This window comes from Oryza glaberrima, chromosome 8 (assembly GCF_000147395.1).
Source record: "Oryza glaberrima chromosome 8, OglaRS2, whole genome shotgun sequence".
Lineage (NCBI taxonomy): Eukaryota > Viridiplantae > Streptophyta > Magnoliopsida > Poales > Poaceae > Oryza > Oryza glaberrima.
The window spans coordinates 118,472-354,388 of record NC_068333.1 but is presented as its reverse complement, the minus strand read 5'-3'; the positions used below and the strand labels follow the sequence as shown (position 1 = coordinate 354,388).

At 41.5% G+C, this 235,917-nt stretch overlaps 31 protein-coding genes and 1 non-coding gene across 41 annotated transcripts; 21 read left to right on the top strand and 11 right to left on the bottom strand.

Annotated features, from left to right (window-relative positions):
* Positions 1 to 1,723: 1,723 nt before the first annotated feature.
* LOC127783003 (uncharacterized) lies at positions 1,724 to 4,744 on the top strand. The gene is made up of 2 exons (XM_052310299.1): positions 1,724 to 3,120; positions 4,538 to 4,744. Exon 1 carries the CDS (start codon positions 2,073 to 2,075, stop codon positions 3,084 to 3,086), a length of 1,014 nt encoding a protein of 337 aa, XP_052166259.1. The 5' UTR covers positions 1,724 to 2,072; the 3' UTR covers positions 3,087 to 3,120; positions 4,538 to 4,744.
* A 4,217-nt stretch (positions 4,745 to 8,961) lies between these two features.
* Positions 8,962 to 13,497, bottom strand: LOC127781984 (disease resistance protein RGA5-like). The gene is made up of 2 exons (XM_052309061.1): positions 12,665 to 13,497; positions 8,962 to 10,966 (listed from the first exon to the last, which is right to left on the bottom strand). Exons 1-2 carry the CDS (start codon positions 13,495 to 13,497, stop codon positions 8,962 to 8,964), a joined length of 2,838 nt encoding a protein of 945 aa, XP_052165021.1.
* A 3,690-nt stretch (positions 13,498 to 17,187) lies between these two features.
* On the bottom strand, positions 17,188 to 17,718 carry LOC127781983 (disease resistance protein RGA5-like). The gene has a single exon (XM_052309060.1). It carries the CDS (start codon positions 17,716 to 17,718, stop codon positions 17,188 to 17,190), a length of 531 nt encoding a protein of 176 aa, XP_052165020.1.
* Positions 17,719 to 20,349: 2,631 nt separating this feature from the next.
* LOC127782956 (uncharacterized) lies at positions 20,350 to 21,757 on the bottom strand. Its single transcript, XM_052310250.1, has one exon. It carries the CDS (start codon positions 21,467 to 21,469, stop codon positions 20,606 to 20,608), a length of 864 nt encoding a protein of 287 aa, XP_052166210.1. The 5' UTR covers positions 21,470 to 21,757; the 3' UTR covers positions 20,350 to 20,605.
* Positions 21,758 to 27,114: 5,357 nt separating this feature from the next.
* On the top strand, positions 27,115 to 28,215 carry LOC127782711 (protein DMP3). The gene is made up of 2 exons (XM_052309978.1): positions 27,115 to 27,220; positions 27,313 to 28,215. The coding sequence occupies exon 2, from the start codon at positions 27,441 to 27,443 to the stop codon at positions 28,113 to 28,115; it is 675 nt and encodes a 224-aa protein (XP_052165938.1). The 5' UTR covers positions 27,115 to 27,220; positions 27,313 to 27,440; the 3' UTR covers positions 28,116 to 28,215.
* An 871-nt stretch (positions 28,216 to 29,086) lies between these two features.
* LOC127782679 (indole-2-monooxygenase-like) lies at positions 29,087 to 31,181 on the bottom strand. Its single transcript, XM_052309944.1, has 2 exons — positions 30,174 to 31,181; positions 29,087 to 29,937 (listed from the first exon to the last, which is right to left on the bottom strand). The coding sequence occupies exons 1-2, from the start codon at positions 31,122 to 31,124 to the stop codon at positions 29,314 to 29,316; spliced, it is 1,575 nt and encodes a 524-aa protein (XP_052165904.1). The 5' UTR covers positions 31,125 to 31,181; the 3' UTR covers positions 29,087 to 29,313.
* Positions 31,182 to 39,976: 8,795 nt separating this feature from the next.
* On the bottom strand, positions 39,977 to 42,125 carry LOC127781590 (indole-2-monooxygenase-like). Its single transcript, XM_052308570.1, has 2 exons — positions 41,008 to 42,125; positions 39,977 to 40,862 (listed from the first exon to the last, which is right to left on the bottom strand). Exons 1-2 carry the CDS (start codon positions 41,983 to 41,985, stop codon positions 40,254 to 40,256), a joined length of 1,587 nt encoding a protein of 528 aa, XP_052164530.1. The 5' UTR covers positions 41,986 to 42,125; the 3' UTR covers positions 39,977 to 40,253.
* Positions 42,126 to 46,117: 3,992 nt separating this feature from the next.
* LOC127781400 (indole-2-monooxygenase-like) lies at positions 46,118 to 48,428 on the top strand. The gene is made up of 2 exons (XM_052308347.1): positions 46,118 to 47,389; positions 47,573 to 48,428. Exons 1-2 carry the CDS (start codon positions 46,373 to 46,375, stop codon positions 48,203 to 48,205), a joined length of 1,650 nt encoding a protein of 549 aa, XP_052164307.1. The 5' UTR covers positions 46,118 to 46,372; the 3' UTR covers positions 48,206 to 48,428.
* Positions 48,429 to 55,614: 7,186 nt separating this feature from the next.
* On the top strand, positions 55,615 to 57,237 carry LOC127782756 (indole-2-monooxygenase-like). Its single transcript, XM_052310024.1, has one exon. The coding sequence runs from the start codon at positions 55,615 to 55,617 to the stop codon at positions 57,235 to 57,237; it is 1,623 nt and encodes a 540-aa protein (XP_052165984.1).
* A 1,801-nt stretch (positions 57,238 to 59,038) lies between these two features.
* On the top strand, positions 59,039 to 60,613 carry LOC127781981 (indole-2-monooxygenase-like). The gene has a single exon (XM_052309059.1). It carries the CDS (start codon positions 59,039 to 59,041, stop codon positions 60,611 to 60,613), a length of 1,575 nt encoding a protein of 524 aa, XP_052165019.1.
* Positions 60,614 to 63,604: 2,991 nt separating this feature from the next.
* On the top strand, positions 63,605 to 65,209 carry LOC127782752 (indole-2-monooxygenase-like). The gene has a single exon (XM_052310019.1). The coding sequence runs from the start codon at positions 63,605 to 63,607 to the stop codon at positions 65,207 to 65,209; it is 1,605 nt and encodes a 534-aa protein (XP_052165979.1).
* A 7,488-nt stretch (positions 65,210 to 72,697) lies between these two features.
* On the top strand, positions 72,698 to 75,638 carry LOC127783393 (F-box protein At5g39450). Its single transcript, XM_052310660.1, has 2 exons — positions 72,698 to 74,432; positions 75,484 to 75,638. The coding sequence occupies exons 1-2, from the start codon at positions 72,763 to 72,765 to the stop codon at positions 75,485 to 75,487; spliced, it is 1,674 nt and encodes a 557-aa protein (XP_052166620.1). The 5' UTR covers positions 72,698 to 72,762; the 3' UTR covers positions 75,488 to 75,638.
* Positions 75,639 to 77,099: 1,461 nt separating this feature from the next.
* Positions 77,100 to 80,766, top strand: LOC127783303 (PHD finger protein EHD3). The gene is made up of 6 exons (XM_052310550.1): positions 77,100 to 77,446; positions 77,591 to 77,794; positions 77,884 to 78,204; positions 79,112 to 79,201; positions 79,387 to 79,431; positions 79,521 to 80,766. Exons 1-6 carry the CDS (start codon positions 77,345 to 77,347, stop codon positions 80,448 to 80,450), a joined length of 1,692 nt encoding a protein of 563 aa, XP_052166510.1. The 5' UTR covers positions 77,100 to 77,344; the 3' UTR covers positions 80,451 to 80,766.
* Positions 80,767 to 82,011: 1,245 nt separating this feature from the next.
* On the top strand, positions 82,012 to 85,339 carry LOC127781366 (UDP-galactose transporter 1-like). Its single transcript, XM_052308313.1, has 5 exons — positions 82,012 to 82,493; positions 83,715 to 83,964; positions 84,099 to 84,306; positions 84,449 to 84,680; positions 84,764 to 85,339. Exons 1-5 carry the CDS (start codon positions 82,383 to 82,385, stop codon positions 84,974 to 84,976), a joined length of 1,014 nt encoding a protein of 337 aa, XP_052164273.1. The 5' UTR covers positions 82,012 to 82,382; the 3' UTR covers positions 84,977 to 85,339.
* Positions 85,340 to 97,426: 12,087 nt separating this feature from the next.
* Positions 97,427 to 99,229, top strand: LOC127782281 (uncharacterized). Its single transcript, XM_052309420.1, has one exon. The coding sequence runs from the start codon at positions 97,732 to 97,734 to the stop codon at positions 98,677 to 98,679; it is 948 nt and encodes a 315-aa protein (XP_052165380.1). The 5' UTR covers positions 97,427 to 97,731; the 3' UTR covers positions 98,680 to 99,229.
* Positions 99,230 to 101,021: 1,792 nt separating this feature from the next.
* Positions 101,022 to 109,223, bottom strand: LOC127782276 (1-phosphatidylinositol-3-phosphate 5-kinase FAB1B). Of its 2 annotated transcripts, none has more exons than XM_052309408.1 (12): positions 108,871 to 109,223; positions 108,086 to 108,224; positions 106,891 to 107,595; positions 106,636 to 106,780; positions 106,192 to 106,539; positions 104,599 to 105,549; positions 104,127 to 104,461; positions 103,835 to 103,961; positions 103,595 to 103,759; positions 102,062 to 103,459; positions 101,719 to 101,979; positions 101,022 to 101,630 (listed from the first exon to the last, which is right to left on the bottom strand). In XM_052309408.1, exons 2-12 carry the CDS (start codon positions 108,121 to 108,123, stop codon positions 101,271 to 101,273), a joined length of 4,833 nt encoding a protein of 1,610 aa, XP_052165368.1. In that variant the 5' UTR covers positions 108,124 to 108,224; positions 108,871 to 109,223; the 3' UTR covers positions 101,022 to 101,270. The 2 variants fall into 2 exon arrangements, with proteins under 2 accessions (XP_052165368.1, XP_052165369.1); XM_052309409.1 differs by lacking the exon at positions 108,871 to 109,223 and adding an exon at positions 108,329 to 108,502.
* A 7,894-nt stretch (positions 109,224 to 117,117) lies between these two features.
* Positions 117,118 to 117,869, top strand: LOC127782283 (ferredoxin-1, chloroplastic). Its single transcript, XM_052309422.1, has one exon. The coding sequence runs from the start codon at positions 117,215 to 117,217 to the stop codon at positions 117,632 to 117,634; it is 420 nt and encodes a 139-aa protein (XP_052165382.1). The 5' UTR covers positions 117,118 to 117,214; the 3' UTR covers positions 117,635 to 117,869.
* A 3,643-nt stretch (positions 117,870 to 121,512) lies between these two features.
* Positions 121,513 to 122,164, top strand: LOC127782284 (SEED MATURATION PROTEIN 1). Its single transcript, XM_052309423.1, has one exon. The coding sequence runs from the start codon at positions 121,615 to 121,617 to the stop codon at positions 121,921 to 121,923; it is 309 nt and encodes a 102-aa protein (XP_052165383.1). The 5' UTR covers positions 121,513 to 121,614; the 3' UTR covers positions 121,924 to 122,164.
* Positions 122,165 to 123,651: 1,487 nt separating this feature from the next.
* LOC127782277 (receptor homology region, transmembrane domain- and RING domain-containing protein 2) lies at positions 123,652 to 127,833 on the bottom strand. The gene is made up of 5 exons (XM_052309411.1): positions 127,607 to 127,833; positions 126,842 to 127,098; positions 126,223 to 126,447; positions 125,467 to 125,871; positions 123,652 to 124,898 (listed from the first exon to the last, which is right to left on the bottom strand). The coding sequence occupies exons 2-5, from the start codon at positions 127,080 to 127,082 to the stop codon at positions 124,282 to 124,284; spliced, it is 1,488 nt and encodes a 495-aa protein (XP_052165371.1). The 5' UTR covers positions 127,083 to 127,098; positions 127,607 to 127,833; the 3' UTR covers positions 123,652 to 124,281.
* Positions 127,834 to 129,713: 1,880 nt separating this feature from the next.
* Positions 129,714 to 132,494, top strand: LOC127782282 (uncharacterized). The gene is made up of 4 exons (XM_052309421.1): positions 129,714 to 129,985; positions 131,041 to 131,146; positions 131,781 to 131,929; positions 132,014 to 132,494. The coding sequence occupies exons 1-4, from the start codon at positions 129,794 to 129,796 to the stop codon at positions 132,107 to 132,109; spliced, it is 543 nt and encodes a 180-aa protein (XP_052165381.1). The 5' UTR covers positions 129,714 to 129,793; the 3' UTR covers positions 132,110 to 132,494.
* An 8,951-nt stretch (positions 132,495 to 141,445) lies between these two features.
* On the top strand, positions 141,446 to 144,326 carry LOC127782280 (NAC domain-containing protein 105-like). Of its 2 annotated transcripts, XM_052309417.1 has the most exons (4): positions 141,446 to 141,748; positions 142,800 to 143,117; positions 143,242 to 143,528; positions 143,642 to 144,326. In XM_052309417.1, exons 2-4 carry the CDS (start codon positions 142,937 to 142,939, stop codon positions 144,146 to 144,148), a joined length of 975 nt encoding a protein of 324 aa, XP_052165377.1. In that variant the 5' UTR covers positions 141,446 to 141,748; positions 142,800 to 142,936; the 3' UTR covers positions 144,149 to 144,326. The 2 variants fall into 2 exon arrangements, with proteins under 2 accessions (XP_052165377.1, XP_052165378.1); XM_052309418.1 differs by lacking the exon at positions 141,446 to 141,748 and having other exon boundaries at positions 142,343 to 143,117.
* A 6,366-nt stretch (positions 144,327 to 150,692) lies between these two features.
* Positions 150,693 to 150,764, top strand: TRNAQ-UUG (transfer RNA glutamine (anticodon UUG)). The gene has a single exon. It is a non-coding gene; the product is annotated as a tRNA-Gln (tRNA).
* Positions 150,765 to 151,199: 435 nt separating this feature from the next.
* Positions 151,200 to 159,432, top strand: LOC127781980 (PI-PLC X domain-containing protein At5g67130-like). Its single transcript, XM_052309057.1, has 11 exons — positions 151,200 to 151,380; positions 151,475 to 151,620; positions 152,377 to 152,492; positions 152,712 to 153,320; positions 155,071 to 155,286; positions 155,372 to 155,509; positions 157,503 to 157,601; positions 157,709 to 158,009; positions 158,093 to 158,316; positions 158,411 to 158,497; positions 158,897 to 159,432. Exons 1-11 carry the CDS (start codon positions 151,265 to 151,267, stop codon positions 159,092 to 159,094), a joined length of 2,250 nt encoding a protein of 749 aa, XP_052165017.1. The 5' UTR covers positions 151,200 to 151,264; the 3' UTR covers positions 159,095 to 159,432.
* Positions 159,433 to 160,481: 1,049 nt separating this feature from the next.
* Positions 160,482 to 164,087, top strand: LOC127782279 (protein S-acyltransferase 8-like). Its single transcript, XM_052309416.1, has 5 exons — positions 160,482 to 160,866; positions 161,630 to 161,815; positions 162,624 to 162,905; positions 163,031 to 163,264; positions 163,587 to 164,087. The coding sequence occupies exons 1-5, from the start codon at positions 160,816 to 160,818 to the stop codon at positions 164,070 to 164,072; spliced, it is 1,239 nt and encodes a 412-aa protein (XP_052165376.1). The 5' UTR covers positions 160,482 to 160,815; the 3' UTR covers positions 164,073 to 164,087.
* A 543-nt stretch (positions 164,088 to 164,630) lies between these two features.
* Positions 164,631 to 168,256, bottom strand: LOC127782278 (tubby-like F-box protein 12). 4 transcript variants are annotated; one of them, XM_052309412.1, is made up of 7 exons: positions 167,849 to 168,256; positions 167,082 to 167,136; positions 166,536 to 166,985; positions 165,962 to 166,049; positions 165,668 to 165,800; positions 164,797 to 165,568; positions 164,631 to 164,668 (listed from the first exon to the last, which is right to left on the bottom strand). In XM_052309412.1, the coding sequence occupies exons 3-6, from the start codon at positions 166,899 to 166,901 to the stop codon at positions 164,815 to 164,817; spliced, it is 1,341 nt and encodes a 446-aa protein (XP_052165372.1). In that variant the 5' UTR covers positions 166,902 to 166,985; positions 167,082 to 167,136; positions 167,849 to 168,256; the 3' UTR covers positions 164,631 to 164,668; positions 164,797 to 164,814. The 4 variants fall into 4 exon arrangements, with proteins under 4 accessions (XP_052165372.1, XP_052165373.1, XP_052165375.1 ...); XM_052309413.1 differs by having other exon boundaries at positions 164,631 to 165,568; positions 167,849 to 167,995; positions 168,090 to 168,256; XM_052309415.1 differs by having other exon boundaries at positions 164,631 to 165,568; positions 166,536 to 166,738; positions 166,833 to 166,985; positions 167,849 to 168,255.
* A 1,797-nt stretch (positions 168,257 to 170,053) lies between these two features.
* LOC127782491 (serine/threonine-protein kinase STY8-like) lies at positions 170,054 to 172,476 on the top strand. The gene is made up of 4 exons (XM_052309696.1): positions 170,054 to 170,355; positions 171,452 to 171,521; positions 171,713 to 171,823; positions 172,212 to 172,476. Exons 1-4 carry the CDS (start codon positions 170,054 to 170,056, stop codon positions 172,290 to 172,292), a joined length of 564 nt encoding a protein of 187 aa, XP_052165656.1. The 3' UTR covers positions 172,293 to 172,476.
* Positions 172,477 to 175,978: 3,502 nt separating this feature from the next.
* On the top strand, positions 175,979 to 183,371 carry LOC127782490 (serine/threonine-protein kinase STY17-like). Of its 5 annotated transcripts, XM_052309695.1 has the most exons (14): positions 176,192 to 176,333; positions 176,416 to 176,570; positions 178,619 to 178,688; positions 178,785 to 178,895; positions 179,051 to 179,101; positions 179,294 to 179,439; positions 179,740 to 179,847; positions 179,922 to 179,995; positions 180,391 to 180,566; positions 181,049 to 181,144; positions 182,004 to 182,084; positions 182,189 to 182,239; positions 182,530 to 182,670; positions 182,919 to 183,371. In XM_052309695.1, exons 2-14 carry the CDS (start codon positions 176,494 to 176,496, stop codon positions 182,979 to 182,981), a joined length of 1,245 nt encoding a protein of 414 aa, XP_052165655.1. In that variant the 5' UTR covers positions 176,192 to 176,333; positions 176,416 to 176,493; the 3' UTR covers positions 182,982 to 183,371. The 5 variants fall into 5 exon arrangements, 4 of the variants coding, with proteins under 4 accessions (XP_052165653.1, XP_052165654.1, XP_052165652.1 ...); XR_008019184.1 differs by having other exon boundaries at positions 175,979 to 176,570; positions 182,004 to 182,095; positions 182,630 to 182,670; positions 182,919 to 183,015; XM_052309693.1 differs by having other exon boundaries at positions 175,979 to 176,570; positions 182,630 to 182,670.
* Positions 183,372 to 186,417: 3,046 nt separating this feature from the next.
* On the bottom strand, positions 186,418 to 187,581 carry LOC127783224 (protein MKS1-like). Its single transcript, XM_052310457.1, has one exon. The coding sequence runs from the start codon at positions 187,477 to 187,479 to the stop codon at positions 186,856 to 186,858; it is 624 nt and encodes a 207-aa protein (XP_052166417.1). The 5' UTR covers positions 187,480 to 187,581; the 3' UTR covers positions 186,418 to 186,855.
* Positions 187,582 to 201,759: 14,178 nt separating this feature from the next.
* Positions 201,760 to 202,695, bottom strand: LOC127782894 (uncharacterized protein At4g14100-like). Its single transcript, XM_052310171.1, has one exon. The coding sequence runs from the start codon at positions 202,640 to 202,642 to the stop codon at positions 202,028 to 202,030; it is 615 nt and encodes a 204-aa protein (XP_052166131.1). The 5' UTR covers positions 202,643 to 202,695; the 3' UTR covers positions 201,760 to 202,027.
* A 5,984-nt stretch (positions 202,696 to 208,679) lies between these two features.
* On the top strand, positions 208,680 to 210,086 carry LOC127781136 (NDR1/HIN1-like protein 1). Its single transcript, XM_052308044.1, has one exon. The coding sequence runs from the start codon at positions 208,967 to 208,969 to the stop codon at positions 209,648 to 209,650; it is 684 nt and encodes a 227-aa protein (XP_052164004.1). The 5' UTR covers positions 208,680 to 208,966; the 3' UTR covers positions 209,651 to 210,086.
* A 3,466-nt stretch (positions 210,087 to 213,552) lies between these two features.
* Positions 213,553 to 214,119, top strand: LOC127781979 (NDR1/HIN1-like protein 10). Its single transcript, XM_052309056.1, has one exon. It carries the CDS (start codon positions 213,553 to 213,555, stop codon positions 214,117 to 214,119), a length of 567 nt encoding a protein of 188 aa, XP_052165016.1.
* Positions 214,120 to 215,559: 1,440 nt separating this feature from the next.
* Positions 215,560 to 218,241, bottom strand: LOC127782748 (transcription repressor OFP13-like). The gene is made up of 2 exons (XM_052310016.1): positions 217,204 to 218,241; positions 215,560 to 216,060 (listed from the first exon to the last, which is right to left on the bottom strand). The coding sequence occupies exon 1, from the start codon at positions 218,039 to 218,041 to the stop codon at positions 217,229 to 217,231; it is 813 nt and encodes a 270-aa protein (XP_052165976.1). The 5' UTR covers positions 218,042 to 218,241; the 3' UTR covers positions 215,560 to 216,060; positions 217,204 to 217,228.
* Positions 218,242 to 235,917: the final 17,676 nt, after the last annotated feature.

The window sequence follows — 235,917 nt, the reverse complement described above, 5'->3', positions numbered from 1 at the left end:
TTTCTTCTTCCTCCCCTCCTCCTCCCTTCTCTCTTTCTTTCTCTCTCTCCCCTTCGGCCGTCCGCGGGGAGCAAGCGGCAGCGGGCGGGAGCTGAAGCGGTGGCGGCGGGACGAGAGAACGCGAACATGGGGAACGCCGCCGAGCTGAAGTGGTGCTACCTCGCCGATCGCCACATGGCCAATCGAACAGTGTGGGCGCGGGCGTGAGTCATCGGAATGACCATTTCGTGCGTCGATTTGACATGCCTTTGTTGCTGTTGTTGTTGTTGTTGTTGTTTGTTTGTTTGTTTTTTTAAAGTGCGCCGATTTGACCACTTCGTGCGCTCGTGTTCGCGTTCTCTTGTCCCGCCGCCGCCGCTTCAGCTCCCACCGGCCGCCGTCGCTTCAGCCCCTGCCCACCGTCGCTCGCTTCCCGCGAACGACCGAAGGAGAGAGGGAGGGAGAAAGAGAGAATGGATGAGGGGAGGAAGAAGAAAGGGAGAGGAAGACGTGGGGCCCACATGTCAATGGCCCCCACAAATTTGTATGTGAATGACAAACGGGTCCCACATATATGTTTTTAATTGAAATGCCACCTAAGCGCCACGTCAGTATACAGACTAGGTCAACACCGTCACGTCAGCGAAACCGTCCTTCAAAACTGCCAAAGAAGCCAAATTGCACCGGTTTTAATAGATTGAGGATCGAGATATCCGATTTTGCGGTTTAGAGTTATGTATTAGATTTGGGTCACTTTTGAGGAGTCATAGTGAACTTATTCTTTTCTGTTCCGGTCTGGTCTATTCGATACGATACCGAGCAGCATCAACATGGAGGTGAAGTCACACATGCAACCAGCACATTGCACATATATAGAGTATATTTTTCTGGAGAGCGATTGAGAACGTGGGTCACGAGTTGACGTTGATACAAGTATAAGCGGCACATGACTAAGGTACACCCATTTTTTAATTAACTCACATGCTTCATAGGTAACGAGGAAACAGCACTAGTTTGGCAGCATAGTGGTGATAGAGTCGTGGGTGCATGACTTCATTCACTATAGTTTAAATAGTGGTGTTCACAAATATTATCATGCATTGGACTTTTAATAGGATTTTAGTGATACCAAGAATATATTCTATACTTTAATTCCAAAACTACATTTTCATTTTCTGTTGGAATGTTTCTCGAATGGCTAAACAATGCTTTTGTAAAAATAAAATTCTATATAAAAGTTTTTTCAATATAATAAATCTATTTTTATTTAAAAAATTTACAATAGTTATGCTTAATTAATTACTCCGTTTACGTGCTGCTAATATACTGCTCCAATGTAAAGTTTCAAATAAGCCGTAACAAGCTACAAATCGAGTGAGCTAGCGAGCCATAAGTTTTCTTACAGCACTATAGTCCAATAATGAACAACTTAATTACAATAGTAATAGTAATAGGACGAGTACCAAACGTTGAAGGAACAATTATAGATTTACCACTTATTTGAATCGGTACCGTAAAGACCATGACTGTAACTTAAAAAAAGAGCAAACATACCATTAAAATTATTATTCGAGTGGCATCTTTGTAAAATTAAAAAAAATCAGTGACAGATTTACAAATGTCCCTATTATTTTACTGGAGTAGTTAGTATAATTTTTAATTTATTTTTTTTAAAAGAAACAGGACCTGTTGGTTCGTTCGTTGGTCTGTGTCTTGTTGTCTGAAGCCTCAAGCAGAGGAGAGAGAGAGAGAGAGGCAGCGACCGACGAGGCACCCTCCCTGACTTGACCAAATCAACCATCGTCTCAATTCGACACCACACGGAGACGACCATTCTCTTGGTCTCTCCCCCAAATTCCAATTCCAATTTCATCATCTTCTTCTTCGTCTACCTCCAGCTCGCCTCGCTTCCCCCACCAATTGCTTACGTACGACTACTCCTCCACGCCCCAAATCCAAAATTCCCCAATCCGATCTCTCGCCTACCACCAAGCTCATCTCGTTTCGTTAGCTACCTACCAAATTAATAAGGGTAGCTACAGACAGCGTAGCGGACGAGGAATCCAAATCAAATCCAATCCTCAATCGAAGAAATGGAGTGCGAGCCGGAGGAGCTGCAATTCCTGGGCATGGTGGGGATCTACAGGGAGGCGGCGTCCATCCTGCGCGCCCACCGGCCGCTCTTCGCCCGCATCGCCGCCGCCTTCGTCCTCCCGCTCTCCCTCCTCTTCCTCCTCCACATCGCCATCTCCCACGCCCTCTTCTCCCACATCGACTCCGACGACTCCGCCCTCGACTCCGCCGCCCCGGGCACCCCCGCCCAGCGCCGCCTCCTCCACCGCCTCGCCGACGACTGGCTCGCCCTCCTCCTCTTCAAGGCCGCCTACCTCCTCGCCCTCCTCCTCTTCTCCCTCCTCTCCACCGCCGCCGCCGTCTTCTCCGTCGCCTCCGTCTACTCCGCCAAGCACGACGCCCTCTCCTTCCCCAGGGTCCTCTCCGTCGTCCCCCGCGTCTGGCGCCGCCTCGCCGCCACCTTCCTCGCCGCCTTCCTCCTCCTCTTCGCCTACCACCTCCTCTTCGTCGCCGTCTTCGTCGCCCTCCTCGTCGCCGCCGACTCCGGATCGGGCCTCGCCGCGCTGCTCGCCTTCCTCCTCGCCCTCGCCTACATCGCGGGCCTCGTCTACCTCAGCGTCGTCTGGCACCTCGCCAGCGTCGTCTCCGTCCTCGAGGACTACAAGGGATTCGAGGCCATGCGCAAGAGCAAGGCGCTCATACAGGGCAAGCTCTGGACCGCCTCCGCCATCTTCTTCGTCCTCAACGTCGTCTTCATCGTCGTCGAGGTCGCCTTCCGGGCGTGGGTGGTGCGCGGGGCCACCCACGGCCTCGGCGCCGGCTCAAGGCTCCTCCTGGGCCTCGCCATGCTCGCCGCGCTCTGCGCCGTTGTGATGCTGGCGCTCGTGGTGCAGACGGTGGTGTACCTGGTGTGCAAGAGCTACCACCACGAGAGCATCGACAAGAGCAACCTCTCCGACCACCTCGAGGTCTACCTCGGCGAGTACGTCCCGCTCAAGGCCAGCGACGTCCAGATGGAGCAATTCAACCTCTGATCATCAACTCTCCGCTCCATCCGATCCGATCGCTGTGAGTTGCGCTTGGATTATATCTCTGTAATCATCATATTTTTATTCTCATCAACACAGATACTCATACCACAAAAACACAGTTTGGGATGGCTCAAAATCAGGCTGGATCTCAATTGGGAGAATAACCTGTCAGCTGTATTTGTACCAGTAGACATTAGAGGTTGTGTATTGCATTTTCTGTTTTGATCGAATTCAATCCCAAAAAGCAACAACAAAGTATACTAGTGCAAATTAGAACAACAAAGGCTAGCTACGTTGATTCAACGGTTTCTTAGCTGTGAAAACATGATCATGCATTCATGCTAAGCTTTGGATAATTCAGTGCGCTCCTGTATTACTAGTACACTACTATCATTTGAAGGTTATGCAATCAATGTTCTGATACTAGTTGTGCAGTAACAAAGTTTAAGTTGCTTTTACCCATATGATTGAGTCGAATGCTTCATCTCGTGAATTGCACTAACTGGGAAACAATCGTCATTAACTGATGCTGGGAAGATCCTCGATGCATTTTTCAGTGTGATATTGTTTTTTTTTCTCTCACCAATTTGCTTCAGTATTCAGAAGCTCTAAAGTCATGCGGATGGCACACTATAATACACACATATGGCACCATTGCTTCTAAATGAACATGCTCCATGCATTAAGTGGCCTTCCATGGATAATTCGGCATTAGATTATTTGCCAGACGCAAATAGTTTTATGCAACTGGAAGGCGCTAGGTTTATTAGCTATTTAGCTCAATAAACTCGCGTTTGAAAGTTATCAGGAGTAAATGTCAAAATAATTGGTTCGCCATGGAGCACTTATCCTTCTAACTCTAATCCTCGCCATGAGTTGCACTTGGATTCTCTCTCTATAATCATCATATCTTACTCTCAACACAGATACTCGTACCACAGAAAAGACAGTTTGGGATGGTTAAAAATCCGGTTGGGTCTCAATTGGGAGAATAACCGTCACGCCATTAGAGGTTGTGTATTACATTTGCTATTTGATCGAATTCAATCCCCAAAAGCAACCACAAAGTATACTAGTGCAAATTAGAACAACAAAGGCTAGCTATGCTGATTCAACGGTTTCTTAGCGGTGCAAACATGATCATGCATTTATGCTAAGCTTTGGAGCTGTGGGGTGTGAATGATATGTGATCATTATCTTCTATTCTGTGGATAATTCAGTGCACTCCTGTATTAGTATACTATCATTTGAAGATTTCTGCAATCAATGTACTAATATTAATTGTGCAATAACAAAGTTTAAGCTGCCTTTGCCCATACTCTTGTATGATTGAGTTGAATGCTTCATCTCATGAATTGCACTAACTGGAAAATAGCCGTCTTTAACTGGTGCTGGGAACATCCTTAATGCATTTCTTATTGTGACAGTGTTTTTTTCTCATCAATTTACTCCAGTTTTCAGAAGCTCTGAAGTCCTGCCAATGGTACACTACGTACGATACATACATATGGCACTTCTCTGCTTCTAAAATGAGCATGCTCCATGCATTAGGTGGCCTTCCATGGAAGATTTGGCATTAGATTATTTGCCGGATGCAAGTAGTTCTATGTAACTGGAAAGACGCTAAGCTTTATTAGCTCAATAAAGTTGAGTTCGACAATTATCAGGAGTAAGCACGTGTCAAAATAATTGGTTTGCCATGGAGCACTTACCCTTCTAACTGCACATTACTAAATGGTAAGAGGCTACTCCATCTGGGAGTTGAGGGGCAATACGGAATTATTTGATCGTGTAGTAGTAGTAGTAGTGCAATCAAAAGAGCTATTTACCCCCCAAATTCTTGTGCGTTTTGGAGTGAATTGAATGATTCCTGTCATGAGTCTTACTGGTTGGCCTGGCCATATAATCTGGTGCTTATTAATTTTATCCCATGTTATTAGTTCCTTAAATTACATGTCATAGCCAGAACTTGCTATATTTTGGGACATAAGTAGTATGCATGACGTGCAGGAGCAAAGCATTTATTTGCGGAAGAGGGCATATATCGCTTGGTACAAGTTAAGTATGCACGGCCTGCTATATATAGCTTGCTAAAATGCTAATAATACAAATTCAAGAGCACAACTTTGGTTCCGAAGCACTACCTTAAACATTAAGCATAACACCATGTGCACAAAATTAAAGATGATTTGATTCTGGGGAGTTTGAGATAGATTCAAAACAGGACTCTTTGAATCACCGAACACCGGCCCATGAGTAAGGTACGGGTATGCCCTGATGCATTTTATTGGCCTGGGGCTCTGAAATCTTCCCATCGGTGAACTTGTTTATTCCAAGTCGTCTGCGGGACAGACCATCTCTGATAGCTTCCTTGTTAGCTCGATCTGTCCACAAGGAGCACACGTCGATCTCTTGAAGATTTCGAAGCGCTCAACCATCTCAGCCAGCACGGTCACGCTTCTGGTTGAAGAGAAGCCTTGCACCACTGCTCATACAAGGCCCACAGGGAATCATCTGAAGCAAAGGTCCTTCTCTTCTGCCACAAACATCACCTTACCTACAGGGCATACAGGCAGAGGTGTTTTGCAGATCAGATCATACTACAAAGTAACTAGCAAAGTGCTCGTATTTTGTTACGGGATTAGAAGAAAAAAAAGAAGAAGAAGTTGGTATTGTATGTTCCCATGAAAAATTTATATCGCTTCATCATTCTATTCCTACATGATAGTCTGATACAGGAGCTAGTGTTTTCCTTACGATCAATCCAATAATATAATCGTAAAGGAATTAATTAAAGAGGAAGCAGATCGATTACCATGGGCGTCGATGTGGGAGGATAGGCCCTTCCTGAAGGAGGAGATGATCGAGGGGAATCGGATCCGATTTGCACCGCCTGAAGCCGCAGGACGTAGGAGGAGCATAGACGCCATCAGCAACACCTGACCTAGCACCGCCAATGTCGACAGGATCTGGATATTGCGGCGTGATTGGGGATTTGTGATCTCGGCAACTCGCGGGCTCCCATCGGATGGCCTAATAAATCAAAGAAAAAGCCCAATTTTAAATTTTCAAACTTAATTTTAAGATTGATTTTGAGATATTTTTAACGTAGTTTTTTTTGGGTGAATAGCCAATTCAGTCCTTCAACTTTTGCTCAGTGGTTGAATTAGTCCTTGATGTTTTATAATGTCCAAACAAGACCCTAAAGATTATCATACGGCTTAATATAGTTCTTAGACCCACTTAAAACGCCACGTGGACATGCCACATCATTCGTGCATGTAAAATAACATTTAAATGTCCATTTTAACCTTTAATTTTCTATCAAATAAAGAAAAGAAAAACAAGAAGAAGCAATCATAAAACAAAGAAAAATGTCAATTTTTTAGCTATCAATGCTACATATTTTTGCCAATGGCCAAAAACTTTTTTTTTGTGTGTTTTCTCAATAGTTTTTCTTTATTTCCTATGAAAATGTAAGGGTGTAAAGGCATTTAAATATTGAATTTGCATGCATAGATGATATGGCATATACACATGGCATGTTTAGAGGGACTAAGGACTATATTGAATCACACAATGAACTTAAGATACTTGTTTGGACAATACGAAATGTCAGGGACTAAATTGATCCTTAAGCGAAAGGTCAAGGATCATGTTGGGTATTCACCCTTTTTTTTAGCATTGGCTTTTAAATCACCAAGAACATATACATAAAAATTTTACCTACAAATTCATTTTTATTCCCTTATAAGCCGTTTTGATTTATTAGGAAAAAAGCCAAACGATGAGGCCTGCGGTTTCTCCCCTTTTCTAAAAAAAAATTGGCAACAATATATATATTCATCCTCTATGGGTTTCCTAAACTGAATGTAGAAAGTGAAAATATATATACTGATGTACCTCCGATCCAAGAAAAGTCTAAAACTGATTCTCTATAATCAAAAGGTGGGCCCTCCGTTAAACCACAACCGAAACTCGATAAACCACAATCAACTGTTTCCGCAATTGGAGTTACATTATGAGGGACACTATAAATTTTGAGGTGAAGGATGTCAACTGTGATTGATATTACCGAGCAATTTACACTGCGATTGTTATTGTACAGAGGTCGTACTGTATTCTCGAGTCACGATGATAATCAATTGGATAGGTAATCTTCGTTGGGACTTAATTGGGACGAACCATCAGCTGTACTTGTACCTGTAGCCTGTGGTTGTGTATTCAATTTTTTGTTTTGATTGAATTCCCCCAAAAGCAACAAAATATACTAGTGCAAACTGCAAAGTAGTTTAAGGTAAGCTGTCTTGATTCAACAGTTCCTTTGCAATACAAACATGATTATGCAATTGGATTGATGTTAGTATTCCATGGAAAATCTGGATCAGCTTTGGGGTGTGGATGACAATCATCATCAACATATCATCTGCTCTGGATGGGCGATATGATGTCATGGATATTCAGTACACTCCAGTGTTGTGCAATCAATGTACTAACAGTAGTTGTGCAATAACTAAGTTACGCTGCCTTTGCCATGCATACTCTTGTCTGATTGAGTTGAAATGCTTCATGTCATGAATTGCATTCATTGGGGTAATAGTTGTCTTTAACTGGTGCTGGAAGATCCATAATGCATTTGTTTTATTGCGATATTTGGGATTTTCTCTCATCAATTTACTCCTGTGTTTAGAAGCTCAAAAATTATGTGAATGATATACACATGTATGTTACCATTGCTTCTAAATGAACATGCTCCATGCAGCATGTGATGTGACCCTCCATGGAAAATTCGGCATTTGATTATTTGTTGGATGCAAATAATTTTATGTAACTGCAAAGACTTGTCTGTGCAAATTATCAAGAGTAAATGTCAAAATAAATGGTTCACCAAGGGGCACCAGATTTAATTAGGAGAATAATCATCAGCTGCCACTAGTGTGCTTATAATTTTAAGTCACTAATTTGGGATGGTTAATCATGGTTGGGACTTAATTGGTAAAATAATCATCAACTGTACTTGTACCTTTAGCCAGTAGAGGTTATGCCAATCGAAGATTCTGCACTGAATGTTGTAGTAGCAGTAATAGTGCAACTAGAAGGGTTAAGATTTACCCCCAAACTCCTTGTATGTTTTAATGATTCATGTCATGAATCTCACTTGTTGGTCTTACAAATCTGCTGTTGATTAATTTAATCCAGTTTTAGCCACCTTAAATTACATGATTGGTACAATACTTATCTCACCATTGTTATTTCTGAATTGAATGAGTATGCTGATTACTGCAGGCAGATCATTCTGCTTTAGATCCCAGGAAGGCGTCTGAGGAAAGATGCTTTATTTGAGGATGGCTGCTGATTTGTGTGCACAAGAGGCGGATGTAGGAGATATCATGACTGTGGAAACACAGGTCATTAATGTTAGGTCGATGAATGTAGAAAAGAAAAGTTGGTGCATTATTATAGTATATATAGACTCCCTTTTTATGATGGTTTGCTGGTTCATCTAGAAAGAGCGTAATGCAAGGATCTTCGAACAACGTTCGCACTCAGCGGCATGGGTGTATAATGATATAAGAGAGGAAATCATCATTTGGAAGGAAGCAAGGATTTTTCGAGAGTGTGATTAATGGAAACCCTTGCCCTGTCTTTGTCTTTTTGGGCTGATATCGGTTTTGTTGTCACCCCGCCTTGACAGCTTAATGTCTATCTTGTAAACATTAGTAAACCTCCTTTTCCTCTTAATAAAATTTGGTCAGGAAAAAAATAATAGTATAGAAGAAAAGATGAAGATGAGTATTATCAATCCAATGAAGGAAACCATACATATGAAACCAATGAAACGAAAAGAGGGACAAGTATTTATAGTCAGCTGTAGAAATCAGACTTGCTTGACAAATTTGAAGGAAGGCCGGTTGGGGTTTGCTCCAATGATTTCCCTGAACGCACGCTCCATGGTGTCCCATGGATAAGTTGCTTTCAGCTCCTCATCCTGGAGGTATATCTCCACGCAGATGCTTTGGAGGCTCAGGAGGTGCTGCATACCCTCCGGTGTTACGTGAATGCCCGACTCACAATTCCGGAACCACAAATGGAGGCTTTGGAGCTTGGGCATCACCCCTGCCTGGAACTGCAGCCTTGAGGCAACGTGTTCACCCACACGCAGCTTGAGTTTCAGGAGAGCAGGGAATAATGATGCTCTAGTGCCACCGAACGCGATGACATCTCTTGTCTTGAGTCCTACTCTCAGCTCGAGGTCGGCGAGGGAGGGTAGTTCACCAAGAAGGTCAACCTCGCTACTCGATGTCTCCGATACCTCCAGCAACACATGTTGGAGGTTACGGAGAGTACCGTTGATCCATCGAGGTACTCTGGAGAAGCACCAACCATGTAGTATTAGTCTCTCGATACTTTGAGGAAAAATGGGTAATGAGCCCAGCAGGTCAACATCACCTAAGGTAGCAGGCGGGACATGAATTTGCAAACTCCTGAGCTCATCCAGTTTTCCAATGGAAGACCCCAGAGCATAAAGGCTAAGGATCTCATCGTCCCGCCACCTGTTAACAGAGATGTTTAGGTCCCTTAGATTTTTCAGCTCGCCAATGGCCTCCATGCCTACCACATCCGGGGGATTGAATAGTATGGTGAGACTGCGTAGTGACCCTTTTAGCTTGTTTAACTTGTTGGGTAGCCTTGTAGCCCATGGAACCACCAGGGACAAGATTGACAAGCGGGGAAGACTGCTGATATCTGACGGGAGCCGACTTACAGCTTTATGGGAAAATATTGACAATGTCTCCAAATGCACGAGCCCACATATTTTGCTGGGGAGATCTATCTCACAACCAGGCGTCTCCACTCTCAAATACCTCAATTGAAGCACATGGCTAATGGCAGTGAGGTCGACTTGACCACCATGGCCTTCCAATTCGATGTGCACCACCCGTATATACTTGGATAGCATCAGAAATGGGAGCCCACGTGAACACTCACCAAACACTGAAACTGATCGAGCACGAGCCATGCTTGCAGAAATGACGCTGCCCTCAATTGCGCAATCTGATCTTGCAGCCTTGCACTGCAGGGATAGCCGACGGACCTTATTGCAACTCCGCTCATGGTGCATAGCCATGCGCATGTAGTCTTTACAACTGTGTGCAACGCTGACAAAATTATCTTCTGCACACTTGATGAGGATTAGATCAAGCATCATATCATGCACCTTGCAACTCAACACCTCCCCACCATAGCCGGTGCTCTCTGGTTGAATCAAGCCCCTGTTGATAAGCTCACTGAAGTAGCCATTACCAGTAGCCTCCAAGTTTTCCCCATGAGGGTTACCCATAATACCTTCAGCTATCCACTCCGTAACTAGTTCATCCCTCCCGATCTCATAGTCCTCTGGATATTTACCAATATATAGGAGGCATGTTTTGAGATGAAGAGGAAGATTCTTGTAACTCAGGTTTAAAATATTCCTCATGCATTCCAAGCTCTTGTTTTTGTCAAACGGGGCACCCAAAGAATCTCGTATGCTCTTCCATTCGTCCATTGTTCTTGGTCGACAGGCTAAGAGGCTCCCTACAGTAACAATTGCAAGTGGCAAGCCACTACACTTCTTTAAGATTTCAGTTGAAATTTCTTCATACTGCAGGACACAACTATCTTCAGGCCTAAATACTCTATCGAAGAATAACTTTCTTGAGTCCTTATTGTTCAGAGGCTGTATTTTGTAAATTTGTCCATCCTTGCCACATGCCAACCTGGCCACATCTTTCACTCGTGTGGTTACTATCACTCTGCTACCTTTGCCATTGTTTGGAAAGGCACAACTAATAATATTCCATGCTTCTTGTTTCCACAGGTCATCGACTATAATAATATACCTGCCAATTTTTTGTTTCAAATGTTATATTTACATGCACCACTTTAAGATGTGTTATAAATGAAACATTAGAGCAATATATCCTTTACAAAATAAAGTAAATCTATCCAAGCCGATAATGTGTGGATAATGCTAGAAAAGCATCACTGAAATCTCCGTCGATATCAAATTCAGAATATGCCATAGGCGATCCAATATACTCCCTCGATCTGGTTGATATTATAAGATGTTTTGACTTTTTTCCTTGTCAAGCTACTTTAGGTTTCACCAACTTGATAGGAAAATATAGTACTAACTCCGTCCCAGAATATAATGAGTTTTAGAGTTGGACACGGTTATTAAGAAAGTAGGTAGAATTAAATGGTGAAAGATTGTGATTGGTTGAGAAGTGGAGGTAGGTGGGAAATTGAATGGTGGAGGGTTATGATGGGTTGAGAAGAGAATGTTGGTGGAAAAGTTGTTATATTTTGGGATGAATTCTAAAGGCTAAAAGTTGTTATATTTTGGGACGGAGTGAGTAGCATTTTCAACACAAAACAAAGATATTATCATATTATATTTAATAAAACTAATTTGTTTTGAAGTTGTTGCTAATATTTTCTACAAACTCGGTCCAATTTTAAAAAAAGTTTGTATACGGTATGTATAACCCAAATTATCTATGAGAGCTGTACGAGGAATAATTAGCCCATAAATATATTTTTATTATATATATAGAGTATATTTTTTTTGTTCCTGGAGGAACCTTTATTTTACAATAGTTTCAATTTATTTTGGTTTAATATAGGCAAATGTTCAACCTGAAACTTTTACTTATAAAATAATTTTTTTTGTACTTGGAAGAATCATAATTACTAAAACTTTCAATAGGATTTTATTGAGGTTGAGGATTTACTGCGGGGCTCTCGTCTATTTGATCATGTGTTAAGGACTCTGCATAATCCATTATAATATATGTTCGGCTTTCCTTTTTTAGTTTAACATTGTTGAAATTTGTAATAATAAGTATGTAGTCACATTTGTGTGTTGAGTCTTAATTTTAGTATACTTCTGAATATAACAACTCTAAAATTCAAAATTAATAAATACTGAGTTGTACTACTCCCTCCGTCCCATAATATAGCAACCTAGTATCAGACATGACATTTTATAGTTTAATGAATCTAGACACCCTCCTATCCAGATTCGTTGTACTATAAAATGTCCCATCCGGTACTAGGTTGCTATATTATGGGACGAAGGGAGTACATTGTTTTGAGTCTCAGTATACGAAGTAGTTCCTTTTTCCATGATCTAATAATTTCAATATTCCATAATTAAGTAATGCATACTGAGTTGCATGTACTCGGTTAGAGTCTCAATGATAGACATTATTTAACATTTGGAAATTCCAAAATAATAATAAGTTGGTTGTGTTTGGCAGTGTTTTTTCCCTTTTGTAATTGAATAACCTGTTAACTAAAAACTAAAACCTAAAAACCATAGAGTTCACGCGGTATTAACAAGATGCATGTTTTATTGAAGACAAATCCTCAATATGATTTACACAATCATAGCAATACCATTGATGTACCTAACGAGCGGTCATATATTTTTGGTTAATTAACATAGACATATATGGCAGATATAGATATAGATTGAACATGACTTGATTAGTACATGCAAATGAAGTAAAATTACGTAGATAAATATTAATTACCTTTCATGCTCCAGATAGGCTCGTATGTCGTCGATGAGTTGTTGCACGTCGTCGCAAGCTTGAGACGTGCCCCCTATGTCAAGCTTGGATTGGATGCTACTGAGGATCCTTGTTATGTCAGGTTTGTGGGATACTGAGACGAATGCCGTGCAATCGAATTGATGCCCGATCTTGTCGTACACATGTTTTGCAAGAGTTGTTTTACCGAGACCTCCAAATCCCACGACGGACACCACTTTGAGTTGTCGTTGATCGGTATCACGATCTAACGACAACAGCTGGATTAGTTCTTGGCTTGGGCCATCAATACCCACAAGACTCCCGGCATTTTGGTAGAGCGATGTTATCCGTGGATCTATAGCAGGATTGGCAGAAACACCATGTTTGTTGTTACAGTCATCAAGCCTGTATCTCACGCGACGCTCATTTGCCTCGACCACACGAGCCTTGAGCTCATTGATCTGGCTGGCTATGCGATGACGCACCCGCAATGCCCTGAGACGGCGAGCTATCTTGCGGATTAACCCTGCATCTGAGGAAGAGTAACGATGATCAAGATGACTTGTGAAGTAATCATCAATGCAGTCTTCCATGTCATAGGCCATCTCCCTGACGTGGTTCCTCCAGTCCTTGGCCAGAGGATCGAGCTCACCATCATCATCATCATCCATGAGCGCGAGCTTCTCGAGGAAAGCGCTCATGGTGGTGAGCTCATCCTTGAGGAAGGAGACCTGCTTCCTGAGCCCCTTGAGCTTCTTGTACTCGTCGCCCATGAGCGTGGTGAGCTTTGCCATCAGCGGGTTCATCACCCCCATGGATGCACTCACCACCATCTTAATTTCTTTGGTCTCTCTGCTGGCTGATCGATCGGGTTAATTTCCTCTCCTGGTTTGATCAGTCAGTACCTAGCTAGTGGCTAGTGTGACCTTACGAACGTGTGAGAGGTAGCTAGCTACTCCAGCTACAACAAGCCTGCAACTGAGCAACCGATCGAGTTTTCCTATATATATATACTATATACAATTAGCCCCAATTAGTGCAGCCATTTGTTGGGGGCAAACATTTTTCTTCCCTTGAGATTTGCGCAACCACTAGTTAAAATAGAGAGATTACAGTAATGATCTTACTAGCTTTGAGATCCACGCCGACTCTCTCATTCCCAAATTGATCATCATATAATAATTTTGTTAAATTGATCATCATATAACTGCATGAACACAGATTTCATCGGAATACAATTGATGTAGCAAGGAGGGTGTAGTTGGTATGATATTTTAATCGATGCATTTATTGTGAGATAATATGTGTATGGTGTCTTGATTGATGCGATTTAAATTAGCATTGGTCTGGGTGCATAAACATGTATGACGATCAATTTAGAATGGAGTGAGTAGTTTAGATCAAGTACTATAAGCATTCAGACACAATGATGTATAAAGTTAATGGTATGATATATTTACAAAAAAATGAAGGTAGTTTTACTTGCTCTTGCAGTTCTTGCGATACATTCGTCGATATGTCCAGTGCTTTGATCCGTTCGCGGGAATCCTGGAGTAAGATCGATCAATCTGCTGTCTCTAGGATTCGTTCTGATGAGCTGGCTGTTTCCTGCATATGCATCTCACTATCTCAGCCCCCAAGTCCATCCCAACCAATATGCATGAGCTGGCTCTATGCAGTTGGCTATATTGTTACAAAAAACTTGCTCAAACCAATCCGGCCATGATGTATATGTGTCCCTCCCGACCATACTCACCTACCATAGTACCATGTCATGTGCCCTGCAACTTCAGCATCTTACACATTATTAAGTATATACTGATCTCCGCCAATCTTATTTGGGGCTTAGTACGTGTAAGACCATTTGATGGTTTATATTTTGCGATGAAAAATTAACAATATATTTGAAAATTTGGTTTGGAAAATCGAATAAATGTTGGCTTTGAGAGTGTGTGTGCTAATAATGTGAATCATGACAATATCTATATGCCTGAAAACAATTTGTTTTGGTTATTATATTGGTGTGTAACTTCTTTTGGATCAACCTTGGTCAATGGTAGATCGAGACTAAATTCATCGATGAGTTGAGTAAGGTCCAAAACAATTAGGAATGCCGGGTGACAAGCCCATACAGTGGCTTTGAGTTGTTGGGGGAAAAAAGCTAGGAGCATAAGAGCAAGTATAATAGTGAGCTATAAGCCTACTATAAACTTTTGTGGAGGAGAGAGGTAACAAAAAATCAAGGGAGTTGGCTCTCATGCAAGAGCTAGCTTAACACAATCTCCAACACAAATACATTAAATGTATAAGAGCAGGTACAATAGCATGCTATAAGCCAGCTACAAACATATTTTAAGGAGATAAATAAGGAGAGAGAAGAGCAGCGGGCTACAAATTTGTAGCCAGCTGTAGCACGGACTCCAAGACGCAGTGTGTGTATGACAGGTGGGGCCAGGTATTAATAGTGTAGTATGTTACTATTGTATGAATGAGCTATTAGATTGGCTATAGATGAATTGGAGCTAGTAGTTGGCTATACTATTAAACTTGCTCTAAGTGAGAGATAGAGAGAGGAGAAGAAAATTGTAGCCAACCTTAGAGAAGGTACAATAGCAGACTATTAGCTAGCTACAACCATATTCTAATGAGATATATAAAAGATGAGAGAGAGGAGCAGCGAGCTACAGATCTGTAGCCAGTTGCAGCACGGACTTCAAGACACAATGAGTGTATGACAGGTGGGACCATATATTAATAGTATAGTAAGCAACTATTGTATAAATTGGCTATTATATTGGCTATAGATAAATTGGAGCTAGTATTGGGCTATACTATTGAACTTGCTCTTATAGCTAATTTATTATATATGTTGACTTTAAGATGGACTAATAGTAGGAAGTAAGCTATACTACTATCCTTGCTCTAAGTGATTCCTCAGTTTAGTACAGAGTGCCCAGTAGAGATGCTGAACAGAAGGTGAGCAAACTCACATGAGTGAAAACCCTACTTTATTACTCCCTCCGCCCCCTAATATAAGGGATTTTGATATTTTGTTTGCACTGTTTGACCATTCATCTTATTCAAAAAAATTTAGAATTGTTATTTATTTTATTTGTGACTTACTTTATTACCCAAAGTACTTTAAGCACAACTTTTTGTTTTTTATATTTGCACAAATTTTTTGAATAAGATGAGTGGCCAAACAATGCAAGCAAAGTGTCAAAATCCCTTATATTAGGGGATGGAGGGAGTAGTTATCACTATGATTTCTCGCTCTTCTCGATACATCCGAGTGATAGACTTTAAAGGTATGGAAAACATGCCTTACAATGTTCTGATCGTGCCTTGGGATTACAACTGATAAGTAAATGCCTCTTATTCAACCAATGAAGGCAGGTAGGGCTTTTCTTTCTTTATTTAGGATTGGCAAAAGGATAGCAGCTTCAGTTTCAAAGTTGTTAGAGAATGCACTCTTATCACTAGAGAGACGCGAGAGAAATTTCTTGAAGGGGGTATTAGAGGGATAGGGCATTACACCTTATGCTGGGATTAGCAAAGAGAAGCACTTGACGATGTCCTAGGGTTAGCCTTAGGGCGTAAACCCACGACACAATTACAAGTGCCAAGGTCCAAATTAGACTTGGACTAGATGAGTTATGTGACTTGTTTTGCAGAATCCCAACAACCCAATAGGAATGTTGACGTGAGACTAAAACCATCTGAAAGTAGACTACATAAGTTTTCCAAAAATACTCATAAGCTCCAAGATTCCTTCTAGATTAGTAGTTAGGTCCGCTTGAAGTTGATGTTAACAGGAGGCCCGAATCCGAATCCAAAACGTGTAAAATTTCATCTCTCGTCTTTTGTGGATCAAAAGTGATGTGGTGACATGGGAGTAGACAAGGGGAAGGATATTGGTTGGTCCCCAATCTACTTCACAACTTCTTTGATCATCCAAGTATTCTTTGTGCTTAGTCTCTTTCTCCGTACCCAAGTAAGTACTTCTGTAAACGAGAATACACAAAATTCGTAGTGCAATAATGTTTGTTCAATTATATAACATGTAAATCTAACATATAAATCATGCACCTTTACTTGATGAATACATAAGGTAGCTATGGTTATATCCATGGTGGTGATGTCTCCATCACCATTCGTAAGAGAAAGAGCCACTACAATATCCCCCGAAAAGACGACTATAAGGGTAAACTTAATTAAAAGGAAGGTTGAGGTACAAATTCCATTTGTTGGGTTTCATCTTATCAGAAATATAATTTTTATGGGATAAACTTTGAATCGTAGAAATGTAATTATTATGGGACGGAGGTAGTAGTATCAAATTGACTTCCCTGGTTCAGAGTGATTTTTAATACACACGAAAGGAGTAGTACATCCACGCAAAAAGAAAAAAATATTAAAATTGTCTAAACCTCTCTGAAGATTAATTAGACCACACAACAAATTTTGGAACAAAAAGTTTCAGCTGCTACATATCCATCCTAATCGTATTAGATATTAATAAGCTATATAAGAGCCAAGTACCTCTTATGCTGCAGAGATTCTCTTAGGCTGTCGATGAGGTCCTTCATACTGCAGGAGTGAGAAGACTTTTGCCGCCCAATTTGTAAAGTTATGCTGATGAGAAGAGCTGTCATATCAGGTCTTTGGGAAACTGATACAAATGCCTTACAGTCGAACTTCCCTCCAATATCACGGTACATTTCCTTGACAAGTGTGGTTTTACCTAAACCTCCAAGTCCCACAACAGATACCACATTCCTTTCTTGTTCATCACCCATTAACCATTTGATAAGGTTCGCCTTTGGATCATGAATACCCACAAGGCTGGATGTCTCCGTGTAGAGTGCGGACAGTCGAGGATCAATGGGAAGAACAGAAGTAGGGACACAATTGTCATTAGGCATGTACCTTATGCGCCGTTTATTCGCCTCCAATACTCGAGCCTTAATCTCTTGGATTTGGTTGCCCTCAGTGTGTTGAGACGGTGAGCAGTCTTGTGAAGAAAACTTGAAGTCCTCAATATCGTAGACCATCTCCCTGATATGGTTCCTCCAATCTCATCCCTATCGGCTAGCTCCTCAAGTAGCGCATTCATGGTGCTCAGCTCACTGTTGAGAAAAACTATCTCCTTTCTCACGCCTTTGAGCTTCTTGTACTCATCTCCCATCAGTGTGGCTAACTTGGCAGTAGGGGGTTCATCGCCCCCTTGGAAGCGGTCACCACAATCTCAGACATACCGTAGATGCAAGCCCTCCCTATGCTTGTGTTTGATTATGGCTGCCGGCCGGAGTGGTTGATGGAGTGGCTTCATGGGCCAGGCCCAGGCCAAAAGGCCCAAGAAAGAGAAGAGGGAAACAAATACTGTAGGAATAATCAAGGTCCTTTTGTTTAGCCTTGCTAGCTTAGCCATATAATCTAGCTACACCCAAATAAAACAAGTACTAGTTGTTTCATTGAGCCTTTTTTTAAGCTCCGAGCCACTCTTGTAGTCTTTCTTGTACGAGTATTAATTTAGCCAAAAGTTATACTCGTCGTGGACTATAGTTGTAACGCACTCATACATGTATATATAGTACTAACTTTGTTTCTGTATTATATATAGTACATTTTGATTTTCTTATTCAATTTTAAGTTTGATCAAATTTATTAAAAAAATATAGCAATATTTTTAACATAAAAGAAAACATAGTACCAAAAATGTTCAATATTTAATATAATGAAACTGATTTGCTGTTGTACATATTACTATTTTTTTTCAATAAATTTAATCAAACTTAAAATTTTGACTTAGAAAAAAAGTTCAAACATCTGTAATATATATGAAACATTACAAACGGATGAAGTACCAGTATAAGTTAAATGAACCATAAAATTTTCGCACTGACATAAGCTAGTGGTTAACTACGCTCAATGCGAGCGTGTATATTGCCTATGAGTCCAAGTAATAAGGTTGGCTTTTTTTTTCCGCCCAGCATAAATAAACTTGGCACTCGTTTCCACAGAAACCGGCCATGATATCAACAAAAAGTAATATTCTGGCTACATATATATTATAGCAGTCATATACCAGACATGAGGGGTGTGTACCTAGTTCAATTATTAGACATAAAGTCCTGAAAAATGGGGCAACTGCATGTTGTCCAAACTGTCTCTGGAAATGCTATCGACGATGCTCCATCATTTCACTTCTACTTATACTTATCGGTATGACTTAATACTTATAAGTAAGCAAAGACCATTTAATTTATATGTAAAACTTTTATATGTGTTCTTAACTATAAAATAAACTATAATAAGAAAAACACAAAATCAATTTCACAATTTAAGTTATATATATATAAAAATTTCATTATTGAAGTATAGGCATACGCGAAACTATATAACGTCGTCGTACGTGAATAAATGTATGGCGATACATGATGCTTTAATAATGTGTTAATAAACTCCCTTCTTCCTAAAACAACAAGTTGAGCAACACAGGAAGTATACATGATACTATGCGGCTAGCTGTACACTAGTCATAACCTAGCTTGCACGCCATGCTCTTCAGCTACCGTGTATCGTTCCATGCTACTTATCCAGTACAATCTGTTAGGAAACGATAGACGAACAAACGATAAAAAACAATAGATCAATCACAAAAGACACGAGATTTAACGTGGAAAACCCTCCCAAAACAGAAGAGAAAAAACCACGGGGCGCCAGCCAGCAAAATATCTTCACTATATCTGAGGTGAGGTTACATCATCGCACGGCGGCTTACAAGAGGTATATATATAGTGGAATCCTAAAAGGGATGATGATCCGTACCGCGGGGGCTCCGTCCCCGCACCCCCGGGCGTCCCCAGACAGAAACTGGTCTTTATTAAGTGTAAATAAATTTGGATCACAACTCAACACAATCAACTGTAATTGCTTCACCAAAAACTGCCGTACAAATGCCCAGAAAACTGCAATGATTTGTGCGCTACTAGCTTGTTTCTTCACATCACTCAAATTAAATTCCATTTCACAGATGCGTTTTCAGCAGGCGAAGCATGCATTCTGCTAGAATTGTGGTTAAAATGGTACTGTAGTAATCTTTTTTTTCCCCTTGTACTGCTGAATTAGTGCTTGTTCAACTACAGCATATGGCTAACCACGCACTTGACATCTCGTTGTATTTTACCACTATAAATACCTAGAGCGCCTAACAAACTTAATTTGTCCATTGTGCACACCGACCTAATTAATTAAGCTAGCTGCTGCCTGCTATATTGGGTTTGGTCCTGATTGCTCCTAATCATGGAAGATGAGTAGGCGATGACACAAGACTCTTGTGCCTAATTCTTCTTGATTCCTGCAACAAAACAAGAATAATATAATCTACACACTATATATCATTAGGAGTATATATTCAATTACTACCGCAATCACAGGACCATCTATGTACGTGCTCTAGCTATAGCCTCTAGGTACCATAAAACCTAACACAATTTTTAATCTCGCTGCTACGTAGTATAATCATGCTTTTTTTTTTGGATAAATAAATAATGAAAAGGGCAGCTGCAACCGATGTTCTAAAGAGTAAAGAATTAAGCTGCAGCTAAGTAGAATTATTCAGAAAAAATATTCATTCAGTAGACCACAGAATAACATTTGTATATTATATCTCATTCCAAAAAATATTCATGCAAACTGCCAAGCACTGTCTAACTATCACCAAAAAAGATGAACAGAAACTTTACAAAAAGGGATACATAATTACATAGTGATTAACATGAAAGAACACTGATCTGTGATTGATGATCATTCCATCTGCAACTGCAAGGCCATCTCAATCAAGAAGTGAGGAAACTGACACGTATAAATTAAAATGAAATTCTTTTTACCACCAAAACCGCAGGTTTCTACTGTTGCATTGCATGGTCAGTTTCACCATCATTTCTTGCCGGAATTACTGCAAGAGGAGGCGGTGGCGGTGGTGTGGTCGTCGGACTTGTGCACCTTGCTCTTCCCCTTGTGCGCCACCAGCATCCTCTTCAGCGACCGCATCATCGCCACCAGCCCCGGCGCCCGCCGCCGCGAGCTCCTCGACGCCCCCAACCCCAACACCGCCGCGCCTCCGCCGCCCTCGCGCTTCTCGGCGAGGCCCGCGCCACCCACGGAGCGGCGGCGCGACACGTCGAGGGAGGCGAGGAACATGTCGCCGCCCTTCTTCCCGGCGGCGTCGTCGTCGTTGAGGTCCTCCCAGAGACTGTCCATCCTCTCCTCCTCCTCATCCTCTTCCTCCTCCTCCTCCTCCGCGCCGTCGCAGAAGCCGGCCGCGTAGTCGCTGAGGGCGGGAGAGCATGCGCCGCCGCGGCCGCCGGTGGCGTGGCGACGACGGAGCACGACACGCGCGTTTCGCCACGGCGAGCCGGCGCAGTCGGCGGCGGAGAAGCTGCGGCGGATGGGGGAGGAGAGTAGCCAGACGGGCGGGGAGGAGGATGGTGACGGTGAGCAGGGGAGGTGGCGGGTGGTGGCGAAGAGGTGCGGCTGCGGCGGAGTCGGGAAGGTGAAGTCGTCGTCGTCGGCTTCTTGTCGTTGCTTCTGCTCCGGCGCCATGGGCATCGTCGTCGTCGCGGCTTGCTGCTGCTGCTCGATCGCGTGGAGTGGAGTGATGTCGTCGTCGTGGTCTTGGTTCAAATGGAAAATGGAAATGGAAACTGAAAAGAGAAGAGAAGAGAGGAGATGCAAGGGAAGGAGAAGGAAAGGAGGAGAGAATGACGGCAGCGAGCGGGCATCGTCGCCCTTTATTACCATTATTACTAGGAGTGGACTACCAATGACGATAAAGTGATAATTAGGTCAGTGCTTTGTTTCTTTTTGGATTTTTTTTATGTCTTGTATATGAAATGAAAACGTGTGTCTAAATTTGTGTTGAGTAAATATAATTTTATAAAGTTGAAATATCACTGGGTTGTAAAATAGAAAGAAAGTAATACAGTTCAAATTTTGTTTGACTGTTGTTCCTGGTATAAAACAGTGCTCAAAGTCGCTTTTTTATGACCATCTCAATGTTAAAATTACTTACTACTGTTTGTGATTCGGTCTAAAACAAGGTTTGCCATTGGATTTGCAATGTACATTATAAATGGTGGGATCATATATGTGTCAAGTAAGAGGGAAAAAAGCAAAATGTACGAATTTTGAAATGCTCATTTCGATCTGGTGTTGACTTGACCCGAACAAATATTCAAGGACAATAAAATTTAGGAAAAAGTACGAATTACCCCCCGAACTATCGCGATCGTCCGAATTACCCCCCTGAACCATAAAACCGGACATTCCTCACCCCCAACTATACAAACCGGATGAATTACCCTCCTTGAACCAATTCAGAGCGGTTTTATCCAACGTGGTGCACACGTGGCAATCCAGTCAGCGTTTTTTTAATAAAAAAATTGTGGAACCCGCTTGCCATACTCTTCTCTTCTTCCTCTCTCGCTCTTTTCTCTCTCATGGCTCGTGCTGCGCGCACGGTGAGGACGGCGCGGGGACGGGCGGTCGGCGACAGCGGAGGCAGCGAGCGCGGTGGAGGAGGCAGCGGCGGCGGCGGCCGACGAAGTGGAGCAAAGTGCCCGCAGCAAGAGGCAACGGGCAAGCGTGCGGTAGGTGGAGTGGAGCGGGCGGCGGTGAGCGACCGGAGCAAGTGGGCGAGCGCGCGGCCGCCGGCAGAGTGGAGCAGAGCGGCGGGAGAGGGGGAGAGGAGGCCAAGCATGACATTGTCGTCGCGATGGACGGCGAGGTGGAGGCGTGGGTGACCGGCGTTGGCCTGTTGATAGGAAGGCGAGAGCGTCGGGAGATACCTCGTCAGGGCGGTCCAAGTCATCATCTGGAGGCGGCAGCGGCTACGCTCCCTCCACGGCGGACCCACCGGCGGCGACGCCGACCGCCGCGCCTCTTCCCTCCCCCATCTTTCGTTGTCCACCTCCCCTCTCCCCCTCTCCCTCCTCCCGTCGCAAGGTGTTAACAGTGAAATTTGGTAATCGGCAAAGACGTCATTGGCTTAGAATCATATCGGCTGCAGCATCTCGGAATCAGTCGATGAGAGTTATCAAGTCGCCAATAGTCGGATTCCTGCTATATTCGGTTAAGAAAATCAATCTACTAAAGGAAGCTTATCCCTAAATGACCGAGTTTAAAGAGGATGCGGCATGGCAGTTTATCTATTAATTAGGAATAGTTTTTTAGTTTCCTTTTATCTTTAGGAAAGTGTGTTTAGTGTCCGATAAGGATTTATGTTTTCCTTTTATCTTTAGGTTAGTTTCTTTCTTGTCCGACAAGGACTTGTATCAACCCATGGGTATAAATATGTACACCCGGGGTCTATGTAATCTATCTTCACGATCAATACAATTCGGCGCATCGCCACCTTTTACCTTTTCTACTTTATTTTATCGTTCGGCGGGACTTGGCACCTGACGCGGGGCTGCATCGGTGTTCGATCTCCGGCTAAGGGGTAAGTCCAATGTTCCGTCGGTCCAGGCAATTGTCTCATCTACATCGGCGTCGTTCAAGGCTGCATCAGTACATTCGACCTCTTGGATCGCTCCGGTTTGGATGATATATTTGTCTACCTATTTATCATATGCCTCTGTTAATCTAGTCTTAGCATATCAATTTACCTCTATCGGCTGCTTCTCGCTTTAGGGTTTCTGCCGGTATCGGCTAAATCGTGTTGCTAGATTAGAACCATAATCTCTAGCCTGCTTTTTGACTGCCAATAAGGGTTTCATCGGGGTTTCAACCGGTGAGTTATCTGGACGTTGCATCGGCTTGTAAGGATTGCATATATATATAAGTTGGATTTAGCCGATGGCAATAAAGATTTAATTGTTTAATCTAATCTTTTGGATTTTATGGCATCGGACCTCCAGCCGATGTATGCTTTAACCTTCGGATCAATGCTTATTCCATCATATTATTATCAGCCGATTGGTTTATACTGGATTATATTGTTATCTTATTACATCATCATCAGCCGATTGCCTTTATATCATTATCTACATTGGACATATAGTCGATTGCTTACACCCTATCGCTGTCGGCTGGTATTGGCATTGGCTATTATCGGCTATCGGCTGGAACTACTCCATCGGCTTGTCAGTCGATCGGTTGTTTTGATCTACTATTTGCATATCTTGTCAGTTGCAGGATCAAACTGACTGGCACGCCCGCATCTCATCAACCTTTGGACCTGCACTGGAGTTAAGCAGATCTCCCAGGCCGGTGTGTTCGATTTTTTTCGTCAACACAAGGCCCTCGAGGCGGCGGAGCTCGACCGGGCTCGCCGGCCGCCTCTCTACCGCCGCCGGCCTATCCCCTCTTTGCAACGGAGGCAGCGCTCGCGACGAAGCGGAGGAAGGCACGGCCGCAGGCTGGGGCTGGTTGTCGCGCATGGCGTCGGTCGCCGTCTCGCCGCTGCCACTGCCTCCTCCACCGCATCCTGCCAGCAGCATGAGCTTCCGCCGTCGCTCGCCTCCTCCACTGCCTTCCTCGCCGCCCTGCCCTGCCGCTCGCCTCCCCGCGCTCGTTGCCTCCGCCGCCGCCGCCTCCTTCGCCACGCTCGCTGCCTCCGCCGTCGCCGACCGCCCACGCCGACCGCCCATCCCCGCGCCGTCCTCGCCGACCGTCCTCGCCGTGCGTGCAGCACGAGCCGCGCGAGAGAGAAAAGAGCGAGAGAGAGAGAGAGAATAGAGAGAGAGGAAGGAAAGAAGAGTATAGCAGGCGGATCCCACAATTTTTTATTTAAAAAACGCTGACTAGATTGCCACATGTGTGCCACGTTGGACAAAACCGCTCTGAATTGGTTCGAGGGGGGTAATTCGTCCGGTTTGCATAGTTGGGGATGAAGAATGTCCAGTTTTGTGGTTCAGGGGGGTAATTTGGACGACCGCGATAGTTCGGGGGAGGGGTAATTCATACTTTTTCCAAATTAAAGCCCACTGTCCCCTGCTCTATCAATATATACGATATATATGTGACAAAGGTTTTACCCTCTTTACGAAAGAAAAGACCCAGCTTAATATTTAAACTATTGAGTGTGTTATTGCCATTTTCTACTTACTATATGGATAAATTAGAAATGAACTCAACAAACAAATGATCTAAACAATATAATACAATATAAGAATATATTATAAGAAAATGCTTTTTTCAAAATTGGAACAATTTATAATTTGGTGAATAAGTTAAAAAGAACCAGGCTAACCTGTCGGAGCGATTTGATCACGATGACCTCATCAATTACAGGATATATCGGCAGCGTTTTTTTTAAAGGTGCTCGTAGGATTAGGATGTGTGTGTTTGTATTTATAAGGATGAGTATATGTGTCTGTACCGCGTGTGTTTTTCTTTTTTTTTTTTAGAAAAAAAAACAGGTTCAAGTTAGGGTCAATGGGGTCCGACCGAACCGTGCCAGATTATATGGACATTGGTCAATCAAGGCCTAATTCGATCATTTGAGAGAGAGGGAGTCAAGGGCTAACCAGTTGACGTTTCCATGCATCTTTTGGATTCAACTTGGATCCTTCTCCCATATGTATCCTTTCTACTGGTGGTGGACGATCGATTCTCTACGGTTTGCGCCTAACATTGGACAAATTTAAAGTCCTCTTGCAGAGATATAGCTCTACTCGCATCGATTGCAATTTCATACTTGACTATTCACTTTAGATAGTACTTGACTCACTTTTGCCAAATTAATATTTGTAAACTTTTGACAGGAAAACCGGGTGCTAATTAATTGCAATTGGACAACTTGCCATCAGCTGTGGTACGTTTTTGTTATTCATTCCCATAAACTACAGCAGCAGCTCTTCATAAAAAACTGTGATTAGTGAGAGCAGCACAGATTGACAAATTAACTGAGAGCACAATGTAATTAACGACATCCTATATAGTGAGTAGAAACATATATAGCATATGTAGGGAAGTGGAGTAGCATAGTTAAGTGACTGATCTCCTGATTTCCATGTGGAATTAATGTTGACTCTTAATAAGTGTTCATATATGCAGAACAAAAACAGTAGTGGTACTTGATCATTAACTTATATATGCTGCCTAATCTACCTACCTATCTACCTAACTTAGGACTAACTACTATTAGCTGTTTGCACTACAATTATATGGAGTACTTGTTGGTAGTACGTACCATACACGCACATACATGGATTAATTGTACATGTCCCGATAAGCAAGATAGGTGATGAACATATCTTGACGCTAATTCTCTCATCGATGGACTTATTGAACTACTGTACAATACAGCAAATTAACGTGCGTGCACTTAATTTATTAGCTAATTCAATACAGATCGATTGCTTCAGTGATCTGGAGAAACAGGCAATGAACAGGTAGCTAAATTGATTATCCGATCTGATCCTCTTAATTTGCAACTGAGCTGATTGGGCCCATGTTGAGTTCAGTTCGGTTAATGCAGGCCTTGCCCCTCTAACTTAATTTAAGTCGCAGCAGACCGAAGGCCCATTTCAAAAGGAGGTTGGGCTTCCTTTAAGCCCATTACACCGCCTCCTTACTCAATTCCGGCCGCTTTAGCTCAACCCCTTCTAATCTCCATCTAATCGATGCTGATTTAAAAACTTAAGGGTGTGTTTGGATAATGGGAAATAAAGAGTAGGATTGGTATTGGAAAATGAATGAAGGGTTAGGATTAAATGGAAGAGGGAGAATGAATGGTTAGGATTTAAAGATACCTTTTGATGGGTGGGAAATCATTTTCCAATCCCATTATCCAAACAATTCCTAAGGGTTTTGATAAGAGTATAAGTGCAAAACAGAGAAATATAAAAAACACGTGAAAAATATAAGAATGGCAACTTTGACTAGACAATTGTAGGAAAAGAACACTGTAATTAGAGGAGGAAATAAAGACTATAAAACCTCTTATTAACATTCCTCAGTTTTTTTGTCTTCATTTCAAAGGACGAATTACATAGAAACATTTTTATATAGCATTTTCTTGTCTGTTGTAGCATTCAATTCCTGTGGAAGACCACGGCAACAATACATGGATCGAATGTATATATATACTTGATGTTGCTTTGTTCCCAATTCTGAAAGCAAGACATGCATATGTGCCACACAATTAATGAACAGTCTCTGTCATAGGGCCGGGCTACATGTGTATTATGCTACACTTGTACTATATATATATCTGCCAGCTGCCACGTCTTACTTATATTTTCGTCATCTATCGATTCGGTTGCTGCAACTTGCAAGCAACGACGATCGAGTAATTAACTTTGTTCAACATAATCATGCATGTTTACACTCACCTCATCTTCATTAATTATTATTAACAACACGTTTTGTTCACGATCGATCGATCAAAGGAGGATTAGCTATGACGTACGTTGCAAATTGGGTATCAGTTCTTGACTTTACGCCTTCCCAAAACAATGTGTGATTCGTCCTGCTACGCCTACGCGTTTTGCATTGCATGCTGCTGTCGTCGTCGTCGTTGCTTCTCAATTCCATCAGCACCTAGCAGTTGATCTCTTCAAGCCACATTATTTTCCTTCTCTTTTTTTTCTTTTTTGTTCGATACAACAATAACATATATGCTTTTCTATTTCTTCCAGCGCATGCATGTCCATGTCCATTCCTTCACGCCTTGCACAATCTCCATTGATCACCAATTCACCGGAGCAAATTAATTGAGCTATCTAGCTAGCTGCCTGTCCAAGAACAATCCAGTGATCGATCGATCATGGCGTCTCCCGCAGTCGTCAGGCAGAGGCCAACGGTAGGTAAGCAAGCTGGAGAAGGAGAGAGCGCTGCTGCTGCCGGCGACGGCGGTGGTGGTCGTCCGCCGGCAGCAAGGCGGCCGTCGCTGTTGTCGCAGGCGCTGGCGTCGACGGCGAGCCTGGCGAACCTGCTCCCGACGGGGACGGTGATGGCGTTCCAGCTGCTGGCGCCCACCTTCACCAACAACGGCGCCTGCGACGCCACCACCTCGCTCCTCACCGCCGCCCTCCTCGCCCTGCTCGCGCTCTCCTGCGTCCTCGCCTCCTTCACCGACTCCGTCAGGGGCCCCGACGGCCGCGTCTACTACGGCCTCGCCACGCCGCGGGGGCTCTGGCTGCTCGACTACCCTCCCGCCGGCGCCGGCGCGCCGCCGCCGCCGGACACGTCGAGGTACCGGCTGAGGGCCATCGACGGCGTGCACGCGTTGCTGTCGGTGGGCGTGTTCGGGGTGGTGGCGGCGAGGGACAAGAACGTGGTGGGGTGCTTCTGGCCGTCGCCGGCGAAGGGGACGGAGGAGGTGCTGGGCATCGTGCCGCTGGGCGTCGGCGTCATGTGCAGCCTCCTCTTCGTCGTCTTCCCCACCACTCGCCATGGCATCGGCTACCCCGTCACCAACAACACTACTTCTTCTTCTTAGTTACTTGCATCGATCAAAGTATATATTACTCCTATTTAGTAGTAATTACTTTACTCGATTTGATCCATTATTAATTACGGCTCAATTTTCCTTGTTTCAATTAATTGTGGATTAAGTAAATTTCATTAAGTATACTACAGTTGTGTTGATTAATCTTTGACTGCAATTCTGAAAGTTTTGTCTAAAATTAAGAAGCTACTAGCATTTGTTATGCGACAAGATTTGTCACCTGATGCACACCTAGCACAGGGTTTTCTTTGGGTAAGAGTCTGTTTGTTCTTAGGCAATTTCTTGCAAAGCTGGGTCAATATATTTTGCTCTGTTCTCTCAAAAAAAATAAACAGCTACCACATGATGAATATTGAAGCTCAACCGGAAACATAAAAGAACGAGAAGTGGCTTCGCCGGCGTCGAACAGCTCGTTCCATCTCTTGTTCACCTTCTCTGCTCTCGCGTACATGGTGCGTGTAAAACCATGTATGGTTTGATTCAGTTGTGACGAAAAATTGGCAAGTGCCGGATTAATTGCAGGAAATGTGTGTGTGGATTAACATATGTATGTATGTATGTGTTAACTTGGATGCATCCTTATAAGTACAAAAGTACATACATATGTACTACAGTATGTGTTAACTTCTTTTAATTTGGTCGTTTCTTGGAAGGAAAATGCAAGCAAAGTGATGGTCAGTAGATGGGCCGTATTGGATGGGCTACACTGTGTACATGTACTACGCTAACATGAAGTCCAGTGTATCAAGCTTGGGCTGCAAATATTAGGCGATTATTGGCCTTGTTTGGATTCTGAATTTAACTTGCATTTCGACATGTACGAATTGAGCTATGACCTAAAAGTGAAAGCCAATCATATCATTCTTTTTTTTTAAAAAAATTCACCACGGTAGTTAGGATTCCAACAAGGGCCAATGAAGGTTTTGTTGATGTACATCCAAAAGTACAAATGGAGTGCGACACAAATGTTATCGTTTTATGCAAACATTGTAAGTTGACATGGCTAAGAATAGCTTATTCTACAAGTAGTTGAACACACTTACAGGACTGTACTCACGATAACATTTAACACTGATAATTAATTTAGATGGATACTGTAGACCTTGACCCAATGTCGTACCGCATGCATGGCTATATATGCAGGATGCATATATATCGACACAATGTTGCACAGCATATATATCTATCCTCAATAATTAGCAATTTGCGGGACTAAGAAGAGCTTCTCCTTCCGATGTATGGCCAATCCAAACACATCTGTCATATCGATATCCTCCTTCTTCATCCCTGACGGTAGCTTCCAGTTGAAACAGTATACGAGGTTCGCCAACATAATCTCGAGTGTGACCTTTCCAGAATGAATTCCAGGGCACATTCTTCGTCCTGATCCAAATGGCAAGAACTGGAAGTCTTGCCCCTTAAAGTCGGTGTTCTTATTACTTCCATCCATGAATCTCTCGGGTAAGAACTCATCTGGCTTGTCCCAGTAATTAGCATCCCTACTAAGTGCCCACAAGTTAATAAGTACACGTGTTCCTGTTGGGATCATGTAGCCATCAACGTTGCAATCTTCTCTGGCGAGGTGGGGAATAGTGAAACCTCCCGGTGCATGTAGCCGAAGTGTCTCCTTGATGACAGCCTTTAAGTAGACCATGCCGGCGATATCATCTTCGGTTACCATATATTGTCCTTTCGGTGTGATGCGTCTCACCTCATCTTGTAGCTTTGTTAGAATGTGTGGTTTGCGTATGAGCTCGACCATAGCATATTCTAGAACTAGGTGTGATGTGTCTGTACCAGCTTCAAACATATCCTACGATAAATGGCACATAAATAATTTGGAGTTAAACAGTTAAAATGTTCCGTGTGGTTTATAGTTTCAACTATCCTTAGTTTTCTAAATTTATTGTAACTATATTTGTAATAAATAATGTTTATGTAAATTTTTTTTAATAAAAAAAATTATCAAACGCCATGTCAAAAGGCAAGATGTCATACATACATTAATAAAGAAAAGGAGAAAGTATATATTTTGTAGAAGGAACTCACTATTGATATGGCCTTGATATGGTCTCTGGTGAAGCCATACTCGTCCTGGAGGGAAAGAAGGACATGGATGAAGTCGTTGTCGTCGTTTTTAGCGCGATCGCGAGCTGAGGCTACATGGTCGTCGATGAGCATGTCGAGGAGTTGGTCCCACCTCCTCCTGATCCTGATGGCCCTGGCGCAGATGAGCTTGCTGATGAGAGGCATCCTCGCCAACCCCGGGAAGTAGGCCTCCAGGTTGAACCCTCCCAGCAGATTGCTGTTCGCCTCCATCAGATCCCGGAACACCTTGTTCCTCCCTTGCTCGCACAAGAACTTGCCCGACACCGCGCGGCAGATGAGGTCGTTCGCGAAGAACTGCAGCGTCTGGCTCACGTCCACCGCCGCCGCCGCCGCCGCCGCGCCGCGGAGCCTCGCCATCACCAGCCGCACCTCCTCCTCCCGGACATGGCGGTAGGCCTGCACCCTCTTGGAGTTGAGCAGGTGGACGGTCACCACCTTCTTGACGCTGCGGAAGTGGTCGCTGTAGGGGGCGAAGCAGGAGTCCAGCGCCCCGTACATGATGATGTCGGTGACCATGGAGCGCGGCCGCGACGCGAAGGCGAGGTCGTGGGTGCGGAGGACGGCCTCGGCGGCGCGCGGCGAGGAGACGACCAGGGTGGGGACGGAGCCGAGGCGGACGAGCATGAGGCCGTCGCGGCCATGTTTGGCGGCGAGGTCTCGGAGGGAGACGTACGGGAGGGGGCCGATGAGGTGCATGTGCCCGATCACCGGTAGCTTGAACGGCGGCGAAGGGAGCTTGCTCAGAATTAATTCACGAGTTTTACTATCCCTGGAACTTATTGCGGCTCGTGCAAAGTGGAACAGAAGAGCGAGAGGGAGGAGGAAGAAGAAGAAGACGGTTACCACTGCTTGTGCTGCAGTTTTTGCTTCTAGCTGCAGGATGAGCTCCATGGCTCACTAGATACATGCTAGCTGAAGCTCCCAATAAGCTCTATCGTGTGAGCTAGCTAGCTTGCATGCAGTTACTGGCTGTGTTATGCATGTGCTGATATTCTCTTCTTGAGTTCTTCATATATATAGGCAAACTATAACACCATGATCGAGATGGAGTTCTAATTTATTGGTTGTGTTATACTACTTGAGAACGATTGATCTAGATTGCACACACTATAACCATGAAATGGATAGAGTTTTAATTTATTGGTTGTATTATACTTCTTGAGAACGATTGACCAAGATTACAACTACGCCAGAACCGTCCATCTGTGACGGCCCACCAGTGACAGGCTGCAGTGCTTGTCACGGATGGCCGGCTTCACCTTTGACGGGTCTATCTAGAGACCGTAATAGGTATTTGGTCACCTGTGACGGGCTAGAATTTACATCTGACAGAGAGTTGCTTTTGTTGGGTTCAAATTCTGGCCCGTCACAGGCGATCAAATAACTGTGACGGGTGTACTGTTCTGATCTAGCCCATCACAGATGAGGTATTCACCTGTGATGTGTGTAAAATTTGTGTGCCCGTCAAAGATGATAAAAAAAATTCACTCTCATAACCCTCCCCTCGCCTCCCGGTTCACGAGCCCACGCCCATCCTTATCCTCTTCTCCTTCCTTCTTCTGCCTTGACCCTCTCTCTCCCTTCTTCATCCGCCACCTCCCTCTCTCTCCCTTCTTCCGAGCGCCTCCCACACCAAAGCCGCCGGGCGCTAGCTCTTATGAGCCCTTCTTCCTGTTGCAAGCCCGGCTAGATGCGTCTCCGACCGCCGGCCGTCGTTCTTCTTGGGCCTCCTGTGATCCCTCCTTCCCCTCTGGCTCGATCTGGCGAGCGGTCGTCATATGTCTCGTCCTTGAGCACCGGTGTGGCTGCAGGCATGACAAGGAAGGGCAAGATCCGGCCGCCGCTGCAGTCGTCCTCGTGGTTAGGGGGCACCAGATCCGGCCTCTCCGAGGTCGGGGGTAACCAGATCCGGGTCCTGCTCCTCCTCCTTCACCGAGTAGCCACCTCCAAGAGCTAGCCGCCTCCATCCCTGAGAGGCAACTGCCACAGCGTCCGCCTCCTCCTTTGAGCATTGGTCCTCGCCGCATCCTCCATCTTCGAGCGGCCGACGCCTTCACCATCGAGTACTACGTGTCAATGCCTCCCCCGTCATGCATTAGATGGGTATTGATCTATGTGTTTGTAGTCTTGTGATTTGATTTTAGACCTTGCAAGTTATCGGTACCAAGTTTTGGATTGGGGTGTGTCATTCTTGTTTCCGCATGATGTGTTGCCACTGGGAATTAATTGAAGGAAGGGTTGGATGACTGATGCTAGAAAAGTTGCGCTCTTTGGTGTTTTGTTTTTCTTGAAGGTGGTGAACTGCAAGTGTTTAGAGTTTCGTTGTCTTTGGTGATGTTGCTAGAAAATTGGAATCTGAACATTGTAGTTCTCAAGTAGTTTTGCGCTAGTTTGTTTTTATGTTCCTTGTAACATCAACGTTGTAAGTTCTTGGATTAGAAATGTAGTCTAAAATGTTTTGGATTATTCAGCGTGGATCTGTTACCGATTTTTCATTGTTGCAGCGGTGCACCCTTTTTTTTTGTTTGATTTTTCACACCTATGACGGGTCGACTGCTTCAACTCGTTTGAGGTGACATAATCTGTGATGGGTTTTAATTATAACTCGTCATAGATATCTCTCACCACTAACAGGTTGCTCATTACAACCCGTCACAGCCTCACAGGTGTCTCTCACCACTAACGGATCTTCACCCGTCATAGGTGAGGTTAAGTCATCATTGACCACTAATCTGTGACCAGGGATAAACCCATCAAAGGTGAGGATTTGGACCCGTCACAGATGACCTGATTTGGTGTAGTGTGCAGACATCCAACTTGGCAATCAATTAATTGCAAGTCCCTCTCCATTTATTAGGTCCTCATTTTGAGTGCGTTTGTGTACCCTTAAGGCCTTAGATTGCACACTAGGCTCCATCGGAATGGGCGATCCTAATGGGCGATCGATCGCTGGAGATGGGGGGCAGCGATCGATCCCCTCCCCCTTCCTCCCTCCACCTGGTTTCCTTTTTTGGCACCGCATTACTTTTCTATTTTAGTAAATTTATGCACCTAAAGTTTATACACCTCAAGTTTACACATCTAAAGTTTAGAGACCAAAAGTTTATATATCCGATTCAAATTTGAATTTGAATTCAAATATTTTTTTATATATAGTATTTCTATACATCTAAAGTTTATACACCTAAAGTTTATAGACCTAAAGTTTATATACCCGTTTCAAATTTGAACTTGAATTATATATGATTCAAATTTGAATTTGAATTCAAATATTTTCTATATATAGTATTTCTATACATCTAAAGTTTATACACCTAAAGTTTATAGATCCAAAGTTTATAAGTCAAAAGTTTACATACCCGACTCAAATTTGAATTTGAATTATATCTGATTCAAATTTGAATTTGAATTCAAATATTATCTATATATAGTATTTCTATACATCTAAAGTTTATACACCTAAAGTTTATAGGCCCAATGTTTATAAGTCAAAAGTTTACATACCCGATTCAAATTTGAATTTGAATTCAAATTTTTTATATATAGTATTTCTATACATAAATTTTTCTAACTTTTTGTTTTTTAAAAAATTTTGTAGTGTAGAAAGAGAAGAAGGGGAGGAGAAAAGGGGAGAAGAGGGACTATAGGGGAAGGAGAGCGCGGGGTGATCGCTGGGTCTCCCGCGCATTAGCAGTTTCGCATCGGAATTGCTATTTAGCTTGGTTAGCTGTACTCCTATAGCGTATATATACTTTTTTCAGGTGAAACTTCTCATATAAAAGTTCTTTACAAAGAAGCGTGCTCTTGGAACAAATTAAAGCCGCGTGCTACACAACAATTCCACATATTACAAATTAATATGTACTGCAACTTGGTTGTAAAGTGACACGAGAAACACAACAATAGAGTAGCTTAGCAAGCGTCATCGTCGCCCTCTTGCCCTCCTCCTCTTTCTCCTGTACTGTATGTGGTCCTTGTTATATTATATGCTGAAATTCTATCATATATACAGTATAACCATGAGACGAAGGTTTTATCAGCTATATATTGTCTTTTCAATGGTGTACTACTTGAAAACGATCGATCCAAATTGCAGAAACCCAACTTGCCAATATTCTATAGTGCATGCATGTCCCTCTCCTTCCATTAGATAAAACTCTTTTAATCGCACGTCTACTCATTTATTATAGATCAATTAAATAGTTATAAATTGTTTTAAAAAATAACAAGATATATTATATATTATATATATATTTATTTTAGTATGTAATATATTACCTTACATGCAAACATAAAAGTTCAAATTCGACCCCTACAAATTGTAACAAAAAATAAATTCTACTATATGTGTATACTTATTGGAGTTTAATTTATTATTTTTGCTATAACTTGTATTATTTTATGTGAAGTGATATATTATTTATTTATCTATCTTGTTAATTTTTTTTAAAAAAATATTATAACTATTTAATTAACATGTGATAAACAAGTAGACACCACACACGATTGATTATAATCCCTCTCCGTCCTTTAGGCCTCCTTTGAGGGTTTGCACACATATGTACGACGATATATAGCGCTAAAATAACAATTCCCCGTGCGGAGGCTAACAAGTGTAGATGAATGCTCTCTCACTTCCACATTTTACAAACGTGAAACTTGGGTGTAAAGTGACACGTACGTGCATGAAACACAATAATTAACAGAGTAGATTAGTCACTATTTTAAAAAAATAGCCTGGTCAAGATTTCATTTGAATTAAGAGCTAGATACTAGAAAGTATGGTTTAGCTATGTTAATTCAAGAATATTAAAATGCACAATTAATTGGTCAGAAATCTAGAAATTAGAGCTGATGAAAATATATTGCTTCATGGTCTGATGGTACGTATATATGCACCATGTTAATTAGATAATAGCAACGTTACAAAATACTACCTGTGCTGCCTTTTCACTGTACGTTACAAAATACTACCTGTGCAACAGTTGCGAATATAGCGTGTATTATTTATATACAAATTTGGTAATTTTTTTACTTGTGCAAGTTAAATTTAAACTTACGTATTTTTAAGTGATGTATTATATATACCTATCTTATCAATTGTTTTAGACTTTTTAATGACATTAAGATAACACACAAGAATGAGTGACATATCCGCTCGAGGGACAAATATACTTCCCGACCATATGCATCATGTATGTGTTATCTTCAAGCTAAAAAGGTATCTATAGGAAAGGAAATATAGAAAAGATTTTTTGTTTTCCGTGCGCATGCTTCCCAAACTGCTAAACAATGTTTTTTTTTTGAAAAAAAATCTGTAGAAAAGTTGTTTGAAAAAAAATCATATTATTCTATTTTTAAAGTTGAAAATAAATAATACTTGATTAATTAATCATGTGTTGATGGTTTATCTCATTTTGCGTATTACCCTTTCACTCAAACATAGTCTAATAGGTGGACTGGTGAACACAAAACAATTAAATGTAACACATTTATATCTTCACATTAAAATCTCCATGTGAAAAACGAACGGCCAGAATCTTAAAGTACAAAAGACGAGCAGTCCATGCTTTTATTTTTATAGTTGTCTCTAATGAAACATACGTGTATAGTATATGCATGCTGTCAATTCCACATATTATAAATGTGGAAAATATGTTGCTGAGTGATTCAAGAAGTACAATTATTATTAATAAAGTAGCTTGGTCAAGAACTCATTTGATTTAAGAAATTAAAGAGAAAATATTTTTTAGCTGAAACACATACAATTAGAGAATAAATATAATCAATTTGTTTGAAATGATATGCGATGTTGGACAATAGCTAAGGTGGAGAGGAGCAGGGTTAAAGACAACTTGTGGGTAAACTTCTTTTTAAATAGTTATCACAATTTTTTTAAAAAAAGATCACAATAATCATACTCCCTCCATTAAAAAAACCTAATCTAGATGAGATGTAACACTACCTACTACCTAGTACGACGAATCTGAACAGCTTAATTACTGTCCATAGATTCGTTGTACTAGATAGTGTCACATCATATCCCAACCTAGATTTGGGTTTTTATATCACTATTTTTTGAGCAGATTTATTTGTTTTTCATTTGTAGGTTGATTTTGGAATTGATATTTAGTGGAGGGACAGATGATGTACTTACACTGTCACGTTTTTTCATAACCATTTATATTAATTTTAGAGAAAAAGTTAATTGTGGCTAAGTAATTATAGGCATCTCCAATATGCATGTAAAAGTGAGCATAAGTAATAACTTAATATTTGTAGTATAATTTTATGCATAGGAAGCTATATTTGTAAAAAAAAATTGTGGCTAATCCCATACGGAATATAAAATTACTTTATGTCTTTTCAATATGTTTGTTGGTTTGATTAATCCTTGATGCATGCAAGAAGGACTAATAGAAATTATTTTATTAAGTGGATCGCAGCTTAAGATCAACGAGAGATCAGCTTCAACATTATAGCATTAGCTATATATAAGTAAAAAAGACATATGTCTATGGATCTCATTGAGAATCTATATATTTAACTATTTATGTTGTCTCTTCACTGCTAGTAGGTGTGGTGTCTTATCACATACTAGCTCCATCTAAAAAAGGACCAAGCTATGTAGGATATGCATCATGTTCAAGTATATAGTAGAATTGATTTTTTTTTTTGAATGAAGGGAGTATGCCTTGTCTTGCTGGTGACATATAAAAGTTTTCTTTTTCGAGGAACATATATGAAGGTGTTTTGAGGAGGTATACTCCCTCCGTACACATAATGGAAGTCGTTTTGGACAACGACACGGTCTCCAAAACACAACTTTGACTTCTTTTTTCTATAAAAATATTTATTGAAAAGTGATATATGTATACTTTTATGAAAGTATTTTTCAAGACAAATCTATTTATATAATTTTAATATTTTCTAACTCAACAACTTGAGAGATGTTTATGATTTATATTTCTAAGGTTTGACTTCAACATTGTCCTAAACGACCTCCTTTATGAGTACGGAGGGAATATAAGTGGAGTACCATGCAAGTACGTGATAATGATATTAAAAAGGCATCAATCTCATAGGTGGGTGAAGACAGACAGCACGTTTCCCGCTAGATTATCACATGGACGACACGCTTTTCAAACCGTAAGATATTCAATTAGACCGTAATAGTGTTGATGGGAGGGGGGGGGGGGGAGGGGGGCGTAAGTTGTATGTGCTGTAAGCTTTCAAGCAGGCCTCATCGTTTGCCCTATGATGTATCAGTCGCTACTAAAATTAAAATTTTAAAAGAGATATTTTCGACATAGTTTTTTTACAGCATTGGTTTTTAACTCGCTAAAAACATATATAAAAGTTTACTTACAAATTATTTTTTATCGCTGATAAGCCGTTTGGCATGCTATTAACTCCATTTGGTCCGCCGGTCTAGGCCTGCGGGTGTCATCGATCATGTGTGCAATGTTTGCTAATCTGGGTCTACAACGTCTGCAACGTTTGGCATATCAATTACTTAGAAAAAAAGTTTGTCTCGAAAAAGAAAGAAAAAGATTAAGTATTTCAAATTGATAGGGACCAAAGCCACCCGTGAATATCAAAAACAATGATGGACGGTGACATATATGTATATGCATATTCAACGGACATTTTAATTACTTTGTACAAACAAGTAAATGACATGTGCCATAAATTCTTATCTCTACTATTATAAAAATTAAAGATGTTTTTACCATGCGCTTTGGTACGTCGTGAATCCGTAGTATATCTTCCTTTCGTGTGTCCGATTCTATTTTCTTCTACCGAGCGCAACGCAGATGACCGATGCAACCCTGGGGTCGTTCTACCGTACGGCTGACCTCCGGGCCGAGCGTCCCGGCCACCACGGGCTGAGTGTCCCTCTTTTTAACTGATGGGCCTCATCTGTCTTGGCCCACATAATTCTTAGTAAATTATTTCTTGGTTTTTTTCTATTGTTTCAGTTTGGTGTTCTCCCCTAATTTTTCTTTATTGCTTCTCCCTATTTCTTCCGAATGCATGTACACTTTTATAAAAATCAAAAGATATTATAAAAATTAAAGATGTTTCAGCTGTATCGTTACATCGTTCATATTTGAGTCAGTTTTTAAGTTTATTAACTTTTGAAAATATATTAAAAAATCATTTTAAAAAACTTGCATGTTAACTTGGGACGAGAGTCGGACAACTAATTGTTTCATAATTCTTGCCAAGCCATTAGAAAGTAACGTACATGACATGACCCATCGCCCTAATAAGAGTTCCGAATTAGATATAAATACTATCAAAATAAAAAATCCCATAGACTTTTTAAATAGAAAAAAAATCTAACAATAATACGATTAAAATAGCCTTCACCCGTTGCAACACACGGGTATTTTTTTCTAGTATTTTATAAAATTCTATTTTTTTTTAACTGGGCAAAAAATTAATTGAGAGGCTAGGAACATGCTGCGCACATGGGCTAGCGACGTTGGGCCGGCCATAAAAGAAGACCCATATGCATGCATACGTGGAAGCGCTCTCCTAAGGCGGCCTAGAACAAATAAAACGAGTGATGTCCGAATCAGAGCAAACACTAGACCGCATAATCCTTAATTATTACTCCCTCCATATTTTAATGTATGACGCCGTTTGCTTTTTGATGAATGTTTGGCCGTTCGTCTTATTCAAAACTTTATGTAATTATCATTTGTTTTATTGTGACTTGATTTATCATCAAATGTTCTTTAAGCATGACATAAATATGTTTATATTTGCATAAAAATTTTAAATAAGACGAATGGTCAAACGTTGATTAAAAAGTCAACGATGTCATACATTAAAATATGGAGGGTCTACCTTGTAGACTATAAGGGTTAGGTCTCGGCGATCGATGGCTTTTCTTTTCTTTATTTATTTTTTCTAGCTTAGAAAAACGGCTCACGCGTGGTTGCGGCATTGCGTAGTATTACGAAATGCTCTAAAATTAAATTAGAGTGATGTATGCATACTATTATCTTTACTATATTGGGCTATTAGCTCCTCTCGTGATGAAGGGGCCGACGGTGGCCTCCCACGCTCGCACCCATCGAACCTCTCGCTGTCAACGCCGTACTCTGACCCCGACCTCCAGTTCTTCGATCGGGGTCGCCATGAGAAGCGGCTCGGGAGGATAAAGGAGCAGCAGAGTGAAGTAGCATATTGTCACGCTGCTGGCCTCCCGCTGCCGCGTAGTCTCGTGTGGGAAGAAGGGAGGACGAAGAAGAAAGGGATAAGTAGGGCTGACAACTAGGCCCCACCGTTTTTTATTTTTACTTTTGTCACTTAAATGTGGGGCCCACTTCTATTTTTAATTCTTTTGATGATTGGGCTATCACATTAGGATACTTGGACCAAATCAACGTGCCACTTCAACATAAATCGCTTTCAAAACCACCAAAGGAGTCAATTTGCACCATGTTTTAAAGCTCAGGGAGGCATTATGCCCGGTTTTACGATTGAGGGATGCGATTTGACAAGGGCAACATATGAGGAATACAAAATAGACTTATTCCTAATTAGGATCTAGGCCAATGCAGGCTGGGCCAGCTCAAGATCTAGGCCCAATATTTATTAGATCCACCCTGTCTGAATTTATATATATATATATATATATATATATATATATATATATATATATATATATATATATATATATATATATATATATATATATTTGAAGAGTTTGAATTTACAGGACCAAATTAAACAACCAATGAATATCACAAACATTAATGATGATTACATTGTTTGGGTGTATATGTAGTATACATTATACAAGTAACAGCACAAATGGAGGGTGATCCACATGGACAATTTGTTTTACAAACAAGTGAAATGACATGTGCCAATAATAGCTCTTATTATTACACGAACAATTAACGACAACATGTAACACTAATTGATTTAGCACGTGATTGCTGGATGAATAATATAACTTGCCCCAACGAACGTAGTACTGATTCTTGTATAGGCATGTACTTAGGCAGCTTGCGGGACTAAGAAGAGCTTCTCCTTCCGATGCACTGTCAATCCAAACACCTCTGTCATATCAATATCCTCCTCCTTCACACCTGCTGGTAGCTTCCAGTTGAAACAGTACATAAGGTTAGCCAGCATAATCTCGAGGGTAACCGTTGCTGAGTGAATTCCAGGACACATTCTTCGTCCAGACTCAAACAGTAGGTAATAAAAATCATGTCCCTTAAAATCAATGTTTGAATCCATGAATCTCTCCGGTAGGAACTCATCTGGCATGTCCCAGAATTTAGCATCCCTACCGAGTGCCCATGCATTGACGAATACACGTATTCCTGTAGGGATCATGTAGCCGCTGATACTGCAATCTTCTCTAGACAGGTGGGGGATGTAGAGAGGAGCTGGTGGGTGCAGCCGTAGTGTCTCCTTGATAACAGCCTTTAAATAAACCATGTCGACAATATTATCTTCATTGACTATTTCTTGTCCTTTCGGTATGACCCTCCTCACCTCGTCCTTTAGCTTGGCTAGGAGGTGTGGCTTGCGCATGAGCTCAACCATGGCAGATTCTAGAACTAAGTACGATGTGTCCGTGCCTGCTTCAAACATGTCCTACATATCGCATAAATAACATAAATTAATAGTGTATGGCGGTTTGTGTAATGTAGCGTAATCTGTACAACATGGGAAGTGTAAACTCTTGATTCTACATCAACAATAGCTAAATTTAAGTTGGCATGTAGCAGCTAGCACTCACGACAGGTATAGCTTTGATGTTGTCCATGGTGAAGCCATACTCTTCCTGATGGTAGAGCAAGATGTCGATGAAGTCACTGTCTTGTTGCTGATCATGATCGTGGCGGCGCACCAACCTGGTGGCATGGTCATCGATGAGCTTGTCGAGCAGCTGGTCCCATCTTCTCCTGACCCTCATTGCCCTGACGCAGATGACCTTGCTGAGCAGCTTCGTCCTCGCCAAGCTCGGGAAGTAATCCTCTAGGTTGAACCCTCCCAGGAGCGAGGCGTTGGTGTCGATGAGCTCCCGGAAGAGCTTGTTCCGCCCTTCCTCCCGGAAGAACTTGCCGGACACGGCGCGGCAGATGAGGTCGTTGGCGAAGGAGTGGAGGAGCTCGGTCATGTCCACCGGCGCGCCCGCCATCGCCGCCGCGCCGCGGAGCTTGGCGATCACCAGCCGCACCTCCTCCTCCCGGGCGGGGCGGTAGGCCTGCACCTTGTGGGAGTTGAGCAGGTGGACGGTGACCGCCTTCCTGACCTTGCGGAAATGGTCGCCGTAGGGGCCGTAGCACGAGTCGGTGGCGCCGTAGGTGATGATGTCGGGGACCATGGCGCGCGGCCGCGACGCGAAGGCGAGGTCGTGGGTGCGGAGGACGGCCTCGGCGGCGCGCGGCGAGGAGACGACGAGGGTGGGGACGGAGCCGAGGTGGACGAGCATGAGGCCGTCGCGGCCATGTTTGGCGGCGAGGTCTCGGAGGGAGACATGTGGGAGGGAGCCGACGAGGTGCATGTGGCCGATCACCGGCAGCCTCAGCGGCGGCGAAGGGAGCTTGCTCAGAAGAAGCTCGCTGTTGCGATCTCCTGCCATTGTCGTTGCTCGCGCAAAGCGGAGCAGCAGCAGCAGGAGCGCGACGGGAAGGAGCAAGAACACGGCTGCTGCTTGTGCCCTACTAGCTGTTAATGGCTCGGTGTTGTTGAGCTCCATTGCTAATTGCTTCATCGATTGAGGTGAGCCAGAGTGTTAATCTGCGCTGTGATTTTATAGCCGATCGAGCCTTGGATGCCTAATTCATCTATATCATTCATTAGTACGTACTTGCGTGTTTGTGTTGTCTGTCTTTTCCTTGTATTACTTTGGACTGCCTTATCTATTTCTTATGTTTATACTTATCAGGTAAAATGTAAATTTTTAACTTTAAAATTGAAGTTGATTTTAAGATTTTTCATCGAAGTTTATTTTTCAATCTTTGCTTTTGCTTTTAGATCGCTAAAAACACGTATATAAAAGTTACTTTTTATTTACAAATATGTCATTTCGCTTATTCCGCAAATAAGTGAAACGATGGCTCCGAGAGTATTGATCACTTATCAATAGTATACTCACTCTCCGTTCCCAATTGATCAACATACAACATGATGGTTTTACAGAAAAAAGAGTTAATAACTCTTTTATACTGGAGTACTATTGTCAGGGTTATGGATACCACATACCTAATAGTAGTTGACTAAATCTCGACAGGGCCCACCACATACCATGTCCTATACGGAAACAACCTGCGGATATGGAGGGAGTTTCGGATAAAGAAAGACAACCAGAGTTTTATATGGAAACGACCAGGACTACTCGGATTGTATCCATATTGGTTTTCCTAGTTCTACTTGGACAAGGGGATACCTATAGGTATAAATACAAGACCCCCTAGGAGGAGAGGGGACAAGACAATCGACAGACGATTGACACGATCAACATGATCAACACGGTCACCATGATCGAGACCCACCACAATCAACAACCACCGCAATATACGGAACAACAGAAGCCAATACAAGCCAACATATGCCAAGACACGCCGCCGGATATCGACTTCAGGGATAGGCATGGCTATTTCCCTATGGTGTCTCCGGATACCGTCAGGAGAGACGAAAGCGCTATCTCCGATATCGCCGGGCACGGATTCGAGAAGGAAGGCTACCCTGTTGTCGACTACGAGTTAGACCTTCAGACCGACATGTCGACAACAGTTAGATAGGCTACCCACATATTGTACTGGTGTGATTATGGTGAATAAAAGCAACTCCGGCTCCGGCCAACAGGATGTAGGGTTATTACCTGACAACTCAGAGGCACGAACCTGTATAAAAATCCTCGTCTCCATCTCTTTTACCCCAGTCTCGCGTATATCCTAGCGCCGACGATCCCCATATTATGCAAATACCAGAATTGCGACATCAAACGTCGACAACTATATATATCCGGATGTTGCATGTTAGTTGTAAATAAATTAAATAGTTGTGTGTATGGATACATGTACCATGTTCATTTATTTTAATGCACGGATAATGAACATACATAGAGAGTACAATCATATCAATTAGGAATATACTATCCTGATAAAAATATTTGCCGATCATTTGGAACGGTGGGAGTACGATCGATCAATGACGTTCTTATGTGACGTGTCACGTGAGTGTAAGTGCATTCATGCTAAAAACTTGGAAATTAATCAAGTGCATGTCTCTCATGCGTATGAACACTTGTGTACTTGGTCTTTTTCTCTTTTGTTTCGGTGGCCAATGAGTCAGTCTTCAAATCTTAATATATGATTATATATTTTTTGTTTTCTTAGCCGCCTAATATTATCGTATATATACCTGCATATATTATATTTTCTAACAGAGATTATCGCTATTAAAAATACGTCGAACTCTTCTGTCGTTCTTTGAGTCAATACGAAATGATCAAGAGACAAATTAAGTCATGATTATACATATTAAGCGCCAGTGGCGAATCCAGGATGAAAATAGAGGTGGTGCTAATACTCAGCACTGAAAATCATATTTCCTGAAAAATATGATCTTAAAATCCATGTTTCATTCTGTAAAATCATGTTTGTCCAGTTGTATTAGACCCTCCAATGGGTCATAATATCTGCCTAATTGTCTTCACCGGTTAGGCTTGGTATACCATTTAGCAATTAATAAACCATTTAGCAGATGGAGCACTAATCACACCACAGACCTATACGCGAGTTGCCTTCTTCTCTAAAGCTGCGGGCCCAAAATATACCTTCTCTAATTGCCTTGGTGTCCTCTGCTAGCTTTGAGCTTACCGGGAGAATACTTGGGGGCGGAAAATGGAGCTGGGGCTTGAGCCCCAACAAGCCCCAACGGTGAATCCACCCCTGTTAAGCGCACACATGTCTAATTAATTTTCGAGTAAGTACAATCTGTAAGTTGGCAAGGCCCTGTGCATGCTAGCTAGTTTCATTTCAGGCCTCAATGCTAGGAATTTTTTTAATTAAAACGTGGTAATTAATATATATATTTTGAGATAAGTTACAAAACTTGATAAAAGGATCAATTGCGTCTATATATAACAATTTTGGAGAATTACGGACCCATTGCGGAATAAGAAAAAAATATATTTGTAAACGAAAAGTAATTTGTGAATAAAACTTTTATGTACATGTCCTTAGCGATTTAAAAACAAATGCTGAAAAATAAATTTCGATGAAAAAACCTCAAAATCAATTCCAAATTTAAAATTGAAAATTTAAATTTTGGCTGATAAGCTTAAGAAAAAAAAAAGATGAGGCCCTTAGGCTACCATGCCACCTAAATATACATGACGATGACGACCTGCCTACTTGGATATGTTATCCCTTTTGAAGGTCAAAAAATAATGTATATTGACTTGAACAGATCTCCAGATTAAAACAGAGTCATTTGATTGGTCTCTGTCCCACGAGGTTGGAGTAAAAGAATCGTTTTACGCAAGAAGTCTGATCAGCATTACTTTCTGAAGAATTACAGTATAATATACTCCTCCTATACCACATCATATTCATATGGGAACAATCCGCATTCTCAAGTCTTTTACTTTATTTTTATTATAGAAAAAATTAGCCACGTTTACAATGCTAAATTAGTTTTATTAAATACTATATTAATTTCATGCTGGGTCAGGCTAGGCCTGTCCATGGGCTGCACTAACGACCCAAACACGACCCAATAAGACTCGGCCGTGCTGGGTCGGCTAGAAGGAACAAAGTCTATCGTGCTCGTTGTTGCAATAAGTCTATTTGCTCCCTCATCTCTTTCGACCTTGTCTTATATGGCTGGAATAAATCCATTTCGCATCCCTCATCTCTTTTGGCCATGTCTTATATGACTAACGTAAGTCTATTTTGCGTCGCTCATTTATTTTGCCTCCCTAATTATTGAACTGTACTGGGTCAGGCCAGCCCACCGTGCCAAGATAGAGGTCCAGACACGACCAAACATATGGGTCGGACCGGCATGGGCTCGACATCAGTCGGGTCATGCCGTATCTGGGCCGAGCCAAAACCTCGCGTCATGCATGGGCCGGGCCATCGGGCCCGAGCCTTCATATATATATATTGGTAACTCCAACAGAAGAGCTCGGCCGAAAGAGACACCTGTCGTCACCAGGACATAACTTTTCTTTAAGTCGAAATCAAAATATGATAAACGAACTTAGCTAGGAGAATCTCAATTAGTTTTCCAAAAAAAAAAGACAAGTTAATTAGGTCCAATATAGCACTCACTCAGGGATAACGAGTAATACATGGACTTAACATATAGCATTTTACATATTTGTTTAATTTTTTAGAGTAGACATCTTAGTGAGTGCACATTTGCCAAGTGAGAACGGGGGTGTTTGGTTTATGGTCACACTTTGCTACACAACATCTGTGGCTGTCACAGTTTGTTAGGCATGTGTTTGGTTCACTGCCACAGTCATGGCTTGCCATATTTTTTCAATAGCATCTCCCACATGTCATAGACTTAATTTTCGTGCCAATTTTGCCACACTTTGTGGCTAGCAACACTTTTATAGCTTCCACAACTTGGCTAATGTTAGTTGTGGCAAAGTGTGATCGACAACCAAGCACACCCTAATTCCTTTATGTCTACTCTAAGAACAGCTTTTTCACGTGTTTGAAATATCAAGTACTATGAAACCGATGGGATTACAACTTTTACAGCAGAAAGGGAACACACGCAGAGCAATATCGATAGAGATTGGGATCAGGACGAGATGAGTCGTCGATAACGTCAATAATAAATGAATGGGCCAGAAATCTTCCCGTGTTTTTTGGCTGGTTACACAAAGCAACGGCCATGGAGCTCACACACCAGTCAGCTATAGTGGCTTCTAACGCAAACAAGCGAAGCGTCCGAAGAGACGCGACGCGTGGCACAGTACTCTAGCTAGCTACCGCCTCCCAAGGAAGAGGAGAAATCGAAGGCATCCAACCATTCGTCATGCATCTAGCTTCCACAAACTTTCGATCGATTTCACTACAAGAAGAACCCTAGTTAGTTAGCAAGTATAATTAGCTCACTAGCTAGTACTAGCAGCCATGGTTGTTCAATTGATGCTCTTCTTCCATGACAAATTCATGGCTCCAATGGCAGAGGAGCCACTGCCCTTCGTCCTCATCATGATCATCATCTTGCTGCTGCTGGTGCTTCTTCACTACTACCTGTCTGCATCAACCAGAAGATCATCGGCGGCGAGCAAGAGCAACGATGATGTCCTGCCACCGTCGCCTCCGAGGCTGCCGGTGATAGGCCACATGCACCTCGTCGGCTCCAACCCTCACGTCTCCCTCCGCGACCTCGCCGAGAAGCACGCCGCCGACGGCTTCATGCTCCTCCAGCTCGGCCAGGTGCGCAACCTCGTCGTCTCGTCCCCGCGCGCCGCCGAGGCCGTCCTCCGGGCTCACGACCACGTGTTCGCGTCGCGGCCGCGCTCCGCCATCGCCGACATCCTCGCCTACGGCTCCTCCAACATCTCCTTCTCCCCCTACGGCGACTACTGGCGCAAGGCGAGGAAGCTCGTCGCCGCCCACCTGCTCAGCCCCAAGAAGGTCCAGTCGCTCCGCCGTGGCCGCGAGGAGGAGGTGGGCATCGCCGTTGCCAAGCTCCACGAGGCGGCGGTCGCGGGCGCCGCCGTCGACATGAGGGAGCTGCTCGGCTCCTTCACCAACGACGTCCTGTGCCGCGCCGTGTGCGGGAAGTCGTCGTTCCGGCGAGAAGGCCTGAACAAGCTGTTCATGGAGCTCGCCGCCGGCAACGCTGATCAGTACGCTGGCTTCAACCTGGAAGACTACTTCCCGAGCTTGGCGAAGGTGGATCTGCTGAGGCGAGTGGTGAGCGCCGACACCAAGAAGCTCAAGGAGAAGTGGGACAGTGTTCTTGGTGACATCGTAAGCGAGCATGAAAAGAAATCGTCGTTGCGTCGTGACGATCAAGTACAGATGGATGATGACCGTGATGATGATCAGGAGGAGCAAGAGTCAGATTTCGTTGATATTCTGCTCGATCGTCAACAGGAGTACAATCTAACCAAGCACAATATCCATGCCATATTGATGGTAATTAATCACTTATACATATGTTCTTCTGAATTTTTCTTTCTTTTTTACTATTAATTCTATCATCTAGATTAATCGAAAATTAGGTAATTGAGTTTTGTACATGTGTTTCTTCCAAACAACGTTAATATAATATATATATTTTGAGTTGACGAATCTAGCTAATCTTTAATTTCTGTATAGGACATGTTTGCAGCGGGGACGGACACTTCATATATAGCCCTTGAATTTGCTATGTCCGAGCTCATTAGAAAACCACATCTCATGACCAAACTACAAGATGAAGTTAGGAAGAACACAACTACCAAAATGGTAAGTGAAGATGACTTGAACAATATGCCCTACCTAAAAGCCGTCGTAAAGGAGACACTTCGGTTGCATCCACCAGTTCCGCTCCTCCTCCCGCGCCTCTCCATGGCTCAGTGCAATGCCAATGGTTATACAATCCCAGCCAACACACGTGTCATCATCAATGTTTGGGCTCTTGGCAGAGATGCTAAATGTTGGGAGAATTCAGAAGAGTTCATGCCAGAGAGGTTTATGGATAGTGGAGACACTATAGATAATGTTGATTTCAAGGGAACCGACTTTCAGTTTCTCCCATTTGGAGCTGGACGAAGGATTTGTCCTGGGATGAATTTTGGGATGGCCTCTGTTGAGCTCATGCTAGCAAACCTTATGTATTGCTTTGACTGGGAGCTCCCGGTTGGAGTGGACAAAGATGATGTCGATATGACAGATCAGTTCGCACTTACAATGGCGCGAAAAGAGAAACTCTACCTCATCCCGAGATCACACGTTTTCAAGATCACATAACACAACATATGGCCAACATTTCAATAGCCATGAGTTCTGTATGGTAGCCATAGATACCAAGCAATAGCGTAGTTATCTGCTATAAGATATATATAATAGTACCAAATAAAATAGAGAGTCCATTCGTCTCTTGAGGGGGACAAATAGAAGTAAATAACAAGAAGAAAGTCAATATGTTTTAAATAAAGATGTTGAATATATGCTATAATATAGCAGATGTCAATATGTACGTTTGTTAAGAAATTTATGTAGAATTAAGTACAGGTACATACTCTGTTTAAATGCGCATGGAAGATTCTTTTCGGTCATTATATAAAAAAAAGATTATTTTTGGTACCTTATATACTGTAATCTCTCTTCACCTATATATCGTTGCAACCTGATGGTGACAGCCGAAAGAAAGTGGCTCTAAGGTGTGAAGAAAATAGAAATTAATAAGTAACAGCAACAAATTCATAAGAATTTGATGAGGTTGGTAGCCAATTTCAGTCACAAAACAGTAGTGTACATAACGCTGATATTCTGGAGCAAGAGTCAGATTTTGTTGATATTCTGCTCGATCATCAACAAGAGTACAATCTCACCAGACACAATATCCATGCCATCTTGATGTTAATCACATATACACTTCTAAATTTTTCTTTCTTTTTACTATTAATTCACTCATTTAGTTTAATCCAAAATTAGGTAATTGAGTTTTCTGTTCATGCTCAATGTTGCCAAGGAAAAAAAAAGAAACATACAAAGTATTAAAATCCATCTCTTATATGGTTTTATAGACTGTAAGAGAGAAATAAATTTTGTAAACAACGTTACTATTACTTTATCGGATGAAGAAATAACCAAAGTAAAAGTTATAGATATTGATGAGCTATACAACTTTGTTGTTTATGACTTTTTTAGTTGAAATCACTTAGTATTTGAAATGTTGTTTGAAGTTGTCATAATTTGAAATTTAAATTCAAATTTCAAAGTCATATAGCAAAAAGACCAAAACAAAAGTTGTAGATATTGATGAGTTATACAACTTTATTGTGGATGGCTTTTTCAGTTGAAATCATTTAGTATTTAAAAATATTGTTTGAAGTTTTCATAATTTTTAATTCAAATTCAAATTATTGAAACAAAGTCATATAGCAAAATGACCAAAACAAAAGTTGTAGATCTTGATAAGTTATACAACTTTCTTGTTGACAATTTTTTCATTTAAAATTATTTACTACCCGAAAAATTATTTGAATTGAGAGGAGGGAGGCCTAATAGACTTTACGTCGAGGGAGGAGCAAAAGAGCTGGGCCGGCGACCCGAAGAGGGAGGAGGGAAAGGGGAAGCCAGCCCAAGGAGGGAGAGAGAGGTTGCGAGCTAAGGGAGGGAGAGAGTAACACTTGGGCCGAAAAAAACCCAATTACAGAGATAAGGATTTTAATTAGTTTTCCATTTATTTTAATAGGTTAAATGAATATTGTGGTATTAAAATTATTTATTGAGCTTCGACAATTCACAGAAAATTTCAGAGAATAATTTAGACCACGTATAATATTAAATAATATTTCCGGCCATGATTTTTAAAGGAAAAAATTGTTTCCTTATTAATTCACTTGATTAAATTGCTTCTAGAAATACATATATAAATCTGTGACGTTTGCTTTTTCCCCTCATGACAAATTAATATTCGTCACAATCTCCCATTGAAATACTTTATGACGATTTGTAGTTGGTATTAATGACGAACATATTTTTTTCGTCACTAAGCCACCCCATCTCATACTAATCGTCATAAAATGGAATGTGCTAATGACGAATAGCTCCGATGTCACGAGAAATTCGTACAGAATGTCATATTTCTTGTATTGCCAAAACAGAGTTCCTTTCCCATTTCCAATTCTTCTTTTACAATATCTTAAAAAATATATGCTTAATACAAGAAGAATTTGATGAGGTTGGTAGCCAATTTCAGTCACGTAGCAGTAGTGTACAATGACCTTATACATACTCCTTTTTGTTTGCACTGGTTTTCCTCGATCCGCCATGCAAAATGAATCGAATCAAATCGCAGGATGATTGCGGAGGAAAATGGAGGAGGTGACAAGGACGGACAGAGAGAAAGTGACATGACAAGAGGTGGAACAAGGGACCAACGTGGGCAAATGTATTTTTTCCATGTGGCAAACTTAAATTTTATCAGCAAATTAAACTAACGCGTATCGCAGTCACAGAAATGGCTAGTGACACTTAAGAGACAGTACTATATAATATGCATTTGACAATTCTCATTCTATGCAGGTGAGTAGTTTTCATCTATATAGATATTCAAGGAATTGATGGCCACGGCCCACGGGATGCTCGATCTTCTGTCAGGTGAGGATAACTATCGATTTGGCAGAAACTTGACTCATGATCCGGTTTCTGATCAACACGATCCAAATCCTGCAATCGCAGAACCACGTCTCTTTTGGTTATCAACCATGCCGAAACCCGATTTACCTCGCCGAGAAGGCTAATCGCTACGAGTGAATCATAGAGCACAACCAAGAACAAGAGAGACAACAACTCAATTGCACTCTTGTAGATGAATGATTAACTAAGAACTCAAAGTTGGGGTTACACAAACCGAACTAGCGGCGATACTGCGATGGCAGAAATAATCTAAGCAAAATTCAACCTCAACTCAATGACGGCTACAGAATATATAGGTTATAGGGTATATCTTGGACCTGTCACGCCCCGAACTAGTCCCGAGCGGAACTAGCCCGTGACGCTCCAAATTAACCTGTTAATCGATACCAGTCCCAGGAAACAGTGCTGGTATCACAGGAAGACAGAATATCACAGCAACAGAGGTCTCTTTATTATAGAGTAGGAGTACAGTCATGTTGGGCTGCGGACAGATCCCGAGCTCACAACTGCATTACAAAAGGGAAGCGGAAGCCAAGACTTGGACCAAACATCACAGGCGCGACTTGGGAACTAGGCCGAAACCCTAAAACTCATCGTAGCCGGCTTGCTCCTGGAAGAACTCCTCGTCAGCGGGATCCGCTTCATCTTCTTCAGCAACTGGGGGGGTTATTTATATAGAGCAAGGGTGAGTACGGGAGTACTCAGCAAGCCATGGGAAATAAGTGTTTAATGCAGGCTTCAAGGAAATGCTGTTGTTTTTGCAACTGACTTTATTTAAACTCTTTTTTGAAACAACTACGTGAGTGCTTCTCAAACGACACGGATGAGACAGTGCATCTCGTCCGGTCGGAGTATGTGCAATGTATCAGTCTTTTGAATTGATCAAGATTGGCACCCGGCCAACAGCTTTCAAACGGCCACCCGGGCCTGGCTGATCCCATCAGCCACAGATTTTCCAAACATCAATCCCGAACCACATCAGCAAATTTCACAAAGCAGTAGTCAAACAAAACTACGCTAGGAATCACCTCACATCCGCCCATGACCGTGGGCACGGCTGTTCGAACAGTTTAATAACCTCTGCAGAGGGGGCACACTTTACCCACACGACATTACTAACCCGGATCATCCAGCCCGTGCAGAACGGCCACGACTAGAGACCTTAAGGCTTTCATGACAAGGCATTTCGAAAGCCGACACAGGTTCACCATATGCCAACGAGAGGGGTCCCAGACCAACACCAGAATAGGTCCCAGACCATACTGTGCCAGGAAGCCCAGGGGTCCTCCCCGACACCACCCCGGCGAATCCACATGTCTCTTGGCATCAAGGCTCCCCCGATTAGCTAGTTACTCAGCCAGGGGTGTCCCATTCCACCCATGTGGTCGTACTTGTCTTATGTTCGGATGAAATTCCAAGGAAACGGTCCTTAAGGGCAAGAGCGGGAAACCGTACACCCGGTACGTTCCCCGGTCCGCTATTTTGGAAATTCATTTAGTTCGCAAGCACCGACCCAGGTGTCGGGTTTTCCAAGTCTTTTGTAAAACCCAAGTTTTACCCAAGTTGTTTCTCAGATTTTAAGTTTGAAGGCGACCGTCGATACTCGTGCAGAGTGCACGATTACCGAGACGCAACTAAGTGGTTACAAGGGAACATGGTATAACAATTAACAATGGAAGGATCAGATGCAACAAGTTAGGTAGGCCCACCGGTCTGCCTTGCAGACAGTGCAGACAGATTAAGTGCAATCCTATCAATGCATAATATTTTTCAAGCAACATAATTAAGTTCAAATATAGGCTCGAGATGTTCGAAGGTGGCTTGCCTTGCTCGAGATCTTGAGCTTGATCCTCGAAATCCTCGCACTGCAGGTCTTCAGGCTTCGAAACTACACGCGAAACGGGACAACTCAACAATCGGCGAAAATAAGACCCTATTATTGACCTCTAAGCATGCCATTAGATAGATCTCGAGATTTGATGAATTTTGGAAGTTGAACGGAGTCAAACGGACTTACGGTTGGAAAGATATTGAATTTCTAAGATTATTGGATTTTTGGTCTAAAGGAAAAGGATTTATTTAAATCCTTTTTGAAAAAGAAAAGAAAAGAAAAGAAGGAGGGAGGGAAATTAGACTTTCCTCGGGCGGCTAGGGCGCGGCCCGAGAGAAAGGGGCGGCTTGGCCGAGCTTAATGGGCCGGCCGGCCCAAGAAGGCGGCCCAAGGCGCGCGCGCGGGCGGGGAGGGGAGAAAGGGAGCCGGTGGGCTGGGTCCATCCCGCGTGGTCCCGGGTGGGACCCGCTTGTCAGCGACTCGGCTCACCGTGAGCGAGGTGCATGCGGGGCGTGCTAGGGTTTGGGGAGGGAGGCGCGGCGCATGCGCGCGGTTCGCGGAGGACGCGGTGCGGCGGGCCCACGCGCAGCCTCACGGCTCGTGGTGGACTGCGCGCACGGGGAGGGAAACGGAGGGAGCGGCTGGCCGGGTCAGCCGATCCGGTCGCGGCCGAGGTGGCGCTGACGTGGCGCCTACGTGGCAGCCACGCGGGCCGGCGGGAGGTAGACGACGACGCCGGCCGGAACGGACGGCGGACGACAGCGGCGAGCGGCGGAGCGAACCATGGCGATACAGGCGAAGGCGAGCACACCGGGATGTTGCACGGGATAAGGGGAGACGAGCCAACGGCTCGGATTTGCCGGGGGATGCTCGACGGCGGCGGATTGCGGCGGCGACAACCGGCGGCGGGAGAAGGGGGAAACGGCGACGAGGTCACGAGGGGTCGATTCCCGGCGGTGAGAGCATCTACGCGGCTACGGGGATCCTTTGCTAGCGTCGGATTGGGCGGAGCTACGCCGAGCGAGGCCAGCGACGAGCGGGCGCTACGGAGCTCGGGCGGCGACGGCGGCGAGCACACGGCGAGCGGCGGCAACGGTCGGGGCGGCGCCAGCTAGCTACGAGGAGGCTACTCGTGCTACTACCCGAGTCTAGGGGGGGATGGAACGAGAAGGGAGAACGGAGGGAGGCACTACCGTGCGGGGTGATGGGGCGCAATGACGAGAAACCGACGGCACGGGAGTGATCTCTCTGGCCTCGGGCCGGGGAAGAGGAAGAAGACGAGCGCCCGGAGTCCTTTTCCGCGTCCTAGCGCGCACCGGCTCCTCCGGCACACGCGACGGCGGCGGTCGGCGAGAGAGACAGGGACGGCAATGGCGCGGTGGGGCGAGGGCGAATGGGAGAGGAAAGGAAGGGGAGGGGAAACTTGGGTTTATATGGGCGACAATGTCGGTTTGGGAGAGGGGAACCGACATTGGACGGTCAAGCCAGCGAGCTGGCGCTCCGGCTAGCGGCCAAATCGGCGACAGGGAGGAGGGGAATGACGCCGGCGGAGGAAGAAAAAGAGAAAAAGGGGGAGAGAAAGGGGGCTTGCCTCCTTGCTACTTCGAGAAAAGGAGGAGAGAGAGAGGGCGACGCGGCAGAGGGGGCGGAGGGCTCTGCCTCCGTCCCTTGGAGGCACGCGCGGGGAGAGGCGGGGCCGAGTCGATGACGACGGCGATGACGGCGGGGGCGGTTTGGAGCGGAGTGGCGACACGGGTGGCAGGCACGGGCAGGCGCGGCAGAGGCTGACGGCGACGGCGACCAGGCGGTCGTCTACCACGGCGCGCGCGCGCGCGGTAATCAACGGGCGGCGCGGCGAGGCTGTAGCGAGGGCGGGGGTGCTCGGCTCGGCGCGGCTCATGCGCACGCGGGCGCAGCGCACGGGCAGAGCGGGGGAGAGGGAGAGAGAGAGAGAGAGAGAGAGAGCCGGGGAGGGAGGGGGAGATGGGCCGAGAGGGATTCGGCCCATCGAACCCGAGGGAGGCAAAATAGACTTTTGCGGAGGGATTTGATTTGGGAAGGATTTGGATTCGGGATTGAACTTGACGATAGATCGGGGATTTGAGATCTGAGATGGCACGGGCACTAGACAACAAGCAAAGAAACAGATTTCGCAATTAGGGTTTTTAAGAGATAGTTTTCCCGCTAGGCGCCGCGACGGAACGGGCGCTACAGGACCCTTGGACATGTCCCTATTATACTACATCATAATACACGGCCCAATAATCCCAAAGACGGTGACGCGGAACCCGAACATATTCTGAGCCGCCTCCCGCCCGCTCCTGGCCGCCGCCTCGTCGGCGGCGGCAGCAGTGAGAAGGGCGCCTCCAGCGCCCCGTGCACTTGGTGGGGAGTGGAAGAGAGGAGAGAGAGAGGAGTGGTGGGGAGGGGAGGAGAGGAAAGGCAGAGAGAGGAGTGATCGAGGGAGAACAAAAGGGGAAAGGAAAAGAGAAGGTGAAAAATTTGAAGTGAAGGAGAGGGAAAAAAGGAAGAGATATTTTCGCGTGCGGTCCACTGGAGAGGTCCGCACGTGAAAATCGATTTTTCTGTACGGGTCTCTTAAGGATCCGCGTGAAAATAGAAGGCCGATTTTTTATAGACGCACATGAAAGAGGTCCATATAGGAAAATGGGAGCTCCTTGTGTAGGAAAATTTTTTTGTGTACTAGTGACAATGAATTTAACGGGAAAACTGACAAAAAGAATATATGTATAATAAGGGTATAGAAATCTGTTTTAAAATTATTTAACCTTGACTATGGTGTAAAAGCAAGTTTTTTTTTTTGACAATTCAAAAGAGTTAAGAGTTCCATTGATTCAGAACAAGTATATGGTACGGCACGGGCTTTTTTTTTAAAAAAAAAAAAGTATGGTACGACACGTACTGTTAAGTTTCGCAACAAAGCAAGCCTATTGCACTGCAGGGCACGACAAGCAAGCTACTAGCTAGCTAGAATGCTCTACTAGATCGTTAGCTAGCAGCCGGCTGCGACGTCGACTCGACAATATTCTAGACAAATTAATGAGCATATATATATCAGGAGGATCATATCTGTGCAAGATAATATATTGAACACAACTCATCAAGTGACAGGTCTCACACACCAACCTCTTGGAGAAGACACTAGAGAGATTAGGCAGCCATGGATGTGATGCTAGTGCCAATTCCACTACTATTCTTGCACCAGCACCACAACCATGAGCATGAGCATCCATCGCCGGTAGCTCCACAGCCAACAATGGCATCCTACTACACTCTCCTGCTGGCGCTCCTGTGCCCTCTTCTCCTCCTACTCATCAAACGTTGCCGGGCGAAAACCAGGGACGACGAGCTGTTTGACAAGCTCCCCTCGCCGCCAGGAAGGCTCCCTGTGATCGGCCACCTTCACCTCATTGGCTCCCTCCCGTATGTCTCCTTCCGTGAACTTGCCATCAAGCACGGCCCTGACCTAATGCTTCTCCACCTCGGCACCGTCCCGACTCTCGTGGTGTCATCCGCTCATGCGGCGCAGGCCATCTTGCGGACGAATGACCACGTGTTCGCGTCACGGACCTACTCTGCTGTCACCGACATCCTCTTCTATGGCTCGTCAGATGTAGCATTCTCTCCCTATGGCGAGTATTGGCGGCAAGTCAAGAAGATTGCCACCACACACCTCCTCACCAACAAGAAGGTTCGCTCCTACGGCAAGGCAAGACAACAGGAGGTGCGCCTGGTAATGGCCAGGATCAACGAGGCAGCGGTGGCACGCACTACTGTCGATCTGAGTGAGTTGCTCAATTGGTTTACCAATGACATAGTGTGTCACGCCGTGTCCGGCAAGTTCTTTCGTGAAGAGGGCCGAAACCAAATGTTTTGGGAACTAATTCAGGCCAACTCATTGCTACTCGGTGGTTTCAATCTTGAGGATTACTTCCCCAATTTGGCGAGGGTAACTACTGTTAGGAGGTTGCTTTGCGCCAAGGCCCATAATGTCAACAAGAGATGGGACCAACTGCTCGACAAGCTCATCGATAATCATGCCACCAAACGGTCCTCCTCGGTGCTAGACCTAGACAATGAAGAGAGTGATTTCATCGATGTCCTTCTCTCCATTCAGCATGAATACGGTCTCACTAGAGACAACGTCAAGGCAATCTTGGTGATCATGTTCGAGGGCGGCACGGACACGGCGTACATAGAGCTTGAATACGCCATGGCCGAGTTGATTCGGAAGCCCCAACTAATGGCCAAGCTACAGGCCGAGATTAGGAGTGTGGTACCAAGAGGGCAGGAGATAGTTACTGAAGAGCAACTGGGAAGAATGCCCTACCTAAAGGCAGTGATAAAGGAGACGCTTCGGCTACACCTCGCAGGGCCACTTCTCGTACCCCACCTCTCTATTGTTGAATGTGATATCGAGGGCTACACAATACCCTCTGGCACACGTGTCTTCGTCAATGCATGGGCTCTGTCCAGAGACCCTAGCTTTTGGGAAAATGCTGAAGAGTTCATACCAGAGAGGTTTCTCAATAGCACAGCACCTGACTACAATGGGAACAATTTTCATTTCTTGCCATTCGGTAGTGGGCGGAGGATATGCCCGGGCATAAATTTTGCTATTGCCACCATCGAGATCATGCTAGCAAACCTTGTTTACCGTTTTGATTGGGAGATACCGGCAGATCAGGCGGCAAAGGGAGGCATCGATATGACCGAGGCGTTTGGACTGACCGTGCACCGCAAGGAGAAGCTCCTCCTTGTTCCTCGGTTCACGCAAGATTAAATAGTCAATCTATATATCTTATCTAAGTAGTTGTGGTGATCTCATTTTTCATCGTGTAAGTGGTGTGCTTGTTCACTGGTATCTATTTATCTATAATAAGAGAAAAAATAAAAAAAAATTCCCCTATATGTGGAGCGTGTGGTCCTGGACTGGAGGCATGCAGATTCGACGAGTCAGCAGTTCACATCTATATAGATAGTATCCTCTAGTGTGTTGCACGGATCTTAAAGCACTTGGATGGTGGATGAGCCCGGACACTATAGTGCCCCTAACAAATTTAATATATATAATGCACGTAGTACCAATTTAATACGTACGCTAATTTAATTAGCACTAATCTTTCATGATAAATTTGGAAGCTACATATATATAGGCCTTATGTAAAATCCGTTTTTTTTTTCATTTAATAGGTTGTTACATTACACCATCTTTATCGTACATAGTATTCCCTCTGTCCCATAATAAGTACAGTTGTGAGTTTCAGCGTTCAATTTTGACCATCCGTCTTATTTGAAATATTTTTATGATTAGTATTTTTATTGTTATTAGATGATAAAATATAAATAATACTTTATGCGTGACTTAACTTTTAATTTTTTTTCATAAATTCTTTAAATAAGACGGACGGTCAAACGTTGGGTACGAAAACTTATGGCTGCACTTACAGTGAGACGGAGGGAGTATATCATTAAGTGAAATATTAAACATTTTAGATGGAGGATTGGAACTGTCCTGGCCCAGTTCAAACCAGATTAATTATGGATTATCGATTGCCATGAGCACGCTCCTTGATGAAGCTTCGAATTAGACTATTTTAAATAAAATTTTAAACTTTATAATACTTATTAATTTATTTATTTGTACCCTCGATTAATTACCACAAAATCAGAATAATCCATCAAGAGCACCATAGATCGGGCTAAGCAGCTAGACACAAAATAACAGTTACGACATCAACATACTACATCAACCTCCTATATATCATAGAAGTTGGCGCCGTGAAAAAAGTTTATTTAGTATAAGCTTTTCAGGTTTCTATTTTTCTAAAATAAATTTTTCGCAAGGAACAAAAATTGAAAAATCCAGCCATCGGTGCTACGAACGGGCCAAGAGATAAAAGAGCAGATGGCATGTCAATGTCAGTATTTCAATGCAAAGCAAGTTTCATGTTCCTTTTATTTTTAAAACAGAATAAGTTTCAGTACACCCAGAACAAAATATATATATATATATAGTACATTGTATCTTCCAAACAAAACCATACTTTAACAGAGGAGGACGTCGGTCATTATTTCTTTAACAGAGCATGTGGGGTAATCAACTGCATGCAAGAATTATTAGTTTATTAGCACCATCCGTTTAATGGTAATTGATTGGTGGATCGCGCAATGTAAATATCAATATGCTATGTTAGTGGCATCGTATCTTCCAAACAAAATTACTAATTTATGTGGTAATCGACCGCGTGCAAGAATTATTAGTTTAGCACACCATCCGTTGAATGGTAAATGATTGGTCGATCGCGCAATGTCGAAGATCAATATGCCATGCATGTCAGTGTCATCGTATATAGGAGTATCGATCTTCCAAACAAAAGTATAATTTATTAATGGAGAACGATCTCGATGCAGTAATGATCGATGCACGGCGCGCGTTATAAAAGAAGCAAGGACCTTCCCTACTCAACTCACTCATTCATTCATCAAAGTTGAAGGTAGCTTAATTAGCTCTAGCGAGCTAGCTAGCTTGCTCTGTCTTGGAAGCTAGCTAGGCCACTGATACGTAGTAGAACGTAGCAGCAATGACCCAAATGCTAGGAGCATTATTATTGTTCCAAGACAGCCTGATGAGCACCATGACAAGGATGTCATACTCTCTCCTGCTCCCCATCTTGTGCCCTCTTATCCTCCTACTCCTCTTCCGTTGCTATGCCTATGCAACAAGGTCCGGCGGGATGCTCGACAAGCTCCCCTCGCCGCCGGGTAGGCTTCCACTTATCGGGCACATGCACCTCATCGGTTCTTTCCCACACATGTCACTCCGCGACCTTGCGACCAAGCATGGTCCTGACCTGATGCTCCTCCACCTTGGCATGGTGCCGACCCTAGTGGTATCATCCTCTCATATGGCGCAGGTCATCTTGCGTACGCACGATCGTGTGTTCGCATCACGGCAGCAATCTGCTATAACCGACATCCTTTTTTATGGTGCAACAGATGTCGCATTCTCACCGTATGGTGACTATTGGCGGCAAATAAAGAAGATTGTCACAACGAATCTCTTGACCATCAAGAAGATCCGCTCCTATAGTCAGACACGGCAACAAGAGGTGCGTCTGGTAATGGCCAAGATCGTCGAGAAGGCGACGACACACATGGCAGTGGACTTGACTGAGCTGCTCAGCTGCTACACCAACAACATGGTGTGCCATGCTGTGTCTGGCATGTTTTTTTGCGAAGAAGGCCGGAACCAACTATTCAAGGAGCTGATCGAGATCAACTCGTCGCTCCTTGGTGGCTTCAACATTGAGGATTACTTCCCTAGCTTGGCAAGGCTACCTGTTGTCAGGAGGCTGCTCTCTGCCAAGGCCTATGACGTCAAGAAGAGATGGGACCAGTTGCTTGACAAACTCATTGATGACCACTCTAGCAAGCATAGATCCTCCTTGCTTGACAATAATGATGTGGAGAGTGATTTCATCGATGTTCTACTCTCTATTCAACAAGAGTATGGCCTCACTAAGGATAACATCAAAGCAAACTTGGCTATCATGTTCGAGGCTGGAACAGATACATCATTCATAGAGCTAGAGTATGCCATGGCAGAGCTAATGCAGAAGCCCCAGATGATGGCCAAGCTACAGGCTGAGGTGAGGGGTGTGGTATCAAAAGGGCAGGAAATCGTTACTGAGGAGCATCTAGGTAGGATGCCCTACCTAAAGGCGGTGATCAAGGAGACACTCCGACTACACCCTGCAGCGCCACTTCTTGCGCCCCATGTCTCCGTGGTTGACTGTAATGTCGAGGGCTATACTATACCCTCAGGCACTCGTGTCATCGTCAATGCATGGGCTATTGCCAGGGACCCTAGCTATTGGGAAAATGCCGAGGAGTTCATGCCGGAGAGGTTCCTTAGCAACACAATGGCTGACTACAATGGAAATAATTTCAATTTCTTGCCATTCGGGACTGGTCGAAGGATATGCCCAGGTATAAACTTCGCGATCACCACCATCGAGATCATGCTAGCAAGCCTTGTGTATCGCTTCGATTGGAAGCTATTCACCTCAAGGATCGATATGACAGAGACTTTCGGGGCAACTATTCACCTCAAGGAAAAGCTCTTCCTTGTCCCACATCTCCCTCAAGATAATTAGTCAACTTATCTCGATCTTAAGTTGCTAGTATATATATTATCTTACAATTTGATATCTTGATATTGTATCGTAACCGCCTCTGTCAACAACTTGTGTAAGTAGTGGGCTTGTACGTTGTAACTATTTTTATCTTTTCCTTCTGAGGAGGGCTTTGTTGTAACTTGTATGTATAATGTATCTATACCACTCCACCTACTCATAATTTTGCAAATAACCTCTTGAACTTCTCAGTATTAAAAATCAATCAGATCTAAATGGATAGCCACATATAATGTCAAATTAAGGTGAAATATTCCCTATAGCAAAATGATAGGTACATATTTCTAAACAATAAAAAAGGGTAGATTAATATTGCCTTTCTAGCTAATAACTTAATATTGTATGGTGCTTACCTTTTGTCAACGTACATACTTGTGTGAGTGTTGTAACATGTAAAGCATAAACATATACTATATATATGAAAGGTGGAACCAATATTTCAAATACTCAAATTTATTGGAATACTTGCACTGAGCGCTACAGCCCCTCCCCTTCACCGCTGCTGCCAAGCACCGCCGTGGATTTGAGGTGAGGGGAGGAGAATCTGAGGTGAGGGAGAGGGAAGGGAGAGTTGATGGGTAAAGAGATAGCTCTAAGGGAGAGGGAGAGGTGAAGGAGAAAGAGAGAACGAGGGAGAAACCGGTCACCCTTGACTGATCCGATTGATTTATTTTATATGATTTTCGCAGGCGGTCCTATTAGGAGGAACGCTTGTAAAAATAGACATGTTTTCATAGCCATTTTCTCTTAATGAAACACATGTGAAAATATCAAAATATTAATTTTCACAGGTGGTCTGTGACCTTAGGACCACATGCTGCATTTTTATATAGGTAGGATTTTTTTACTGCCTATAAAATAAAGTGGTGATGGGTTGATGGTGTCGAAAATGATTTTTTAAAATAGTTCTACTTACCCAACATACTCATGCTGTTGAAAAGGAACTCCATATATTTGGTTAGATTCTAGAAAACGTTGGCCATTCCATCATCCTATTACCACCACACTTCATTATCGTGAAGAAAATGAATGAAGTCACTAGTAGGTGGTAGCGATACTACCTTGAAGTGGGTTTTCCTAGTGGACCTAATTAAATTCCTGCCCATATTCCGCGATTATCAAATGGAAAAAGTACACCAAAGGTCCCTCAACTTTTCATTGGGATACAAAATCATCCTCCAACCACAAAACCAGATATGCGGGGTCCCTTAATTATGCAAAACTGGTCACAATATGTCCCTCGGCGGTTTTGATCCCGGTTTTGTCCTACGTGACTGCTGAGTCAGCGTAAGACCTATGTGGGCCCCACATGTCAGCCTCCTCTTTCTTTCCCCTCTTCTCTCCCTTCCTCTTATCTCTCTCTCTCTCTCACTCTTCTCTCTAGGCTCTTGGCAGGCGGCGGGGAGGGCGGAGGCGCGGGAGAAGTCAACGACGGGGAAGCCGGCGGCGGCATCCTTGACGCCCACAGTTGCAGACGGCGACGCAGTTGTAAGTATATATATCTGATTCAGGAAGCCATATGGGGCTGTATATATATCATGTGACAGAAAATCACACCTCCTATCATTCGAATTTTGGACCATTGGATATGCTTTAAGATTCATGCAAACACTTAACCCTATCTTCTTCTTCCGTCCCCCTCCCCTCTGCTCGAGCATTCCGTCCGATCCACCGCCACCATCGCTACCGCCCGATCCACTGCCGCCACCGCCCCACCACACCGCCGCCCGCCTCGCCGGCTGGCCGGAAGGAGTCAATGACGCTGGTGAGGCCCCCTCCCCCACCCACCTCTCTTTCTTCTCAAGAAGGTGACAGCGAGATTCCCCCGCTCCGCCGTCTTCCCCGTCTCCGGCAGCTCCCCGTAGTTGGATCCGCCACCACCGGCCGCCGCCTCCTAATCCCACGCTTGCTTTGCCCCCGCCGCCGACGCCGGCCCACCACCCTCCTACATCCCCGCAGCTTCGGCGGTGCCGCCGCCGCCTCGCCGCCCGCCAGATTCCACCGCCCACTGCCGGTCCTCCGCCGGCCACGGCCATCCCTCTAAGCGCTAAGGAAACCCCCCCTACCCTAACCCCAACCCCAAACCCTAACACGTATGCTCACTGTCGGAGTTGGGGGTACCGTGTCGCCAGCGCCGGAGAAAAAGGGGAGCCCGCTGAAGTTGGAGGAGAGATGCCGATGCACGAATCTTGGCATGGATCCATAGTTCAAAATCTTTAAGATTTCATCCCCAAATTTCATTCGAATGATATATAGCAATTCCGTAAATTAATGCTTAATTGTTCATGAGCCGATAGATTAATATATTAATTGTTGGCGAATCGCAACAATTAACCGGCGCATCACATTTGGCAACGTACGTACTTGAGTGCGTGTCACTTGTCAGAAGCGGAGTGTCGCCAAATTCTTTCATTTCATTGCACTATTATATAAGCATACGAATGCAGAAGTATAATATTAAATTCTGCATTATTAAGCACTAATGCTAGAGCCTTGAGCATAAAATCATTTTACCGGACGTACGTATATATAGTGCATGTGGTAATCAACTGCATGCAAGAATTATTAGTTTAGCACCATCCGTTGAATGGTAATTGATTGGTCGATCGCGCAATGCCAATATCAATATATATGCCATGTCAGTGTCACCAGTACGAGAATAAGAACGATAGATACATCATATCTTCCAAATTAAACAGAACTAAAATTTAATGGAGGATGATGTGTCGATGCCTGCCTTCTCCCTCTAAACATAGGAGTAAATAATGCATGGCATTATAAAAGATAAACACAGTAATGATGCATGCATGGCGAGCTTGCTCAACTCATTATAAAAGAAGCAATTAAGGAATGCCTTCCTCAACTCATTCCATTCATCAAATTTGAAGGTAGCTAGCTCTAGCGAGCTTGCTCTGCCTTGGAAGCTAGGCCACTAATACGTAGAACGTAGCAATGGCACAAATGCTAGACGGCCTAAGGCATGATGAGCAAGCATCGCTGCATGCTCCACAGGAGGCCAGCACCATGCCGACGATGTCGTGCTCTGATCTCCTGCTCGCCATGATGTGCCCTCTTATCCTCCTGCTCATCATCTTCCGTTGCTATGCCTACGCAACAAGGTCCGGCGGGATGCTCAGCAGGGTCCCCTCGCCGCCGGGAAGGCTTCCGGTGATTGGCCACATGCACCTCATCAGCTCTCTCCCGCACAAATCACTCCGCGACCTTGCAACTAAGCATGGTCCTGATCTGATGCTCCTCCACCTCGGCGCGGTGCCAACCCTAGTGGTTTCGTCGGCTCGTACAGCGCAGGCCATCCTACGCACTCATGACCGTGTGTTTGCGTCACGGCCCTACAATACTATAGCCGACATCCTCTTGTATGGCGCAACAGATGTGGCATTCTCACCATATGGTGACTATTGGCGGCAAATAAAGAAGATCGTCACCATGAATCTCCTGACCATCAAGAAGGTCCACTCCTATGGCCAGACACGGCAACAGGAGGTGCGGCTGGTAATGGCCAAGATCGTCGAGGAGGCGGCGACATATATGGCAATAGACTTGACTGAGCTGCTCAGCTGCTACTCCAACAACATGGTGTGCCATGCTGTGTCTGGCAAGTTTTTTCGCGAAGAAGGTCGGAACCAGCTATTCAAGGAGCTGATCGAGATCAACTCATCGCTCCTTGGTGGCTTCAACCTTGAGGATTACTTCCCTAGCTTGGCCAGGCTACCTGTTGTCAGGAGGTTGCTCTGTGCCAAGGCCTATCACGTCAAGAGGAGATGGGATCAGTTGCTTGACCAACTCATCGATGACCACGCTAGCAAGCGAAGATCCTCCATGCTCGACAACAATGATGAGGAGAGTGACTTCATCGATGTTCTACTCTCTATTCAACAAGAGTATGGCCTCACTAAGGATAACATCAAAGCAAACTTGGTTGTCATGTTCGAGGCTGGAACAGATACATTATACATAGAGCTAGAGTATGCCATGGCCGAGCTAATACAGAAGCCCCAGCTGATGGCCAAGCTACAAGCTGAGGTGAGGGGTGTGGTACCAAAAGGGCAGGAAATCGTTACTGAGGAGCAGCTAGGTAGGATGCCCTACCTAAAGGCGGTGATCAAGGAGACACTCCGACTACACCCCGCAGCGCCACTTCTTGTGCCTCATGTCTCCATGGTTGACTGTAATGTTGAGGGCTATACTATACCCTCAGGCACTCGTGTCATCGTCAATGCATGGGCTATTGCCAGGGACCCTAGCTATTGGGAAAATGCCGAGGAGTTCATGCCAGAGAGGTTCCTTAGCAACACAATGGCTGGGTACAATGGAAATAATTTCAATTTCTTGCCATTCGGAACTGGTCGGAGGATATGCCCAGGTATGAACTTTGCGATCGCCACCATCGAGGTCATGCTAGCAAGCCTTGTGTATCGCTTCGATTGGAAGCTACCAATAGATCAAGCAGCAAATGGAGGCATCGATATGACAGAGACTTTCGGGATAACTATTCACCTCAAGGAGAAGCTCCTCCTTGTCCCACATCTCCCTTGAGATAATTAGTCAACTTATCTCGACCTTAAGCTGCTGGTATATATTATCTTACAATTTGATAGCTTGATATTGTATAGTAATCACCTCCGTCAACAACTTATGTAAGTAGTGGGCTTGTACGTTGTAACTATTTTTGTCTTTTCCTTCTGAGGAGGGCTTTGTTGTAACTTGTATGTATAATGTATGTATGCCACTCCACCTACTCCTAATTTTACAAATAACCCCTTGAACTTCTCAGTATTAAAAATCTATCGAATCTCTAAATGGATAGCCACATATAATATCAAATTAAGGTGAATATTCCCTATAGCAAAATGATAGGTACACATTTCTACACAATAAAAAAGGTATATTAATATTTCCTTTCTAGTTAATAACTTAATATTGATGGCGATTACCTTTTGTCAACATATTTGTGTGAGTGTTGTAACATGTAAAGGATAAACATATACTATATAAAAGGTGGAACCAATATTTCAAATACTCAAATTTATTGGAACACTTGCTCCGAGCACTACAGCCCCTCCCATTCACAGCTGCTGCCAACCACCGCCATGGATTTGAGGTGAGAGAGGGAGGATCTGAGGTGAGGGAGAGAGTGAGTTGATGGACAAAGAGATAGCTCTAAGGGAGAGAGCGAGGGAGGGAGAAAGAGGCCACCCTTGACTGACTCAATTGATTTATTTTATACATCTAAATGAATTTTGCATGCGGTCCCGCTTGTAAAAATGAACATGTTTTCATAGGCGTTTTCTTTTAATGAAACACTTGCAAAAATCTCTATAATATTAATTTACACAGGTGGTTTGTGACCTTAGGACCACATGCTGCATTTTTATAGAGGTAGGATTTTTTTATCGCTTATAAAAATAAGGAAAAAGTACGAATTATCCCCCCGAACTATCGCGGTCGTCTGAATTACCACCTGAACCACAAAACGAACATTCTTCACCCCTAACTATACAAACCGGACGAATTAGCCCCCTCGACCCAATCCACGGTGGTTTTGGTCTACGTGGCGTACGCGTGGCAGTCCAATCAGCATTCTATTTATTAAAAAAAAGTGGGACCCACCTATCATACTCCTCCCACTCTCCCTCTTCTCTCTCTCATTCTTCCTCTCTCACACGGGCAGCGGGCGGGGGACAGAGGCGAGCGCGGCAGCGGGGGAGGCGAGGCGGCGGCGAGGCAGGGCGGAGGGGCGGCGGCGGCGAGGCAGGGCGGAGGGGCGGCGGCGAGGCGAGGCGAGGCGGGGCGGAAGGGAGGCGGCGGCGAGGGAGAGCGGAGGGGTGGCGCTGCTATGTCCCCCGCCTGCCGCCCGTGAGAGAGAGGAAGAGTGGGAGGAGTATGACAAGTGGGTCCCACATTTTTATAAATAAATAGAATGCTGACTGAACTGCCACGTGTATGCCACGTAAAGCAAAACCACCGCGGATTGGGTCAAGGTAGGGTAATTCGTCCGGTTTGTATAGTTGGGGGTGAAGAATGTCTGGTTTTCGGGTTCAGGGGGTAATTCGGACAACCGCGATAGTTCGAGGGGGGTAATTCGTACTTTTTCCTAAAAATAAAATGGTGATGGGTTGATGGCGTCAAAAATGGTTTTTGAAAATAGTTATACTTACCCAACATACTCATGCAGTTGAAAGGGAACTCCATATATTTGGTTATATTATAGAAAACGTTGGCCATTCCATCATCCTTTTACCACCACACTTCATTATCGTGAATACGCTTCCAAGGGATTTTGCTGCTACAGTAAGAGAAGAAAATGAATGAAGTCACTGGTAGCGATACTATTTTGAAGTGGGTTTTCCTGGTGGGCCTAATTAAATTCCAGCCCATTATTCCGCGATTATCAAATTAACGAGGCCTTGGGTGGGTCGATCAAACACTGTTGACAAACATGGGCTGGATTTAAGTCCCATCGATCCGGCTTGCTTAACGGTTGGCGTCCTGCTTTTTAATTTTCGTTTTCCTTTATACGAAAGAGGAGAGTTTTAGGTTTTAATTTCATATATATGTAGACCCTATATCCCTTCAAAAAAATATATATCTAGACCCTATATTGATATATTCGTTCAGTATAGTCCTCCTCATATACATATCTAGAGTGTACTGATTTATATAAAATCATGTATGTCGTTGCCTAGCACTAATGCTTATGAAGAGCGAACCACACAGTATATTATAGCCGGAAACAATCATTTATTTACCGGTGCATATTTTTATAGTATCCCCATGTAAAAACGGATTTATCCTCCTCCCCACATAAAAACAAGTTTAATAGTAGATCTAACTATTAGCTATAAGCTCAAGTTAGAGTTAACTTGTACAAGAGGTTAATTATAAGGTTAGCCCTATTTTTTCTCTCCTTTCTCTTTCTCTCGCTATAAATTTATTGTAAATATCTTGGAGCATGTGTAAAACTAGCTCTTGTATAGGAGCCAACACCCTCACTTTTCTGTGTCTCTCTTTTCCACATAAGTTTATAGTATAACCCACTATTATCCTTGCTTAAGAAACCACACTGCCTAAAAGACCACCAAATTAAAAAGCATTGTACCCATATAAAATTGATCACCAGAAAAACAAGATAGAAAAAAACTAAAATCTATGAAATCAACAATCCGTATCTTACACAGCGCATGACATTAGTACTACTCTCTAAAGGTGTGGTCGTCTATCCCCGCTGCCCCTACTCTCATTGGCTGTGTGCAGCACAAGATAAGAAAAACGTACAAAAATAAATATTTTCCAAAAACCATCCACCCCTCCGAAAACTTGACTAATTATTGACCCTTTTAGAAAACTTATGCTAAAAGTAGATTAGTAAAAGAAAACTTAATTATTTCAAAAAATGGAGGGGAAGCTAATTAAGCAGCGCCTTGATGGCAAGCTGAGATTGCCATGGTAGAACTTTTCTAAGTATTATATTTTACTCTCTCTTTAATCTGAAACATTTGTTTTAATTAGAGTGTTGATTTTAAACCTATATAAGCTCAAAGAAAATCTATCACATTACATTGTATGAAAATAGATCCTCTAACGTAAATTCAACATAACGTGGGTTACAAACATGTGAGGTCCACCCTAGTGGGCCTAGATGTTAAAAGCACATGTCCTACGACGTATGTGAAAGAATCTTCATCGACACTACTCCCTCCTTTTTTAAAAAAAAATACAACATAGAATGGGATGTGATACAGTATAGTATAGCGAATCTGGACAACCATCCTAGGTTGTCTTTTTTTTACGGAAGGAGTATGCATTAAGCAATTTATACTCAAACCTCCTTGTTTTAATCTTCACATTTGGAGATCTGTAATTCTCCATTTGGTATGGAGCAGCTAGACTGTTGATAGTTGTCCTTTTTTCAAATCATTTTTAATTAACTTACCTTTTCATTTAGTCTGGATATATGTGAGCTGTGTTAGCAATTTAGTAATAGTCAAAGTACAATATGATGAGTAATGTAATTTGTCGGAAGAAAGAGGAGCATCCAGCATCATCAGCAGATTCTCTAGTACTAATAATTTGAAGAGAATGGATGCTAGTATATTTGACGTGGTCTCACTTTTTTTGTGCACAGAACATTAGAGTGGCTGGCATAAGCAGAGCTGTCGATACGTCACTTTGCAGTGGGCCCGGCCGCCCTGACCGGTAAAAAGGAAGAATATCCCCGTTGACTCCGACGACGACAGCCAGTCAAAGTCAGTGGCTCCTAATCTCTCTCTTCTTCCTTTTTTTTGTTACTTATAGCTGTAATAATGGCGGTAATAGTTTAAGCACGTGTTGTTTCAACTTGGAATCAAATTGCAGCTCAGATCCGATCACCTTTAACCTATGGTTTGGTGTGTAACGTCCAAACTTGTCCAACTTGTGAACCAAATTGAATAAAGTCCTTACACATCGATGTGAAAGTGCACTGTTTTGGCGGATCATTTTCAACTTTGTACTGTATTTAGCCGGCCCACCATTGGCTTCTGGCAGATCGTCGCGGATGGACGAATCTCCATCCCCAAGCTCTCCCCCCACCGGATCGATCCACCTACCTTGCCTATCTCTGTCCCAGACCTCGCCGGCAACAGGCTTGCGGCCCCTCACCCCGCCGCATACCGGCTGGAAAGACGACGGCGACGAGGTGCACGCCGGACCTGAGACCGCCCCTGCCGCTCAGTGCGATGAGCCGAATCCACCGTGTACGGAAACCCTAGCCCTTAATGGGGAAAGCTAAAATGTTCAGGCTTGGCTTCTGCTATAATAGAGGGACTGAAAGCATTTTGGCATATAACATAGGGACATTTTTGCATAAACAACCAACAGTGTGGGGATTGCTTCGATCTGTGTTGTACACTTTTCATCCGACGGTCCACATTGATGATTGCATTCTCCCACCGAATAGTAGTATTGCACTGGATACTTTCCCATTCCTATATTCATGACATACATATAGCATCATAGTCATCCAAACATATTTACATAGTCACTCATCTAGCAAAGAGACATTAAAAGTACCACTACTACAGTTCATAGTTATGCATCCATTGCTGGATCTGGTCAGGTTCTTCAGATTCCTACTTCATAATAATCAAATGTTTACACAACTATTAGGAAGCATAAAACTTCCTTTCTTGTTCTACACTGCACAAATTCAGCCCTCGCCACCTAGTAAGTATTTCATGGATTGGTCCTACACTGCACAAATTCAGCCCTCACCACCTAGTAGGTATTTCATGGATTGGCCCTACATTGCACAAATCAGCCCTCACCACCTGCAAAACAATAGAATGGCAAAATGAGCTCAGCATTTTTCTTCCTAAAAGGATCAAGAAATTGTAAGCATCACTAAGTCAATTTCCTGCTATTTCATTCTACAACAATATGGTACATTCAGTAGATGCACTATCAGCGCAAAGTCCATGGCATCTTGTAGTCCTATTGAGCTATCCTATCAATACATGAACTCTGGTTGGTACATCCAGTAGATGAACTATCACTATATCAATGCAAAGTTTATGGTATTCTTTCGCTATTACATTTAGCTGCACTTGTTATATAGGGTTAATATATGATTTAGTTCAACTGCACCTGCAAATTGCTCAATGACATCTCAAATAGAGATTTTGACCTCACAAACTGCACTTGTTCAGACAACTGTATGCATCCATATATTATCATAAGAATGGCTGCATCCATTGCAACTTGCTTGGGAATATAGAACTTTAGAGTTTAGACAACTAGATGTCAGGGAGGTGGACATTGAACATGTTCAGTCAAACAAAATGCTCATGGTCACTAGTTCTGAAATATGAAATTTCACATCCCTAAATTCTCACGGCCAGACTTGAAATTTTCCCCCTTTTTCATTGCATAATAGCAACCAATCAAACAAAGTAGACAGCCATCCCCACATGAACGAACTAGATTTGAAGTTAAAATCTGGGAGAAACTTTAGGGTTTGGGGAACAAATTACCTCAGTGTCGGCCGTGGTTAGCCGTCTTGCACCCGACGCCTTGCTCATCCTCAACCTTCTTCGCTGCCATGCGCTGCCCCTAGCCGCCGGTGCCTCCACCGCCCCCGTGCTCCCCTTAGCCGCCATGCGCCGCCGCCCGCCGTGTGCCAGGATGGGAAGGAGAGAAGAGGGGATACACTGGAAGGAGAAGTCCGTGCGCTGCCGCCTTTTTCCCGCTGGTCCATCGTTGCCGCCGGCTGCTCCCCCCTCCTCCCCGCGTCGTCTGCTGCTTTGCCTCCTCGCTCTCTTGAGATGGAGGTCGGGGGAGATGGGGTGAAGCGGTAGAGGGAGGGAGGGATGGGGGTAGGGCGGTGGCATTTGCTGGTAATTTCATCGAAAATGTGTGGGCAATCCTGTAATGCGATTGGAGTTGGAGTTGAGGAGCGACAAAAATGCCGCTCCAGTCCGGTAGTTCATTTTCCCGGAGCGATTCGGTGCGCTCCGCTCCTGTTTCGAACGAATCTAGACTGTTTGGATGGACTCCAGCTCTAGGTAAGATGAATCTGGGAGCTAGAGTCCTGCCAAACAGGCCCTGAGTACTAGTAGAGTAGAGTATAGTAAAACCAGATCTAGATCGGTCATCTGCTGATCTGTGCGATGCGAGCAAAAGTCTTGCTTCTTCAGTCAATCAGTCAATCTCTAAAAAGAACAATCGTATTTTATATAAAAACCTCTATTCTCCTCTTTAGAAAAAAAAATCATATTTTTAGATTAAAAAACCCTCTATTTTCAGTGATTATTTTCTTTTTCAGGTATTATGCAAAAGGTTTATATTTTCTTTTTCTCGAGAGAAGCATTTGTTCACTTAGTTTTAGGACCCAAAGTGTCACTCCTAAGGCCCCTTTAATTTGAAGAAAAAACATAGAAATTTTAGAGAATTTCAAAACTGTAGAAAATCTCTTATGAAGTCCTTTGAAGCAAAGGATTGAATTCTATATTTTTCTTTGAAATTCCTATGGAATGGATAATCTTATATAGTTTTTAGAGGAAATTTAGCAAGAGCTTTAACCTTTTTGAAACTTCCCTTTGAGACTATCTCTCTCATCCGATTTCTACGTTTTTCCCGCGGTCAAATCAAACGACCATTTTCCTGTATTTTGCAATCCTCTATTTTACACATACATTCCTGTTAGAATCCTGCATTTTTTTCTATTCCTCCAATTTTGCATTGTTGCGATTCAAAGAGGCCCTAATTGTTTAGTTAATTGATTAGTGAAGTAGTAAAAACCAAATCCAGATCGGTTGTCTTATAGAGCATGTTCACTTAGATACCATTTTCAACCTTACTAAATTTTGGCAAAGTTGCAAAAAAAAGTGGCTACATTTAGTTTGCTGCCAAACTTTAATAAATATATAAGAAATCCTGCCAAGATTTTTACAATATTGCCAACATACCAAAATTTTGCAATGCCAAAATTGGTAAGGTTTATTTTGGCTACAATTTGAACAGGCCCCTAATATGTGCCAAGCGAGCAAGTCTTGCTTCTTCAGTCAATCCCCCCTCTCTCTCTCTCTCCAAAAACGATCGTATTTTATAGAGAGAGACTAGAGGACGGGATACCGTTAGAATGAGATACTTAGAGTGACTCATCCCCCTTTTTTTTATAGCTGAGTTTCCACGTCTTTTCTCCTTGTCTTGTTAGCCAGATCCATGGAAGGAAAGGGAGGAAGCACGTTGAGAAGGGGAAGGAATGAGAGTACATATGGCAGCAAGAGGTTCATTGGCCGGGCACGACGATGATGGCATGCGCTCCCTCCTCACACCTGGTACATATGGGTGTTCTGGCTGGTACCTGGTACCTCAGATACCAGCTGGTATCTAGGTATCAGACCTTGGTACCTGGCACTGTATATTATATATCAGAAACCTCTATTCTCCTCTTTAAAGAAAATATCATATTTTTAGATAAAAAATATCTATTTTCAGTGATATTTATAGAAGAAAGAAGTGAAAAATCCTCACTTTGTTTTGAGTTTGGAGGGAGAGAGAGTAGAGGAAGGAAACCTCCCTCCGGATCCAGGAAATCCTCATCCATCCTCATGACTTCCGACGAGCTCGCCGGTGAGGGTGAGGTCGACGGCGCGGAGCTGATCCTGTCGCTGCCGGAGGACGTGCTCGGGCTCATCTCCGCCCACCTCCGCCCGCGCGACCTCCTCGCCCTCTCCGCCGCCTCCCGCAGCCTCCGCAACGCCGTCTCCACCGCCGACAAGGCGTGGCTCGCCCAGTGCCGCCGCCTCCTCCCCACCGCCTCCCACCTCCTCGCCTGGCGCGCCGCCCTCGCCCACTCCTCCCTCGCCGTCTGCCGCTTCCTCCACTCCGCCGCCCCGCTCCTCGGCCTCTGGGCCCACCAGAACCCCGAGCTCGGCAACCTCGTCCTCGCCCTCCCTGGCTTCCTCTCCCTCGTCGCCGTCCGCTCCATCCCCCAGGAGCTCTCCCCGCGCCTCCTCTGGGCCCCCGTCTTCGAGCTCCTCGCCGACCACCGCGGCCACCCCGCCTTCCTCTTCCTCCACGGCGCCGCCCACGACTCCCTCTTCCCCGGCCTCCTCTCCTCCTCCCTCCACCCCCTCGCCAACACCCTCTTCCTCGAGGCCCACACCTCCACCTCCACCTCCCACTTCTCCCGCCTCGCCTTCGCCGACCGCCGCCGCCTCCTCAACGCCCTCGTCGCCGCCTCCCGCCTCACCCTCCCCCCCGATGTCGCCACTGCCCCGCTCTTCGCGCGCTCCGACGCCGACCTCCCGCTGCTCGCCGCGCGCCGGGAGGCCATGCTGCGCCTGCACAGCCAGTCTGGCGGGGGCATGGTGCGCAGGGCCGAGATCGAGGCGCTGCTGATCGGGGCCAGGAAGACGGCGGCGCTGCCGGCCGACACCGCCGGCGACAAGATGCGGCTGCGGAGGAGCTTCTCGGCGGTCGCCGGTTTTGTCAGGAACAGCCTGCGGCAGATGGTGACACGGTCGGCGTCCGCCAATTCCAGGGCTGAGTACGCCCACCCCAAGCATCTGCCATTGGACGAGTTCCTGCGAACCGGAGAGAGCGTCGGCCTGAGCCTCCGTGGCGCGCAGATGAGGCTGTCTATCTACCGGAATTGGCCAAGCATGCATGACAACCGGTTTGTGCTCTACAAGCTGACGACGCAGGCGCCCATGCCTGGCCGGGAGTATGCCGGTTTGTGGGGAGGCACATTCGGGTGGCCGCCAGGGCGGCCGGAGGATGAGCGCAAACCTGGCAAGGCTCTCTTCTTCCTACTCCTCTCCTATGAGGAGGACAGCGAAGGGAAGCTTCAGCTGATTGCAACCAAGGTGTTGGAGGGTACACACTATGTCGTGCATCCGAATGGGTCCTCTATGTTTATCGTGCGGGTCGGTGAGCCATCCACTGAGACTTTTCCGTGGCAAACCGATGAGGAGTCGCGTGCTGTGGAGATCAAGAGAAGCTTTGCTGGTGAGGGCATTGCCACCGGGTATGGGTTCAGGTATCCTGGCTCAAAGCCCGGATCGCTCTTTGTCCTCCAGGATGGCCGGCTTGCATTTGTTTGGAGAGAGAACAAAGCTGTTCTCACCTTGCAAAGGCTGGACCTGGAGGATATGATAAGGAGAGGGGAGCGTGTGCCTTCATTGCCGCCGATACCCAACTTCGCCTACCTCACAAAGTCTTACTCCAATGTCTTTGCTGTGGCACCTGGCAGCACGAGCTTCCCAGCTTCTCCAAGGTATGCGTATCACTAGTGTTACTGCACCTGCACATGATACCTATTATGAATTCCAGTCCCTGGTGTATTATCATGTTGTATAGGTTTATCTATTTTGGTAATTCAGTTGTGAGCAAAATCAGACGCTTTATGCTAAACTTTAGATAGTGAGCTCTTGTTGCCAATGCTAAACTTTAGACTGAGCTCTTGCTGGTTGATAGGTCATTGGAGGATTCAGCCAGTTTTCTTTGACTGCAGCCACTTCTTATCGACAGGATTAAAGTGTCAAGCCTAAATGTAGTGATCTTAGTTCTGTTCCATGCACGATTTAGTTCTTCTTTGAATGTAAATTTTAAGGTGTCAGTATTCATGGTGATGGATAGAAATACATGCCCCATCATTCTATACTGCTGTACAGCTGAAGGCTGTGCCCTCAGTACACGGCAAAATACATCAGTGCCTTTTCTCTGTACATGGAAAAAATACACGAGTAACTGGTAATTTGCATTTGTTCTGAAACAGTAGTCAGCAGTACTAAATGACTATAAAACAAGTGATCACTGGTAATAAAAACTTAATGTACTAGTTTTTATGTGGTTCTTGTTACGCTACTGCTTTATTGTAGATTTATAATTATATACTAGCTAGCCTGTGCTGTACTGCTGTTAATCACGTATAAACTGAGTAAGGTCCATAGGATGATCCATGAATCTCTGAGGATTCTGCTTACCCCATGCAAAATAAGACTGTCTGCATGAAGTTCTATTATCATATTATACAGTTATCTCTTTGTGACCAGCCTGGAGTGTAATCTGGACGACCATGTAGAGCTCTTCCATTTTTCTACGACTTATGTGTGTGATTTACAGATTCTCAGATATTTGACCTGTACCCCTGTAAAAACATGGCAGCTTCCTTCTAAGTTGTAACAAACAGTTTTGTGAATATTTGATCAAAATTTCTTTATTTATGCTTCCAAATGCTTTGTCTTGTATAGTCTAGCATCCTATCTATTTAGTGATTATACTTCCATTGATCAACTCATTTGACAAGATGAAACCCCTTCTGTTAGGTAAAAGATGGCTTGGGAACCGTTATGATGGTATCACCTGATACAGAGGCAACAGCGACAGATCTTTGCGGGATCATGTTCTACTGTGCTTCCTTGCCATACGTCTTGTACTGAAGATCTGAATCCCACATTTTTCACCCTGAACCTGAAGGTTGGCCATCACCGTACGTTGATCTGAGTTGATGTACCGCTGCTGCTGCTGTTAATGGAAGCAGCATGGCAGCAGTGTTAATATGGTATATATTGGTACCCTGAAGCAAATGCAGCCATCTCCATCTGTATTTCCCTTGTTACTGAACTGGCATCTTCATGCCTGCAGTAAACTAAAATGTCAAAATTTAGCAAATGAGCTACAGTCGCAGATCCAGCCTCCTGATGATAACATCATGAGGTGTTAAACTGACATGAGTTGAAAGTTACATTAATGTCAAATTGTAAAATATTGGAGGCATACAGATACAGCTAGGTGACCAGCGCAAATTGTAAGCTGGCACAGTAATTATTTTGGCATGATGTCGCTGGGTGAATCGTTGCAGTATTGATTACCTGCGTGCTATTGCTACGTCTACAGCTGTTATGGTAGAATATAAATGGAGGAGTAAAAGAAACGCTACTAGTTGTATTTGGGCCTTTGGGGGCGTATGGAGCGTTGATTTTGGTCCAGCCCGGGTAAGAAACTATAAAGTTGACATTGTTCATCATTGACAATTGTCATGGAAAGTGGTAGTGTTCTTCGATGCTTTTCCCACTGAAACATTTGGGGTGTCTTGCTGGGCTGCAAAACCCATTAAAACATGAGTTTAGTGAAATCTAAAAATAGAGCATAGAAATCGACACGTGGTATTGCATTATAGCGAAAACCTTCCGTCACTATATTATTTATATTTTTATTATAGTTATATTTCTCAATACGTCATAGAATTTTCCCGCGCATACTGCATGAATCCACCGCACACGTAATGGAACACATAACCAACTCGAATTGTCTTGTATATTAACCTATGTTCCGTTATCTTTTTTTCGCCATCCTGCATGGCAATAATATGTTAATACTTGTTTACTCAATACATCACCGATTAAGAACAATCTAGATGTACGACTAGCTATAATCTCTTTGACTTTATAAGTTATCTCTGTCACCACCTCTATTATCTCCTTTCACTCACTTAAGCTATATACCAGCCTAACTCTAAGATTTACATGTAACATGAAAAAGAAGAATCTCAAGGGCTATGTAGGTTCTATTTGGGGAGCTTCTAGCTACTACAGCTTCTCTCAGAATCAGAAGCTCTCCCAAATAACCCAGCTTTTGGTCCAGATTCTGATAAGCTGTAGTTGTAGAATCCAGAAAATGAACTAGAAGCCAAAAGCTAGCTTTTCCAGATTCTTAGAAGTTGGCTATCAATCAGCTGCTTGTAAGAATCTTAAGCTCCTCAAATAGACCCATAATTCTACTCGTAGATGTGTATGATGGAAACATTGGAGTATTGGAGGTTTGGTGGAGCGAGCAAACACAAGGGCCCACAGGATGAGGATGGGTTGTCTTGTGTCCAGCCCAACCCCGTTTCAGTTTCCGTTCCCGTTCCGTTATAATAAGAGGAGAGAGAGAGAGAGAGAGATTTTGGGTTTGTCTCCGGCTCCGCTCGCCGCCTCCAAATCCCGCTCCTCCGCTGCTGCTCCTCTCTGCCGCGGCGAGGCGAGAGATCCGAATCCACCGCCACCCGCGCCCACCCCGCCCGCACAAACCCTAGTTTTTCCGGGGTTTTGCTTCCCCTCCGCAGCTCCGCTCCGCTCCGTCCGTCGTCTCCTTCCGGCGGCTCGGCTTGCTGTCCATGCTGTAGCCGCCCCCCGCAGGTGGCCGATGGGCTCCCAGAACCGCCCCCCACCACCGCGCAAGAGGCAGCCGCCGCCGCCGGAGGACCACCTCGTCACCTACAAGCGCCGCCGCTCCAAAGAAACACAGGTAACCAACCAACCAACTCCCTGCCTCTTCTTCTTCTTCTTTCTCCAGATTTCCTTTCGATTTCTACAAGATTCGTACTCTCGCTTCTTGCCTCCTCTTACAATCTCTCATTACATCTACTTGTTGTGCTTTCTTTTCTTGCAGCCTTTGCCACTCATGGCCAACGGCGCCAATTCTAAGAAAGACGCCAAGGCCCAACATTGGATTAGCTGGAGGGACACTCTCCACGGCTTCCTCCAATCCCCTGCTATTAGCCAGGGTGGAGGAATTCAGACCTGCATCCGTCATGCTCTCCAACACAATCCTTGCTTGCTCACCAATGGTGTTGTTGTTCACACTGAATTCAAAGTAACACACACCACCTTTGTTTGCATCTACCCTATATATATTTATGCAATGAGAATTTTCCTAACACATGACTTCTTTCTCATTACCAGGGTAACCTAGCTCATTCCCAAGGAGAGGAAGCAAAAGTGCAGCACCCTAATGGTGCTGCTGGAGGCAAGGTGGTTTCTGCAGATGCTGCTATACAAGATGCGGCTGCCGCAGCTTCTTCCGAAGCTAACAAGGCAATGTGTAATAATGCCCTCTTCGACATTTTGGTCTCCCAGAAATTTGCCTTGTTGTGCCATTTGCTACTTGGGACCTTCCATGTCAATAAACCTGGTGATGTCATCGACTTGGAAAAAATCGACGCCAAGATGAGAAATGGAGACTATGCCCACAACCCTGCACTATTTGACGATGATATCCAGCAGGTAATTGTTTCTCTATTGCTCCCATGAAAGTAATTTAGCTACTGTTGTTGGAGGGAAATAATACTAGCTAGTGTTTATTCTTATCTTTTATCTAATAAAGATGATGCATATTACCTGTACTTATAAGCGCCCTCTGTATGCTAAAGCTTAATGTGTTCTCCATCTATTATTGTTCACAACTCCGTAAATCATAAGAGCAAAATGTTCTACGTACGGCCAGTTGATAGAATGATGCTGATGCTCAACTGCTTATTTGAGCTTCTTTTGCGTTTGCTAGTTAAGATCTTCCCAAATTGTTTGAACCATCCAAGCAACAGACTCCTAGGGAGTTTATCACAACTGACCTTCTAGAACTCTGGTTGTTAGGGTTGGAACGCTAGTCAACTTAAATGGTATACTAGCCCTGTTTCTACACTATCATGTCTTCGCAACTTTATATGCTCTATTTCTATCTGTCTGCTTCATCTGCTGTCCGCAACATGCCAACTCCCTTGCGCTTCATGGTTGATGAAGTGGACCATGGATAATGTGGTTGAGCTGGGGTATGACACACAAAATTCTGGAACATCTCATGCATGCTGCATGTGTGACCACTCAATGCTGAGGTTTCTGTCTAAGTCAACTAGGGTTTTATCACTTGTTTTCTTAAATGGGCACAACACAAAAAAGAAACTTTTATAATATTTAGTGCTAGCACATCTCAAAGACCGAACAATTACTCTTCTATATTGATTTCCTTATCAGTTATCATTGATATACTTTTTTCATCTGTGAGTTTTTTTGTTTACATTATATTGTTCATGCTCTAAACATAGAAGTTGTGTAGTAACATCTAGGAAAGATTATACGATACTGTTGCCTGCTGAGCCTTCCTCTTAATACAACTCTCTATTTGTTTATTTTGTAGATGTGGGAGAAGTTTGAGCAAGTTGGCCAAGAGATGACAGGTCTAGCGAGCAACCTTTCAACCATTTCACGAGTTTCATACCAAAAGCAGGTAATCTATTGCTTTATCTTTCAATTAATGTCTCTAGCGTCGAGATGGTTATATTTTGACAATTCGAGTTAAGATAAATCTATTACTGCACACTTGGCAACCATGCTGCAATTTGCAGGATGCTTTAGTATATTGAAATCTTTCCTTTTATGCTGGGCATTACTAATGGATAAATTATTTTATAGGCTTCTGGATTTTCTGAAGCTGAGGTGGCTGAGCACAGAATAGAGGTAAGTTGTCTGTTTGAGGATGTTTGCTTATCATTGTTCCACATGCACACTTAATTAATAATGGTTTTACTAATTGCATTCTTCATTAGGAAATAAGTTTGCCGGGTGCTGTCCACGTTGTCACAAAGGAGTCGACTACCACCGTGCAGTTGGCCCCATGTGATTCTAGTCATTCTACAATACCGAAACGAACTGTGCCACCTGGACGTGATCTGTGCCCTTGCGATGGTTGTGGCACCAAGGTAGATGTTGAAGAAGGCCTAATCTGTGATGAATGTGACACCATGTACCACTTTGCATGTGTCAAGCTACTCAATCCTGATATTAAGCAAGTCCCAGCAATCTGGCATTGTTCAACCTGCAGCTTCAAGAAAAAAGAATTGGCTGCAGATACCACGAATAATGTTGCCCATGACTGCTTGCATGGTGGTAACTGTGTTTTGTGTGACCAGCTCGAGCTGGTGAAGACAGAAGAAGAAGATCCCAAGCTTCCCATAAAAATTGAATTAGCTGAAGAAAGAGAGGGGAGCTCCGTCTCAAGCATGGGGGAAGACAATGAACCAGACCTGTCAACAACTGCCCTGTCAAACTTGTGCAAACACTGTGGCACATGCGAAGACGATGACAAGAGATTCATGGTATGCGGACATCCTTACTGCGTTTACAAGTTCTATCATATCCGATGCCTGAAAACAAGCCAGCTTGCAATTGAGCAACAAAAGAAGCTTGGTTGCTGGTACTGCCCCTCTTGCCTCTGCAGAGGGTGCTTCCAAGACAAGGATGATGACCAGATAGTCATGTGTGATGGCTGTGATGAAGGTTATCACATATATTGCATGAGACCAGCACGCAACACTATCCCCAAAGGTAAGTGGTACTGTACATTTTGCAAGATCCGCAGGGCAGCGGAAGGAATGCATAAGTATGAGGATTCTGTGCTGAAAATACATGGGAATAGTAAGCATGCTTGTAATGTGAATCAGTCGAAGGATTCTGAAGGTGATGGTACTGAAAAGTGATCATCACAATAGCTTTGTGGATTAGCTTCTGAGCTCGCTTGGACAAGCTCAGGAAAAGAGATTCTTTGGCCCCTTAGGAGGGCTATACACCGACTTTGATACTGAATCAGTTGTGTAGTTTATTTAATTAACTGCCGTTGACATCTACAGGAAGAACTCTTACCTGGTGAAGATGGTGTATGTAGTCTTTTAGCTGGGCGGAATGATGTGTTGTTTACTTGTTCACCTTCCTTCTTTACCCCCTTTCAGTGACCATTGTGAATGTTGTCCTGTACTTGCCCTGTGATGGTATTCTTAAACGTTTTTTTGGGGGAAATATGATTTTGTTTTTTTAATCTCCTTTTTATTGCTTGATTCGTCATTGTTTATAGCCTGTGATCGATGATTGTGAAGGTTTATAGTCTGTATGTTGTGTATGTAATGGTTTGGTTGATCCTGAAGCTTTTTGGAGGTCTTATTTCAGTTGAGGACAAGCATGAGAGTCAAGGAAGAAAGTGGATCTTCATTTTGTCAGACAATTGTGACAGTCATGGAGCATGTAAGTAGTACTAGTATATAGTTTTGAGTGTATGACTAACCCTGAATATTCATTCCTATAGTAAATAGTACTCCTATATCATATTAGAGATTCTGTGGTTGGATTAATAAGTAGTGTAGCTATATCTCCAGATGATGAATTTATATGTGTCCTTGATATGAATTAATGATATTTGTGGTGAGTGTTGACCTCTATATTAACAAATGCATGAACATGAGAGGATTTGCACGGCAGGATACGGAGGCCTGCCTGCCTAACTGTAGAGGATTTGCATTATGTACTGCTCCATCCATCCTAAAATAAGTGCAGCCATCGTTTTCCGCGCCCAACTTTAATCACTTATCTTATTTGAAAAATTTTTGAAAAAAAATAAAAACATAATTCACGATATTTGAAAAATTTTTGAAAAAAATTAAAAACATAATTCACGAGTAAAGTAGTATTCATGTTTTATTATCTTATAACAACAAAATTGCTAATTATAAAAAAAATTTAAATAAGACGGATGATAAAAGTTGGACGCTGAAACTCATGGCTGTACTTATTTTGGGACGGATGTACTAGCCGCTACTGTCAGGAGTAGGCATGTGGTTGGCTTCTGGAACCGTACGTGTTGCGTTTCACTCTGAACAATAGTGTATTTTTTTATTTAGATAAAGCTGAACAATAGAGTAGTATGCTTTTATTTTGCTGAAAATCAATTGGACTCGTTTGACCGTTTGATTTATGACTCCATATTTTACTGAAATGGAAGCATGGATTCCTAAAACAGTTGGCTTGTGCGTCGACTTATATTAATTAAGAAGTAAGTCATGGCAGAAAAATTCTCAAACTAGTTATTTGCATAAAATTTGAGAGGTGTGAGCACATGGAACCAGTCGTACGACGAGTAGACTCACGGCAAAGGTAAGAGAGTTGCAGACTTGATGGATGGTGCCACGTTTTTCAAAGAAAGGGAAAGAAAAAAGCCGGGAAATCAAATCACACGCGAGAGAGAGAGAGAGAGAGAGAGAGAGAGAGAGAGAGACACGTACTATGCTAGACTAGACAACACCCAAAGGCAAAGAGAGGGAGGGAATCATCTGCTCACACCAACCGAACTCGCAACCTAAACACCTCCCTCTTCGATTCACTTCATCTTCCTCTTCTCTTCTCGTCTCTTGTAGTAGTATATATTTATAAAGCCCCCAAACAAAAGAGAAGGCAACTGAATTAGTTCGATCGATGCAGGCAGGCAGGCCTTCTAGTTCTACAAAGATGCCTCTAATGGATCGTTTTCGTTTCCTATCGATGGCTTGATTGATACAAAGCCGGTTTTTTCACTCCTCGGGCGTGCGTTTCTTGACATCGGCCGGATTGATCTATCATCCATCCATCGAGTCGAGTCGAGATCGATGGAGGAAGCCAAGATGGGAGACGTCGCCACCATCCGAGCCGTTCTGGCGATCCTCCAATGGTGGGGCTTCAACGTCACCGTCATCATCATGAACAAATGGATCTTCCAGGTTCCAATTCTTCCATAATCTTCCTCTCCTTTTCTTCCCCCCCCCCCCCCCCCTATTCTTCTTCCGTTACTTCCTTTTTCTTTTCTGTCCTTGAGATGATTCCCTCGTATGATTATTAACAGCAAAGGGTCACGCACGCCTTTCCTGCAAATTATCTGCTTCACATGGGTGTAGTTGATTTCCTAGGGATGCAGCATAATATAGGAACATGAAACAAGATACTCCATCAAAGGAACAATCTTTTTGTGCGTATAGTTTGCTTCATCTGGTAGTTTATGGGTGGCTATGACTGGGAAAAGGGAATCATCTTTTGAGAATTGAGATTTACAAAACTCCAAGGACTCTGTTCCTTTCAGACACTGAAAGGAATTGTCAATTTGTCATGTCCTCTTAAGAATGAGTTAAATGTTCAGAAAAGATAACGAGAAATACAACGGAGAGATCGAGGATATGACTCAAAACACTACCTTTTCTAGCTGGCAATCATTCTAACTGAAAATGTTTCCTCAAAAGATTATAAAGTTTGACAATTCTCTTTTGGTGGATCACCCACGCAGCCACACCCAAGTGTTAGTCAACTCTATGGTTCTACCTTAAATTTGAAGTACAACGTCGCATCCAAAAAGAAAAAAAAAAGCTTAAAGTTTGCATCTTGATGCCCTTGATGGATGTCCAATGTAAAGTTAACTAGAACAGTGCTGATTCTGGAAGGAACTTTGGTGGAGTAGCTTTCATGAATATTGAACCCTTGGAAGGGATCTCTCCGCCTGTTTTTGGGTTCAAAAAGGGAAAAAAAATCACCTCCTTGCAACCATCTATATTTTTGAAGGTTGTGGTACAATTCTTTTTATCGGAACACACAGAGAGCTTGCGTATCATTGCATTAAGAAAACTTGGTTTTAAAGATACTAACAGCCTGCATACCACAGGATATTAGACTCAGTGCAAAAACAAAACTGCTGCTATTCTGAAGCAACTTCGTGGTCTTTGTAACCTTTGTCACTTAAAGTGGCCTGGGTGATGTATTACTGAAGAAACCCTGTAGCGTGTGATGTTTTCTCGCTGCACAAATCGATCCTTGATGATGAAGTGTACAGTTCCTCTTTTTTCTTCGAATTGACTTGGGAGTCCAAAATTGTGTTCTTTTTCAGAATATTACTGCATAATCATTCACACAAGTCATCAATTTGATGGTTTTCATTTTTTTTTCCTTGGATGCAGAAATTGGAGTTCAAGTTCCCTCTTACTGTCTCGTGTGTCCACTTTATATGCTCTTCGATTGGAGCTTACATCGCAATCAAAATTCTCAAGATGAAACCACTGATTGAAGTTGCCCCAGAGGATCGGTGGAGAAGAATATTCCCAATGTCATTTGTGTTCTGCATAAACATTGTACTGGGCAATGTCAGCCTGAGATATATTCCAGTCTCCTTCATGCAGACCATAAAATCTTTCACCCCTGCAACGACAGGTTCTCTGATTCCTGGCCTTTCTAAGCTCTTTTTTTTTTTGAGCTCTTTATTGTCAATTCAGTCGTTCTCAGTTATTCCGCTTTTCTGCAATTGATGTAAGCATATTCTGATGGATTCTTCCATTGTAACACAGTTATTCTGCAGTGGTTGTTCTGGAGGAAGTATTTCGAGTGGCGCATATGGGCTTCTCTGGTACCAATAGTGGGAGGAATCATGTTAACATCAATAACTGAGCTTAGTTTCAACATGTTTGGTTTTTGTGCTGCTATGGTTGGTTGCCTGGCAACATCTACCAAGACCATCCTTGCAGAGTCTCTACTCCATGGATACAAATTTGATAGGTAAAAATGGATTCTTTTTACCTTGGGCCAGTAAAAATTGATTCAGTCTGAATTTTACTTTACCATACTTAGCCTTGCATGTTTTCCTCTTTTGGTGTGTTTATTGATTCTGCATCTGTCATTTTGTTCTTCTTCTGTGCAGCATTAACACTGTGTACTACATGGCGCCATTTGCAACCATGATACTGTCAGTACCAGCGATTGTGCTGGAAGGGAGTGGCGTCATCAATTGGCTCTACACGTATGATTCCATCGTCCCTGCACTGATCATCATCACCACCTCCGGAGTACTCGCATTTTGCCTCAACTTCTCCATCTTCTACGTCATCCATTCCACAACGGCTGTCACCTTTAACGTAGCCGGCAACCTGAAAGTGAGACTCGACTGCAACTCTACTGCTGTTCATTTGTGCTCTGCATTCACAAATTGGGTTGATGGATACTGTGATTTATACAGGTTGCTGTGGCTGTGTTGGTGTCGTGGATGATCTTCCGGAACCCGATCTCCGCGATGAACGCTGTCGGGTGCGCAATCACGCTCGTCGGCTGCACCTTCTATGGCTATGTGAGGCATCTCATCTCGCAGCAGAGCGTTAATTCGAGCCCACGCACGCCGAGGAGCCGGATGGAGATGCTTCCCCTCGTAGGAGACAAGCAAGAGAAGATTTAATTGGCCACCAAATTAAAACAAGTTGATACTCATAAGAGGAGGGAATTTTTGGTGCATGATCAATAGGAATAAAGGAGCATCATCTAACAGCTTTCAGGATTAATCCTGAGGCACTTTTGTCATAGAAAATTATTCAGAGTTTTCAGTTGAGTTGTTCGTATAGAGCTAATAGAACTTCCTTCTTGTCATCTGAACATGCTGGGGTGCTCCTCAGCTGTATCTCTCTCTCTCTCTCTTTCTATTCTTTTCTTCCTTTTTCTCACAGGATTAAAAGATTTTTGTTTGCTCGTAACTATGCTACTATTGCTACACATTTGATCACACAGCATTGTTCAGTTGACTATAGATATTATTATTATGTTATTGCTCCATCCAAACTATACTATTGTTTTTATCATTCTGGCGCCTCTGTTTTGTTCTGTTGTTTGTGTTTCTCAATAACAAAGTGTCCTACTGTAAAGGAGTAAGGAATTGCGCAACATGTTCAATACAGAAAGGAACTGCATAAAAAAAAACTTAAGTATTATAGTCTGTACATTTGCTATTGTTTTTAAGAACAATTAAAATCTATACAATGGAATTGAAGTAAGAACAACAAGGACAAAAGAGATGCATCAAAGCCTGTGCCCAGCCCACTTACGGCCGTTCCGGCCCAAGGAGCCCAGTACGGAACATTTGCAATTCAGCTCCTGGTTACTTTTCATATTGATCGGTCTCTGTTTGGACCATAACATTGATAATGGCTCGACATTTTTTTTAATATTTTAATCCTGTCTTGACCAGGTATTTTTCATTTCGGTCCCTGTTTCGGACCACTACCACTGGTAATTGTCCTATATTTTTAAAATCATTTTACTCATACTTAGGATTGCTACAAATGGTAGCAATCTGACTAGTGACCTACATGAGAAAAACATAATACCCTTACTGCTAGCCATGGTAGCTACTTTTTTTTTAACGACTCGCATAAGGCGGTGCGAAGTTCTATTGATAGAGCAGAAGAAAAATTACAAGATTATAACTCTGTAAGGTTGTAACCTTGGAAGCTACTTTTTTTACAATTGAAGAAAATGTTGTCTGTCTGTTTATAGTGGGACAAAAATGAAATTGCTACCCGTGCAATTGATCACCTCTTCTCAGAACGCACAAACGACACATATTACCAGTCACTGATCGAGTATATGCATATGCTTTGTTAGTTTCTGCACCAGCAGAGAAGAAGCATTATATCGATTCATAGGCAAACATCTTTTGGAAGCCAAGCTGGAATGTCTGAAGAAAGAAAGGTGCCCCTGAAATCAAGCAGCCCTGCAGCAGGCAGAAATCAAAATGCATCCAAAGATTGGGAGCTGGAATATATGAGTTTGCAGACAGCATATGCCCCCAAAGAAGTTGCTCATCTTTTTTCTGTCTCCAGAAAGCAGCCCATGCAATATAATTAGAGGTAGGGTACGTACGTATATATAGCTAGGCAGCAGCAAACATGCATGATGGAGAAGCAAATACTACTAAGATCCTGCTGCAAAAGATGAGTTGTGAAAGTGAGCCAACTTTGCAGTCGTAGTACCTCCATGCACATCATCTTTACAACTCACTCCGACGACCGTGGAAAGAAGTGCATCTGCAGGATCCTCACCGTACGTACCTACATATGTGTTCCTTCATACCTACCTACGGGAGCATACATACAAGGGTTAAGTCTAATTTACCTCATCAACTATAGTAAAGAAAAGGTAAGATTTACCCTCTTGACTATAGAAATTGATAAATTATCCTCCTAAACTATTTAATCAAACTAACTAATATACTCTTAGCCTAATATGGGTGGTTTTGGTTCTACGTGGTAATCCAGTCAACACATATTTTATAAAAAGTTAGCTAGCCCCATAAGTCCCATGCGCCTCCATTTCTCTCTCCTCTCTGTCTCTCTGAGCATGTCGATGGAGATGATCATGTGGATGCCCAGAAAGTTGCCAGAGAATGGCGACTGTACCGCTCTTCTCCTCTTGGAGCTCCGTGTTGGTCTCACGCCACCACCTTATCTTCCCTATCAAGGCAGACATGCGCAAGCTCACCTATTGTAGTCTCCTCCCAGACTTCCATTTTCACTCTGCCATGGATCCGTCGACCAGCCGCTGTGAGGAAGCGTCGCACCGGCCTGGCCTCCAACATGGCATATGCTCCTCCCCTCTCACCTCCACCCTCACGTGTCAACGGGTGCACTGTGGAGGAAAGGTGGAGTCAAGGTGCTGGTGCCCATCATGGCGACGAACATGGAACGGGGGTTTCCTCCTCCTCACAACCGACAATCGACGGAGGTAGAGATGGACCGAAGGTGTAGAACTGTAACGCTCCGCTTCTCGTGAGACGTTAAAAACTAATTCGGCAAAATCTTAATTGTGAAAAATTTTGTCCTTTGAGTGCGAGTCTAAGTCGTACCATGGATCTCGGTTTCAAATCCCATTGTTCCCTCTCATCGAAATCAAAATCCTCCGCCTCAAATTTCCTCTTCCAATTCAAGTCTCCGAAATCTAATTCCGAAAGACAATCCCTTCCTTTGAATCCTCGCCAAATACATTTCCGAATCCCAAAATATCCAAACTCCCGTTTTGTTTCCTTCCTTGACTCCTTGAACCCTTGTGTACAAAGTATCAAATTTAGATTCAAAGCCCAAACTCCAAATCTCTCCAAATCAAAATCTTTCAGCAAAAGTCTATTTTGCCTCCCTTGTCGATGGGCTGATTCCTCTCTCTCCCGGCCTATCCCCTCCTCTCGGCCCATCTCTCTCCCTCAGCCGCTCCTTCCTCCCTCGCGTGCCTCGCGCGTGCGCCGCTCTGAGCGAGGGTGCTCGCTCTCTCTCTCTCTGTATCTCTCACTCTCTCCTTCATCGAACTCCCTCTCCCCGGCGCTGATTTCCCGCCGCCGCCGTTCGAAATCCGGCCGCACCCCCGCGTCACGCACGCGCTCGCTCGCGAGGTGGCCGACCGGCCGGTCGCCGCCGCCATCAGCCCTTGCGCCACCGACGCCACGTGCTGCCGCCTTGCCCCCGCTCCATGACAAACCGCCCGCCGCCGTCATCGCCAACGTCATCCATGGCCCCCGCCACTCCACGCCGCATCGTCCAAGAATGGGAGAAGCAGCTGCTTCGCCTCTCCTCAATATGGCAAAGGACCAACCCCCTTTCCCCCCCCCCTTCTTTTTCCCTTTCCCTGACCACCGCCGGCGTCATCACCTGTCGCCGCCTTGGCTGCACGCGTCGATGACCGCCAGCTCGCTCTCCTTGACCGCCAATGTCGGTTCTTCCTCCCTAAACCGACATTGCCATCTATTAAACCGAGCCGCCCCATCTCCCTCTCGTTCATTCCCTCGCCACCACCGTGCCCTTGCCGCCTTGCTACCGCCGTCCTCGTCTCCCTCCTCCATCGCGCGTGCTGGTGAAGCCGGCGTGCGCGCGAGGAGCTGACGCGGGACTCCAGGCACCGTCTCCTTCCCCTTCCCCGGCCCGAGGCCGGAGAGCTCGCTCCCGCGTCGTCGGCCGCTCGTCACAGCGTCCGTCTCGGCTCGGTAGTGCATCTCCCGTTCTCCCTCCTCGCTCCCTCTCCTCTCCTTAGCTCTGGGCAGTAGTGCAAGTAGCCTTCCAGTAGCAAGCTGGCGCCGCCCCGACCGCCGCCGCTGCTCGCCGTAGGATCGCCGCCGTCGCCGCCCAAACTCGGTAGTAGCCGCTCGTCGCCGGCCTTCCTCGGTGTAGCTCCACCCAATCCGACTCTAGAAATGAACTCAGGAGGTCGCGTAGATGCTCAAGTCCCTAGGAATCGAGCTCTCGTCGCATCGTCGTCGTTTCCCTCTTTTGCGCCGCCGGCAAGCGCCGCCGCGATTCGTCGTCGCCGGCCTCCCTCCGGCGAATCCGATCTGGTGGCTCACTCCCTCTCGTCCGTCCCATCGTTCAGATGTACTCTCTCTCTCTCGAATCGTCGCGACGAGCTTTGGTGAACTCGGCCGCCGTCCGCCGTCCATCTCGGCCGCCCCTTCTTCCTCCTCCCGCCGGCCCGCGTGGCTGCCACGTAGGCGCCATCTCGGCGCCAACTCGGCCTTGACCGGGCCAAGCCGGTCAGTCGCCCCCTCCCTCCGTCTTCCCTCCTGTGCATGCGGTCCACGGCAAGCCGTGCGGCTGCACGTGGGCCCGCCACCATCCGTCCACCCGGCACGCCGCGCCCGAACCACGTGCACCCGAAACCCTAGCGCCCGCCCGCACGTGCGCCTTCCCCACCGTGAACCCAACCACCGCCATGTGGGTCCCGCGCGGTGGACCGCGTCCACCCGCGTCGGCCTCTCTCTCCCCGCGCCCCCTCTCTTGGGCCGCCCCTCCCGCGCCCGCGCCGGCCCATTAGGTCCGGCCAAGCTGCATAAACCCCTCGGGCCGCGCCTAAGCCGCCCGAGGAAGTCTATATGGCATCCCTCCTTTCTTTTTCAAGGGATTTAATAAACCCTTTTTCCCCTATTCCATAAATCAATTCCTTATTCCCAAAATTCCATAAATCATTTCCTTGGTCCCGCACGTCAGTGACGGTCAATAATATTCTTGAGAATATTATTTCTATAAATTTCATAAATCAATTTCCCCTTGTTCCACAAATATCTTCCTTTGCCCAGAAATTCCAATTAAACTTCCAAAATTCATATCTCTCAATCCGTACCTCTGTTTGACTCCGTTCAACTTCCAGTATTTCCATAAAATTGAGATCTATTTAATGGCACTACTAATTAGTCTAAATAGGATCTATATTTTGGTATTTTGTTTAGGTTTTCGATTGTTTGCGTATAGTTGCGGTTACCGGATTTTCGTCGATCGCGGGTTTTCTCGAAGATTCGTGAAGCTTCGTGAAGACCTTGAGCAAGGCAAGTCACCCTTTGACCAATTGCTCCTATAATTGGAAAATCATTATTATTTTGTTTGCAACTTGCATTATTAGAATCACACACTCAACTTGCTTGGTCTCGGTATGCGTGCCAAACTGACGGACTACCCAGTAGTCGCACTAATTCCTGTAGGATGTGCTACCCTGATTTCCTTGTCGCTCCACCTTTGTGGTACCTCGGTATCCGTGCTCTCTGAGCACGTATACCAAATATCCCACATACACCGTTGTTTGTCGAAAACTTGGGAAATGGGTTCAAGAAGCCTTGAAAACCCGACATGTGGTGTCGGCGTGTTTGAAAATAAAATGGATTGTGAAAACTCGCGATGCGGGGTTGTGCCTGTGTGGCACTGTCCCGTATTCGCATATAAGGACTGATTCCTGTGGGAAATTCATCCGAGCATATAACAAGTGCGACCACACGGGTGCAATGGGACGCCCCTGGCTGAGTAATTAGCTAATCGGGGGAGCCATGATGCCAAGAGACATGTGGATTCAACGGGGTGGTGTCGGGGAGAACCCTCGGGCTTCCTGGCACAGTATGGTCTGGGACCTAATCTGGTGTTGGTCTGGGACCCCTCTCGTTGGCATATGGTGAACCTGTGTCGGCTTTCGAAATGCCTTGTCATGAAAGCCTTAAGGTCTCCCGACGTGGCTGATCTCACGGGCTGGGTGATCCGGGTTAGTAATGTCGTGTGGGTAAAGTGTACCCCCTCTGCAGAGGTTAACTAACTGTTCGAACAGCCATGCCCACGGTCATGGGCGGATGTGAGGTGTTTCCTGTAGCGTAGATTTGTTTGCCTGTGCTTTGAGAAAAGTTGTTGTGGTGTGGGAATCGTTACCAGAATCAGCCTATGTGGCAGATGGATGACCTGAGTGGTCAAGTAACGAATCTGTGTGATTCGGGATGTCTACGGGCATCATAGACTAGGCTTCCCGAGTGGAAGCGGATTGTTGTGCTGCTGGGCAGCTGGATTCTGGGAGTCCGAGAAAATGAAAAAGGCTCTGGGAGCCGATTAATCAAGTGGAATGGCTCTAGGAGCCGAGAAGTAATGATCTGACCCGGAAGGTCGGTACATTACCAAATGAGCTGTTGAAAAACATCTCTTAAAGTCGAATCGAGACGCAAGTCTCTTTTCGGCCCAAACTTAGAAAGAAATAAATCACTTAGTGATTTCAAAATGATTTCAAAACAAAAGATTTGCAAAAACAACCTTGTCTCTCTTCCAAGCTTGCATCAAACACCTAAATTCCCGTGACTTGCTGAGTACAAAAGTACTCACCCTTGCTCTATATAAATATATATATAGTTCCTCCGCCCGGAAGTTGAAGATGAAGTAAAGTGAAGATTAGGGTTTCGTCCTAGTTCCCAGCCGTCGCCTGTGGTGTTGGGTGTTAGACCGTTGGTTCCGCTGCTGCTGCTGTTGTTGGTGTTCGCCTCGTCCGTGTCGTTGGTTGCATTCTCGGGCTGTCTGAGCTGCAACCTAAGTTAAGGTAAATAAGTCCTCTATTTATTTTAAGGATTGTAATGATTCATATTTGTCACCGTGGGTACCAGCATTATGTCCTGGGACTGGTACTGAGATCGCGGTTTCGTAGGGAGCGGTTCACGCCATTTTTCCTACGACACGCTCTTATCAGGTGCCGTTGTACGGCAGTGCCAGATTGGGGTGTGGCAAGAGCCGACAACCGACGGGGTTTCTTGGTGGGAACCTCAAATCTGTAGTGGTAGGGTACAACATGGCAGGAACCAGCGGTTGACGGGGCCTCCTGGTCACCACCTGAGGCTTCCTCCTCCTTCGGTGACACTCTCGAGAACACATTGCCACTGGACCTCAAGCCCTCTCCAACTAGACTTAACTTTATCGTCGTCGATCTCCACCCTCCACCAAGACGCCCATGTAAGCAGAACGAGAGGGGGGAGAAATAGGGAGCAGGGAGGAAGATGATGGGCAAGACAATGACATGTGGGGTTAGCCATTTTTTGATTAAACCTGCTAACTGGATTGCCATGTTGGACCAAAATCAGACTATATTGGGCTAAGGAAGGTATTTCATCTAGATGAAATAGTTGAGGGTGTACTTTGTCAAGTTTTATAACAGGGAGGGCTAAATCATAATTTTACAATAATTTAGAGGGGTAAATTGGACTTTAACTCTCGATATAATTGCATGGCAAAGATATATGCTGATACGCTGAAATTAATTATTTAATTAGCTGGTCAAAAAATGGTAGAGGAAACTTGTACTTTTTGCTACATACTTTTAGGACTACGAATTTGGATAGGGGAGCTATCCAGATTCGTAGTCTTTAAAAGTGTCATGTCTCTCCAAAATCTCTTATATTATGGGATATGGGACGGATGGAGTACTATATAAGACGTGACGCTACCCATCCACATATGTAGAGAAGGATACTATGCTACTCTATCGATATAAATGTGCTTGGTAGCAGCTGCTTGTTGTGTTCCAAAAAGAAGGGGAAATACAATCAATCCATGGGCGCCATCAACATAAGACACTTTTCAGCCTTAACCTCAGAGATTCGATCGAGTGCTTATATGTTGTTCCTCCATGTGCATCATTCTCATATATACCATCTCTCTCATTTCGATCATCATAAAGGCGTTGTTACGGCTGTGCCTGCTGCTCATTGGAACAAGAAGCTAGTAGCAATCATCTTTTGACTAGCTTGCATATGCTTGCCTTTTTGATTTTTTTTCCTTAATTATGTATGCAGCCAATTAAAGATCCTATCATGTCAAGCAAATTGGGATGAAGGAAAAATGTACTGCTGGCCTTGGGAACAGATTGCTGAAGTGTGTTGCATATAATACTCATACTCACTCCGCAAGAAGCTGGTAGTACAAGTCTCAGCAGCTTGAAGACTCTGCCGGGCTTAGGCGTTCTTTTTTCCAACCAGAGTTGATGAAGATTAAGATTTTTATAGCACGTTTTTTAAATTGCTAAACGGTACGTTTCGTACAAAAACTTTCTATATGAAAGTTACTTTAAAAATACCATATTAATCTATTTTTTAAGTTTGTAATAATTAAAACTCAATCAATGATACGTTAATACTATCTCGTTTTGCATAAAAGCATTAATCTTTATCTTTATCTTCTAGAGAAAAGAACAACACTTTAATTTGCTTAGTATTTGGCGTACATATAGGATTATATAAAAGCAGATCGATGCATGCAGTATGGTCAATTAATTAGCTACGGAGTATACTAGGCATGAGCTTCTCCCTGAAATGCGCCGTCGCTGGCAATCGATCGATCAACATCGGTACTGATAATGTTAGAAAGTATTATAACTTAAAATAAGAAGTGTTATATATATATATATCATATGCATGCACATATATGAAGTAGTATACGACGAAGATCGACCATGGTGAAGAGAGCAGGTACAATAGTAAGCTATAAGCCAGCTATAACATATTTTAAAGAGATAAAGGAAGAGAGAGAAGAGCAGCGGGCTACAGATCTGTAGCCAGCTACAGCACGGACTCTAAAACGTAACGTGTGTATGACAGGTTGGACTAGGTGTTAATTATACGTAAGCAACTATTGTATGTATTAGCTATTACATTGGTTATAGATGATTTGAAGCTAGTACTGAGCTATACTATTAAACTTGCTATGATGAAATGTTCCGCGATGCTAGGAGAAAAAGGCTGCCGATCATTGCATCTACTGTTACTGATTGTACATATAAACAAGCTGTGTGATCGATCGATGCATGACTCTAGTTATTAATTAGTCCACGAATAATGATACAAGGCGCAGCCTTATGCATCAATGCATGCATGCCCAAAGAGACCAGCAAGCATTTCCAGCTACCTACCTACTCAAACCTCTCTCTCTCTCTCTCTCTCTCTCTCTGTGTGTGTGTGTTCATCTATCTCATGCATATTCCTCCTGACTCCTGCATTCATCAAAGTGGTGCTGTAACCAAGTAGCAGTAGCTACACAAGACCTACAGTAATCGAGTAGATTTATGTTATTTGTGATGGTCTTTTTATCACCAATTAATTTAATTTGGTCATATCACTGCTAGCTAGATCCTACACGTCCTACTGCACACACCATATACTCCTAGCAGTAATGAGTTAAATTACTTATCAGTGTGCTTTCATGTTGAATTGCCACACCAACCGTACTAATTTGGACTAAACATCTAGCATCGATCACTGAAGACAGTACTTAATTTAGAGAAACAACAAAGACAAAAGGTTGCCTGCCAAAAAGCAAGGCAAATCACACCGCGTAGCTAGGCAAGCTAAGGCAGGTATCTTGATATAAAAAAAAAATTAAAGAGCTAGTACTAGTAAAAAGTTCATTTTGGTGAAGTACGAACTGTATATTACAGGGGAGAAGTACGAAGTGTAGAAATTAAAGATTAGCAAAATTAATTAAACGGGTGGCCGGACAAGACAAGTTAGCTAGGAATGATTATATCAACCATTGAGTGCTGTGGAGCCTACCGGTCAACTACGGACATTGCATGCATGGCCACCGATGCAATTGTTAGTAGTAATAAAATATACACAATGAAACATGCCAACTCATGCATCATGTCCTATGTATACATCATTGATTAGTGGAGAAAACAAAAGGTGATTAATTAGTACTCGATCGCTGCTAACCTTGATCTTAGTATATGGCTCGATTAGATAGATAAAAGGCAAACAACATACATACCCTTTGATTTCCCCGATCCCTCCTCGATCTCTCTCGGTCTCCCAAACCCCACGAGCGCCTACACTAACACCATTTACTAATCCCTACTACACGTACTCCCCCCTAATTGTAATCATATTAACATACTTTGTCTCGTTTGTGGAGCCAATTCAACAAGAATCCTAAAAAAAAAACTACTTCCTTCAGGCTAGTAAAAGAAATACACCATCATGTTCGGAATAAGATTTGGTTAAGCTTTTTAAAATTTTGACAAGCGTTTAAAAACAAAATAAATAATTTGCCTAAAAATTTAACTATCATAATGTTATAAACTTACCAGACCTATCAACTTATTTTAATATAAAATTGATTATCATAATTTTAAATTTTAGATCGAATTTTGTGGAGAGTATTCAACTAAGGATAGTCGAGTTTGCGAAAGGGCCTGTAACCTAGTGGTTACAAGAGCCTCAATAGCACCTTAGATCCTGGGTTTGACTCCTCATAGGAGCAAATTTTTCAGGATTTAACGGCATTGTGCTTTCATAAGAATCATCCGTCCTCCCTCCCTCCATTTTAGACATTGATACGGCTTTCCAAATAAAACTTCGATAAGAGCATTCTTTTCCGAGGAATAGAATGTGGATAAACTTGTATACTTCTGGAGTTTCTAAACGTTGCGATTTCTGTAAAAACTTTTTAATATGGATTTCCTAAAAAAATGGTTTTAAATCATTTTTTCAATTTTGTACTACTTAATAGATTCATTTGTACATTTGAATAATCATCACAAATTCACTTAGCTATTCAACCATTCGGCTATTCAAAATAAAAGAACATGTGGCATTTCTTTAGGACAAATTGTACATGCTCCTGTATGATTTACGTATATCGAACCAATGCAAATAATTAAGAAAACATATCAACTCATCGAAGTTTAAAAGTATTAGTACTGGATAATACTTGTCGAAAAAAACAAATATGAAGTAGGATGGTACAAGGTGAAGTTTGTAATGGAGGAATCAGAAATTGGATGATTTGAGAGTAGTTGAGGTCCTTGAAAGAAGAGGGGTGGGCGCGGGCATATATGAGGAATGATTGTTGGGTGGTTCGGAGGCCCGGTTGAGAGGGATGAGCAAGCGGAGGAAGCCGCCTCCTCAAAAGATGGAAGAAGCCATAGCCATAGCCATTGCCAGAGAGATTTGTACGGGTACAAGGAAACCCATCATTCCTTGCTTGCTTGCAAATTCATGCCCACAGCCATGGGAACTTGCATCGATGGACAGACAGACAAATCTCTCGTTCTCCTGCCCACCTTTGAATTTTTGTCCTCCCTCCTCCTCTTCTTCTTCTTCTTCAGATCTTATTCTAATTAATGTTGTTAATAACTAATTGATTTAGGTTCATATATGAATCATCAGCTTAAATTTGTTGCCATCAATTGGAGTACAAGGTAGGCGATAGAGTTTGTTGAAACGCAGATTGAGGACAGACAGGAGAAAGGCAACTTAACAGAGCACTCTGCTCTGCTTAATTCTGTTTCTCCTCTTCTTCCTGTTGTCCGTCATCATCGATCTTGGGCACGTTTAATTCAATTTTACATTATGCTGCCGATCGATCCATCGAGTAGAATGAATATTTGTTACATACGGATGAAACTCTAATTAATAAGTCGTATGGTATAGGAAGAATATATACAAGTACGTACATAGGACGGCAGCAGCACATGACAGTGCAGGCTATTTGTGTACTAGTATAACTGCCTGTATATGTGAAGCGAGACATGAATTTTAATGGAGAGGCCCCTCCTCTTGCTTCTTGTCTTGGTAGCTTCCTTTTTTCTGTATATGGTCCCAATCAATTTGCAATTGGACATTCATATCAAAACAACCACGCACCATTCTAGTATTTCTACTACCCCTGTCCCCTGTTTCTGTTGCTACTTGCTAGCCAGCCATGGAGACACAAAGCTAATCTAGTACTGTACTGTACCCTCTACTCCCTCCGTCCAAAAAAGAAAAAACTAATTTAATATTGAATGATACACATTTTCTCTTTCTATCTAGATTTGTTAAACTAAAAAATGTCTTATCCAATACCAGGTTGGATTTTTTATGTGACAGAGGGGGTAAGTAAGTAGGTGTATTGCGTTTTCCGATGCATATGTATATGAGCACTCCCTTCATCGAAAAAAAAACTCTACCTAAAAGGTGATGTGACCCCTCCTAGTATAATGAATTTGGATAGAAGATTGTCCTGATTTGTTGTACTAGGAGGGTTCACATTTCCATCTAGGTTATGGGTCTGTTTAGTTCCCACGCAAAACTTTTGACTCTATCACATCAAATGTTTGGACACATGCATAGAGTATTAAATATAGACAAAAAAAACTAATTACACAGATTGTGTGTAAATTGCGAAACGAATCTTTTAAGACTAATTGCTCCATGATTTGACAATGTGGTGGTACAATAAATATTTGCTAATAACGGATTAATTAGGCTTAATAAATTCGTCTCGCGGTTTACATGTGGAATTTGTAATTTGTTTTGTTATTAGGCTACATTTAATACTTTATATGTGTGTTCGTATGTCCAACGTGAAATGCAGAAACTTTTCACCCTTGGAACTAAACAGCGCCTAAGTTATTTTTGAGAGGAAGAGAGCACGTAGGAAATCAAAATGGCAATGCAAAGGCAGGTACGTGATGATACACACATAATCGAATCGAATCGATCGATAGATAGATAGATGGATAGATAGTGATGAACAGTAGCAAGTAATAGTGCATATCATTCATATAGATGAGTGAGAGAGATGATCGAAGAAGCAGTAGGCAGTGACAATCATCCTTCCCCCTGGCGCCCAGACACACCATCATATCATTCGTTCCATTGCTCTTGCAGTCTGGCTGTTGCTGCTGTACAATGAAATGTACACACTAGATTAGCATCGAGGACTAGGAGTAGCTGCTGCCACTGCCATGACATCTCCGATCCGGCCATCTCTCCTATATGTAGGCACCGCAGGAGTATATACAGGCAGAGAGGCAGCAGCCATGACCATGAACACTACAAGGAAGGAGTAGATAGCTAGTGTGATTGATGCTACTCCAGGAATTAAGCTAAGGTAGGAATTAATTAAGCTAAGGATGATGAAGAGGTTCTACTCGTCGATCGGGCAGGGGGTGGAGGCGCTGCACCGGAGGCTGGCGGTCGGCGAAGTGGGGTTCATGTCGGCGGCGTTCGTGCAGCAGGCGGCGGCGCTGGTGCGGTCGGTGCACGCGCAGCTGCTGGAGGTGGTGGGGAGGCTGCACCTGCCGGCGGGGGAGAGGTGGCTGGACGAGTACATGGACGAGACCTCCCGCCTGTGGGACGCCTGCCTCCTCGTCCGCGCCGGCGCCTCCGCCCTCCACGCCTACTCCGCCGCCGCCTCCCACGCCATCCACCACCTCTACGACCATGACGACGACTACATCCACGCCGCCCGCGCCATCAACGCCCCTCGCCGCCACGCCGCCGGCCTCCTCCAGGACAACCGCGCCCTCCTCCACGACAACATCCACGACCCGGCCTCCCTCCTCCTCCTCGACCACCGCTCCCCGAGGGACCTCAACCTCAACGCCTTCAACGGCTTCCGCGCCCTCCTCTACGCCCTCCGCAACGCCACCTCCTTCCTCCTCGCCATCCTCCTCTCTGCCACCGTCTCCTCCTGCCTCCCCGACCACCTCATCTCCACCTGCACTCCCCTTCCCCTGCCCACCGCACCCGGCTACGCCTCCTCCATGGCTCGCCTCCGCCACCGCGTCGCCCAGGAGATGCGCGCCCTCGCCGCCCCCGCCGCCGACGGCATCCTGATGTACGAGTTCCGCCAGGCCAGGGCCGCCATCGACAGCCTCAAGGCCGACCTCGACAGGGTCGTCGCCACCGGCACCGGCTACGCCCACCGGGAGGACATGGCCGAGAGGGCCCACCTCGTCAAAGGCTGCCTCGCCATGCTCAGCTCCGGCGCCGAGGCCGTCATCGCCGAGCTCGACGACTTGTTCGATGACATTGTCGAGGGCAGGAAGATGCTCTCCGACCTCTGCAGCCATCGCTGATCCAAAGTCTAATCCAGACATCCACTGTATGATTATTAATTATTGCCACAAACAGATTATTAACATCATGCATGCATATTACTAATATAATTAATGCATGGTAGATAGTCGCATTAGCACAAGATGCATGGATGAGTTTGCTACTAGTAATTAACAAATGAGAATTACTTAATGTAGTACTCCAGCTAGGAAGGTCGTAGGTGTTTTTGTTTTCTTGTAATTCAGGCACTTCTCTAGCTTAGCTATATCACTCATCTAGTCACTGTATCTAGCTATAGATCGATCAATATATATGCCCATGCATGCCATCTTTGTGTCTCCAAATTACCATTGCGGCTACTAGCGACCAGTTCATGCTTAATTGTCAGAATCAACATATATATGCCCACTAGTAAGTCCTAATTCTTCTTTTGTGCTCCATATTTTAATGGTGTTTTATATATGACTGATGATGGTGTAATAGTTACTACCTGTGAAAGGAAGAATCTAAAAGTGCGATGAATCAGATGTCCGAAAGGGAAACCAACTCTTTGCCCTTTTCTAAAACTGGAAAAGTTCCATTAAAAAAAAAAACTGGAAAAGTAACAACTTGGACAGACTAGAGAGGAGGGGACAAAAAGAAACAAGTACTGGTAATCGGGAAGGGTTTAAAAATGACATCTTTTAACCTCCATCTCTTTGCTCTAGCTTCTTCTTCTTCTTCTCCTTTTTGTTCTTGGCGGTAGGCTTATCACCTTCCTTATGATTCATCACTCCACTATGCGAGAATATATATGGCAGCACAAACATATTAATTGGTTATTTTAATAATCACTCAAGCAAAGAAGATGAACAGGGAAAGAAAACTGAGAACAGCACACACCCTCGATGCAGCTACGCAGAGCTCTTGGACATGATTCTCCATGATATTGCTCACCATTTTGGCTGCAAGATGATGAGAAGGTAGGTCCTCTTGAATTGGGACATGGCAATGATCACCTTGACTTGTAGGACTCAATCAGATGAAGAAATTGTCAATTCCATGTATAATGCGATCATCAATTCCAATGTAAGAATCCACAAGAGGATCTTATGGGAGGTAAAGGTACCACTAAAAATCAAAGTATTTATGTGGTTTCTTCACCAAAAAAGTAATCTTGACAAAAGATAATCTCATAAAGAGAAATTGGAGGGGAAACAAGCAATGTTGGTTTTGTAATACACAAGAGACCATCCAACATCTCTTCTTTGACTGTCATGTTGCACGTTTTGCTTGGCGATGTGTCTTCTTTGCCTTCAACATCCCCCCTCCCCACAATGCAAAAGATATTTTTGGTGACTGGCTAAGGGGAGTGCCTAGACCCACAAAAAAAAATGATTTTGTTTGGAGCTAGTGCTTTATGTTGGTTAATTTGGCGTTGCCGTAATGATATAGTTTTTAACCATAAAAAAATGCCTAACATCATGCAGATTATCTTCATGTGTTCCAATTGGCTCCACTCTTGGTGTATGATGCTTTCACAGGAACAACAGGATACTATGCGCAATGGTGCTACATGCTTGGAATTAGTAGCCAAGGAACTTTTATTCCATTTTGGATGGCGTAGTACCTACAGAATTTTGTGATAGAATCTACGTGATTTTGAAAAAAAAATATTATTTTAGTAGATCATATCATCGGCAGAAGTTGGGGGTTTGTCCCATCTCGCCTTTTTTAACTTTTCTGTTCACGTCTAAATTTTTTGGCTGTGTGCCTACGGGCAGAGGCCGGAGATGTAACCCATTTCCATTATCTGAAAAAATCAGATGAAGAAATGCCAAATCGATTGGATTCAAGCATCTTTCTTTGCAGAGTCATGCATGAGGGGGAGAAACGAAGAAGGATGATAATTGGAGTATAGCTAGCCCATATTCCATTCTTTGTGGGTTGAGAATCTGCATGTATGCAATGGGGAATTAAATTAGCTGACCTTGACTGCACTCCAACAAATGAACAGCGCGACAACAATCCCTTGGCTAAAGCAGTTCTGCAACCAAGCACCAAGACAAGATCAAAAAAACAATCGCAATGCCATAGTTATACTTGTCTTAAAAAAGAAAAAAAATTCCTCTGCTCGTCATAATCTTCACTACAAGGATTTGGGCGAGAATTCGATGCCATGCTTGTGGTTGTGAACATACCCCTTTAATTTGCGACAACCCAGGTTTTGTGCTTCATGGCAGCACTCCTTTTTTGCTTCTGCGAATGAGTATGGCTCAGTGCTCACAGCAAGAAGATCGTCTCCAGCGGAAATGAATTGGAGCAATATTGGTCTATCAATAATGTCACAAGTTACCAACTAACTAGCTGGTGGAAACTGAGGTTCAGAATAATCATCAATTTTGCAATTTCACTGTAATAACTGTGAAATTAACAATGAACATTTGTATACATACATGTACTGTAGGCCTCACTTGCCCCCCATCGACTTGCCTAAAATCTGCAAACTTCTCTGGGGTTGCCAAAATCAATTAGTGAGTGAGGCCCTCCTATGTACACCATTTTACAAAATGAAAAAAAAAAAAAGCCAAGTAGCAACAGGATAGGATTCAACAACTGTCAGAGAAGTCATTTATACAACTGTCTCAGCCTCAATTGGATGCTGAAGCAGATTGTCATCACTATGGACTTCTACCAACATGTTATTGCTATGCCCAAACGATTTGCTTGGTCCGGAAGAATTCTCTGAACTCCATGTATCTGGAACTGTGAGGAAGTGCTTGGCCATGAACTTCCGGAACCTTTTCTTGTACTCCTTGGGTGAAACTACAGTTGGTGAAACATTCTTTGGCACTACTAGGGAACTTTTCACCCATGTTTCCAGCTGCTTGTCCCAAGTGTACTGCCTCAGATAATCAATGATGCCAAATACAAGCTCATGCTTTTCTTTGTCCACTCCCACAAGCAGAGAATAGTCCATAACGTTGACCGACTGCAAGCCAATAAATCGGTTAAAGACACATTTTTAATTGAAAGCCACAATTACCTGTAATTGGATTCAGGATTTGCTTTATACATACAGTGAGGAATGATGTGTCGTTCCAGATTGCACGTTGCAAAAGATGCTTTGTTCTTCCACCAATATAAATCGGAGAAACACGCATGTCCTCGACGTAGTTTTGATCCAAGTAAACAGTATTACGGTCATTGGAGTGTGCAACGTGTCGTGAAAAGATAGCACCTTTAAGATCATAAATCCGTGAAATATTGTGCCCGAAGAGAAGGTTTTCCATCACCAACAGATCGATCTTTATCTCTTTTCCATGCCTTGTTTGCTTAACCTGAGAAGAAGCAACTTGTAAGAAAAGCACTATAAAGTCAGGAATATATTGAAATAAACTCCAATTATCAATGTAAAAGTACCTGATAAATTCCCAATATTTTGGCAAGGCAAGTTTGGCTTCCAGTGTCTAGAGAATGGTAAACATGCTTGAAGTAATCAGGGGCAAATTTTATGAAGGACTCAAACTCTGTCTTCTTTATTTGCTTTATGATGAACCTGTCATCCACTGTCTTGGCAAAGAAAGCTTTACTTTTTCCACCCTGAGCATCCCACTTCTTGCAGCGACTTAGGGAAGTAATATATGCAAGCTCAGATGGGCAGCACTTCTTTCGAAGATCTTGGAATTGTTTAGCATATATGCTAGTAACAGAATATTTGCCTCTGAGAGCTACTTTTCCATTTACAGCGACTTCTGGATGTATTGAAGAGAACAAAGGCAAGCTATCATAACCAGATAGGTCATCTGATGAAACTGATGAACCAAGAGACAAAAAACTTGCTTCGGAATCTAAAGATCCGATAGATGACCATGGTGATGAGTCAAGAGAACTTCCAGACATAAAGCTATATGATTTTTCCATTGTTTTAGCATGCTCCAACCTGGCACCCTCTGTTTCATTCTCCACTAAATGGCGATGTTCCCCAGATACAGCAAGAGCACGGGCTATTATACTAGATATCTCATCCTCCAGTACAGATAAAATATTACCACCTGGACCAACAGTGAACTGTGGAGAGCTCACTTCTTCATGTTGCTCAAACAAGGGAGACATGTGAGACGGAGAATAACGGTTGACAATTTCAAATTTATCCAAAATTTCATTTTGTATGTCCTTTCTGTAAGCCAATTGACATTCATGGAAAGAATTCCAAATCCACCCTTCCCCTGTATCCCAGTCTGGAATTTTTCTGAAATGATTGGGAGCGTTTGAAAGCTCCTGGTCCAAAGAAATTGGATGAACAACTATCCCATCACCCTGAACCTCTGAAATTTCAAATGAAGGAACTTCTTTGGTTTGTGCCATGTTATCTACCTCTAGTTGACAAGGAGCAGTGTAAGAGTCTTCATCGTTTCTACCTCCAGTGGAAGAAAATTGAGCACACCCAGCCCCCTGATTTTCAGTAAGCACGGGTGCTTCAATGTCAACTGATTGGTGGTCAATGTAATTTCTATTACTTGGACACTCAGTCAAACCAACTGCGCTCAAAACTGATGTAGTTCTATCACATGTCAATTCGTCAGCTTTATTTTCAATCTCCTGATTTACCCTAATATTCTTGACAACAGTATCGAAAGGATCTTTGCAACTAACAACACGCTCTTGTCCAGCTGAAACACACTTAGTAAGTTGATCCAGTCGACGGTCCCACAAATAAAGTTCAAGTAGAAGATCCTGGTAGGACCAATTGATATCAACAAGTTCATGCACAGATGCAGATAGATTCTCATTCTGATTAATTGTCTTTTCTAGAGAATCCTGGATGGCAACACAGATGATAGCACAAAAAAAAAAATTAAACACAACAAATTCATCTAGAAACAAAAGTCCTACTGTGATGTGCAGGAATACCATTGGCGACACCTACACCAATGGAAATGAAGGGATGCTTACCTCAAAAAAGGCCTTTTCTTTGATCAACAACTCTTCAAGTTCAGAGAAGTCTTTAACAGGGAGAGAGCCGGTGCAATTGGTTGTTGTCACATCAAGAAGCTGATCCTTTAAGGGTTGTAGCATGCTTGCAACCTCAGAAAAAAGCTTTATACCTCTAGCAAGAACCTTGAAAGATGAAACATAAAACATTAAAACATATCGAAAACATAGCATGATTATACTGAAGTTAATAAAACATACATATCTCCTCTCTTCTTTAAACCAATCCTGCCTGCAGGGATTATCAAACTGGAGAGTGGTTTGTGGTTTGCAGGTTGTATAAATTTCAACTGATGAGTACCGGAACATTGCAACTTTCGAGCCCAACCTGAAAGCAGTAGTGAACAGACAATAATGAATGTCAAGAAAGACGAAAGGTATAGTAGTATGTCTTTCCACGGCATAGCTATGCTTGGTAACCAAATACTGGTGTTTCAGCTTAAAATTATTTTTGTTTGATGCAAATGAAAATATGCCTAGCTGGCTAGCTTACCCAAAAAAGCGCAAGCAGTCCCTGTTCACCAAATGTCCGCATATTGAAAGCCTTCTTGCCGCAGAATGGCTTGAAAAACTGAGTTCTAGGAATTTTCCAAAAGAGAGACTTCGTGCTTCAGATGATATGAGCACTCTTGGAGTCGATTTGGACATCCCATGTTCATTCTCACATCTCAAGCATCTGGTCCACATCCATATTTTCCCTTCAGATTCACCAGGCAAATGATGTTGAGGCGCCAAATGCTTGACTCGAACGGTCAAATTCCCATTCCGATGAGTGTAAGAGTACAGATGAGACTCTGGAAACTCTCCACATGAAGAGCAGCTCAGTTTCTGCTATGAATTTACATCAATGAGCTGAGTAAGCATCCAAACAGAATCAAGTTGCATTGCTAAAACAAAATGTGGGTATTTCGTGAAAATAAGAAAAACTACTCGAGGACAAAGTAAAAGTTTAATAAACAGTGTACCTGATTCTGCAAAACCGGATTCTGCAAAATGTCTTGCAAATATCGCCCTAAGGACACATCGAAATTCCCATAATATTTTATACGAGAAAGATGGCTCTGCTCACAAATAACCTGCTTTGTTATGCATTGACTGGACATCAAAATTAATATGCTGTGAGTATCAAGGGCATCATCCGCTTGATCTTCGTTAGTAGTTTTCTCTTTGCTAATGATATCAATGGTGCTATGTTGTTCCCCATCTTCTACCATAACAGGTGATTCTTCACGTTTGTCGTGCGTAGAATTTGTTGGCATTATATCTTGAATTCTTTCTTGTCTCTGGTGATCTTGTGAGCGATCCACATTTGCAGTAGAAACTGCAGGCTCTTCCACCTTTGACCCAAAATGAAAACCATTACTGACAATTTCTTTACCAGATTCAACCTCGCCTTCTATCTGGGTAGCAGATGTTTCTTGCAAGGATGTGACAGGTAAATAAATATTCTGATGAGATAACATGCCAACGTATTTCCTTAGCGTTCCTGGGACTGGTGATGGTAACCTTTGAGAATGAAGTGGTGGCTTTGAGTCGTATCGGATACTTGCATCTTCTCCAACACTCGAGGAGCTGTTTGTTATTGAACTTGGAGCATCTACTTTTGTTGATGAACTGAGGGATTTCTTCACATCAGTGTAGCCATTAGAAGTGGCGTGGTACAGTCTAAGTGCTGGAGAGTCATCTCTTGAAGGAAAGTCAGAGGCACAAAGAACAGATGGATCGTAACCATTTGCTGATGGCCCTGCCATGGCAGTAACAGAATTCTCTCTTGAAGCATTTTGATCATTCAAAAATATCCTCTGATCTTCAAAGAATGATGTTTCAAGAATCAAGTGGTACGCTGCAAATACTGTGTAGTGCATGACTTGCTTGACTTTTTTCAGTTCTTCACTATTTGCACCCCTTAGCAATATCTGGATGATAAAGAAAGAATTATAATCGTGCAGATAATTTATAAAAAATATGGACTACCCCACATGTGTCTACTCAGTGGAAAGAAGTGACTCCACATGTGCCTATTCAGTCGAAAGAATAAGTATGCATGGAAGGGGTCATATTCATTTGGCATCATAATAAAAAAAAAGATGCATGAAACTTGCTACTGTATAGCACATCATAATCAAAACCAGGTTTGCTATTGTAAAGAACCATAGAGTGCATAGCTCCTGCCAAGCTTTATTTGCTAAAATTTGGCATGCCTTGCCAAAAGACAAGGAGCAGCTCCTTTGTCATGTTTTGAGAGCATTTCAGATATCTACACCTCCCTACTATCCCTTTTGTAAGTCAAAACATAAAAATCTTTTACTTCACTTCACTTGGATATGGGGCAGGATCAGACAAGTACCATCAGGAATCAATAATTGTTTGAAGTAAAATACAGCAAGCTAGAATAGATTGGCATACAACAGTGACAGGGGTGTTTTGATTAGAGGTTTCATTGTCACTCCAAAGAAAAGGATGGGGAGATTTCAGGAAGAACAAATTTTATGGACGAAATGAATAAGATCAAAATGCATGAATGTGTTATAGATACTACAATTATGAACTAGACATACCGTACAACCCAACGGTTTGGGGAAGCCTTCCAAGAACATTAATGTTTTCGATAGCCTTTTTCCACCATCACTGGCACTGTTATGCTCCTCAATAAATTTTTCTATGTGGAACGAGTCACAACGTTTCAGCTTTGGTTTATCCAAGACTTCTGAGAATGAGATTATGGGAGAACCCGTACAGCGAGCAATTCTTTCCAACCGATTGAGCTTCATATCGAAAATTAGAGTAACACCTTCTTTCAGAAGAAGTTCTTGTATATCCCGTGAAACAGTTTTCTCAACCAAAATAACATTAGGACTACATATTTCCATCATTTTACTAATAGCCCTCTCCAGATGGTCTTTTTCCTACCATAGAGACGCAAAAAGGAAACTATTAACCTTCTAGCCAACAAAAATGGGATTTAATTTAATATCTGCATGCATGTATATGTAGTGGCAAACCTGATCCATTGAATTGAATGATGACAAACCAACATCAGAATGCCCAAGGACTCCTTTGAGAAGCAGCAGTCTAGGATTGTGGCAACTGGTCGGCATGTGCTTGTGAGCAGCATTTTTCTTGAAGACTAACCCCTTGATCACCTCACTGCAATCAACATTGCAAAATGAAGGGGGGGGGGGTATAATTTGAAACATAAAAAATAATTTCAATGTTTTCAAAGAATTTTCTTCAGTAAGGAACAAATTATGTTTCACCTTTGCCGACGAGTACCAGATGCTATGCACTTGACCTTGATGTAAGATCCAGGGTCCATTTCCTTTCCCTTGCTAGCATCTGGTTTGATCAGTAGTGCAGCTTCCCACGATAGGGAGGTAAGGATATCAAGCCAACTCTCACCGCTCTCTCCTTTGGAAAAGGAGATACCAGCAGAGGCCAGGAACCGACTTACAAGTATCTTTAACTGCCCATTCATGGCATCTAGCATCGCGCTTTCTCGCTCGTCCCTAGTATTGTGGCTGACCTCCTGCTCCTCATTAGTGGCTGGGAAACTTGACCGGCCCCACTTGATCCCATCACTGTAATCATCGTCGTCGTCAGCGTAAGCAATCTTTCCAGAAACACTGTCAGCCTCATATTCCTTGTCTGCAGCTTCAGGTGGTATCCAGATGCTATCATTTTCAGTGCATGTTGAGTCAATACTGCCACTTTTGCCACTGGTACTCTCAGCCCCATCGGATTCATCACCAGACTTAACCGAGCGGTCATCTATAGAAAGAGCATCGCGGTTCATATGTTCATGTTTGCTCTGCAAAGCACTAGAGGAGAAATTGTCATCTGTGGATAGATCGCTGCTGCTTGTACGCTTTTTGGTATCCCCGATTCCGTTCTGTCCAGAATGCTCTGCATCATACACGCTGTGATCGCTGCGATTACCATCTAAAGCCTCAGACAAAGCGTCCCTGTCCGTATGAGAAAATACCGGGTCACAATGCAAATAGACACATAGGTCATAGGAAGACAATAAATACAGGGTTTTGGCAAAGTGAAACAATAGCAAATTAATAGCAACTTGCAGGGCATGACATGTGTTGCAACGGAGTTCCCTTTCCTCAAGGGTAATCCATCTTACCTGGAGGCGAACTAGCTAGCTAGGTTGTCGGGAATTAAACCTACAGAAATACTCCTAAGTAATAAAAATTCTGTCTGTATGGTGAATGGTGACTCAAAGCTACAGATGTTGATGGTGGAAGAAATTGATTGACCCAAGCTACATGTGTGCAAGACCGAAAATCAAAGAAGTGGTCTATATATGGCTTCTAAGATATATTGCTATGACTGTCAAAATGTAATGAGTGATGAAACATGGATAGATTGAAGGTTAAGCAATTAGTAGTAGTATTTCTATGCGTAAAAAGAAAGGGAGATCCACAAACAGAGGTGGGGGAATACCTTGTTGGTGGATCCATGTCTTGCTGGGCACATGACATGGCCTGCAATCTGCAAGGCAAGGGCAAAGCAGGAGTCACATATACGCTACCCCTCCGACTCCGAGCACCTCCGCCGGCGGCCACCGCTCCGAATCGACGACCTGACCACGACCAAGCAGAAGCAGGCAGGCAGTCAGTCAGACAAACCTCCATTACCACATCCAACAAATCGAGGGAAAGAAAGAGACGATCGATCGATGCTCACAAGTAGAGAGCTACAAAAGAGAATTTGCAAAACAAATTTGACACAGATGATAAGTGGCAATGTGAAAAGAGGGGAGGAGATTGAACTTGAATCCGGAGGAGGAAGAAGAAGAAGAAGAAGACAAAGAGGAAACTTGCAGCAATTGGGGGGAAAAACAACCGAGAGTCCAGGCTGGCCATCCCGACTACATCCAATACAACAACTATATAATAATAATAATTTAAATAAACACGGAAAGAAGGAAATTTTTAAAAAGAAGAGACACAACAACACAAGGGGCGCGTCGGGATGGTCCAAGTCAGCGGCTGGCACGCATTGGGGAATCAAATTGACGGCTACGAACCACGCACCATCGCAAAAAATGACACTGGACGAACATTTCACATCAAAAACCGATAATTTTTCATTCCAAATCATCGACTTTGGATCCCCGGAAAATCCAATTGCAACCCCCAGTCAGTTTCATCGGGGGATCAAAAATCTCAAATTTCCCAAGTGAAGCAAGAAAAGGGAACAGCTTGCGAGAGATGTTGGATCTATACCTCAGCCAAAGTGGCAAGGCAGGGAAGGGGTCAGTCTGTATTCGCTCAGATCTCCGCCGCCGCCCGCGTTTGTTGCACAATACCGACCACTACAATTGAATCTGGCAAGCAATTGGGAAGAAGAAGAAGAAGAAGAAGATAGGAGAGGTGGAGAAGAGAAGAATGGAGGAGGAGAAAATGGAGGTGGCTGTGGACTTGGCGTGGTGGAGAAAGCAAGAAAGAAAGAAAGAAAAATTTACGACTAAAGCTGTTTCCCGACTCTACTGTATTCCATTGTTGTTGAATTTGTACTAGTAGTTGAATGTTGGTGTTCTTTCTCTCCTACTACTAGTAAGTAGAGTATTATCCTCTGATGATGATGAGTCTCCCTCCACTCCAACTCGGCAAATCGTCTCCGGTCTACGCTCCTCGTGGAGCCCACGCACAAACTATCTTCTCTTCTCTTTTTCTTTTTCACACACAAGTACTATTTTTATTCAATTTCTTTCTTTAATTAATTAATTATCTGAGGAGAGGAGAGGAGAAAAAATTGCCTTGGAAACACGCGACGCAGTCCAAGGACAAGGAGGGAGACGACGACTCTACCAACCGTCTCTGACCGCGTCGGACCTCATCAATTAATTAATTGATTGATTGATTAACCAATATCAAGCGTAAAACCCATGTAGGAGTATCAAAATAAATTTTACTGCTTCCAAATCTTTGTAAATAAATCTAATTAATTAACGTTGACATTGCATCTGTTATGTATGTCTATATACAAAATCGTGACGTATGCACGTATGTATGTGCATGCCTACGCAGGGTAGTTCGAATCGTTTTTATGCTACCACTTTCTTTTTAAAAAAAAAAACTTACTGCCAAAAAAAAATTAGTACAACAAATCTTTAGTTACCATCCCTGCTATATGTGCTACCTCTCGGTCTTTTGTTAATCAAATCCTATATATGCTCATACCATCCTATTCCTACATACATATATGTATGTTTTATGTACTACGGAGTAGTTATGTGGGGTCTATTTGCCTCACCACCCCCACCACAAGAAAAGTTTAAAGAACGTTGAAGATATATATGATGCTTTGCGTTAAGCTTGTGATTATGTCACGAGCCACGCACCTTCAACTTCTTCTAAAGAACAATTAACTACTTAAACAATGTTATTAGTAATTAATAAGCATGATGTATAGGCTCACATCATGTATATGAAAGAAACCCCGCGGCAAAAAAATTAATTAATAAGCACATAATTAATTTTAAAAGAGCATGTACGTATTGCCGAGTATGAAAAATTAATCTCCCTTCGTTGTATGCGTGCGGAAGTAGATCCTCTAACCTAATTATATACTACAAAATATGCCCGTGCGTTGTAACGGGTAAATATTTTTCAGTAATATATTAAGAGCTAAGTAATAAATTAAAATATTGGGATCACTATACATTATAATTGAAAAAGTTAATAAAAATCTTAATATTGGAATCGCTATAGATTATAATTAAAAAAGTTAATGAAAATATTTTCTGGGTTTTTGACCGAAAGCCTTCCTTCCTTTTCAGCCCTAGGCTAGTCCGCTGCCTCTCTCCATTTGGTCTGCTTCTCTTCGACCCTACCATCTTCAACTTCCCGAATATGACTACATCTTCAACCTTCCGAAGATAATCCCATGCCCATACGTTTGCTAGAGCAAATCTCCCCATCAAATCCGGCCGAATCTTTCTTGGTAAACCAAAATTGGTCGAGGGTTTTTAATCCACTCGATCTACTCTTTCCGTTTTCCCCAAAATCAAAGCATAAAACTCGGGACAAAAATGACCGAGGAAGATCGCCGTCATCATCGGCAACTATAGAACAGAGATTAAAACTGGCAATTAAAGCCGAATCGAAGGGAAAATCATGGAGAAAATGATAAGAGGAGTGGGGAATCCATTTTTGCAATTAAATTGGAGGAGAAAATACACAAATCGGTATGGCAGCGGCGCGGCGCTAGGGTTCACCTCGGGAGGCGTGCGGTGAACAGATGGGATTATAAAACCGGATGAGAAAAACAAAAAGCATACGGGAGAAAAAAAACAGGTGACAAAAAACATTGATGAAAAAACTAAAAGCACCCCAGAGGCGCGCGGTGAATAGATCGGATTAAAAAAAAGGAAAAAACTAAAAGCTTTAGCGTGTGCACATAAAAAACTCTTTTGTATGCAAAGAAAAAAGGGAAAAAAAATATCGGTGCCAAAAAAACCAAACGGACTTTTTTTTACTGGGAGATTTTTTTTCCTTTTTCTATATAGTCGGACAAGAGATTTTTTTTTTACTGACGATGACGGAAGCTTTTTTTTTTTAATCGCTCTTTAAGTGACGACGGATCTTTTTTTTTAATCACTCGTTAAATCGGACTTTTTTTCTTCCTTTATTTACCTTTTTTTAGTCGGACTTCTTTTCCTTTCTTTTTTTAAGAAGAATTTATTGTAGTAGACATATATATTAAAACCGAAACATAAAACTAAAACCGTTTCAAACACAGATGACGTACCAAAATTCTGGCAAAAACACCTTAAACTTTTATAATAGGTAAAGATATGTAGTTCAGTCACTGACATATGGATCATATTGACGTGCAATTCTTTTACGCGTTCGTGAAAAAAAGTGACATATGGATCACACTTTAGTATGGTTCGTGTCAGATGATCTCATTCCTACGCACAACATTTATTCGTCATCGATTATTTCTTTTTAAGATGAAAAAAAATATTTCGGTCTTTGCTACAAAATGGTACTATAGAAACAACTATGAACTAAAAACAAGGTTTAATTAAAAAACAATAAAACTACTCAAAATACCAACTTATAAAGATAAAGATAAAAAAGACTTCTATCTGTAGTTGCCATCGATCCATTAATCGTTATAATTAACGTATGTCTGAAGAACGCTTATTTCAAGCAACCAATCGACAAGACTTTACGGAGTGTGTATTGTTGTTCCTAACTCCTAAGTCCTAACATGATCGATGACTTAACTGAACCACACATGCTGGACTTAATATCCAGTTCATATATAGAGAACAAAATAAATAATAACAATATCCTTTTCGTCAACCTTATCCTGTCTAGATAATTAAGCTACATGCATGATTCCATATTCTGTAATATAATGTCATAATTTACGTTGAGCTAGCATATTTGAAAACATGAAATATTTATCAGAAATCGCACTAATATCTATATTACTTTGGTGGTGTCCCTCCTTCCCAAACAACACTATAGTAGTAACTTATACTTTTGTCAGAGGGACTGAAGTCCATCTTTCCCAAACACTACCATACTAGTAGTGATGTGGTGGTTCTGCTAGTCACGGTTCCACCAGACACCCACTACCACTGCCACGTGGACCCCAAACAATGGGATTGATGGACTGTATATATATGTCAAGCTAACCACTGAAAAATATAACTGATGCAAGTGTGATGTTTTTTATTAAATAATGAGAAATGATTTTGTTATAAAACCGACCCCAATAATACATCGGAAACCAAACGCGAAAGAAACGTCATAGGAGATCCAAATATGATGACGACAATGATGACTTAGCGTAGGTGAGAGGTATCGGCTGTCGGCGGCGTCTGGCCGAGAATCATTAATTGTAATTCGGATACGTTGTAATATGCTTGATTGGGGAGGAGTGCTTGTAACCACTACTCCGGGGATGTAGGCTTCGGCTGAACCTTATTAACAAATAACGTGCATCGATATTGTCTTCAATATTGGATCTTCTATGGTGTTCCTTTCGCTTGTTTAATTGATATAAATTAGAATTTTTCATGTTCTGTTCATTCTCATACGGTCTTAATATTATGTGAGTGGTTCAGTAGCATGGTTGGGCTAGACCAAGAAGGAATAATGCCCAACAGACATTGTTCATTGTCTTCCCTAACTCAAGCGAGAAACAAAAGAGGAGAGAAGATGGGCGCTAGTGCCCCAGTGACCAAACGATGGTGAGGAAAGTGGTAGGACGTGTATATGGTTCCGATAGAAAGAGAAACGACAACGACGAGCTCTAGTGGTGAACACGACTGGATGCAGGCGTGTCAAAACACGTTCCCGGACGAGAAGATTCTTTTTTCCTTAAACACACAGGAAAAAACGACTAATACTATTCGTCGTCTTCCCTAGCCAACACAAGAAACAGAAGATGAGAGAAGATGGGTGACAGTGCTCCAGCGACCAACAGCGGTAAGTAAGGTGGCCGGATGTGTTCCACATTATGACTCGTCCATTGATGGTGGCGGTTGGCTACGAAGAAAACAAGAATAATGGAAACGCGGCCGACAACAACATGGTCCCGACAGAGAAAAACGACAACGGTGAGCTCTTGTGCTGAACACGGTCGAGTGAGTACGTCAAAACGTGTTCCCGAACAAGGAGGTTCCGTTTTTCTTGAATGCACAAGAGGGAGGGAACACAGGCACAGGAGAGAGGAGGGGCGCCAAGGAGAAGAGATATCGAGGGGGAAGGGGGAGTGTGCAGCGAGGGAGAGATGGGGGGAGGGGGGTGCCGGGAGGGAAGGAGTCAAGGAGGGAGGTGGGAGAGAAGGGGTGCTAGAGAGAAGAGGGGCTGCAGGGGAGGGGGAGAGATGGGGGCGCCGGGAGGGAGGGAGAGAGGAGGCGGCGCGGGAGGAAGGGGTGGGGCGGACGGACGAAGGGGAGGGCGAAGCCTTACGCATTTTTTAATTAGGTATAGGTATAGATATAGATAATAGGAAATGGTCTAAGATCGAAATTATCATGAGGACTCTTTGTGAAATCTTGTTGTAACACATGAGCAATTAGCTAGTATATGCCAATGATCGAATACCTAGTTTCACCCTTATACCATATAAAATGAGATAATTATTTGTCCAACTACCATTTCTTCAAGCTAGCGCAATATATCATTGTCATGACAAACGATGGCAACTAGGAATCCAGAAGATGCATAGCATATATACAAATCCCTGTCAAAACAAGCTAGCTATTTCACATTGCTGCGGTCGAAATTTAGGGTCAATCATCATACATATCTTCATTACCTTTAAATGGAGATTAAGGAATAAACTTAAACTTTAAATAAGTTGCTTATTTTCTTTGGTTGGTGTTGTTGTACCAGTCTTTTCATCTATCATGGTTTTATTGTACCGTGCTTGGCCTTCGAACTAAAACTTTATAATAGGTGGTTGTAGCTTCAGTTGAAACAATGATCAACTTTATATATCCATTATTAAAAAAAAGTTACATATTTCGCATATGTTGTAGGTGGGTAGTCTTATATATACCCCGTGTCATATAAATTTATCATAATTGATGTCTCAAGTTAAACTCTAAAAACTCTAAACATGTTTATTTTTCCAATATTAGAAAGTTGCATGTGGTAAATATGTCATGAAAAATACTTTGATAGTATTATAATATTGTTGGTTTTAAAATGTTTTGCTTTTAATTAGGTACAAATTACTCCCTTTGTCCTCGGAGGTAGTAGTAGTCAATGTTATATTTTCAAACAATATAGATGCGGCATTCAGAGTACATGCATGTTTTGTGACAAAGGGGAGTAAAAAAACCACGAGATCAGCACTTGAAATACTAGAGACACACAGAGAGAATTTTCAACAAAAAAAAATCAGCAATTTTAAACGTGGTTTCTTCTTTAAAAGTGATGAAGATTAATCTTGTCGGATAAAAGAAGGCAACTGGATCACACACGCGAAGAGAGAAAATACAAAACGAAGAAACGTGCATGGTACGTGTTGGCATATACTCCGTATATATCCTGGGAGTAGTGCCGGGAAACAAAAAGGGTAGGCCGCAGGCAAAGCACGAACTGATCGATGAATTGGTTACAAGCAAAGTGAAATGATTAAAAGCAACAATTAAAATTAATCAGTTTGGCTAGTACAATAAAAAAATCTCATATATAGCTCATTGGTTAATTGCTTAATTATTGGTTGAGATTGGAATTTGGATAGGGCCGGGTGGGAAGCATATGCTTAGTCATTATTACTATATTGATTAATGAAATAGGAAAATAGAACAGTAGTGGCTACCGGAAGAATAGAAAACATTAGAACATGCATGCTGGTCAAACTATAGATAGGAAACATTCGCGCATCCCTGGTTTGACCGTGTCGGTACGTTTGGATGTCGATCGGATCCGAGCAATCTTCACGCGACCGTACCTAGGCCTGGTTTAGTTCCCAACTTTTTCTTTAAAATTTTAATTTTTTACCACATTAAAACTTTCCTACACACACAAACTTTCAACTTTTCGGTCACATCGTTACAATTTCAATTAAACTTATAATTTTAGCATGAACTAAACACACCCAGCTACAATTTAATTTCACTAATGAAATATAATCCATATTTTATTTTTCTTTTTTTTTCAATTGTGCAATAAACGTACATACACCACCATACACGCAACACCACACTCGTACACCCGAGAATGCATCCCCTAACATGTACTAAAAAGACAGAAACCAATAGCACATCTCGATCTAATCTCACTCAAATCATGGTACAAGCTTCACTTGCATATTTGCTAAGTATTCATGGGCATATTTGCTAAAGATATGCATCCACGACTTTATCATCACATTACTATACGTCAATACCAGTGGTGCTTTCCCGATGTTTTCTTTCTTTTCAGTTGTAAATCTTTTTTTTTCTCTCACTCCATATATCAATCTTTCTATTAATTGTTAAATATGTGTGTTTTTTTCCTCCCTAGGGAATCTGTGTAGCTAGTCATTTTCTTAATCAATTGCTATTAATTTGCTAATAATGCACGGATATGTATTACGTCCCAACAAGCTAGGGCCAAGGCATGCATGTGAGTCAGCTAGCTGTGGAGAGTTTTTCTTTTGTTACGATACAATGTACTAGTTACACACACATATACTATCAGTATAAATGATTCAAAATATTTAAATTGGTTTGTTGTTTGACTTAAATAGAATGTAATATAAAATTGAATGAGGTAAAATTGTCTTTTAGTCCTACCACATGAAGGGCGATTCGATTGCATGCGGATGATCAATATTCATATCGGGGTATATATATGTGAACATGTGATGGATGCTTGACATGCATATATGTGCAGCAGTTGATACTACTCCAGTTATCTCGATCTACTAATTGATCAATCAATTATTGTTCCGCTTACACATACACGTATATATGTGTGTGTACAACGTGTTTGTTCACTGATAGTGTCGTGTGAGGATCAAAAGGACCACGTAACCAACACGTGGCAATATATATATAGAGTAGAACTTAAAGAGTTGAAAATATCATGTACAATCATCGATCATGCGTATATATTCCTGCATGCATGCATATAGAGTTGGATCGATCGAATTCGATCAGCACATGAACTACTCTCTTGTTATACATCCACTCATATTTTTATACTCAATCACTCCTGTATGTACCTGCTGCCTGCTGCAGGTTCCATCGTGTCCTAGAAGTAGATGAGATGGATGTTCCTGTCAACAAACAAGCCCAATAAGAGACAAGATGGGCTGGTCATCGCATCCAGTGTTCTATGGGCCGTATCTTGGAATCGGGTACGGCTATGCGGATTGGGCCGGCCCATTTACATGGAATATCATATAAGCGTGCATGTGATCGTACAAAGCAAAAGTTTTGGCCTGGCCCTCAAAAAAGAGAGAAGAAAAACAGAGAGGTTAAGTTAGTTTGGAGAAAGTTCCTAGCCAGGAACAGGAAGGAAGAAGGCACATGCAGTAGTTCAAAATTATTAGAGGCTGCACATCGCACTCTATCTTGTGCAAGACTCGTGACCATCAAATCCCAATCTAACAATTGTGATTCAACGTATGTGTGGACAACATATATACATAGCAAAAGAAATTAAAGAAAATGTGTGTGACCACACATACATCTTGTTCAATTATTTTTCTCGTGAAAAACAAAATCAATGGACGGCCATGGGAAAAAAGAGATACCAGATCTGAATCCTGGAGGTACATGTGATTGGCTCACAAATTATTTTTTTTAAAAAAAAGCTCAAAAGAAGTTAAGGTGTGAAGAAGAAAACAAAAAAGAAAAGCGAGGCGACCACACGCAAGACGGCCGGACAGCATCGGCGATGTGCATCGTGTGGTGGTCGTTGCCCCATCCACTCCCCCGCAGATAAGCCAACCAGTCGCCGCTCGCCACGTGGCACCCTCCACCTCCCTTCTTATTGCCTCAGCCTCCTTCAACCTCACGCTCACATTCTTGCTAGCTCACTCCTCTCCTCCTCGTCTACCTTACCTAGCAGCAGCAGCTAGCTAGCTTAATTAGCTATAGCAGCCATGGCGGCGACGGCACTGAGCAGCCAGGTCCGGTTGCCGATGTCCCTGCGGGTGGCGACGGCGCCGGCGCCGGCGCGCGTGTCGGTGCTGCCGGCGAGCAACAAGCTGGGAGACAGGCTGCGGATGCAGGCGACGTACAACGTGAAGCTGATCACACCGGACGGCGAGGTGGAGCTGCAGGTGCCGGACGACGTGTACATCCTGGACCAGGCGGAGGAGGAAGGGATCGACCTGCCTTACTCCTGCCGCGCGGGCTCCTGCTCCTCCTGCGCCGGCAAGGTGGTCTCCGGCGAGATCGACCAGTCCGACCAGAGCTTCCTCGACGACGACCAGGTTGCCGCCGGCTGGGTCCTCACCTGCCACGCCTACCCCAAGTCCGACGTCGTCATCGAGACCCACAAGGAGGACGACCTCATCTAATCAATCAAGCAAGCTCCATATTTATAAATCTCTCGATCCATCTCCATGCGTTCTTGAGTTTATCAATTAAGAATATAATGTCGCCGTCCCTATGCTATGCAAGCAAAGTATTACGTACGTATATGTTGAGCGAGATAACAAAACACAGGCGTGCCCGAGGGTTAATTGTTGTTGTTTAATTAATGTACGTTTTGCTGCACCTGCTTAATCATATCCATATCACATTTTGGTGTCATATATGCATGCATTACTGTGTCATATATACTACTGTCAAATACGTACTCCATGTATTTGAAAGAACAGTTAATTAATAAGCTATATATCCTAGTTCTACTCTTGTGTCTACTCATGTGTTTCGTACTGAATTAACTGTTCGTGTATGAATGGATGTATATATGCCGATCGAGGTCAAAATTAATCCCATTAAAATCGCTAAAACGGTCATATATCTATCCACATAAAGAAGCTAAGGGAGCAGAAGCGCCAGATATTAAAGTTACTTGGTATGAAATTAATACGGATCATACTTTGTAGGTACTTTGTATGATGAAAAAAGAGAAGACTCAGAGATGTACGTATTATTGTGTGATCCTGGTAGCCCAGAGCTTGGATAAGACGCCCAATCTCCTGCGGCCACGTGGACGTTTCTATATCCATCCCTTAATTTCTTTCTGCTGCGCTGTCTCGTGTACCTAACCGAAGAGCTGACGGTTCGAAGGGCCTATTGGGCGATTGATCACCCAAGCGATTAGATCCAGCCCCCCCCCCCCCCCCCTCCCCCTATAGGCAATACTTCCTCTCACTTCTCCCCCTTCTTCTTTTCCTACTACACTACACCACAAAAAAATTAAAAAAAAACAAAAGTTAGAAAAATTTATGTATAGAAACACTATATATATAAAAAAAATTTGAATTTAAATTCAAATTTGAATCGGGTATGTAAACTTTTGACTTATAAACTTTGGGTCTATAAACTTTAGATATATAAACTTTAGATGTATATAAATACTATATATAGAAAATATTTGAATTCAAATTCAAATTTGAAACGGGTATGTAAACTTTTAACTTATAAACTTTGGGTCTATAAACTTTAGGTGTATAAACTTTAGATGCATAAAAATACTATATATAGAAAATATTTGAATTCAAATTCAAATTTGAATTAGATATAATTCAAATTCAAATTTGAAACGGCTATGTAAACTTTTGACTTATAAACTTTGGGTCTATAAACTTTAGGTGTATAGAAATACTATATATAAAAAATATTTGAATTCAAATTCAAATTTGAATCGGATATATAAACTTTTGACTTATAAACTTTGGGTCTCTAAACTTTAGATATTGGGTCTCTAAACTTTAGATGTGTAAACTTGATGTGTATAAATTTTAGGTGCATAAATTTACTAAAATAGGAAAGTAATGCGGTGCCAAAAAGGGAAACCAGGTGAAGGGAGGGAGGGGGGAGGGGATCGATCGCTGCCCCCATCTCCAGGAGATCGATCGCCCATTAGCATTTCCGCTGACGGTTGGGCCAAATTTCTCTCCATATGAAGCCTTTACTATCAGCTTATTGCAGCCGAAAAAGTCCAACAAATATGAGCCATTAATTCATGTGCTGATCAATGGTGGATATTGCCTTATCTCTTTATGATGGGAAGAAAAACCCTAGCCTGCATTCTTACCCGATCTTCATCAAGTCATTCATTGGAGGCTCAAACGTGGTTGGATTGGCACTAAACTTGATGAGTTTGTTTCTCACTTTAAGCACTTTAGTCTGGTTAGTTTGTATGAGGATTGGTTGAGTAGAGCGCCGGATTTGAGTGGTGGTTTGTCAACTCGAGTTACTGCAGTTACAGATTATGCAGTAGTTAGTAAAGTGTCAGTTTGAGAGGTCAAACGGTATCCGATTAGGTGTTTTTTGGAAAGGTTGGAAAGGACTCATAGATCATCATTTCAGCCATGTTTCGTGCAATTTGCATATGTGGCTTGGGAGATCTCAGCTGAGAACCGAAGATGACAGGATCTATCATTTCTTTGCTTGTTTGCTGATATACCTCTTGTTAGTTTTGATGGTTGATGGATGATGCCAATTGCGTAACTTGATGTTGTAGCTGTTGTTGTGGTGTGCCTCTAAATGTTCTAGAGAAGACTCCATTTGTACTGGATTATAGTGGAAGCTTGGAGTGGACCGTTGGTCCCGTGGTTTTTTACTCCTCACACCGAGGGGATTTTTCCACGTAAATCACTGTGTCTTGAGGGCTGATCACTGTTATCTGCTGATGATTATACAAGCTAAGCTCAACTAGCTATCGATAGCGGCCGATCGAAGCCATGACCACTTTTCCATTCTCCTCCGCATTGTCACCCTTCCCAGCAGCACACGGTATGGACGGTGGTTCGCACCCATGGATGCACACAGCGGCTGCTTGGTTGCCAAGGCATGGTTCTGCTGATGCAAAATCACCTAACTAGGCCCGAATCGATCTTCACTCCACGTCCAGGTTGAGACCTTACACATCCTGTCACCTCCCTCTTCCCATTTGAAAGCTTAGGGTTTCCTATTTCGTCATTGCCACTCAATGGATTCCCTCGTCGATGATGGAGGCCATCCTCTCTTCTTTAGTGACTGTAGCAGGTAGCCACGACTTCATGGCCACCAGCTCTAGCGTCGGCATGCTTGTTGTTGTCAGATCTCTAGTGGGTGGTAAGGTCTTGCTACCCAGGAAGAAGGAAGGACTCGAAGAGGACGTCAAATCCAGAAGCTCAAGGGGCGCCATCATCTCCACTGTTGTCGTTGGTGTTGGGATCCTCCTCTCCTTGCTGTCGCCAGGGTTCACTCTATCGGTTGAAGGTTTTTGATCGGGGGTCACCGAAATCCCGAAATTTCGGAAATTTCGGAAATTTTGAACAAAATTTAGTTGAATTTGAACAAATATTACCCAAATTTATGAAAAAATTGAAAAATTCAAAAATTTCGGCCGAATTAATATCGTATCGGAGGGGACCGAAATGACCGAAATTTCGGTTGGAAATTTCGGACCTTGCCGTCGCTGCTGATGATGCCATCATCCTGACAAGCTATTGCCCCCCTTCTTGAGCCACCAAAACAGTTAGATCTGACACTCGCGAGATCATAAGTGTCAGACCAAATAGCCTTGAGCTCCTGACCAACGGATCTGGATGGACAAGCTCCGATGATGGTGGCGAACTGCAGGGAGCGATGGTGGATGAGCAGCGACGAGGGCAAGGCCCGTTTTCTTCTTCCTTACTTTCTTTATTTGCCTGTAGGTATATGGCGGAGTTTTACTGTTTAACACTGTCTTAATTTGTTTCAGTATTTTTTTTCAACTGGCTAGTATAGTCTCAAATCATATTGTGCTTGAACCTCTTTTGGATGAATTGGTCTTATAAAGTTTATTAAATTTGATATTGGGATTTTCTACTAAAATTTAGCATATTTTAGACTTATGCAATATGTATATTTTATACTATATATATATATATAATATTATATTATAGAGGTAACCTTGCTCTCTATCAAATGAAATGAAGAGGTAATTAACCATACTCAAAGACAAAATTGGCTGTGTGAATTGGCTTGCTAGCTCTGTCCTTATTTGCATTTTCTGTCCATCGACTGACTGTATTTGGCGATGGAGGTCGGTGCAGGAGTACACGCGGAGGCTGGTCGTCATGGATCATGGAGATGAGTTTATTGCAGAGAGTTCTAGAGAGTGTACGTAGGCGCGTAAATCAACAGGTAGCGTCCACGTCGCTGCTGCGTGTCCTCGCATCAGCTTTCATCACTTCAATTCCCTATATATATATATATGTGTGGGTGTATTCTGTTCCTTCATAACAAATTAAAGGCGATCATCGATCGCTTAACTAATTATATATATATCCAGCCAGCCGCATCAGGAGAGATCGATCATATACATCGATCGAAGAGAGAGAGAGAGAGAGTAATTAACATGGCGACGAGCAAGAAGGAGGTGAGGCACGGCACGGCCCAGGCGAAGGTGAACGGTGACGACGAGATGCTACGGACTGGCTTCATCAACGGCACCCCGCTCGAGGCCGGCAAGGTCGCTGACTCCCAGCCCGTCGATCTCTTCGACCAGGCTCGCCGCGTCTCCCAGCAGCAGCAGCATCGTCCGGAGGAGGAAGAAGATGAGGCCGGCTGCAGGAAGATCGCAGAGTCGGAGCCCGTGGACCTCTTGTCCGACGCCGGCCGCGTCGCGCATCAGCAGCAGCACAAGGTGGTGGGCCGCCAAGCGTAATCGCGCCCTGCCCCGCCTTCAAGCATATGCACATGCGTGCTGCAGCTCTAGCTAGAACCGTCTCCTCTCCTCTCCTCTCCTGCTAATTAAGCCAGGCCGTATACGTATGTGTGTATGTAATACTAGTACGAATAATGCATAGTACTACTATGCGACAAGCTGCTAGCTAGTAGCTAGCCTTTTTTTTTTCAAATAGAACTATATAATCCATGATCATCGCCTCGGTCGATATATAATTACTCTCTCCTTCTCTTCTCTTCCTCTTTCTACATTAATCATCGTATAATTATCTAAAATTTCTTAAATTAATCAGCATATAACTGAAATTGGAAACTAAAATTGTTATTGTTCATCATATAACGAATTTCATCATAGTATAATTAATAAAGGATTATAACTAATAAAATATGAAAAATGTGTGCATGCTTGGATGCTAATGTTTAATTGGTAAGGTCTTGTATGCTAATGTGTAATTGGTAAGGTGTTTTAAGATACCTGTATCGTGGGAGAAATATGTGTATCGTGTCTTGATGCGATTTAAATTATTCTTGTTCTCTGATGCTGTTTAAATTAGCATTGGTCTTATTGGTTAATTTGGAATGGAGAGTAGTAACTTAGCTAAAAGGTAGCAAGAAGTTCCACCGGCCACCGTCCGCCTCTCGGCCACTACTCTCGACGGCGTCCGAGAGAGAGGAAGAGGGGAAAGAGAAGTGTCAGATCTACTGGGAGAGTGAAAGAGTACCATAGGTGGGCCGTCTCAGGGGTATTAAAATAATATTGAGCGAAAATATTTCTATACAAAAAAAATAAAAATGGTATTTTGATAAACACCTCTCAGTAGTTTAGGATGTCATTTCAATAACTCATTTTGAAGCGATGGTATTTCAGCGAAACCACTCTTTTGCGATTGTATAATCCTAATTTTCTCATCAAAAGGACTAATGGATTTTAGTTTTAATATATATTTTAGTCTTTTTAATCATTCCTGTTTAGATTTAATGCGATTGTATAATCCTAATTTTCTCATTTTAGTCCTTTTAATCATCCCTATTTAGATTTAGTGCGATTGTATATATAATCCTAATTTTCCCATAGAAAGGACTAATGGATTTTAGTTTAATATACATTTTAGTCCTTTTAATCATCTCTGTTTAGATTCTTAGCGACTGAAATGAAGAAACTTACGGATAAATCCCATAAACCAAACATGGCCCTATCTAAGCGCCGCTCTCTCTCTATCTCTATGCTCTAAAAGGCCTGCATTATTTCAAATGCAGGAACTCCCGGACGGTAATTGGTACTGTCATAATTGTAGCCGTAAAAGTACACGTTGCGCTCTTGTAAAAAAGATTCAAAGGCATTAATTAAACAGTTTAATCAAATACCTGGTAACAAGTCCAGAAGAAAATTCTCAGTTAAATAAGTAAAAAGGCACAACAAGCAACGAATCAAAAGTTTGCATGAAGCGTTTCAAGCATCAGGACCTCCAGAAATCTTATGGAAAACCTCCACCAAACTGGCATTATAAGAGGTGACCTCTCCCATTTCTGATGTCAGAAACGAAACAGTTTTAGACATCTGTCCCACGTCTAAACTTGTATTTCAGTGAACATAGGGTTAAGTTTAGAATTCTCCATCAGCTAACCTAGCGTAAACATGCTCTAGAATTTTCAGGTACAGTTGATCTTGAAAGGAAGAACGAAGCAACAAAAACACACTTGCACAAATATCCAAGATCAGAATAAGTATTAGAAAGTTTCGCAAAAAAGAATAAATATTAGAGAGCTACAAAACATTCACCGACTAACAGATTATTGCTAAGCTGTAACATTTATACGCATGACAAAATAACTAATGTAAAAGAAACACACCATTACACCAACTCTAAAGTCATCACCTATAATACAAGCCTCAAACAATACGCAAAGTCAAACCATTCCTTGTAGACTGATGGATATTTGCTTCTTCAGCAAAACTCAGCAAGTCTTTCTTCGATTTAAGATCACCAATTTCCCCTCCGTACAGACAATGTAAGTAACCTTGTTGAATCACAATGGTGGCTGGCACGAAATAGTTCCATGAATGAACTTTGCATGAACCTGCCAGTTTTGTGTCGCATAGGATTTTTCTGTTTTATTTGCATCTCCCAGGAACAAATCTAGCAGGGGCTTGCACAAATGCTCATGAAACAGTGAACTTCGTAAGATCAATCAGCATCTTGGTAGCGACTGATCCGATGTCACAGCAGACAAGCTTCCATCAGAATCAAGACAATGCTGTACATAGGCCTGACGTAATGATCGAGTTAAACCGCAGCTGATAGACTTCTCCTGATTCGCCATTGTACTGCTACTGACTCTATTGTGGCGACTGGAGCACCATAGTAGACAGGCTTGGCCCTGACTCGGTGCGGTGCATCAGGTAAGAACGTTGCTGGCCCAAAGAGCTATGATAATAACTCGGAGATCCATGGTGAGAACGGGAATCATGGGATAAACCCAGGCTGGCAGATCCATAGTCAGAACGAGAAACATGTGGTATTGTATACCTGATGTTGATCGGTAGAGACAAATGGCCACTTCTTAGAGAATGCATGGATGCTTGGTGCGGAGTGTGAGACCATTGTGATGACATATTTGCAAGATCTACATTGCTTCTACTCGTACTAATATAAGGTGAGTTAGTGTAATATCTTTGAAGGTTATAATTGCGGGGGGCACTGGAAATGGAGTAAGCGCGGGATGTGGACTGTGATGAAGGATGACGTCTTATTGGCCTAGGGGGAGATACTGCCACCGTTGACCGAAAAGAAGACAAATCTGTTGATTCAGCAGGCAGATGAATAACAGAAGAAAGCAAAGGGGTGGACTCCGATGCAGGGGGTTTTGAGGTTCCAGCACTTGCATCTCGCTTGCACACAGGGCAGAATGTCTTCCACGAGGTCAACCACATGTCCACACAAGTCGCATGGAACTCTGTAAAAGCGAAACAACCAAAGTCTCAGGACACATGTCAAAAATAATACCACATAGAAGAGGGATCAACTAAAATGCAATACTCAACTATCTAAAGCAGTTGCATTAAATGGATGCAGTAATCATTTCATATGAATTACATTGTGGAATCACTAAATGATCATCTTGTCACAAGCAATGCTGTGGAACCATCCACCAACGCAACTAAAAATTCAGAGATAAAGCACTGTTGCCAAGATTTACTCCGCTATGGAATCAGGAATAAAATGAAATCCAGCGAGCACATATTTAATTGAGTTGGCATCTCAAGCAGCAAAGGAAACAAATAGATAAACCAATATTGATCTTGATGGAAGATTTTATCAATCACGCCAGAACAGCACTTCTATTAATCCTAGTAATGCTAAGTTGCGTTTGTATCCATAAATCCTAATATGTAAAAGGCAATATCTGCTAGAAACAGATTAATCTGGCTGTACAAAACATGAAGACAGTGAGAACCCAAATCATCAAGTCTGACAAAGCTATTCTAAAATAACTGTGATCTTTAAATGTGAGAGGAACATACTGTGACGACAAGGCAACACTCTTAGCTTTTCTCCAAAACTGTAGTCTTCCAAGCAAATGGCACAAGATGACGATGTACTATTGTCTTCTTGCACTTTTGTAAAAATAAGACTTGGCATTGCTTTAACCAATTGACTGCTCATTCCATGAAATTCCCGGGTTACAGGAATCCTTCCCCTGTCCCGCCTTATCTGGTGTCTCCTCACAAAGAAACAAGTAGCTAGAACAGCAGCCATAGCAAGCAGTGATGTGAAAGAAATTGCCATGATAGACCAAGCTGAGTTTTCATATACTGGTAGTATCCACACCTCTACATCACTTTGACCTGAATATTTCTTCAAAACCTCTCCTGAAGCCTTAGAGAGGAATACCGCATATATGTAGATCCCGGACGAGCTCCCAGCCACTGTAACAATTTCTAGTCAAAACTCAAATGGCTATTGCATATGTATGCACAGAGCAAGTAATATATCCAGTTTATACAAGGATGCTGATTATTGCTTCTTCTTCTTTTTGTTTTTTTAAAAGGGTGCTAATTATTCCTACAATTTACATCTTGTGACATAGACATGATGAAAATTCTTTTTCAGCCATCCCTAACATGTAGCTAAGAAAGTATCATGATACATTATAAACGATCAGATCAAAGCACAGAAACACTTTTTTATATGTAATAATCACGGGTGACATATCGTTAGACATAAGAAAATTGATTTCAGGACCATAAGAGACATAGGGTAGATTCGAGTAGAATTACTTGAAACCAGGACACCACTGTCTTCATCATCATATACTATCACAGCCTTAAATCCGGCATTCTGTGCATTTCTAACTTTATCGTCAAATTGGCAGCCACCTCGTATGACCAGTGCAAATGGTGAAACAGGACCATTGGCTGCTTTCTTTCTCAATGGACTACATGCATCCAGAGGTTCCACAGCGTAAATTGCACCATTTACACCTGAATCTTTCACTTCTGGAGCTGCAAGTGATTGATATGCCAATAAGTTGTCCATAACACAAATAGAATGATGCAGGCACTAGTATAGCACTGCGCACTAAGCCACTAACAAATGTAAAGAAACATGCAAATAGCTAGAGAAGAATTAGTAAAAGCTAATACAGGTACAACAGCTAGAAGACCCATACAGTACAACTAGCATGATGCAAGAAAAGCAATCATCCCATTCATCAATTGTCACACAAGATTAGCAGCATTTGTTTAGGAAACAAACTAGTGTAATATCCAAATAAATATTCATAACCTATAGAGGCAGCACGTAACATAAAAACAATTAACGTTTACTCTGCAGTGCCTGCATTGGTTGTTGATCAGTAGTGAAATGCAAGGATACTTGGTAAGTTGTAGCACTCACTAAAAGTTGCCTCGACATCATCAAATGACAAGGTAGTGTTATTCGCTATTAGCACCACATTGCAAGCCCCCTGTTGGGCCATGAGACAAATGACTGCGCAAAACAAAAGGGGAAATCCCCCTCCTTTTGTACAGTTCATCTTATTAGAGCAATTCTCCTTTGGCAATACTATAGTACAGAAGAGTGAATTCAGAAGCGCCACTTTGGAACTTAAAACCGCTTCACTTGAACAGCAATTCATCGATCAGCTAAAAGTCCTGCAAAATTGAGCCAGCGAAATAAACATACGGAACATTTCATCATGCACAGGTCCAAAACAATCTTTGTAGCATCGCAGCAAAGGAAAAATCCTATAGTAGCAAAACAGAGAGGCTAAAACAGTTCCTCTCTCACAGGAGGAGCAAGATATTTTTACCCCTGATGAGGCTCTGACGAGAACTTAACCATCCTCTTCTCAAATTTTGCCCCAAAATTGAGCAATCTCCAAAAACCAACAAAATTACTACCCAATTTGTTGCACTGGATCACCACCGGAACACTAAATGAATGGTGGTGGTTTGGGAGGAAAGACGGCACCTTTAGCTCGGAATCACGCAAGAGGAACACTAAGATGAGCCCTAACCCGTTCCAATAAGAGAATATCACCATATCAGATCAAGATGAGGCAACGAGGAAGGCCCAATCCCAACACTCGCGGGACGTTCCACCCCCAAAAAAAAAAAAGAAAAAAAAAACGCAACCGGTGGAAGAGGAAAAAGGGCGAACCTTTGGCGGATTTGCAAGGCAGGGAAAGCGGAGAAGGGAAGGGGAAGAAGAATCAGTAGGTGTGGAGGGAGAGCAGAGAGCAGAGAGGCGGCGTGGGGATGGAGACGTCGGCTGCCATGAGCATGAGCATGAGAGATTAAGGGAGGCGACGACGGTGAGGCTGAGAGATGCGAAATGGAAGCTCAAATTGGCCTCCCTCTTGAGTCTTGAGTTGATTCCATCCATCTGCATCAGATTTATTGTCCGACCCTCTCTGTCATCATCTATCTCAATCCCTCTACAATTTTTGGAACCTCCTGTGTTATTCTCTGAAATACAAAAAATCAATTATTCATTTGTGTTTTACAATTTGCCACGTAGTACTGACTCTGGGAAATTTGGAATATCAGGTGATTTCGCTATGCTCCTAATGGGTATCACTGTTCGGAATTGGAATAATATAAGTAGCTATAAATAAAAGAAAGTAGTAGTAGTTGCAGTATGTGGTGTTCAGGAAATACGCAGTATATTTTCCCTTAAAAACGTACTACTAGTATTTTATTTGCAGCATATTTATCATGTGACATATTTTCTTACTCGGTTGTTCTCTACCAGAGAAAATAAGGGTACGCACAATTTTTCATCTGACAATTCAACGGGGCCGGCTTTAGCTACAGTTTAGGTATTTGACAGTAAAGAATGATGGCAATTGCAATTGGCACTGTTGTGCTACTCTGACCAGAACAGCCATGTCTGATGTTTTCATGGGTATCTACATACTCCTCCGTTTCGAAATGTTTAAAACTTTTTAGAACATATTTGACCATTCATCTTATTTAAAAAATTTAAGTAATTATTAATTCTTTTTTTATCATTTGATTCATTGTTAAATATATTTTTATGTAGACATATAATTTTACATATTTCACAAAAGTTTTTGAATAAGATGAACGGTCAAACATGTGCTAAAAAGTCAATGGTGTCAAACATTTCGAAACGGAGCGAGTATGTGAAACAAATCAGCATGTGGCCTTGCAAGGGAAGAGAGCAGTAATCTGTGTGCTAAATAGAATACTCCAGTTTTCTTCTATACCGCCGTTTTCCTCTGGACTCTGCGACTGCATTGGAGATGTTGAGCCATATAAAAGAAAACAAATCCGATGACAACTCTCTCTCCTGCCCTAATAACATCATCCAGATCATGCTGCGAGGTACTCTACTCCACAGAGCACAGCTACCGCCTGAAATCCAACATTATTATGCACTGTAATTTACTGGTACAGGTGTAAGCTCATCTGTAGTAGTAGTTAGCTTCCTTGCTGAATTGCTTTGTCTAGAATTGCTGATCAAATTGCTGGCTTGGTTTTACGGGGCCATTAATTGCTCTTTCTTCAATACGACGACGATTGATTAAGGAGTACTTAGAGCAGGTACAATAGCAGGCTACAAGCCAGCTGTAAATATATTTTAAAAAAAATTAGGAGAGGTAAGGGTAGCGGGGCTCTAGATTTGTAGCCAGCTGTAGCACGGACTCCAAGACGCAATGTGTGTATGACAGATGGGACCAGATATTAATTGTGTAGTATGTGACTATTATATGAATGAGCTATTAGATTGGCTATAGATGAATTGGAGCTAGTAGTTGGCTATACTATTAAACTTGTTCTTAAAGCAAGTTTAGCAGTATAACCAACTATTAGCTCCAATTCATGTATAATCAATCTAATAGCTCATTCATTCATACAATAGTTAGCTACAAGCATATACTATACCATTAATATATGGTCCTACCTCTCATACACATGTAATATATTAGAGTCTGTGCTGCAACTGGCTATAAATTTATAGCCCGTTTTCCTTCTCTCTTCTCCTTTTTACGTGTGCTTATAGCCGATTTGTAGCCTGCTATTAGTCGCTCTTATTAAGCTAAGAATAGATTGTTTGCTCACGTTAACATAGCAACATCTGGAAGTGGAAGACACGCGGAAGATGGTGAGAAACTGTGATATAATCACTACTCGAGAGTTGTAGAGAGAGAATTTTCGAGAACATATACTGTATATAGGTGGCTGACGTGTGGGCCCCGATCAGCAGAAGAGGGGGCTTTTATTTATTTATTTAATTATTTTCTCTCATCTCGTCTTTTCCGCAACCTTGGATCGATCTCACTCGCCTCTCTCTCGAGTCTTCCTTGGACTCGCCGGAGAGATGGGCGACGCGGCGTCGTCGGCGTCGGCGGCGGAGATGGTGGGGCGCGCGGTGGGTGAGGTGCGGGAGGCGCTGAACGAGCACGCCGACGTGGTGGCGGAGCTCTTTGGGCGCGTCTCCTCCGACCTCCGCTCCGGATTCCGCCCCGCCCTCGACTCCTTCCTCGGCTTCTTCCACGCCGTCGACTGGAAGGTCGGTTTCTTTCTTATAGCCTTCTTGCCCCCCATCTGCCCTGGATCTACCTGGGATCTAACTTCCCACTTCAACCTTTTGCTCCTCAATCATCAAGTAATTAAATAATGTAAGAAAATTCGTTCCCCTGCCTCGCGCGCATCAATATCAGTATGATAGATTAGACAAGACAAGTGAAAAGCAATAGGGCTACCTGATACAGTATATAGTTGAGGGCTTATCAAAGGGAGTAGTGCTAGTTTAGCAAATGAATGACGACACCCACCTTGTGATGCTTGCTATTCATCCAAAATCCCACAAAAAAAGATGATGCATGCTTCTTGTGACGGATCTAACTATATAATTTCTATGGCGATAATTCTTTGCCCCAATCAACAATATTGAGTGCCTGTCTTTCCTATGTACATGAAACCATCGATAGATGGAGAAAACTAATGAGCTTTGGGTTTTTTACAAGTGTACTGTACTGTGTAGTCATACCATGCTTACGGAATGACATATCTAATCTATTTTGTTTTCTTCACAAGCAAAGAGGTAGCCCTCTCCCTTTCCATTATCATAAACACAACGCAACAGCTCTAACATCTCAGGGAAATTATAAAATAAAGGAACATGTCTAATCTACTATCGGGACGTGATACCATACCTGAGTTTTCGCATGCTTTGCACTGTCATGCTATGTTGCTCCATCTATGCCGACAGGCCATCCGTGTACCATGTTGCTGGGGAAAGCCTCCTTGACCCAGTCAACCATACACCTTGAATTTCTAGTTCCTTCCTTTTCTCAAAACAAGGAATACTAAATGAAAGCTAATATAGGTAGTTGGAATTGTAAAATGAATAACCAACTGCACACTATCCGTGGTATTAAAGACAAACAAAATTCAGTGGTGACCCGAATACTTTGGGTAGTGGATATCCATATTTTGCTACATCTAATTTGCCTTCACGTTTAATTGTCTGTTTCGTCAACCTAGCAAACATTTAGTAAATGCAATATCTCATCGTATCAATTTTTATGTCTGTGCTATAATCTTTATTATTCCCTTCATCAGGAACCTTGGTTGATCAGCATGTTAATTTTTCATGCCATTCTGCTGCTGGTAACAATCATCTCAAGGAGAAATGTCAACTTCCAACTTATCTTGTCAGCTTTAACATGTAAGTTTTGATTTGTCTTGGTTGCTGATATTGTCCTGCATGGTTCTCCTGCAATTTTATAATGTTTATTGAATGCTTATATTCACATAAATACTATTATCCTTTTTTCCTATATTCTGCTGGTATCATATTAAATGTTATACTCTACCAACCATAATTGTCTTGTTTTTATGTGCTTTCTAACTTAACGTTTTCCCTCAAATGTGGATAGAGGTTCCCTAAAACCATAAAAAAAACAACATATTTGTGTGGAGTTCTACCTACTTGCTTAAATTTAATGTAAGTTTCTTTAGTGGTAGAACCTTCTGAGTTATACATTGGTAGGAATATTGAACAAGTTACTGGCGAATTATGTCAATTAATGCACTGTAAACCTTTCCAGATTCTTGTTCCATGCAGTAGATGTGAAGGGCATGCATTGCTCTTGTTTCAGCTATCTTCAGCATGAATTAACTATATGTTAGGATGAATATCTCAACCCTAGTTTGCAAGACGATAGCGGAGCATTAGTGAAAATTCTCTTTCATATTCTGACACATGTTATTTTGTACGTTTCATCAATTTTAAAGAATGAATTTATTTCTGGTATGCTAGCTTACTATTTTATTTACCTGCTCTTGTTGGTTTGGTGCAGTTTCTGGTGTATTTCTCGCTGAGAGAATAAATACATTCTTAGGGCAACACTGGAAGAGCTTCTCAAGCCAGAATTATTTTGATCCCCAAGGTCTGTTCATTTCAGTTGTCTGGTCTGGACCCCTCCTTTTGATAACGATCCTTATTTTGGTAAGTGCATGTCTCATCCAGTTGATCATTTCTGTCTTCCATCCCGTGCATTGTGGGCAACTGTTTCTTGTCTTGTTTCTGTAGGTGAACACTCTTGTCACACTCTGCCTGCTGATGGTAAGATGGAAAAGGGCGGAGCTTAGGCACCGTGCTCGTGAGGTTCGTAACAAGCAGGATTGATCTTAAGCTACCTGAAAAGCTGAAACTACGCAGTTTGGTGGCCAGCAGACAAGTTGCTTCCCTTGGACTGTTGATCTAACCGAAGGAATTTTTTTGTGTGAACTTACCATGTGTAGACATGTAGCAGTCGTTCACAAAAACAGTGTTTATTTAGGGATCATTTCACATTTGAAGAAATCATGGCCAGAGGCCCAGAGCTTGACTCTGCCTGTAGCTTGTGTATTCCCACGCATTCTTGTTTTTCATGCGAAGGCAGGAGTCGAGTTACTGTATTTGCTGAAATATGTGTAATAGGGCAAATCCTTTTTCCATTGAGAATCTGGCTCCATGAATGACAGGGTATTTTGCAATTGTAATACTTATTCAATAACTCATTTTGATTTAACACCTGTGTCTTCTCTGAGTGTGATTATGAATACGGGTCACTTTTGAGTTCCTGAAGCAATTTTCCAGCACATTTCCTCTCACTTTATTTCCTCATTAGCATCCAAAAGGCTTTCATTTTTCAAATATGTAGATGGTTGGAATAAGTTACGATTCCTGGTTTTATTATCATTAGGAGGCCGTGATAGTGGTTGGGGCGGTAGTAAAAGTGATTTGATACGACGGCCGTGTTTATGCCCTTTTCAATGAAAGGTGGAAACTGAAAATAAATGCAAAGTTATTTGTGTGGACCGTAAAGCATAACAAGATCCTAAAAAACAATAACATTGGCTAAGAGAGGATTTGCCACATCATACGGTCTGCAACTCTGCATATTCTAAACCTAACATGCTGAAACAATCACACAATAATTTGCTGCTTCTATGCCCTTTTGCTCATGGAGTTTAATTTGGGCTATAAACTTGTATTCCCATGTAGGAGAAATAAATTCAACAGCCTAGTCCTAAGGAGTATTTGAGAAGAAGAAGAAGAAACAGAGAATTAAGGACAAAAGAGGGTTCACCTTTGAAATGGAAGAGAATCCTCCGGTCATAACACTTCTTCCTTCCCAATTTTCTCATTTTTGGTTTCTCAGAGAATTTGACACGTGTTCAGTCTATTTTGCAAAAACTCCTCATCTGTATACATAATCTCAAACAAGCCCTCGCACTAGCTGACAACTCGTTTTATTTTTCGTAAAAAGCCCTCGTATTTTCACGAAATACAATGAGAATAAGAGAAATTCCTCTTATAAGGATATCATTGTAAAAATTCCATAAAATTACGAGGGTTCTCCATAAAAATTCCACCCTACCTAGCACTGAACTATTCCTCTTCCTATTCTCCTGAGTTCTGATCTCCTCCCAACGCTTGATGCATATCGGTGCCAGCTACGACCACTTGTGCCCCACTCCGGCACCGGCCCTCCCCCTCCTCCACCGGCGCCAACCCTCCCCTCCTCCTTCCCCTCCTAAGGTGGAGCGACCGGAGGTGAATACCAAACAAAGATGGAGTGCATTCGCATTCTTAGCTTAGGTATGTAGTTTTTTTTGGGCAATTGCAAATTTACTACTACTCTGAATCGTTATTGCAAGACTGCCACTAGAAAATTGTAAAAATGTCCTTGTTTCACCTTACTTGCGTAAAAATGTCCTTGTTTCACCTTACTTGCGTGAGAGTTATGGTAATGTGTTTGATATGGTAATGTGGATGAAGGATGGAAATAAGTTTATGATAATTATTCAAGGACATAAACTGATGAATTAAAACTAGAAAGTAGAAATATTGACATAAAAAGTCCTCTAAGAAGATAGAGTAAGCATAGTTCAACCGATTATTTTTCTTTAGAAGAATCTGTCCACTCAGATTCAAGTTCTAGATTTAATATATGCGCTCGTATTTACAGCTATTTTCTTATAGTGGTAGGCGACGTGCCTATCAAGAATAAGACATGTATGCTCATCAGTGTTAGGAAACGATAGGCAAATAAACGACAAATAACAATAGATCAATCACATAAGACACGAGATTTAATGTAGAAAACTCCCAAAACAAGAGAGAAAAACCATGGGCGCCAGTCAGCAAAATATCTTCACTATATCGGGGTGAGGTTACAACAGCGAACGACGGCTTACAAGAGGTATATATGAAGGTGAAACCCTAAAAGGATAACGCTCCGACCCAAGCCTCCGGCGACGGGCCTCCGCTTCGCTCTGGCAGAAGCTGGCCTTTATTATGTGCAAATAAATTTGGATCACAACTCAGTAATATGGTGATTGTGCGCTTGTTTATATGAGCATTCATGTCTGTATGTACTATGTTTTGAAAATCAGAAGATATCTCGTAAGAAATACTGATGAAGAAAGTATTTTGGATTAACTCTTACTACAGATTAGAAGCTTAATTAGAAGCGTGCGCCTATGATATATAATTCATAATATGTAAGCCGAAAAGAAGAGGACACCATGATCGGCTCTTGTGCCGGCCGGTTGAGCCAAATCAAACTCATATTTCTCCTCTCTCGTACGAGCTAGCTAAGGTGGTGGCCTTTTCAGTAAAGAAAAAGGAAGGCAGATTGACGATCGATACTGTAGGATTGGAAACAGAAAGGTGCTGGAAACGATCAAACTCCACTACCACTGGGCCGACCGAAAGACAAATTAATTTTAAGTGAGTAGTGATGTGAATGTGACGGTCAGTCAAATTACTCCAGAAGCTTCTATCCGTCACGCAAATTACCGACCGTCCCAGCCAAAATCCGACACATACATAACATAACATATATAGCCAGTTCATTAGCCAAGGTCTACCTACACAATCACAACATCAACTTTTCCAGCAAAAAAAAAGCAACTTTGCTTAATCATCGTGCAACGAGGATCGCAAAGAATCCATCTTGACTCTTGACTACTCTTGCTAAGGACTAGCACTATAGTACTTTCTTTGCTTTCTTTGAATGACATACTGTATTAGTTTCCCTTAATTTGATGCACAACAAAAGGACACAATACAAATCCTCTCGGAGTCGGTCGATCTAACGCAGACAAAACTAACACCCTCAACTTAAAATAAAAATCGGTCAGGTCAATATTTAATTACTACTCCCTTCTACTTGTAAAGTGTTTATCTTAATTTTTAGCTATAGTTAGCTCCACTATATATTATCCATTTCTCCGAATATATTTCAAATTCATTTCTCAAGAATTAACACGTCATCTATTTTTCGTGAACACAAAAGAATTACACATCATCTTCAATCAATGTAGTAACCATACAAATATAAATATTTATTGAGTGGCAATTTTTAGAGCCCGTTTATTATTGTACTTTACTTGCAATGGTTATGATAGAAGTATAGCTGCCGTATCAAAGTACTAATGCCATTTGTTTTCTTTTAAACAAACTAGTACTCTCTCTGTTCTAAAATATAAACAATTTTAGCATAGTGACAAGTCAAACATTTTAACTTTGACCATTAATAGAAAAAAATAAAAAAGTATCAATCATATAAAATTGATTTTAATATATTTATCATTAAACAAACTATCATAATATACAACCATTTTTATTTAAAACATCCTTCTTTTATAAATATTGTTGGTCAAAGTAGCATCTCGGAGACCGTGTACGTCAAGATCCAAAAATGCTTATATTTTGAGACGGATAGAGTATTTGTTAGCGATAGCTTTATGTGGCCTTCCTTTGCAGCATGTAGTATTAGGGGCTGTTTGGATGGGACTAAAAATTTTTAGTCCATGTCATATTGGATATTTGGATACTAATAGAAGTATTAAACGTAGACTATTGATAAACCCATTAATTCCATAATTAGCCTATGTGATGCTACAGTAAACATGTGCTAATTATGGATTAATTAGACATAAAAAATTTGTCATACGAATTAGCTCTCATTTATGTAATTAGTTTTATAAGTAGCCTATGTTTAATACTCTAAATTAATATTTAAACATCAGATATGATAGGGATGATTGGATCCAAACACCACCTTAGTTTGACTACTGCTAGTTGCCTGATTCCGAGTGGAGGGGACAGCCGGCGTTTGTGAGGTCCAATTAGGGAGAAGAGTCTGCTTCGATCTGCCTGTAGTAGCTATCTAGCTAGGCTAGGAATTTCTTCTCCTCTCTCTCTCGATCTTCTTTTTCTCCAGATACACATGATCGATCCAAGACTCCAAGTGATGTGATGAGACAGCGACGACGTACGTACGTACATACGCTCGAAATATTTATCTCAAAAAATATTTTTTTTACAAAAGTAGGAAAATATAGAAATATAAACATCGTAATGCGATTGTTCAACTAATATTTATAATAATTAGATTGGTTGATATAATTACACATTGGATACAATTAAAATTTTACAAGAACCAAATAAGAGATGCATATAAAACATAACTATTTTAAATTCCACTAGATCTGCAAAAATTTAATTATTCAACAAATATAATCTGCGGCCCGTACGTTTTTATTATAAATGATATCTGAGAATTGGAATGGAGCGCGGGTATTGATCGATTAATCAATAATTGGTCTACTACTAGCTAGCGCCCTGTGTCTGAGCTAGAGCTTCTGATGACACTGTATAGGAGAGATTGATTGATCAGATCCAGTGTAAAAATGAGACAAATCGATGTTGGATCGCTAGCTACTAGTCCATGGATGACGCGTAAATCCATCGCGATCGAACGATCAAATTAAATCACCATCTCGATCCAAGCTAGACGTCTCATATATTCGATGGATCGATATGTGTACGTTCGTCTAGATCATCGATCGATAGATCTGTGGCGTGTTCAACATGATCTCTCTTTGCGATATTGATCTTGACAAAGCATGCACACGCTTACCATACACAGTACAGTCCTACAAGAAACCTTTACTAATTATTAAACTGCACATAATTAATTAATGAGTAAATTTTACAAAACTTACATGTACTTTGAGCAAATTATCATAAAACTATAAATTTAACAATAAATTTATCACAAAACTACAGATTTAAAGCTAAATATCACAAAAATACAGTACATGTATGTATAGTTCTATACATACATATAAATATATATATGTTGAAGCCCGAGCTCCTAGGGAATTGACGATCCCCCTCCCCACCCCCCTCTTTTATATGTAGAACTAGCTGGGTGACCCGTGCAACGCGGCTAGCACACATATAAAATTATCCATTTTTCTATATTTGAAATTACTTACTTTTTTTAAATACTTCCTCCCTTTCACAATGTAGGTCATTCTAGTATTTCCCATATTCATATTAATGTTAATGAATCTAGATAGATACTCCCTCCGTGCTTGTAAAGGAAGTCGTTTAGGACAATATTTAAGTCAAACCTTAGAAATATAAATCATGAATAACTCTCGAGTTGTTGAATTTGAAAATGTAAAAATTATATGAATAGATTTGTCTTGAAAAGTACTTTCATAAAAGTATACATATATCACTTTACAATAAATATTTTTATAGAGACAATAAGTCAAAGTTGTGTTTTGGAGACCGTGTCGCTGTACAAAACGACTTTCCTTTATGAGTACGGAGGGAGTATATATGTCCAGATTCAATAACATCAATATGAATGTGGGAAATGCTAGAATGACTTACATTGTGAAACGGAGTGAGTGGCCATTATGTTGACTTATAACCTTAAAAGATCGAACCTTATCATCCTTAAATTTTTACAGTATTTAACTCTTACTCTTTTATAACTCCTTTATTTGTTTACCTGATCTATCACGGCTTTTATTTACCTTCCTTTAAACCTTAAAAAAACATCTTCTAGTTTTTAGAGTCCATTGTCTCGTCATGTTCTGTTATTATAATTTTTAGGAGTGTTGTCAACCGTCAATATTGTATTTCTCTATGATCCGCCTGTTGTCTCTCATATTTATTGTTATTGGGATTTTAAAAATTGAATATAACTATCGTTGGGGTTCATTTTTTACTTTCTAGAAATCCGCCCAACCGCCGCCGGCTCCGCCATACTATACTCATGTATTTTTATTATCATTGAGATTTTAAAAATTGAACATGATTGTCATTGGATTTTACTTTCTAGAAGTCCCATCAACCATCGTGATCGTGCTACTTAACGGCTTGTCTATCGTCCCTCTTCTTAATCATCATTGGGATTATATTTGTGGTTTTATTTATAGTTTTTAGACGTCGCATCAATTGCCACCAACTTACTCCTTTACGGGCCTAATGTTTCTCCCCTTTTTATTGTTATCTGTCATCGTTGAGTTCGAGATGGACTATTTTTTTTTCTGAAATTCCATATTTTTCATTCCGATATTTTCTTATCTATAAAGTGTATTCCTACTTGAAATCTTAGAATTATTTTTCTATTTTCGAAATTTATTTTATTTTTTATTTCAAATTTTAAGGATTCATTTTTAAATTTCTAGAAGTACCGCCAACCGTTGCCGGCTTCACACCACTATACTCCTGTATGGCCTGCTCGTTGTCTCCCCTGTTTATTATCATTGAGATTTTAAAAGTAAAACATGATTGTTATTTCGATTTATTTTTTTACTTTATAGAAGTCCCGCCAACCGTTATGACTATGCTGCTTAACGTCTTGTCTATCATTCCACTTTTTAATCGTCCTTGGGGTTCTATTTATGGTTTTGTTTATAATTTTTAGATGTCCCATCAACCATTCACTACCTTACTGTTTTACAGGCCTATTACTTGTCCCCTTGTTATTGTTATTTGTCGTCGTTGAGTTCTAGGTTGATTATTTTTTCTAAAAATTCCATATTTTTTTATTCTGATTTTTTTTATTTATAAAGTGTATTCCTACTTGAACTCTTATAATTATTTTTCTATTTTTATTCTGAATTTTAATTATTCTCTTATTCAGTTCTATAAGACTCTTCTTCAGATATTAATTATTTTTAATTCTGAATTTCAGATATTTCTAACTTTTATTCCTACTTGAAATCTTTTTTTCTTTTCTAATTTCAGAATTTATTTTATTTTTAATTTTAAATTTTAATTAATCTCGTATTCAGTTATATAAGGACTCTTCTTCCAATTTTTCTTATATTTAATTCCGAATTTCAGATATTTCTAAATTGTATTCTACTTGAACTCTTCTTTTTTTCTTTTTCTCCGATTAATGTGGGAATTTGTAACCTCCACAGCGAACGTCATGCCTTCTTTCAAGGCTATTTTAATAATATAATAGATTGACTCTACTTCTATGGTGTTCTTTTTTGGACTTGTGACTGAATGAGCGATATTGATCTTGATAAAATGTGCACACGCTTATCATACATAACAATCTTACAAGAAAAACAAACTATATTATACAACTCCTACCGTCCTATAAAAAACCAACATAGGACAGGATGTAACATTTACTTGTAAAATGAATCTGCTGGACATACTGGGAAACTTCATATCTCATCCTAGTATGTGTTTATCATTAGCTGCCAAAGGCACATGAAATGTGAATATGTAGTAACATTTAATCACCAGTACATATTACTCTTTCTCTTCTTTTAATTACACTATCAAATAAATGTTTGTATATAGTAGTGACAATTCTGCATATATATCATGGATGATGCATTCCTTGTACTTTACATGTTTAATCTGTCTGCAAACAAATGCTACCAAGAGCGAGGGGTATGGAATATATATGAAATTATTAACTTACCTCCAGCAATTAATGGATATGGAATATATATATAGTACTCTAGCATAATGTGATCAGATCGAACTGATGGTAAGAAGGGTCAATCGGTACTAGCTATTGTACATCAACTCTATCCACACTAAACCTTGGAACAGAAGCAAAAAAGAAACTATAGGAAAATATAATACTGATGAAGCTATATAGCTACTGTTGATTGGTTGGTTATTGTTAGTGGGGGCAGGTTGGCTACTATGATCTATAGAGGACACGATAAGTTTGATTTATATATATATGAACACACTTAGCTTGATCTCTTTTAGTTATTGATTAATTAATTACCATTTAATTACGGTGCAGCAGGTCGGTCTAGAGAACTCCTAGCTTCCAAATATGGGTTATATGACTTGATTATTAATTACCATGAATTTGATACATCATGTAGAGATCTCGTGAATCTAGAGCCGTCTTTATCTGATCATTTGAGTGTGGAGCCAGACATTACGTGCATTCACCAAGCCAGACAGTGACAACCACCAAACTTAAATAAGCTAGAACAAAGCACTAGTGTTAGTGTAAATACAAATATTATCGTCATGGCCGGCCAGAGACGAGAATAGCAATGCAAGCATGCAACACAAGCAATGATGCGTATATATGTATTTTATGTAGTGTGCTTCCCTCGATCCCGGCCAAGATATAGGATGATATATATCGATCATTCATATTATATGTAGTAGCTGCAGGCCAGTATTATTGCTCGATCGATACATCGTACCATACCTAGCTAGCTAGCGTATGATTTGTGGGCTCCACACGCACACATATGATCATGCCCTTCCCTGTCAAAACAAATCAATGATTAATTATATATGTATACTGTACAGGAAGAACAACCTAGCTAGATCGAGCTAGCGTCTGTTCTAAGTAGCAAAAGCTAGCCTTGAAGCTCAATATAACGGCGGAAAAATGGATATGGTAGACAACTTTGGCCATACAATGCATGTATCGTCCCTTCCTTCCTTTCTTATCAGACAATCTTATTTGTTTTTTACTATATATATCTTACTAGCTAGGGTCTCCTGATGCAATCTGATCGAGCATGCACTAGTTTTATATATAGCACAGTTGTTGATTAAACTAACTAACTATATATTAATCTTTCTTTGGGAAAAAAATATGTACACACACTAAGAGAACTAAGATATAAGTCTATTAGGATACACTAAGTGAGATATGTAGGAATTAATTAAATGGCCGGGTCGGGGGAGATATATAGAAAGCAACGGTTTTGCGCATGTTATTGTCTGCTTAATAATATCTCTAGTGGTTTTTTCCTTCAATTCAATAGGACAAATTATAAACGCGGAAGAATATGATCGGGATCGATCTAGCTATCATATCATATCGATGGATGTGTAGTTAGCTAGCTAGCTAGCTAATTAAGCTAGTTTAATTAGCTGATGAGAGTTTGTTTGTACTCAAGTCTGAGCAGGCGCTGCTGGGAACAAATTGAGAGTCGCTTTCATGTACTGAGTGGTGGTGGTCGCTTGGTGACTTGTTAACCGACCAAACAAGTTAGCTATAGCTAGCTAGCTGCTGCAATGCTGCATGCTTAATTCTCTCTCTCTCTCTCTGAATGCATGCTGTAGTACACAGTATAGTGGTGTCTCTTTCTCGGTCTAGATTCTACACGCGCTGAAGATCTCCACTCCACGCGCACTTAATCAATTAAGCAAGAGCTATAGCGCTAATCGATCGAGCGATGATGTACCATGCATATCCTCATCTTTGCACAGCCCAGGCACTCATAAGCTCGCTTTTTCTCATGTATAAATAGCTCACAAAGCTCCCTTAGCTTAGATACCAACTAAATTCCTTGCCATCATCGATCCATCTTTTGATCTCATCTCATCTATAGCTAGCTACACAGCCACCATATATAATATATACAGTGTTCATTATAGTTGGGATCGACTTGGGAGAAGATCTCCTTCTGGCTGCTGCTGTAGCGCTGTACTTCATGCATATGGTTATCTAATTAGGTGAGTGCACGCGCACTTCGTCATATATATATGCCAATTAAACTAAGGATCGAGTACATATTTCTTGCATGCATGATCTTAATTAAATTTGTTGGTATGTCGTACCTATATATGCACGAGTCGTTGTTACATACCTGCGCATGCAGTATTATGTTAGATTCGCATATAATTTTTGTGTGGAGAAATATTGAAGATGTGACCAGGAGCTCAACAAGCAGCAGGCTTTAGGTAAGATTGGGAAAGGAGGAGCTAGTACTAGTACTATATGGCTGTATGGTAAGAGAGAGGGTTGTATGGATGGTGGATATGAGCCCTGAAGTGCACTCCAAGCTAGGAAGACAAATATTGCACACATTATTATTATTGTAGATCTCTCTCTACCCTCCAAAAAGCCTCTCATACTGTCCACAAGCCAGTACTACTACTTTCCAGTTCTCATCTCTCCTAGCTAGCATGCATGCAGCAGAAGCCCAACTTTGGTGTGTTACAAGCTGAGCAGCTAGCTTAAGGAAGGTACCCTTAGTTTCAGCTGCATATATATGCTATAGTCCATGCATGCCTGCCTGTCCCTAATCAAACTGCTAGTACTAATTAATTAGTAGGTACAGGCGTGTGTGTACAGCTTGCTAGCTGCTGACTGTCCGTGTTCTTAATTAGTTCTAATATTCATCTGATGCATGAAGCTAGTCTCCCCGGTCGACCTAGCTAGCTTCAGAATATTGATTGGTTTAAAGGTATACTTACTAGTATGTATGTACGACTAGGTTGTATAGGTATGGTGCAACTACTGGCTGGCTGATTAGGTCATGTTCCATTGCATGAGTGGCCGTGTCTGTCCTATTTCTAGGAGCTTTTCCAGCCTTGGACCCATCCAGATGCGCTTGCGCTTGCACTTGCATGCAGTTCATTGCTCTAGCTATAGGCTATAGCTACTATACACTCATGAGAATCTGAGATTGGGCTGAAAATTGATGAGCATCGATCTGAAGAAGACATATATATAGCTGATGATGATATAGCTTTTTCTGCATATGCTTGTTTTGATCTGCAGCCAATCGATCGAGGCATAGAGAGTCACCAGGCAATCAAATTCCAACCATCCATCAGCTAGATATATATACAGCAAAGATCGCGATACTCCTAGCTAGCTAGCTAGAAGAATTGATCGGTCGATCGGAGGAAATAGCAATGGATCGGCATGAGGAGGAGGCAGGAGAGTCTCCATGTGTGCCGCCGGGGTTCAGGTTTCACCCGACGGAGGAGGAGCTGGTGGGCTACTACCTCGCCAGGAAGGTGGCCTCCCAGAAGATCGATCTCGACATCATCCAGGAGCTCGATCTCTACAGGATCGAGCCATGGGATCTGCAAGGTACGTACTGATCCATTACATTAAATAAACCATGCATTCTATTCATGCATAATTAATATCAATTCAGCAATTAATTTGGGAACTGAACGATCGATGATTCTGATGAATTATATATATGTGGCAGAGCGTTGCAAGTACGGTGGGCATGGCGGCGATGAGCAGACGGAGTGGTACTTCTTCAGCTACAAGGACCGCAAGTACCCCAGCGGGACGAGGACCAACCGCGCCACGGCGGCGGGCTTCTGGAAGGCCACCGGCCGCGACAAGCCGGTGCTCTCGTCGCCGTCGACGAGGGTGATCGGGATGAGGAAGACGCTGGTGTTCTACAAGGGTCGCGCCCCCAACGGCCGGAAGACCGACTGGATCATCCACGAGTACCGCCTCCAATCCAACGAACACGCCCCTACTCAGGCATGCATTGCAACCACCTATTCCATTCCATCTTAATTTTTTACTTCTTTACTTAATTATCTGTCCTACTATATATGTTAATTCATGGATATTAATATGGAATATGGATGCAGGAGGAAGGTTGGGTGGTTTGCCGCGCGTTTCAGAAGCCGATGCCCAACCAGCAGCAGCACAGGCTGTCCTACGGCTGCATCCCCGGCAGCTACGGCGCCGGAGCCTACGCCGCCGTCCCCGACAACTACAGCTTGCTGCTGCACCACGACAACCCTAGCTTCGCCGGGCGGCCATTGATGGGCGCCGCTGCCTCAGCTCTCTTCGCCAACAACAACAATAACAGCGTCGTCGACCACAGCAACATTCTGAGTTCAGAGTCCAAGCTTCACTTCTCCGACATGATGCCGCCTCTGGAGAGCCCCACCATCGTCGACGGCGAGGGCTACGTCTCGCAGGCTAGCAGCTGCGTCGACGTCGATCAGCAAGCCGGCATCGTCGACTGGAACCTGCTCACCAGCTTGCTGCCGCCGCCGGCGCATCAGCTCTTCCACCACCTGCCTTCCGCTTCTAGCTCCAAGAACAGCAACAACATTTCTTCGTCAGGCTTCATCGATGACCGAGACTGATCGATCGATCCAGATCGATTATTATCAATTGACAATTCATTCATCATATATATGCATGAATTCTTACAAATACGCACAATTAAACGATCGAGTGTACTATTAATTAGTTGATTACTCCGTCTCCATGATGTATACATTAATTTGACCACTGGCCATCATCAGGCCATCTGCATGCTTACTATCTAGCTTATGTCAGTACACGGTTGTTAGTTCATTCTTAATTAATTAGCTACTAGTGTCAGTGTGTGTATCTATCGGTCGTTCGTCTTTTGACCTCATTGCTGAGAGAGGTTTGTAACTGATGATGATTAAGTTAGCTAGCATTTAATTAGGTGCTATATATACACATATATATGCACTATCACTATATACATCATATATATGTATACATATATCGTTGTCTGCTTAATGTGTACACCACCTCTCTGCAGTATATATAGTATTGATCAATTAATTTGTATCTATATATATTTTATCGTTGTTTAAATATAATGTAACATTATATTGATCATGGCGTACGTATCGCTTGTTTCTGCATGTGTTGTTTTTAGTTGATAGATACAAAACACAGTTTGTTAGTACACCTAGCTAGGTAGATAGTAGATTGCTACATTGCTTAAACCCAGCAGATACCTTCACTGTTAATCAACAGAACGAATATAATTGAAATTGAAGCCGCGGGATTATATACGTGGATAGCAACTTCCACTACCACTGCAATCATAACACACCGGCCGGGGCGGTCCACCCTAACGCAATCATCAGTTGTTTCCATCCTTTTGTTATTCATGTGCCCAAATTGAGTACCCCATGATATCTCACTTCCGATCTTATCTTACAGAAAAGTAATGTATTATGTGAAAATTAATGTATTCTAAGGGTTTAGTATTTGGGGATTAATTTTCTATCACCTAAAATATTCCTCGAAAATTCCAATGTATAGTTTAATAGTTAGATGAACATGGAAATTCATGCACCTCTTCTTCTCCACGAGCAGCTATTTTATTTCCTCTAGCAAGCATCTCTTCTCTCCGGCAATGCCTAAAGATGGCAGCACAGACCAATTATAAGTCCCAAGGTTGGGTGGGGTGAGAGAGGGGTTGGGGGGAATGGAAGGCGGGGGCTTCCCAGGGCTTCAATAAAATAGATATAGGCTTTCTACGCATTCCGTGTGACGAATAGGGAATCCGTCATTGATCTATGACAAATTCGTTAAAAAGTCATCGTAAACTTCACCCTCAACCAATCCTAGCAATAACTGGAGGCCTTGGTCATAATATATGTTCACGGCGACAAACGGGCTCATCACAAACGCCATGGATTTTGTCATTAATAGTTGGGTTATCACACGGTGATGAAGAATTTTGTTGTATAACTTGGTAGGCAGGGTCCTCATGAGCCCACAACAAAGTTGGTCCCATTTGTAAGTATGGGATTGTATGGACAAATTCGTCATATATAATCTAGGCCTAATTCGTCGTAACAACTGTACTAGCATAGGTGTACAAGTATTTTCATCATATAACTAATCAATAATATGTAGTTTCAAGAAAGCCCCACGTGTAAGTAAGAGAAAACATGTGCATTTTTCCAGTGTTTACATGGACCGTATGCATTTGTCCGGCATTCGTTTTCTAAATCAGCGTGTGTATGTATGCCCTTTCACCCGCAAACCCCCAAATCCACCCATCCCCTTTAATAGATCCATCAACATCTCTCTCCAGCATATGTGCGTGTGGATTGCGCTACTTCTTGATGAAAATGCCTCGTCAAGGAAAGCTAGCACCATTGTAGTGCTTAGAGGGATGGCTGTGGAGGTGGCAGCTCGATGGTGAAGGTATATGGTACAAGGTGACAGTGATGGCGTTGGAGCCACAGGCAAGGAGAGGGTCAGTTGTTGGCAGGGGTGAGGTGATCAACTAGGAGTTGGTGGATAATCCGACAGGCAAGGTGGGGCGAGCCGGGTATCTCTTTGGGAAAATGAAGAAAGAGCATGGTGGGGGCGATGGCACAAAGAAGGGTGGGGCACACTAAAGCTCATCTACGCCTCTCTAGTGAAATCAATAGCCATGCTCTATCTGGTTAGGAGTAGAACAATTTCTGTACATATGGCATGGTGGAAGAGGAGGTGTGTGTTGGGCTGGGGGATCGGGAGGGATAAAGAGGAATTGTGTCGAGAGTGTAAGGAAGAAGATAAGAAATGGTAGGGTTAGGGAATTGCACGAATCTTAAAACGATATATTGTGGCTATTCAAAGTTTTACTAATTTTTTTCTTGTTTTCAGGCAACTAAACAACACACAACCCCTTAAGATTTGTATTTTTAAGGCTACAGTTTTAAGATGTAAATGACACACGATCATACATCACTCTTAGATAACATGCCAAGGCCACCACCTCTTTACTACATCTACCTCCTCCTCGATCTACTTAACTGAGAACCTCTAGGAATAGTGGGACGCATGAGGACAAGTTACCTACCTGCCTAGCACAAGTAACCTGATGCTAGTCTTAGGTTCGATGAGGACTGCACCTTTAGAGCAGGGTTTTAATTGGGATGAAAATTTTAGTGATTTGAGGGGGGGAGGGGTCATGGATGGAAAGTTAGGAGGACACCTACTGCTGGCAGGTGGGAGATCATGGTTGCTCATTTCACCAGAGAAGAGAAGAATAGAGGTAGCTCTAGATTGAGGTTAGAAGAGAGTCCACACACACAACACGCGTGCGCATGCTAAAATATAGCCAATTTTAGCCACTAGCTACTATCTCTCTTCTTAGTGAATATTAAGGAGAGGGGGTAAAAAGACTTGTTTGTCTCCTCAAGGTGGGTGAGTTGTGGACCTAGACTTTCAGGTGATAATGAAGTCAAGGGGTAGTATAGGTAGTTTAGTTGTAAAAGTCATCTTTTACAAGTATTAGGTTGTTTTATTTGGGACAAAATTTGAACTCTAGAAGTTGTATATATATTTTGGGATGGAAGGAGCATAAGAAAAGGGGATATTAGAGATGAGAGATGGCGGAAAAAAAACAAAATTGGGTCAAAGCAAAAAAATTTAGGAAGCAAATGAGAGTTTGTCCCATACAACTTTTATGGCACTGCCTATGTTGTTTTCTGCATGCTGGTAGACGATGGTAAGAGTGTGGTGGGCCCTCTACCCTTTGTTCTCTACAGATAAAAAAACTATAGGGAACCATATTTTTCCGCTACGTTTTTACATAGGGAGCAACTAGCGTACGATATATCATCTTAATGGTATACCTGACTTGCTAGTGCTTCTACTTATGTTCAACGTGCCACTATTTCGCGAGCTGAGCACTTATTTTGCTTAAGTGCTAGCCATGGAACCCTATCGGCCCGCACGCGTTACATAGCCCATGCTAGATTAAGCTTTGTGCATTGGCCGGATTGGGCTGGCTTTAGTGGCCGTTCTTGTTAGCATAATTTGTGTGTTTTGGTATAGGATAGCATGCCTCCCTCTCTAATTAGGATAGATAGCAGTTGGGCTGGACCGACGAAGGGAAAAGATGAGCTCAACACGTTCATGAAAATTTTGTGATATACATATCAGTGATAGCACCATATATAAAACCTTAGTAATACCTACATAGGCCTTTATTATCTACTTGTTGGCTTATCAGACAACACTATATGAAAGCCACTATAAATATAGGTGATATCTCTATGATATAATCTTACAACCTTGATATAGCTTCATAATGTTACTATAGAAATTTAGTTACCCCTAAACCCTGACACACACCTATATAGAGGATTCCTTCGTGAAACATTGGTGGTACGTCATGATACAACAATATAAATGCTACATATGGGCACCATGAAACATGGTGATACCTAAAGGTATCATGAATTGTCGATGGTATCTCTATTGGTATCATGATACCACAAGGTACCTGATACATCTAGGAATTATGAAATATCAGTGATACCTACGAGTATCATAACACCACAAGGTACCATGCTACGTATGGATATTATGAAATATCGGTGATACCAACTGGTATCATGATACAACAAAGGTACCTAATACATTTGGGTGTCATGAAATATTGGTGATACCTACGGGTATCATGATACCACAAGGTGTCATGATGGAAACATCGGTGATATCTACAAGGTACCATTAATCCTATAGGTATCATGAAATATCCGTGATACCTACGGGTATCATGAATTGATGAAATCAACACGTATCACAAAACATCAATGATTCTTCATGGTACCACAAAGGTATTATGACTCAACAAGTAGCATGATACTATAGTATTGTGGATATATCATAATGTTGAGTTCTTAGTTTTTTTATGGTCAATGTATTTCAAATATCATCGATATTCCAATTTGAGTACTATATGTGTGTTGGAGGTATCATCAACGTGTTATTGTTGATGCATGAGAGGTATTATAGGCATGGTATTGTTGTATTTGAGATATCCTTTGGGTGATAGTACCATTGGCGTGTCAAATATATTGTCCACTTCATACCGTTGGTGTATCAATGTGTCATGAATATCATCATTGTATTGAGGGTTTCATCATTGTTTATCATTATTGTTGGTGTATTGACCGTATAATATGTTTACGATTATCTTTAGCATGCTATAAGTGTAATTGGTGCATTAGTAGAGTATCATCAATGTAGCATCGCTAAATATTATTAATGTTTGCCCTTGAATACATAAGATTATCATGGTATCACCAGTCGATATGCATAGCTCCAATAGTGCTTGGAGTAAGAAATTTAAGATATACAAATAAAAGGGTATGGTGCATTAGTTAATACTGACAAATGAAATCAAATGAAATGAAGGGGAAAAATTAAGTTAAGAACAAAAAAAACTAGGGGGAAAGTTATGTATGATCAAATAGGCTCACCCAGTTGCATGTATTTGTTGCGCTAGGCCTGCATATGCTCTTCGACATGAGCAATTTAGTAGAGGAGGAATGTGGAGAATCAAGGTGTGGTCACATGGCTAGGCTTGGGCATGGGGACATTGAGCATAAGGTATGGCCATGTTTCGGCTATAACGTGTGGACTACATGACTATATTGTTTTATATATGTACCGGGATGGTATGACGTATGCTAGCTTTTCTAACTAGCTAAATGTCGCACTTTGCTAGTGATAAAAGTACAAAAAATATCACAATATTTCTCAAAATAAAGAAAAGTACTTTTTTGTGAGATATGTTATCTACCTTTTCCTATATGGAATAGTTATCTTAATTTAATTTTACATGTGGCTATCTATTTAGATTTAGTTCTTATGTAATATTAAGAAGTTTAAGTGGGTAATATGTAAAAGCTACAACGGAAATAGGTAGGGAAAGACAGATGCATCATTGCCACGTTATCATGTGTTAATCTATCGCTCCGTTTTGCATGTGGAGGTGAGAGGTTCCCAACCCGCCCAAAAGAACACAACTTTAGAGTCTTTTTAAAGGAGTATAGATATGGTAGAGATATTCTATTTTCTTGACTAGCTATATTTATTGCGCCACAATTTAAATAGAAAATAGTCAAATCATTTTTGTGCTATATATTAACTACATTTATATTGTAAATTTTTAAAGTTATATTATAAATTTCTGCAGTTACATTGTATTTTTTTTAATACACAATGTTTAAGAGAAACAAAATTAAAAGTAATTAATCAACTGCCTAGAAGATATGATATGAGAGATAGTTATATACTAAAATGAGAGAGAGGGGGGGGTTGAAATGAACTAGACAAAAGTGTCATCATATTTTTGGTAAAAAAATGTTTTGTTTCCCTCAAGGGCTCATTTGCTTTGTAGGATTTTCACAACATAGAAATAGAAAAAAAAAGTAGGAATATATGATAATACATGTGTTTAAGAGAAACAAAATTAAAAGTAATTAATCAACTGCCTAGAAGATATAATATGAGAGATAGTTATATACTAAAATGAGAGAGAGAGAGAGAGATTACATATATAGGGCTGAAATGAACAAAAGTGTCACCACATTTTTGGTAAAAAAAAGTTTTGTTTCCCTCAAGGGCTCATTTGCTTTGTAGGATTTTCACAACATAAAAATAGAAAAAAAAAGTAGGAATATATGATAATACATGTGCAAACCTAAGGGTTAAAAACATAGTAAACTTTTCTATGGTTGTTCGGTAAACAGTACAGAAGGATTGAAAACATTATGTTGAAGTGGATTTTTTTTCCTCCTAAAGTAGAGGGATATGAAATTTGCCTTTCGTGAGTTTTTTTTAAAACAAATGGGCAGTTTAGTGTTAAAGGATGACATATTTCAGTACTTTTCCATTACAATTTCTTTAGAAGGAATAAGCCCTAAACCTCGTAAACAATGTAGGAGAATAATTGAAGAGGGAGCAAACAGATTTGAAGCGGTGCGTACAGTTGGACTTGGAAGGTCGAACCATCTGACGAAAGAGGCCTAGCTATTATCATTCTATAAACTAATGGGCCGTCTCAAGTGGGCTCTAACGAATATTGTTTGTATAAATAAGTTTAAAGATATAATTAGCAACAATAACGGTTCCATGGTGTAGTGGTTAGCACTCCAGACTTTGAATCTGGCGACCTGGGTTCGAATCCCGGTGGGACCTTTTTTTTTTCTTTAATTTTTTTTTCTCTTGGCATTCTTCCCTTGAGCATCTTGTGTTGTCCGGTTCCAAAATTGTGTGTATTTATACTACAATAGAAATCTTCTATTTCAAAATTACTTTTCAAAATTGTGTGTATTTTTTTTTGATACATTGCATCGCCCATAAAAATATGATGGCTCGGAAAGTGCCTGTTCATTTTGATGCCATTTTTAACCATATTATTTTTTATAAAGCTGTCAAATAAAATCTACGTTTAGTTTGTTACTAAATTTGATAAATATATAAGAAATCATGCTAAAATTTTGGTAATATTGCCATCTTGCTAAAAATTGGTAAGGTTTATTTTAGCTACAATCTAGTTTATCTCTTTGTTTTTTTCTAAGATAAGAAAAATGTTGTTGACCAGGAAAAAGGAAAAGTTAATAAGTTATGTTACCGGGAGTTATTACAAGTAGAGTGAGAGGAGACGGCGCGGCGGCGGCGGCGGCGGCGGCGGCGGGATGGAGAGGGAGAACCGGGTGGAGACCATCTCCCGGCTGGCCCAGTGGCGCATCGACACCTTCGGCCCCTCCTCCTACCGCCGCTCCGATTCCTTCAAGATCGGCATCTGGAACTGGTTCCCTTCCCAATCCCAATCCCCCACTACTCAGAGATCACCGATTTGCCCTATCAATTCAAATCATCCGCCAATTCGATCCGAATCCGTGCAGGTACCTATCGGTGGAGAAGGCTCGATATGTATACGTGAGGCTGTTCCCGGAGCCCGGGCGGGTGGCCAAGGAACGGCCCCCGCTCGCCCGCTTCCTTCTCCGAGCTTGCTGGTCCGGCCCGCCACGCCGCTCCTGCGTCTCCCCTGGTACATATACTCCTCTACTTTCTTCTTTCTTCTTGCCACCACCACCATATTTAGCTTTAGGCTATGGACCATCCCCGTTTTAGAGCATGTCTTGTCTTCACTCTCCATGCCATCTTCAGACTTTGAACACCTGACCTGACCTGACCACTTAACATGCTATCTGCAAATTGTCTAATAGAGCACTTCTTCACTTCCCTTACCAGCTATCTACTCTAGTAGTACCATTCACCATTCAGGTATGGTGGCTAGTTGAAGATGCTCCCAAAGAGTCAGACCCTCCCTATGCATATGGTCATCATATTTCTCTATGAAATACTCGTAGGGCATATTGGGGGGAAAAGGTGTTTTCTTGCATAACACTTTCATTTTAATTCCAACTATCATGTGAGCAATAACTCAAAGGGAAGGGCTATACGCAGAAGACTGTTTCTACCTTCCATTCTACTGCTTTAGTTTTGGGTGAACCTTTTTAAGCTCAAAACAGCTCCACCATCTCCTTCATAAAACATAAGGTGTCTGTTTTCTAATTTTCACAGGACACTGGGTTTACTGGAATTTGGGTGGCTTTGTCATTGTTATAATATGAATAGAACGAAAATAGGGTAATGTTCACTTTCAAGCATTAACAGCCCAATGGCTTTTATTTCCAAGTCATTCCATAGTCATCTTGCTTCTATAGCTACTGCAGTGATGTTTTACTGATGTTATGGGCAGCCTCATTGATCTTCACAAGTATTGTCCAATTTTTCCTGACAGTGCATGAGCATCTCCTCCGAAGCAGCGAAGACTTTTTCTGGCAACTTGATACGATGTACGCTGGGCGTTTCACTATTGATGTTGAGTTTTTGGACCTGAAGATAGCCTCTAACAATGCAAGTATCCACCTCTTGTCCTCAAAATTGGTTCCAAAATAATTCCGCTTCTTTTTCAGAACATCTCACACTTCTCTTTCTTTACACGGTAGTTTATATATATATATATGTGTGTGTATGTATGTATGTATGTGGCTTGGAGGTTATGACAAGTCCTACTGTTCAAACAGATGCCTACTGATAATAATAATATGCTAATGTAATGTGATATGGTTACAGGCTGCAGAATCATCTACCTCGATTTGGCCAAATGAAAGCATAGCGGTGCAGAACATTGCTAGTAAGAGCAGTCTCGGATGCCTTTCGCGCATGCTCACAGAGTCGATACATGCAGACGTCACCATAAATACGACTGATGGTGTCCTCAAGGCCCATAAGGCCATCCTTGCATCATGTTCTCCTGTGTTTGAAAGCATGTTCCTCCATGATCTCAAGGAAAAGGAGTCCTCCACAATCAACATAAATGACATGTGCCTTGAGTCTTGCTCTGCTCTGATTGGCTTCATCTACGGGACCATAAAGCTAGACCAGTTCTGGAAGCACCGCCTCTCGCTGCTCGCTGCAGCGAACAAGTACAGCATTTCTGATATCAAGGACTGCTGCGAGGAGAGCCTCCTGGAGGATATAAACTCTAGCAATGTCCTCGAGAGGCTTCACGTCGCGTGGCTGTACCAGCTGCAAAAGCTGAAGAAAGGGTGCCTGACCTACTTGTTTGTTTTTGGGAAGATATACGATGTGAGGGAGGAGATCAATAGCTTCTTCCAGCACGCAGATCGTGAGCTGATGCTGGAAATGTTCCAAGAGGTCATAACTGCGTGGAAGCCCATATGAGCGCTAGCTCCAAACTGACCCTATATATGGGGGGGTCTGTAAATATTCGGTTGCACTTGTGAAGATGTACACTGCGTCCTTGCTAGTTGTACCCCAATGTGGATCAGTATTCAGTTTAAGATTCACAAGTGTTTATAGTAGAGGAAAGTGGTTGTGTAAATAGTCGTGTGGAAACTGCAGAACTCCGGGCGGCAAATGTGATGTGGTGTGTAAATATCAGATGCTTGAAGGCATGAATTCATGTTTATATGCATCATCTGTGGTGGAATGCTTGTTGAGAAGCAGCATGCATGGAATTAGCAAAAAGAGAGATGCAGGTAGCTAGGTAGCTTATGGTGGATATAATGGGCTTGCATTGCAGAGCCAGGTGCGATATATATATATATATATATATATATATATATATATATATATATATATATATATATATATATATATATATATATATATGGATGGTCCAAGATGAGTGTCGGGAAGCAAAATTTGGCGTCTGGAATGGATATACAGTACGTGTGAGCGGAAGAAATGGTCCATCTATCTGGACACATGGTTTTGGTTGAGTGTTCGTTCATATGGGGGAATGGTGAAAATTAGACTTGGCAAACGGCTGGATTTTGACCGCTGGTAGTTGCATTCTTGTGTAGTTCTAGAATCATGGTTTTTTTTTTTCTTTTCTTTCTTCTCTATCTCCTACTAGAACAATCAACAAGGGGGGCACGGCAGGATGAGGCTAGCAAAACAAAAAACAATGTAGTGGTTTATATAAGTTGGCTGGCTCTGAAGGAAAAAAGAGAAGTCTGACATTGAGGGCAAGAAGAAGATTGATTCAGTCGGTAGAGAAAAGCAAGACAGATAAATTGACAGAAAGGTTAGTTGCATATGTTGATCGTGTTGAGGTAGGCAATTCCGGATTACAAACAAATGCTGAGGGAGAGAGATTGTGAAAGAAAGAAAGAAAAAAAAAAGGAGGATGAGATGAATTGAGGAGAGGCGGCAAGGTGTAGATAGAGACGGAGACAATCAACAAGGATGACTGGTTGGCCCTGATGAAGGAACAAGTCTGAGATGGAGGGCGAGAAGATTGAAGTAAGCAATGCTGGGTTAGAATTTAGAAATGCTGACGGAGAGATTGTCAGAGAGAGAGAGAGAGAGAGAGAGAGAGAGGATGAATTGAGGAAAGGCAGCTAAGCAAGGTGATAGTGTTTTGGGAACAAATTAAAAAGTCGCCGGGCGGCCACGGCCAGACGTGTTTGTTACCCGTGGCACGTACGAGTACATTAATCACTACATGCCAGCTTACATTTCTTTAGCTACTATATAGCTAGCTTTGTCAACACTGGTACTATAAATGATGACGACGATGATGAATTCGTATCGGAGAGAGAAGAAGATTGCAGGAGTAATTAATTTGTTGATCAGGTCTGTATGTGTTGTCAAAAATAAAAGCAGGTCTGTATGTACTGTCAACTTAAATGTGAGACATAAACAGTGTAAAATTGTACCTATTTTAGGATTGAGGGAGTACTAACACAAAATAGAAATAGTAATAGACCTCCTCGTGTCGTGGGACTTGGAATTGGACTCCCTCTTCTTCTTTCTTTCCTCTTCTACTTTTCTTCTTTTACATAATAGTATTAGTATTACAATATAGGAGTAATACTAATACTCTTTGTTCCTCTTGTTGGCATTGCATATTTGTATTGGTAAGGTTGTTCAAATCAATCAAGTCTAGTGTAGTAGCTAATTAAGCCGCCGCCGCGAGTCGACCTCGCAACCATCCATGGCCCCGCGCCTCCTCCTCGCCCTCGCCCTCGTCCTGCTCGCCTCCGGCGCAAGCGCGGCGAGCGTGGGGGACACGTGCTCGTCGGAGGGAGACTGCGGCGCGGGGCTGCACTGCAGCGACTGCGGCGGCGGCGGCGACAAGACGTGCACGCGCGCCAAGCCCATCGACCCGCTCACGCACGTACGTCTTCTTCTTCTTCTTCTTGTTGCTCCTGGACCTGGATGGATTCATGGATCTGATGATGGATAGTGGTTGAACGGAGCAGGGCACGGGTCTCCCCTTCAACAACTACTCATGGCTGACGACGCACAACTCGTACGCCCTCGCCGGCTCCTCCTCCGCCACCGGCTCCGCCCTCATCACCCAAACCAACCAGGAGGACACCATCACCGCCCAGCTCAAGGTATCGCCGCCGCATTTCTTCTCCGCTTCCGGCGCCCGCGGCGGTTGGTGACCGTCACATGGCTGTGGCCCACCTGTCCGCCACTTCCTTTTCCTGCCGTGTGGGCCCCACCGCTCGCTTCTTTCTCTCTTCTTCATGAGATGTGCTAGTAATAAAAATTGGTACTATTAGTATTAGTATTGCAGTCCGACTAGGTAAACACGATTTTCCTTCCTTTCCCTCCGTAAAACATGAAGAATCGTAATTTTCCTTTGGCTGTGTGCCATATGCCATACAGTTTAGCCAACAATATTAACACTTGACGATAATCGCTATGCTATTGAGTTACTCAACAATATTAAGTTTCTACGCAAAGATAACTTTTTATTTCACTGTAATCCAAGTTTTACTTTACCAAAGCCTGACCCTTTCAATCTCCACAATAGAGATTTCGATCACATCCTCCCCTTTTACCACCAATAATAATAATAATAATGGACAACGCACCTCCATCTTTCTTTGCATTATTGCTCTACCTGCTTCCTTATCCATCTAACAAATTATTCTGATGGTTGTTGAGTAGGTCTCGCCATCTTCGATCTAAAACCAAAGGTCATGCTTACACACACAGGGTTTCACCACCCTACCTGCCCACTCCTTTTGTCTTTCTTAGGAATATATTAACTCCATACCCACAAAGCAAGTCTGCACGCACCATTTCTCCATTACCTTATACACAAAAAAAGACTGTCCTTTTGCAATTAACACATGTTAATGTTATATCGCCATGCTTTTCTTCCAACTCTGGTGCCTGCAGACAAAATCAAACTGGCTCCTTTTTCAACTCTTCTTTTTTTCCCTTTTAGATATCTGGATCCCTTTTCACTTCATGTTAGATGTCTTCCCTTTGCCTCCGGGCTTGTGCTACCAAATCACACCTTATTGGATATTAAGGTCAATATCCAAGACAAACACACAATACAGATTTTAAATTTAAAGTTTACATGTATGGAGCTTCTTGCAATGACATTTTCCATACAAAGACTATGAATAATTCGAGGTTAATTAAAGAAGGGAGTAAACAAAGAAGAATTAACAACTAGCTACAGCTTATGCATCCATTTTCTGTGTCTTAGTTGCCTGTGGTTGGCCCATTTACCAGCTTTGGCACAATTCTGGCTTTCAATAAATACAGCTGAAAGATACAACAGATTAATGGTTGTTTGACTTAAATTTTCCTCACATGCTGCAACTTATGACACGGTTTTCTATTTTTTCTTTGTTTTCTTTTTTTGTGGTGTTCACCATGGGAATGACTTGATGCAACTTAAGCATGTTTTCACATTCTTATATTGTTTATTGCCTCTTCAAAATAACTAAATCTTCAAACCGTGGTGATGCTCAATGTGTTTAAAAGCGAAAGAGATTCTTGAAGGTAGCGATTGACAAGTAGACTTTGTTGTAATCATATCTGGTTCTGGTACTAAGCTGTGAAGATATCGATTGCTTTGGTCTTAAGAAAACAAAGGGGCCATACTCACTCAGTTTATCATACCATATCATCTTACTTTTTTCTTTTTAATTGGCGTTCTAAAGTAGGAAGTTCTTATACCAAAGTTTATAAATACAGTTGTTGTATTTAAAAGTGTAAACTTGATGCAGCTCCTTTTTCTCATCACACTTCAGAATTAAGCCACTCCTCAACAGTGACGGCTGAGGATTTTCTACTCGTATGTCTTTGAGGGTGGAAAATCCACAAACATGTTCCAGACTCTGTGTGCACTCTTATGGTTTCTTTAAAAAAGCTGGTCACAAGCCTTTTCTCAAAAAAAAAAAATCCACCAAACCCACCTAAAAATACTGTGGCCTATTTTGCAGCTACTGAATAAATTCATTTTTTTACCACAAAGATACAAACCTGTATCTTGTGGTTGTCCATTCACACTCTGAATTTTGACTCGTTATTTGTTATTAAAAAAATTTAACCATTGGAAACTTACTTGATAACATGCAGAATGGTGTTAGGGGCTTGATGCTTGACACTTACGACTTCAATAATGATGTCTGGCTGTGCCACTCATTTCAAGGGAAATGCTTTAACTTCACAGCCTTTGTAAGATGATCAACTGGGCATTTCTCTCTTTCTCCTATCTCTCCTCTCTCTCACACCGAGAGTATGTTGATCTTGTAACTCTAACGTTGAGTTGGTTTTGTGGTCAGCAACCTGCCATCAATGTGTTGAAAGAAATCCGGACGTTCCTTGACGGTAACCCTTCAGAAGTAATCACAATTTTCTTGGAAGATTATACTGCTTCTGGGTCTCTGCCAAAAGTATTCAATGCTTCTGGACTCATGAAGTATTGGTTCCCAGTGGCTAAAATGCCCAAGAGCGGTGGCGACTGGCCTCTACTCAAGGACATGATCAGCCAGAACGAGCGCCTGCTAGTCTTCACATCAAAGAAATCAAAAGAAGCAAGCGAGGGGATCGCTTACGAGTGGAGTTACGTCGTGGAAAACCAATGTAGGATTTCAAAACAAAATTGGTGATGTCAGAACGTGAAACATTTATGTTCTTATTTGACCTGTTATCTTTTGTCTGTGCAGATGGAAATGAAGGGATGGTAGAGGGTAAATGCCCGAATCGTGCAGAGTCTCCAGCCATGGATTCCAAAAGCCAGTCTCTTGTCCTGATGAACTTCTTCACAACAGACCCAAGTCAAACAGGGGTTTGCGCAAACAACTCAGCGCCACTTGTTAGCATGCTGAAAACCTGCCATGATCTCTCGGGCAATCGGTGGCCCAATTACATCGCTGTTGATTTCTACATGGTACATCAACTTGGGAATTGTTTCACTCTTTAATCCATATGAAATATGTTTGGACATCTTTTGTTATTATAAATCTCCACTCTGAATCATGCAGAGGAGCGATGGTGGAGGAGCTCCCTTAGCTACTGACATCGCAAATGGTCATCTAGTATGTGGGTGTGACAACATCGCATACTGCAAGGTAAGGACATACAACATTTCTCTTGGCCACAAGTTCTACTTGTAAAAAACAACATGTTACATTTTGATAAAAAAAAATGTTGCATACCATGGAAAGCTGAATCAGAATAATGGTGTAGCTATTTATTCTACATATTTATGTGATATTTTGCAATGGAAAAGGCAAGTTAGGTTGCATCTCATCAGCAAGTGGATATTGTGTCAAGTCTACTCTTAGATGTTAGGCAGAACAATAGGTGATGGGATTATGAATGATATGTCTTAATGATGAAAACGGGGCCATCTATCTAGTAGTTAATGTTGCAACCACACCTGGCTGTTTACTTGGATCAGAACTTCCATTGCATTTCTTGTATTGTATCTGCATGATGATGATGATGTTGTGACCTCTGAGCTGCAGGCGAATTCGACATTCGGGACATGTGTGATACCTCCACCTTCACCGCCGCCGTCGCCTCGGAAGGCACCCAGCGGCGGCAAGGGCACAAGTGCAGGCGGCAGCTCCAGTTCCAGCGGCGCAATGGCTCGGGTTGTACTACCAAAGCTGAGCTTCTTCTTCGGAGTGGCACTTCTGATCCTGGTCATACTCTCTTATTAAGAGCAGACCCATTCACTTGAGCTTGTGCTATCTTTGTGCTCTGCTGGTACAAGCACATACTGTACTGCCATTCTGAGGCAAAATTTTCTGCTCTTTTTTTAGCCACCTGTTCCATTGGTTTGTAACTTCTTTTTCTTTTTTGTTAATGAGAGCTGTAGATGCCAGATTAGCTGGAGAAATTGTTCATGTGCCGAGCTGTAGATCATTCCTTTTATTTGAGGCAATATTTTTCTGCATATCAAGTGATCTTATTGATCATAAAATAACTGCAATCGCATTGTAAAAAAATGTTGTTAGTGGTAAGACCTTTTACAGGTGCAAAATATGCCTATTATGCATAGACAGCAAATGGAACAGATTCTGCATATGTCATCAGGATTATTCTTGATCTTATGCACTTTATGTTCCAAGAAATTCCAGGTTGTGCTACTAGCTGGATGCCTGATTTTTTCAACTTAGTCGGTGGATAACAGCATCAAACTAAGCATATATTCCCACCAAGATTGTTCTTTACACGTTCTCTAATCAGATAACAATCTGTTTGAACAACTTTGTCGGCATGGTGTATGTGTGTAACCCAAGTAGTTACTAGAAAAATGTCGTTGATCCTTTCCAGGGATAAGGAATAACTGGTTAGTCAGTTAGCTAAAGCATAATCTTTGTACACGGACACACGACAATTGTCTAAATGCATATGGGAACTACTGACTAATCTTTGGACAAATATGGTCCAATGGGGGTGTTTTAATAAATTCATTCATCTGCCTTGAACATGTGAGTGACAATTAAGGGAGACATTGATCTCTTATAATCAAGGGATCTGATGCTTTGCTATGCCAGATTCCACTGCAACAGTGATGGTCCATTGTCCTTCCTGTACAACATGTCACCAGCATAAATGGTCCCTGGTTACCTGTACTCCCACAATTTATGAACATGCAACTTTTTTTTATAGTAGTATCACAACGCAATCAATTGTCCCTTATTTTCAGTGACATTCCTTAAAAAGAATAACATGTGAAATTATTACATTTCCTAAATAAACTTCACATGAAAAATCCGATGGGCTCATGGTATGTAATATAATTCGAAGATACACTCATATGTGTGTGTACACGTATTTATATCCCGTGTGATCGAACAAAAAACAAATTTGCACGATCACTCAAGTAATACTTTATCATATATTATATTAGAGAGTGCCATTAATTTTATTTGGACAGTTTGTGATTAATTTTTATTTGTATTGAATATCACAACTGGATGATCAACTGCAGACATTAAGACCCCACATTAATGATAATACCATCATCAATTGATAGTTCTTGTTTCTCTAGTAGTAAGGAGTATATAGGGGATAAATAAAAAGAAAGAAAAAAGAAAGAAAGAGTAGAGGATGAGAGGAGAGAGATGCTTTGGTAGTCCGGGGCGGGCTAACAAGAAGGTAGGATTGGATGGATATAGGAGCCTGCCTTGCCTTCCTCATAGGTTTCGTTTAGCTCCCCCTACACCCAGATCACACACACAGACGCAGACGCAGGAGGGAGAAGAAGACGACCCAAGTGATGCTGATGGCATCTCGTCTCCTGTCCTGAACCCTTTTCCTTCTCCCTTTCAAGAGGAAATCAAATCATAAAGGATTCTACAACAAGGAAGAGTGGCCAAAGTGTTGTGGAGTGGCTTTCTCCTCCTCTTCTTCTTCCTTCGTGCGGCCTGCGGCCATGGCCACGGCCAAGCAGCAGCGGGTTTACCAAGTCTGGAAAGGCAACAACGTGAGTGAGATTGGATTACTCCTCCTCCTCCACGATCCCTCTCTTCTTTCTTTCTTGCGCCCCCGTCCCCCTTCTTGTCCCCATAATCCGCGCTTTTCTTGGGTTCGGATCGACTGTTGATTTTGCCCGCTTCCATTTCTGTCTGTCCCGTTGGCGCCTAACATTTCGCGATGTGATTTGTTCTAACCTGCTCTGACGAATACTTTTGGGGATTAGATAAAGGAAACTGCTTCCGGCCCATATCTTTGTGTGTGGTTAGCTAGGCTAGTTTATTAGTTAATTGGTTTGTGCGCCTGGTTTGTACTATATTTTACTACACTGTTGATGAGTTAGATGAATAAACTATCGTTAATCAGTTTGGAGCTTTGGGGCCATTCTGGATGATAACCCTCTTTTGTTTCCAATAACATAATCCAATTGGGACAGGAGTCCCAAGGTCCTGTCTTTCTGCAGCTAATTCAACCTGACTTCAGGCTGCATAAAAAATAATGTGCTACACTTGCAAACATTACGTTGCTTAAATCTTCTTTTTACTCTTCTCTTTAGAATTATTGCTTTCAGCAACTTGTCTTATTCAGAGTTCAGGCTAGTGTAAAAACAATGGCCTTGATAGGAGTTCTGATGGAGTTGGACAACTGCAGATTTTACACAATATCATATCAAACCTTTTAGGATTTCGGAATTTTCACCTTTGCTTGCAGTTTATACCAGCAGTTAATATAAACATTTTTAATGTGTCATCAACGTGTTTCTCTTTGTTCAGATAATCTTGTGCGGTGGAAGGTTTATCTTTGGACCAGATGCCAAGGCCACTCTGCTATCTTTCTCTCTAATCGCAATCCCGGTTGCCGTCTTCTGCTACTTTGTGGCGAGGCATCTCATACACATGTTTCCTGCATATAATGCAGGGTATGCAATTCTTGCTGTTACCATAGTCCTCTCAATTTATGTAAGTAGGCTTTCTGTGCCTTTGTACTTCAGAATTATGCTAAGGTTCCTGTGTAGGATTTGTCCTGTCACCAACAATCATGAGAAAGCAACTTTATTTTAGACCCTTCAACAGAAAACCTGATGTGATTGAAATGAAAGATCTGTTGAAAGCTGCTAACTATCCATATGGAACAAATAATATAATCATGAATCCAGCAGTATTTTGGAAATTTAATATTTTAACAAATTGTTGCATCTTATCTGGTAATCAGAAATGTAGAGGTCAATATGTTAGTAAAGCTGTAGTCCTTTTCATGAGGTGAATTGGTAATTCACTGGGGTTCGTCATCTTCATTGCCTTAAAATGTTGTGTTGTTAATACAGTTGACAAAAGCGCTACGAGCATAGTTTCACTAATGGAAAGGGATCTTATAGGTTCCTTTTAGTTTATCAAGTGATGGATCATCCGAGTTGTGATTATAATGACATACCCTGTTTCAACCTTCGATATATCTCATTAATTGATGAACCAAACTTTTTTTGTGTGTTTACCGAGTTATCATGTTCAATGCCTTTTTTAGAAGATGTTCACTGGATTGATTGATACTTTGGTCTTCATTTTTCTCAGTGCAATTGGTCCTCTTTGCCTCTTACATATACTCAGTTGTATATATTATCATGATCATTTATCTTACTGGTCTCCAAAATTTATAAAAAATATTCTATCTCTAGAGTGTGTAGATTGTTTTATCGTATTTTATTTCACAGTACTTTTTACAGACACCGCCAAAATCATAGGATCCTTCTCTGCAAAACCTGATTGTTAGGTACTGTTACTGCTCTTCTTGACCTCATCTCAAGATCCAGGTATTGTACCACGGAACTCACATCCACCTGTGGAAGAGTTTTCTCATGATGCTTCAGCTCCACACACTCTTCAGTTCCCACGGGTCAAGGAGATTTTGGTCAATGGTGTGCCCGTGAAAGTAAAATACTGTGACACTTGCATGATATATCGACCTCCGCGCTGCTCTCACTGTTCCAAATGTGATAACTGTGTCGAGCGCTTTGATCACCACTGTCCTTGGGTTGGGCAGTGCATTGGACAGGTCTGTTATGTTTAATTTCTTTTCAAAATAAAATAATCCAGCTATGGGTGGCTTTAGTTTCTACACCCTGACAGCTGTTCATATGAAACCATCTCAGTTAATATGCTTTTATTTCCCCTTTGCAGCGCAATTATCGCTACTTCTTCTGTTTTGTATCTTCAGCAGCCATCCTGTGCATCTACATATTTTCAATGTGCGCTTTGCACATCAAGCTTCTCATGAATAGGGATCATCATTCAGTGATAAAGGCAATTAAAGAATCTCCAGCATCAGTGGCAATTATGGCATATTGTTTCATCTGTTTCTGGTTCGTTGGTGGTCTCACAGGGTTCCATTCTTACCTCATTGCAACAAATAAGGTTAGTACTCCAATTATACAGAGTGAATGGTAAAGTATAAAATGTGTAGCCTTTCTGCTGACAAAGGTATATAGGTCACCTTTAAATATCATGCAGAAGGTTTGTATGTAGTTATGTACATAACCACAGGTCCGAAATGCCTACCTGCTATTTTGAATTTAGTGCACTAGTGATCAAGTCAAATCTCACTGGATGAATTTTTATTGAGAATAGAAATGGAATTAAGTATTGCAATGATGCATCATGTACACTAATTCTTTCTTGCATTTATGAAAAATTGAAAACTATGATCTGAATTGAATTTCCACTTCCTTTTTTGAAGACAACATATGAGAACCTCAAGTACAAATACAACAACCAACCCAACGTGTTTGACCGTGGTTGCATGAACAACTGTTCTGAATTCTTCTGCACCAAAAGAGCGCCTTCAAGGATCAACCTGAGAGCAATTGTTCAAGAGGACCATGGGGTAGCACCGCCACGAATCAGCCGTTCCAATGTAGCAGAAGAGGAGACACCCCACCGTCCACGAGCCAAAGTCGAGGATGATCTTGAGATGGGCCTCGACATCCTTAAGACCTCACAACGTCGGTCAGATGAACTGGGTGACGAAGAGTTGGGAGTTGAAAGCAATGGCGTGAAATATCGCAGAGCTGACTGCTCACCTGGTTTAGACAATGAGATCCCAATTACAAGAACTAAGATTGAGAGTTCTAGTGAGGTTAGAGATCTGGAGATCTTGCCAACTGGCAATGCTGCACTCCCTTCATCTCCTGAGAAGAAACAACATCCTGATGTACTTTGTTGACAAATACATGAATGTGGCTGTGAAAAGTGAAGTTGTTTTCATGGATTGCTGACAACCAACAACTTGTTATTCATCAGGTGTACAAATGGAATCCGGATGTCATTTGACGTATGTTGAGTGTTGCCATCTCTTCCTGGGATTTTGAGTGGGCTGTTGATTAGTCAGTCATATCATAGGGTTCTTCCTGTAAAGATCTCCCGTTAAGCAGTTTATGAAGGTTTCTTTTTTTTTTCTCATCTAGGATTTGTTTCCAAGATTGCAGGAATGGTGCTTCATTACTGTTAAGTGTTAATTGTACATAATCTGCATGCCTATGAATCGATCAACTGATATTGCCTCCTTTCCAAGTGGCTCCTTCAAGCACATATGCAGGCTGTAGCAGTGTAGCTTCTCTCATATAGCAGCTATGATCCTAAAGGATACCAAGATATATAGACCGAGTAGATAAATCACATTCGCAAGTAAGATGCATACCCTCTCGAGAAACTAGAGGAGCCTGGGGTTGTTCCACTTCCAACCTCCAAATACTTACATGATATAAATGTAGTAGCAGCAAACAACTGCACTTGAGATGTGTTGCCATTCTTTGTTCACATCTGCCACACAAGAAGAACAGACAACTAAATCAACAGCAACAACAAACTGCACCTGCATCTGCACACAACGAGACTGACTGATGTTTATACTATCCACACACACTGACACGCTATACAAACACACTTACTTATAGTACTGATGTATGTTATTCACAAGCCAGCTTGGTGTCGAAGCTGGTCAAACAGATGGCGAAAGCCTGGAATGCTGAGAGAGGGTACCGGTAGTCCATGGTGAACATGTCCTTGCCAACCTTACCAAACTGCAGGATCACCTTGTCATGATCGGATGCCGAAGAAGAACTCGAAGCATGGTTTTGCTGCTGCTCCAACTGTGACGATTCAGAGGACGCAGCAGCTATCAGCTGGAAATTCTTGACAGAAGCCACAGTTACCCGGCCACGGAAGTTGAGGCACCAACATTGCAGCTGCTCATGCCATCTTGGCACTTTGTTTCGTAGAACCAAAGGCCTCTCCTTAGCCTCAGGTATATCATCCTCGCCCTGTTGGTTCGCTGATCCACTGATTTCCGAGAAGCGGGAGCTGCTGAAGTCCAGAGATCTGTCCATGAAAGAGAACCTGGAGGAGGTGTTTGTGCTGCGAAACGACTCCTCGAATGGACCAGGGAGAAGCTGCTCTGGCTGACCAGGCACCACACCTTCAGGATCAACTGCTGAGGCTGGGATCGAATGCATGGTGCATTGCATACGCCTCGGCCCCCTAGTGCCAAGAACGTTCAACTCATATTTCACATGAGCAATTGGGTAGCTACCGGTGGGTAACTTTGGGGAAACCCTCCTAGAAGAGATTCGCCGGCTGCCATGCTGACATGACATGAGGCTCCCAGCATTGTACGGGGGCTGTGTATCGTAGACAACGAATTTGGTGCCAAGAAAATTTGACCTGTTTGTGTTTGCAGTGTCAGATTTCAATGCATATTTCTATGCCAAACTCAAGTTAATGAAGTTAGGCAGGAACACTTAGTGAAGGATGGTGCATCACCTCATTTTTCCAACATAACCATTACTTGACCGTGAGATGTTTTTAGAATCCACAGAAATTATGTATTCCGTAGAAGTTGCCCGACGATTCCTCTTAGCTGCAAGAAGGAATTTTCCGTTCTCGCTGAGCACAGCTACATGATCGAAATCATATTATTAGCATTGCATCCATCTATGTTTCTAAACCAATGTTAATGGAAAAAAGAATAACCATGCGTGACAACTTTCATGTATACTGAGAAAATGTTCGGTAGGTATTTAAATATTAATAAGAGATGCGGTTACATATACTTACCAGGGCTAAGACACAGGTAGAGATAATAAGTTAATTTTGATTTGTCCCTTTTGATAAAACACTGGATTAAACCATCTCGAGGCCCAGGCTGTACATGAAAAATCAAAGTTAGACAGGTGCAGACATAACTTGACTGAGATCAATAAAGCTTCCATTATCTAATAAAAGACAGGTGCAGACATTCATAAGAGGACACATCTATTTGCAGAATCTAGTCTTTAATTTCAATTGCCTACAAGAATTTCAGTGTTACCTGATAAACATAGCATCTGCTATGATTTGAAACACAACCATTTGTTCGTTTTGGTTGTTCTACACTACAAGTGTGGCAAAAGAAATATAAGCTATACAATTCTTTACACTTTTAAAAGGAGGTGGGGTGATGATGTGCCCCACACCCATCCCCAGTCCAGAATATCCTTTTGGCTGGCTATCCATAGACTACATGTGTTGTTCACAAGAACTTTGGTAAGACTTTACATTCTTAGCATATATCTACGTGCTTGATTGATCTCATGTAATCATTTACAGTTTTACACAAAGGTACCATACATATAATTGAGCATGATTTTACCTGTTTTAGAGACACAGGAAAAGTGAGCTTTCCACAGATTTCCGGGCTTTGCACTATATCCTTACATATCTCTCTCCATGTTCTGCAGACTGCTGCACAGGCAACAACATCTTTGCGGGACGGCCAATTGCTCTCTCCTTCCTCCAGTCTTTTCATCACATCACGGAGTAATTCAGGAGGAAGACCAACCCATCTGCTTTGATCTACTACTACAGGTCTGTCACGCAGCTCGCTCAAAGATCCAAGGGACTTCCCTCTGTGATGGCCAGAAAGACCAGGGAGGCCTGAAATTCTCACCTCGAAACTCCGTCTTGATAAGCTCCCGAAGCTGTCCCTAACATCACGGACTATGCTGCGGAAAGACATCCCTTGTGAAAAATGCACAGCGACCAAACTTTCACCTGATGCCGCGTGACCAAGATCTTCCACTTCCAATTGAGCTTAGCAGCACTGCATATGCACAAGATAAAACATCAGCAACTGCTGAGCTCCTGCAATCAGAAAGTACGTGGAGAACAAAATCACAGTAGTACACCATGGTAATACCTTAAGTAATCTTGTTCTGATTTGCAAATCGAAACATCACCCCCAAAAAAGTAACCTGAGAAGGACAAAAGTGATTACTCGGTGATGTCAGAGCAATGAAGACCACAAAGCAGTTAGTGCCATGGAATAAAACTAAAGCATCCACCATGGAAGATGATTAGTAGCATTCAACAAGGAATCCAGGACAAATAATCCAATCATGTAGATTAAGTCAAGCCTACTCTAGAGCATACCATTCCCATTTGAATAGTCTAAAGTGGTGGGCTACCGCGGTTAGTGAGTACAAGTTATTGTCACAAACTTAATACAAGATCTCAACGTAGGCGACCAACTCCGTGATAGTGAAAGGCCAACAAAAGGCCGCGTTAATTACAAATAATCTAATTACATCATACACCAGCGTTGTAAAATTTTGACCCCTTATCTGCTGAGACTAGAGAGGATAAAAGGTTGGCTCTTGTTATCCCAACTTTGTGATGTGCAATAGATTGCATATGTCCTATGTTGGTGCGGAGAAATTCTAAGATCTGCAAGAACTTTGCACAAGGGGTAGGGTAGAGAAGCGAAGCGCTGTTTGAGTAGCTAGAGAAATGAATTGGATAAATATAAATGTTTCTGTATTTTTCTATGCGAAGTGCAAAACCAAATTGGACACAAGAAGAGAAGAGGAACCAAATCAGAATTTCTCCTGAAAGACGGAGGAGGAGATGGTAGGGATGGAATCAATTAATCAGGCGGAAGAAGGAAAAGGAACATCCGTATCTTACCCTCTCCAAATCAAGCTCCCCAACTTATTCAGAAGCCTCAAATGAAATCAGCCAGTCCCCCTTGCAAAGATCCAACTTTTGCAGCAGAAAACGTGGCAAAGGAAATGAATCTGCAGAAAGCGGCCAACTTTGCAGACAGACAGAAACCTGGGAAGAGCACAGGTTCAATTCCTGTGTGTGTCGGCTGAAATTAACCTTGGATCTGAAAAGAAGAAGAAGAAAAGGAAAGCAAGCTTCCGACCGGAAGAGAAGGCAACCTCCTCGATGGTACTGGTATATGGTTGTGGTGGTGGTTGCAGGTGCAGAGAGGGAAGAGAGCAACAGTGTGAAGCAGTTGAGAGAGAAACAGCAAGGGGATGGATCATGGATGAACTCTTTATATTATCATTATGACTTATGAGGTCGATTGAGATTTGGCAAGATACGTACTAGTAGCACTAGTATATATATATATATATATATATATATATATATATATATATATATATATATATATATATATATATATATGAAAACATTATTCCAGTAAACACGAATATGAAACGATTTGGAAGATACCGAGCAAGTCTACTCTATCCAACTAACCTCAACCAATAAATAAAATGTCACCCAACCAACCAAAGTTAATTAGTAGTATTGTTTACTTTTTGTTGATAAAGAGAGCGAGTCGATTAGCTCAAGCTAACTATCCGGTGATGATTAACTGGTGGGCCGAATTCCTGAAAAAGGAAGATAGAGGAAGGCCTAATTTTAACGGGCTGCATGGGCCTCACCTCCTTCAGGCTGGCCATGCCCGGTTGCTTGTTGCGTCTCTCCGTCGTCGTCTTTTTTTTTTCTAAAGACATGCTCGATGTATATGACCTACCTTAATATTATCATAGGGCCTATAAAAATATATCGTCATACACATAATGTATATGATAAGAGAAGGGTATTAAGATGGATCCCACCAACCTAAGAGCAGACATTGAGAGAGTGAGAGAGAGTAGCACTACCGTAAAAGATGGAAGAGTTTTTTCCCTTGTGGGTAGTCTTTATGTACATATAGCTAGCTCAACGAAATACATCCCATAAAGACTACTCTCACAAATATATAAGGTCTACTTTAGAGGCTTAAGACACCGGCTATTCTTCCTACAATATCATTCCTCTCCTTCTCAAACTCCTTCATGTTCCAACGCTCTCAGGTCCTTGGACTCGGTGCCCTAACCTTGGGGCTATAGCGGTGGTTGGGTGATGGCCTAGAAGCAGTGGCGGATCTAGAAAATCGATTCGTTGGTGTCATAACGTGTCTATCGGTGTCACATTATGCTGATAATACTTAGATTATAGTGTTATAATATATGGATAAGTAGTTTTGCTATAGGTTTTGCCGAAAGTCGTCGGTGTTGGCTCTAGTACTGTAGATCCGTCCCTGCCTGGAAGGTATCGATGGGTGGCTAGAACCGAACAGGCAGATGGATTTGAGTGTTTGTGGATAAAAGTTTTATGTCTTTTTGTATGAAAGAGTTGGGTTTGAATTGAAAGTTTTTGTGATTTTGGTATAATTCCTTTTGTAATTATGAGATGAAAGTTTCATGGAAGAGTTTTGTGATTTGAGATAAAGTTTTATATTTGAAACTAAAAATTTATGATTTTCGAAATGAAAGTTTTAACGCACGGTTAAAAGTTTTTGAAGCAGAGTCCGACTTGTGTGAAGCGGCAAGCGTAGTCATGTGTGCGTGATTTCTGTTCGTGGCGCATATGCATGCGCGTGCCAGCATCTCCTAGAAGATAGCCATATGCACTAGACGCCATGTAATTAAGATAAATACTCCTAGATTGGAAAGATCGATATATATGTATCACCTTAATTAGTACATTGTAATTGATATTTTTTTCTGAACGAATCATTGTAATTGATTTGATTAATGCATGGTGTGTATCGATGGATGGATGGATCTGCAGCTTTTGCATTGTTGCTAGCGGGGAGGACGACGGACGGGACGGAACGTCCTCACTCTGATGATGATATCGATGGATCGATCAATGGAGGCGGCTAATATATACTTAACCATTAAGACTCCTCTTAATTACTTAGTACTTAGGAGTAGAAAGAGGGTAAATAAATATGAAGAATGAGCCACAATTGATGGCCTCCGGCCGGGAGGAGAGCCAGCGCGAGAGAAGAGAAGCACACGTACCAGGTAGCATATATAGCAATTAATGGCGCCGGTGACGGAGGATGAGGCGGCGGCGGCGGCAGAGAGGATATACGAACGGCTGGCGGAGAGTGGAGGCCTCCTGCAGCAGCATGATCATCAGCTCCAACGCCAGCTCCGTCTCCACTTTAGGCGGATGCCGGCGAGGTATTTGGTGGACATGTGCGGCGGCAAGGCGGAGGAGGTGCTGATCCACCTCCAGCTCCTCGCCGACTGCGCCGACCCCGCCAATCGCCCCGTCGTCCATGCCCGCTTTCTCCTCACTATCTCTTCTTCTTCCTCCTCCTCCTCCTCCTCCATCGTCAGGTACGTACGTGCGCCTGTATATATGCCTCACTACTACCTTTTTTTAAAAAAAAAAATAAAAAAGAAAACCCCAGGTTTTATGGTTTGAGTTCCACGAAATTACCACATGATTTTAGCCCATATCAAATAACCACGGGTATTTTGTTGTACGAAAAGCGCGTCATACATTTTGAAGTGAAGCAAATATTAACTAATGAGTAAATTTTACACTTAATTTGCATAGTGTAAAATGTAACGTGTTTTGCTTTAATTTGCACAAAGGGTAGTGTAGCAAATTAATAATTTCGCTTTACGCGCCAAAGTTTTGTTGACATAAGTTACTTAACATCAGAACGATATATCATCAACCTATGAAAATCTCGTGAAATTTCATAATATCTTAATGAGACTGTAAAACATCATGATTCAACAAGTTCTACAAGTTTTACTTATATTTTATAAAATTTCACTTGGATATTAATTATTAGACATAACATAGTGCAAAGTAAAACTTATGTCAACATATATGCTTATATAAACTAAAAGTATTCGCTAAACCTTACACAAAGTGAAATATGCAAGTTACATTGCCCGTTGCAAATTGTAACCAATTCCTAATAAGTAGGAGTAATATTGATTCTAGTGTTGGATCGGAGCTTGATGTGATATAAAGCTTTCTTGATATACGTACTGAGATGATATGTATGATCCCATTAAAACTGGAGCATGAATGTAGATATGTACTAGGATCACCTATATATTTATCGTCTAAAAATTTGGCAGATGTATTTATAGTACAATCATAATATAATTACACTATAACTTTACATGTAATCTTGTATATAACTTTTAAGAATCTCTCTGTAACATGCTATTTCGGTGAAATGGAGATCGTGGGAAAAAATCCTCTCATATTTGTGCGCGCAGTGACTTTTTTCCTTCTTTACTTGCACAAATCTTGAAACAAATATACAGTTCAAAATTATGTGAAAGTTACATGCAAGTTACAGTATAATTACACTACAGTTGTACTATAATTGTGCTGTAATTACTTCTGTCAAAATTTTAGAAGAAAATTTGTCGATAAATATATAGCATGTACTAATTAGATATATAGTTTGTACAGCAGGGTTCATGTCCATGAGATTGTTTTCGTATGCCTTGACAAACCCAAGCTCCTTAGTCAGGTAACACACGTACGGTTCATTTACTAATTAATCTGGCTAGCTAGTATGTTATGCATCATTTTCTCTTTTTTTTTCTTTTGCGGAGAATTATCATGCATGCATGGTTTTAGTTAATTAGTTGCATTTATATTGTGCAAACATTATGCAGTTAACTATTATTGAGTACAATATAATATGAATATAATATGCAGCTATCTGCGTTGGTGTCTGAGGTTGGACTGAATATCCGTGAAGCCCATGTGTACTCCACACTCGATGCCTTTTCTCTCAGCGTATTTCTCGTTCATGGTTGGAACAAAGAGGTACCCCATGTCCTACATTACAGGACGCTATCTTTTAAGAAAATTAGATTCGATAACTTTTAACTAATAATTTTACTGGTTATATATGTTAAGTATTATGTATGTTATATCATTATATTTATATTTTAAAGCATTTTCATTGATGTTAATTTTATATCGGTTGAGAACATAACACGTACTTAAAATAACGATCAAAGTATGTTATTTAATATCGTATGAAATAAATATATATTATACTTTTGACTGATCAACCAACCATGAAAGACTACTACTCTACTAACTAGTACTCTAATTATTAAGCTAGTACGTGTTGGCCGCAATATTTGGCCATTAATTAAATAACTAATTCATCGTCTAATAACTGCAATTATATAAAACTTAATTTCAGGAAGCGGGTGGATTGCTTAAGGCAATCAAGGAGAAGGTCATAGTATGGCTTGCAGATCAGATGCTGAGAGCCACGGACTGAGAAAAGTTACTAATATTAACGATCAACCTATGAATTGATAGGTTGGTCGAGCTGCACATTGTATCATCTTCGTGGAGCTAGGGCTCGACAGACAGATCGAGATCCTCGTCAATTAATTTGCACTGCGCCTGTATATGTGATAATCTTCCAGAGAGACTTGCAATAACACGGTTGCTGGTACCTTAGTATGTCAGCTAGTATGCCTGATGACAAAACAAATTAGTTTGCTGTCTGTTAATTGTAATACTAATACTTATTTAATTAGTTTGCAATCTTGCAGAATATATGGTGGCCTATCTGTAGATAGGGCATGTTTGATAGAGATCCAACTTCTAAATTTAGCTTCAGGAGTTAGGTCTGAAGTGGAGTTGTGGAGCTGCCTAAACCCAGCTCCACCTCACCAGAATGTGACAATTTAAGAGAACCACTTTACCAATAAGGAGATTGGTAAAGTAATGCCATGAACCCAGAGGACATTAATTGTCACATGGGCACCTCACCAATAAGGAGAACCTCCAATGTGACAATTTAAGAAAGTTGCAAAATCCAGAATATAATATCGCCGTAGCTATTTCGGACATCCGAAACAAGTTTTCGCCTGGAGAATCCACCAGAGACATGGGTTAGAGAGAGAGAGAGAATGTAACTAATATTCGTAATGCCCAAAATACCAAAAAAAGAGAGAAGAAAATGTAACTAATATTCATAATGCCCAAAATACCCTCAGAAACCCTATCCATCCACCGTGCAACTCTCTCTCCCTCTCTCTCGTGCAACACACATTCTCTCTCGTGCGACTCGTGTAGCGGCGGTGATCTGAGGGGGCGGCGGCGGCGGCGCTCCGAGTACGCGCGGTGGAGCTCTGAGGGGGTGTCGGGGAGGCGTCAGCGAGGGGGCGGCGGCGGCGTGATGCGGAGCCCCGCCGGCGTCCGCTCGTGGAGGTAGAAGGCGGCGGCGGCAGTGGGGCCCCTCTCTCTTGCCTCTCCGCCGCTGCCCCAAGCCCGATCCACCGCCCGTACCACGCGTCGTCGCCGGATCCACCGCCTGTGCCCCGAGCCGCCTTCGGATCCGCCGCCCACGCCTCGAGCTCCGCCGCCAGACTCGCTGCCCGTGCCTCGAGCCGTCGCTGGATTTGTCGCCCGCATCCCAAATACAAAATGATTCAAATTTGTCAAATTTGTGACAAATCTATCAAACTTGAGCCAAAATTATTACAAATATGTTAAAATATTTGAATATATACAAGGTATGACATATAATAGGGTCAAACAAGTAAGATATAACAGGGTCAAATAAGCAAGGGCAAAATTGACTATTTACCCCTAAATTAACACCGTTAACTCACCCAAACGGAATAGGGTCAGACCGGTGCTTCGTTTTTGAAAAGAAGGGTCAAAGAAGTAAACTACAAAAAGTAATGTTAAATTGTTAGTTACATGTCAAAACAGGGTCAAATAAGCAATTGACCTTATGAATATACCAACTTGTCACTCCTCTTTTCTTTTTACATGACACCGTTGATCAGGATGTTTTTTCCCTCAAACTTTGATCAGCATTTATTTAATTACTTTAAGTAAAGTAAAAGAAAATCACGAGATCTATCATCAAAAGTACTTTTTAAGTGAGCCTTATATGCCTATCTATTCATATACATATTTCCAGAAAACACGAATAGTACGTCCTACGAATTATAAAAGTCAATGCATCATATATATTAAAAAAACAGAGATAGTAACTGTAAATTATGGTGGATTTAGTGTGCATACAGATTGTAAAGTTCTAGGGAGATCGACATGGGAGTTCATACATAGGAGTATAAGATAAACATGGCTTTTATTAATTCCTGCAGCCTTAGCTTTAAATCTTGAGTTTCAACGGTATCTTTGTGTTGCGTGAGATGAATTAATTAAGCGGCCGGCAGCACCTCAATTGGTCTAATAATTAATCTGAATATCACAATATGCACGACAAATTGACTTTGCTTAATTAGTGGGCATCCATATATAATAGCACGAGGTAGAACTGCAATTGGGTACCTATGCTTGGTAATTGAACTTATTGCATTGGTTTTTCCGACAGGAGTGCTTGATCCAGTGCTCCTCCACCTCCACTAGTTTTTACCAGATAATTTTTAACTATAAGTCTATGGTAAATAGTAGTATTTGTTTAGGTTTATACATAAAAGTTGATGTATTTTGGATTGGAGGTTGTATGTCACATAGAATAAAAATTAATATATGTCATGACATTATATATACGGAGAATGATAATTAAGACCCCAAATCCAACCACTGCGATACTTCACAAAAAATAGGTTAAGTATACATGTGTGTGTATATATATAAACATTGGACATGTTTGGGAGCTTCTGATGACTGTATTTTCTCTTAAAATCCGAACCTCCCACAACAATACAAACAACTCTAAAGTTATAGACCGGCATGTATTTATTTACTATTCTTTATCTAGATTTATTATCTTATAAGAGGTCATATATTCTCTTAATTAAATTAAGTTCTTTCAGACGGAAGGAGTAACGCATTGTAAATGCAGTCATCAAATTAATAATGGTTCCTAGTTTTCTCCGTACGTTGAAATCTCTGTCCCAACCATACTAGTAGCTGCTAGGTCGCTAATTAATTAACTAAACTGTCTCAAGTTTATCGAGTTGTTAAATTGTTAAGTGAACTTGGGGTTTTCACCACTGCGTGCTCTTCGGTCTAGGAATCTACTGTAAGCAAGTTACTAATAATTAATACTCCATCGTTCTTTACATCGTACGTGTTTGATAAAGCTCCTAACTTAGCTTCGTAAATTCATACATCTATGGGCCTGTTTACTTTGATGTCAAAAAAAAAACTTTATATAGTTACTAAAATTTTAACAGGATTTCTTATATAGTTACCAAAATTTGACAGCAAATTAAATGTAGCCATTTTTTTGGCAACTTTAATAAAACTTGATAAGGTTGAAAATGTCATCAAAATGAACGGGCCCTATAATCCAAAGCTCCAAGATCTGAATATGTAATTATGTTGATAATATTTAAATACATCATTTTTTTATTCTCAATAAAACATAAAATATTAATTACTATTTCCTCTGTAAAAAAAATCAATCTAGGAGAGGGTAACAAACTACGAGAGCCAGTATATATGAGAGAAACTACGAGAGGCAGTATATATATGAGAGAAAATAAACTCTTAGGTTACATTTTTATCATATATTTTTAATACAAAGTATAGTGATAAGAAGCGTACGTCACGAGTGAGTCACCTTGTTTGTGGAGTTTTTTTTTTGTCTTTATAATTATTTTTAATATAGAAGAGGAAGAAACTGCGGTCAGAGTCACGCCTTTCTGTGGGCCCCACCCCCAAAACAAACCCTCAAAGTCGCAGCTTGCGTCATCCAGGTCCCAACCCCGTGGGCCCCACCGCATCCGCATCCACCCGCGGTGTCGGGGAAAATCCCAGCCGTCCGCAGTTACCATCCGCACCGTCCATCCCTCTACGCAGATCCGATCCCTTTCCGCTCCGGATAAGAGATGCCACGCGTCGTGTCCCCATTGGCTGGACCGCTACGTGTCCCCATTGTTCACACGGCCACGGCAGATCGGAATATTCTCAAAAGGAAATACTACTAGTAGAAACAAAACCCACAGAAAATTGAATTCAAAAAGGAAATTTAAATCCGTTAGTATTTCAAGCCCAGTGGTCGTCGTCGTCTTCTCCAAACTCCAATCGGTGGTCGCCGGCCGGAGCCTGCACCACCGCCACGCACGGCGGCTATAAATACGAGGCCCCCGCGGGCGCGAGCACGCAGGGGCGCAGAGGGGGAGATGGAAATGGAGGCGGAGGATTGGGGGGAGAGCTCGTCGCCGCCACGGCCACACCCAGAGGCAGACATGGTGAATAAAGAGAAGGACCCCGAGGAGATGAAGAGGAAGCTGAAGGAGCGAATCCTGGAGCTGGAGAAGGAGGAGGTCCCCCTCCCCGACGACGCCTCCGCCTTCGTCCACCACCTGTCGCGCCTCCCCAAAAGGTATCTCTTCGACCTCGGCGTTGACAGGGTGGACGACGTCCTCCTCCACTGGAGGATCCTCACCCACTGCGCCCACCCACAGAATCGCCCCGTCTTCCACGCCCGCTTCCAAAAGTCCATTCCTCTCCCGGATTCCGATTTCGATCCATGCCAGAGGCTCATGGAAGACCTCAGCTTGGAGAGAAGAAGAAGAAACGACACAGGAGACAACACCGGCTCCATGTCCATCTCCTCTAGGTTGGTACTTCCTTTATTTCCTCATCTTTCCATTTGCCTTTTCACTTTATTATTATGTCTTTATTTGTTTCAATACACTAGATGAACCCTCGCGTTGCTGCGGAAAACTAAGGAAACATCATGCATGCCATAAGCACAAAACAAAACCCACAATCACATACCTTTAAATAACATAGTATTTGATAGCTTGCAGAATCATAGAATAGGCCAAATATATGTTGAGCGACCTGCAAACAACTCAAGAATAATATGAAATAAGGTAGATATTTAGCTGAACAAACACTGAATCAGTACATTAGAGGATAATAAAGCATACAAATTTCTCTCTAAAACATCACAGGATCGTGCAATGTTTAAGGATATATTTGTGTTGAGAATGAGAAAAAATGTATACCTGCTAGCTATGCATCCAGTTTTTCAGAGCTAAAATCTATGAATACCTTTTAATATCATTTTAATTAAAGACAAATCTAGTTAGTGGTAAAGAAATATTGCTCGCTGAGTACCTGCAGCCAAGCAAGCAAATCATCAGATCAGATTATAAAGTATATATGAGATATATACATCAATTAGCCAATCAAAGGTAAAAGGATTAAAGAACAACTGTTAGTAAAAAAAAATGATTTCCATAAAGTGAACACAACATTATTGAATAAAGGGGTGCATAGTGATAAGGATCAGTACACCACATTCTTTGGTCAAGCTCACACAAAGCAAGCACTGCAAGATCTGGTTAATGGTGTCCAAACAAAATGATGAAACCAAGCAGTGCAGAGAAAAGCCGTGCAAACTGCTGATAATACTGTAAAACACATCAAAAGGTCTGGGCAAAGAGTTTGGGTTCCTGAATGTTACAGAAGAAACAATTTGTCAAATCGCAGTCAAAAGGGTGCAAAGTGTACATATGCAGTACCCAGTCTAACCTGATTATAAGCACAATCTAATAAATTGGTTGTGAAATACTTACATTAAAAAAGGTTGTGAGATACTTGTGCACAGATGGCACTGATCCTGTTCAAATGTTGTCTTGCATAAATCTGAAGCAAATCAAACAAAAATACCAGTACGATATCAATCTCGTTCATAGAAATTGGTGTGGCAAAAATTCTGCAGTAGAAACAGAGGCAACCCAAATACATAAGGCTTAGTGTAGCTGCAATTTTGCATATACATATATAAGAATTAAGAAATCTTGTCTTATATATTTTGTCGACTCCTAGCCTTAATAGATTCCATACGATATTGTATGGATAATTAAGAACTGATTCGATTTTTACAAATTGTCATGTAACTGGATGTGAAGAAACAGCAATATTGTACTGTCAAAAGTAAAGCATACCTGGCATTTTTCCATTATCTTAATCATGGTGATGATGCATATGGTTGGGTTGGCCGGTCGCACGGGGATGATGGATTAAGAGTCTTAGAAGCTGACGATGGTACATTTTGAGGACTTAAAAAAGGCTTAAGAAGATACTCCCGACTGCTTGTTGCTGGCGACGGTTTCAGAAAGAGGAATCATCCCGTATGTAGCTAGTGGTAGGCTGGTAGTCCATCAGACAATCTGGAGAAGAGGAACAGACGACGCCAGCGAGGTCACCGAAGGGGATTTGTGTGCGTGACGGGGGTGGCTGATGTGAAGGAGCGGAACGTACAGGCGTGAGGAGCAGCAGTGCGAGAGGAGGGGAAGCGGCGGCAGTGTTGGCCGATGCGCCGCACTTGTGAAGGGATGAGAGCGGGCGGTGGTTGCGAGTTTGGGGATGAGAGCGAGCAGATAGGGAGGCCGTCGGGATGGGCTCAATTCAGTTGGGCTTTCTCGTGTGCATTGTGCAAGCAATAACCATCAAACCGTTGAGTTTTGGTCCAACGGCTGGCATTCATTTTGATGACGTGGATCAACCACAATTCAGGAAATTGTGTAATAACTACACTAAGTGGGGATCACTTATATAGATTTATAGGATAGGATACCATATATATCATACTCATACCTTATACACCCCAACTAGTATATAGTACTTACTGCCTACTGAATTCCCTTCCTACAGGTACCCCAAAACTAAGCTTATTCATGAGATTATCTTCTCTTCCCTGGACAAGCCCAAGCTTCTTAGCAGGGTAATAATTCATTTTCCATCTCCTACTTCTGCTTTCCTTTCCATATTATAATTGCCAACTTACTTACCACCAATAGTTACTTAATCTTTTCAACAGCTCACTCTACTCTTGTCTGAGGTTGGACTGAATATTCGTGAAGCCCATGTTTACTCCACAACTGATGGCTTCTGTTTGGACGTTTTTGTTGTTGATGGCTGGGACACAGAGGTCACTCTATAACCATGCCTGTTTCTACATCCATCTATAAACTCTCTGTGATTACCAGCTCACATTTCACGCACACAGATAATATCGTTTACTCTTTCATTATGTGCTCTAGTATATGCAAGTGTTGCTTGCTCATTTTGCAACTTCACATGCAGGAGACAGATGATTTGATCATCAAGATTAAGGAGGCATTGTCGCACAAAAATGTATGATGCCCTTTACACTCAACCTACTTTAATTCCTTTCTGTTTCGGTCATCATAAGTCATCCGCATGGTTTTTCGTCTCTTGCTTGTTTCATGTAAATGCAGTACCACGTGCAAAGCTCTAGTTTCACTCACAAGGAAATTACCGACATTTCCTAACAGACTTAGATTAATTGTTCCATGTAATATGTAGGCATCACCATCTAATTCAACAAATTCTTCAGCCTCGACAAATCAGCAGAAAATAGCTGAGCTACAACAGCAGGTTGGAGATTCTGAAATTGACTGGAACTTGCTAACAACAGGGGAAAAGATTGCTACTGGATCTTCTGCTGACTTGTAAGAATTATTTGGCACTTACAGTTTGCTAACAGTCTAGTATGATCACCATTTACTATGGGAATAATAATTTACAAGTTTCAATTATTTGCACTTCACTGCTGATACGGTGGTGTGCCGCTCTATCCTCTACAGACCATAATAGTTTGCTGGCTTCCACTGACAAGGAAATGTTGATGTATTACCATGATGCCAATTGACAAATTACCATGGATATTATTAACCTAGTTTTGGCTCTGATACACAAAAACCATATAACAGTATTTTCCAGTCGAGTCTCATCTTTACTCTGTTTCACAGGTATCGAGGAACTTACAATGGTCTTGATGTTGCTGTAAAGATTCTCAGAGATTCTCATTTCAACAATCCGTCAGAAGTTGAGTTCTTACAGGAAATACTTATTCTAAGGCAAGTTCTTTTATAAACTGCTGAAATTAGCGTGTTTCATTTTATTCTGACTTACTCAAGATATTTTCCTCCAGGAGTGTTAATCATGAAAATGTTCTTCAATTTTATGGGGCATGCACAAGGCCTCAAAAGTATTGCATTGTAACAGGTAGCATTTATATCTTTTTTTTCCTTAATATTTGATTGGAATCACCTCCATAACCACTGGTGCTGAATTGCATAAACAATGCTGTTGTTGCCACGTGTGCATGTGCGCACATAGGCTTAAAGCAGAAGCTAGTATTTAGGTATTGACACAAACATACATCCATTTTATAGCCATCTATCTGATGTTGTTCTTCAGGTAGACTATTTAATTTTGAAGTTCCCATACTATCAAGAAAATTGTGTAATATATAGCAAAGAATTTTTAATTATGCATCAAATAGGTCTTAGACTTGCATAGTTGGAGTCAGTATTCGAATGAATCATGCTTCATGTCCTGTCTGGCTTACTGTTACTGAACTCACATTTTTGTCTTGTGGTTGGTTCTCTTTCTTTCAGAATACATGCCTGGAGGGAATTTATATGACTTTCTTCACAAGCAAAATAATGTTTTGGACCTCCTTACGATTTTAAGGATTGCTATCAGTATTTCAAAGGGGATGAATTATCTGCATCAGAATAACATCATTCATAGAGATCTGAAGACTGCAAACCTGCTCATGGGCTATCATCAAGTATGCGTACTGAATATTCTTCTCAGTTCCCATTTTCTTCTTCTTTCTGATATGTGGTAGTGATATCCAAAAATTAGAAAAATATATCAAGGTGACTGGTACTATTACAGCAAATCATTTGTTATCCACTTTTCAATCATATGACACTGCTTTGGGATGGGATATTTTTTTCTTCGAATTATGTAAAGATTTTCAGTCCACATCTTGCAGATGGGCAACGGCATTTCAAAGAGGATTTTTTACAACATTTTATAGCTCAAAGGGGAGATTTCATTTATAAAAAATCGAGTTGCTTAAGAACTTTGGCTTCAAATAGTCCTTGTAATTTGTCAGTATTAATTTTGTTTTTCAGTTTTGAACTGTGAAATTTAATGCCTCATGTGAAAAACCACATTATGGTCCTGAAGATGTAATTCTGTTCCTTTAATTGAAATGGACTAATCTCCCAGATTTGTATTGACTATATCTGCTACTGGTAATAGGTTGTGAAGATCGCAGACTTTGGTGTGGCTCGACAAGGAAATCAAGAGGGACAAATGACTGCTGAAACTGGAACCTATAGATGGATGGCACCCGAGGTACAGTTGACCATTTAATTTGTGCCCATTGAGATTCATACTTCTTTTTTGTTGAAAGAAATAACTTTTAGGAAGCTTCTGTGTCCACTATACCATCCTCAGTTTTCCTAGTTTCCATTGTTATCTGATGTGTGAAACTATCGGTAAACCTTTTGCTTTTGCGTGGTCCTTTGTTTGCTCTTGTGAGTTGTGAAGCGTAGGCTCCTTGCATCACATTTTTTTCTGGAATGGGTCATGCCTCCTCTTCACTAAACTCTGCCTTTCTTTTAAGAATTGCTTGGTGTTGAAATTTTTCTTTCAGATTTTTGTATAACCAATTTGTGAGTTCTGAGTAACCTAAGTTTTGAAAATCTGCTGCTTTGTATGAGATACCTTTTTAGATAAATCCAATTCAAAGTCAAGATTTGAAACTAGAAACACCAATCATATACTACTAGATAATGTGGAGTGGATAATGCTGCACAAACTGAAATAGGGCATCACTTCTCCAACTTACTGTTGAGCGATGAACCACCCATCATTAAGCCATCCATGTGAGAGGTGTAAGTTGGACTTCTTAAGTTCCCCCATGCAGGCATCACTGCAACAGTGTTGCATTATCAACTTTGAAAGATTTTGGGTCAATCAGTGTCCTTCGGAATCTAAGATGCCTTTGGAACTTTACCTGTTATGTGAAATTGATTGTATTGATGATTTGATAGTGACAAATAAGATCCAGTTGTAGGAAAAGGTTGGATACATTGTTTACCACTCTGGAATTATCTTTGCGTGAGATGAGAAGTTCTGACCAGAGTTTTGATTGCAAGAGTTTTTCCATTCTTTTGGATGAGAATCTCATAGGTGCTGCTTGTCTCAACAGATCATTAACCATAAGCCTTATGATAACAAAGCAGATGTGTTCAGCTTTGCTATTGTTCTGTGGGAGCTGGTAACTTTGAAGGTTTGGCCCTGGTGTACATTCTGCTTGAGCTTAATTCTGAGTTGTTTGAACATACCATATTGTGATTATTAACGGTAACACTGTAATTTTTAATTCTGCTATAGGTCCCATACGATAACATGACGCCCTTGCAGGCTGCACTAGGAGTAAGGCAGGTATGTATCTGATTCTGGTCATCTCGAGAAAATATTGCTTTCGTTGTGGTGCTACCTCCATGTCATCCACTGTAAAAGATTCCAGAAAATCCCAAATTTTTTGGAGTTGTAAGGGATGCTCCTTATCCATGTAAATCACAAGATCAAACAGAACCAAAGTACCACACTTCAAGGATATTAGAAGATGACAGAAATGAACATGAATAATGACAAACTAGCAAATTATTTTGTCTCTATGTTTCTTTAAACAGAAATCCACATTGACTCATTTTCCCACACACCCTGCTTAGGGATTTCGCTTGGAGATTCCCTCAAGTGTGAACCCGAGATTGTCAAAACTGATTCAGCGGTGTTGGGACGAAGATCCTGATGTCCGGCCTGTTTTTGCAGAGATTGTCATCGAACTTGAAGACATCTTACAGCATGCCCAGGTAAGAATGATTTTTTTCCCCTTTTCATTCATATAACACAGAGTTATCACATTTTGTTAGTCTTGAGGAGTTGAATTAAAGTATCAGAATGTTTCTTCAATGGCTTGATAAATGTGCAGTATGATTGCTCAGTAGCATAACCTGGGAGTAATTCAATTGTGTATTTGTATGTCCAGTCCTTGGTAGTATGATGGACTTGGGTTGTTGTTCTGAACATTCTGTCTTAATCGAGTATGTTTTTTGAGCAGGCAAACAGCAGGGGAGCCAGTCGGCGTTCTAGAGCTAAGATACAGAAGAAATCACCTCGATAGAGTATCATACCAAAGGTTATCTTGCTCTTTTGTTTTCTTTCTTTTTGGTAAAACAGGCTAACTTGTAGCTGCTTTCTTAGCAACTCCACAGAATGTGTAATTTCTTTAGGTCTCCTTCAAATGAAGGTATATATGCGTATATATATGTACTTGCCGATTTGACGGCAGTAACAGAATGACTGCGAATTCACTGTTGGTGTCATCTGTGGACTGATTAGAAGATGACCATTGTTTGCTTCCCATCCTCGATGGCAAAGCCGACCTTAGAACACTTGTACAGCTGTAGTTGTTGCACCTAAGTACTAGTACTTCGTATTATAGTGGCCTTCGCTGCTCCTGTACATGTATTTTACTGCATTCTTTAGTTATTCACTTCAGAATCTTTCAGTTTGCCTGATAGAGTATAATAATCAACTTTGTTTTGGTCTCTGGTAAAACAAAAAAAAAAGGCCAGAAGTAAAGAAAATTATAACAGCCTCTAGCTACATTGACCTTTGACATGGCTACAAATCAAAAGATCAGTCAGTGGTGTAAGCTGTCTCCTTAATGCTTTGTAGCAGTGACTTAACCTCATCCTTTGTTAAATCAAAGCCGCCATGGATCTTCTCCAGTCCATCATCAGCCAAGTGTGACATTTTGTATTTTTGTTTGTCTTCCAATTGTCTTATGGTTGCAGCAGATGAGTCGGCAATTTCATATAGACTCTTCTTCACCTCTTCTGAACGTCCATACTAAAATTGCTTTCTGAACATCCTCTTCTTCATTTTCCTCTTCTCCTTAGAATTACCCTCCGCCGCCTGATTACTATTCAACTTCCACTTTGAGCTATTCATATCCTTATTACTAGAGCCTTCCATTGAATCAGTGACCCTACAGATCATACAAAGAAGAGAATAATCAAATTAATGTCGCTAATATAATCCGATGGGCAACAATCTTGAATCAAGTGAAACGAAATTAAGATATACTACTATTCAGACAATATATACCGTACCTCTCTGATGTGTTGTTTGAAGCAGCAGCAACATCAGCAGCTTTGCAAGCAAATTCCTGCTAAAGCTTGAGCAAAACTTGATGATGTACATTCCCTGATCTTATTACATCTACAGAACTCCGGTAACACGTCAGTGTCCTTTGTACTCAGCAAGTCAACAAGGCGCTCAGCCTCTGTTGTGATACCCTACAGTACATCATTTTTGCAGTTAAATGGTTACAATTAAGAAGCTTGCCAGCACAAAAAAGAATAAAATTACACGAGTACTCCCTCCATTTTTTTAATCTATCTTTATAACGAGTGGTTAATTCATATTTAAAAGCAATAATTGCTAATGAACAAATTTTGACAGGTGAGAACAAATTTTGTCTTGATTTTAATAGATAGTTTAATCCAAACCATCAAATTTGTGCGATTGATGATAATTAATTACTACAACAATGAAAAAGTGATCCAAATGAAAATACTCTATTTTCAGATTGTTTAATGAGTGAGTAGGCTAAAAACAGAAATTCCATGCCATTTTTCCTTGCCATCATTTGTATCTCCATGCATTGGACACTTCACCGGAGCATCTCTAATAGAGTGGATATTTTTAGTTCACCAAACATTTGGGGCCCTTTTGAATCGCATGATTGAAAAAAACGGAGGAATAGAAAAAAAAAAACACAAGACATGAATGTAAGTTTAAAATAGATTATTGCAAAATATAGGTAAAACACATGAATGACCGTTTGATTAGATCACATGAAAAACACAGAAATCGGATGAGAGAGATAGATCCAAAGGAAATTTTCCACGAGGTTAGAGCTCTTGCTATGTTTCCTTCAAAACCTATATGAAATAAACCATTCCATAGGAATTTCATAGGATTTGGAAATTAAAGCTTCAATTCTTTGAATCAAATGGCCACATAGAAAAATTTCCTATAGAATTTGAATCGTATGAAATTACTACGTAAAATCCTTTGATTCAAAGGTGCCCTTATTTGGTTAGCTAGGCAAACAATTCAGAGACATATGTGGCTTGCGCTCCAATCTGATAATGGGTTTTACTTATCAGCCTCTCTTTGTTTTTTTCGTTCTCACTCCTATAGATATTTATCCTCCCCAATCCACCCCATCTACCCCCCGAATTTCTCCAATCTGACAGTGGAGGATGGGACGTTTCACTGGGCAGCCTCCAAATAGACTTGTTAGCAACGGATGTTGGCAGTGAGGTCGAGATCTTGGCGGAGGAGCGTGGAGAGGTTGATGCTCGTTATGTTGATCTGCTCGATCGTCATAGGCCTCAGCTCGACGAGATCAGGTCAACGGCAATGGGGATGGACAGAGCTATGCAAACCATAGGCTCCTAAGGCAGGCCGCCCTCACCAAGATTAAGTCGACGGCGTCGGAGGAGGCGCCAATTAAACTCGATCGGCATCCATTGACGACGGATGAACTTAACCATGCACGGTCTGGCGACTGCTCGTCCAAGGAGCCAGTTGGTGTAGCCTCGCCGCGTCGAGGAAGGGAGACAACAGCGCCCGAGTATGGCGATGCGGCTGTGTTACGCAAAACTAGGACGAGGGAGGAGAGCGAGAACGACTAGTTCTTTTGCCAGTCGCGGGGAGGGGTGGAGTACATGGTTGCATACACTCTTGTATATATATGAATGCATGATTAATTCATTGATCGATCGTATACATTCGCAAATTTTTTGTTGAGACGGCCTATATATCTGTTGACAGAAAATCCCACCTCCTATCCTTCAAATTTTGGACCATCAAATATGCTTTAAGATTCGTACAGAGGCATTAACCCTAGCGCTCCTCCTCCCGTTCCCCTCCCATCGCGTGTTCCTCCACCGCCACCGCCCCACTGTGCCGCCTGCTGCCTCACCGGCTGGCCGGAGGGCGTCAACGGCACCGGTGAGATCCCTCGGCTGGCCAGCCTCCTCCTCCTCCCCCCTCCTTCCTCCTCAAGCCATCGGCAGCGAGATGCCCCGGCCACCAACATTGGCCCACCGCCCTCCTCCAGCCCTGCGGCTCCGGCGCCGCCGCCGGCGTCTCGCCGCCCACCGCTGGGTTGCCGCCTCTCCTAGCCAACCCTCTAGAGCCGAAGAACTCCTTCCCTTCCCCTTCCCCCTCCCACCCCAACCCCACCTCGGGACCCTAACCTGTAGAGTCCTCTGCCGGAGTCTAGGTGTCGTCGGCGCCGGAAAAGAAGAGGAGGTCACTGGAGTTGGAGTAGAAGGCCTGGAGCATGAATCTCGAAGCTCATCCAGTGGCTCAAAATCTGTAAGATTTAGGGGTGCAATTTATGTCGGCAGTAGGTTAGCAATTCTGATTTTTTTTTCTCTCTGAACTGACCGCAATGCGTGCATGGTGTGGTACGTACGGTAGAATCAAGAGCATATATAATACAAGAGGGCACAACTGGTTAACATACCTGTAGTTTATATAAAAAATGAATGAAGTGAATATTACATTATACACTGTGGCATCTAGGTATATTATCACCTCCAAATTAAGTGGGGTGCCTACAAGAGTGAAAAATTACAGCAAGTACATCGGAGAAAATCAATTAGTAGGTGCTGGCGATCGATACGATGAAGCTTCCTTGCAGCTAGCTAGAGTTAGTTACAGTGGTGCACTCTAACTAATTAAGCTAGCTAGCTAACGAGGTAATTAGCATCGACTATCTATCAATAATTAATCCCAATGTACTCTATCATCTGACAGTGGATTTTCTCCTGTATGACTATGACGTCATATATCTAAAAAAAATATGGTAAACCCTAACTAGCTTAGGAACTAATTAAATGGATGCCAATATTGTGATGATGACCGCGCCATATCCGTGCAAATTATATATCTGAATTGATGGATGAAATTAATTAATTTTGGTGGTGGTAGTGCTGCTGCTGCTGCATGTTGAAGAGATCCCAATAGTAGGCGCTGCCGCCCATTGGAGACGGCGACGTCGACGGCGCAGCAGAAGAAGTAGTCGTTGCACCAAGAAATGGCACGGGGCTGATCAACGACGGCGGGGAGAAGAAGCTCGCCGGGATAGCTGGCAGTACTGTCCCCGGCACCGGCGACAGGATGCTCGGCAACGGTGGCAGATCGGCGCCGGAGCTCCGTGCTGCCGCTTGCTCGATGGCGGCGGGCGAGTGCTGCTGCTGGGGCCAAGCATCTTGCTGTTGGAGGTGGAAAGGGAACGACGGCTGCGGCGGCATCTGCGCCAAGAGCGTGGGGTGGTGCGGCTGCGGCTGCGGCGGTGCGGTGGGCGGGGCGCCGGTGAGGCGCTGCACGACGGACATGAAGTCGGCGGCGTTGGCGTGGACGACCTTGGGCGACATGGTGTAGATGATGACCGGCTGCCGGAGCTGCTGCACCGGCTCCTGCTTCCTGATCTTGTGAGACTCCTTGCGGACCTTGAGCGGCGCCGGCCGTGGACCCTGCAGCTCCCTCCCGCCGCCACGCTGCGACGCCGACGGCGAGGACAACTGCTGCTCCATGACGACCTAAGCCTAAGTTTTTTTGGTTGGTTGAAGGGGAGCAGCCGGCCGGCCGGCGATGCCCGCAGCTGTACTGAACTCGTTTTCAGCTCGATAGTAATAGCTGCTGCTGCCTGCCTGCCTGAAAGTAAACTGTCTAGCCGGCCCCGTTGGTAAATATATAGAGAGAGAGGTGCAAATTATATATATTGCAGACGATCAAACTGAAATTATTAATTGTTGCTTGAATTTTTCCCGTTGATTTGGTATGCATATATGTAAGCTGAGGTAGGAGGATACATCGATGTTCGATCGAGTCAACAAAAGGTCTCATGGACGCACTCCATCGATCGATTGCAAAATATTAGTATAAAGCTAGCGATCGCCAAGAAAAAGTGAATTGCAGTAGCTATCACCAATGCCTTGCCTTTTGTCCTCAAAAAATGGAAAATGCGCTTGCCTTTTGACAACGTCAAATTACTAATAATTTCATTAAGCTAGCTGGACCGATCATCCATCGATCGATCGATCTCAATCGATGTTCTGCTGCTTGAATACGATACATTTCTTGTGCTGAATCTGTCCCTAACTATTTACGTATAGACGTGGATTGCTTTCATTGGTTTATATGGTGCACTTAGTCAGTCAGTTTCTTCTCATCAGCTTTTGGTTGATAGATTTGAGTGGGCCAAGTCGTCACACATACATATCTCTTTCGCTTTACTGCGGATATAATTATATACTCTACATAACCGCTCTTTTTTTTCTGTTAAGAAGCTTCCTACCTTTCATTTCGTTCATTTCATTTCATCCGACAGCAGCTCAACGATCAAGTTAGCAATCTTCTCTACCCATTACCTATTGTCTTTTCTTTTCTTATTACCACTTACGTGCCGTGATAAACCCAATTTATTTTTCCTACAGTTTTTCTTTTTCTTTTCCTATTCTTTTTACGAAACTCAATACAAATGTCCACTCGCGCATAACCTCTCTCTCCTATCTCTATGAATCAGCGTACCTTGAAATGGAAGAAAAACTAGTACAAGCACTTTGACGTCGACGGGTACGATGTCTACTATTATAAAACTAGATGGTTCCCCGCATTTTGCTACGGAAATTGCTAAGCAATTCTCAATATGTTTTTTTCGACAATCAGGGTAAATAATGAAATGAAACATTAGGTTTTATCAGTGCTTATCATGAAACATATGATACCCGTGTTTTAATGTGAAACATATTGATAAGTATATTTTAAATATTATAAAAAATAATAGATAGATTTATTAAAATATTGTGCAAATGATATGAGGGGATATGATTGGATATGCTTACATATTGATTTGTAGAATTAAATAAATTATAGATGCCGTTGTATGCTTGCATGAGGTTAAATATGCAATTATTGCTAATGGGTGATAATGTGGCAATGTTGCATGTTGAGTTTTAGATTTAGTAGGCTATAACTTTATAAAAAGTATAAATTAGTAGGTCCTATCATAAGGTACATAACCACCTGATCTACTCCAGTTTTTGCATAATTTGTCTTTTCTACAAAGACTTGAAAGAAATGCGATGCTTTCTTATCAACATAGTTAGCTAACTATGTATGAGAATTTTTATGTGTGTGCAATATAACATCTATCGTGTAGTATCTTCATATATAATACGTACAAGTAACATTTCAAGGGCCTTTTATTTAAACAAAATAACATATATATTAAAGGGCTTGTTTGAAGGATACATGTACATAAGAAGAGCGTGTCGTGTGACTATATATATGTGTACTGTGAGGAGCTAAGTTAGCCCGATTGCTGATCGAGATTGGAGTGAGCAGCTAAGCTAGATTAATGCGCTTAGACTGATTTCAAGCTGCTGTTGCTGGAACTGAATTGGAAAGCAACTACCATATCTTGTACTACTACTTTGTCATGTTTTGATGGTGTCAAACCCCGCAGTTTTTTTTTTTCGTAATTACTCAAAACGCAGGCGTTGACGTAGTAGTAGTGTAGTATAGGAGGAGGCAGAGATCAATCGATCGATCTGCACACGTATATGTACATGTGGATGATGGATTTATGGGCTATAGAGGGGCGCAGCTAGAGCAAAATGGAGGGTGGTACCACTTATTTAATTTACTATACTTTAGACCGAGTTTAAGCTGATGTGGATGTCTAAATTTGTATTGAGGGGGGTGCGTGTGAAAATAGATGAAATATAACTAAAAAATTTTCTTAACCGGGTTCCTGGCACCCCCTAATATACACTAGCTCTGCCCCTGGGGCTATATATATCTATCTTTGTATCTCTCTCTCTATATATATATTATATAGAGAGAACTTTTATGGTACATTGTATACCGCTAGTAGAAACAATTCAAGGGTGTAGGTTGATTTGCCTATATATCCATTTAAATAGACTGCAATATAAAATTTCAATGGGGGTAAAATGATCTTTCTCTATGCTAGATAATCTCTCCCACTCTAGCTATAACACAAATTAAGGGCCTATTTGATTTGGAACCAATTTTTATCCTACCAAAATCTTGATAGTGCCAAATGGATTGAATTTGAATTATTGTGAATAAAATTTGGTAGCAAACTAAACATGCAATTGTTACTATTAAAGTTACCAAAATTTAAGTTAGTATCAAACCAAACAAGCCCTAATGTTTTTATGTGTTTGAGCAATCTATAGAGATCTTGTGCCATTTATTAATTCAAATGTATCCAGTCAGTAATCCGATCTGACGCATGATCAATTAGGATTATTATCTGAGTTAACATCTAACACGAAATTACGTACTAAAGAACATTTTCTATTTTGTGAGAAATTTCCAACATAATCTTCTTTATACTATCAATATATACCACTAGTATAAATATATACCACTAGTATAGTATATTATACCGTAAAAGTACTCTCTCTATCTATCTATCTATCTATATATATATATATATATATGATGTTTTTCATCATATAGAGATATACTCATTATGTTTCATATTATAAGTGTTTAATTTTTTTAGGCAAACTTCTTTAAGTTTGATAAAACATATAGGGTATTATGTTCGACACAAAACAAATATATTATCATACTGTATTAAATGTTAGATCTAGTGAAACTTATTTCATATTTTAGATGTGTTGTTAAATTTTTCTATAAACTTAATTAAATTTAATAAAGTTTGACTAATAAAAAGTTAAACGGCTTATACTATAAAACGGTGATGATTTATAATATGAAACGAAAGGAGTAAAAAAACAGAGTGAATATATATGTAGAGATCTAGAGAGATCGATCGATGTATAGTAGCTAGCTAGGAATTAGAGAGACGGTCAGAAGAGAGCGTAGGAGACAAAGTCAAGGGTAGATTGATCTAGTCGTCTTCGTCTGGTCAATTACGTACGTTGAATCCATCCAAATTAATAGTAGCAACCATCTACATCATCGATCGACACGTATGAACATATATACGTAGAGGCAGTTTCCTATGGATCAATCCATACATATCTATCCTACGTAATTAAGTAGCTGTATGCAGTATTAATTACAGCTACTTAATTATGACGAACACGGTAGTATTTTTCTCAAGGAAAATTAACACAGTAGTAAATCGTTTGCAGTTACATTAGCTAAGGCAAAATAAAGTAAATATACGAATGACTTTAGTTAATTTGTTGACAGTAGTAATGACTAGTAGTAGTAGTCCAGTAGCTTAATTAGAACGTACATACAGGTACGAGCTGGGAAGGCGACGTAGGTTAATTAGGTCACAGTGCAGCTTCATAACTCCAACAATATGTCCAGCTCGCTCAATGAAGCAAACGTGCATGCGTTGGGCCTAGCACACGTATAAAATCATGGCCCAATTAATAATTAGCAGCTTAGCTAGCAGAGCCCATGCATTCATATATATGAAGTGGAATACGTTCACTTTTACTCCCTTAACTAATAAACGAATTTGATTCGTATTCCTGAACCATAGTATCGGATATATCAACCCTACCTATTAAAACCGGTGCAATTTGACTCTCTCGATTATTTTAGAGGATAGTCTTCGTTCCACGTGGTGTTGACGTGACGCTTAGGTGGTATTAGAATTGAAAAATATGTGTGAGACCCATTTGTCATTCACAGAAAATATTATCAGATTTAAGATATCATATTTAACACCAATATTATCATAAACCTACAGCTTTTATAAATTTAAATAAACAAGAAAAAATGCCAGTGCGTTGCAACTGGTGAAGTCTATTTTAATTTTATTATTGTTATGTGGTTTAGTTAGATAAAATTCACTGTAGGAGTCCGCTTGAATATATATATATATATATATATATATATATATATATATATATATATATATATATATATATATATATATATATATATATATATCATGAGCTACACTTAGGAGTCCGATCGTCTCAAGTTGCATGTGAGTTTTTTTTAAACAGATTTCTTATATGATTTCTTCTGTATTACAAAAAGAATGATCTTAAAAACTGACTCAAATACGGATATATATTTTCAAAAGCAAGCGAACTTAAAATCTGACTTATACACGGATCACGTATCAAAATACCGGTAAAAACATCTTTAATTTTTATAATAGTAGAGATAATAGTACCATGCATGGATCTAAACTCTAAAATTTGTAGTTCTTTAATAACTTTATCACTAATTCTATAGTTTTATGATACGATATGATGTCTTGAATATGCAGTTTCATGAAAAATTTGATGTTAAATTTGTAGTTCTGTGATACATGTCATTAAATTTGTAATTTTGTGATAGTTTCATCTAAATATCTCTATTTTTAAAAATTTACTCAAAATTAAAAATAAAAACACAAATAAGATCCACATGTCGTTACCAATCTGGTTTGAAAAAAATTAAAAGAAAGTATCAGTCACATGAAAAACAAAGTAATACAACAAGAAGAAGAATGCTAGAGGCGACTCTGCACTCTGCAGTGTGTGTATCTGCCTGTTCCTCTGGCTCTCATCCTCTGCTCACTGCTGCCTTTTCTTTTTTCTTTTTTTTATCTTTGCCGCTTAATTACCTTTTTTTTCTCTTTGCCGCTTAATTACCTCACTTCACCTGACAAGTACATGTTCATGTACCGCTCCCTTTCTTCTTTTCTTTCTTTTCTCTTTTTCAGACAGAGACAGCAACAAATATAAGCACATGGAGATAATAGAGGGTTCTTTCCAGCCTTCTTTTTCCCCCAAAACTTTATCACGGGTTGTATAAAATATGATTCGAAATAAAAATTGTACAGTATTGCTTAAAGTATTTGTTCGAAAGCTATCTGTTGTGAAGTTCATTTCTCAAAGTATACTAATTTACGATACCACTAAAAAACACAGTGCTTTACTACTTGATATATAGACATCCTGCTTCTCGTTTTTTCAGTCCCCTCTCCATAAGCTCACGCCTCGTCCTGCTCTTTTCGCTTTCTGTTTCTGTCATACAATACTTTAATTTCTCCGTCTCAAAATATATAAACCTAGAATTGAATGCGTCATTTCCTATCCAGATTCATAATATTAAGAAATATCCCATCCGATCATATTTTCTTTTAATATTTTGAGATGAAGAAAGTAACTTAGTACTATCTCATTGGCCTTGTTTGGATCCTTCGGGCTATTAAATAGCCCTCCGGAATCTTGCTATTTAGGAGTATTAAACGTAGATTACTGACAAAATAAATTCTATAACCCCTAGACTATTTTGTGAGACGAATCTAACGAGGTATATTAGATTAATAGCCTAGGGGTTAAAGAATAGGTTTTGTCAGTAATTTACGTTTAATACTCCTAAATAGTAAGATTTTAGAGGGCTATTTAATGGCCTGAAGCATCCAAACAGATTGCAAATATATATTTGCACGGATATTCTACCGAACAATGCCGATAGTTGTGATGTCACGCTTGCTTGTTGGTGTACGTCACTATATGATGGACCAGAGCTCCTGAGATTCTCTCTTACGCTACAACACTCCACTATAGTATATTCTCCCTCATCATCTTCCTAAAATACAGCAAACTAAAATTTAATGGAACACACACTATTCAGATTTATAGTGTTATGTTGTGTTTTATCCAATACTATAAAAATAAGGTACTATATCCTATCGATTGATATGAGTGTTGTTGTGTTGTGCCTGAAATTGCATCATGTCCCCATCATCCCTTCCCTTTCCCTTCCCATGGAGGCTGGCTTAAACAAATTAAATAGCCAGCAACTTACATCCATTCTAAAATATAGCAACATAATGTTCAGGTTTGTAGTACTGACATGTCGTATCTGATACTAGTTTGTTATATAATATGACGGAGGGAGTAGTTAATATTTTTTTTAGGAAAGGAGGAGTAGTTAATAAGGTGTTGTATTATATTTTTTTAACGACCAGAGTAGAGAATGTTAATTTCATTAAATATAGCAGGAGAAAAAAAATATAACTGTGCAAGTAAGTACAGGTTGGTATATTAGTGTTGTTTAGCACAGAATATATATGTATTGACTATGCTATGTCACAGTTAATTAATTACTACCTCCATATTTTAATGTATGATGCCGTTAACTTTTCATCCAACCTTTGAACATTCGTCTTATTCAAAAATTTTATTGTATTATCATTTATTTTATTGTGACTTAATTCATCATTAAGTGTTCTTTAAGTATGACATAAATATTTTCATATTTTCAAAAAAAAATTAAATAAAACGAATGGTTAAACGCTGGTTAAAAAGTCAACGGCGTCATACATTAAAATACGGATGAAGTAATTGGTAGCAGAGAGGAAACTATATATACAACATATATACTCAGTAAGTTGTACGCGCGTGCACAGGATGTATTGATCGACTTTGGCATGAATTGATCGATGGGTGGATATAATCATCAGCTGGTCCAATATATATGCATGCGAACCTGATCACAGTTAATATAATCATGAGGTTGAGGAAGCAGTACGGCGGCGCCTGCCACTTGGAGGATTACACCGGCTTCGAACACGAGCACATGCCGCGTATTGCCGTTGAATATCCAGCGGACGGGGCGGCCAGTGGCGACGTCGGCGTCCACGGTGTCACGCCCGATCGAGGCAGGATGCCGACGGGGAACTGGAAGGTGCGGCAGCTGGAGGCGGCGGTGTCGAAGAGGTAGGAGGTGCCGTTGTACAGCGGAGGGTCGCCGGAGAGCTGGTCCCTGACGATGTGTTGAGGTCGCCGCCGGGGGAGTCAGCTTCTTGCTGCCTCCTTTGGCCACAGCGGTGGCGCCGACTCCGAGGAACAGGAGGAGGAGCAACCTCGACACCATCCGCATCTGCCCGAGCCGATCTCTGGGCCGGTATACAGGCCCAGAGGCATATGCAAATTTATTTATACTATTGTAATTAATTAAGTTTTTTTAAAAAATAATGAAAAGAATCCCGCATTTGTTTCAAAGAAGCTATATCCTCCTGTTACACAACAATTAATAAAGAGCATAAACACCAGGAAATGACTAGACAATAACTAATAGTACCAACACAAAATAGAAAAAAGAGAATATTTATTTAAGTTTGTTTGTAAATCTCCATCCAAAGTTGTCAACTATTTGTATGACCATTATCTCCAGATTGCGGAACGCAGTATATATTTATCCTCATAACACATTTGAGTCAATGCGCACAATAGCTAATTCCTAAAAATATGAGAAGTAATATTTGGAGGTTTCAAACCAAAACAAATATGTACTAATCTTCAAAGGAATTTAGCAAAATGACAGTTAAAAATAAATGATGTATTGTTTTATTTTTCATAAAAGAAATCTCATATTACCATTCAATTCTTTATTGCTAAATTGTCCTTAGTAACTAATTAAGTAGTTGTAAATAAATTATATAAAGGTGGTACGGTACTCGCAAGGTTAGAGCAGGGTAACTGGCCGGGAAGGATGAGGGTGATATGCGTGTCTGTGGCTGCATCGCTGCAAATGCATGGACCTAAGTGGCTTGCATCGGAGCTTTCATATTCTTGATGAAACAACAGGCGAAAAAGGATCGAGCTTTCATTTTCGTGGATTCGGATTCGACAAAGATATGATGTTGGAAGTGGAAATCGGTTTGTAAACAGATAAAAAAACAATAGATAATTTATACATGTATGGACAATACACTATCTACAACAATATAATTATATAGATATTAAAAAACGAAGATAGAACCGCTGAGGTGATTGGTTCACTGGTTAGTTGGTTTGTTTGCTTAGACTAATGCCTCAAAGCATTTAATTATATGTATGCCATTTCATAGCAGGTAGCTATAGTTGTGGGGAATCTTATTGCTACCCATTTGATCTTTGATTCGACCCCCATGCTTCACAAATGGGTGGGCAATCGTCTCACTTGTCTTCCGGATCTTATGAAAAAAAAACCATTAAAGAGACCTTGGAAATAACGTCGCTAGCTAAATTTAGAACACGTAGGATAGAGTCGAGATAGAATCTGACTTCTGCCGTGGGCTGGCTAAACTGGAGTAGGAAACGGTGTGAGCGGCAAACCAACCTGACTCCTGCGATTGCGATTTTTTTTTGTAAGCGATCGTTTTTCTTTGGCGTGAACCTGGACTCATGCCTTTTTTTTTCTTTGTGTATATATGTGATATTTATTTTTGGGTGAACCTGGAAGGCTTGTGGGCTTGTAGATAGAAACTACCTAGAATTCTGGAAGCAGTTTGGGCTTGTGGGCTTGTGGATGCCTGGAAGGTTTGTGGGCTTGTAGATTGACCTGTAATCCTTTTTGTTGGATGAAACTGGAGCATGTGCTAGAATTCTGGAAGCGGTTTGGGCTTGTGGGCATGTGGATGTACCTAATCGGATATGTGCATGTACGGACGGACGGAAAAAAATAGTGTTGGACAAAAATTACCGCGATGACGGACGAAAACGCGGACCGAAAAGATTGTGACGACCGAAAAAATTCAAATATTTATATTAGTTATAGATTATAGATTTTTTTTCTAATTTAAGTGTCATGTAATTGTTATATGGGATAAATACCAAGTTAACATAGTACATGAGTGTCACGTAGGATAAAACTATCGAGAAAATCAATTTGCAATGGTTTTAATAGTTAAACTATGCTCTACATTTAATTTTACGGTTGAGGGACTCGTATAAAACTCAAACCCATAGTTGACAGGGTATCGAAACGGACTTTTCCATCGAATAATATCAATCTCGATCGATCGTCATCAAAGGCCATCCGAAACAGAGATGCACCACACGGTATGAGCCCAACTCAACCAGCAAGAATGGCAGAAACGACTCTGCAGTATGTGTATGTGTGTGTCTCAGACTCTCAGTCTGCTTTTGTCGCTCTCACATATATCGTCTGCAGCTCCGGTATCTGCTCGCCGCTGCATTTTCTTTCTTTCTTTGCCGCTGGCGCTTAGCTGGGCCTGGAGTATATACCTCACCTCACCAGCTGACTACTACTGCATCTACATAGCCTCCTTTCTCTTTTCTTTTTCTTTTGTCAGACAGAGACATCCATATGCCCACACATATGGTATATGACCACAGAGATTAATTGGGGTTTTTTTTTGGGGAAAAAAACCAGAGAGATGGGGATTATCTCTCCAATGATATAGGTGTATCGAGACTTTATATATAAAAAAATACCCGTGGGTTGCAACGGGTGAAGGCTATTTTAATTTTATTATTGTTATATGGTTTAGTTAAGATGAAATTCACTGTTAAATTCGCTTGGATATATTTTTTGTTTTTAGAAAATCATGAGCTGCAATTAGAATCCATCGTCTCAAGTTAGCATACGAGTTTTTTTAAGAGATTTCCTATGCAATTCCTTCTGTATTACCAAAAGTGAACGATCTTAAAAAACTGACTCATACACGGATGACGTACCAAAATACCGGCAAAAATATCTTTAATTTTTATAACTAGCATGGTGGCCCGCGCAGATTGCGCAGCTAGCATCATTATATTTTCTCTCATATAATAGCATATATGTTTTCTCATTATATTATTCAAATATATTAAAATGACAACATAATTTTAAATTTTGCAATAACTTTACAAAACTACTAATGTGTAATATTCATATTATATTTTATATACGTGTTAGTTATTAATTATTTTTAATATCAAATTTTAGTTATTTGTAAATTATATATATTCCTATATGGACTCTAGACTCGTCTTTTAATATTTCTTTTTTTAATTCTGAATTTTCTGTAAATTATATTTCTATATAGACTCTATGCTCTTCTTCCAATATTATTTATTTTTATTTCTGAATTTTTATTATTTCTAATTGTATTTCCATGTAGACTCTAAACTCATCTTTCAATATTCTTTAATTTTTAATTTTTAATTTCAGTTACTTCTAAATTGTATTCCTATATTTGTATTCCTATATTGACCTTAAACTCTTCTTCTCATGTTTTTCTTAATTTCGAATTTTAGTTATTTGTAAATTGTATTTTTATACGGATTCTAAACTCTACTTTTAATTTTATTATGTTTATTCTAAATTTTAGTTACTTTTAAATTCCTATATGGACTCTATACTCTACTTCTAATATTCCTTATTTTTTAATTCCGAATTTTTATTTTTTTTCTTAATTGTTTTTCTATATGGACTCCATAATCTACTTCTAATATTCTTTATTTTTAATTCCAAATTTATATTATTTCCTAATTGTATTTCTATATGTACTTTATACTCTACTTCCAATATTCCTTATTTTTAATTCCGAATTTCAGTTATTTCCTAATTGTATTTCTATATAGACTCTAGTCTCTACTTCTAGTATTCCTTATTTTTTAATTCTGAATTTCAATTATTTCCTAATTGTATTTCTATATGGACTCTAGTCTCCTCTTCTAATATTCCTTATTTTTTAATTCCGAATTTCAATTATTTCCTAATTGTATTTCTATATGGACTCTAATCTCCTCTTCTAATATTCCTTATTTTTTTATTCTGAATTTCAACTATTTCTAAATTATATTTCTATATGAACTCTAGTCTACTCTTCTAATATTCCTTATTTTTTAATTTTGAATTTCAGCTATTTCTAAATTGCATTTCTATATGGACTCTGCCTTTTCTTTTTCTCCGATTAATGTGAGAATTTCTAGGCTATGAGAGCGAACGTGGAGGCTCATTTTTCTATTCCTTTAATAATATAATAGATAGTAGGGATACGATGTATGAAACGTACGTTACCATATACTATGTCTGTTTTTTCAATATATGGCACCGTTAACTTTTTAATAAACATTTAATCATTCGTTTTATTCAAAATTTTTAAGCAAATATAAAATATAAAATGATGCTTAAAGAACATTTAACAATAAATAAAGTCACAATAAAATAAATAATAATTATATAATATTTTTGATAAGACGAATGACAAACATATTTTAAAAAGGCAACGACGTCAAAAATTAAAAAACCGGAGGGAGTATATACACTACACTACTACAGTTAGGGGTGAAGCTAAAATGAAATAGAGAGATGTGTCGATCACTCGCTTGCTTTACTCTGCTTTAGACCAAATTTAAACTGATATGAGTGTTTGAATTTGGATTGAGAGGATGCGCATATGATAAAAATAGATAAACTATAGCTAAAAAATTTTCTTGACCGGAGGTTTTTGGGCACCCCTCTCATCTAGCTCCGCCCCTGACTACAATAAATAGTATACATTAATGGTACGTAAATACGGGGTAAGCTAGCTGGCTACGATGAGGTGATCGATATGCACGTTTGTGGCTGCAATGGAAGGGCCTAGCTTTCATCAGACCCTGCATATTCCTGCTTTTGCTTTTGCTAGTGCCTAGTAGCATATATGAAAAAGTTTGAATTACGACCCTCAACTATCACGGTCATGTGAATTACCCCCTTATTCAAATTAAGATATTTCACACCCCAAACTCTTTAAACACGAACAATTTACCCCAACACTATTTTAGTCGGTTTCAGTTTAAGCTGATACACGTAGCGTCCAACATGGCAATTACAATCAAAAAATAAAACATAGTGCTTCCCTCTCCCTGCCCCCTCTCCATCCTCTTTCTCTCTCAATATTGCGATGGCAGAGCCGAATTAGCTCGCATGGTGGCGGAGAGGCTAGAGTTCGCTCGGAGGCGGCTACAGTGGTGGCAGAGCCTCGTGCAAACACGGTCTTTGAGAAATATATATTGGGAGGTGCCATATTCTAGAGGGCCTCTGCCTATAGCACGTTCAAAAGAAAATCCCCCTTAATTCTCAAACTATTATTAATGGCCTAGATTGCTTTGAGATTTGTGCTGCTACAGTAAATCTTATTGTCGAGGGTGAATATCTACAAGTAGAGCTGTAGGCCCGGCTAACACAACCGCGGCAGCCTCCTCTCATAGCCAAGACAGACCCACGTGCTTTGGTAGCGTCTTTAACCTCCGGATAACAGTCCCGTGCCTGTATGATGCTGGAGCTGATCTTTCCAATCAAATTCGGCCGAATCTTTCTTGTTTTCAAAAAATTGGTTGAGGATTTTTTATCCACTGATCTCCTCTTTTCGTTCCCCCTATAATTGACGCGAATCCGCAAAACTCAAGAAAAAAGGGCCCGGGAAAGCTCACCGGCAAGCCATCATTGTTGACAATTAAACGAAGATTAAATACGGCGAATAAAAATAGAACCGAAAGCGGAAATCATGATGAAAATAATTAGGTAGGAGTGGGGAATCGATTTTCGCAATCAATCGGAGTAGAAAACACACGGTGAGGCAGATCGACGTGACGGTGGCGCTAGGTTCGACGCGGGCAGCTAGAGGCGCGCGCATTGTACCGGACTCATAAAAATTACAGAATCCTCGTAAAAAAATACGGGAAAAGGTTCAAGAGGGAGGGAGATGAATGCTAGGGAGGGAGAGAAAAACGAAAAAGGATCCAAAAGAGGGAGAGAAAAGGGGAGCGAGACTGACTGAGAGACGATGACGAAAAAAGTTACGAAAGATTTACATATTTTTTAGTTAGGTATAGATATAGATATGATATCTGTCAATCTATCTAATATCACGCTCGCTCAATAAAGGTGTTTATTTTGTGCTGGTGTGATTGTTGATGCCTCTGACTGGGTGGACCAGAGCTCCCGAGATTCCCTCTTCCATTACTCCCTCCGGATTGATAGTACTTGTTGTGTTGAACAAGATACGGTCTTCAAATAACAACTTTGATCATTATTTTTTATTATAATATATATAAAAGTGTTAACAAATATATGATTTTATTAAAGTACTCCCTCCATCCCAAAATGTTTGACGCCATTGACTTTTTTAAAAATGTTTGACCGTTCGTCTTATTCAAAAAATTTAAGTAATTATTAATTTTTTTCCTATCATTTGATTTGTTGTTATAAATATACTTTTATGTATACATATAGTTTTACACATTTCACAAAAGTTTTTGAATAAGACGAACGGTCAAACATGTTTAAAAAAGTCAACGGCGTCAAACATTTAGGGAAGCAGTGAGTACTTTTTAAGACTAATCTATACATGTCGTCACCACATTTGAAAGATAAATATTTTAAAAATAATTAATAATTAAAGATTCTAAAGTTTTACCTCACTCTTGTTTAAAACGATAAGTATTAATTATCAGCCCGGAGGGAGTAAAATTTCAGCCTCAGATTTTAACCATCAATCAGTTCCCTTTCCCTTTCCAGGGCTTAAAGAAATGGTTAATAGCCAGATACATAGTAGTAGTTAATTGGTATTATATATATGGACAAGTAGAGGATGTTCTGCGCGTTGCTGCGGGACTTGGTTAGCATCAATTTGTTAGATATGAGGTACAATCTCAAGAAGAAACGGAAGAAACAAATGGTTTTCTTGGAGAAATTCTTTTTAGCAACCCTATCCAAAATTTGTAGATAATTTAGATAGCACATTCAAAGCATAAGCTACAAAGAAGCAAAATGGTCTGACGTAAGTTAACAAATTGTAATGTTAACTGAATGGGCATTTGGCCATAAAGCTCTTTTATACGGATCGATGGGCCGGATACATGTAGATGTGTATGGAGATGGACCAATGTGTTCATGTGGGCTACAATTGATACTGAGGAGGCGAAGAGACTCACTCGGTGCCTGATGGGTTGGGCTCTATGTTGCGTTCCATCCAACGGCTGAGAAGCAATCTAATGCATTCATCTAATGGTTCACAATTGATGATGACGTGGAAGCATGAGGTTTGAGCTTTTGGCATTAACTTTATAGGAAGAAGGGATTTTATTCTCCGGAAAAGATACAATAAGTAGTACATATTCTGAGCGTGAAATTAACTAGTTACCTCCAGAGAGACCTTGTAAAAAAAACCATAAATTTTCTTTATATATTTGTTATATTAGTCTCTTCTTTGGTACAGAGTATATGTATATCTATTGACTAATAATATATATTCTTTGGTGCAGAGGAAACTGTATTTATGTAACAACATAGGAGTACTCACTAACTTGTGCGCATCGGTGGAAATATGCCTGCCTCGCCTCGCTCGCATGGATGGATGAATCATATCGGCGGCGGCGTTGAGGAAGCGAAACAGTACGGCGGCGCCTGCCACTTGGAAGAGTCCTGGAGGACTACACCGGCTTCAAACTCGAGCACATGGCGCGTATTGCCGTTGAATATCCAGCGGACGGGGTGTCCGGTGGCGACGTCGGCGTAGTAGCGGGAGAAGAGGAAGTTGCTCCACACATGGCACTCGAACCCGTCCACGGTGTCTCGCCCGAGGTAGTTGGCGGTGGCAATCCAGTCCGGCGGCAGGAGGCCGACGGGGAATTGGAAGGTGCGGCAGCTGGAGGCGGCGGTGTCGAAGAGGTAGGAGGTGCCATTCACCCACTCCACGTTGTACAGCGGTGGATCGCCGGAGAGCTGGTCCCTGACGATGTTAAGGTCGCGGCCATGCGGCCAGTCGTAGTAGAGCTCGATTAGCTGCAGCCGCCCGCCGCCGCGGTCGTGGCTGGTCAGGTTGATCGACACCACCACCGCGTGGAACCGCTCCGGCCACTCGTACGCCGTCGACACCGGGGGAGTCAGCTTCTTGCTGCCTCTGGCCGCCGCGGTGGCGCCAACTCCGAGGAGCAGGAGGAAGAGCAACCACCACGACGGCAGCGTTGGCGCCATCGATCGTCGACTCTCACTACTCGCGGGTTTATCTTATCTCTCGGAGCGGCGCGCGGGTTAGCTACAGCTAGAGGATCACACAGTAATAATTAATAATTAACTAGTTGTAAATAAATTATATACTGCATATAATAATAAAGGTAGTACTCGCTAGCTATGTTAAGGCCCCATTTAGTTCGCGAGAAATGAAAAATTTTGGGTGTCACATCGGACGTTTAACCGGATATTGGAAGGATTTTTCGGATACGAATGAAAAAACTAATTTCATAACTCGCCTGGAAACCGCGAGACGAATCTTTTGAGCCTAATTAATTCGTCATTAGGACATGTGGGTTACTATAGCACTTATGGCTAATCATGGACTAATTAGACTCAAAAGATTCGTCTCCCCCTAACTGTTCAATTAGTTTTTGTTTTTATCTATATTTAATGCTTCATGCATGTATTCAAAGATTCAATGTGATGTTTTTGGAAAAAACTTTTTAGAAACTAAACAGGGCCTAAATGACTTCCATGGAGCTTTTCTATTCTTGATGGAACAATTAATAGCTTGAAAAAAAAGAGCAAACTCCAAATCGAGTGTTCGGTTTTTCTTACCAGACCAATGTTCCAAATTGGGTGTTTGATTTTTCTTACCGGTCAAACATTTCATTTGACCGTTCTAAAAATGTGAGGTCATATATGGTGAAAAAAATCAACCATTCAAACATTCAAATTTTTTGTGATACACAAGGAAAGCACACACATTAAAACATGTCTCTATCACGCGCGTATGAAATATCGAGGGTCAACAGATTGAAACATTTTTCTTCATCAGGATATAATTATGTGATTCTTATTGTAAAGATTTAATTACAATAAATACAACGGTGGGATTGGATCGTAGATCGAATAAGTAATTTAGGAGAATTTTTTTAAGATCATTAAATACATGAATGCATGGATGGATGGAATGAAGAGAGAAGACATAATAGAGGCATGTAGTTGCATCAATTTTGTGAAACACATCGGAAATACGGGTTGAAACGTGCCGCTATCACATATAAAATATTGAGTTTAATTTAACGGTTTCAAACACATATTTCTCTTTTATCGAAATATAGTCATATAATATTTTGTAGTAAAAATTTAATTACAAGGAATATAACGGTGTGATCGGATTATAGATTGGATAAGTAGTTTAGAAGATAAAATATTTAAAGTGTGAAAGAGGGAAAGAGAATAAACTAGTAGCTAGATACAATATTGCATACGTATAGTAGGGTGAGGTCTACCGATTTTTTTCTCTGCATCGGGCGGCCGAGGCCAGCAATATCCTAAAAAGGAATTACTCTTTAGATATTTAAAACTAAAGAGTGCATGATATTTTTAGTAGCAAGATTTTATTAGCCTAAGTTTCTAATACGATCTACGATTGGGATAATTTGATCCAACTAATTGATGGTTGGTCAAATCTTTCCGATTGTAGTAGGATCTCCTTGGGAGTATAATATAGATAAGATTAAAGTGTACGATCCCTAAACTCTCAAAATACATTTTTGGGTCCCCAAACTCGTCATGTGTCATATAGGTCTAAACCGGCTCTAACCCGCTCTATGAGATAATGTGGCAAGCCACAGTGACTCTTACGTGTCAGTGGGATCCACATGTCAATCATGTAGAAAAAATAAAATTTAAAAAGAGAGAAGTAAAGGATGTTTTAAATTTTGAAAAATAAATGAAAAAAGATAGGAGAAAAAATATGTCCTTTTTTTTTCTATATGTAGCTGACATATAGGTTCTACTAACACGTAGGCGCCAACATGGCATGCCACGTCAGCACACGGAGCGGGTTGAAACCCTTTTGGATTTATATGACACCCGAGACAAGTTGAGGGACCTAAAAATTTATTTTGAGAATTAAAGGACCTAGCTGACACACCCACACAAGTTTAGAGACCGCTTGTGCACTTTACTCTATAGATAATGACCGTCTCCGATGGAGCTTAATTGTTTCCTTAGTTTGGACGAGGAATATAAGCTGGGCGACGATGGGGGCGATCGAGCATGATCTGCCACCAACCAGCATGCTTCACGAGCTACTATCTCCCTTTTTTAATATATGGTGCCATTAATTTTTTTACAAACACTTAACCATTCTTCTGATTCAATATGTTATGTAAATATAAAAAATAAATCATGCTTAAAAATCATTTGACGATAAATCAAGTCACCGTAAAATAAATGATAATTATTTTTACCAGAGGCGGCTAAATAGGTCCGCTAGTGAAAAACATCGGCACACTAAAACAAATTTACGACATTAAAAACCACCACCACCCACCGGATCTCCACATCCACCCACCCATCGCCTCCTCTTCTCCAGATCCACCAACCCACCGCCTCCCTCTCTTCCTCCCTCACCAGTGGCGCCTTCCTCACCCACCGTAAGTCGTCGCACCCATCTCCTCCTCCATCCCCACTGGCGGCGGCGGCAACAAGGAGGGGACTCGGAGGTAACGAGTGGGGGAAGAATCGGCGGTGCATGGCGGGGCTTGGCGGTGACACCGCTCGGCGGCGATGGTGATGGCACGTGATCGACCTTCGTGGATCTGGCGTCAGCGGGCCACGGAGAGGTACATCCACCGTCGGCTGCCCGAGCTCTCCCTCGCGGGCTTAGATCCGGAGGGTGGCGGCCATGGCGGTGATGGCTCCGGTACGGAGGCGACGAAGGGCTCCAAATCCAGCGTCAGCGGGCCACGGAGCGGCGGAACCACCGCTGGCCGGCCGAGCTCTCCCTCGCGAGCACGGACCTGGAGGGCGGCGGCCATGGCAGTAGGGCATTAGGGAGGTGGCCGGGCTTGGCAGAGTGGGGTGGCATAGGGGAGTCTCTTCTCTTCGGGCTCGGCGGAGGCAAAGGGGAGGGGTTGGCGGTAGGGATGCAAGTGGGTAGTCCCACTACCCGCATAAAAACCCGCTTGCTAGTTTATTTTTCATATGGTAGTATAAAATTTAGAAGAAAAAATGAACCAGAAGTGGGATAAGCGGGTTAAAAAAACCCGCTTGCCCGCCCCGCTTGCATCCCTAGGTGGCGGCGGCGACTCGCGCAGGAGGCGGACCAGCGGTGAGGACTCCTGCAGGCGCTTGATCTGGTGGCGACAGCTGGGCTCAGTAGAGTGAGGTGGTGCAAGGGAGCCTCTCCTCTACAGGCTCCGCGGTGGCGACCGGTGGCGGCGGTGACCGACTGTGAATAGGGCTCAGTGGTGGCAAGGGAGCCTCCATGGTGGGGCTAGGCGGTGGGCGGTGCATGCGGCCATGGTAGCCAGCGCGCGCTGATTTTCAATTGTTCTTACCCTAAAAAAATATTTTCACTGATGGTCCTCTTAAATTGCTGCCAGGAAGATGGTAGGTTTGTGAGCGGTTGTATTAACATGCTGCCTACGAAACTCAATTTTCGCTGGCGGCCGGCTGCGTACTAGTGAAAATGCATTTTTCACTAGCCTTTGCTGGCTACCCGCAAGCAAAAAAAAATAAATTTTGACCGCCAGAAAAAACTCTTTTTCTAAGTAGTGGTGGACGTGGATCGTATCGACGCAGGAAACATAATTATTTTGCCTCTTACTTTGATTCAACCCTTAATTGTTTTGTTAACTAATCAAGCTAATTGATCTAATTGAGTGCTGGATTAGTGAACATGCATCCATCGGTGGATGGCATGCTACTAGCGAGATTGCTAAGGGGCGATCAGATTCGGATCCCCCTCCCTTCACCTGGTTTCTTTTTTTTTACCATATTACTTTTCTATTTTAGTAAATTTATACACCTAAAGTTTGTACAACTCAAGTTTACACATCTAAAGTTTAAAGACCCAAAGTTTATAAATCAAAAGTTTATATATCCGATTCAAATTTGAATTTAAATTCAAATATTTTTTATATATAGTATTTCTATACATCTAAAGTTTATACACCTAAAGTTTATAGACCCAAAATTTATAAGTCAAAAGTTTATATACCCTATTCAAATTTGAATTTGAATTCAAATATTTTTTATATAGTATTTCTATACATCTACAAGTTTATAGACCCAAAGTTTATAAGTCAAAAGTTTACATACTCAATTCAATTTTGAATTTGAATTATATCTGATTCAAATTTGAATTTGAATTCAAATATTTTTTTATATATAGTATTTCTATACATCTAAAGTTTATACATCTAAAGTTTATAGACCCAAAGTTTATAAGTCAAAAGTTTACATACCCGATTCAAGTGTGTGTGTGTATAAATATATATATATGTATTTTTATACATAATTTTTTTCAACTTTGTTTTTTATTTTTATAAAAAAAATTATAATGTAGTAGGAAGAGAAGAAGGGAGGAAGAAGGGGGAAGAGAAATGTATAGGGGTGGATGGAGATCGATCGCCCGTTAGCCAGCCCTTGCTACTAGAGCTAACCGGCAGGCAGGCCGGCACATGCATGTGAGGAAATGAGAAATGACGTGATATGCTACATATTTGTAACTAAACATGTATACGTGCAGTTACTGGAGCAAAACAATATTCAGATCGAAATTGAGACTGACAAGAAGCCAGGTGATCTATCGGCCTCTGCGTGCCTAAGTTAATTGTGATCCACTTATCCCTGGCTTCGATTGCCTCCTATCTTTTTGTCGATCGTCCTGTTCCTTTTTCTTTTTTCTCCAAAAAGAATTTAAAACAGAGAAACAAAAAGTTGATGTTGATGAAATGGACTTGTCTGAATTTGACAGCTTACCTGCCGCCATCTCTCTCTCTATGTATATATATCCACTTTTGCGAGCTAATGCCACACTCACTCAATCACTCACACTTTTAATTCCACCTTTATGATTTCACTACTACAAAATGGGAAATTACTTATGATTTCACTTTTAGTTTCGTTGACGGAAACAGATTGCCTGCAACCATCGATGATGATCGCTGACGGTTTTTATGCCGCCAACGGATATATGTTTTCGCAAACTATGCCCTAGGAAGCCCATCAGCAAGAAACGTTTTTTCCTAGGCAGTTTGGTGTAAAAATTGATTCTCGCCGGTGATCCGTGACCGGAAATCCCTTCAATACATTTTTTTTTTGTAGCTATATTTATGGCGCCATATTTTTCATTAAAAAATAGTCGGCATGTATTTATATTGTAAGTCCATAAATTACATATGTACTTTTAGTGTATTTACAATGTAAGTATCAAAATTACATATGTAAGTACTAAAATTGCATATGTAAATTCGAAAATTACATACTAATTATATATGTAAGTGGGGTGTAAATGAGGTATAACTACTGTGTAAGTGGCTGAAAAAAAATCAACTATAACATATGGCGCCATATTTATAGCAACTCTGTTTTTTTAGACTGGTCATCCTGGGGAGAGCTTCCCACCTGAATTTCAATTAAAAGGAAGTTGGAGTATAGGGACTTTAAGTTGTATTTGAACGGAGATGAGAGGATAGAATATGTTTATAGGACTCGATAACAGTCCTATCAGCATGGCACAGTCTTTCCGCCCACAGCGGTAGCATTTTTACAAGCGTATATATGTTTAATCCGCTAGTAATAAAAAGGGTTGTTCTCCACGAAAAATGTTTTTTTTTAAAAAAAATAGTGTTTCTCCCACCTCTATCTAGCTAGCTACTCGTGCTGGTACTAATTACTTTCACCTGAAAAACAAATAATAACCAGCCTCTGAAGTATCTGTTTAATTAATTAGGCACATCTAAAGTGCAGAAAGATCGATTGGGAAATTTCGGCAATTGTGAACTACTAGTGCTAGTAGATCTCACATAGGTAGGTAACAAAAGAGAGAGAGCCCTGCATGATGCAGTCAAATTAATCACGCAGCTGAATGCTGAATAATGTGTCTGCTTATTACAGGAAGAAAGCATGGAGTACGTACGAGCGTGCAAAACAGAAAGAAAGAAAGAAAGAAAGAAAGAACACCGAGAGAGCTAGGCACCCCACATGGGGATGCATGACATGTAGCGATCGAACGATAGATAGCTAGATGTGGCCTGCCACCAACTATCTTCTTCTTCTTCTCCACTTACTTGTCCATCTTCTTCTCCTCCTCCTACCTAGCTTATTGTTGTTGGTAGCTAGCGAGCTCACTCCTCACTCACTCTCTGCCCTTCCTTTCCTACCATACCTCTCAATTATTAGTAAGATCGATTATTAGTTCCAGTTAGTTGCTAGCTACAAGGAATTGAAGCAACAAGTTGTAGCAGATTGAGAGAGAGTTGGGAAGAATTACACAAGAAATTTAGAGAAATAGTACTAGCTAGCTAGCAAGAATATAGATATATAATGTCGATCAAGCACTGCGAGCAACACAAGGATTGCGAGCGGCAGCGCCTGTACCGGCGTTGCTGCGCGGCCATCTTCGGCATCCTTCTTCTCCTCCTCCTCATCGTCCTCATCGTCTGGCTCATCCTCCGCCCCACCAAGCCTCGCTTCTACCTCAACGACCTCACCGTCGTCTGCCTCAACGTCACCACCGGTGGTTCCTACGCCGGCGCCACCGCCTCCTCCGGCTACTTCTCCTTCCTCACCGTCACCATGCAGACCACCCTCGCCGCCCGCAACGGCAACGAGCGCGTGGGCATCTACTACGACCGCGCCGACGTGTACGCCGAGTACAAGGGCCTCCGCATCACCGTGCCGACGTCGCTGCCGCCGGTGTACCAGGGCCACCCGGACCTCACCGTCTGGTCCCCTTTCCTCTCCGGCAACAACGTCCAGCTCCCGCCCTACCTCGCCGTCTCCATCACCCAGGACGAGACCGCCGGCTACCTGCTCGTCACCATCCGCGTCGACGGCTGGATCCGCTACAAGGCCGGCGCCTTCATCACCGGACACTACCACCTCCGCGTCAGGTGCCCCGCCCTGCTCATCGTCAACGACGGCCGGGGAAGCTACGGCTCCAACTCCGGCGGCGGCAACGGCTACTTCAGGTTCCAGCGAGCCGCCGCCTGCGTCGTCGACGTCTGATCCATCCATCCATCTCCTCATCCTCCTCTCATGCATCCAACAAATCATATCATCCTTAATTAATTCTCCTCCTTCCATATATAATTGCTTGCTTAATTGATCGATCTACATTCTACAAGCACAGCCCTGATGAAGAAGCTATATAATTAAAAGCTCAGCTCAACTGATCGAGTGAGGATCGGAGTAATCTTGCATATATGCCTGCCACCAGTGGTTTTATGTATTTACAGTACGAATTAATTTGACCTTTTTCTTACTTAATTTTCATGCCTGTGTTTTTTTTGGTACTACGTACAGTGCCATGCTTGTGGCTAGCTGCATGGTTCAGGTGTACAGCTACTTGTAGTAATAATTCGCATATAGAGAGGGGATAATTAAGCAATTGCTACAATCTTGTAATTACTATTAGAATATATAATAATTGTACTTATCTTCACATGCATACTACATAGTTGCAACATTGTAATCAATTAATGTTCTGTTCATTTTTCAACAAAGAGTGTTCGTCTTCACCTTCAATTTATTTCTAGCTATTAATCAATAAATTAAACAAGCTAGTAGCAGAAATAATGCTAGGCATATTACAATTGATACATGAAACGTCCGTCTAGCTTTTATATATATATATATATGTATATATATATATATATTAGGAAACTACAGCAGTTGTTCAACGCCAGCCCGGAACATTAATTTATTGACAAAAAGGTATTACAGATGAAAATTACCTGCCATTGTTAATTAACACTCACTAATTAACGAGTTGTCAAAGGATTGGTCACCAGGTACCTTACCTAGCTCCTTTAATTTGTTGACATGCTAGTATCAGTACTCATCACTAGCTAGAAAGATCGATCTATATGTCCAGTTGAGTGGAGAAGTAGCAAATAAATTGATTGTCAGGAAAAAAGAACAAGAAAAGAAAAGGAGATGGTTGGGAGTTGAGATGTCCTTATAGTTGCATGATGACATTTCTGGACTCTTGCGTGCATTTGTCCAAACTAAGTGGGGCAAACACCTACACCCATATACATATCTCTACATGTATATATGTGGCTTGTTGCATCAATCTTATCTTCTTTGCCTGCACTATTTGATCCTCACAGCCGGCCGGTCCTAGGGCCTATTTTGGACTGGAGGAATTTCATAAAAAATTTAGAAAATTTGAAATGTTTCTTATGAAAAATTCATATGTTTCGAAGGAGACCTTAGCAAAGTTGGCTTGGTCCGATCGTTTAGCCTACAGCTGCTTAGATGAAAATGGCACAGAAGTAAAAAATATTGTAGGTAAATTTTTTTATAGTTGTGTGTTACTCACGATTTAAAAGTCGATGCCGAAAAATAAACTACGATGAAATAAACTTTAAAATCAACCTTAAAATAAGTTTTAAAATTTTGACACCAATTTATAAACTAATGTGAATATGTGATACGCAATAATACAATTGTCACCAGGATGAACATACGAGAATATGTAACTGCCGGAGTACAAATTCATGGATATGTCAAGATTAATAATTAATACCCCTGTGTTTCACAGAATTCAATTCCTTGGATTTTGTTTAAGGCACAATACTGGTGGGTTTTCTTTTTTCTTTGAAGGTTTACTGGGTGTACTTTGTTTTGGCCCTAGCTTGTTACTCGTAATTTGGTTTTTGAAAGATCATATCTGTTCTGAGTTTTGACTAGTAAATTTTGGGTTTGACGGACTGTGTAATTAAGATCCAAGCAAAGTAGTTGGGCTGGGTGCAGATAGAGTGATAGAGAAGCAAACTTAAAAGGAAAATATCATCAATTCGACATGACATTGCACTACCAACTGGAGTAGTAATATCCGATTTGGAGGTTTAGCACCGTACACATACCATCAGCTACCCTGTTAATTTCTTCAAATAGTAGATGGAGATGGATTTTAGGGGAGAAACAGAAACCAGGGCTGATTATTACTAAATCTGTTTTTAATATATGTCGCCGTTGACTTTTTGATAAACTTTTAGTCATTTATCTTATTTAAAAATTTTATGTAAATATAAAAAATATAAGTCATCCTTAAAAAAATATTTGATGATAAATCAAATCATAATAAAAAATAATAATTCAATAACTTTTTAATAAAATGAATGATCAAATATACCTAAAAATCAACAATGTCATATATTAAAGAACAAATAGAAGAAGTATTAATTACCTTTGGCTGCTCAAATTAAAAGGGAGGGTCCCATTCCATCGCAGGCGATAGTCGAGGTCGCAGGCTTTAGGGTGAGAGTGGCCGGCATTCCATGGACGACGGTGGCAGCTGCGGCGCCACCGCAGCCTAGAAATAGGAGGAGTTGCCAACTTGCCATGCCATGGTTTCGTGAGAGAGAAAGGAGAGAAAGGAGTGGTAGCTAGGCCCTACTAGTTGTTTGCTGAAAAATGTTCACTTTAAGTCACTCAAATAGAGGTAGAGTAGTAATGTACATCTATATATCAACCATAAAATCGGGTATTAAGCATTCCCTATATCCAAAATAAATGAAAATCGAATTCCTCTGCGGTACCAAGAGCTTTTGCTGACGTGGGATGCTTATTCAATTGGGATTTTCGTCCCACGAGGTGCCTACATGATGCTTATGTGTCAGTAGAGGAAAAAACAATGGGACACACATGTAAGTGGGAATCCTGTTAAAAATAAAACATATATGTGGGACCTACATGTCAGTGGGTATCTAGTTAAAAAATAAAAAAGTGCAGTTGGACCAGGTGTCATCCTCACTCTTATCTCCTTCCCCTTCCACCCCCTCTCTCTCCCTAGCTACTATCGGTGTTCCTCGCGCACTGCACTCGCATCGACCGTGTGAGGCTACGAAGGATCTCGACAGAGCCAAGGGAATGAGAGGGGAAGCACGAGGAGGGCTGAGCCGGTCGGCGACGATGCGAGACTGACGTCCTCTAGCCCGCTATCATCATGCAGAGATGCCCCCTCCCCCGGCTGCCACTTGCGAGCCCAGTCCCATCCCACCATGTTGGGAGCAGGTAGCAATGCCACCTAAACCAGCCACCGATATCATCCCGATGGTAGAGACATTAGGTGTTCCAATGGGAGCTGGTGGAGTGCCAGTTTGTGGCCCTTGTTGCTCCTTCCTTGTGGCCCTCACAAGGTCAGGGGATTTCGTGTGGTGGCGGGGTTCTTTGCAACCGAATAGGCTGTGTTGTCGGAGAATCTTGCCCTGGTAACATCCCTCAGCATTGGCGTTGTGGCTGCCAGCTCAGAGGGAGGGGGGAGGGGATAGGCGAGGCTTGAAGGGAGCACCTCCTTGTACTGCCCTTGGTGCCCGGTGGCGGTGGACAACCAAGACATTAAGAGGAATATAAAAGTGTAGAGAGAGGGGGAGATGATATGCGGACCTCACTATATTTTTCTTGTAGACTTATGTGTGGGTCCATATCAGAGACTTTCATAAGTTGGGGCTATGTATGCACCACCTAGGCGCCATGTAGGATGATGATAGTATCAATGTGCCACGAGGGAACCATGTCAGTCAAAAATCACCGTCAATATAATATATAGATAAAACTCGAACCCTAGTTGAGGGATGTGATCAAGGAGAACTTTCTCTTGTTTGTTAAACTGTTTGATGCGGCCCATTTCCAGTTGGGCCGTGGCTGGAAGTAAGTGGGCCATGATGTGGCTGGGCAGGCTAGGCTGGTTAGGCCTTATCTTGCAGGTTGCAGTGGGTACGTTGCCAGTTCAACGCATGCAAAGAGGGGCATAAGCATGCAGCGCCTTACTCCCCTCGTCTCGCATCCAATTCCAGTCATCTGGTCGATGCGATCGAGGTAGAATGGGAGCGGGCGGCGAGGTTTGCTACCCCTGCCGGCGGTCGGCGGTGTGCGGCGTGGCGAGCTGCGTGGTGGCGGGGATGGGGTGCGTGCTTGTGGTGGCGATGGTGGTGTACCTCATGTTCCGGCCAAACCTCCTGCACGCGACGGCGGCGGGGGCGGAGCTGTCCACCTTCTCGCTGGCGCTCAAGGAGTGGACGCTGAGCTACAACCTGTCGGTGGGGGTGGACCTGACGAGGCACAACGCCCGCCTCGCCCTCCGCTACCACTCCATCGCCGCCGACGCCTACTACCACGACCAGCGCTTCGCCCACGCCCTCCTCCCTGACTTCTCCCAGCCCGCCTCCACCAACACCACCCGCATCACCCCCTCCTTCCAAGGCCGCCACCAGCTCTTGGGCGGCCTCGCCGCCGCCGCCTTCCGCCGCGAGGACACCGAGGGCATCTACTCCATCCACGTCACCATGGCCGCCAACACCGAGATCAAGCTCACGCCGTCCGCCATTATCAGGCTGCCCGGCCCCAACATCAAGCTCGACTGCCCCCTCAGGCTCCGCCTCCACCCTTCTCCTTCCAACGCCACCACCACCACTAATAATCATAATCCCCACCACTTCCACCCCACCACCTGCCACATCTCCTACTGATCCAATTATTACTCATCTCTCTTTAGATCTCTCTCTCTCTCTCTATATATATATATATATATATATATATATATATATATTCATCTTCCATTCCATGCAACTATATATATATGGCATTTATTTTCAGTTCAGTATAGTTAACCCTACATACTTACTTGTTCATTGTTAATTAGTTACTTTGGCTGACACCTAGTTACTTTGACATCGATTGGAACTGCTTTTTCCTTTTCTCCCCTAACTGTATGCCCAGTACTCGTTTCTCTGTAAATCTTAAATACTACTCAAATAGTTATAAGAAAAATCTGAATGACAACATTAACTGATACTCGTCTACATCCACCAAAAAAGTCATTTTCAAATTTGATCCACAACATGAGTAATAAAATACTACTAGATTACACCCTAATTAGTAGTACAAGTACTATTATTCATAGTCAGATTTGTTATTTTTGTCTCAACTAGAAAAAATGCCCGTACATTATAACGGGTGAAGTCTATTTTAATTTTATTATTGTTATATGGTTTAGTTAAGATGAAATTCTTTGTTGGAGTTCGCTTGCATATATATATTTTTAGAAAATCATGAGCATGCAGTTAGGAGTCCAACGTCTCAAGTTAGCATGCGAGTTTTTTTAAACAGATTTCTTATATGATTCCTTCTATATTACCAAAAGTGAACGATCTTACAAACCAACTCAAAGACGGATACGTATTTCCAAAAGCAAACGAACTTAAAAACCAACTCATACATGAATGATGAACCAAAATACCGGCAAAAACATCTTCAATTTTTATAATAATAAAGATAGAGAAGAGATATAGATTAAAACCAAAACATAAAATTAAAACTGACGTAAACACGGATGACGAACCGTGGAAACATCTTCAATTTTTATAACCGACTCAAACACAGATGACGGACCGCGGAAACATCTTTAGTTTTTATAATAGTATATAATAGACTTGTATATGTTATATTTAAACCTGTATGTTGTGCAATGATATCTCACACAATTACATATCTATGTTATTAATATTTTTTTAGAATTTTGTATAGCCATTTAATTACATCACATAGCTAGAAAGAACAAGGTTGCCTTCGCGTTAGTAGTGGACTAAGAGAAAATACCCTCTGTCGCTCACATGTTTTTTGAGCCGCTAAATGATATTTTCTTAATAAAAGAAAAGTTGCTTTCAAAATTTTATATTAATATTTTTAAGTTTAAAATAATTAATACTTAATTAATCATATATTTTCTCCGTCTTCTACTTTACTCCTGTCAAATACACCCTATTGTACAACCATTTATGGGACAAAATGACCTTCCCCGGTATATCGATCATTGATATACTGTTTTTTTTTCACGAACGCGCAAAAAGATTGCACGTCAATAAATTAAAAGAATAGAGTTTTTGTTACACAACGCAATCAGCCAGACCGGCTTATGCCAAGGAAGGAAGAAAATAAAGACAAAAACCAAGGAAGAAAAAGAAAAACTCGTACAACGGGTAACGCTACTCCAAACAGCGGGAGGGGGCAGAGCCACGCAACACTCCTAACAAGTATCCAAAGTAAGCAACGCCCACTAACGACCACAACGGCCCTCTAAAAGGATGGACTCTAGAATCACTGAGACCGAAGAAAGCGCAGAGTCAAAAACCCTGGAGTTGCGTTCCTGCCAAGAGACCAGAAGGACCAGGGAGTCGAAACTGGCACGGAGGTGATTAGGTAAACATGCCCTAGAAGATGGCCACCAGTCTTGAAGCCAGCTGCCACCGAGGGGAGAGAGGGCAATCTAGCCAGGAGGCGACAGCACCCGTAACAAGACTTGACGAGCGAACACACAGTCGAGTAGGATGTGCTTCGCCGTCTCAAGCTTCTGAGCGCAAAAAGGACAGGCCGAGTGGCTTCTGGATGAGATCAGTCGTCCAACGGCACTGCTGAAATATACAACATTGATATACTATAATTAATGATGTCTGATCGACCGTCTTATGTCCAATGATCACAAGCTAGCTGCTCGCCCCAGTATATACAATTATCGATCTCATCTCATGCATCATTGTTCCAGTAGATCTCAATCGATATATAAATTAACATAGCAATTCAGCACGCCTGGCCTATCTAGGCTAGCTGTGCTGGGCGCTCACTAAGGTGGTGTTTGGATCCAGGGACTTAACTTTAGTCCCTGTCTTTAGACACTAACTTAGAGTATTAAATATAGACTACTTACAAAACTAATTACATAAATAAAAGCTAATTCGCGAGATAAATTTTTTAAGCATAATTAATCCATAATTAGAGAATGTTTACTGTAGCATCACATAGGCTAATCATGGATTAATTAGGCTCAATAGATTCGTCTCGCAAATTAGTCCAAGATTATGGATGGGTTTTATTAATAGTCTATGTTTAATATTTATAATTAGTATCCAAACATCCGATGTGATAGGGACTTAAAAGTTTTAGTCCCATCTATCTAAACAGGGCCTAAACACTACTATACCACTCATTGAGATATGGATAAATATCAGACATTCATCTTTTATCCTACAGTAGTTTCAGATTTGTAGTATCTATCCCCGCAAAAAAAAAAAGATTTGTAGTATCTATAGAGTTTTGCATTATATATTTTCTCTATAAAAAACTATGTAGTGCGTCACATAGTAGATAGAGAGATATGCATATGCCATCGATCGATGCGCACACGTATATACTCCCTTCATTATAGAATAAATAAACTTAGTATGAAATGTGATATTCTGATTTACGAATCTGGACATACTTCTTTAGAATCGTAGTAATAATTAAGATGTATCACATTTCATCTTATAATTTATTTATTTTAGTACGAAGTGAGCATGTCATAGGGAGAGATCGGTGACTGACAAATTAAAATATCACACGTACATATGGTGATGGCGATCGACTCCGCCTATTCACAAATTGAGAGGGGAAACTGCGGATGTATGAAATTCGAATATACTAGTATATGATGTACTATCACTGGAGTAGTTAATAAAATGCACGCTCCAATATATAATTAATCCATTGAATTGATTAATTAAACGAACATTAATTACCGTAGATGTGTGGATCAATTATATATTAGTAATGTCGTAGCTGATGTTCTTCTTCCAGCTTGATGGAGGAAGAGGAACAGGCGCTGCAGCAAGAGGAATATTTGCCTTTGGCCGCCGGAGAGGAGGAAGAAGAAGAAGCAGCTGGCGAGGCGGCAGCAGAGACGAGCAAATCGAGGAAGGCGCCAACGATGAGGCCGTGTGTGCTCTTGACGTTGGCCCGGAGGTACCACCCCAGCATTTCCTCCAGCCACCGCCAGTCATCAACGCCGCCGCCGCTGCCGCCGCTAGTCACCATCGCCTCCATCGACTCCCGGAAGTCGCGGTACGGGTTCGACGACTCGATGGTCATCGCCGTCGCCCCGCCGAACGCCTCCACCTTCTTCTTCGTCTTCTTGGCCTTGGCCTTGTTGAGCTTGAGGTCGGCGGCGGCGGCCGGGGACGCGTCAGGGTCAAAGAAAAGGCGGTCGGAGCGCAGCGCGCGGGTGACGGCGTCGGCGGAGGCCGAGGCGTCGGACGCCATCCTGCTCCTGCAGCAGCTGCAGGTGGAGCTGTGGCTGTCTCGAGAGGCGAAGGAGCAGCCCGCGGATAAGTAAGCGGAGTTCATGGTCTTCATCATCGTCTGCTGCTGCTGCCTGAAGGAGAGTGTCCTCGGCTGCTTGCAGGATGGCCATTGCCACGCCGCCGCCGCCGACGACGACGACGACGACATATTGGAGCACGACGAATACGAATACGGCAAGCCACTAGTAGTAGTGGATGTGTCCCTGCCGCTGCTGCTGCTGCTGAAGAGAAGAGAGGTGATACCAAGCTTGGTCTTCTTCTTCTTCCTATTCACCATGGCTAGCTAATGTATTGATATGGATGGGATCAGACAAGCTAGAATTCAGATGGACCGTCCGGAGTTCATGAGAAGCTAATAAGTTAGCTCGTGTGAGACCGATCGATGTAGCTCGAGAGAGAAAGAGGATTTTAGGCACATATATGTGCAGGTAGTAGGAGTGCACTACCATATATATGCATATATATTTAACTAATGATGTGTCGGGGACATATCCTATACACACCAACTAGCAAATGTCATAGAAAATTGTTAAAAAATTAGACGCATACTTCCAATAGTATTATATCTATGTGTGAAATCTTATTTTCAAATTCATTATATTTTAGCCGTAACAAAATATTTACCCTTAAAACTGTCAGATTTTTCTCTTTTTTAGGCTAAAATATAATGTATTTGAATATAAGACTTTGCATATATGTGTAATACTATTAGAAGTAAATATCTATTTTTTTAGAATTTTTCATAATATTTGTTAGTTGGTGTACACGAGAAATTTATGTGCATAGGATATGTTCCCTGGTGTATCTATGTACAACTTTTATTTTTTTTTTTGAAGGGATTGTGTACAGCTAATTAAGCACTAGAGTAGTGCACTTAGAGCAAGGTTAATAGTATAGCCAGCTACTAGCTTCAATTCATCTATAGCCAATCTAATAGCCAATTTATACAATAGTTGCTTACTATCTTATTAGTATATGGTCCCATTTGTCATACACACATTGCGTCTTAGAGTCCATGCTATAACTGGCTACAGATCTGTAGCCCACTGCTCTTCTCTCTCATCTTTTATCTCATTAAAATATATTTGTAGCTAGCTAATAGTCTGCTATTGTACCTGCTCTTAGGACAGGCCGCCCATCCTCGATCCTGCTAGTACTACAAAGTAATTTGATCAGATTAAAGATAGGTAAATGGTAAAATTTTATGGTTCTTAAAAAAATATATCTCAAGATACCTAAATTTACACTATTGATATCTTGATATATCTAGTGCCTAGAGATTTTAAATTTATATAAAAAATATGTTACCTTCTTATGCCGTCTCAAATATGGTTAAATTTTCATAGATGAATTGAATGAGATTTGTGCCCTACCCCTGTGTGCATATTAATCAAAGTGATCCAATCAATATATATGCATGCAATGACTCGATGGATTAATTATATCGATCGATCTTCACATGCTTGTGTTTAATTTGTGTGGAAGTGTTAGTCTGCCGCTTAAGTCCAAAATGGAATAATAAAGGATAGGTGACTGACTCCAGTCCAGTACACATATGGAGTATGTGCAAGTGTGCACATACTTGCTACAACTAATTAATCACTTGGAGACAAAGACAACACACAAGAGGCTCCGATCCAGTCCAGCTCAATTAATCGACTCCACAACTAACTCCTCTGTAACAAGAATATACTAAGATTGATGCACACACACATTAATCTGCCTATATAAAATATATCCATCTGTCATGTCCCTCAACCTGCCCTGCAAAATTAAGCAAACTTCAATTTTCACATGAACTTGCTTAATTACATGCATGATATATATCAGCTGGGTGCTCTGCTTCCAGTACTGCACTTGTATGCTGCTGCTAGTGCAATGCATGCAGATTCCTTTCCTTTCTCACCTGGCTGAACCTGCCAATGCCATGCTGCACTCCCAATTAGTATAATATAATCACAAACTTTATGTCACGTACGATTAATAAATAATCCAACCCTTCGCCTCTGATGTACAAAGCAGTTTCAGGCAGGCTGGAGTATTCTTTTTTGTCTTCTTTATGGTTTTCAGAGCACTTCCACACTAGTACTACAAAAATAAAACAAATTAGCAAGGGGACAACATCCTGAATCTTACAGAAATTAAAAAAAAAACATTATAACGTACACGTACAGCTCATGAAGGATAATTCCTCAGATCATTACAGTTTTGTTTGGTACTGTTTTCCAGCACATCTGTGCATCTTCGGTAATCGGTACTACTACTAAACATGGCATTCAAATCCACAGTACATTTGACTAAACCACATACGGATTTGAATGAATACCGGGAGCAATTGAATGGAGTGCATATAATTATCTGAATGACTTGCCAATCCAATATATATGCAGCAGAAAATTTCAACCCAAGCAGTAAATGCGGATGGAATTTCCCCTTCAATATCAATTAGACATGAACAGGTAGAGAAATAAACTGACAAAATGAATGTACTACTCTCTCCATCCCAAAATATAACAAGTTTTATCAATGTATCTAGACAAAAAAAAGCATGATTAGAAACATATATAGCTAAAAGTTATTATATTTTGAGACAGGAATAATATATTATATTAACTAACAAATTGATTGTATTATTATTGCAGTGACTTCTAAATTATACTATTATTGAAGTTACCAGACATCAAGAGTAGGACAAAATTTATTAGTTGATATATTCATGAAATAAATGAATGGTGGAGAATTGTAGCATTTTTTTTGCGGGGAATTGTAGCAATTTTTGCCTGCTTGTTGCAAATATTGTCCCTGTGTTGCCATTTTGGTGCCTATAGCTATTTGCCTTGGTTTGTATGCAAATGGTTGTCCATTATAGTTTTCCACAACTTTTTTTCCTATCTAAGATTATGTAATACTATATGCCATCATATTAGTTTAGTCACGGGCATGTAGAACTCAATTGCACAAAATATATAAATAAATAATCTTAATATAGGTGTGACCACTTGCCACAAACCGTACATGCATACTAGCATAGAGTGCGCAAAGTGCTACAATGTACCAAGAGGGAAAAAAATGTGATACAATGTGTAGATACCAACGAGACAAACCCCTTCATTTCTTATGAACTTGTAAACAAACCAAATTGGTTATATAAAATTATATGGAGTAGCATTTATGCAAGTGTGGCTAAACATGAGACTCAATTTATTGCACTCACCTCTAGAGCTTCGTTTCCATCTTTCTTTCATCCTTTAGCACATTGAACACTTCCTCATCTTATGGCATGAAGATTAAGGATCCACAGGGAATCTGTGACATGCATATTTATTGAGTTTCTCTAGCTTGTAAGTTGGTGAGGCTTGAGTATAATCTCTAAGGAATTATGGCTGGCTGCAGCCACCACCACATTTGAATTCCTTTTTTTCAGTCGTTCCTCCTACAGATTGTGCATTGTAGCTAAGGTGGTTGCAAAAACTGCTGGCGCCAACTGTATCCTAGTTACTACACGTGCAATGCAGCCGAACCACCAGTATATATATGTATTTGGTAAAATGAAGATGTATAGAATATATATAGATAGTATTTGGAGAAATACTACTATATCCTGAAATACCACCTTATAGATGCTCCTTAATTATCTATCTTTGACGATGTGATCATCTCGGATTTCTTAATTCTTCGTTCCAAAGCCTGATGCAGCTGCCGACATCTTCACTGTGGGCTGTGGCACGCATGATATCCTGCAGATCCTGTCGCCTGTATCTACAGTACGTACTATTCGGGAACAGCAAGCATTGCTAGGTGCAGTTCAATCCTGGAGATCATATCTCGCACACTGCTGCGTACGAGTATAATTTAGGACTCTAGCTACACGGAGCAAATATGTGGAGTATATATGAATGCTCCAAATGAACTTGCGTAAAAATCTCAAGGTAACTAGCTAGGCAATAATAGTTAATTCAGAGAAGGAAAACTGTTTCATAAGGACCACACATACTGCACAACAATTAATATTATGCGTCACTTGCTAAGATCCACTGTTGTGGAACATGCAGCTAGCTAGCTTAGCAATAGCATTGCTCAATTGCAGAATTGTTTCTTGCTATACTGCCTGCTCATCACATATAATTGGTAAGAGCTAGCTAGCACCAGACATATCGAAGTTACTGTACATGTTTGTGTTATCCTTCCAAGGACAAGAAACAGTATGCACTTCACAAAGGTTGTACTACCCTACGCTTCATCTCCAATATAATGGACCTAGCTACCTAGCTCTGCTCTGGGTTTGTGGCTTAATTTCAAGAGGGCAAATGACCATATACAGTGCAGGCGCAATAATGCAACGCAATGCATTATGCATGGCTCCACAATGCACATGTCCTTGACAGTACTCTTCACTCATGCATGCCCAACTGCCGATCGATGCCCCAAAACCTGACCCAACTTGCTGTAGCTAACCAATCTCCATTCAAAATTTGTACCAGAAAAAGTTGGAGATCAGATGTTGTCTGTGACTAGACAGTTTCAGTAATAGATTAGCTGTCTGCATTCCAAGAGTTCATAGCCACTGATTCCATGGTTGGCCACTCCAGATCAAACAAACGCAGCTACTACATAATAAGCAGGGTATGCAGATTAAGCTAGAAATTTGCAGCAGTGTTACGTTCATGCCTGCATTATAATTGTCTGCTCAATCCTTTCTACCATTTGATTTGTATGTATGTGAGGATGGGGAAGAAAGGGAAAACGATAAAAGCTGCAAATATATAGACATACCGAGAATCCTAGTACTGTGTTTGTGTGGTATGTGTAACAGCCAATCCACTGTAGTCTTGGATTCTGTCTTCAGAGATGGACAAAATAGATGAGCCGGCCGGTTCAACCGCTAGCTCTAGGATATATACAAGGCTATCTGAATATTCAAGCGAGTAGCGTTTGCATATATCTGATCCAACATTAAATCGAAAAAGATGCGCCAAAACTGTTTTTTTTCCCTAACAGCCTATTTTAAAAAACTCTTTTTCCTAACAGTTGAATAGAACCAAATAGAAGCTCACTCCAAGAGAATGCAAATGATTGAAACCAAAAGGGGAGAGTGTGTGAGAGAGAAAATGATGAACCAGAAAATATTCGTTCAGCTCTCCAGCTAGCAGACAACAGGAATAAACAGGATTCCTGATTTCCTCATGATTCCCTGTTATTTAATACATGTTGTATCGTTAAACTTAAACTAATGGTTTCGTCTACAGAGGTTGTTTCCGGACACAGTTGTTAGTTGTTTATAGTATGCACTATAAAAAAATATTTTTTTACAGACACCCTAACTTTAAAAACAAGCTAAAATGTGACATTTATGTAAAAAGATTTGAGGTGTCCAGTAAAAACCCGTTTGCGAATGAAAATAAGGTTATTTTTAAACGCGGACATGTAAGAGATTCGCCTACAAATATTCCCACTCAACCGGCTGAACATCCTTCTATCTCTTTTATTTTCTTCTCTTCTTTATTCCTCTACTTTACTTTACTTCAATTGTGGATCCATCGAAATGGCAAAGGGAGGGGCGGATCCGGCGACCTCTCCCCCTACCGTGAGGATGTAGAGGTCTCTCCACCTCTCTCGCATACGAATCTGCTGGCGGTGGCAACAGGAGGGGCATATCCAGTGGTAGCCTCTTCCCCCTCCCACATAGACGGCAACAGCGGAAGGATACTCCCGAGCTAGGGTTTCTAGGATCTTTTTGGAATTTTTTTTTGCCGAAAATTCTTTACGTAGTCGGGCAGCATAACATGGAAAAATTCCTATTTTTTAGACACCTGAGGCTATGCGATTGCTACACCTGCCTATGAAAATGTGTTTTAGCCGTTTCAGAAGATTGTTTCTCTAGTCATGATGATCTAAGTCAAAATAGACCAATTAAAATTGCTGCAGATGATATCAATATTAAGATAATTAAGAAGAATCCTAAGTATATACCTGGTACCTTGATATCGAGTATCCATATTGAAATACGAAATTGGTATTCTAATTTGCACACCAAACAAAATAAGTCAAGTATCCATATTGAAATACGAAATCTATCTATTATTATATACTAAAAGTCCATTAAACTTCCTACAAACACTCTCAAGCCGCCACGTGGCATCCTAAAAATACTCCCGAGTCGCCACGTGGCATTCTAATAAAATAGAGAAATCTGACCATCGATTTTCACTTAAACAGGTGGGCCCATTATTTTAGATCGTTAGATTATCTTTAAAGAAAAAAAACCCCTGTCGTCCCTACCTCCGTGCAGGATGCGTATTGTTCGCTCCCTATCACTCCTTCTTTTTTTTCTCTTTGTTTCTTTCTTCTTTTTTTATCTTTATGAAAAAAAAATCCCTACAAATAGACATCGTACGAGTAAGTCCATTAAACTTCTTAGAAACGTTTTTAAGCCACCATGTGGCTCCTACAAACACTCCTGAGCCGTCACGTGGCGCTCTGATAAATTAGAGAAATCTAAGAAATTCCAAGAAAAAAAAAGAAAAACATCGTACCATTTATTTTCTCTTTACACACCATTAGATCTATATATGTAAAAAAACAAATGTCACGTACGTCCACACCTCTCCCTAGGTCTCTCATCTCCTAACATGTACGTACATCCAAAGTACGTATGTCTCCCCACCCCTCTCTTCTTCCTTCCATTTATGATAGCAAAATTTTGTATATAAAAAACACAACAACTAAATAATTAGAATATCTTATAATATATTCGATTTTAATTTGAACTATGTTTACCGTCACGTACGTCCACACCTCTCCCTAGGTCCCTCATCTCCTAACATGTACGTACATCCAAAGTACGTATGTCTCCCCACCCCTCTCTTCTTCCTTCCATTTATGATAGCAAAATTTTGTATATAAAAAACACAACAACTAAATAATTAGAATATCTTATAATATATTCGATTTTAATTTGAACTATGTTTACCGTCACGTACGTCCACACCTCTCCCTAGGTCCCTCATCTCCTAACATGTACGTACATCCAAAGTACGTATGTCTCCCCACCCCTCTCTTCTTCCTTCCATTTATGATAGCAAAATTTTGTATATAAAAAACACAACAACTAAATAATTAGAATATCTTATAATATATTCGATTTTAATTTGAACTATGTTTACCATATTTTGGTATGTACATATATAAGAAACATATCATTTGACATAAACCCCTTTATTGCAACTAAATAGTAATAAAATATTACAAAAAGTAACATATATCATGCCATCGTAAATGATCTCCTATTATCTCTCATGCTCACTTTCTTATCCATATTTTCTAGCGAGCAGTTCAGTACATAAAGAACCAACAAATGCTATATTAACTATCTATTATATACTTAAAAATTCATTAAACTCCCTACAGATCCTCTTAAACTGTCACATGGTTTTCTACAAACACTCATGAGATGCCATGTAGTGCTCAAATAAATTAAAAGTTCCTAGAAATTATGATAAAAAAATCAAACCATTGATTTTCCTTTAAATAGGTAGATCCAATAATTATAACTGCTACATCTCACAAAAATAAATCCGGTACCCCCACCTCCACCCCTACCGTATGTGAGCATGCATGTACGTACGTACCTCCACCGTCCTACTCATCTCTGGGATCCAATTCTCATATCCTATTTTTAAGATAACTTTTCCTATTTTCTACCTAGCACATAATATATAGAAAAATAATAATAGCTAAATGATCATGACTCTCAAGTTACATGTACTTTTCTCAGTTTATTTGACTTTTTGTGTTATTTATAATTAAATTCAAGAACCATATTGCACATATTTACTATATATAAGTTAGATAATACTGCTATTCTGACTACAAATATTTGAGCAAAATAGCACTTCGAAAATGATGAATGAATTCAAATGTGTGGGTCTAAAGTCCAAGTTCAATTACCACCAAAGAAGCTTGGAACCAGAATGCAAACTCTGGGCCTGATCCTGATGAAGGCGGAGCTACAAGACATTATTAGCGAGGTGGACACTGACGGCAGCGGCATCATCGACTCTACAAGTTCCTGGACCTAATAGCGCACTAAATGATTAGATGAAGGACAAGGACTAAGAGGAGGGGAGCAGAGGGAGACGTTCCATGTCTTCGACAAGGACTAGAAAACAGCTTCATCTTTGCCACCGAGCCCCGCCACGTCATGTCCAATGTATCAAGAGGCTCACTGATGAGGAGGTCAACAATGATCCGCGAGGCTGATGGTGACAGGCGGATCACCACAAGGAGTTTGTAATTAAATTCAGAACAAAAATATAAAACAAGCAATTTGATTAAAATACACAAACAAAAAATAAAAAACACTAAAACTATAAAAAAAATAACAAGATTCCATGTAGAATATAAAATATCAAGAGTCCCTATAAAAGTATAAGTTATAAATATCTAAAATTTGGAATAATAAAATAAGTATTAAAAGAAGAGATCAAATACAACACGATATGAGATTAAGCGCAATTTAAAATCCCTAAAAAGACAATTTAGAATAAAGTAATTTGATTGAATACAAAGTCGAATTAAGAATCACTCAATCACTAAATTCAGAATACAATAAATATTTTTTAAAGAATTTTTCTATCTTTATTGATTCACATGCATAACAAATTGCATATATATGAAGCAATTAAAGAGAGGGCTAGCAGAATGGTAAAAATATATATTTATTACCAATGAAAGTTTGTCGAGATTTCTTCACGAAAAAGAGATATAATAAATACTCAATTAACAGTAGAGAATACATTACTTTAATTTTTTATTTTTTAGAACTATTTTCGGAACAAACTAATATGCATTGCACACCAAACAAAATAAGTTTTACTGCATCTAATTAAGTTAAAATTTTGAGATATGCCTTTAAGATTGGATGAAATTCATTTTCCCACTGGAAATTACAAATGTCTACAACTGAAAAGAGACTAGACATCAGCTAATTAACTTTAGCGTGTAGTTTTAAAATAATGGACTAGGCTTGTCTCTTATGTGAAGTACAGACATCCTACATGTGTTAGTTGCTGTGCTATGGCTTGTTCAATTCTTGAGGCGCATAAGTTATTAGCACAAGGCGCATAAGTTCTCTGTGCATAAGTTCTCTGTTTTGTGACAGAAAGGTCATCCAGTAAATTTGATGTCTTTAATACTAACCTTTCACTTTTGTATTATGTAGGATCAAAACACAAGAACTAAGCCAACCAGAGGGGGGTGAATGGTTGGTATACCCAAAAACCGAAAACTTTTAGCGGAAGTAAAAGTTACCCTCAATTTCGATAAGATCGGTCTGACCGAAGTAGATTAGCCGGTCTGACCGAAGCGTAGCAACCGGTGTGACCGGTGTTGATCTACCGGTCTAACCGCCGAGATCGCCTGCCACTCGCTGTCGCCGCCGCTGGTCTGACCGCCGTGCTCCCGCCGGTCTGACCGCCGCAATGCCGTCGGTCTGACCGCCGGTGAGTTGTCGGTTAGACCGCCGAAACCCGGTGAAACACAAATCGAAGAACTCTTAAAGTAGATGACAACTTTATTGATTCTCTCTGTGTTTACAAAGTGCACCAACAGCACTCCTTATAAAATTTCGACTAAACTCGAAACCCTAACTCAAAACTCAACTCTATTGCTCTGAAAAGCGATACCGGGAAGCCTCACGCTCCCCCTCTATTTATACATGAGGTAGGCAGCCTAAAGCCACGAACCAAACTCATACTAGGAGTTCTAAACACCTTAGGAAACCCTCTAGTACAAGAAAGAAACTTTACATAACCAATCGTACCAAATTTGGATTCCTTCCAAATTCAACTCCGCATCCCATACGCACACAATACCTCCATCATATGCCATATGGAATCTCCATCAACCACATGCATCAACTCTAGCCTAAGTATCCCGCATGATCTCTGACCACCACGGACATCGTCTTATCCCTAAGCCGACTCCCGGTCCATCACCGCAAATACTCTCCCAAGACATCGAGTCACCTACACATGGAACAAACAAAGAAACCATATTCCAAGTCCAAGCTATCTCCAACTTGACTCATTAGTAGCAAACAACAGTATTACATACGTATAGTATCCATCTAGAAGTCATAATCATGAAATAAACTCGGATATCTAAATAAACAACCCGAAACCGAAACCGACACAGTGTCGGCCGGTCAGACCGCGGGCTGGCCGGTCTGACCGCTCGAACACCGCCGGTCTGACCGGCAACACCTGCCCGGTCTGACCGGTCACATGAAATAATGAACCTACGATTCACCTGTGAAATCCAGTCATCTCCAAAACCGCTTCGTAAATAAATTCCAAATAACAAAACCAATAATCTCCAATGCCCAATTGTTCATCACATAATAATAACCAAAAACACCTTTGATTTTACAATCTCCCCCTTGATGAACACATTAGCAAACTCATAAAAAATGTTTTGTTGTTCGAAAAAATAAAAACAAAAGTGGTAAAAAGCACACTTCGTATAAATGTACACATCGTGCTCAAAAATCGAAAAGAAAACTTCTCCCCCTTTTTAAAAGAAAGGAATTCCCAATTGAACCAAAAACATGCTCTTCTCAACAACTCTCCAAAAATTCACCTGTCCAAAAATTTTCACAGTACTTCTCCCCCTTTTGACAATGATTTCATCAAGCATAGGAATTATGTTCATTAATGTTCAAGAGCTTAGCATACATATAGCATATCAAGTCATGTGTTGCAATAAAAAGAAGATGAACCCATCTATAACAAAACAAGCATGCATTAAAGTATAGCCATGAACCAAAGATTTTACAATTAAGCTTGAATCAACAATCAAAATTCATGATTTTATACAATTTATAATGCAACATCTTAACAAGCACATAGGTTGAAGAATAAACACTAAACACATATACCTATTGCATTTATCACTCTTTCTCAAATAACCTTTAGCACAGAATAACCAAGAGAATTTGTTTTAACTTTTTCTTTTCTTGAGCCTTTTTTCTCATATTTTTCTCTTTTATTCCGGGTACGTCCTTGTCGTGAAGACTGTTTCCAGGGATTCGGCACCCATTATTTTGCTCACATCGAATACGTCCTTGTCGTCAAGACTGTTTCCAAGGATTTGGTATTCATTTTTTTATATTTTTATTCTCTTTTTCACAATGAGCAATTAAAGCTATTTGAGGAATAACAAGTCAATAAAGCATATATATAGAGCATTTATAGATCAAACCATATGCTAGCATCAACATTGCATATTTTCTTAATTCAAGTATTGAGGCAAAAGATTTGCCGAATATATTAAAAAAGGGCCGAGAAGCTTACATTACAAATTCAATAGACCTTACAGAACAGAATTAAGACAACTAAATACATCTTACAAGGACACATTGTCCTACAAAACCCATTAAAAAGGTCTTCTCGAGAGGCTTATTTGGTTTATATTTTCCTGAGTCAAAGAAGCCACCTGATTTTCAGTCTTCTAAATCTGTTGAAAAATCCTTCGATTACGCTCAATCCATATATTCCACCATATAATAATCAAGTCTCCAAGAATCTTCTTTCTTCTAGATGCTGGTGAGATTTGGCATAACATATTCCACCACTCCGCATGGGAATTCATTGTCTATTGTTGTGGAATGTTACTATGTCCCTGCCATTGGTAGATTTTGCCCCACACTGCTATTGAGAAGGGGCATTCCTTAGCTAAACGGCAATTATCTTCAAAAGCGCTTGTGCAATAAAGGCAACATATCCAATCACAAGGCCATCGTCTTTTAAGCAGATTCTCTGCAGTTAGAGCCTTTTGATGAAGTAAAATCCATCCAAAAAATCTCTGCTTCGGTTTAGCTTGTATTGTCCATATTGGATCGAAAGAAGCATGGGTGATAGAACCCTGAAATTGCGCTAAGTATGCACTCTTCGCTGAATATTGTCCATTTTCCGTCCATTTCCACAAGATATGGTTTAGGACCTAACCTGTTGTTGGTCTGGGACCCCTCTCGTTGGCATATGGTAACCCTGCGTCGGCTTTCGAAATGCCTTGTCGTGAAAGCCCCAAAGTCACCAGACGTGGCTGTTCTGCACGGGCTGGGTGACCAAGGCTAGTAACGTCGTGTGGGTAAAGTGTACCCCCTCTGCAGAGGTTATTAAACTATTCGAACAGCCGTGCCCACGGTCATGGGCGGATGTGAGGTGATTCCTAGCGTAGTTTTGTTTGACTATTGCTTTGAGAAATTTGCTGTTGTGGAATGGGTTCGATGTTTGGTAAATCTGCGGCTGATGGGATCAGCCAGGCCCGGGTGGCCGTTTTAAGGTTGTTGGCCGGGTGCCAACCTTGAATCAATTCAAAGACTGATACATTGTACATACTCCGACCGGACAAGACGCACTGTCCTATCCGTGTCGTTTGAGAAGCACACACTTAGTTGTTCAAAAAGGAGTTTAAATAAAATCAATTGCAAAAACAACAGCCTTTCCTTGAAGCCTGCATTAAACACTTAATTCCCATGGCTTGCTGAGTACTCCCGTACTCACCCTTGCTCTATATAAATAATCCCCCCCCCAGTCGCTGAAGAAGATGATGTGGATCCCGCTGACGAGGAGTTCTTCCAGGAGCAAGTCGGCTACGATGAGTTTTAGGGTTTCGGCCTAGTTCCCAAGTCGCGCCTGTGATGTTTGGCCCAAGTCTTGGCTTCCGCTTTCCCCTTTTGTAATGCAGTTGTGAGCTCGGGATCTGTCCGCAGCCCAACATGACTGTACTCCTACTCTATAATAAAGAGACCTCTGTTGCTGTGATATTCTGTCTTCCTGTGATATCAGCACTGTTTCCTGGGACTGGTATCGATTAACAGGTTAATTTGGAGCGTCACGGGCTAGTCCAGTTCGGGACTAGTTCGGGGCGTGACAATGAAGTAAAATCCATCCAAAAAATCTCTGCTTCGGTTTAGCTTGTGTTGTCCATATTGGATCGAAAGAAGCATGGGTGATAGAACCCTGAAATTGCGCTAAGTATGCACTCTTCGCTGAATATTGTCCATTTTCCGTCCATTTCCACAAGATATCATTGGGGCAGTCTTATAAGAGTGCTACCTCTTGTAGTCGAGATTACAAGTGCTACCTCTAGTAGTCGAGAGCCTAACTGAATCAATTCCTCAATCTCTTCCAGCGAAGTAATTTGATTCAGCAAACTTAACCAATGGTTATTCTCCAAGTCCATCTTTAATTAGGCAATTTGACTTTCCCTTTGCCAGTCAAAAAATAGAGCACTCCTTAGGCGATCTTCCTTCCAGCCAGTTATCCATCCAAAACTTGATCTTCTTGCCATTTCCAATTGAAATAGAGGTGCCTACTCTAAAGAGCGTTGTATCAGTTTCATCACACGGCGTTTGCATGTTAATCCAAGGTTTTGAGTCTTCTTTCCATTCAAATCATAGCCATCGAGTTGACTACCAATTAACTGCTTTTTAGAATCTTAAGCTTCCACAAGCATGTCATACAAACTGGTAGGGGTTTTGCAAAATAAGTTTTAAGGTGGAGATTAAACTTTATAGATGCCAAGACGAGACAGTGGACATTATTGATTAAGTACAGTAACATAAGAATATAAGATTAATACAGAGGGGGGAAAAGAAACATGACAGCAAAACAGAGTCAGGCTTACTAGGCTTAACAACAAGTAAAACAAACACAGGTCATGATCGGATCGGATTGGATTGGAGTGGAGTGCCTAAGCTGTTTGTGCTCTTCTACTTCGTCATTCATGTTATTCAAGACTTTAAGAGGGACACAAGTTGGGTACTACACTACTGCTACTTGGGTAGCTGACCGTCCATTTTATGTTAAGGGAGAGAGAGAGAGAGAGGGGTTGATTAGTCACATCTCTAATCTATTAGTTGGCGGACCAGGACGGAAGTTAGCTCGTTGGGCAATTGTTCCAAGGACTGTTTCTGTTTTACAGTCGCTAGCTCGCAGATCATTTAGTGTTAAACTGAAGATAACCTATGTAGTCAGCTCAGCACAAGGTAAAAATAATTAACAAGACGAGATCCCCTGGTCGATCCTGGTCAGGTTGCATTGAGGAATCAAGCTAGCATGCAGGCATGTGCGGTTGGTGTTTTGTGATGGTGTAGGTGCTGTGCGATAATCATCTATATAAATCAGAGCGAAATTACTCTCTGCTACCGATAGAAAGTACGTACGTACTGTAGTGGAGCTTATATAATTAAGCTCACATATTGTACAAGAAGCTTGACTAAAGATGTAATTAATGAAGCGTGTTCAGTTCATATATAGATGCATGGTCATGTCGTTGGTTTGCACAAGGTTAATTAAGCTGTATCCCGTATACCTTACATAGATGAAATGAGCCATTAAGAGAGAAAGAAAACTAGTTGATGCTAATAATATGAAGGAACATGCAACTAGCAGTATGATTTCATCAAGCTAGGGCTGCATAAGCATTGTTAAGCTCGCAAGTGGGAAGAAGAAGAAGAAGAAGCCATGAATTAAGTAGGTGAGGTAGGTAGGTGAAGCTAGCTAGCTTTTGTTTGGAGTGGAAGATATATTGTGGAAGTGCAGCAGCACGGGGGTGTTGCACCTGGGGCATCTGGGCTGCTTTGTGTTGGACACGGCCAGCATCACGTACATGAGGCACCGTGGGCACCCAGCCACCACCATCGCCGCCGCCGCCGCCTGCTGATCTTCCGCCTCCGACGACACGCACGACCTTGCCGGCGACTCCATGGCTTAATTCCCACCTGCACTGCACCACAAGCTTACTCGATCGATCGATCGATCTGTGTCTTAATTCTAGCTAGTGTGGTGGCCTCGCTGATCTCATAAGCTAGCACTACATATATAGTGGAGATCGATCAAGATATATCTAGCAGAGCAGAACAGTAGCGTTGCGACTTTATGAAGAGCCCATCGATCGCGAGCCGTTTGCAGGTTCGCACCCAAATTAATAATTTACTCCACACAACAACAACAACAAAATACGTACCTCACTTATATTACCAGCTAATCTGCTAATTCATGCATCAAAGTAAAGTTTGATAACAACCATGCAGCGTCTACTAATTAACCTCGCTTCAATCCTTCCCCCCCATACATGCACTTTTCTTATCTCAACAGTCAACACCCAACACTTGGCCACATAGCTCTATCAATCGATTTAATTTCTTCATGACTTTGCTAATAATTAATACTGCTCCACTAATTAATCTTTTCTAGATTGACATGCATTTCCTTTGGAATAGCTAGCATAAATCCACAATTCCACATGTATACGGAAGTGGATTTTTTTTCCCAGAGGGGACATCCCTTCGTTTTGTGTATGGCGTTCAAAAAGTTATCAAAAAAATTTGAAGAAAACTTCAAGATAGATCAATATATGATATATGTTTTCACAAACATGCGAGTTAAAATTCAACTTATCCAATTCGAAACAAAAATAACAAATTTGACCGTGAATTACGCGTTCTATTCATAGTCAAATTTGTTATTTTTGTTTCTGCTTGTATAAGTTGAATTTGAATTTACAAGTTTGTAAAGTGACATATCATATATTGATCTATCTTACTAAATTTTTTTGGTGACTTTTTAAGTGACATGCAAAAATAAGTGGATATCTCCTTAAGGAATGAATTGAGTTTTCCCATATACTATAAGAGTATTTTCTTAGTAACATGCGCATTAATTTGTTCACCGTACGTATTAGCGATTCCGTTTCTTTTCTCGGTTACTTTCAGGTTTTATACAAAATGTACATCTCATTAACCATACATAGGTGGTGTTTGAATCTCCTAAAAATAAAGATGAAGATAAAAATTAAGTGTTTCACGTGAAACGAGGTGGTAATAACGTGTGATTAATTGAATTTTAATTATTACAAACTTAAAAAATAGATTAACCTAACATTTTAGAGCAACTTTCATATAAAAAGTTTTTGCACGAAACGCACCGTTTAGCAGTTTAAAAAACGTGCCACGAGTATCCAAAATTTCATCTTCGTCTTGTTGGAGAAACGGACAAGACCTATGATATAAGTACTCTTGAGAAATCTAGGTTGCAACTAACATTAATGTTGTATTGCGCAAGGACATTATATATAGTAATCCAGCGTGGGTGCTGGGGGAACTCGTCCCCTTACACCGTGAGATCACCATTGATAGAGATAAAAGGGGAAGAAGAGTGAGAAAATGAAGAGTCTGGTTCTGGATCCGCCTAATAGTAGTGGATTCGTCTAGCAAGAAAAGCTTCAGCTTGGACATATATACGTACGTACAGAGGCGCCCGGCGTACAATTTAAAGCAAATCAGTCTGTATTACGTATCTATTAATATTTGGTTGAGGCTGTTGTACTGCTATATATATATATTCCAAACGCTTAAATGAGGAAACATACGGTTATCACCCATTTTTCCAATAATAGTTTATCACCTAATTCCTGATTGAACTAGATCTTAAATATATAGTTTAGTGAGCAACCGCCAAGTGATAGCTAGTAGGTCAGGTTTAATTTGCAGGTTTTTTTGCACATCAGGCGGTTAGGAAGAAACGGGCCGCCGGATTATATTATATTGTTGCACTTAATTTGTATGTTCTCAATGCAAGGCTTTATTATTTTTGGTAGGAACGAAGTATCAATGTTCGGCATTGATAAGCAACAATATATATATTATATAGCATATAGCTTAGTGGTTACAGTGACCTGAGTAGTACCCCAAGGTTCTAAGTTCAAATTTTATATAGAGCGAATTTCAGATTGGGTTGTTTGCGGAGCTAAGTTCCCTATTTCAATGGCCGTATATATCCGGTTGGATGTAGAGGCCGGGTAAAAAAATATCCTCCTCTAAAAAAAAGGCAACAAGGCTAGAACCAACTAACTAGGTTTATGTAATCAGAAGCAGCCTTCAATGAGCTACAGATTTTCTTGAAAAGTAATAAACATTACATTAATAAAAGTATTTTTCTTCTTCATCATAAAAGATGCATAAGAAAACGAAGTTAGGAATAGATCTCTCCATTTCGTTAAACAAAAATAAAGGAAGGAAAATTAAGTGAGTAAGATATCTGAAGGTGTGTGTACCCTGTTTGAGTAGAAAACTCCAATAATGCGATGTGCCACCAGACCAGAGTGAACAAGTCCAAAAACACTTTGAGCATATTATTCAGAATCCATCCATCTTCTTTAGTATATATATTCTCCAAAGAATTGAATTTGTGGTGCACTGCAAAGACTTCAATCCAGCGTGTGAAGATGATCACTTAAAGAAGCAATTCATTTCGACCAAGAAAGGGAAGGCACAGATATACAGAACCCTGAAACATAGGAATCGATATTCATATATTGTCACTGAATCAGCAGCAGCAGTTGATTTTGGTTGAGCCAGAAACTCGTCAAGGAGTAGAAATCCAGATATCCAGTAGTGGGATACTTAACTCATAACTCTGAGAAGATGTTGATCGATTTCAGCAGTGTATTCAGGCGATCGATCGAACTAATCAATTAATCGAGGGGAGGCCGGGAGCGACTGTCGATCGGTCTCTGTGTTTAGGCATTTAATTAGGACTAAGGCTGCGTTGTCTTTAGATGCTTGAAACGGCTAATTAGTCACACATAAAACGATAACGTGATTCACATATAATTAATTAATTAATTAAGTAGTAATATATAAAGTTTTGATGAATAAATTTATTAGATTTTTTAATACAACTTATATATAAAAAGTTTTCATGTAAAATGTACCGTTTAACAGTTGCTGCTAGAGAGCTTATCTTTGTTTGGATGGCAAAAATCATATTTGTCCCAGTTCGAATAGGAACCGAGACTAAAAATCACGGTTCAATAGCTGTCAGGCCATGTCAGGCCCCCAACGATCTTTAGTCTCACATTCCACATATTTTTTTTAGTCCCACCAACCCAGACTAAAGATGTCTTCAGGGTTAGTTTAAAAAAGAAAACATCTCTATTCAAGTCATATGTGTGTAGTAGGTGGGATGATAACATGCGTGAGAGCTGAGGTGAGAGATTGAGTTCGAATCCCACATCCCACACATTTTTTTTTTGACTTGGTATGCATCTTTAGTCCGGTTATTTCAACCGGGACCGGATTGTGCATCC

Bases quoted from the DNA above. Each gene is read 5' to 3' on its own strand.
- LOC127783003 (XM_052310299.1), top strand. From the start codon at position 2,073: ATGGAGTGCGAGCCGGAGGAGCTGCAATTCCTGGGCATGGTGGGGATC.
- LOC127782281 (XM_052309420.1), top strand. From the start codon at position 97,732: ATGATGAAGAGGTTCTACTCGTCGATCGGGCAGGGGGTGGAGGCGCTG.
- LOC127781590 (XM_052308570.1), bottom strand. From the start codon at position 41,985: ATGAAGCAATTAGCAATGGAGCTCAACAACACCGAGCCATTAACAGCT. The intron at 40,863-41,007 runs GTGAGTGCTAGC...TGCGATATGTAG, and splicing joins ACATCAAAGCTATACCTGTC to GACATGTTTGAAGCAGGCAC.
- LOC127782956 (XM_052310250.1), bottom strand. From the start codon at position 21,469: ATGGTAATAAAGGGCGACGATGCCCGCTCGCTGCCGTCATTCTCTCCT.
- LOC127781979 (XM_052309056.1), top strand. From the start codon at position 213,553: ATGGGGTGCGTGCTTGTGGTGGCGATGGTGGTGTACCTCATGTTCCGG.
- LOC127782279 (XM_052309416.1), top strand. From the start codon at position 160,816: ATGGCCACGGCCAAGCAGCAGCGGGTTTACCAAGTCTGGAAAGGCAAC. The intron at 161,816-162,623 runs GTAAGTAGGCTT...CCTGATTGTTAG, and splicing joins CCATAGTCCTCTCAATTTAT to GTACTGTTACTGCTCTTCTT. The intron at 162,906-163,030 runs GTCTGTTATGTT...TCCCCTTTGCAG, and splicing joins TTGGGCAGTGCATTGGACAG to CGCAATTATCGCTACTTCTT.
- LOC127782752 (XM_052310019.1), top strand. From the start codon at position 63,605: ATGGCACAAATGCTAGACGGCCTAAGGCATGATGAGCAAGCATCGCTG.
- LOC127782748 (XM_052310016.1), bottom strand. From the start codon at position 218,041: ATGGTGAATAGGAAGAAGAAGAAGACCAAGCTTGGTATCACCTCTCTT.
- LOC127783303 (XM_052310550.1), top strand. From the start codon at position 77,345: ATGGGCTCCCAGAACCGCCCCCCACCACCGCGCAAGAGGCAGCCGCCG. The intron at 77,795-77,883 runs GTAACACACACC...TCTCATTACCAG, and splicing joins TTGTTCACACTGAATTCAAA to GGTAACCTAGCTCATTCCCA. The intron at 78,205-79,111 runs GTAATTGTTTCT...TTTATTTTGTAG, and splicing joins TTGACGATGATATCCAGCAG to ATGTGGGAGAAGTTTGAGCA.
- LOC127782278 (XM_052309412.1), bottom strand. From the start codon at position 166,901: ATGTCTTTCCGCAGCATAGTCCGTGATGTTAGGGACAGCTTCGGGAGC. The intron at 165,801-165,961 runs GTAAGTATATGT...TCGATCATGTAG, and splicing joins CTACCTGTGTCTTAGCCCTG to CTGTGCTCAGCGAGAACGGA. The intron at 165,569-165,667 runs GTGATGCACCAT...AAACACAAACAG, and splicing joins GGTTATGTTGGAAAAATGAG to GTCAAATTTTCTTGGCACCA.
- LOC127783393 (XM_052310660.1), top strand. From the start codon at position 72,763: ATGACTTCCGACGAGCTCGCCGGTGAGGGTGAGGTCGACGGCGCGGAG.
- LOC127782491 (XM_052309696.1), top strand. From the start codon at position 170,054: ATGGCGCCGGTGACGGAGGATGAGGCGGCGGCGGCGGCAGAGAGGATA. The intron at 171,522-171,712 runs GTAACACACGTA...TATAATATGCAG, and splicing joins AACCCAAGCTCCTTAGTCAG to CTATCTGCGTTGGTGTCTGA. The intron at 171,824-172,211 runs GTACCCCATGTC...ACTTAATTTCAG, and splicing joins TTCATGGTTGGAACAAAGAG to GAAGCGGGTGGATTGCTTAA.
- LOC127782756 (XM_052310024.1), top strand. From the start codon at position 55,615: ATGGATGTGATGCTAGTGCCAATTCCACTACTATTCTTGCACCAGCAC.
- LOC127781400 (XM_052308347.1), top strand. From the start codon at position 46,373: ATGGTTGTTCAATTGATGCTCTTCTTCCATGACAAATTCATGGCTCCA. The intron at 47,390-47,572 runs GTAATTAATCAC...ATTTCTGTATAG, and splicing joins ATATCCATGCCATATTGATG to GACATGTTTGCAGCGGGGAC.
- LOC127782282 (XM_052309421.1), top strand. From the start codon at position 129,794: ATGGGCGACGCGGCGTCGTCGGCGTCGGCGGCGGAGATGGTGGGGCGC. The intron at 129,986-131,040 runs GTCGGTTTCTTT...TCCCTTCATCAG, and splicing joins TCCACGCCGTCGACTGGAAG to GAACCTTGGTTGATCAGCAT. The intron at 131,147-131,780 runs GTAAGTTTTGAT...GGTTTGGTGCAG, and splicing joins TATCTTGTCAGCTTTAACAT to TTTCTGGTGTATTTCTCGCT.
- LOC127781983 (XM_052309060.1), bottom strand. From the start codon at position 17,718: ATGGTCTACGATATTGAGGACTTCAAGTTTTCTTCACAAGACTGCTCA.
- LOC127782277 (XM_052309411.1), bottom strand. From the start codon at position 127,082: ATGAATTGCTGTTCAAGTGAAGCGGTTTTAAGTTCCAAAGTGGCGCTT. The intron at 126,448-126,841 runs GTGAGTGCTACA...AATCACTTGCAG, and splicing joins TGATGTCGAGGCAACTTTTA to CTCCAGAAGTGAAAGATTCA. The intron at 124,899-125,466 runs GTATGTTCCTCT...TCGCTTTTACAG, and splicing joins AGTGTTGCCTTGTCGTCACA to AGTTCCATGCGACTTGTGTG.
- LOC127781981 (XM_052309059.1), top strand. From the start codon at position 59,039: ATGACCCAAATGCTAGGAGCATTATTATTGTTCCAAGACAGCCTGATG.
- LOC127782283 (XM_052309422.1), top strand. From the start codon at position 117,215: ATGGCGGCGACGGCACTGAGCAGCCAGGTCCGGTTGCCGATGTCCCTG.
- LOC127781980 (XM_052309057.1), top strand. From the start codon at position 151,265: ATGGAGAGGGAGAACCGGGTGGAGACCATCTCCCGGCTGGCCCAGTGG. The intron at 151,621-152,376 runs GTACATATACTC...TTTTCCTGACAG, and splicing joins CCGCTCCTGCGTCTCCCCTG to TGCATGAGCATCTCCTCCGA. The intron at 158,317-158,410 runs GTACATCAACTT...TGAATCATGCAG, and splicing joins TCGCTGTTGATTTCTACATG to AGGAGCGATGGTGGAGGAGC.
- LOC127782284 (XM_052309423.1), top strand. From the start codon at position 121,615: ATGGCGACGAGCAAGAAGGAGGTGAGGCACGGCACGGCCCAGGCGAAG.
- LOC127782276 (XM_052309408.1), bottom strand. From the start codon at position 108,123: ATGTCATGTGCCCAGCAAGACATGGATCCACCAACAAG. The intron at 104,462-104,598 runs GTACACTGTTTA...AATTCATAGCAG, and splicing joins ATCCGGTTTTGCAGAATCAG to AAACTGAGCTGCTCTTCATG. The intron at 103,962-104,126 runs GTAAGCTAGCCA...TACTGCTTTCAG, and splicing joins GACTGCTTGCGCTTTTTTGG to GTTGGGCTCGAAAGTTGCAA.
- LOC127782679 (XM_052309944.1), bottom strand. From the start codon at position 31,124: ATGGAGCTCATCCTGCAGCTAGAAGCAAAAACTGCAGCACAAGCAGTG. The intron at 29,938-30,173 runs GTGAGTTCCTTC...CATTTATCGTAG, and splicing joins ATATCAAGGCCATATCAATA to GATATGTTTGAAGCTGGTAC.
- LOC127782280 (XM_052309417.1), top strand. From the start codon at position 142,937: ATGGATCGGCATGAGGAGGAGGCAGGAGAGTCTCCATGTGTGCCGCCG. The intron at 143,118-143,241 runs GTACGTACTGAT...TATATGTGGCAG, and splicing joins CGAGCCATGGGATCTGCAAG to AGCGTTGCAAGTACGGTGGG. The intron at 143,529-143,641 runs GCATGCATTGCA...ATATGGATGCAG, and splicing joins ACGAACACGCCCCTACTCAG to GAGGAAGGTTGGGTGGTTTG.
- LOC127782894 (XM_052310171.1), bottom strand. From the start codon at position 202,642: ATGGCGCCAACGCTGCCGTCGTGGTGGTTGCTCTTCCTCCTGCTCCTC.
- LOC127782490 (XM_052309692.1), top strand. From the start codon at position 176,131: ATGGAAATGGAGGCGGAGGATTGGGGGGAGAGCTCGTCGCCGCCACGG. The intron at 178,689-178,784 runs GTAATAATTCAT...TCTTTTCAACAG, and splicing joins AGCCCAAGCTTCTTAGCAGG to CTCACTCTACTCTTGTCTGA. The intron at 178,896-179,050 runs GTCACTCTATAA...CTTCACATGCAG, and splicing joins TTGATGGCTGGGACACAGAG to GAGACAGATGATTTGATCAT.
- LOC127781136 (XM_052308044.1), top strand. From the start codon at position 208,967: ATGTCGATCAAGCACTGCGAGCAACACAAGGATTGCGAGCGGCAGCGC.
- LOC127783224 (XM_052310457.1), bottom strand. From the start codon at position 187,479: ATGGAGCAGCAGTTGTCCTCGCCGTCGGCGTCGCAGCGTGGCGGCGGG.
- LOC127781984 (XM_052309061.1), bottom strand. From the start codon at position 13,497: ATGGTGGTGAGTGCATCCATGGGGGTGATGAACCCGCTGATGGCAAAG. The intron at 10,967-12,664 runs GTAATTAATATT...AAAAATTGGCAG, and splicing joins GCCTATCTGGAGCATGAAAG to GTATATTATTATAGTCGATG.
- LOC127781366 (XM_052308313.1), top strand. From the start codon at position 82,383: ATGGAGGAAGCCAAGATGGGAGACGTCGCCACCATCCGAGCCGTTCTG. The intron at 82,494-83,714 runs GTTCCAATTCTT...CCTTGGATGCAG, and splicing joins TGAACAAATGGATCTTCCAG to AAATTGGAGTTCAAGTTCCC. The intron at 84,681-84,763 runs GTGAGACTCGAC...TGATTTATACAG, and splicing joins ACGTAGCCGGCAACCTGAAA to GTTGCTGTGGCTGTGTTGGT.
- LOC127782711 (XM_052309978.1), top strand. From the start codon at position 27,441: ATGGCGTCTCCCGCAGTCGTCAGGCAGAGGCCAACGGTAGGTAAGCAA.